General features: G+C 33.9%; 1 protein-coding gene and 1 pseudogene across 2 annotated transcripts; one reads left to right on the plus strand and one right to left on the minus strand.

Annotated features, from left to right (window-relative positions):
- Nucleotides 1–9,241: 9,241 nt before the first annotated feature.
- On the minus strand, nucleotides 9,242–184,991 carry PPP1R1C (protein phosphatase 1 regulatory inhibitor subunit 1C). 2 transcript variants are annotated; one of them, XM_031960369.1, is made up of 5 exons: nucleotides 184,635–184,991; nucleotides 182,579–182,639; nucleotides 98,864–98,901; nucleotides 94,708–94,779; nucleotides 9,242–9,556 (listed from the first exon to the last, which is right to left on the minus strand). In XM_031960369.1, exons 1-5 carry the CDS (start codon nucleotides 184,713–184,715, stop codon nucleotides 9,542–9,544), a joined length of 267 nt encoding a protein of 88 aa, XP_031816229.1. In that variant the 5' UTR covers nucleotides 184,716–184,991; the 3' UTR covers nucleotides 9,242–9,541. The 2 variants fall into 2 exon arrangements, with proteins under 2 accessions (XP_031816229.1, XP_003764070.1); XM_003764022.4 differs by having other exon boundaries at nucleotides 94,719–94,779; nucleotides 184,635–184,989.
- Nucleotides 184,992–228,172: 43,181 nt separating this feature from the next.
- LOC111719770 lies at nucleotides 228,173–228,802 on the plus strand (annotated as a pseudogene).
- The last annotated feature ends 14,484 nt before the right edge of the window (nucleotides 228,803–243,286 follow it).

The following is a 243,286-nucleotide window of genomic DNA, read 5'->3' on the forward strand; positions in this document are numbered from 1 at the left end:
CATCCTAAAAGAGCTGTAAGAAGGAGATGTGGAGTTGGGGAACATAGAGTAGTTAGGAGGATACCATGTGGCTTGGGATGGAGAGAGGGGTAAGGAGAAAGATACCAAGAGGCAGAGTGCCATGATAGGTTGACCCAAAGGAAGGGAACAGCAAAGCCATGGGCCATAAGTTGTTTTAAGGGAATATAGCTTCTAGGGAGACAGCAATAATTTTAAGGGTCCCTGAACTTAAAGAGTGCTTCTTCTCTGACAATATCAGTGATTCTAAATCTTCCGGCTTTGGAATCTGTGATCCTGAAGCCCTCTGATCTAATAATGCTATTGTTCTGTTAATGATTGTAAAAGTCTTCTGGCCTAAGAATATAATATTATTTCTTCCCTTAAACTTTAGATAAAATACATTAGTGATCCTGAAACTCTAACTATTGTTCTGACAATCTTGTCTGTCATGGATTCTAAAGTGAACACTCTTAGGTCTGCTGGTCAGTGAGACCACTCCTCAGTTGTATCTCTGGGCCATAAGATTAGCATATCAATAACCTGAAGAACTAGATAAATGTGTTTTCTTGCTTCAGATTCCTTGCTAAATTCACTGGAATTTTTTTGTTTGCTTCAATTGGCATTACAATCACAATAAGCTTTGCCCTTTGACTTGGATATGAATTCAAGTCTGCAAATTTTTTTGAGACACCTTATAACAGCAGTCTGCAATTCCCAATCTTTTGAAGTCACTTCCCAGCCTCAATAGTTTTATTAGGGAAATTTTAGCCTTAGAGTCTATTACCTTTAGAGAGTGGGACCAAAGAAATAAATGGATCTTCATTATCAGAACCTTTTTCCTGTTTGCTTAAGGGATTAATTTTTATCAATTCCTCTGCTAACCAAAATTAACATTGAAGACCTCATCACTTTTCACTTCCCCAGTTTTAGAGGTAGCTTCATATTCTGGGAATAGAAATAGAAGGAAATGACTAAGCAATATTTTAAAAACTACAGCCAGTCAACAAGCATTTATTAAGCATTTATTATGTTAGACACTACTAAGTTCTGAGAATACTAAGAAAGGGGGAAAAAAAAATCAGGTCCCTGATCTCAAGAAGCTCATATTCTAATGGAGGAGACAATATACAAATAACTTTGTAAGAAGATGCCTAAGGGGTAGATAATTTCACAGGAAAGACAACTAGGTAGAGCAGTGGATAGAGTGCCAGGCCTGAATTTAGGAAAACTCATCTTCCTGAGTTCAAACATGTGTGATCCTGGGCAAATGACTTAATCCTGTTTACTTCGTGTGTAAAATGAGCTAGAGAAAGAAATGGCAAAGCACTTCAGTATCATTGTCAAAAAGATCCCAAATGGGATCACAAAGAGTCAGATACCACTGAACAGCAACAATGTAAAGGAAAAGATACTACAAGGGGGTAGAAAGATTAGGAAAGGTTCTATGAAGAAAAGTAGGACTTGAGATGAGTTTTAAGGGAAGACAGAAGACAGGTTTGGAGGGAAAACATTTTAGACAATGGTTTTTTCCTTGAAGCTTATTAAAAATTAAAGACAAATTGAGGGAAAGTGTTATGCTACAGTCTCCTTTAATTGTTCTGCCTCAATTTCCCTGAATTGTTCTACTTCAGTTTCCCTGAATTGTTCTACCTCAGTTTCTTTGAATTGTTCTACCTCAGTCTTGTGAATTGTTCTGCCTCCATCCCCCTGGTTGAAACCCCTCTTCATGACCATTAGAACTGATATAAATTAGGGTTGGGAACCCTGACCATTAGCAATCCATAGAGCCATAAATTGCAGATGACTTATCTCAGATACCTAGATGGCACTCTCTGAACCAAACATTCTGGCTCCTAGCCTTCCAACTTAACAGGATTTATGATCCTTCTTTATCCCCAACCTGCCAGAACCAAATTATGGTCTGTTCCTGGAAATTCCTGCTCACCAAAGCTCTAACCCCACCCTGCTTTATTCCCTTGATCCCTGGAGCCCCATAGGAAGCCCTGGAATCCATCACTCATTGTTGGATGCTATGAGACATGAGTTCAATCCAGCCCTGGGGCCAATATGGATCCTGCTTTGCTCCCAGTATTTCTCCCTCTCAAATAAAATATTAAAAACTCTCCAATTTCTATCTTGCCTTAGTTTCTCCAGCATTTCTAAAGTAATTTGTAAATAATGTGGTACAAATGTTTAACACAGATTTAGTACAGAGTTAAAATTGTTGGAAAGTAGGTTTTTATGCATATACAGACTAGCCAAGGGAAGTCAACTGAGCACCTTTTGTATTGCTGTAGGTATTTTCTTTTGGGATTACCTCCCAACATACCTCCCAAAAATAAAAACATCTACTGACAAGACAGTTTGTAGTCATTATTGACTTACTCTTGTACCTCAACAATGAAGAAGTAGAAAACTTCCAAAAAATTTCTGATCATGTCACAATAAATCTCTCTAAAGAAAAATATCTGCAATGCTGAGCAAATTAGCTACAAAGCCCATAAACCACAATAGAGTAAATTATACAATTAGAAGGTTGTAAAATGGAGCTTTTACTGGAAGCTGAAGGATCTATTGATTTTTAAATTTTAAAAAAAGCAAAAAAAAAAAAAAAATACCCTAGGGCATTTTTCTAAAAGGAATTTGCAAAAGCAAAACAAAACAAAATAAAAACAAGCCACACAAAACCATAAAGTATAAAAGAAAAAAAAAAACTTTATAAATTAAAGAAAGTGTCTTCCCTGTATAAAGAACTTTAATCTTTTTGAATGATAGCTTTTGGGAATTTTTTCTCTCCTCCTCCATATTCATAGTGAAAAGCCTTCCAGAGATAAGACACCCATCTTCTACATTCCCACTAGTTTCTTTCTCTACTCCTTATTGTTCCATGTCCCTCACCAATTCCTCTTTGCTTTACCCAGATATTTCTAATAGATTCAGAGAGAGATCAGGATATAATATATGGGAATAAGTATTTTGTCAATCAGTTAACAAACTTTGTTACAGGTCAGCAAGTCAGTCATTAAATATTCACTAAGCATTTGTTATTAGTCAAGCTCTATGCTAGGCACTGGGTATACAAATAACAAATAATAAATCAAAATATTGCTCTTAATTTCTTTACCACCTGGGGTAACTGGATTCATGCTCCTAGAAAATTAACAATTCCCTTCCCACCACTAGGCCACAAGATGTGAACTCAGGCTTGAACACATTCTAAGTCAAGGGGCAAAGTTTATTATAATTGTAAGACCACTACAAAGCTGGCTGAACTTCCAGAAGAAATTAGCAGAGAAACAGAAGCAAGGGGACACATTTGTCCAGCTTTCTATCATACACATGCTAATTCTATGGCTCATAGATAGAAAGGAGATTATCAGTCGGTAATGAATTGAGGAGTGGTCTCCAGAATCAGGCAGAATGTCAGAACAATAGCATTCCTGGGGGAGGAGGGGGGGGGAGAAGGGAGATGGGGCAAAAGCAGAGGAATCAGATAGATTGCTAGAAATGAAGTCTCCCAGGATTAAGAGACCCCCCCAACCACTGCTATATTTCCCTAGAATCTATACCATATCATACCCACGACAGTATTTTCTTGATCAAAACAAATGGCACTCATTATTGTCAGATCAACAACTTTTTATTTTGTCTTTCAACGATAACAGTAAAAAAAAAAAAAAAAAAAAAGTCTAAGAATGTACTTCCTCCTTTGCTGACCAATTCTTTCTTCTTTCTTTTCTTTAATCCTTTTCTCCCCACTTCTTTCTTTTTCTTCTGTATCATCTTATGTAGAAAGAACTTGGCAAACTTTAAAATGGTTATATAAACATGACATTATTAGCATTCTTCTTGCTTCTTTCTTCCTTCATTTTTTCTTTCCCATTTTTTTCTTCTTTCTCTCCCAAGATATTATTATAGTGGTTAATGTTATTGGTGTACTGACTTTGGCAAGTGCAGATTGGAGACTTCAGAAAATCACAAAATACCTCCTAATTATGTAATTAGATACATGTAAAGGTAAGAAGATGGATTTTGTGTTTTCACTTAATTTTTTTTTTAATTTGTCTACCTGTAACTTAAAATATAGGTATCATATCTGTAAGTATCCTATCTCTCTGCTGTTCAATGGCAGTTGTAATCAATGGAGTACAAGGCCTGGAGTCAAGAAACCTGAGTTTGAACTTCAGTTCTGACACACAACAGCTAGGCAAACCACTTTATTCTATTGGCCTTTTAATATTCTATGATCAGGAGAATTTTTGATCTGTATTAGTGAAGGGAGTTCTGTTGTGTTTCATCTGTAAGACCTCAGACAAATCCCTTATTCTCTCTCTTGGTCTCATTTTTTAAAAGAGATCGTCAGACTAGATGTCAGACTAGACTTACCCTCTCTAAATATATACATACTTCCATGATATAATAGACCTAGGACAGATCACCTTGAAGGCATGCTCTAATTGAAAGATGACTTTGTTTTTACTACCAAAGCCAACCCTTGTTAGGTAAAGGGAAAGCCTCATAGCTGAATTTCAAGGATAAGAATCAGTTATTCAATTAGATACGCAATTATTAACTCCGTCTGTGTGTAGAACACTGTATTAAGGAAAAACAATATTGCCCCTGGCTTCAAGAAGATGATAATATAAGGTAGGGACAGAGGTGAATATGGAAATGGTTTTAGAAAAGAGTCAATAATTTTTCATCATTTTCTAAGAGTCTTTTTGTTGTGCCACAGTTCTCTTTTAATATCCTGACCCAGTTTCCCTAATTGTCCTAACTCAGTTACTCTGCCTCAGGTTATAACCATTCTTTCTTAATGTTTGATAGGATAAAGGTCTTATATCTTAGACCTCAGACTATAATCATTCCCTCTTAATGTTTGATGGGATAAAGGTCTTTATCCATTTTAGATATTATTAGAGTATCAGGAGCCTCTCCAGTACCTCCAGTCATCCTAGGTGCCTCCCCCCATTAGATCATCCCCATCCTCAACACCTCCCCCATTATGTCATTGTTCTTGTTACCCTATAAAAGAATCTCATATCTAACATTTGCTGCTCAATTCTTGGAGACTATAGTCTCATTCAACCCTGGAACCAACCATGAATCCATTTGATCCCAGTAAATCTCTCCTTTTCAAACAAAATATTAATAACTTTCTAACCTCTATCCTACCTCAGTTTTTCCAGCATAAAATTTTGTATGAATTTCTGATTTTGCTTTAATCTACACACATGCAGTCCAACTTCCCAATCTCTTGAACTTCATGAATCTTCCCATCTCTTCTTTTCTCCTTTACCTTTCTTCACATTTTACTTCAAAAAATCTAGGTTTCTATTATGAGTATAAAGAGGATACTTGGAGGAAATTTGTAACCTCACGATTTCAGTGTAAATTACTAACTAAGCAGTCCCTACAGACCTCTCAGAAGGAATGTTGTGAAATTTTCTGCAGATGGTGACCCCACTGCAAAGCTTTGTGTGGAATTTAAATTTGTCTCCGTGATATGAACCTCATAGTCTCACAAACACAGAAGAAAACTGAAATTTAAGATGTTTCAATCTGTTTAAAAAGTTGTCATAATTTTCAGATGAAAAAATTAAAGCTTTTTCTAGACATATGAAAAAATACTCTAGATCACTATTGATTAGAGAAATGCAAATTAAGGCAACTCTGAAACACCATTTGACACCTCTAAGAAGACAGGAAAAGATAATGATGAATATTGGAAGGGGAAGGGGAATATTAGGAAACTGGATCATTAATGCTTTGTTGGTGGAGTTGTAAAATGATCCATTCATTCTGGAAAATAACTTGGAATTATGCCCAAAGGGCTATAAAAATGTGCATACCCTTTGATCCAGTAGTGTCTCTACTGGGTCTGTATCCCAAAGAGATCATCAAAGAGGGAAAGGGTAAAGAAATAAGGGAGGAAGGATCAATGAAGGGGGAAGGAAAGAGTGAGGGAAAAAGATAAGGGAGGGATTCATGAGGGAAGGGAGATTAAGTAATAGCAAGGCAAGTTAAAGAGCAGATTTATAGCAGAAGAGTTAGCAGAAATTGGAAAAAAGAAATAAATTAAACATATTCAATTAAGAGGGAAATCTACTAATGTAGATTGCCAGCCATATTGATACTGTTTTTGATGTGTTTGCATGGGGGTAGATGTGTCTATAAATGAGTATCTGAGTATATATAGGTATGTATGCATGTTCCTCTATGTTCCCATGTTTATAGATATATGTATGTGTGAGTGAGAGTCTGTGGATGTAAGTGTGTGTGTGTAGGGGGAAGATGTGGGTAGTTAGGTGTGAATGTATGTGTATGTATGTATATAACTATATATAAACATATATCAGTCCTTAACTACAATCTAGTTGGGGGAGGTAGGGAGGATGAAAGGGGGTGGGAAAGAACAAGTAAAAAAAAGTACACAGCAGATAACAAAAGAATAACCTACAAGGAAGCAAAGAAAAGATAGGCATTCATGAATATAATTTCTTCTATTAATATGTTCTTTCTTGAACTAGCAATTAATTGTTATGTATTTTGAATCCCTTCTGATATTTTTCTGGGTACTTGATAATGTTTTGTTTTTCTTTTTTTTTTTTTCTATTCTTTTTTTAATAAAATAAAAAAATTTTTAAAGTAATAATGTAGCCAAAAAAAAAAAAAAAAAAGGGAAAAGGACCCACATATGTAAAAATGTTTGTAGCAGCCCTTTTTCTAGTATCAAGGAACTAGAAATTGAGTGGATAACCATCAGTTGAGGAATAGCTGAATAAGTTATGGCATATGAATGAAATGGAATATTATTGTTCTATAAGAAATGATCAGCAGGCTGGGTTCAGAAAGGTTGAAGTGAGCAGAACCAAGAGAATGTTGTACACAGCAAAAAGATTATGTGATGATCAATGGTAAGGGACTTGGCTCTTTTCAACAATGAAGTGATTCTCAGGGCAATTCCAATAGACTTGGAATGGTAAATGCCATCTGCATCAAGAGAAAACTATGGAAACTGAATGTAGATCAAAGCATAGTATTTTCACCTTTTTGTTGCTATTGTTTTCTTGGGGTTTTTTCCTTTCTCATGTTTTTTTTTTTTTCTTTTTTTTCTCTTTTGGTCTGATTTTTCTTGTGCAGCATGATAAATATGGAAATAAATATGTTAAAAGAACTCCACATGTTTAATCTATATTGGATTGCTAACTATTTTGGGAAGGGGGATTAGGGAGGAGAAGAAAATTTGCAATACAAGATTTTTACTAAGGTAAATGTTGAAAACTATCTTTGCATGTATTTGGAAAAATAAAATTGTTTATCCTATGCAAGTGTTATCAATAATATCTAAATGCAATACCTTAAGGAAAAGATCTTGTAATATTATCCTAATTTTAACTATGATAGGTGCTATCATGAGCTGCATTTTGGGACAGTTCTTTGACAGTTTTCAGGTTTGAGAAGTGTAGAATTTTGTTGTGATGGCAGGGATGGATTTTTTCTCTGATAAAAAGCTCATGCTTTGAGATTTGGGTCCTAGAACCAAGAATTTAGAAAGCGAGATAAGGTTTCCTTCTGGTAATTTCTCTGTCTTATTCTTTGTATCCCTAAACACACCCATACCCACACCCACACCAAGTTTTTCCTCAGGGCAAGCAAAATAAAATATATTGCATCAGGGTTTAAAAACCTTTGATGTGATTAGGCTGGATTTTCTATTATCTAGTATGCAATTAACCTGAATTGTTTGTACTTGTGAATCAAGGAAAAGATGAGTAGCTTTTTTTTTTTTTTTTTCAAAATTATGCAATGAAAGTCATTGCAATTAAGTGGATTCAATCACTGTAGCTTGTGGCTATTTGTTTTGGCATTACCATACACTAATTTAAAGGTAGGCAGTGAAGGAAAATATTGAGGTTTCTGATGGCCCATGAAAATAATGACTGTTCACTTAGTTGTCATTTACTATATGAAGCCTTTTCTCATCACCCAGTTATCAGTCTTCCTCTCTCCATAATTTAGTTTTATTATTCTTAGAGTTTACATATGTACCATAGTGTACACATATTCCCTTTCTGTGTCTCTGTTTCTGTAGTTGTCTCTATTTGTCTCTCTTTTTACACACACACACACACACACACACACACACACATCACCAAGGTATGAGCTCCTTGAGGACAGGAATCTTATGCTTTTACCTTTCTAAATGCATAATCCCTACTTCAGTGCTCTCAAGTCAATTATTAAAATATGTGTGATTTAAACATGGATCATTCCATAGTTAAATTAGCTCTAATTGAAAATACTTTTCTTCTTCTGATTCAAATTTTCTTTATATGGTAGCAGTTCCAACTTTTGAAAATCAGAAAAAAAATATTATCTGGGAAAACTACTTTTCCTTATATATACATAAAATTCTTAACTTCACTAAGACTACCACCATATTGATTCACCTATGCTGTTACCCAAAAAAGATTTTATAGTATTTAATAATATAGAGATTGCATTTAGAATTGGTTGGAGGATGCTTACTTACCATATTAGTAGTTACGAGATGATGACACCATTTTAAAGAAATAAAAGGTTTGTGGGCATAGTAGTCTCTTGGAGCAAATAGCATTTTTAAAATATTAAGGTTAAGAAATATTTAAACAACATTGATGCTCCTGAGAAAATGGAAATAATATAAATAAGCATAATGATGATAAATTTTCAGCAAAACAAAGAAATTTCTTTTTTAGACCCATAGGCTTAAAAAAAATTCATTGTGTTTTGTTTTGATCAGGAAGGGAAAAGACTGAGAAAAAGAACTTTTCTGAGTTTGAGAAATGAGGAACCCAGTGTTTATTTTAAATACCATTAAAGCTCAGTCATAGAGAAAGAAGTAAGTATTTATATGGAGCACCAAGAGCTTAATATAGTGTAGTCTTAGAGTCTAGAGCCAGCATTATCATTTTGAGCCACATGCTAAAACCTAAACTGTATATTTAAAAGCTATAAATGTGTTGCCTGACTTAGATGTTCACCTTTCATTAAACATTTTTCTCCAGGTTTGACTCAAACACATGGGCATTTCTAAAGGTATTTTGTATTTATTTTGTAGCTTTAGAAGGGGACTATTTACAGTTGATCTTTAATGCAAATCATAACAGAAAGACATTAGGAATTAAGCACTGGGAATATTAAAGTTAAATTGCTAACATGTTTGCAAATGGCATTTCTAAATCATTACAAAGAAAGATTACTATAAAATAAATATTTATTCCTGGATAATAAGTACTATGGAAGAAGATGTACATGGTTCTAGAATTCAGTGGAGTGCTTCCCTGAAGATACACTACTGAATGATTATGGAGTGCCAAGATGGAGAATACTTCCTGAAGCCAAGCAATGGAGTTCCAGGGGATATTCAGAAAGGTTAGCAGTTCAGTTATTCACAAGAACCCTTTCTCTCCTCATTTCTGCGATTAATGGTCCCATTGATCTTCTCTTTCATTTACTCCTTCTTCTTCCTCTGGGAATGCTGAGTCATTCTGGTTTTTCATATGTTTAACCCCTGAAAGCAGAAAGACCATGTTTAAGCACTTTTAAAATGGAATTATAAATGACATTTATTTCTGTAAGATCTGCTGCTTTGTGGAAAGAGGGAAAACAACAACAAAAAAAAATTAAATGGAATATTTTCAAGGTGCTGGGTATTGTTTTGCTTTTATTCCCCCTCAACTCCAAGAACCTCAACAAAGTAGTCTTACGTAAACCTTTTAATTCACACAGCCATAGAACAGCATGGGGCCAAGTTTCCATTAGTAGTGACCTATCTTTTACAAATAAATCTTCTCCATTAAGAATTGCATCATAGCTTATTAAAAACCTGTTACCTATAGCCCCAGCTGACAGACTTCTATTGTAACACTAAGAGACTATTCACCTCAGATCCAGGATTTCTACTGGCATTCCTGCACTCTATTTGCACAAGAGTATTTGAAACTCTTGGAAATTAACATCATGAAATATTTAAAAGGGTACCATTGTCATAACTCACAAACAACTAAAGTATCATAATTGTTAGCATTCTTTATGCAACTAAATTCACATACTGGGCTATTAAGTTGCAAAGAATTGAGTATTTCTCCATGACTGATTTGTATTTATGTCTCTATTAAAATGTTTTTGACATGTAACCTAAAGTAGAACTTAGAAATAATGAATCTAGACTGCACTGGCCTCCAAAAATCCTTCCTCCCAAACTTCCTTGTATTTATCTACTTTGTATATGCACATATTTGGTCACATTTTATTTATTTTATGTAAATTTTTATATGCACTTCTTGTTTCCCTCACTAAAATTTAAACTCATGGCAAGAAAGGATAGTTTCATTATTTGTCCTATTCTCCTAGCACTTAACACAAGACTCGATATATAGTAGAAACTTAGTAAATACACTACTCTTTTGACTATTCCTTTGGGCCACAGAGATGGAAAATTTCTAATCTCAATCCCAAATATATAATGATAATATTTAATCCATGAAAATGCTACATGAAACAAGTCTAAAAATCTGAGAAAATGGAGATGCTAATTTTGGAGATACTACTCAAAAGCTCCTCAATTAGAAGAGGAGAACATGAAGAAATGTTAGAGCCCAGGTTCATTGTGTAATTAAGAAATCCAAGAAAAGAGAATACCTAGAAATACAGGCAATTAGAACAGCTGTTGACTTCATTTTCCAAGAGGACTGATGACATCACCTGTGATGTCTTGACTTGCATGTAATTGGATTTAAGTGGGACAGAGTTGTGCAGTCATCGGATTCACTCTGTCTTCCAAAGTCATAGAAGTCCAGTGGCAAGAAAAAAGTCTAGATAACTGGGTGATAGCCTGAGAAATGATGGATGACCTTGGCATTTTTAAGTGGCTGACAGAAGGATTTAATTTCTGTTGGTTACTCTCAACTTGGTTTAGATTATCTGCAGAGGCAGTTTTACTGGGATGATTTATCATTCATATTTCAACTTTTTGGAGCCACAAGTGACAGTTGGGTGATGGGTAGATGCCAAAGGTAAATGAGCAACCCTGAAAAAGAACTCAGCAATTCCTCATCCCAGAGGTGCTAGTCCTCCTAAACACCCCAAAAAATGACAAGAAAGTGTCACTGCTTACGTGGCAGAGGAATGGAGTATAAGAAAACTGGAAAGGCAGAAGGGAATCAGGTCCCAAAAGGCTTTGTATGCCAAACAAATTTCTATTTGATCCTGAAAGTGATAGTCACTAGAATTTATTAAATAATAAGATTACATGGTCAGATACATGTTTTAGGAAGATTAATATGACAACTAGGTGAAGAATGGACTGGAGTGGGGAGAGACTTTATGGCAGGAGACCAATCAGCAGGCTATTCCAATAATCAAGGCATGAAGTGATCAGGGTCTATAACACAATGATGGCAGTGTCAAAGGAGATAAAAAGAAGCACACAAGAGAGGTTTCAAGAATAAATTTGACAGAAATTGGCAACAATGAATATAAGGGTTGAGGTGAAGAGAGAATGAGGATTAAAGATGACAGCTTTCAGGCCTGAGACACTTGGAGGATAGTGGTAGTAATAGTAAGTAAAACTTAATAGTAATAGTAATTACTACATTAATAATAATAGTAACTAGTAATAGTAATAGTTTGGGATATAGGAAGAGTTTGTAACAAAGAAAATGAGTTTAATTTTGGACATAGTGAGTTTGAGATATCTTTAGGACATTCAATTTGAGATGTCTAATAGATAGAGATGTAACTCTGAAAGTTGTGGCTGGATAATAAGAATCATTAGCACTGATATGTTCATTGAATCCGTGGTTGTTGAGAAATTGTCAAGTAAAATAGCATAAGGAAGAAAAAGAAGAGGGCCCTGGAGAGACCCAGGGTCAGGGGACCCACTTTTAGGCCTATATACAGAACATTTGGCTGAAACCTATATTTGCTATTAAGGAAAAAAACTGACTTCATGACTTTGGAAACTATATTATTTAGGACACTGGAAAGAACATGTGAATTTTAGAATTAAAAATACCACCATTGTAGTGATAGTCACAACAATAATGGTGGCAGACCCATTGATTTCTTAGGAGACTTTCCATTAGAGGACTTTTTAGGTCATGCTTCCTTTTTGGTTGACAAGTCATTACATCATCTTTAATCTAGGGAGGAAATAGGTCATTTTATTTCGTTAACACTGGAATATAAGAAACCCTAACCTTTAAAGCTATTCCCAAACTTGAACCCTCCCAAGATATCTTGGGGTATATTGGCTAGATTTCTTTCTTAAGGACCATATCTTAAACCAAAACCACTATGATTCTCATACTAATAGATTCCAGACCAAACCCCATTTGGTCATTGTTTGGTCCTGATTGCTTCAGATTGAATGCAAATAGCAATCATTTCTGTTTTGGCCAGAAATTCTGAGGGTCTTCCCCTTCCAGATTTATTTATTTAGATTTTTCTTTTGACTATGTGAAACAGGAGATTCTTTGCCTCAATTGCTACCTAGCTTAATTGGTGAATGAATGGGGCCTCAGGCAAACAGATCTGTTGAAGACCTTAGTTTAAAAAAGGCAAGATCTTCCACTGCATCCAGAGTCATCTTCAGTCATCCTGATCTATATCTGACCAGATGGTTCTGGAGGGGAAAGTGAGGAAGGTGAATTTGCCCAGAATTCCCTCACTTAAATCCAATTCACTTGCTTGTCATGGCATTACCTCCCTGATGTTATGGTCCTCTTTGAGAACGAAGGACAAACAACAACAGCAAGTGGATGAGATGCAGACTAGCTGAAAGTATTAAGCGTTTCTGTTGTCCGTTCACCAATCATATCTGGCAAAGTATATAACTATTATTAATGGATTGCTATTTGTTCTATTTTGCAGTTTGAAAATTATTTCCTTTGTTGAAGAAGATTAGAACAAATTAGTTTCATACTTCAGATTTTTTTTCTCTATTAACATCATGTCACCTTCTCTAATCAAAATATGATTGTAATTTCTCCTGATTGGTGCTAGTTAAGCCATTCAGAGCCACAAATAGATTTTCCTTTCTTCAGCTGAGAAGAATGGCAAACACATTGGTCTTGGAGTCAGAAGTGAAGAGTTAAGACTGAAATGTCTAGTTCTGTGCCTGATAGCTCTGGACTCTTTGTTCTTCACATTCCTTCACCTTTTAAAGGTAGATAATACTTTCAGTAACTTACTGGCAATTATTTTGAAGAAAGTATTTCTAAACCCTCAATAAGTAAATGGGAGTTGTAATATGATATTTGAAGATAACTATTACCCTTTCCAATCTTTTCTTCAATTTTAAGAGAACTACAAAATCTCAGAGGTAAATGGAACATCAGAAACCATCTAGTCCAATTCTGTACTTAGTTGAAAATCTCCTATGTAAAAGTACCAGACAGGGTAGAAAAGGTATGATAAGCCAAAATAAATTGTTTCAAATAAAACAGAAGAAGAAGCAGAGTGGCACAGTGGGAAGAGCAATTTAGTGAGAGGACCTGCATTCAATGTTGCACTTACTACTTTGGACAAATGACTTCACCACTAGAGATCTCAATTTCTTCATCTGTAAAAATGAGAGGCTTGAAATCCATGATTTTTAAGGTAACTTCCATATCTAAATCTCATGGCTTTTTCTATCCAATTGCTTTTATCTTGGCCAAAAAGATGGCTTTGCCATTAACAAACTAGCTAGTCAGCCAAACATAATATATTTTAGTAGATCAGGAGCCATTTTTGGCATTTTCAATTTCAATACTACCGTATTTTATTAACATATGACTACATTATTATACACATTATACTATACATTATAAATAGATGGGTATTAATATAATGTTTTCATATATATTTTTCATATATTATATACATTATATATTTTATATATATAATATAACATGCTATAATAAATACATTATATATATTAATATATGACTACTGTCATATATTTAAATTTGTTGATCAGGATTTTGACTAAAACCCTAGCCTTAGAGATGATTTTTTTAAAACTTCCTTTTCCTCAATTGCATAACTTTGCAAATAGGTGGGATGGAGTCAGCAACTGTGTTGGATATATTAATGTGGTTTTGGCACCATTTTCCCTAGATAATTCAGCATGTCATCATTGATTTTATTACCTTGTGCTTGGGTTAGATTGAGCAACAGGTAGATACTTTAGGTCTCAGCATCTTAAATTGTGGGTCACAATCTCATATGGGGTCTCATAACTGAATGTGGGGCTCATAAAATTATGATTTATTATCAGTGAATGTTTGATTTGTACACCTATTTTATATGCCTACATACCCAGAGTATACCATAAAAATTTTTAGAGTGAAAAGGAATCATAAATAAAAACTGTTTAAGAAACCCTGCTTTAAATGATACCCTAGTAAAGATATAACAGATACAGATTACTTGAAAAAATTTTTTAGATCATTCAACAATCACACTTGGCAAAGCATTTATCTGTTGTTAGTGGATTATTGTTTGTTCTATGTTGCAGCATGAAATTTTTTTCTTGTTGAAGAAAACCAAAAAAATTAGTTTTACACCCCAACTTTCGCTGTCACCTCTGTTAGGAAAGATGACCTTTCCTAAGTCAAGGGGCTATCATTTCCTAGCTCCAGGATAGCTTTTAAAAAATCAAATTGAATATCATTTTTTTCAGTCAACCAAAATCTCCTGCCTCTTTTTCTCAGTATTCCTCTCCCCATTAAGAAAAACAAAAGCGCGCTCGCATGTGTGTGTGTGTGTGTCTCCTTTTGTACCCCAAGTTTTATACTTCTCTGTTAAGATGTGATAGCATATTTTACCATGATTCTTTTAAAATCATTGGTCATCATGCTAATTCTAAATCTTCAGTTGTTTTTCTTTACTATATTGTTGTCTTGCATAAATTCCTTTCCCAAACTGTGCATACCCTTTGATCCAGCAGTGTTTCTACTGGGCTTATACCCCAAAGAGATACTAAAAAAGGGAAAGGGACCTGTATGTGCCAAAATGTTTGTGGCAGCCCTGTTTGTAGTGGCCAGAAGCTGGAAAATGAATGGATGCCCATCAATTGGAGAATGGTTGAGTAAATTGTGGTATATGAATGTTATGGAATATTATTGTTTTGTAAGAAATGACCAGCAGGTAAAGTTACCCATGCATATAACCTGTAAATAAAAGGCTATTAAATAAAAAAAAAAAAAAAAGAAATGACCAGCAGGACAAATACAGAGAGGATTGGCGAGACTTACATGAACTGATGCTGAGCGAAATGAGCAGAACCAGGAAATCATTATATACCTCAACGACGATACTGTATGAGGATGTATTCTGAAGGAAGTGGATTTCTTCAATAAAGACAAGATCTAACTTAGTTTCAATTAATCAAGGATGGACAGAAGCAGCTACACCCAAAGAAAGAACATTAGGAAATGAATGTAAACTGCTTGCATTTTTGTTCTTCTTCCCAGGTTATTTATACCTTCTAAATCCAATTCTCCCTGAGCAACAAGAAAACTGTTCACTTCGGCACACATATATTGTATCCAAGATCTACTGTAATCTATTTAACATGTATAGGACTGCTTGCCATCTTGGGGAGAGGGTGGAGGGAGGGAGGGGAAAAATCGAAACAAAAGTGAGTGCAAGGGATAATGTTGTAAAAAATTACCTGGCATGGGTTCTGTCAATAAAAAGTTATTTAATAAAAAAACAAAAAACAAAAACAAACAAACAAACAAAAAACCAAAAAAAAAAAAAAAAAAACCAAAAAATAAATAAATTCCTTTCCCAGTTTGCTCACTTCACTCTACATCAGTTCATACAAGTCTTTCCATGTTTCACTGAAATTATCTCTTTCATCATTCTTACAGCACAATGGTATTCTATTATATTTAATGTAACACAACTTGTCCAGACATTCCCAATTAATGAGCATCCCTTTAAATCTCCATTCTTTGCTATCATCAAAAGAGATATAAGTATTTTTGCACATCCTTAAAGTTTTTTTTTACTTAGGACTAATTTTTTTCTTAATCTACCTTTTCTCTTAGACAGCTAGGTGGAATACTGGATTGCAGATCTTGGAATTAGAAAGACCTGATTTTAAATCTGGCTTTATATCACAGTTCTCTCTGCTTGTTATGCCCAACTGTGTATGTGCATGTGCATGTGTGTGTATGTGTTTGTATGTGTGTGTTCCTTCTTTTGACCAATTTAAATCATTCTTCACACTCCTTGTTTGTATAGATTTCTGCTTATATGGTTCAATTAAGTGAGGCAATTGTGTGCTTTATGCCTTATGTATTCCTCTTCCTCTTCTTTTTCATTCTTCTTTTAAGATCAGAACATAACAGAATTAATATTAGGCCTTATGTCTAATTAGACTCCTTCTATGACCCCTGATAATGATAGGGTTCAGAAGGTATACACATATCATCTTCCCATGCTATAATTAGAATAATAAATAGTTTAGTTTATCTTTGTTCAATCATTTCAATTGTTCAATTGCCATTCAATCTTTTTTCAGTTGTGTGTGACTCTTCGTGACCTCATTTGGGATATTCTTGGCAAAAACACTAGATTGGTTTTCCATTTCCTTTTCCAGCTCATTTTACAGATGAGACTATTCAAGCAAACAGGGTTAAATAGTCTGTTCAGTGTCACTCAGCTATTCTGAAGTCAGATTAGAACTCAGGAATCTTCCTGACTCCAGGCATTGAGTTTTATTCACCTAGCTGACTTTTATCCTTGTTTAGTCAATTATCCTTGCTTATTCATATTTATCTTTTTATATTAAACTCCTATGTTTTTATTCAAAATTTCTACATGGCTCTGATCCGTAATGCTTGGATATCCTTTATTTCATTTTTTCACCTATAAAGTCATACTCAATTTTGTTATATAACTTATTCTTGTTTGTAAGTCTGTATCAAGTATTACAAACTCTCTGCTCCTGATAATGATAGCTGCTAGGTAGTATTCGATTCAGACTATCTTTTTGGTACTTTCTTTTTGGCTGCTTGAAGCATTTTTTCCCTTTGATCTGGAAACTATGGATTTTGGCTATAATATTCTTGGGAGTTTTCATTTTTAGTTTTTTTTTTTTCCCCCAAGATATGAGCAGTGTATTCTATTTCCATTTCACCCTCTGCTTTGAAGAGCTCTGGGAAATTTTATGATTTCTTGAAATATGATGTTTAGAATTTTTTTTTGGGGGGGGAAGGGTCATGTCTTTATATAATTTAATGACTCTTAAATTTTCTCCTTGATATGTTTCCTGGTCAGTTATTTTTTCTGATATTTACATTTTCTCTTTTTTCCTTCAATATTTTGACTTAGTTTTAATATGAATTGTTGTCTAAAGAATTCATTCTAATTTTCAGGGAGATAGCATCTTGGGCTACCAAGCTGTTGATTACCTTTCTAATCTTTCTTCAATAACATTTCTTTTTGAATACTTTCTTTTAGTATTCTCAATTCCCTTATTTTTTTTTAAAGCATTTTTTCTTAATTCTTGTTTTAGCTATTCTAGAGATCCTAGTTAGATGTTTTTATTTGAGGCTTTTTCAATGTTTTGTAATAATTTTCTTCTTCTAGGTTTCTGTCTTCAATGTGCCTGTCATCATAATAGTTTTTTATAATGAAATTCCTTTGTCTGTTTATCTGTTCATTCTTCTAACCTACTTCCTGATTTCAGATTTTATGTTACTTATGGTTAGTCTCTATACACTTCTGCAATGAATGTCTGGGCTGGTCCTGCTGCCATTTTCTTGAAATATTTGCAACTCTGCTATTTCAGGCTCCTGAGGAATCATTAATATTGGGTGCCTGCAAGTTTTAGTGTTCCAAAATAGTCTAATTAAGGATAAAATCTGATTTCTGCGCCCCTGGTTGAGTTTTACAAGTTCTAACCTGGGTTTGGGTGTGAACTACAGATTTTGTAACTTGTCTCATTTAGAGTTCAAGTAGACCACTTCTGAACTCAATCACTAACAAGCCACCTGGAAATCTCTTCAGAGCAACAGCACTAGGACTTCCATTTATTCTGAGATTCCTGAACTAGTTATGCCTCTATACCTTCAGACTGATCTCTAAACTAGAATTAAGAGCCTAGGGTCTCATTTGGAGATTATTGGGGTCTAAGCCACATAGCTACTTCATGTTTCTGGATTTGCTCCTTGCTTAGTAGACAGGATATGATTCACCATTCTGGGATATCTACCAAAGATGTTGGTGAGGAACAGAGACATCAGTTGGCACCAGTTTGATAACCTAACACAATTTAGCATCCTCTATTCTGTATCAGGGACTTCTTATTGCCCTGTTCACAGCATTCAGTGTCCTAGAATTCACTGCAGGTATACTCCTAACCTGACTCCTTCCCCAGTGACTGCAGAATTCTGTCTCTCAATGGCAATCTGAACTGAAAAAATTACTCACTGTGATTTTTTTTCTTGTTTTTTCAATCAAGATTTTGTCTAGTGAGTTTTTGATTTATTTGGAGTATTTGATTTATTTGTGTGTGTCTGTGTGTTTGTGCACATGTGTGTGTGGTGGTGGAAAGGAGAAGGAAACCATTGTACATCTGTCTTCCAACTTGGCTCTCCTCACAAGGATAGCTTTTTAAAAAACTTTATTTTTTTGGTTTTCATTAACATTTTTAGGATTCTTAGGCTCATTGCAGGCCTTAGCTGTTTTGATATCATATGCATATTTTCTTGCTTTTCTTGTATTTGTTATGGAAATAGGATTAATGATTCCCAGAAAACCTAGCCCAAAGTATCTTGGGATTCTTAGAAGAGTTCTACTAAGACAATATAAAAAAGTAATGATGTTTAAGAGGCCCATTGTAAGCAGCTATCTAATTTCCAAGGTATAAATCCTATGCTCTTTTTGCTCTAGGCCTTCCAGACTAAGTAAATTGTATAATAATGAAACTATAATTGGCCAAAATTTATCTCATGAGGCTTGGTAATGCCCATGTTATTATTTCTTCAATCATAGATCATAACTAATATGGCAACAAATAGGAATTAACTATAAATGGCACAATTGTGTCAAATAAACCTACACTTTCACATTTACAGCTATTAAGTGTAATATTTCCTACTAGATATTCTAACTCCCACACTAGTTAATCTCTTTATGAGAGTAATATTCATTTAAACACATGCAGTGAGGCAAAATTCTTTAGACATAATTTTCTCAGATAAATTCTCCCTTCTCAATTTAATAGATTCTGATCTTCGTTTCTCCCATGCAATAATTTTTTTGCTTGAAGTTCATCTATAACACGTAGCATATTATTATAGTTTGAAAGTGGGAAATCTGCAACAAATTCTTCAAGTTCTAAAGAAGTTTTACATAATGAAGTTGTAAAACATTTAATAATTAGTTTTTGATTGGGTAACTTGCCTTTGTAGTTTGAAATAGCTTTAAAGGAAACAAAGTTCGTAAAGTTGACTTTACATAAAGAATTCTGAAAGGTGTGAGAAAATCGGACAGAATCATGTATGAAGAGAGTTTAGAAAAACGTGTGCCAAGAGATTATAAAGTAAAAATAATTAAATATTTTATGTAAATAAAAATATTTTAAAGCACTTTGTTGTTGTTCTTGACATTCTGTGTAGTTGTATGCTTAGATATCTAATTTGGCATCACTGTAACATTCTACAGTCTTCTGAGTAGATCCAACCAATGAATATATCAAGAAGTTTCGCGAGCAAGAACAATTTGTGTGAAATACTACTCTTTATATATTGTGTATCATTAAGGGATCATTATCTTTGATTGTTCTGAGTGTGCTAATTTATGCAAATTTCTGTTTTAGGATAGGTAGCTTAGCCCTACTATAGAGTAAGCTTCATGAAGATCATGTCTTTTTAACTTTCTATCGAAGGATTCCCTTTCCCAAAGTAAAAAACAAAAACAAAAATAAAAACAGGAAATGTACTCTTTCTCTCTCCTCCCATTGCCTTTTGGCTAGCTTCCTTAGACTTTTTTGGTCTTTTTTTCCCCCCATTAGTTTATTTATTTTTAAATTTTTTCGATAGTATTTTATTTTTTCCAAATACATGCAAAAGATAGTTTTTAACATTCATCTTTTCAAAACCTTGTGTTTCATTTTTTTCTCCCTCTTTTCTCCTCTCCCTCACCCCAAGACACAAGCAATCCAATATAAGTTAAACATGTGTAATTTTTCTAAGCGTATTTCCATATTCACCATGCCATGCAAGAATAATCAGATCAAAAGGGAAAAAATGTGAGAAAGAAAAAAAAAAAAAACAATGCAAACAACAACAATAACATGGTGAAAATACTAAGCTTTGATCCATATTCAATCTCCATAGTTCTCTCTCTAGATGGGGATGACACTTTCAATCCCAAATCTATTGGAATTCCCTTGAATCACTACATTGTTGAAAAGATACAAGTCCATCTCAGCTATTGTTACTATGTACATACTCTTGTTGTTACTATGTACAATGTAACAATATTCACTTGGTTCTTCTCACTTCATTCAGGATCAGTTTATATAAGTCTTTCCAGACTTGTGAAATCAGTCTGTTCATCATTTCTTATAGAACAATAATATTCCATTATATTCATATAACATAACTGATTCAACCATTCCCCAGCTAATAGGTATCCACTCAATTTCAAGTTCCTTGCCACGACAAAAAAGTCTGCTACAAAAATTTTTATACATGTGGGTTCCTTTCCTTCTTTTATGATCTCTTTGGGATACAGACCCATTAGAGACATTGCTAGATCAAGGGATATGCACAATTTTATATCCCTTAGGCATAGTTGCAAATTAGCTTCCTTACACTTAAGAAAAGAGAGTCATAACTATATTATAAAGCCATGGTCATCAAAACCATTTGTTATTGGCTAAGAAATAAAGTAGTGAATCAGGTTAGGCAAAAGACACAATAGTCAATTATTATAGAAATCTTTAATAACCCCAAACCCCCCCACTTCTGGAATAAGAATTCATTATCTGACAAAAATTGCTGGAAAAATTAAAAAATATTATGCCAGAAACTAGGCATTGATTAGCATCTCACACTCTATACTAAAATAAGGTCAAAATTGGTTCATGATTTAGACATAAAAATGATAACATAAGCAAATTTGTAGAGCAATGAATAGTCTAATGTTAGATCTGTAGAGATGGAAGGAATTATGGCCAAAGAAGAATGAGAGAACATTATGAAATGAAAAATGAGTAATTTTGAGTAAATTAATTTTAAAAGGTTTTGCACAAATAAAACTGATTCAGTCAAGATTAGAAGGGAAACAGAAAATTAAGAAACAATTTTTATATTCAACGTTTCTGATAAAGGCCTCATTTCTAAAACACATAGAGAATTGAGTCAAATGCAAATGAAGATAACTCACATCTATCAGATTGGCTAAGATGATGAAAAAAGATAAAGATAAATGTTCAAGGGGATGTAGGAAAACTGGGACCCCAAAGGGCTATAAAACTGTATATATACTTTGATCCAGCAGTATTATTACTACTGAATCTATATCTCAAAGAGAGCATAAAAAGAGGGAAAAGGAACCACATTTGCAAAAATGTTTGTTACAGCTATTTTTGTAGTGGCAAGGAATTATTGGTTGGGAAATTACTGAATAAGTTAAGGTATATGAATGTAATGGAATATTATTGTTCTATAAAAAATGATGAACAAGCTAATTTCAGAACAGCCAGGAAAGACATACAAAAACTGATGCTGAGTGAAGTAAGCAGAACTATGAGAACACCGTACACAATTACAGCAAGATCATGTGACAATCAATTGTTATGGACTTGGCGCTTTTCAGAAATGTAGTGATCAAGGACAATTCCAATAGACTTAGGATACAAAATGCCATCTACGTCTGCCATCTACGTCTAGAGATAGAATTATGGAAACTGGATAAGAATCAAAATATAGTATTTTCACCTTTTACTTTATTTGCTTTTTCTTTCTCATTTTTTTTTTTCTCTTTTGGTTTGATTTTCTTGTACAACATGACACATATGGAAACATATTTAAAAGGAGTATATATGTTTAGCCTATGTCAGATTGTTTGCTGTCTTAGGCATGAGGGAGATAAGGGAGGAAGGGAGGGAGAAAAATTTGGAACACAAAATCTTACAAAAATGAATGTTGGAAACTATCTTTATGTGGAAAAATAAAATACTATTGAGAAAAAAAGAAAGAAAGAGTCATAGATTCACATAATTTTAGAGCTAAAAGAAACTTTAATTATCTGCTTCAACTTCCTTATTTTACAGATGGATAAACTGAGGTGTAGAGAAACAAAGTGATTTGTCCAAAGCCAGAACAGGGCCCTCAGGTGAAAAAAAAAAAGAGATTTCTAGGCGAAGGGGTAATGCAGAGAAGAATGAAAAAAAAAAATGACCTAATCTGAAAGTTTGCTCAAGACCTTTTTTTGTTTCTGTAACCATATTTTTCACGAGAGAATTTGCGGTAAGGCAGAGTGGAATAATTATTTTAAAACCTGAAATATTACAAATTGAGAATTTATGTAACTTGGCTCAAAAAAGGGCTTCCATCTCATTAGGTAAATCTTTTCTGGAGTGGCTGTGGAAGAACAAGGACAAGAATCATACATGATGAGAAGGCATAGATGGTCACAGTTTTCACCAGTGGAAAGAAAGATCATAGATCCATATATTCAATTTAATGGATAATTGAACAGACTTATTTTATAGTCACATATATAGTCAACTTATATTAGCATACATATAAAACTATATGAGAAGGGGCTTCAAGGTGGCCTTTTTCTATTTTAGACTTCTAAAAAATCAATAAATAATAATAATAAAATTTATATTCCCATTGAATCATTTAAAAAATCTTAGCCTATCCTTGTTAGAAGAGGCTCAAATCACAAGTTAAGTTAATAGAATGCCTTCCATCTCTCTCTTCTATAGGAGTTGTCCATTGAGAGCTCTAAGGGTTCTGAAGTTGTAGCACTTCTCTCCCAAGCCTGTTTTCCCTCCCTAACCCCACTGGGGCAAAGCCCAGCTCCCCCATCTACATATTCATTACTCCACAAGTAATTAGGCTACCTCTCACACCCCAAATTTTGTTATTTGGAGTGAATAAAAGATCTAGCTGTTATGCCTCAGTTTCTCTGCATTATAATATCTCAGTTTTCCTGCTTCAGTTTTCCTGAATTATTCTGTCTCAGTTTCCCTGATGGCAATCTGCCCTTCCTGACCATTAGGACTGAGATAATTAGGGCTGTGGAGCTCTGGCTGCTCTGGCATTCCAATGAGTCATAAAACTCCAGATGGTTTATCTCAAATACCTAGATGGCAGCCTCTATCTTTTCTGGTCCAGACTTCCTGACTCCTGCTCGACCACCTTCTTATCAGAATTTATGATCCTTCCTCCTTACCCCAACCTTTCAGAATTGAATTATGATCCTTCCTGGAATTTCCACTCACACAATGTTCTCTCTCCACCCCCCTCCCCCATCTTTGTTTCCCTAATTGCTGAAGCCCTATAAAAGTTTCTGCAATTACTGGCATGTTGCTGGATGCTTTGAGACAAGACTCCCATTCAGCTGGTTGGGGAGTTGAACATGGATCTTTTTCAGCCACCAATCCAAATTCTCCACTATTAAAATATTTAAAACCTCTAATCTCTGTCTTACTTCAATTTCTCCAGCATTATATAGCTAAGAGATCTAAAAATAGTGTCTCTTTAGAAGTCACTTTATCTCTCATTATCCCAGTTCCCTCATATATATATTGCTAGGACCCTCTTTCAGCACTACAAAATTTCTCTGGTTCTATTTGCATTTTGAGTCTCAAGCCCAAGGGTCACACTCTTCTGTGCATATGTAGAGAGGAAGACAGTATTTTATTTATTTACTTATTCTGAAAGTTACCAACAGTGTAAATTTGTTTTGAATTTTTCTATTTTTATCATAGTTTTTATGTGTGTGTGTGTGTGTGTGTGTGTGGACTATTTATATTTCTTCTATTCACAAATCCTTTCTCTATTACTTCCTCTGAGAAGGGAGACTGGGTTAGTAGCATGTTGAAAGTAAAATGGAATCCAAATGATACATTCCTTAGGGCTACTGGAAGAATTTTCATCAGAGTTGTTTGACTTGATTTCATTTTTATTATCTTAGTTACCAGTATCCATGTAAACTATGATCAAACTATGATCAAACTGCTCCAAGTAAATTTCAAAATCAGGGATATTATTTAAAAGATTCAGGATATGAGAGGCATTGCTCTACCTTTCTTCCCTCTTGTACTTCAAAGCACATGAGTAATATCTTTGGGAGGACAAATCCTGTCATAGTGCCCACCATATTGCCCACCCAGACAGTCCTGAAGGGGGTTCTATGCATTCAACTCACTTGTAGAAGCTTCATGTTATGGTTAGAGTACTAGATTTAAGGTCAGGAAGAAATAAATGGAAATTCCATCTCTGACATTAACAATCTGGGTGATTAAATAAGCAAGACAATCACTATGAAATGCAGGTTTTTTCATTCACGAAATTGCAATGATATACATAAAACCTATCTCAATGAGTTGCTGTAAGACTCAACTGAAATACTATATTCAAAGTGTTTTAAAGATCTTAAAAAATACTATTTAAATGGGTAAAATCATGGATCATGGGCTCAGATTTGCACTTTCTGGAAGGTTAGATGGAACATTTATAGATATTCGTTGACTGGTTCCATTCTAGCTCATGATCTCCTTTGGATCTTTTGAGATTCAAGAGCTTTCTGGAAGCAATGATAAAAGCTTCTCTATTGAATTCTTGACAACTAATTATTCAGCATCTGCTGAGCCAGAGATAGGTGGAGAGAACATATTCTGGCCAGAGAAAGGAAAGGCATTCTAATCCTTCCATTCAGCTTTCTAGAGAGCAATGCAAAATAATCAGCCTCCTTCTTAGGCATCAGTGCTACTACAGAGGGTCAGGTCATCATCCCTTGCATATTCAAACTTAGTAGATGCTTAAAGAATTCTTCTACATAACATAGTCAAGTCCTTCACTCATACAAAGCTATCAGCAAGCCCCCAAAGTTACATGCAGTAGAACCAGGCAGGGAATATCAATGTTCAATATAAACCCCTAGGAAGGGAATATCTGAGCATATTCCATGCCTATGTTACACCAGCTATTATTGTTACCACTTCAAAAGCACAGACTTCTGGTACTGTTTATTTTAATTGAGGAAAGTAAGAAGCCAATAAATAAAACAATCAATAAACAAATATTTATTAAGTTCCAACTTTATTCTGGACACCAGGTAGGGATACAAAGGCAGAAATGTTATGGGTAGAAAAGGGAATAAAATGGAAAAGAAGTTTATTCCCTCCTATTATACAAGGAAAGCTAGATTAGGTGTCAAAAAAACCCTTGGGTTTCAATTTCTGCACTTGCACTACTCTTAGGCAAGATAGTTACCTTCTCTGTGCCTTCATTCCTGTACTGGTAAAATGATGGAGTTGGATCCTATAACCTCCAGTGAAGTCTCTGGCCCTTAAAACTATGTTCTCTCCCTCCAACAAGAAGAGAAAACAAAACATTTACTACCTATGTTTTATTGGCACTAATATGGCATTTCAATTTATCAGGAATTAACCAATTTAGATGCTTAAATTCTTTCCAGCAAGATAAAATGCAGACTAAGTTTTCTCAAGTGAATGGAATTTGTGTTTTTACCCAACATATAATGATACTTTCCTCAACAAAAGTTAGTCCCATTGGTGAGATTATGAATCCTAAGAGAGAAGCAACTGTGAACTCACAGGAACTGAGAATGATGAACAATCCAATGACTTTCCTATTGCTTAAAATTTCCTTTCATCAAAAAAGAGCTAATCTTCTGATTTTAGTACCACAATCAATTTCAGAATCTCTTTGGTCTATATCATATCCTGGGAGTATTTCCTTTTTCATCATTTTCTGAGATCTTCCTTTCTGACAGCACCTCTTCAATGTTATCTCTATTCTGCTGGCATTCTGTTTTGAAGCTGTTCAGCTCAAAGAACTCTTGATTCCTATGGCCCTTGCTCAATCTGTGGTCACTTAATTTGAGCACTATTGTATGTCTCATGCTCAAGTTTCTAATTTTTTAGCTCAGATCATAGTTTCTCTTGCCCTTCCGAATGTTCCATGGATTACATGGCTCCAAGCATTTTCTCTGATAGTCTCCCTTGCTTGGAACACTCTCACTTCCAATATGATTACTGATCCCCCTAGTTTCCTTTTAAGTACCAACACAAATCTCACCTTCTTCAGGAAGCCCGCTCTATCCCTTCTTAATTCTAAAGCTTTGTCTCTTTTAATAATTTTCTATTTCTCCTATGTATGGTTTCTTTTGTATATATTTTTACATGTTGTCTCTTCCATTAAACTCTAAACAACTTGAGGCCAGAGAATGTTTTTTGTCTCTGTATCCCCAGCACTGAGTACAGTGCTGTCACATAATAGGTGCTTTATACATGTTTATAGAATGAATTAATTTTCTTTGTTTCACTCTTACATCATTTGGTGATTTCATCAACTCCTATGGATTTATTTTCCTTCTTTATATTAATAATTCTCATGTCTATTTTGTCCCAAACTTTCTGCTGACCTCCAATCTCATATATCTCCATTTGCCTTCAGACATTTTGAGTTGTATGTCTAGTAGACATCTTAAACTCAATATGGCTAAAATGAAACTCATCATCCCCCCCAAATTTTCCTCTCTCCTCCCATTTTCCTATTACTGTAAAAAGCATACCATCCTCTCAGTCTTTCAGGCTCACAACCTAGAATTCATCATTGATTCCTTACTATATTTCACAACCTTCCATATCTAAGCTATTGCTAAAGCCTGGCAATTTAATCTTTGCAGCACCTCCTGAACACAGTTCCTTTTTTGCCTCTGACACTACCAATACTCTAGCACAGATGCTCAGTACTTGTCTTATTGCACTATCCTATTGGTAAGTTAGTCTGCCTCAAGTCTCTCCCCACTCCAATATATTCTCCATTCAGTTATTAAAATTATTTTCCTAAAATTAGAAGTTCTGATTATGTCACACATGCTATTCAATAAACTCTAGTAGCTTCCTCTTGCCTCCAGGAACAAATACAAAATGCTAGATTTGGCCTTTCAAGCTTTTCATAACATAGTCCTTCATAACTTTCTAGTCTCCTTAATACCTTACCCCCCAACATATATTCTTCATCCCACTGACACTGACTTCCTGGCTGTTCTGCAAAAAAATCACTCCATTTCTCAGCTCTGGATGTTTTCTCTGGCTATACTCTGTAGCTGAGAATTTCTTTGCTTTTCCCACTTTGACTACTGACCTCCTTGACTTTTTTTTAAAAAAATACCAGCTAAAACTCCATTTTTTACAGAGAGCTTTCTCGAACCTCTCTTAATTCTAGTTTATTCTCTTTTAATTATTTCCCAAAGAGAATGGCCATCGTGAATTCTTCACATGACCAAACCCCTACTTTTGGTATCTGCCATCATTTAGTGAGAAATCCCACAAAATAGATCACATCAGTCTCTGCTGTCTTTTCCTCTGGAAAACTTCTCAGATATGAGTATACAATGTACTGAATGATCCACTCCAGGGGAAAAGAAGGGAAAAAGGGTACCATATCACACCCTCATATAGCATGTTAAAAATCTATTTAAAGTCAAGGAAAATACATTTCCTAATTAGATATATAAACTATATATCTAATTCTTGGTGGAGAAAAACTTGATGTAGGAATGATCTATATAAATAAAGGGAAGGCAAAAGGAAATGTTTTGTGTTTTGAAGAAAAAAAAGGCTTGAAAAATAGAGAATTTGCTTATTCCTAATTTTTCTCCATACTTACTTCATTAGAGACTAAGGCTAAGTCATGATGACCAAAGGGAGAGAAATAATGCCCCACTTAACTGACAAACTCTATTCTAGGATGGGCATCAATAAGAAACAAATGAACTATACATAGAATAGAAAAATAATTATAGAAGGAAAGAATTTATGTGGAAGTAAAAGAAATATTAGGTCATTACCTATGTTAACAAGAGATATTTTATTGGGCAGAGGAACATACCAAATCTTTATCTTCAAGAACAATGGTATCCTCTATAAACTTATGCCACATGCAATACCAGAGGCAATAGCTTCAGGGCACTTAGAAAGTAGAAGCAACTTGTGGGTTGTTTTTGTCTGTGCCTTCTGTAATTAGCTTAGTAAAACTAAGCAAAAGACTAATCTTGGATGAGAGTAAAACATTATCACAATATGTTAAATAGCAATCTCTGGTGGGTTCTACTTAGATAAAATAGAAAAATTTTAAATTGAATTCTAACACTCAGAAAGATTAAACAGTTTTATATTATCATTTCTAAATTTCTCTTTCTTTCCTCCTTTTTCAATTTACTAACTAAATCTGTCCTTAAAATATGGAATGTTATAAATTTCAAATACATGACGTTTCAAGAATTGTTTTTATTTTTTTAATGCTTTCTGGGAAAGGAAGGTGGCACAATGTATAGAATGTTGGATTGAAAGAAGAGTTCGATTCAAATATCTCAGATACTAGCTGTTTGATCTTGAACAAGCTCTTGCTCTCTTCCCTCCTCCTCCCCTCCCCCCATCTTCTCCCTTCAATTTCCTTATCTGTAAAATTGAGGTAATAATAGTACCTACTTTATAGGGGCTTTATGAGGATCAAATAAGATAATGTAAGTAAAGCACTTTGAAAAACTTAAAAATTACTTCATAGATGATTATTATTCTTTCAACCAATTCTTCCCCAACTGAAAAGGAGAACCAATTTTTGGAAAAATTGTGAAAGAAAAAAACACATATTGTTTTCAGTGGTCTTTATTCTTTGGTGCCCATCTTGAGAGCTCCATCATTATACAATCTTCTAGCTTCATCTGACTCTCCTTGGGCCTCTCCTTTCCTGGAAAAGCTTCTGTGGTACAGTTAAAAAAAAAAAAATCGAACCTCAGCATCCAAAGACAGAAGACCTCGGCTCAAATTCTGGCTTTCTTTCTTCCTAATTGTGTGAGCTTATTGATCTTATATAAGTCATTTAGTGTCTCTGTTCCTCTTTCAATGGAGGTAGTAATAACTGTGTTAACAATAGCCTCATGTTCTTGAGAGATGACTTAATGCTATAAAATGCCAGCTATTGGCAGCTCTCTCCTCTGATTGTCACTTTCTGAAATCTTACCTTCTCCTTCTATTTCAATTAATATATTCCTAGAGTAACATCTATGGTGACTAGGAAAGAAAAAAGAAGGAACATGGGAGAATAATGTTATTTCACTTTCCAAATTTGATTATCACTTTACCCTTCTCTTGAATTATTATAATGATCTATTTGTCAGCTCAAAGATTTTTTTTCTTCTTGTATAATTCTTACATAACAATATTCATTTGAGGAAGTATTTCTTTCTGCTTATTTCAAGCAATAAAATTGGTAGTTATGACTTCACACAGGAGAATCTGAAGAGAAAATATTATGCAATCAGAAAATTTAGAGTTGGAAAAAAATTTGTGTACATTCAATTAAAGCCAAGTCTCAAAAAATAATCCTGTCTACAAATTCTTGACTGTTAGTCATACAGTTATTTGTTTGAAATTATCCAATGAAAGAAACTTGCTACTTCCATCCTCAAAGTTGGTTTTTCCTCTAGCTTTCTCACACTGATTTTGCAAAGATGGCATCAACAGAATTTGGCCTACATAGAAGAAGAGGAAAAGGAAAGTGTCAAAGATAACACTAAAGTTTCAAATTAATGGATTTGGTGATAGTTGTGCTATTGAAAAAAGGGAATTTAATAGATATGTGGATGAGTAGATAATTATGTAAAACACATATTTATATATGTGTGTTCACAAAATATAATTTCCCCATTAATAGGAAGAGAATAAATAACTACTCAGGAAAATAGTAGATCAAACTATCAATTATCTAGCACATAGAATAATAGCAATCTAAGATCCTTATCTATCTAAGATCTTTATCTAAGATCCTTAAATTGATATTTAATGAAAATTTCTTGAAGGGAGCACAAAAGGGATAAGGACACAACATATGTAGAAGGTATAAGATGACTGGTTGATAGGTGGTTCAGAAAAAAAAATCTTTCCATTTATCATCAATGATTATAGAAATTGAATATAATTACTCACATCCCAGAGGAACAGAAATATGGAGGGCAATGAAGAAAAAAGAAAAAAAATGAGAGTAAAATTATTGAAGGGTGGTAGCTAAAAGAGTACAGCATACTTAACATTAGGAAAGAAAATAGAGAATATTAAAAGGAGAATAGAAATGGAACCATTTATGGTGGTATTTATGATAAGAATCAAACTGAAAATTGGTGGGGCAAAAAACATATTAGTGTTAATTCTGAAAATGGTGAAAATGCTTTCCTATACTTAATCAATAAGCAGTGCAAAAAGTGATCAAATGAATTTAAGCTACTGAGTTAATACTAGTATTAAAATCATAACTAAAAGAATTCTAGAAATCTAGAAAAGGAAGTAATCCCATAATCTGGAATCTGGAATATGGGATTTCAGACTAGAAAAGGAATTCAAAGTCCATTAGGCCAGACTATGCTTCAAAAAAGGATCCGTACATGACATACTTCACAAAGAATCTTTTTCTTAAAGGTCTCTCATAAGGGGGAACCTGCTACCATTTGAAGTGTCCAATTTCATTTTATGCATAATTCTACTTGTTATTTCCTTGCCTTAAATATAAATTTAGACTTTGCAACAAATAATCCATTGCTTTTAAGTTTTCCCTCTGGGGGCAAGGAGAGCAAGACCAAATTATCTTTCATAAAGATCATGAAGAATATAGTTAGAGAGAAAAGAGACCTTCAAAGTCATCTAACTCAACTCCCTCATTTTTCAATGGAAGAATGTGAGACCCAGAAACTCAGAATAGTTCAAGTTAACAGATGAGAAGAGTGGGATTTGAACCCAGGTATGCTGAATCCCGATCCAGAATTCTTTCTATTATGCCACATTTCTTCATATGACAGTCTTTGAAATTTTTGAAGATTTATCATGCCTCTCCTCCCATCCTAAATTTTTTCTTCTCTAGGCTAATCATTCCCAATTTCTTCAATTGAAAGCTGGCATAGCATTCTCTCTCTCCTCTCTCTCTCTCTCTCTCTCTCTCTCTCTCTCTCTCTCCCTCTCTCTCTCTCTGTACAAGATATATGCATGGGTAATTTTTCAGCATTGACAATTGTTCCAATTTTCCCCCTCCTTCCCTGCACCCCCTCCCTCAGATGGCAGGTAAACCAATACATGTTAAATATGTTAAAGTATATGTTAAATACAATATATGTATATATATCCATACAGTTATTTTGCTACACAAGAAGAATCAGACTTTGAAATAATGTATAATTAACCTGTGAAGGAAATTAAAAATGCAAGTGGACAAAAACAGAGGGATTGGGAATGCTATGTAGTGATTCATACTCATTTCCCAGAGTTCTTTTGCTGGGTGTAGCTGGTTCAATTCATTACTGCTCTATTGGAACTGATTTGGTTCATCTCATTGCTGAAGAGGGCCATGTCCATCAGAATTGATCATCATATAGTATTGCTGTTGAAGTATGTAATGATCTTCTGGTCCTGCTCATTTCACTCAGCATCAGTTCATGTAAGTCTCTCCAAGCCTTTCTGAAATCCTCCTGCTGATCATTTCTTACAGAACAATAATATTCCATAACATTCATATACCACAATTTATTCAGCCATTCTCCAATTGATGGGCATCCACTCAGCTTCCAGTTTCTGGCCACTACAAAGAAGGCTGCCACAAACATTTTTGCACACACAGGTCCCTTTCCCTTCTTTAAGATCTCTTTGGGATATAAGCCCAATAGTAACACTGCTGGATCAAAGAGTATGCACAGTTTGATAACTTTTTGAGCATAGTTCCAAATTGCTCTCCAGAATGGCTGGAATTCACAATTCCACCAACAATGTATCAGGGTCCCAGTTTTCCCACATCCCCTCCAACATTCAGTATTATCTTTTTCTGTCATCTTAGCCAATCTGAGAGATGTGTAGTGGTATCTCAGAGTTGTCTTAATTTTTATAGCCTTCTCTTAAGGATCCTCATCACCCTGATTACCCCCAATACCACCACACAACATTCTAGCTCACCCATGTGCTTCTTGAAATGTGTTAATTAAAGCATAGTTCTCCAGATGCAACCTGATCAAGGCACAATAAACATTCCCAGAGACCAAATTTCCTCATTCTGGACACTTTGCTTTTCTTAATAAAACCTAAGATTGTGTTAATTTTTGGCTGTCTTATCACTTTATTCACTCATTGGCTTTGTAGACAGGTTAGTAAGATCATCAATCATGCCTCTCTCATCTTGTTCTCCTTAGAATGATTTTTCCAAATACTCAAGTGTAAGATTTCATACTTATCCAAATAAATTTTATCTTATAAAGATTAAGCCCAAAGCTCTAAACTGTTCAAATTTTTGTGTACTTTGACTGTCAACAAATTCCCATTCTAGCTTTGTGTTATCTATCACTAAGTCACTAACAAAAATCTTAAGCAATATGTGGCCAAAGAAAGACCCTTGGGAAACTCCACTAGGGCTCTCCTTCCAAGCTGACATGACTCATCAATAACTGTTCTTAAGGTCCAGGTAGTCAAAATTCCTAGTTCCCTCTAACTGTACTATCCTCTCTCCCACATCTCCATCTTTACCCCCCCCAAAAAACATCATAAGAAAATTTGCAAATGTTTTGCTAAAAAAATAAACAAATTGTATTTGTAGTACTGTCCCAAAATTCCAATCTGTCCAAAAAAAGAATACTTAGTGCAGCATTATCTCTTTTTGATGCCCTCTTCCTACCTATTTCCAAACCATACTGCCCCCATTCCAGCTATCCTTACCCTCCAGGTCTCATTCCCATCCCAATCTGGATTCTCTCCCAGACTCTGACCCCATAAGTTGCTTTTTAGCTTCTCTTGTTCTGAATCAGGATTTCATATAACTTCATGGTCATTAATAAATCATGTCACCAAATGCATACTTAGTTCTGTTTTAGTTCCCCTTGTGGTATCATCTCCCATTAAAATATAAGTCTTTGAAGGGAGGGACTGTTTTGTTTGCTTTTATTCATATCCCAGATATATTGTAAAAACTTAATAAAATTTTTATTATCATCATCATCATCATCTTCTGCTTCTTCCTTCTCAGTCTAGCTTTGTTATTTGCTTATTTTTCTCAACAATCACTAATCATTCTTTTGTAATATATTCTTGAATTTTTTCATAAACTCCAAGTCCAGCTCACTAGCCTATGATTCTCAAACTACCTTCTGTTCTCTCTTTTAGAAAACTCCAATGCCATTTGTTTTATAGATCTTAATCTTTAAGAGGACTCTTTGAAAGCTAAAGTTCACATAGACAGTGATTTTAGACTGCACTAAAACAACAATACTATAGTAGCTACATTTTGTGTAACAACTCCCCAGTCAGAATTCATTTGAGAGAGAAAGAGACAAACAAAACAAAGTCCTTTTGTTGTGGAATTCTTTAAGAAGACAAGTTTTAGTGTAGGATCTAGAAGAATTATTACTTCATTCCAATTCCTGACATTTTCTAAATCTATATTTGTAATGGAGTATTGTATATTGTTTATCAAAATGAGAGGTATTGTGGTGCTCAGAAGATCCAAGACCCGGGTTTAAACTTAGGTATCACTTCTAATAAGAAGTGTCCTTGGGTATATTAGAATTACTACAATAGAATTGGGGAGATACAGAGGATCATAGATTTATAGCTGCAAGGGACTTTAGAGGTCATCAAGTCTTGCCCTCTCATTTTATAGATAAAGGAAATTGAAGTCTCACACAATTATCTATTAAGAGTTTTCAGCAAAAATGAAAATACAGATCTTTTTAACTCAAAGGTCAGCAGCCTATTAACTCCATGATACTGTTTCCATAGACATTAGTTGTGGCAATAATGATAATAATTGGCTGGATCAGAACAGAAGCAGCAAATAGCAGATCTGTCCATAATTGTGCTACCTCTTAACACTTAAAATGGCAATGGAGATATGAAGGTAAATGTTTTGTTTAAGATGGGGAAAAGGCTGCTTTTGGACCAGTGGGTTTAAGTAGCCCAATTTTTAGCAATTGGGTATCATAGAACAAGAGTAACAGTGAGATACTCCCTTGAGGTATGGGAAGTATACCACTGCCTGTCAAAATTTCTCAAAAAAGACACTTCCCTGATACTGATATGCTTTTTTACTTCTTCTCCTTTGTGAAACTAGTAGGAAAGCAGCTAAGAGAAACTTGTATCCACATGTTCCTTCTCTGGAAGCACTTAGTATTATTCTGGTGGCAAAGGGTCAGAGTTCCAGTAAAGGCTAAGTCTATGATTAGAGGTCGTTCAACAACAATTTTGGCAGCATTTCTCATTCAGAGCTCATACTGAAACAACAACTCATCATCCTAAGAGTATATATTTAGAATGAAGATGTAATAGAGTGAGTCATCAAACTTCTCTGAGCTCTATTTTTCTCATTTATAAAATATTCTCCAAACTTTCTTATAGAACAATAACAGTAGCTGAGTAATTAAACCCACCTATTCTTGTAGTATCCAGTTCATCCAGAATTACTTATACTTAGATAATTTTCCTATCTATCTTAGTTTGTTGATACTCCCTATTAATCATTTTTATATACCTTTTCCAGTGCAAGGATCATTCTCCTTCCGAAAGAAAACAGAGCAAGATAAGATTTGAGCAGTTCCACCCTCTCTGGTATATAGATTAGGAATATCAACTGACCAACTATAAATAGGATATGTTCTTTTGTGGGAAAAGGAAGGAAGAGGGGGCGGTATGCTTATAGGTTTCCAGAGCTCTGGGAGGATAATCTTTTTTGGAGGTGGTAATTTACAAACAACTAAGAATTACTATAGGTATATATTGTGGCACTATAGCACCATGGAGAGCGGAATTGGTTTAGTGGCCTCTGGCTTTAAATCATCCAATGTGGTTTGGCCTCCAGAAAAAAATAGAAAATGGGATGAGGAAACTGGGAAAGAATGTGACATAATGCACACCAAAGTGACAAAGTAAGGTAGGCTATTCTCACCATCTCTTGCTGTTAACTCAAGTTGTAGATATGGAAGTGAGTAGTTCTATGCTACTAAAGGCCTTGGAAATCCTATACAGCAATATCACAAGAATGTTGGACAGTTATTTATTTCTTGAGAAGCAATTCAAATTGCTTCTCAATTTTTTTCAAATTTTTATTTTCTCAAATTCCAAAGCTTATTTAAAGAGAAATTCTGATTTGTCTATAAAATTGTGAAAGCATAGCTTCTGTAGAAAGAAATGATTTGAATTATAGAATTTACTTTGTCTCTCATTATAGGTGTATTGGAAGAATTACTATGATCAAAAAATCTCTGTTACATCGTAAACATGTCAAATTATCTTGTCTCTTTTCTTTGAAAGTTTAAGTTTGCCTAATTTCACATTAACTAAGTTACAAATGATATTTTATATATTTGTTGGCTCTGAGTCTCTTCCTCCTTCTTCTTCCCCAATAAAAACCAATTAGAAATCAAGTAAAAAAGACAGAGGAAAAGTTAGAAAAAAAACTCAGAGTGGTGTAAAAGGAAATACAAAAAGCTAATGAGAAGAATACCTTAAAAAGCAAAATTGGCCAAGTGGGAGAGGAAGTACAAAAAACTCACTGAGGAAAAGCATTCTTTGAAAATTAGAATTGAGCAAATAAAGCTAATGATTTTATGAGAAATCAAAATACAATAAAACAAAAACAAAAGAATGAAAAAATGGAAAACAATATGAAATATTCCACTGGAAAAAACTGACCTGGAAAATAGATCCACGAGAAATAATTTTAAAATTATTGGTCTATCTGAAAGCCATGATCAAATAAAAAAAAAAAAAAAGAGTCTGGACATCATCTTTCAAGAAATTATCAAAGAAAAATGTCCTGATATTCTAGAACCAGAGGATAAAACGGAAATTGCAGGAATATACCAATAACCTTCTGAAATAGATTTCAAGATGAAAACTCCCAGGAATAGTGTAGTGAAAATGTGGAATTTCCAGGTCAAGGAAAAAATATTGCAAGAGGTCAGAAAGAAACTATTTAAGTATATTGGAGCTGCAGTAAGGATAACAGAAAATTTAGTAACTTCTACTGGGCTTGGGATATATTATGGAGAGCAATGGAGCTAGGATTACAATCAAGAATTACCTAATCACCAAAACTAAATATCATCCTTAAGGGGAAAAAGGTGGATATTCAATGAAATAGAGTACTTTTAAGCATTCATGATGAAAAGACCAGTTCTGAATAGAAAACTCTAATTTTCAGATACTTAACTCAGGAGAAGCTTACAGGGGTAATCAGGAAAAGGATATCATAAGGGACTAAATAAGGTTTATCTATTTACATGTTAACTTGGGAGGTTGATACTTTCTCATTATATCGCAATTTAAAGGAGTATATATAGACAGAGCACACAGATATCAGTTGAATATGAAGGGATAAACTTTTAAAAATAAAATTAGTGGGTGAGAGAAATATGCTGGGAGAATGCAAGAGTAAGAAGTGGAGTGGCATAAATTATCTGCTATAAAAGAGGCAAGAAAAAACTTTTACAGAGGAGAAAAAGAAGGAAAGGAGAATAAGAATGAGTGAACCTTACTTTCATCAAAATTGGCTCACAGAGGAAATAATATACATACTCAATATGGGTATAGAAATGTATCTTACTCTATAGGGAAGTAGAAAGGGAAGGGGGTATGAGAATGGATGAGGGTAATAGAAGAGAGGGATATGGGAGAAAGAGTGGTTAGTAGCAAAATACGTTTGAAGAGAGTCAGGGTGAAAGGAGAGAAAGAACAGAATAAATGGGGGAAATACCGTTAGTAAATAGTAATTGGGAAAATAATTTTGAAGCAAATTTCTCTGAATGAAGGCCTCATTTCTCAAGTGTATAGAGAACTGAGTCAAATTTATTTTTAAAAAAATACTCATTCCCCAATTGAGAAATGATTAAAAGATATGATCTATGCCCAAAGGCTGTAAAATTATCCATATCCTTTGATCTAACAATATCACTACTAGGTATGAATACAACAAGGGATTTAAAAAGGGAGAAAGGACTTATATATTCATACAAAAAATATTTATAGCAGCTCTCTTCTCAAGGCAAAGAATTAGAAATTGAGGGGATGTCTACCAATTGAGGAATGACTAAAGAAATTGTGGTTTGTGATTATGATGGAATATTATTGTTCTGTGGGAAATAGTGAGCAGGATGCTCTCAGAAAAACCTGAAAAGTTCTCCATGAACTCAAACAAAATGAAATGTACTGTGTACAAAGTCATAGCAATGTTATAGGATGATTACTGTGAATGACTTTGCTATTCTCAGTAAAATTATGATTCATGACTGTTTTGAAGGACTTGGATGAAAAATCTATCCATACTTAGAGAAAGAACTGAAGAACTTATTGTCTCTGAATACAAGTTGAAGCACACTTTATTAACATTACTTTTCTTGAGGGGAGAGGAGATCTAAATTTTCTTTCACAGCATGATTTTTATGAAAATGGTTTGTATAACTTCACATATGCCTTCATAATGGGGGATGGGAGTGAAGAGGAAGGGAGAGAATCTGGAACTCAAAGTTTTAAAAACACATGTTTAACATGTAACTGGCAAAAATAAATATATTAAATATTTAAAACTAAAACAATAAATACTATACATACCCTTTGATCCAATAATACCAGTATTAATATCATCAAGACATTATCCCCAAAAGATTAAAAAAAAAGGAATAAGTTCTATATATACAAAAATATTTATCACAACTTTTTTGTGGGAGTAAAGATTTGGAAATTGAGAAGATGCCCATCAATTGGAGAATGTCTGAACAAGTTATGGTATATGATTGTGATGGAATATTATGTGCTATAAGAAATTACAATTAGGATACTTTCAGGAAAAAACTGGTTTTACATGAATAGAGGTATAGTAAAGTGAGTAGAACCAAGTTGTGTACACACAACTGCAATACTATACAATGATCAGCTGTAAATGGTTTAGCTATTCTCAGCAATACAATGATCCAAGAAAATTCTGAAGGATTTATGATGACAAATACTATTCATCTTGAGAGGAAGAAGTTATAGAGTCTGATTGAACACTGAAATATGTTTTTTTCTACTTTATTTTTTAGTCTTTTTTTGTTCTGTTTTTTTTCCATAACATAATTAATGTGGAAATATGTTTTGAGTGATTGTACATGTATAATCTATATTTAATTGCTTGCCTTTCCAATGAGGGATGAGAGAACAGAAATAAAGAGAATTTGGAATTCAGTACAACAACAGAACAGCAACAAAAATCCACAAATTATCAATAAAAACTTTATAATCTAAATTAATTAAATGGCTTTATGTTGTGGAGGATAAGTTGTCAGAATGCTCTTGTTATCTCTTAACCTATAATTTTTTCCCTTTCCATTCTCTTTCCAGTTTGTTTCATCCTTCATCTCTGAACAATCTGGTCATGTCAGTCATCTGCTCCAAAATTCTCAATAGCTCCTTAAGAGTCTCCCAAATAAAAGTCCTTTTATTTTACTGGATATTCAAGATTTTCCACAGTTCTATATCCATCTATCCTTAAAGTCTTATCTCTTAAGATTCACCACCATGCATTCTATGTAACAGCCTGGAAATATGCCCTGCATTTTCCCAATTCTATGCCTTTGTTTACGTTTTTCCTTAGGTGAAAAAGAGGGGGAAAATGTTTATATAATATTAAATATGTTCCAAATTATGTGCTAAGCACTTTACAAACATTATTTTATTTTATCCTCACAAAATCTCCCAGGGTAAGTATTGACACTGATCCCATTTTACAATTGAGGAAACTGAAGAAAACTGATAAAGTGATTTGTCTAGGATGACATACATGATAAGTGGCTCAGTTCAGCTTTGAACTTAGCTCTTCCAGACTTCATGCCCAGTACTCTATCCATTAAACCAAATAATACACTGTAGACAATAAATTCATAGGGCCAGCTCCATTCAAAGAATAACAGGATAGATTACTTCCAGCAGAAGGGACAGGAGATCTTTATTAAAGAAGTATTATCTAGTGTAGGCCTTAAAGGAAAGGAATGATTTCCATAGGCAGAATTTTTGAAGCAATGGAGAATGAGAAGAGGGAAGGGGGACATTCCAGACATAATGTATCAAAATGACCAACAGCAAGGCCAGAATGTTGGAGGAGCCAGTAGAATTTTTTTTTTTTTTTTTTTTGGAATGTAGACTATAAAAATTGGAATAAGTTTCAAAAGCTAGGATGGGGCCAGATAGTAAATATCTGAATGTCAGACAGACAAGATTTTGGAAGTTGAAGGGATTTAAATTGTCACCTAAATCAACTTCATTTTATAGCAGTATGCTACGCCCAAAGGAGTGTGAACTCCCCAGGGACTATCTTTGACCTTTCTCTAGTGCTTAGCACAGTGTCTAGAATATAGTAGGAACTTAATAAATAATTATTGACTGACTGACAGAAAAGACAATAAGGATTACACATGTAGTTGGCAGAGCTAATATTTAAATACAGGTTTTAGCATTATACAATTATAGAATTTTAGTGGACTTCAGAAGTCACGTTTTTTAATTTTGCTAGGTTGACCCTCAGAAAGCAGTTTCTTTCCTGAAGTATACCCAAAAACTTTCTTTTAGGGTAGAACCTGTCAGAGTTTAGGTTTCAGTGACATAGTCTTCAAGACCCCAAGAACACCTGTGCTAATCAGATAGCTGAATAAAACAACCAAAATATCAAGAACATGAAGTTGTAGGTTTATTTACTCACCAAATAGTGGAATATTTCGAAGACCATGCAAGTGGATGACTTAGAAAGTCAATAACAAAGGGAAACCTAGAATATGGGACCAAGTTTTTGAATAAAAATTGCTGAAATCCACTTCCTGATGATTAATCTACCACTACATGAAATAAATTAGGTCTTTCAACCAGTGTCAATTGGCAGTTTCCCCTATGAATACAGCTGTCATCAAGAACTCTGATCTCTTGTTAATGCTACTATCAGGAGTGAAAGTTCTAATATAATAATATAATTCCTCATTATTAGAACATACAGTAGAAGATAGCAGGTGCTATGAAATAGGTTTAAATATCACTTTGAAGGTAAATAATGGTAACATTTCATTTTGGATGATATTCATCTATTGACTTTCTTTGGTTTTTAGCATAACGGTTATAGCAATGTTGTCAATCACCTTCAATAAGAATGAATACAGAATAAAAGTCAACTACTACACTGATGGCAAATTTTTTTTTTAACTTAAAAAAGCTATAAGCCAAGATTAAAGTGGAGGGAGAGTTAGCACAAGATTTTTTTTGTTTTCAGATGATTATATACTCAATGCAGCATCTAAAGCTGAAATACAACGAAGTATGGATTGATTCATTGCTACTTGTGCTATTTGATCTAACAATTAACACCAAGAAAACACATGTACCCCATTGGCCAACACCACACCATTCTCACCAAATTATTAGTTTTAGCAAATGGAGAAATTTTGAATACGTAGATAAGTTCATTTAACTTGGCAGTATACTTTCCAGGGAATGTACACATTGATAATAAGGTTGACAGGCATATTACCAGAGCTAGCTCAGTGTTAGGGAGGCTCCAAAGGAAAGTGTAGAAGAGATATTAGACTGACTGCCAGATTGAAGGTCTACAGAGCTGTTGTGTTGACCATATGTTATATGCCTCTGAAACCTGAACAGTATACCAGCAATACTCCAGGAACATGAATTGCTTCCATTTGAATTGTCTTATGAAAATTCTGAAGATTACAGGATAAGATATCAGACACTGGTGAACTAAACTGCCAAGCATTTACACTCTATTTCAAAGAGCACAAATTGATGGGACTGGTCATATAATTCGAATGCTAAATGTACACTTTCCAAAAAGACTATTTTATGGAGAATTTACACAGGGTAAGAAGTTCAAAGTGGTCAGAAAAAAATTATATAAGGCGGTTATTCTCAAGGTTTCTCTTGGGAACTTTAGAATTGGTCATATGACATGGGGGCACAAAACTTCCCAGAATGGCATTCCCTCATTAGAGAAAGTGCTCTACGAGCAAAGCAGAACTTAATTTGTTCAGAAGAAATGCAAAATGAGCAAAGTTAAAGAAGCCATCCCAAATTTTTGCCCCACCTGTGGCAGAACATTCCTAGCCCATATTTATCTAACTTGATTCTAACAGTGGTGTCATTTTGGTTCTCTTTGAAAATGAAGGGTAACAATCACCAACCATTTTAAAGATCCAATAATATATTTTTAGATCTCTTAATCCAATATTCAACACATAGTTTTAATAAATGCTACTTTTCTTCCTTTCTTGGCTGCCATATCAATCTGTTGACTCATAATGACCTCATACTCCATGACAATCCCCAGATATTTTTTAGATGAACAGCTGTCCTTTGTTTAGATAACTTTTGAACAGAATGATGAAATTTTATACTTATGTCAGTTAAATTTATTTTCTTAAATTTTATTGAACAGAATATCTATTGAGATTTTTGGATTCTTGTTTCATCCATGTTGGCTAATTTTCCAGTTTTGTGTAATCTTCAAAATTTATAACAATCTCACCTGTAATTTTATCCAAGTTATTGATAAAAAGTGATAAGCAACCCTTGGTTAAGGACTAGAAATCACCTTTCAAACCAATACTAAAACATTCATGATTACTGTTTGAGTCTTGTCATTCAATCAGTTTTGAATACTCTTAATTGTACTGCTTCTTGGCCCTGATCCCTATTTCCCACAAAGACAGCATACAAGTCTTTGTCAAATGCCTTGCTAAAAAAACTAGATACATTATATCTTTAGTATTCTGATTTACTACTCTAGTAATCCTGTTAAGAAAGGAAATGAAGTTGGACAGACTTGCTCTATTTTGGATGAAGCTATGATTCTAAAATCATTTCTTCCTTTTCTAGATATTCACTAAGTAACACTTTAATTCTAGAATTTTGTCAATAATTAAAGCTAACTAACTGTCCTGTGGAGTGCAAACTCTATTCTTTTCTGTCCCAGGAAAATACATGTGACATCTACAATTCTATAGTACTTTACTTGTCTTCACTACTCTTTAATTATCACTTTCAATGATTTAGCTATGACTGATTTAAGTAAGCTCAGCATTTCTGATCTCAAATCCAGTGCTCTTGATAGCTACATCTAGCACCAATAGAAAATGGTGAACCTGAAGATTATTGGACAGGAGAATGATGTGATTAGCAGGTGCATCTGAAAATTTACCTAATTATCCTTGAGAAGGAGGGATTAGAACAGTGTTAATCTAGAGCCAGAAAGGCCATTTTTAGATTTAGTGCTGAAAGGAATCTAAGAGGTCACATAAGGTCCACCTCCTTTTTTTAGAATTGAGGTAACTGAAATCCAGAGAGTAACTTGCCCAAAGTCACATGAGTATCAGTGACCAAGTAGAGCCAGAAATCGGAATCCTACGTCTTCTGACTTTAAATCTAATACTCTTTTTCAAAGCATGGAACTATCTCCAACTAGTAGAAAAGGACCTTATCAAGAACTCCACTGACCCACTGATGAATCCAAGAAAGATTTTATTTTATATTCTTGCAAGAACAGGTTTCTAAGATGCAGGCATACCCTTGAAAGGCAATAGCATAGTCTTTTATTCTCTGTACTCATTGCCTGGATACTGCAGAGGTTATAGCCTTTCTGAAGTGCCAAACTCCCCTATATGACTAAGTTCTTACCCCATTATCTCCCATGGCATTCATCTTATTTGGCCAAAGTTCCCTGTGACTATACTGGCAATCCTTCTATAAATTTTGGTCCTTTGTTCTATGTCATCCTAATCCCTAAATTTCAATTCTTAAATTTCAGTTTCATTTCTCCAATTTAAGTTTCATTTCTCTGCTTGTTAAGTAACTCTATGGAAACTAATACTTCACCCAACTCTATGCTAACTTGGATTAAATCACAAATTCATCAAAGTATTGAATGAAATTCAAAGAAATTTGTTATAGAAAAATCAGCAGCCACATCTGAGAATTATATAGAGATTATATAGTAGAAATAATGCTGTTTTTTTTACCTGATCTGGGTTTGAGTCCTGACTTGAACAAATACAAATAATCACCGGCTCTCTCTGTACCTTAGTTTCCTCAGGTGTAAAATGGATAGAATGATCTCTAAGGTTTTGTCAAGTTTTAAGATTGCTTGTAATTTAAGATTTATTATTTATAATTTATTTTTAATGATTCATCATTGCTATTTATAATTTAATTTTATACTGTTTCTAAGAAGCTAAAATGGCTTAAAATGGCTTTAGCTAAGAAGCTAAAATGGTGAAACATAATAGATATTTTATGATTGACTACAGTTATAGAGAAATAAATAAAAATGAGTTATCAAAATTCTATTCAAGAAACTTCAATGACACCTTGTGTGGCCTCTAGGATAAAATACAAACTCCTTTATTTGGTACTTTAAACCTTCTGGTTTAAATCTGGTTCCAACCTACATTTCCAGAATTATGTTACATTATTATCCCTCAAACATTTTCTATTATGGACAAAATAGACCATGTTACTATTTTGTATTTCATTTCTCAACTCTGTGTCTATACAAAGACTATGTCTATCATGCCAAGAATTTTCTCACTCATCACTACCACTTGACAAAATTCTTAGAATACAACTTAGTTTCTCCTATTATAGAAACCCTTTCTTGACCTACCCAAGTTGCTAGTGTTCTCCACCCCACTCCCAGAAATCACCTCGTTTTCACATTGTATATTTTTACATTTACTTGTTGGCTTCATCTCTCCCCATACTCCCCTGTCCTCTCCACCCATAACAATCCCTGGTAGAAATCTTTTTTTTTTTTTTTTTTTTTGGGTAGAAATCTTTTGAGGGCAGGTACTCTTTTTTGTGACTTTATTAGTGAAATTTTGTGAAATTATGTCTCAAAGTTACTTGGGTTTAAAGAAGTTCCCCTCCTAAGAATAACCCAAGTTAAACAATCCCCTTTTCTCTTTCCCCTCATTGTTCCCAGCCAATCTCACTCTCACTTCATTGTCTCCTGATCCTCTACTCCAATAAAAAAACAAAAAAAGTTGTCTTAATCCTTTTGTCCTGCTTTCATCCCCTCCAAATTGTACCATAACTGATTAAAGATCAACATTCTGGGTTCTTAGCTTCCCAGTGCCTTGAATCTGGCATGTTTTTCAACCACATGCACTGCTAAACAAACCATTTGTCTTGGCAATACTTAGTTTCTTTACTTCAGTGTAACACTTTTGTCTGTTGTAATTATTGTTATTGTTTTTAATTTGTACCCCCAGTAATAGTGCAGTGACAGGCACACAATAATCACTTATTAGAAAAGTTCTACTTTTTCCTGAACTAGGAACTATTTTTCACAAAGCAAAATCTAAATTCATACTTGGAAAAACTTGGAGCACCAACAAAGTTATATTAATTGGGCCAGTCTAAACCATGAACTGGAATCAATTTATACTTCATACAATGCATCCACGACTACTGCTGGTTGGGTGGTCCTCATTTAGTTGGAGCCAAAATAAAGTTTCCTTTTACCTGTAATTCCAATGACTAATTTATTAGGGGTAATGCTTTCAGTGGCTGTGTTTAGTTGTTCTTGGTTTTGGTTAATCTAAACAGCTGGTATCCATTTTAGAATTATCTGGCTCCAGCTGGACAAGTATTTGAAAAACATGTTCTTCCAAGGCTGGTTTTTCACTTTATCCAGAGCATTCCATTTATAAAACTGAGATGGCAGTTTGACCAGGTTGCTTCAGTAAGAACAAAACCTAGCTGTTACTTAACTCTTTAGCTCTGGCAATACAATTTATTTGATTGGCGCTCTAGAGATCTAAAGGGCAATCCTCTCATTTTCAGATGAAAACCTAGGACCTATGGAGTTTAAATGCCTACATTTACAAATACAAGTGAGAATCTTCAGACACAGGATTTGAATTCAGGTCTTCTGACTGATGAACTGCTACTCTCTTTTCAGAGGACCAGCCTGCTTCCTCTGAATCACACAGTCTAGCAAGTATAGAGATAAGATTATTATTAAGACCCTAACAGAAGTTCGTTTCTAGGGAGTTATAGCAGGAATATTTTGTGTACAAGGGAATGAGTTAGATATTTCTGAGTTAAACATGATGACTGTACAGTAGATAGGGCACTGGGCCTGGAATCAGATCTGAATTCAAATCTTACCTCAAACTTTTTGTTATTCTTCATCCTTCATTCTTGAAGAGGACCAATGACATCACAAGGTTGTTATCTTGACTTGCAAGTGAATTGGATTTAAGGGAGGCAGAATTCTGCAAAGTCATCTGCCTTACTACCTTGTCTAAAAACAATGAAGTCTAGTGGCAAGACAAAAGTAAATAGTATTACACGCTGGCACCAGTATGCAATGGGTTACCTTGGCCTTTTTAAATGAAGGTCTTTCTGGGATCTCAGTTTGTTCCAGGCACTGCCCATTAAATGTTAAGGGATAGGTAAGAATTGAAACAAAAGATGACCAAATTTGCCATCACAAAAATATCAGTCTGAGACAGGAAAACCCTCAAAGTTTCTGCACAGGACAGAAAGGAATTGCTATTTATATTCATTCTAAGACAGCAAAACCTAAACAATGAGCCACTGAGGTTTGGGCTGAGCCTATTATTAGCCATTCATGTCTCTGCCCTGTAGAAGTTGAATTCTAATGTAATAGGGGCAGCTACATGGTGGGTAGAGTGCCCAGTTTGGAGTCAGGAAGACTTCTCTTTCTGAGTTCAAATCTGACTTCAGATACTTAATAGTTGAGTGATCCTACACAAATTATTTAACTCTGCCTCAGTTTCCTCATTTGTAAAATGAGCTAGAGAAGGAAATGTTAAACTAACGAGTAGCTTTGCCAAGAAAACACCAAATGGGGCCACAAAGTCAGACAAGACTGAATAACAAGTCTAAACATGTTTACAATTGACTCATTATAGATTATTTTGAAGTATACACGAAGCTTCAAGGATATTTGTTAGCATATTACTTAGAAGGCAGAGAAAAGAGTAATATCTGTGAGAATCACCATGAATCATACTGATCACCCCAGGTTCTCAAGGGAAGAGAAGACTGCAGTCCCAAAAGAATTATAGTTTTGAATTCTAATCCCTAAGAAAGAATCACAAAGTCCAGTCTTACTTTGTCAATTATACAGAGCAATGCCTATGAAGATAAAAGAATTAAGTAGAGAACCATAGCAGCTTCTCTTTACTTTACTCAATCCCATAAGGGATTTTTTGTTTTCAGTTATCAAATATTTTTTCTCCTCACTTTCCTCCTTGGGAAAAAATATAAAACCTTTGTGGTAATAATGACAGCTAGTTTTTATATAGTACTTTAAAATTTGCAAATATTATCTCATCTTATTTTCACAATAAACCTGTTAAGTAGGCTCTACCTTTATCCCAGTTTTACATGTAAGGAAACGGAGGCAGCCAGAAGTTAGTTGTTTTGCCCAAGAGAACACAGTTGGAAAGTGTCTGTGGCTGGATTTGAAATGTTTTCATGACTTTAAGTTGAATATTTTAGATATTGTGTCATAATATAAGAAGTCAAGCAAAACAATTTTCCATGTTAGTCACATCCAAAAGTATGTTTCTCATTCTACATATTAGTCACCTCTCTTTTTGAGCTAGACAACATTTTTTATTACAAATTCTTTGGAGTCATATTTAATTATTGCAATGGTCAGAATTCTTAAGTATTTTAGAATTGTTCATTTTTAACCTATTGATGTTATAATAGAAAGAGTTCTGCTGCTTCTGTCACTTTGCATCAATTTTTCTATATAGTCTAGCTACTAAGATATATTCAAAAGCTATATGAATACAAATACAAAAAGAACACTGTAGGATAAATATAAATAATTGAGAAAATATTAATTCCATTTGAATAAACCAATTCAACATAAAACAATAATAATCCCTAAATTAATTTAAATGATAAAAATTTGTCTAGAGGAATGAAAGATCCAGAAACTCAAGGGAGAAAAAGTGGAAAGGAAGGGGGTACACTACTATCAGGTCTTAAACTTTATTTCAAAGCAGTAATTATCAAAACCAATTTGGAACTAGTTGAAAAATAGATTAATCAGTAAAAAAAGATATTAAGTATGTAGTAAAAGAAAGAAATGAACCTAGAAGCCTAGCATATAATACTCAGTTACTGGTATAAGATCTAATTATTTGACAAATTTGGGGAAATGCTGGAGAGGATGGCAGTCAGAATAGATTAGGCCAATGTTTCAGAATGTATATCAAGATAAACTACAAATAGAAAAATGACCAAGATATAAAAGGTTACATTAGAAGCATAAAATAAGAAGGGCAAGAAAAAAAAATCATCTCTTCACTCTAAGGCAGCAGATATAAAGGAACTTGTCAGATTAGAGCTGAATCTAATATGATGAAATTCATTGGGATAAATGTATTATATTGTTATTTAATCATTTCAGTCATTTATAACTTCATAACTCCATTTAGGGTTTTCTTGGCAAAGATACTGATGTAGTTAGTCATTTTCTTCTCTAGCTCATTTTACAAATGAGGAAACTAAGGCAAACAGGGTTAAGTGACTTGCTCAGGGTTATATAGCTAGTAAGTGTCTGAGGTCAGATTTAAATTCGTGAAGATGAGTCTTATTGACTCCAAGTCTGGCATACTGTCCACTGTGCCACCTAACTAATCTCAAAAGTCTTGTGCTTGGAGTCAAAAAAGTAACTTCATTAGTATAGAGTATGGGGAGCAGATTTAGAACAATTTCCTGAAAATGGTCTGGAAATTTTAATGAACTAAAATCTCATTATGAATTAGTACTGTCTTGGGGACATCCAAAAATTAATAAATTTAGATTAATTAGCATTAAAGGGAGACATGGCTTCTAGGAATAAGAAGACAAGAGTCCTTTGGTATTATTCAGATAGCATCTGAGTTTTGTATTCCATGAGTTAAAAAAAAAAAAAAAAAACATTGATAATCTAGAGAATATCTAATGGAGGACAACAAAGATGGAGAAGGATTCTTGAGTCAATGTAATAGAAGAGTTGATTGCATTAACTAATAATATTTAGTCAGGAAAAGTGAAGTAGGATAGGATAGGAGAGCTTTCTTCTTGTATTGAAAGGACGTCTATGATTGGGATTATTTTTGGATGTAAATAGTGTTTTATTGTCATCCAAGAGATTAGGTTCAGATGTGGAGTAGGGCTGCTACTAGAAGCCTACTGCTGCCTCCTAGTGCATTCCCAACAACACCTTCAGAAGTCTGAAGGCTAGTACTCAAAACTGTACCACATAAATATATTACTAAAACCTTCCTGAAAGACCTGAGCAAATAATCAATAACTCTAGCAGGTTCTAGGACAACTTTCTTTCTTTTTTCTTTTTTTAATGATTGGATGGCAAATAAAATGCTGATAGAGAAGCTGGTTAAAATCCATACAGATGAGGATCTTGACTCCATCATTGGAAGTCAGGTTTGTTGTGGTCATCTGGAACACTATGGAAGATGAGCCAGAGGGATTGCTTGGTTTTTTGTGGTTCCATATGGCATAACTAAGAGAATTAGGAGGAAGTCAAAAAGAAGACAATTTAGGCAATAAGATCAGGTGATATATCCCAAAGTATAATGGGCTGCTCTGCAGGCAATGGACTCCCCATAATTTGAACTCTTGAAACCAAGGCTAGATGATTAAGCTGGAGAGGGAGGTATAGAGATGGGGTAAGTATGGAAGTAAAAACAGAATCATAGGATTTTAGGTTGAAATGTGCCTTAGAGATTAACATAAGCTTTATTGAAAAGGAATTATCATCAAAGAATTCTCAGTAAGTGGTGTTCCACAAAGGAAAGTTTACCTCTCAGATCTATAGAGAAGGAAAGAATTTGTGGCCAAAGAAATGGAGTACATTAATGAATACAAAATGGATAATTTTGATTATATTAAGTTAAAAAAGTTTTTGTACAAACAAAACCAATACAGACAAAATTAGAAGGGAAAAAATTAAATATTAAACTGGGAAAAAATTTACATTCAAAGGTTCTGATAAAAGCCTCTTTTCTATAAGATATAGAGAACTGACTCAAATTTATAAGAATTCAAGCTATTCTCCGATTGATAAATGATCAAAGGATATGAACAGACAATTTTCAGATGAAAATAATTAAAACCATTTCTAGTCATATGAAAAGATGCTCTAAATCACTATTGGTCCGAGAAATGCAAATTAAGACAACTATTAGGTACTACTACAAGCCTCTCAGATTGGCTAAAATAACAGGAAAAGATAATGACAAATGTTGCCGGGGATGTGGGAAAACTGGGACACTAATACAATGTTGGTAAAATTGTGAACTGATTCAACCAATTTAGAGCAATTTAGAACTATGCCCAGAGGCTATCTAAATGTGTATACCCTTTGTTGTAGTAGTGTTTCTACTGAGCTTGTATCCCAAAGAGATCATAAAGGAAGGAAAGGGACTCATGTGCAAAAATGTTTGTGGCAGCCCCTTTTTGTAATGGCAAGAAACTGGAAATTGAGAGAATGCCTATTAGTTGGAGAGTAGCTGAATAAATTATGGTGTGTGAATGCTATGGAATATTATTATGGCAAGATTATACTATGATCCGTTCTGATGGATGTGGTTCTCTTCAGCAATGAGATGATTCAGGCCAGCTCCAATGGTCTTGTGATGAAGAGAGCCATCTGTACACAGAGAGAGGACTGTGGAATACTTAGTTGTGGGAACTGAGTGTGAATCACAACATAGTATTTTCACTCTTTTTGTTGTTGTTCGCTTGCATTTTGTTTTCTTTCTCCTTTTTGGTTTGACTTTTCTTGTGCAACTTGATATTTGTGGAAATACGTATTAAAGAATTGCACATGTTTAACATATGTTGGATTACTTGCTGTCTAGGGGAGAGGGTAGGGAGGGAATGGGGAAAATGTGGAATACAAGGTTTTGCAGGAGTGAATGTTAAAAAGTATCCATGAATATATTTTGAAAATAAAATTTAATAATTAAATATAATTAAAAAAAATAAGTGGTATTCCAGCCTCTGTTCAAAGATCTGTGCTGAAGGGGAATAGCCAATGAGGCTTTTTCCTTTCTTGAAGTCTAAATTTTCCTCTTCACAACTTCTATTCATTTCTTCTGGGTATATCTTCTGGGACCTAACAGAACAGGGCTAATTCTTCATCCGACTAAGTCCTAAAAGTAGCATCCACTATAGGTTTCTCCCAACTCTTAAGTTCCACATCTTCTGCCTTTCAAATGTAATAATTTCTGACAGCAGCTATTATATTCCCTATGAAGCCCCCAAATTCTGACTTCATCAGGACTTCAGGCCTTCTCTCACTGTTCTTTCCAAGTCCAGAAATATTTCTTTAGTTTCATGTAATGTCCAGACTAGCTCTCTGGAGTATCTCGGGATTAGCCTGAGTTCTTGGTCTTAGTGGAGGAGTGAAGAAGACAGGAGAGCTACCACATGGCTGGTCAAAGATGGAGTCTGGTGCCTGAAGTCTTCTCTGTGTCTATGGTTGAGAGCTGTGGCTGAGAGAGCTTCCCAGTTGTCCAAGCCCTTAAATGCTTCAATATGATTACATCACTACACCACACTGAACATGCGCAACCATCACATTACATTACATCACATCACCATACTAAGTACTAAGTATATGCTTAACTATAAGTACTCACTGACCTAGACTTAAATACACTTTTTTCAGAGTTCTGGCTCTTTACACTTTCATTTTCTGATTGCTGGCATATAACCATATCAAAATGTGCCACTGAAAATGCCATGATAGGATCTAATGCTTCACTATATTCCTTGATCCTAATATAGTCACACTAAAATTTCCCACATAGTTCTAAGGATCTACTATAATTATAAGATTAAACAAGAGTTGCTGGATTCCAGTTGCAATTTCCATTCTCTATGAGACAAACTGATGGTTGCCATGGTACAAATGGAATCTCACTGCCCCAACCCTAGAAGCTTATTTAGTTGCAGACAAAGACAGTTCCAAGTATCATCTTTCAAAAATCCAAGAAAAAAAAAATGGATTTTGCTGTCAGGTTATTCCTGAGTTCCAAAGACATCTTTTAATTTATACAACATTTTGAAGCCAAAATCTCTAAAAATGATTCCAGGATTCCTGAAGACAATCTTCACTCATCAATAGTCTTCTTCCTTCTCTTCTTCTTATTCCATTCATCCCTCCAACTCAGATTTACCAAGCTCTCAAGATGCCTTAGATGAGCCCAAGTATACATCCTTAAGGATGGAGGAAAAAAAAGAAAAGTCCTTGAATGATTTCTAAGAACTGCCAGATTTTGTCACAGCTAGAGGACTGAATGAACTAAATCACTTCACGATTTACCCCTAAAAATGAGTCTCAGCTGTAGCTGAGCTGAGCTACAGCTGTAGCTGTAGAATCTGGACAGAAAAAGAATGGAGAAAAATGGCAAAGACAGGAACAAAGATTTATTCAGTGTCTACCATGGTGTCAGGCATGTCAAACATTTTGCAAAATATTATTTATCTCATTTGATCTTTACAACAACCCTGGGAGGTAAGTGCTATTATTATCCCCATTTTACAGATGAAGAAACAAAAATTGAATGACTTGTCCAGTGTCACACAACTAGTAAGTATCTGAGATCAAATTTGAACTCATCTTCTTGAAGCCAAGACCAGTACTCTGATTTAGCATACCACTAAACTGGGACCTGGGTGGGGCATAGAAGTGAAAATATTTCCCTTCCTCCCCCATTCTTATGGTTTTACCATTTTGCTTCTAGGAGACAAAGTTTAAAACATACATAGAGATAAAATGGTGAAAATATATATTGACCAGATTAAAATTTCTTCATCAGGACAAGACACAGTGTTATTTAGGACAAATTGCTATAAATATATCTCTTAAAGCACATGACTACCACCCCATTCTCCCTAGGAATGTTTATAAAGTATCCATCCTATTTGAAAACTTAGCAAATCTAGTCTGACACAGAGGTAGCTTATAAAGCTTTGTAAAAATTCCAATTTAAGCATGACAAAAATACCCCAAAAAACCACACACATGTGTTTGTAATTTTGAACTTATGTGAAAATTCTTTCTAATATTATAGCTCACTTTTCATTCACTTTTTCTTCCTGGCTCTGCACATATATTGACACTATCTACCTGTTAAAAAACAACTTTATTTTTACTCTGCATATTCAGCACAGTCATGGGGTTTGTAGATTGTCTTTGATTTTATGGTTTATCTAGAGCTAACAAACTAGACCAAAACAAAACCCAAACCCCTATCATTAAGTACTTCAATACCTAAATTTGGCTGAGATAAGCTTGCTATAATTCTGTTCCTTCTAAATTATATACAGTGTTTTAGTGAAAGGATCCTCAGGCCTGGAAGCAATGGATCAGGATTTCAATACCTTTCTGCTACCTAGATTCTGTGGTTTACACACTTAGGGAAAAGTGTCCTGAATTTGTAGTCAGGAAACCTGTATTCAAATCTCAGAACAATTATTCACTGTATTATTCTGGCAAATCATTTATTCTTTCCAAGTTTCTGTGTCTTCATTTATGAAGACGGAGGGGGTGAATTAGTGCTCTCCTAGATCCTCCTTCCCAACTCCGAATTTAAAAAACAAAAAATGAAACAAACAAACAAATAAAAAAACCTATAACCATAATGATATCCTAGCACAGTAAATTCCCAGAGAATGCCAATGATAAGATATGTTAAAGTTGCAATGGGCAAATGCTATTTGTATATTATCTTCTTCATTAGGAATAAATACACAGCTCTGCTCTTTAGCCTCAATTATGATAGACATGTCCATGTCACAAAATCCAGCATTTAATAGAAAGAAAATGAACTCCAAGTGAGGGAACCAAGTAAAGTCAATGTCATTTGGTCAAGGATAGACTTTCTGTCTACCTGGGATGAGTAGAAGCCAAATCTATGATCATTGTTATTAATTGTAATCAAAATGAAAATAAAACCATATAAACATGTTTGGTTGTCTCATGGTCCTGTAAATCTATAATTTCATTAGCTTGGATTCTCTCAGTGTGGACAACTCATTGTAAATAACTTCATTGTGTGAGATGGAGTAAAAAGAACATTATTAAAAAAAATTTGCATTCAATTTCTACTTGTGTCATTCATTGCATGATTATAGTGGGCACTATGATATAAGTAGTGTAAATGTCTTTTTTAATGTAAATTACAAATAGGAAGTAGCTTTATGTTGAACAAATTAAAGTCTAAGTATCTATGTATGAGATCTATTTTATAACCACTTTACCTTAGCCCCAGTTGTTTTTTTTTTTTTTAAAGGCTAAAATGAAGGACCCCTAGGTCTCTCCCAAAGCTCTGAGTCTATATCTAAGCTAGTTACAAATAAAAAGTTTTTAAAAATTAAACCATTTTGGATCTTCTTCTATTCTCTGAAGTTTGGAATGATAGCATTTAAATCTGACTTGCTCAGTTACATATTGACTTAGAAAATCCACAAATTGACATTATCTATACTTTATTGTTACACAGTGAATAGAGTGTTAGGCCTGAAAATAGGGAGACCTAAGGCCAAATTTGACCTCAGACACTTACTAGCTGTGTGATCCTAGGCAAGTCATTTTACCCTGCTTGTCTCTGTTTCCTTATCTGAAAAACAAGTTGAAGAAAGAAATGGCAAACCACATCAGTAGCTCTGCCAAAAAAAAAAAAATGGATCACAAAGAATCAAAAACAATTGAAAATGATTGAACAGCATGTTTTATTGTATTTTTATTTATTTTGTTAATTATTTCTTTATTATATTATCTGGTTGGGGATGTAATTACTTGAAGCCTGTAGGCTACCAATGTGACACTTCTGTATTTATGAAATATCTTAAAAGGTAAATAAGAAAACTACATTCTTACTGCCCCATTCAACCAACTCTGAACAAGTAAACCATAATATTTGGCAAACCTTAATAAATGGCAAAATCTCATTCTATCATATCTCCATACTTTCTGGTTGTACCACTTATCAAGTCTTTATTTTATATATTACACTATAAATGGACTACACTTAAGGGAGGGGTACCAACTTTAAGCTTTCTTGCATAAACACACACACACACACACACACACACACACACACACCCATGTTTGGTAAGAAAGCAAGGAATTATAAACAAAAGACTCATTTGATATATTTTGATTTGAATTAAACTTGAACACATCACAGAACTAGAAGGTTGTTTTCATTTAACTGAAAGAAAAATTCCAAAGTGCCTTACTCATAGCCAGTCACTTTACTATTCATTGTGAAACTTCCAAATTCTTGATCCTCAGCAAGTAAAACTAAGGGACTCCTCTATCTAAGGGTTGAAGCAGGCACTTTCCTAGAGTAGTAAAATATTTGAAACAGCAGATTCAAGATTGTTTACTGATGTTAGTGGCTAGAGTTCATAAAAGAAAAGCATTTTTCCACTTTGTTTAAAGTAGTTAAAAGAACCTTAGCTCTAATCCTCTAAAAAAACAAGAAACTTATTACTTTCTAAAAGCATAATCTTTGGTTTTTATTTTCATGTTTATACTTCATTCATTAAATGAAGTAGAGCAGAACCAAATTCTACTGAATAATTTTGGAAAGACAAAACAGCTTTAATAAATACCTGTTACATCTACTTTTTAACCAAATACATCTTTAATATAGAATTTTTTTAATGATCATGAAAGGAACAATTATGAATATGAAATGCAAAAAACCAAGTATAGCTGATCTCTCCCTTCCTTCAAATATCTGTTAATTAAGGAATGCAGGTAAAATATAAATATGGTCTCTGTTTTCTACCCATCAAAGAGGTAGATGGACAAAGTGGTAGAGAACCTACTTTGAAAACCAGAACATCTGGATTTAAGTTTCACTTCTAATATGTACTACCACTGGACAAGGTACTTAATGTCTCAGTTTTCTAGGAAACAAATTCTAAATTGTAGAAAAAATGTCTGATTGTATTGGGAAAGGGAGTTTCCCTTTTTATGGGCCAGTCATTTGATCTTTCTCTGATTGTTTTTTCTCATCTGTAAAATGAAAGGATTGAATATGATGATTTTAAGGTCCCTTCCAGCTCTAAAATCTATAAGTCATTCTAGGATTACATCTGGACCAACACCAATAATGCATAGGATAACATCAGTGAGTATTCTTAGTTGATAGCTCTATTATTAATTAGCCTTGATTTCTTAAATAATAATAGCTGACATTTATATATAGGTCTTTAAAGTTTTCAAAATGCTTTTAGCAGTATTTTTAAAAAATATATTCTTTCATATTCCTAATCAGCACTCAAGAAAGACACTATTAGAGTTCCATCTCACTATTTTATGGATAATGAAACAAAAGCATAAAGTATCAAAGTGACTCAATAGAATCAGTGCAGATCTCCTATATTTATTTATTCCTGATATAGTATAAACATATTTTTTTCTTTTTATTCTACTCTATTCTTGTAGACGTTTTCCTTTCTCTTGTCATATATATATATATATGTATATATATATATATATATATATATATATATACACACACACACACACACACACATATATATATATATACACACACACACACACACACACACACACACACACACACATATATATATATATATATATATATATATATATATATATAGTAATGGAAGCCATATTCTAACCTCTCCCCCTATGAAGTTTAAGTGTTTTTTCTTAAGAGCTATTCAAACCATTCTCAAAATTTGATTGACTAGGAAGATTAAAGCTTCAGACTATGACCTCATTTTTTGATTGCTGGTATAAAAGGTTCTTTTAGGCAAGCTGGGTTTAGCTGGCAGACCACAATGGGTAACTCAGACAAGGAATATTCAAAACAGCTGAATCTATTGAAGGTGAATATCCTTCTTCAGTTATAGCTAAGTAAATCTCCTCTTGTTAACTGTTGAATGACCTATGAGTACCTCATTTTATTCTAATATTGAATTACTACCAGAGGACTAACCGAATCAGATCCAATTCAGAACACATGATACCCTTATATCAGGGTCTTTCAAAGCATTAAGGATCTAAGGATCTCGGCTACTGCCCCAGAAACCTGTAAAAATGTTTTGCATACTAAAATCAGCTCCCCATTTGCAAGCATATAGTTCACAATATTACAGAAATTTTATGGAAACAGTTAAAAAAAAGAAAAAAAAGACTAACATAATGGTAGCTAACATTTATGAAGCATTTACTATGTGCCAGACACTATGCTAAGCCCTTTATAATTATTATCTTATTTGATCTCACAACAACCCTGGGAAGCAAGTACTATTGTTGTCTGAATTTTCTGGATTCCAGATTCTGGAAGAAACTGAGGAAGACTAGGGTTAAGTGACTTGCCTAGGTGTTCGAAGCAAATTTGAACTCAAATCTTTCTGATTTTAGACTCAGAAACTGAGACATCGAGTTGCTTAAAGTAAATAAAGAAAGAAACAAATAAATGAAAACATTGAAAATAAGGATAAAAAATTAGGGAATGAACACCCATTATTCCCAAGCATTCTACAATATAGTTTCCCAGAGTTTCTCACTCAGAAACATCAATGCTCAGTCTGAGGACCCTCTGCAAATCTGGTTTATTGTCTGCTGTTCTCTCCTGCTATTCAGGAATGAAGAATTGATTGTCTCCCACTTCCTGTGTGTTTCCCATGCCGTTTTTCTCTCTCCATACACACTTGATCTTGCTTTCCCAGACTGAGCTCACTAGAAGTAACAATACCTTGCTGACTCAACTTTTCAGGCAAGGTGAGGGGAAACCTAGATAGTTCTTTATCTTTTTTATGCATGATGGAAAAATCCTCAAGAATTCACATTATCTTAGAGGAAGATTCCTACCTTGGTGGTTACATTCCTCACTCTCCAGACAGCCCCATCACTTAGGGTTTCTCTCTTTTCTCCTCCTCCCCCTTTCTCCAGTTTCTGCTAATTATCACCTTGCTCCATCATATTTCTCCCTTTCCTAAGATATAGATGCCCTCAAACCACTACCATTTCCAAAATTCAAAGAGAAAGAATGGGCGGAGTAGGGAAGGTCCTCATCAAGGATTAGTTTTCTTCTAGCAAGTCAAAATTTGCAATCACTGTAAATTATAAAACACCTTATATAACATTCATATATAGTGCCTTTGCATATGGAAAACAGTTTACGGTATTCAATTTTCATAGACAATAAATAAGCATGTAGAAATGTCCATAGGCACTTTACTAAATCACTTATGTACATTAAGCTGTCCTGTGCCATCAGGCACCTGCAAGCTCTGTGGATGAAATCCTCACTCATCACCCCCAAGGGCACTGCTCCATAGCCTAGTCAATATTTGGAGAAACTGTATACCTCTGAAATGGTTTCCTACTGTTTCTAAGTGCTCTATAACTCTATAAGGTAATAAAATTTCATACATTCTGAATTGGTTGAATAATGCAACTCAAAGACTAATCATTAATGTTTTGATGACAACTTGACCAAGGTTTCCAAGAGTACCCCATTTATCTATGCTTGGTCCTGAGCTGTTAAAAAAAAAAAAACATTTTTATCGACTTGGATAAATGTATAGATAGCATGCTCAATACATTTGAAGATGACACAAAGCTAACAAATTATATGGAATAAAATCCAATAAAATCTTTATGGGTTACAGAACTGTTCTAAAAAAGTGAAACTCAATAGGAATACATGTTTAGTATACTAAAGTTCAAAATATCAGCTTTACTAGTATAATATAGAAGGGACATGGTTAGATAAAAGTTCATCTAAAAATATCTGCGACTTCTATGGAATGCAAGCTAAGTATAAATTTATAATGATATAGCAGCTAGGTGAATCAGTGGACAAAGGTTTTAATCTGAAAATAGGAGGATCTGAATTCAAATGCAGCTTTACACTCTTTTTACTTCGGTGTGTGGACAAATTATTTAGCGTCTATTTGTCTCAATTTCTTCCTCTGTAAAAGGGGGTAATTATGACACCTATCTCCCAGAATTGTTGTGAGGATCAAATCAGATATTTCTAAAGTATTTTACAAACTTTAAAATGCCATATAAATGTCAAATAGTTGTCAGAGTAGTAATGATGGCAATAGTAGCAGTGGTAACAGTAGTAGTGGTGGTAGTAGTAGTAATAGTAATGGTAGCAGTGGTAGGAGTGATGGTAATAGTGACAGGAGTAGGAATAGTAATGATAGTAGTACCACTAGTGGTGGTAGTAAATGGTAGTAGGAGGAGAAAAAGGAGCAAGAGGTAGAGCAGTAGCAGTAGTAGTAACAGCAATAGTAGTTACTAGCAGCAACAGTAGCAGCAGTAGCAGCATCAATAGCAATATCCCTACCTCAGGAGCCATCATATTCATTACCTCGACCTAAAGAGTTCAAGTTAGTTAAGTCTTCTATTATAAGTGAGGAGAAGTTTTGTCTAACTTCTGCTCACTGAAATTTCTGCTGAGAGTATTAATAAGCACAAATGGGATTATTTCTACATTTAGCTTTTCTGAAATTGGAATGATTTACTGAAAGTTGAAGTATCTCTACTATAATTCCACATTCCCAAAAAATGCATTCAAATTTGGTCTCATCTTATCAGAATCACATGCAGATTAGAACTTCTTGATAGTTGTTTGTCTGCAATCTATAGATGAGAGCTTCACTAGGCAAAATTCCATTTTCATTTAATGGTCTCATTGGACAATGGATGATTATTTCAAATTGTATTAAAAAAAACCCTAGTCACTTTCTTGAAGTATTTTATACATTAGTAGACCAGCTAATTTCTCTATTCCTTATTATATTTTGATCTACCCTCTGTTAGCTAGCTTGTGTTTTCTAATAATATCAATATTGGATAACAAGACCCTATATTCAGGTTGCAGTTCATCACAGTGAGTATCAGAACACTAATCTTTCATTGTTTTTGCTGAAGCCATAGTAAGGCACTATGTTTCTTATAACTTTTATCTCAGAAATAACTGCTGTGAGTCAATAGGTACTTTCTTTCTTTTTATAATCCCCAAGTACAAGATAATAGGCTACTGAAACTCTTATCCAAATATTAACAAGTATAGAATAAATCCTACAAAATAAATACAAGTCACCTATAAATAGTACAGAAAGACACATACTCCAAATATAAAATGCTTGCTTCTTCAATCCTTCAGCTCTGCCCTAGAGGTTCCCAGTCCATCAATTTGGGTAAAATTAAATTGTTCAGACCATGTATGGTAAGATTTTGGCCTCAATTTAACTGCTGTGAGATAGGCAATTATCTGGGGCATATAGGTGACACAGCAGTTAAATCACCAACTTGGAGACAGGAAAAGGTGAGTTCAAATCTAGTCTCAGATACTTGCTAGCTATGTGAACCTGAACAAGTCACTTAATCCTGTTTTCCTCAGTTTCATCTATAAAATGAATTGCTGAAGGAAAAGGCAAACCACTCTTTACCAAAAAAAAAAAAAAAAAAAATCAAATGAGGTCCCAAAAAGTCAGAAATGAGTGAAAAATGGCTGAACAACAACAAAGTTAATTATCTGAGTAGCTTCCTCTCAAAATCTTGACTCAAATTGGAGTGGATACTGGTAGGGAATTAACAGGATAAGGGAAATTCCATTAATGACTTTTTGTCTGCTGTTGAGAATAAATTTTGAAATCTGACCAGAGATATTTATTATTTGTGTTACCATGGTGAGTCAGTATGTGTTGTTATTAATATTATGACACATTAATTTTATATGTTATATTTCATATCCTATCATATTACATTGTTTAATAGATTATATTATATCATATTGTATGTCATATACATTTTGTTATATGTTATGTTGTTCTATTTTTATATTGTATTATATGACTCATGCCTCACTTTTCTCATCTATAAAATGAGGTTTTGCTGTAGCTTCGTAAAGTTCTAGATTTCCAATCCTATGAACCTTTGATTCTATGACATCTTTTTAGCCAATATTTCAAATCATTGGCCATTGTCTTGCCTTTTGCCTTTTGCTAATCAATCTTGTTGACACTAAGTATAAAGAGGTAGAATAAAGCTATGTATATTTTTGTAACTTAAGTTGGAAAGTCTCTGCTAGGTTATTCTGTATCTATTTCATATGTCATCTTCTCTGAATCATAATTTTCCTTTCTTCAGTTTGTAGTCATAAAAATTGTTGTTGGTACATGAGGCCTATGAGACAATGTCTATCAAAGCCTTTTCTTAGCTAATATTGAATGCTGAACATAGAATTTTCCAAGGAAGTTGTTAGTTTTAAACTTGTCGTTTGTTAGGGTATTAATCAGTCAGGTAAGATAGAATGTCTCAATTGTGTTCAGTGACTAGTTAAAAACAGTTTGGAATGCTAGTCCATTTTAGAGTCCAAAATTCTAACTTATGAACAGGATAATGGATGTTATTGTCTTTGAATATCCATCTCAAATACAATAGGTTTCTGTGAGCCATTACTTTCCTAAAACCAACATCAATCCTAGAGGATTTTGTGAACAAAATGTTTTGTAAAATTGAATGAACTTTATAGAGATGAAGTATTGCTATTGCTTTAAAATTACTCTCAGTTCATCTTAGGCATAAACAAAGAATTTATTTAAATATGCAAAAGTTCACACATGCTTATGTTTGTATACATACATGAACGTGTGTATATGTGTGATTAATTCATCTCTCAATCCTACAACTTTTCCCTGCTTATTTCTATGCCTAGAATTCTCCCCTTTTCATTGTTGCCTCCTGACTTTCCTGACTTCCTTCAAGATCCTGCTCAAATCTCATCATCTACAGATCTTTTAAATTCCCTTAAAAATTATTTTCTACTTACAATATTTATATCTTATATAAAGTTATTTGCATGATATCTCCTGCATTAGAACAAGAAGCCCTTAAAAGAATTTTGCAAAACTACACAAAACAAGGTTGGCCCTGATGAAAAGATATGACACTCATTTGCAGAGGTGAGAACTCTGCGGGCATAGAACATTGCATATGAATGTGGGATTTTCATGTATTGATTTTGCTCAATTTTTTCTCTTCCTCTTCTTTTTAAAAATATTTTTAGCTATAGTGCTTGTCTGGAAGGGATAGAAAGGTAGTAACTCATGGGAAATCTAAATGAGGTAAAAATAAAAGATATCAATTAAATCTATTGTTGAAAAAAAGAGCATGAATTTCTTTATAGCATGCCAGCACATTATAAGATAGAATTCTTGTTGACTTGACTTTCCCTATCTAAACATTTCTTCCACCTTTACGCATGTCATTCTTTCCCAAAAAACTATTCATTGAAGATAACATTGAGAAGTTTTGAAATGGCAGCCTTGGGAGCAAGGTGGAATAAACACTAAAGCATAGAAATATCTTCAGATCACAAAAATCTTTCAGGTAAACAAAGCTTAAATTCCTATGTCTTATTGTCTTTTAAGAGTCAATATTCACTACTGAGATTCTATGTGTCCTCTATATTTAAAAGATGTTTACTTAACTGATAATTGACAATAGATGGCTTTTGACAAACAACCTCCAGCCTGGTCAACATACTGAATCACTTCTCCTTTTGCTCTTATGCCTTTACAAACACAATGAAGTAATAGGGTAGAATAAAACCTTCAAATAGTTCATTGTTATTTTGGTCATGAACTATTGAAAAGAAGCTGGTACTAAAAAAAAAAAATTATAGTATGTGATCAAAGTGCGAAAATGCCATTAACCATATTGTCTTTATTGGAAGAAAAAGGTTTTCTTTTCCTAGCATAGAAATATAATGAGACTACTACTGAGAATGAATAACATTATTTAGCAAGACAGGGTCTTCTGCTCAATTTGCAGGATGTATTAATACAATTTAGCTTATTTTTTGAAGTTTCATGAGTCCATTTTCATTGTATTTTCCTCAGTTATTTTTTATACCAATGTAGCTAAAGTGAGGAATATGAAATCTACATAAAATACAATTGTACAGTATGTATGGTTCCCAACTTACTTTTTGGTAACTCTTTCAATATATTATGTGATTCATTCCCATATTTAATCTTAGCATCTCAAACTCTAGGTTATGGAAGAATATTTTGTTTATATTTTCTAATTTATTAATAAAATGAAACATGCCTCTCATTTGATAAACTAAATTTGAAGCCCCCAACTAGGTCAACAAATATTATTTATTTGAAATGCTGAATAAATCTCCTTTTCTAATAGTATTTTGCCCCTTCTATTAAATAGATAGCTTTAGATTTATGATATTTTTGCAAATATAAACTAAATTCCATAATGTCCTAGAATTAAACATTAATTCTACAGTATAGAAGAATTCAGTAACAAAAAATCAATAATAAAACAATGAGTGATAACTATGTACTTTATTTGATGTGTGAGAAATATTATAGCCAGTATTACTTAATACTCTTATTATAACTACAAATGACTTCTCTTCTGAGAATATAGTTTCACAACACTTAGTTTCTCCAGGACAGCATTTTATATTCATCCTCTTTGCAAAAAAGTTATGGAGTTCACAGAAAAAGAAAATCTTCCAAGCTATCATTCATAACTGTTTCTCCTCAGAATCCCTTATCATAATTTTTCATTATAGTATTTCTTCATAAAATAATAGTTATGACTATTATCATTAGAAAGAAGTTCCCATTCGTCTTTATTGTCTCTGTGTTTTCCATAATTTATTTCATAGATCTTCACCGATCAATATTAAACTCATACACTCTGACTCCACAGGAAGAAATGCTTCATAGAATGATCATTAAAAATGTAACTCCTAGTTTCTCTGCTATTAAAGAGACATGACAATCTGTATAACCTCTTTTATAACTGGATTTGTACCACTAATGGGCATGATATGTAAGGAATCAAGGCTGAGCAATGCCACTAATCTAGTAGTATTTTTAGGTACTTTTTACTATTCTCCATCTCAGGGCAAGCAACTCCCTGAGACTGATTTCAGAATGGTTGTTGACATTATTAGGGTCAGGGATGATGGGGAGTATGAGTTGCCTCCTACTTTTCCAGGAGACAGCACTGAGATAGTCATAACTGCTTCACATTGTCATGATGATGGGTTCAATTTGTCCATAGCAGATAATCAGCAATAGCTTACAATCAATAGTGACATAAATATTTCATTTACTAAATGTATGATCAGGAAAAGAGGTTGCCTATATAACCAAAGTGGAAAATGATGAATAAACAACATAACTAAATACCATAAAATCGTAGAGATCAAAATGAAGGCACTCCACAAAAACTGGATAGATTCCAAATATAATATTTACATAAATGTATTGACAGGAATAGTACATCATGAACAATTGTAGAAAAATTCTTCTGAATACCATTAGAAGAATGGCATACATTAATAAGAACATGTATACAATGAAGTATAAAATACACACAGCATTATAGTTCATAAATCAATTTCATATATAATTATCTATCTTTTCTTTACAATAACTCTGCAAAGTTGGAAGTACAGAAATTGATATCTCTATATTATAAACAGAAAAACCCAAAGCTCAAAGAAGTTAAATGAAAAGCATTATGATCCAGCACAAAGAATATTTTTAAGGAAATGTAATTAAGCATTACAAATTCCACTCCCCCCCCCACCTCCAAGATAACAAGAACACCTTCAGATAACTAGAAAACACACAAAAGCAAATTTAATTGAAATCTAAGAAAAAGTAACAATGAGTCATTTTTTCTAGCACAGGTTAAGTATAAAGAGACACATGAAAAGGTTTGAAGACATTGGCAACTGGATCTAACCAGGAAAGGCAGCATGGAATAACCCATCACCCAGGAAAAAACTGTGTACTAGAGTACACAGATGGAGGTCCCAGATCCATACCAATTCTCTGTGAAATGAACAGGTGAAGACAGGTTGGTCTGTCACTCTCCACCCAATTCTGGTTTAAGCTGAATTGAAGAGGCTGCCTTTACCTTGTTGCCACATTCCAGGATAAGGAATCATTTCAGGCATTAAGAAGTATATTAATAAAGGAGCAAGTTGCAAGAAAATTGCATAAAACTCAGAAACAGAGCAAGGGTTTTATTTCTAGCTTCCATCCCAATGAAAAACCTATAAGGAAGGAAGGAGGAAAGGAAGGAAGGAAGGAGGGAGGAAAGGAGGGAAGGAGGAAGAGAAGAAGGGAAGGAAAGAGGGAAGAAAGGAGGGAGAAAAGGAGGTAAGAAGGGAGAAAGGAGGAAGGGAGAGAGGAAGGGAGGGAGGGAGAGAGGAAGGAATGGAGAGAGAGGAAGGAAGGGAAGAAGGGAGGGAAGAAAGGGAAGGAAAAAGGAAGAAGGGAGAGAGGGAGGGAAGAAGGAAAGGAGAAAGGGAGGGAGGAAAAGAGAAAGGGAGGGAATAAGAGAGAGTAGGAAAGAGAAGGAGGGAGAGAGAGAGGAAGGGAAGGAGAGAAGAAGGGAGGGAGAGAGGAAGGGAGGGAAGAAGGAAAGGAGAGAGGGAGAAAGGGAGAGTAGGAAAGAGAGGAAGGGAGAGAGAGGAAGGGAAGGAGGGAAGAAGAAAAGGAGAGAGGGAGGGAAGCAGGAAAGAAGGAAGAGGAGAAAGAGAGGGAGAGAGAGAGAGAAAGAGGAGAGGAATGATATTATAGCAGAATGATATTATGGTGAAAGGGATGCATACCAGGATAAAAACCCAGAAGACACTAACTTCAAAACATGTACAAGCAAAACTTCAAAGAAAAACATCATGTTGGCACAAAGTCAACTAGGATTCCTGAAAGAGATGAAGCAAGAGTTTTTTTTTTTAAAGTTTAACATTTTTTTAATGGAATGAATGCACTAGAGGAAAAAAAAATTGGGAAAAAATGAGAACTACAGAAGAAAGTATAGGAAAGATTATTGAAAGCTTGGCACAAAAGCTACAAAACTTTGGCCAAATAGTAAACTCCTTGATAATTACAATGGGCCAAATTAAAGTCAATAACCCCATTAAACAAAGATAATACAAAAACAAAAATAAAAAGGCTGAAAAAATAGAAGAAAAAGTAAAGCATTTCATAACAAAAACAACTGAACTACAAAACTAATCAAGGAGGGAAAATTAGCAATTACTGGACTACCTAAATGCCAAGACTATTAAAAAAAAAAAAAGATCCTAGACCCCATATTTCAAGGAATCTTAAAAAGAAAAAAAAAAAACAAAAACAACCCAACTTACATCCAAAATCTATTTGAACCAGAGGACAATGTAGAAATATAGAATATATTGGTCACTTCCTTAAAAAAATAAGAATTCCCAAGAATATTACAGCCAAAATCTATAACTTCCATGTTAAACAGGGAGGAAATGGTTCAAGAAACTAATAAGAAAGAATTTGAGTACTAAAAAAAAACTCAGTATTATAGTTTAATAGCCACTACTATAAAGTGGAAATCTTAGAATATGATATTTCTGAAAGTTTATACTAAGCATCACTTGCTTAAATCAAATTATAATCTTTATGCATAGAAAAAATATATCTTTAAGGAGAGGACATCCAAGCATTCCTAATGAAAAGATCATAACTGTGAAGAAATTTTCAAGTTCAAACTTAAGAGTTAAGAGAGATATAAAAGGTAAGCACACACACACACACACACACACACACACACACACACACAATCATAAGGGAGTAAACCAGGATTAATTGCTTACATTTAAATATGGGGGAGGTAGTACATGTTCCCCCAAAGAATTCTATCAATCTAATTAGATAGAAGACAGGAGATAATTCTCTTGTGCTTTGATGACCCTAAGAGAAAAATAGAAAAAAGAGAAGAGGAATACACTGGTTTGGGGGTGAAAGGAAACAAAAATTAAAGGAAATTATCTCCCATAATCACGGTGTACAAGTAGATGTGAAGAACACACACACACACAAACACACACACACACACACACACACACACACTTGGGGAAAAATATGTTTCACTCAATAGAATAGGAGGAAAAATGAAGAACAAAGGGGAAATAAGAGGGAAAATAAATTAAAGAAGGAATCAATCTGAAGCAAAACAAACTTTATATAGATATATATGTATGTGTATTACCACCCAAATCAATCACTCCCTAGCTATATGACCTAAAACAAGTCTTTTCAAATTTTTCTATGGAACTTTTTTGTTTTAATCTGTAAAATGAGATGAGATTAGATCAGTGGTTTTCAAAGGGTATGACATCTGTTTTGCTATTTGTTCCATGAATTATGTGCAACTGATACTTGAAATCTCATGTGAATTCTGAAGTCTCTCAGCTTTTACAGTATATCATGATTCTCCATTGCAAAGATCAATATGGTCTATGGGCAAAGAATGTTTGAGAACTCTGGACTATGTGATCTCTAAAATCTTTTCCAACTCCAACATGTTATGGTTCTATAATTTAGTGGGAGTAAGACTCAAATTATACAATGATTTTTTTTTAATTCAGAGTATTTTATACTATTTTCTATGCTTCTATATCTAATCTGTGTGCAAGTATGGTATTGTGTGTGAATGTGTAGTAACAAACAATATGCATAATTAGAAGCAGTTACAGGAGCTAAGTATTTCTCACAGACAAAAAGAATCATAGGATATATATATATATGTAATATTGACTTATATTTAGCTATCATTTAAACTTTGAAAAACATACTATAGATAGAGGTATATGTGGATATTGTATATGTATATATGCATACCTATAAACACAAGTACATTTATCTCTTTTGAGCCTTACAACAATGCTGTTTTCATTACCTTCATTTTACATAAGGAAACAGAAACAGAGACAAGAAGAACTACCCCAGAGACATGTATCTAATTAAAAATTTAAGGTCAAACACAGATCTTCCTCAGTTCAAATCCAGCATTCAGTCTCCTACTTTATAGGTGTATCTCAGTTATAAGAATTTTTTCCCATTTTGTCTATTTGACTACAAATTTGATATTTAAACTCGTGTAGTAAATTGAAATATGAAGGCAGAAATATTCAGTTTAATTTGCTGTCACTAATATGTTATATTACTCTCTTTTTCTGAATCTTGTTAATTAATATAAAATATTTACCCAGCATCTCTCCTAGGCTCAATGAAGGGATTCCAACAGCAACTAACTGTTTTTTGGTTCATGCAAAATTTGCTGTGTTGTCTGCAAATGGAAAATTGAGTTGTACTCTGCTCTGCAGTATGTTTCTGCTTCAAAGTGAGTTAATACTGAATTCCTTTGATTATATTTTATTAGTAAATTGTATCATATGAATGATGTATCCCCAAGATCTAAATCTCTTGAAGGAATCTTACTGTGAAATATATTGAAACAACTTTTCTTTTTTTCTTCCTTCCTTCCTTCCTTCCTTCCTTCCTTCCTTCCTTCCTTCCTTCCTTCCTCTTCCTCCTCCTCCTCCTCCTCCTTCTTCTTCTTCTTCCACTTCCTCCTTCTGCTGCTGTTGCTGCTTCTGCTGCATCTTCTCTCTCTCTTTCTTTCTTTCTCTCTCTCTCTCTCTCTCTCTCTCTCTCTCTCTCTCTCTCTGTCTCTCTCTCTCTCTCCCTCTCTCTCTCTCTCAGACACCTCTTTCTCTCAATCCACATTGTCTGCCCTGCTCCCCACCAGCATAAATAATATGTCCTAAAGACCCCTTTATGCAGTGAATCTAAGCATTGTAGACAGGCTTCCAGAGTATAACTTTTGAACCCATGGAGTTCAGTTCTTTCAGTTATCTAGAAAAACATCTAAGTCTCAAGTATCTGTATCATTCCTTAGTTATTATCAAATTAACAGGAAGTTCATTCAAAGCAATTTAGATGTTCAGAGGTATAAAAGAGATATTTTCCAAAAACTTTGCTGTTCAGTTGTTTAATTATGTTCAGCTTTTTGTGATGCTATGGACCAATAATGCTACGGTTGTCAATGAGATTTTCTTGGCAAAGATGATAAAATGGTTTATCATTTCCTTTTCCATTGGATTAAGGCAAACAGATTAAGTGACTTGCCCGGGATCATACAACTAGAAAGTGTCTGAGGCTGGTTTTGAAGTCAGGTCTTCCTGATTCTTGAGTGATACACACAGTAGATACAGTACAGACTATTGAGTCAGAAAGATTCATGTTTCTTGGTTCAAATCTGGCCTCAGACACCAACCTAGGAAAGTCACCTTGTGTATTTCAATCCCTGATCTATAAAATTAGTTGGCAAAGAAAATGGCAAACCCTCCAGTAACTTTGTCAAGAAAACACAAACGGGGTCACATAGAGTCAGACAGGACTGAAATGATTGAACATCAAGTTCTTGATTCCAGTTACAGTATTCTATCCAATGAACCACCTAGCTGTTTTAGAAGCATTAAAATTCAAAATCTATTCATTGAATCTTTCTTTAATTTACAATTCAATTTACTCATCTCTTTTCATAGTTTAAAATGCTTTTTTCAGATTTTTTTCCTCCCTATATGTTTCTAAATTTTATGAGTGTTAGTTATGAATGCAAATGAAGTCAGGAGCCAGTAGAGGGAGCTTTGTTGCCACAAACGTTTGTTTGTCTATTAAAAAAAAAAATCAAGGAATAAACTAAAAACTTTGAACACTTCATTGTATTTCTAAGAGAATGAGAAAAATGGTTTTATTATTTTTTTCCACTCATTGACCACCCCAAGGTATTTTTCCAGTGGATCTAAGTGACACTTAGGGTGTATCTTTTGGTCATCAGGAGAATTTTGAAGTTTTATTTACTTAGTTCTTGCTGTAGTGGCTCTTATGGGCTCTGTTCTGGTCTCTTGAGTAATTATATAATTATGAAAAAAAATATTTATCTTAGAGAGCAGAAGGGATTGAGATACTTTATTTTAATCAAGTTTTAATCGTAAAACACGGAGCCCATGTTCCTGCAGCTAAACAAGATGTCTTCAAGGCCTTGAATTTGTTATTGAGCAAAGCACACAAATTTTTGCTTTTTCACATTTTCATTGTCTTTATTCTAATACATGTACATATTTCATATGATTATTTGTCACAGTAAAAAACAAAGATTTTGTTTTTTTCTGATCTGTTGTCATAGCTACTTTCTTCAAAAAAGTAGTTTAAATCTTCTAGAAACTGCATAATGCTAATAAATTATTCATTGTACTAATCTTTAGGCATATAATGTGTGAATTTTAGTAATTCATCAGTAATTCATCTCCTTTTTTTTGTTTGTTTGTTTTTTTTGTTTTTTTTTTTTGTTTGTTTGTTTGCTGTGGATTTAGGAATTAGTCAGGATAAGTAACTTCCAGAGAAGAAAATTTCTGGTCTGATGCAGATTAGTAACTCCTGGCATTTATACTTTTAGAGGGTATCCTGGGATTCTGAGGGGATAAATGATTTGTCCTGGATAATATAGGCAATATGTGTTAGAGACAGGATTTGAATACAAATTTTTCTAATTCTGAAGACAGCCATCTATTCCTAATACCACATTGCCTCTCTCATCTTTTGTCTTCAGAGACTGTTCCTTGAGGTCAGAGAGATTTTTAACTGAATTATGTACTACTAGGTTTAGAGATTATCTATTCCAACTTTATTTTAGAGGAAAAACTGAGGCCTAGTATAGGGAAATTACTTGTTTAAATTTAAGCTTGAATCTGCAACCTGCTTCAAAGTACAGCATTATATAAGAAGACAGCTAGATTCAACAGTCAAATTTCCTAAAGTAATAATGTCAAATGAAATAAAAATGTCATTTATTCCCTTCCTCTAAATCCCAATTGGAATAGTTACATAGGTTTTCATACTTGTGAAAGTAGTGTGATATCCCTTGGCTTTAAGATTCAAAACATTCTTACCACAATCAGTACTGACCCAGTACTTTGAACCTCTCTACTTATATTATCTTCATAAATATGGTATATGAGACTAGTGAATCACAAAAACATTCTATTGGTCCCTAAGTGTCATAGGTCTAGCACTAGAAGGAACTTCAAAAGTCATCTAGTTCAAGGACAGTTTTTTTTTTAAATCAATACAGTTTAGGGAGCTTAAGTAACTGCCCACTTTCACACACAGAGTAAATATTAAAGTTGGTATTGGAACCAGTTCTTTTTTTATTATATAGCATCACCATATTTTGTGAATTATTATAATATTTCTTTGCCTGAGGAGAAGAAATGAGAGGATAAGGGAAGGAAAAGAAGGAGAAGGAAAGGAGAAGTAGGATAAGGGAAGCCAGGAAAGAAGAAAGGAAAGAAGGAAAAGGAAGAAGGGAGGACTTATTAAGCATTTTAGTACCCTTCTCCACAGCCATCTCTCAAATACAAGATTTGTTTAGATGTTTGGGGTTTTTTGTTTTTGTTTTTCTAGTTTGTCTATTTGACTACAAATCTGGTGTTTGAATTCTGGTAGTAAAATGAGCTATGAAGACAGTTTTTTTACTTATAAGAAAGTGAAGAAAAATGTTAAATAAACTTATTGTAATTTGCTAAATTTTGCTTAACACAAGCAAATAGAAATCCTCCAGAAGTTTACATTCTAATTAGGAAAGGGAGCTGACAGAGAAAAACAGGAGGAAGGACTAACAGGAAATCAGAAATGAAGGTTAGGGAATGATTTTGAAATCTAGAACAGGGTAGGAAAGGATATAAAGAAGGCCATCCTGGATCTTTCTCCCAAAAAACAAACAAACAATAAAACAGTCAAATTTGCCAATGGGAGAAGAGGCATGGTCCCTTTAGAGACATATTCTACAGTGAGAAGTTCCAGGAGGAGTAATTGGAGGAGGAGGAATGATTTTGAAGTCGACAAAGTCAGGAAGAGAGCCAGGAAAGGAATGAATGTAGGTCAGACTTGGCCCTTCTCTAAAACATAAGCCCCAGAAGGAACCTATGACTTTCAGTCATATGTGGCATGCATATTTTTAGTGAAATGGATCTAAGGATTTGAAGCTAGAAGGACTTCAAAGATCACTTAGTCCAATATTACCATTTTACAAATGGGCAAAATGAGACCTAACCAGGGAAATGACTTCTCTAAGAATAAATGGGTAAGAATCTCAGTAGAGCTGAAATTTAGAACAAATCTTTGGATTCCAAAAGAAATGTTCTTTTTTTTCTTTTTTCTTTTTTTTTTTTTTTTTGCTATACACTGTTTACTATTTACTAACCTTATTAATTTAGTTATTTTTTCTTAAATATTATAATTTGGGAAACTCTTAATGCTTTATGGAAATTATGAGAAAGAATTTTTGATATGTGAATCACTCCAGAAAATCTGGACAAGATCGTCCCAGGAGAGTGGAAAGCACATGGATACTTGTTCCAGGCCTGCCTCTAATAATTCCCCGTTCTTCAAACAGGGACAAGTCATTTTATAACTTTTCTGCCTTTGTTTTCTCATTTGCAAAACAGGATGCTTGTACTAACTATCTTATATTGGATGCTTAAGATAAATATGTTTTATAAACTTGAAACATCATTAAGATATGAACTATAAATAAGAATGACTAAAAAGTCTACAACTTAAAGAAAGAATAAGAGCCTTTAATTTTAATATGTAAGAAGTATCCACATCATTCCAGACTACAATAAGGACAATCAAATAATAACACATGCCCTTAAAAAAAAGTTTCCTTTATTCTAGAGGACTCCCTACTAATTATAGTTATTGTCATTATCATTAATAATGTTTATGAAAAGTCTTAATGGAAATGGAATTAGGAGTTAAAAGCATAATGGGCAGTATTAAAAATCTTTGGCAAATTAATTTCCCTCAATATCTTAGAGCTAAAGGTTGCAGATATATTGCTCATAACCTCAAACCAATTTACTGATATTAATGCAAAGGTTGAAATTGATTGAATGAATCAAATTACTCCATTAAAGAAAGTGTCACTGTTACAAATTCTGATACTTTTATCCATTGGTATACACTCAATTTATATACCTCCAGGACTGAGAATCTTCTTTAATACAAGAAAACTGTTCTGATTGGGTGAAAGATGTGTTCATGTCCAGAAGAACCATATTCAGAAGTGAAGAGAGATTTTGAGGGTCTCTCAGTGGAAGGGAAGGAGTGGGTACTCTGGGCAAAATTGGAAATGATCAAAAGCATAAGAACAACTAGCAAAAAAGAGAAAGACACTTTGGGAAAGTATTGGCAGAAAAGAGAAAGAAGGAAGAAGACCACTAGTACTATAGAGATTCTTTAGGCTGATGTCACTAGTTGTGACTATTTTCTCAAGAACTGAGAATTAAAAGGTCTGCCTTTTCCCCAACTTCCCCTCCTATTGTCTGTCTGTTAATAGATGCTGTAATGTGCTCTCTGTCTTCTTTACCCAAATGTTTTTGGTAACATGAAATTTACTTCAACCACAAAGAGTCCAGAGGTTAGCAAGAGATAAATATAAATGTAAATAAAGGCAGAAAAGCAAAAATCTGCCTCAATATAAAAATTTTATTTCACTGGTGGCTCAGAGAAATTCATCTAGGAATATTCCTTCATTCCTGAATCTCACATCTCAGAAATATCCTCTGCCACTGGAGTTCCTCCCTCTAATTGGAAGATGGTGAGCTCTACCTCAAACCTCAATTTAAGAAGGAGACCCAATCCAACCATCTGTAACTTCCATCCATTCTGACCTTCTCCATCTTGACCCTCAGAAACCTCTTTACAGTAGAAGACCATTTTAGCCCTGCATCTTGCATCTCACATCTCAGAAGTCCCCCCTCCTGAAGCTCCTCCCTCTAACTGGAGAATGATGAGTCTCTCCCCAAACTTCCATTTAAGGAGAAAGATCCAGGACAATTATCTTTTCATTTTTCACCAAGTTGTCCTTTTATGAACTCCTCCATCATGCTCCTACATAGGATACTGGTTTCCATGCACTCTATCCATCCCCTTATAGCTATTTTTATGTCATAATTATGTCTTATTGTCTCATTAGAGTGAAAATATGTGTTATTAGACTGTAAGTTTCTTAAGGCCAGGCTTTCTTTTGCTTATACTTGTACCCCCAGTGCATAATAAAGTATCTAGTTCCTAGTAAGAACTTAATAAATGTTTGCTGGCTGACTGGTTTTCATTTCAAATAAATTTCCTAAAAAGCAAAGCCATGTGGTCCTGAGGAAACATTATATTAGGCTAAGGCTTAAAATGAGCTATTGTTGTAAATGTTATATTAAAAATAAATAGATAAATAAAACCCTGGAAAAAATACTAGAAATAAGAATTTATAGTTACACAAAATATAATTACTTCAGAGCTAGAAGGAACCTCAAAGATCAATTAGCCCCACTTCTACGTCCTCTAAATCATCACTAATAGATCTTCATTAGCCTTTGCACAAAGGCCTTTATTGAAGGGGAACCTACTACTTATCCCTCATAGCAGTTCATTCTATAGGGACAGATTGAACTATAAGAAAATGTATATTAATTATGATGAAGTACTATTGTAATTAATATATAGTCTTACTCCAAATGCAGACCTGGAAATTCTCTAGCAACCTCTCTGACACAAGTTATTTCCTCTTCACTTTTCTTGGATTTCAAGTCCCTAGTAACCATTTTTATTTTGTCCTTTTCAGTTCAAAGATCATTCTTTGTTGACAAAGAAAACATGTCAGATAAGAATTGTGAAGACCTGTGTTCTCTGTGTCATTTATTATTGTTATCTCATCTACTTCTAGTAGTTTTCTATCTCTCCTTTCATCTATTCTTTAACAGACATTGTGAACACCAAGTTAGCACTCTGGATACCTTAGAATCAGCCAGAGTCAGGATAAGCTAAAGTCCTTGGTCTTTATTCTGGGTCTTGAGGGGAAGGAGTGAATGGGATGGATGCAGAATCTCCGCGACCTCTTCTCTTTGTCCAAAAGTGACCCTTGCTAGTCTTACTCCACCCCCTAGTCCCTCCTACAATTCTCTGCATACAACAATTATTGAGCCAGCACAGAATAGCGGGAAGGGTCATTTTCTAAGCATATGCTTATATAGTATTGTCCAATCATTAATTAGCCTTAAGTGCTTGATTGTCCAACCTCAGTGCATTAACTCAAGAGTTTCAGCTCTTTACAAGAGATGAAAAGAATGTAACAACAAAAAACTCACCTTTTTTTATTGTTCTTAGCATTCATCATTAGCTTTATCTCATTCTCATTGTACTTCAATTCTCCTGACACTGTACTTACAGGACTTATTTTGCTCCATACTCTGAGTTATAAATAGTTTTCAAAATAAATGATTTAGTAGAGTTCCCCAGTATAGCATATAATACATGTAACTAGCCAATCAATAAATAAATGGATTAAAAACAACAGGCATGCAATTCCATATTATAGGACTAAAGCAAAAACTTGGGAATGAAAATTATTCCTACCATACTCATAAGCTATTATTCCATCCCTCTCTTTCCTTTGCTTGAGAAATGTGGCTTCACTTCCTCTTTTCACATTTTTAAATCCTCAGCAATCAGGCTTCCAGCAACATAAATGTGTCAGAAACTGTTATCAAAAGTTATCAATGGTCTTTTAATTGCCAAATATAATAATTCTTTCTCAACCTTTATTCTCTTTGTCTTATCTATAACATCTGACAGTGCTGATCATCCTTTTTCCTGGATATGCCACTGTCCTTTTCTAGGTCTACTCCAACCCATTTAATTAAATGGGTGTCTGTCAATGCTTTATCCTGAGTTATATTCTCTTTGCTAGTTACTTCATCAACAGTAATTTGATCATCTCAAAATGTATAGCCCATAAAAAATCTCAAAGTAAGCATGTTCACAAGGAAACTCATTCATCTTGCCCTGAAAATCCTCTTCCCTGATTTTTCTATTACTATCAAAGACATTGCCATCATCTGAGTCACTGTGGGGAAAAATTTCAATATCCTTCTGAAGATCTCATTCTTATTTACTCCACCTATCTACTCTGCTAGCAAATATTGTTGTTTTTAAACTTCCTTTTCCCACTTAATAGCCACCATATTAATTTATGTCCTCACCATCTTTTTTATGGACAATTGTTATAATCTTTCTTTTATTCTTTTGATTTCTTTAAAAAATATTTTCTTATTCCTAACATAACAATAAAAGGACATTTCTAGGTATAATGTAGGGCAGAAAAAGATTACACATAAAACCATATCTCTCTTTAAAAAAAAAAACTTGTGCCATGAGAAAAGTCTTTGGCCTCTAAGATAGGTTGTTAAAATGAACAATTCAGTTCAGAAACAACAACTTCTACAAGACATCAGAAGAAATATCTTCAAATACAAAGGAAAAGAAATGCAAATAACACAAGACTATTCAGTGTTCACCAAAAAAACTGAGAAAGGACCATTCTTGAGAGCAATGAAGCGCTAGATATAATCCAAGGTATTTGAAGTATTCTTAAAAAAAAAAAAAAAAAAAAAAAAAAGACTGAAGAGATTACTTTTTTCCTCAAACATCTCAGAGAGCAGAAATACAGGAGGTTTAAAAGAATGCAGCACTAAAGAGCAGCAAAAGAATGACTGATAAAGGATTTCTTTCTACATCTCTTTTAATTAGCTCTATTTTTGCTTTTTCTTTGTATGAGAGATTATGATTGCTATCCTGTTCTTTTTTATTTTTACTTTGACTGAAGCATGAGATTCTCTTATAGCTGCTCATCTTAATTCTGGTGTATTTCTGTTTCAACTGTGTCTCTTGTAAACAAGAAATAGTCAGATTTTATTTTCTAATGCATTAGAAAATAAAAAGTGGATAGTAGTATCCACTTTTGTTTTATGAGTGAATTCATACCATTCACATTCACAGTTATGATTTCTAACTGTGCATTTACTTCTGTTTTATTCTATTACTGCTGTTGTCTTCTTCTATTTATCCTTCTATTTCTATCTGTCCTGTACATCATCTAAAATTTATTTTGCTTCTGACCATAGCCTTCTTTTATCCACCTTTCCTTTTATTACCTCTTTTTTGTTTTATCCTCTTCCCTTTCTACTTGCCTATTGGATCAGATAGACTTCTATACCCAATTAAATATATATACAATTTCCCTCTTTGAACAAATTTAGATAAGAGTGAGTTTTAAATATTGCCTATCCCCCACTATCAAGACCATGTTTTTCTCCAAAATAAAGGCTCTTCCTTGAATGCCTCTTTTATGTGAGATAATGGTTCACTTTTTTTTGTCTCCCTTTCCCTTTCTCTGGAGGAATCTCCCTTTCTCATATGTCCATTTACATATATATATATATATATATATACCCAACATAGATGACTCATTCCCATGTCTCCTTTCTATATAGAATCTAACTTATAAAATTCTTAGAATGTACATGTATCATCTTTCCATGTAGAAATATTAAACAGTTTAACCTTACTGGAAGCCCTATTTTTTCTCTTTCATTACTTTTTTATGCTTTTTGTGATTCTCGTATTTGAAAGTTGACATTTTTATTCAGCTCTAGTCTTTCCATCAGGATTGCAGGAAAGTTTTCTATTTTATTAAATTTTAATTTTCTCCTTTAAAAGATTATACTCAGTTTTGCTGAGTAGGTTATTCTTGGTTGTAATCCTAGATCTTCTGTCTTCTAGAATATCATGACCCAAGCCATCCACTCTTTTAATATGGTAGTTTCTAAATCTTTAGTAATTTCGATTAAAGTTTTTGGGTGTATGTGTGTGTGTTTTCTCTTTTACCCAAAAGATTTAAAATTTAGCTATAAAATTCCTGGAAGTTTTTTTTTGTTTTTTGTTTTTTGTTTTTTTTTTTTTGAGGATCTCCTTCAGGTGGTAATTGGTACATTTTTTTCAATTTCAATTTTACATTCTGGTTCTAGGATTTCAAGGCAGGTTGTTTTTTGTTTTTTGATAACGTCTTGAAAGATGATATCTAGGCTCTTTCTTTGATCAAGGCTTTCAGATAGTCAAATCATTTTTATGTTACTTCTCAATATATTTTCCAGGTTGCTTGTATTTCTAATGGGATATTCATATTTTCTTCTTCTTTTTTATTCTTTTGGCTTTATTGTTTCTTGTGTCATAAAGAGACTAACTTTCACTTGCCAAGTCTCATTTTTTAAAAAATATTTTCTTGCATGAGCTTTTGTATCTTTTTAAAATTTGGTTAATTCTTTTTTAGGAGTCATTTTCATCACTGAACTTTTTTGCTTCTTTTTAATGTTGACCAATTTTGTTTTTAAATTTTTTTATTTTCTATAGTATTTTTGTGCCTCTTTTACCTGTTAATTGTTTCTTCATAATATTCTTTCTTCCTTTACTCTAATTTCTTTACCTAATTTTCTACCACTCTTATTTGATTTTTAGAATCATTTTTTAGCTCTTTAATTGTTGGGTTTGTGCCCAATTCAGGATTTTGTTTTGACTTCACTTTCTTCTTCTAAGTTTATGTCATGATCTTCTCTGTCATTATAGTAACTTTTTATTCTTTATTGCTGTTATTCTTTCCCCCAAACTGTTGATTTTAAACTACATGTTAAAGTTGGGCTCTGTTCCTGGTATAGGGGTGAAGGAATCCCAAGCTTCAGCTCTTTTCACACTACTGTTAAGAGCTAGTTCTTGGGGGATTTTTTTTTATAGTGCTTCCAAGGTAGTGTCATCTGGGAAGAGATGTGGTTACTACTCTCTTGGTCTGCATTCTGGTCCTTAGCCAGGAAGATCTCTGAACTTTTGTGACCAGAAATGACATAGTTTTTCAGGGCCACTGTTTTCTCTTTACCAAAAAGTATTCTTTGCTCTGGAATTGTAATCCAGAAGAGGGTAGAAGTAATGGAATTGCCAAAGAGCATCCAATCTGGAATCTGGGGCTAGCACAGGGCTCCCTTGTAGTCTCTTTCTGACCACTTGATAAGTTCCCTTACCATCTCTGCTTTCAAAGTTCCCAAGGATATTGCTGTTTCTGTCATTACCACCAAGTCCCATTACTAGTATTTTATACACATCATCTGCAGTCCAGTCTACATCAGCTAAAATTTAGGCTGAAGAAATTTTGTACTCCACAATTTCTTATAATGGTAATATACTATTAGTTGTATAACCTTGACTAAGATAATGTCTGAAACTCAGTTTCCACATCTGTTCAATTAAAATGTTAGATTTCATGATCTCTAAAGTCCTTTGCAATTCTAATTTTTTATATAAGTGTGAATGGAAGGTGGGGTTGGGATAATTTAGATATTTTGTTTAACATATGAGGCATTTGCCAAGAGTCAGTGTGGAACATAATATATAAGTTCTCAAATTTCTTGATTTCAGGATCCATTTATTTGACTCTTAAAAATTATTGAGGATGCCAAAGAGTCATTTAATGTGGGCTATATCTATCAATATTTACTATGCCAGAAATTAAGACTGGTTAATTTCTTTGAAAAATTTTTATTAATCCATTTTAAAATAGCAAGAAACTCATCACATGTAAAGACAATTTTTATGAAAAAAACCTACTTTATTTTCCAAAATAAACGATATCTTTTCCAAAATAAAAAGTAGCGAGAAGAGCTTCATTATTTTGCATATTTTTGCAAATCTCATTAATTTCTAGTTTAATAAAAATACTTAGATTCTCATATCTGTTTTTGTATTCAATATGCTATGACATTTTATTTTGCTTAAAACATGTGAAGAAAATCTGGCTTTACAGAGATATGTACTTAAAAAAGGGAGGGAGTATTTTAGTAGACAAATAATGTCAGCATTATTATGAACATAGTTTTGAACTCAAGGTCCTCTTGAAAGGATTTCAAAGATCCCCAAAGGCTATAAACTACTCTTGGAGAACTGTTGCTATAGAAGATAAAACGTTGGGCTTAGGAATAAAATCCTACCTCTGACATGTATGAATTGGACCAAGTCACTTAACTTTCATATACCTCAAATAATTGTTTAGGACTTATCTAATATACCTTAAATAAGTAGCAGTTTGTATTGGTGAAGGGAGGTCCCACACCATAAATTCCTTATACTAAAAAAAAAAAAAAAAAAATGATCCTGCTTATATAGCATATAGTAGCTCAGCCTCTGCATCATAAGTGTTTGATATCTGCGGATTGATTAATTAAAAGTAAAGCTTACCTTGGATATATATTTAAAAAAAAATAATAAGCAAAGTAAGGCACAAGGTATAATTAAGATAAGCAAGATTCTCACTCCCACCTCCTCATATCTCTTTAAAATTTAAATTAACAAAGTCATGATTAAAAATTAGCTATTGATTCATGCTTAGAGACAAGAATATAAATGCTAAGGAGAAAAAGCCTTAAGAAAACTTCAGAATGATACAAGTTTATAAAGAGAAGAGTCCTACTTAATTTGTGTAAGTAAGCAGATAGCCACACCCTGAGCCAATTTTCCTATTATACTCTTTATAAATTTAATTCTCATTGGAAATTTACCCTTTTTGGAAGATAACAACATTTGTTTCAATTTCTGCTTAGCCAGAACCATTCTGAATAGAGGCTACCAAAGACATTAAATGAAATTAGTTCCCAGCTGCCAACTAACAGAATTAAACACAAGCTGCAGCAATTGGCCCACTTGAAATAAATAAAGGAAATGGAGTCTGGCACAAGAATGGAGGCAAAGGACTGGTAATGCATCTCATTTTTATCAATTCTTAAAATTCAGCATTCTCTTTTCCTTCTTTCAAAGGGAAAAGAAAATTGGTTTTCTTACCTTCAATCTCTTTTCTCTAAGCCATACTCACAGACATGCTGAATTAATATTTCTGATCTGCAAATCTGATCATTTTGCTTACATGCTTAAGAGGCTTGTCCCCTCCCCACAACACACACAACACTCCCCATTGCCTCTAGGATAAAATAAAAACTTCTCCTCCTGGCATTTAATGTCCTTCATATTCTTATTCCAGTCCTTCTTTTTAGACTGATTTCACCTTACTCCCTCTCATGCATTCTATGTTCCATCCAAATGGACTTAATTTTCCCCATTCAGGATAGTCTTATCTCCTGCAACAATGATTTTTTATGAGATGCTCCCCATTCATGCAATTATTTTCCCCTTGACTCCTCTCTCTTGAAATCTCTACATAAATACTAAGATCAAGTAGAATGACTTTCAAGTATTTTTTCCCCAAAATCTCCTGATTATTATTGCTTGCTTGTCTCTCCCACATTATTTTGTGTTATATACACCAATATGTGAGTAGGCATGCATTCATGTATTTGTTTGTTATACACATTGCCCCACTCCAGTAGGGTAGCTGAAAAAGAAATATACTGGTGACTTTTTTTAGATAATATTAAAGTCACACTGATTAAACTCAATATATTTTTGTTGAGCTAATAAGATAGATGACAACAAACAGACTAAATTAATATAGAGCTAGAAAGTAAGATAGAGAAAATTTGTTGAGTTGAGGTTCTGATTTGGTACAAATGGAATAATTGAAACCTCAGCACTGAAATCAAGTAATTCCCTTCATTAGTTTTATTACTATGTAGACTTCCAAGGCATACTTAATAAACCCAGAGTAAAATAACCCCAGTCATTCTATTAGATCTAAAGAGTTTCCTTTGGTGCAGCCACAAAATGTTCCTTGGAGAAGTCCCTATCCTCTTTGATATCTTTCATGAGGGCAGGAAGGATCTGACTTTCACCTTTAATCACCCACACAGGGGAATTTCCCCACTGCCACATGTCATTTGTGTGATGTTTCTTCATGGTCTTCCACAATTTAGCCTGGCCTCCAATAATCAGGGGATCCAGTGTATGCAATTATATCAACTCTTAACCCTTTGTTCACCAATTATATTAAGGCAGCTGTTGATCTGTATTATTGTCTATCCTGGTGCATGTATGTCTGCCTGTTCTGGGTATCTCAATGATACATGTGCAGACAGATAAACAGAATGCTACTGATGCCCTAATGTCTTTATGCTTGGGAGCCATGATTGCCATTTTATTGCTACCCACAGGCAAAGTGTTGCTCTCTTGGCCTCTCAGTCTTTTCTAAATCAAGAGGTCACTGCATCATATCCTGACTAGTAAACCAAATGTTCTATATGGAGTTTTTGGATTCTTTCTAATCTAGTTCAAATAGAATACCTCATTAAGTTTTGTTTTTCTTTTTCTTTTTCTTTTTTTTTTTTTGTTTGTTTTGTTTTTTTTTTTTTAGTGTTATTTCTGCTGAACATAGATCCCTATGGTCTATGTAATCCCTCTGTATCTAGATAAAAGCAGTCTTCCACTGTCTTTCCATTTAATATGAAGAGCCAAATCCCTTAAATGTTCCCTGAAAGATTCCTTTTTTCCTAGTAGCTATCTACAGAAGGGTCCTAGGTCTACATCCCATATAGTTCATGAGGGGACAATTCCCAACAATATCTTGCCAGCTATACCCATGCTTGTTTGTTTCTTTTTTTCCATAGCCCATATACTACTTATCATAACTACTAACATTATTTTGCATTTTTTTTTTTGCTAAAGAATTTATGGGGGGAAAAAAGCATGAGGGAAAAAATGGAGTAAAAATGTGAAGGGTTTTAAATATCAGGGGGAGAAGTTTTTATTTTATCCTAGAGGCAAATGGGGCAGAAACTCATTGCTTTATCACTAGGTTGACCAGATGTGAAAATGGAAAGATGTTTCCTATTGTTGGTGTGCCAGACATTTCAAGACATCATGCAAAAGTCTTACATAGCAATTAGCTTTACAAATAATCATAAAGTGATCAAACTACCTTGAGGTAGCATTAATAAAAAGAGAAAGTGAGGGGCAATGAAAAACTTGGCAAATTTTTGTTCAGAATAAATAGAATCTTCTGAGTTGTTCCCATACAAGAAAAGAAGAAATTCTTATCCTATAGTACCCCTAAAAACATCTTGGGACACTGATGGAAAATATTGAAAGAAAACATCTGCTTACTCTACTTGCTATATATTATAGTATGTTCCTGGAACTTGCCATAATCATTAAGAGGAGCTGCTGTTTGTAAACCTTAGCTTACTGAGAGTGGGGCATTAACCCTCATTAATGCTAATGGATATGATATGCATCAGTTGCAGCCTAGTGAGAAAGGAAGACATAGATCACTCTATTTTTAGTACCCTCAGACTGATTGCCATACATACTTTACAGTACATTGATTCAAATAGGAATGAACTGCAATTTGAAAAGATTTAAAAACTGTTTTTAACACTAACCACAGTCTTTGGGATCAGTAAAAATAAAATAAAGAGTATACATTTGAATCAGAATTAATTTAAAAATGAAAACAAACCCTCACAAACAAGAAATGCTTTGGAAGAAGATATCTCATTAAATCTGTATATCTGTAAACTAGTATTAGAGGTAAAACTAGCAGGGAGAAATTGGGGCTTTAGTCCAGGCACTGACAAGGGAATGATGGAGATATTTTCCTTTTCTCTAGCAGAACACCAAACAACATTTTTTTTCCGCCTATAGCCTACCTTTTCAATGGGTTGGGCTTTTCCCAAAGCTTTGGTTTATGCAAATAGCAACAAAGTAAGGAGAGATCAGTCACAAAGATAATATAAACTAGTTGCTCTTTCCCTTTCCCATAGCAGTCCCAACCTTATCCTTCCCTGCTCTCTCTTTACACTTTCTCTTTGAAATGCTCTTCTATTATGGTATATAGAAAGATGATATATTTAGATAGAGGACCTGAGTTCAAATCTTCTCAGAGACTTTCTTTCTATTACCTATATGACCTCAAGAAAATGTCTTCAATTCTCTAGAAAGTGATTTCCTATGTTTAAAAGAATTGTGCATATTTAATCTATATCAGATAGCTTGCTGTCTTGGGGAGGGGAAAAGTAAAGTGGAAAGGGAGAAAATTTTGGAATATAAAGTTTTACAAAAATGAATGTTGAAAACTATCTTTACATGTATTTAGAAAAATAAAATACTATTTAAAAAAAGAAAGTGATTCCCTCATCTGCAAAATAATGGGAGTTGTACTAGATCTCAAAGTAACTCCCAACTCTCAATTCTATTGGTCCTATTATTCTAGATTTCTTCTCTCACTTTCCATTTTCTTATTAATATTAAAATCCAGTTTTTTCTGAAGGATAACACATAGTTTAGTACTCTATCCAAGACTGATTGTCCCTTCTCTCAAAACCTCCATTTTACAAGCTCAGTAGAAAAAACTGGAAATCTCCTTATTTCTTATTACTTTTAGACTCTCCTAGCACCTTCAATAATCACCTTTCTGTTCAATTTTGTTCTAAGGAATGTTTGTTGTTTTTGTTGATATTAATAAAAATGAGAATAGAATTTTTTTAATGTTGTTGAAATGATATAAACCTATCATGTAAACCATCATTGATCAAAGGGATCATTCTTTCTTTTTTTTTTCCTAACTGGATCTCTTTTTGCTAGCTAATGACATTTGAGTGTTTCTGATTCCTAGGGGGAGTGGAAAATGATCTGACCTGTTTTTCTATTGTGACTGTATATACTTAAGTTCATTTATTAAAAACCTTCCAAAGAACTGCAGTTATTAGGGATACTCATCTGTTCAAATAAAATAGAAAACTCCACCCTTTCCTTTTCCTGAATCTTTCTTCTAAGACTTAAAGCATTTGGGGAAAGGTGCCTTTATTTTCTTTACAAGTACACACACACACACACACACAAAACTTTTGATTTTTCCAGGGATATCATAACAACAAAAATACAAAAAGGATCTGTGATTTACTGGAGGATGCCTAAATCATTTAGCTGTCTGAAGTATATGCATGTTAAGTGAGTTTCCATGGGCCAAGAAAAGAGTAAGAATCAGAGGCTAGATTGCAACTTAGGTCTTTCAGCTTCTGTACGAAGCAAGCCTTATGCCTGCTTTTGTCAGTGTAACTAGCAATAGTACAATAAAGCAAGAACAAAATGAGTTGAACAATATTTCCAAATGGTAATCTAATTTTAGTATTTGAGTGCTATCACATGGTCAAAATTGGGTCATTTGCCTCAAGTTTGTTTTTAATGTGCAATTCATGAATCTATAAAAAGAATTTGGGGGAGAAAAATCCTTTTTGACCTTTAACCTAAAAAGAAATGACTAAGCTACCAAATAGGAAAGTAATTTGTGCTAAATGTTTTCTTTTTCCTTCTAGTCTCCCCAGTACTGACTTCAGAATTAAATTCTTACTGAATTAATAAGTTACAAACAGATTATCTGTCTACATTGTTACCAACTTGGTTACTCAGTAAAAGAGGAAGATGGGGAAAGGGGTAAATGATGGGAAATGAAGGGTGTAATTAACCCTGTTAAGACAAACAACTTTTCAATCAAATAAAAGAAAGAGTTTATCAACTTGCTTTGCATAAGTGATCTAGTTAGCATATAACTAAGATATTTTTATTAAGATTGTACTATTTAAAAAGCCCTTGGGTTCCCCCCCCCCCATAATCTGTTATCTTACAATGTTATTTACCCTATTCTTTACCAGTGCAGCTAATGTGTTGAATCCAAACTCAAGAATTGGAGACATTTAGAAATAATGTCTTTATTATATTTATCCCATTATTTAAGACTGGTAGCTCTTTCAAGCACCCAAATATGAATATGATATGCCTTGTGCCTTCCCATCTCCTGGAATGTTTATTCTGCTCTTCTTGAAATTCCCTTCCCTGTCCTCTTCACTCATTTAGTTCCTATTCTCACATAACAATACTATAACTTTCTTTCAATAGATAGATAGATAGGTAGGTAGGTAGATATAGATATCCCTAACTTACAACCAAGATAGAGGCAGTGTACATAAGTTACTCCCTTTATTTTACAAATCATAGCCGAATCAGAAAATTTAGAGTTGAAAAGATTTTCCATATCATTTAGTGCGGGAGAAACATTTACTTTACACCCAAATAAGCCTCCAACTTTCACTATTTTTTAGATATCCAGAGATGTCAAATTGTTGTGCCAAAATTCCCTTTTTAATGTTGTGACCCAGTTTCTCCAGTTGTCCTATTTAGTTATTCTGCCTCAGGTTATAACCTCTCCCTCTTAATGTTTGAGATAAAGGCTTTATATCTTTAGGTTATAGACATTCCTTCTTAATGTTTGACAAGATAAAGGTTTATCCAGTTGAGATGTCATTAGAATATCAGTAACCTTCCTCCATTAGGTTATCCCCACCTAGGTACCTCCATTATTTCATTGTTCTTGTTATGCTATAAAAAGCTTGCTGTCCTGATACTGGGGAATAGATTTTTTGAGATGATAGTCTCATCTAGCCCTGGGATCAAACATGGATCCATTGGTCCCAGTATTTCTCTCCATTTAATAAACTATTGAATTGGCCTCTAATCTCTTGTCTTGTTCAGTTTCTTCAGCATTACAAAATGACTTGTCATGGTCACACAGCTAGCAAGTATTAAAGCAAATTCTGGTGCTATATTGACTTAGTGTCTTTTTTCTTCTTTTTAAAGTTCAGTTCGAGTTTTAACTTCTTTACAAAAAACTTTTCTGTAACAATTCTGCTATACTGGGGGGTAGAATCGTCCTTTGAATGCTCATGGGACTGATTGTCTTTCTACTTGTCACATACACAGTGCTTTATTCCTATACATGTATATTTTCGGCTAGATGACAAGATGAAATTCCATTGAACTAAAATATTTTATACTTATGTTAAAATAAAATCACAAGTACAAAGACAGGGAATCAGAACCAAATAGCAATTTGTCAGTAAAAGATTTGGTATTTTAGTGAATTGTAAGCTCTATATAAGCCGAGTATGATATAGCAAGGCAAAAAAACTAATGCAGAAGCAGTATTAAGAAAGACTAGGGAAATAGGTTCATTGAATCCTTTCCTGGTCAGGATCTATTTGCAGCATTTTGTTTATTTGTGGGTACCACATCTGAGCACCAAGGAATGATTCTGACAACCTGGGGCACATCAAGACCTGGTTGACCAAGGTGATGAAAAGACTGCTTAAAGAAGCCTGAAGAACAGACTTTTGGGAAACTTAATAGCTGTCCTAAAATATTGGAAAGACTGTTGCCACATAGAAGATAAATTAAATATATTTCATTTGACCTCAGAGGGCAGAGTAATGGGTGATAGCTACAGAAAATTAGATTTCAACTCAATAACAAAAAATTTCCTAATATTTAGTTAGACTTATCCCATATTGGAATATGGTGTATTGGGAGAGCATTCAAAGCCATTCACAACCTGGATCCTTTTACCTTTTGAAACTTCTGGCTCCTTACTGATTTTCTAATTTCTTCTTCTTTTCTCTTCTTCCATGCCAGCTTCATACTCTTCTCCTGAATTTTACTGGCCTTTTTGTAGTTCCTCCCAGAATACATGCCATCTTTCAACTCCAACTCAAGAGATTTTTATTGGCTACACTTCATGTTTGGAGCACTATTCTTTCTGCCCTCCTGATTTCTTTCTAGACTCAGTCAAAGTTGCACCTTTTACAAAAAATCTTTCCTAATTCCTTTAAATGCGAGTACCTTTCTTACATCATTGCCACTTTATCCCATGTATAACTTGCTCATACATAGCTATTTGCTTATTGTCTTTCCTGTTAGATTATTCCTTGATTGCAGGAACTGGCTTTTACTTTTTTTTTTTTTTTTTTTAATATCCCCAGTGATTAGCACAGTGCCTGGCACACAGTAAGCATTTATCAAATGCTTATTGTTGACTAACTAACTTGTGGTTTTCAAAAATTGGCTAATCATTTGTATAGATTCTTTTTATTATTAGCTGTAACTAATGGTCTCTGAGATAAGGTCCAATTAAACTATGAGATTTTTCAAAGTCTATGAATAGTCTTGGAATCCTCTTTCATTTTTCCATTTTTGTGTCTCTATTGTAAATTGCTTTCATTATTTCACCTCTCTTTTAAATAGCTCCCAGCTATAAGTTGAAGGCATAGTGACTGTAATGCCGGAGAAACTGAGCAAGATAGAGGTTAGAGAGTATTTAATAATTTATTAAATGGGAGAGATCCAAATAGATCCATAGTTTGGTCCCAGGGCTGAATGAGACTATAGTCTCAAAGAATCCAGCAGTGAATATCAGATACAAGATTCTTTTATAGGGTAACAAGAATAATGACATAATGGGGGAGGTACCTGGATGGGGATGACCTAATGGGGGGAGGCACCTAGGATGACATAATGAGAGGTAATGGAGAGGCTCCTGATATTCTAATGATGTCTAAAATGGATAAAGAGCTTTATCCCATCAAACATTTAAGAGGAATTATAGCCTAAGATTGAAGATATAAGACCTTTAATCTAACATTAAGAGGGAATGGTTATAACCTGAGGCAGAATAACTGAATAGGATAATTAGGGAAACTGGGTCAGGACATTAAAAGGAACTGTGGCACAACAGGGCAAAGCCCTTCTTATATTCATTTAACTAAAACTTGCCTATTCCTAGCTATACTTAACTTGTACTATTCTACTCACCCTGCCATCTGCCTAACTTAGAGATTTCTTGGCTGGGGTATATGACAATTTCCTTATTAGTCATCCTGCTTCTATTCTTTTGCACACTTTTTCATACCACACAGTCTCTCCTCTTTCTCTTTCTTTAGATACTGAACAAAAATCTGAATATATTACTCGTTTTTAATATCTTCCAACTGATGTGAACTGTCCCCCTGACCTTTTGGGGGGGAAGGGTTGGAAAGGCCCTTAATAGAAACCCCTCTTGGCCTTTGGGAGGGCCCTACCCTCCTCTCCTGTTCATAGGGAAAACTCCCAAATAACTAATTTCCTACAATTCAATTGGAGATCTTGGTCTGGGACATAATCACCACCTTCTATTGAAAGGTCCCCAGCTCTGGACCCAAAAAATCCAATATAATCAAAAGCTGTGTGCCCCAACCTTTGCAAAACTCCTAACAGGATTTTGCCCACTAAGATTTTCTTAGTGTAACAAATGCATTTTGCCATAAACCTTGACACTGGACACAAACCTTTATCACAAACCTCGGGTTTGTGAATTCTTTTACAAAGAATCTGCAACATTGACCAGGGGATTTCTCAATCCTCATTTCTCACACCTCAACACAACTGCTGTATAAATTAAACACAAATTCTTTGTCCTAGCATTTAGATTCCTCACAATCTGCTTTTGATCTATCTTTATAATCTTTCTTGACAGATTATTCCAAAACACTTTACATCCCTTCTTTGATTCCATCTTATGCTATTTTTCTGTGCGTATGCTATATGCTCCAAAACCTAGAAGGAAAAAAACTCCCCCAAACTAGTAGAATAGCATATATTATTTGCTCTCCTCAACTCAGTAGTAATATGAGCTGACAAATTCTGTTCATATAGAATCACGTGAAGTCAGAGTCTATTGTTAATTCAACCATCCTGTCTCCAATCTAGTTAGCATCTTTAAAAACATTCACAACAACCTTTGAGATAATCTTGATGGAAATGTCTCATTACCATAAGCTGAAACAGTCATAATGTAAACTCAACCATAATTGCATATAAAAAGGAAATTAGCTTTCCCAGACTATTTTGATTGGCATATCTTCAGACAGGTCTGGTTTGCAAGGTGCAAACCATTTAGCTTTCTGATACTCTCTCTTGTGTTCCCACCTTTGCACCTGAGAAACTCCCAAGCCTACCTTTCCCCTATAAAAGATCTGCTTATGATGAAGATCTTTACTAAATTCTCTTCAGGACTAAATCCACTATGAAGTATTCTCTCTCCCTCATAGTACCTTCCCTTTAATGCCGCCCTTCTCCTTACTCTAGCTAACTCTGCTAACTCTGCTTAACCTGTCAAACAATTGCTTTTTCCCACCTCATGGAGTACTTTCTTCATCCTGGCTAATTGTGAGTTCCCTAGGGGAATTTCAATTTTTCCTTTCTAAATCTATACTATCCCTAATGTATTTCATATTTGCCTGGCCTAGTGCTCATTTTATCTCCTATTTTTGTCTGTAAACTCTTCTTCTAAATAAATCTTCTCTTTGGCAAAGAGAATGGCCATTGTAAATTTGTCACATGTTTATTTCAAACTAAGTATTGCTATCTCCAGTCATCAAATAGTTCATAAACTCTCTTCACCTACTAGGATATGACATGCATTCCCCCAGCCCAAAAGAAAGTAAACAATATGAGGAGAGGATTTTAGGTATTTGAGTTGTTTGAATTTTCAATCCCGGGTTTTGCACAGAGCTGGAACTTTAAAATGCTTATTGAATAAATAACTATTGAATGTTTCCAAATATATATTTTAAATAATTAGAAAATAGAAAGATAAGTGATATATTAACAGTGGAGGTGTTGCAAAGTGTTTTGTCCCTTTCCATTCCTTACAGGCTCTCTTCAAGCTCTCACACTATAATAATTATAGTCATTCAGCACCAGAGAAATGAAAGATTTCTTGAGCTGGGGGAATGGAACAGAGTGCAAAAGGGTGACAGTAACCTTATTAAATGTCTCTTGGGCTGGGCTACAACAAACATGCCCAGTATTTATTCCTTTCTCCTTTGTATGGAGATCTCAACCAGATATGATGATACAGCTGACATAAATTATGCCTTCTAAATTTGCCAAATAATGGGTCCATAGCATAAAAATTCCTTTGTAGATCTGGGTTCTCAGGAAAATAAAATAAAATAAGTATAAGGAGGAGATTCTGAAAATATTTCTAGCATGGCAAATCCCCTCTTCAATTTCTACTAAATTGATCCTATTTTCTTTAAAGCACTAGGCTCTGAGATTAATGACCACTTTCTTGATTGAGTCCTCTTATTTACCCTAGATAGATCCTAGGCCAAGGTTCTTTTGATTATATTATTAAAACACCTTCAGCTTTTTTGAGAAAAAATTTGTAAGGTGTCTAATGCAAAGATAAAAATTGCAAATTAAGTTATAAGAAGTTATATTAAGTTATAAGAAGAAAGAATATAATATTAGCTCCTTTTAAATTGTCTATTTAATTCTTATTCAGACCATTTTTCTTTTGTTTCTTTCCTGGTCAAGTCTTTATTTTCATGAATGTTTTATAAGAACAGGATTTGAAATGAAAAAGAGATTTAAAAATTGATGTTATCATTGGAGGAAAAAAAAATAGCTTCAGTATTCTGCAAGCATTCCAAGGAATGTTCTTAGGCATATCAGAACCATAATCACTAGACTCTGGAGTCCCTGTAATAGTCTCTTACAATAAATCAACAAGTACAAAAGGAATTTAAAAAAATAACATTTTTACAGGAGCTAAATGAATCACTTGACTCATTGGCCATGCATTAAAGATGGCAATGTGAGCCCCAAAAGGATTTGTGTATGCACAGCAGTTACTTGGTCAGCTGTTATGATTAGTATTTAATTCTCTTTTAAATCAATAACACTCTCTCTGATGTCTTCAGCCAAATGCATTCCAGTTAAAAAAAAAAAAAAAGCAAGAGTGAAGATGAGTCAGTCAATTTCCTGCCCCAAGATTTTTCTTTTCTGAGACATGGCACAAGCTATACAAGAATATACAAGAATTAAAAATTTAGTTGGTCATTTGAAACATGAGAAACCTGACCCATATATCCACTGCAAAGAATCATGTAGGGTAATTAGTTAGGAAGCTGTCCTTTCCTGACAAACTTCAAATCTCTCTGCTTATAAAATGAGTTGAACATACATTATAAGGGATTATGGAAAAATAAGCCTATTTCTTACAAGGATTTACTTTTGTCACTTTCACTTTTATTCATACTGTGAAACATGTATTGATGGAAAATCTGAAATTATGCCATGGTGAGAGTAAAGGGAAAAGGAGGGCATCAGGAAAAGGTAAGAAATAAAGAAATTTTTTTAAAAAAATTACTGTAAATTCTTCTCTGGGTTTATGGGATAAAAAAGGGGAAATGAGAGATTAATGAATCCTTATCCTAAAAAGAGGTTATATCCATTTTGTTTACACTCAAGTACATTTTATTGCTGTTTTTCATTTGTTTTTCAGATGTGTCCAATTTTTAGTGACTCCATTTGGAGTTTTCTTGGCAAAGACCCAGGAGTAGTTTGCCATTTTCTTCCTGAGTTCATTTTACAGATGAGAAAATTTAAGCAAGTGAGATTTGTGATTTACCAAGGGTCACGCATCTAAGTAAGTATCTAAAACCAGATTTGAACTCAGGAAGATGAGTCTTTGGACTCCAGCCCCTGACATTTTATTCTTCCACAATTTTGCTGTCCTAATTTATGTGTATACTCTCTCCTTTAATAAAATATAAGTTCTATGTGCCCAGAAATGCTCCACATTTGTCTTTATTTTCCCAGTATTAGCATGTAGTAATTGAAGAATAGATACTTTTGATTGACTGGTGACCTCTAATCTTTTGTGCTTGGTACATGACCATTTTTCTTGAGTAAAACCCAAAATGCATTGAGGTATTCCAGACTAGAAGTGGGAAGCATGTTGCTTCAAGCACTGGCTTGCCCATCACATATTTCAAATCCAGTTTCTTATATCCTGCCTTTTAAGAAGTGGGCCAGATACATTATTAGCTGCATTGTTCTCCTAGCTATTGCTTTCCTTTATATTTTACATTGTATTGTTCTCTGTGTCCTGTGCACTGAAATTCTACTTCTTTGTCTCCTATATACATTTTTTAAATTTCTGTCCCAATATTTAATTTATATACCTTAATTTATGTCCAGTCTCTAATCTCTGCCAAATATTGACTGTATGACTGAGCATATCATTTCACTACTCAATGCCTCTAAGCAGCTCTTTAAAATAAAAACTGCAAAGGAGGTGTCATCTATCTTGATAGAAGGATTTCATTCAGGGTTCCCCATATCAATGAAATCACCCTTCAGATTCAAATTAATATAGAATGTGCCACATGTAACTAATATTTATTTCTTGAGTTTAAAAATTAATTTCAAGCTCTTATGAAGAGGAAGATGGAATTTGTATAGATTGGAGAATAATGGTGAGTGTTTTTGTTGTTCCTGTTTAGCTTGTGTGGCAATAGCAGAATGGCCCCAGATCTTTTCTGTTCCTGAGAGGTTTCCCTGGTTTGTCTAAGAGGCTGAAGCTCTGGAAAAGAAGTAAGGTTTAGTAATCCTCTCATTTCTCACTAGGAATTGACTAGATCATTAAAAAGGTCAAGTCAATTATAAAAGAATCATATTCCTTCTACTCATGAATTATCTCTGGACCAGAGATTATATTTTCTAAATGCTCTAGCTCATAATATTACCATGATTTCTAGAGCCATATATAATACAATAGCAACTTTTAGCTCTTATAACTTTTACTTAAAGTTCTTTCTTAAAAAATAAAACTACTATACAATAAAGAAGAGAAAACATTATTTCATTTTTTGTTGTTTAGTCATTTTTGACTCTTCATGACCCTATTTGTGATTTTTTGGGGGAAGTTACTTTAATTGTTTGTTATTTCCATCTCCAGCTCATTTTATAGATGAAGAAATAGAGGCTGGGGATATACAGTGTCTGAGGCCAGATTGAACTCAGGAATATGACTCCTCTTAACTCTAGGCCTACTATCCTGTCCTCTGCACCATCCAGCTGCCCCTACTTCATTTGAATAGACTAAGCTAAAATAGAATTAGGGGAGAATTATGTGTATCTCTCTACTGTCTCATTCATGCTAAGGCTGATTAAGTCTTTGAAATGCTATTTCACACATACTCCAGAAGCTACCTTCCTAGAAATGAAATTCAGCCTCCAGCATTTTTATTTATCCACACAGGTTGTACCAGAATAGAAAGTGATGCTGATGACCTGGATTATTTGTTATAGCCTCATGAAAGAATAAACATGGTGTTTTATTGCTCTAGAGAAAGGAAGTTTACTAGTACAAGCAGCAATTCATTTTTTTCACTTATGCAAGGATCTTTCCCAGCCTCACTCAAAACTCCAAAGCCTGGGGAGAACATAGGGTGAAATATTTTTATTCCTCTCTAAGCTCTCTAAGGAGGCTCCTCAACTGGCCCCTCTGCAGCTGGAACAGACAAGGGCAGCTATTAAAGGTTTTCTCTTTCAGCACATATATGCTTTCCCAAGAAGTAACAAAATCATGTCTTAGACTTCACATGTTCCTCGTCATGCCATGGAATGATTTTTTTTTGTAAAAAGTGGGGTAACTTCCCTACCCTCACCTGTAGTCGGTCAAATATTAATGCATTTTTTTTGATTCTTTTACAGGATCTATTCGGGGTATACTTAGCTTTTGTGGCTCTGCTAAAGTCTAAATAAAGATACATAGACATTATTTCAATAGTTGTTACTTTTATACTCAACAGCAGCTTTGTTAGGATTTCTTCCAGAAGCTGCCCCTGACACAAAGTAATACTTTTTATAGAATACCCAATCTCTAGCATTGTGAGTGCTTCAAAATTGGGAAGGAACTCCAACAAGCAGTGTCAATGAAAAGAACAGTCAAGATATCTGATCAATTTTGCTCAAATTTTTCTCTTTAAAAGAGAAGAAAAACATATAAAAATGTAATAGAAAAAAAAAACTGTTCTCCATATTACTCCTCTTCATTTTTATTTTCTCAAACTGAATTAGAATCAGGAAAAATTAGAACCTGAAGGGATACCATTTGGTTCACTACTTTGATTTTATAAATGAGAAAGTTAAGACCCAGAGAATTCAAATTACTCACTCAAGCTCAAGCAGTTTGGTTAATAATTTATAATAATGCTCTGATACTGTCATCACCTTGATGCAGGTCTACATGTCATTATGCCTAGACTATTTCAATAGCCTGCTGGTTGGCCTGCCTGTCACAAATCTCTCTGTAATTCAGCTCATGCTTCATTCAATCACCCAAGTAATTTTTCTAAAGTGATCATCAACCATGTCAAGCTCCCCTGCCCCAATCAACACACCTACATACAAATTCTGAATAAATTGAAATGGTTCTTAATCAAGCTTGTTCAGCTGTTTCATTCTTATAGTATTCCTCATTACCCCCATTTAAGATTTCCTTGGCAAAGATATTGGAATGATTTGCCATTTCCTTCTGAGGAAGGATGATGAGGAAACTGAAGCAAATAGGGTAAAGTGACTTGTCCAGAGTCAAATATCTAGTAAGTGTCTGAGTGAAAATTTGAACTCAGATCCTTCTAACAAAAGATCTGGCCTTTTATCTATTGAACCACGTAGTTGCTGGGGAAAAAAAAAAACACTTTCTTTTACCTTTTTTTTTTTAATATTCCTAGCACTTAGCACAATATCTAACACACAGTAGGAACTTAATAAATGTTTATTGCTTCAATGATTTAGCAAGTGTTTAATTAGTGCTTATAGATTAATAATGGACCTGAGTAAAGAACACTGGTCTTAGAAGCAGATACACTACTACTGGGGTCTAAAGCTACACATGTCAGCATAACAGGAAACAGTACCTGCACAGTACCTTTCATAGCAGGAGGTGTATAAACACTCTGCTTCCTCTGCTTAGGAGATGCATTCTGTGACTGAGGACAAAAAAGAGAAAGAGAAAAAAAAAAAGCTTAACAAATCAACAGAGACTCAAAACCCAAGCAATTCTATATGGGAAGTATCTGTGACATGTTTCTAAGCATCTCTCTGATGTTCCATTGCTACTTGGTAGAGATTTAGTCAAAAGTAATCTGAAATAAATCCATGAAAGCAGTTAGGTAACATTGTGTATTCAGCATTGGGCTTGGAAGAAGGAGAAGGAACTGAATTCACATCTAACCTGCAACATTGATTAGACTATGTGACTTTAGAGAAATCACTCAAAATCCCATAGCCTCAGTTTTCTCATCTGAATAGTGGGAATAATAGTACCAGTCTTCTAAGATTATTTTGGAGACTCAAATTATATAATTACAAAGTACTTTGCAAAACTTAAAGCTTAATATTGTTATGCCAAAGTCCCCTTTTAATGGGGTGACCCAGTTCCTCCAATTGTCCTATTTCGTATTCTGCCTTAGGTTATAACAGTCCCCTCTTAATGTTTGAGATAAAAGTTTTATAGACATTCCTTAATGTTTGACAAGATAAAGGTTTATCCATTTCAGATGTCATTAGAATATCAGTAATGTCATTGTTCTTGTTATTCCATAAAAAGCTTGCTGCCCCAATACTCGCTAGACTCTTTGAGATCATAGTCTCCTCTAGCCCTGGGATCAGCATGGATCCATTGGTCCCAGTATTTCTCTCCATTTAATAAATTATTGAATTGGTCTCTAATCTCTGTCTTGCTCAGTTTCTTTGGCATTACAATATAAATGCTAGCTAATATTATTATTACCTATGAAGAGAGTGCTTTCTCCTTTCTGAATAGGGTTGTTTTTGTTATAGCAAGCAAAAATTACTCTTTCTAGCTTCTATCCTTACTAGAACCATCTCCTAGTTTTGTCCTCTGAAATGAGCAAAATGAATCGGCTCCTTCTTCTGTATGATATTTTCCCAAATAACCAAATACAGTTATGTATTTCTATGAAATATTCTCCTTTCTAGGCTAGACAGTCCCCACTTAACTTTTCTTGACAAAGCTTGCATTTAACAATCTCATTTCATGGGATACACCCCCTTAGCTGATTGTCCCATGGCATGATCTGAAGGACTTGCACCATTCTATAAATGTGCTGTAGTTTACTCTTCCAAAACTGTGCTGCCTAGAAAGGAAAACCATATTTTAACCATGTTTTGATGAGGGCAGAGTCCAGCAGAACAATCTTCTCCTGAGGCCTGTGTGTACACCATGCTCTCAGCTTTATGCAATCTAAGACCACATTACCTTTCTAATCAGTAGTTACACTATTAACTCATATTGAACTCACAGGCCACTGCAGTGCTCACTTCTTCATAATTACCTTTAAATGTGTGTCAGTGACATTAAGAGTTTAAGAGAGATTATCCCAAGGGTGATAAGGTATATTTTCTCACTAAGGAAAGGTAATCTGAGAGGTTAGTTTTCAAAACTTGTTCCCCTAGTAAACATCAGAGCTAGAAACATCTTTGTTTTGCTTCTTGCTGTGATGTTTACAGAAAACAGAAGAAAGAAAAAATTGTGACAGAAACAAAAGAAAAAAATTGGCGAAGAAAACAAAAGGGCACCAAGGTAAAGAATCTTGGAAAGACATATCCTTATGGGGCTTCCTAGGAACAATGAGGTAATCCTTATTTATAATCATCCTGAAAATTACATGAGCAGTTTCATTGCCTCATTTATCTGAAATAGCTCAGTCAGGGGACCATTCTTTGTCCTAGTCTCCAAATGTGCACTTTCCTTTTCCTGACAAAACTTGCATTTAACAATCCCATTTCATGGGATACAGGGTCAGACTAAGGTTACAAAAGAAGGACTTTGAAAAAAACAGGAACTTACTTAAGTGTAGAAACCAGAAAGGTTCTCTGATGATCTTTTTCAGATTAAAAAAAAAAAATAGATTTTCTCTCTCTCAGCTAAACCAATCAGTTCTATAATGATTTTTCAATTTACATTTCAAAGTCCAGCAGATAGGAACCTTTGTTAATGAGATTGGGTTTTTGAAATGTTTATTTTTGTCTAACAAATCCCAATTCTGCATATTTTTTGGGGGGAAGGGGAAAGTGGGGAGGAGTATTCCAAACCTATCCAAAAAAAAAAAATAAGTAGGTGAGCCAAAAAGTCCTGCTGTGCACACATTTCTCATCCTCTTTAACCTTAATATGTGATCCTTGGTTTTCTTGTAGACTTTCTTTAGAGTATCAGACAGAGCATCAGGATGACTGTATTTACATGATGGCAAAATAACCATTTGAAAAGTGAAAATTTCCATTAAGTCAACAAGTTATCTGGTCAATTTGAGACCAGCAAGTAGCTTGATGCATTCTCCACCTCCTTCCCCCACACTTATTTGAATGTTTGTTTTGGGACTAGACCTAAGACACAGCTAAACATAGGAAAATAGAGTGCACACTCTTTGGTCTGTTGACACATTTGACAGAAGTAGAGATCTCTGGAATTAATTCTATAGCTTCAATCACATCTGATTACCATAAGGCTTGGCTTACCATAGGAATTGCATATGTTCTCCATAAATGTATAAAAGCTCAAGTGAAAGATGAGTTCTCTAGATAATCTCCATTTGGTAATGAGACATTTGTAAAGATTCTCAAGAATGTACCTGGGTCTAAAATTAAAATAATCAATATCATGCATTACTATCATAATGATTTTACTATTATAATTACTAATACAATGATTCTCATCTGTTTGAATATATCTGAAAGTGAGAAAAAAGCCAAATTGCACCTTGCAGGAGAAAGGAAAGGAAAAATAAAAACACCACACAAACATTTGCTTAGCACCTGTTATGCACCAGGTCCTGTGCCTTATAAATATTATCTACTTTGGTCCTTACATCTTGGGAGCTAAGAGGTGTTATTATCAGTCTCATTTTACAGTTGAGGAAATTAACTTTAAGTGACCTGGGTCCTGTATGTAGGAAGTATCTAAAGCTCTATTTGAAAATGTGTCTTTTTGATTCCAGGTCTAATCCTATTCACTGTGCCATGTAGCTGCTTTTAAGTCATTCAGTTAGAGTAGGGACATGTAAGGATGCTTTCTATTTTCTTTAAAAAGGAGTTACTTACTGCTGCAGGTTTTTACAATAATTACAAAATTAAATGAATTGAACAGATTTAAATAAGAAACAGGGATTTCACATGAGTATTTTAAAGGAGACCCCCTTAGTGAGATAAGAAGACTGAGAATCAGCCTAAGAGCCAGAAAGTTAGGAATTCAAAACATACTTTTGATCTATAGTGGCTGTGTCATCCGGTTTCATAAACATGACTCCTCAGTGCTTTAGTATACAAAGCTCCTTGAGACCAGAACTTAGACTGCAGGTGCTGGTTTTTATTGGCACAGAAGTTTTTTTTTTCATTTCTGGATGCTCTCTACAGCAAAACTTCTAAAACTGTGGATTGTGACCCCATAGTGGGTCATATAAATGAATACAGGGATTGTAAAACTGTGATTTATTATCTGTAAATGTTTGATTTGTATATTATACACATATACATATAATTTATATACCTATTTATTTGGGGTCATGTAAAAAGTTTCTTGGGCAAAAAGAGGTTGTGAATGGAAAAGGTTTAAGTTCTGACAGAGCACTGATGATGAATTCAAATATAAATGGGGGCAAGGAAACCATACACAAAGCTTCTTTCAGGATAAATGTTGATTTAAAAAAACACATTATGTTAATATATTTTTATGTTTAAAATATGTTTCCCAATTTCATTTTAATTTGATTCAGGAGCACTTGGAATGTTGTAGGCTGTGTGCCTGATCACTGGCTCTGTTCCAGATCAATGAAATCACAGATTCAGCACCTATAATCTTGTAGGGCAAAGCTGGATTATTTGAAAGGTAAAAATCTCATATAATACTATCTTGTATTTTACCACAAAACATTAAACCTTTGGAATTTTGAATAAAGTTTAATGTGTTAAATTTAAATGATTATATTTTAAATATATATTTTAAAGAATTCAAAGGTATATATGTATATTTGTAAAAGATGTAATTTAACTTACTTCTCCTTGTGAGTTGGTCACCCTCTTCTCATCTATTTCTATGAAAAAAGAAGACATAACATATCAGGGAATTTTATATATTAATATAAATTAAAAGCTTCAATTAAGGTTTCCTGTAAGTTTAAAGTTATTGATTCAAGGGCTCCCTTTTCACCTTCCTCTTTATATGGTACACTGCTTTATAGAAAACATCCATTCAAAATTCAATGAAAATCAATTCAATTTTGTTAGAGAAAAAAATTATATATAATACTATATATAACAAATAAATTTTAAATAATTGCTTTCATATTATCTCCCTCATCAAATTATGAGCTCCTTGAGAGAAAGGATTCTCTTTTGCTCTTTTACCTCCAGTTGGTAGCACAGTGTATAGCACATAGTAGGTGCTAAATAACTGCTTTTTGATGGACATTAATAACTATATGAAAAATGCTCCAAATAACTAATAATAAATAAAATGCAAATGAAAATATTCCTGAGTTTTCACTTGATTATCAGAAAATTGTTAATGATGATAAAAGATGGTATTAGTCAGTGTTGAAGGGGTTGTGGAAAGATGGGAACATTATTTCATTGTTGGTGAAAATGAATCAGTTCAACTGATTCTGAAAGCATTGATCTAGAAATTCCACTATGAAACATATACACCAAAGAAAGTCACTGAAAAGAAGAATAAGTTATAGTATATGAATATTATGGAACATTATTGTTCTGTAAGAAATAATCAGCAGGATGATTTCAGAAAGGCTTGGAGACACTTGCATGAACTGATACTATGTGAAGTATCATGAGAACCATGAGAACACTGTACACAGCAACAACATGATTTTGTGATGATCAACTGTGGTGGACTTGGCTCTTTTCAACAATGAAGTGATTCAGGCCAATCCCAATTGTGATGGAGAAAGCCATCTATATTCAGAAAGAGAACTGTAGGGACTGAGTATGGATCACAACATAGTATTTCCACTTTTTTGTTGACTAATTTTAGCCTGTAGATTGCCCCAGAAACTTTTCATTTTGAAAGAGCATTTTTTATGAAATTACAAAATTTCATAATTAGAAGGAACTATAAAAACCATTCAATCAAACTATTACTTAAAAATTCTAGCTGCTTGTCTGACAAGTGATCATCCATTCTTCCCTTGATTAACTCTGTTAGAAACACACAGGCTCTGGAAGCAGCCCTTTCTCCTTTTGATCATTTCTTTTGGTCAAGCAGTCTTTCCCTGCATTAAACCTAAATTTGTCTCTTTGTCACTTTCTTCTGCGGATCCTAGTTTTGCTCTCCAGAATTATGTAAAACAATTTTGCTGTGATATTGCATTACTGATTTACATTGACTTTGTTGTTGTTTGCTTGCTTTTTGTTTTCTTTCTCATTTTTTTCCTTTTTGATCTGTTTTTCTTGTGCATCATAAAATATGTATAGAAGAACTGCATACATTTAACATATTGGATCACTTGATGTCTAGGGGAGGGAATAGGGGAAAGGGAGAGAAAAAATTGTAACACAAGATTTTGCAAGGGTGAATGTTGAAAACTATCTTGGCATATATTTTGAAAATAAAAAGTTACTATTAAAAATAAAATAAAAAAGAAGGGTCTCTGGGGCTGGAGAGTACTTTTGAAGCATGAATTTCCAAGGTTAAAATGATCTTCCAGAATGAAAAGTTTCTGGGGCAATCTACAGGCTAAAATTAGTCTGCTGCAAATGCTGCTGACCTTTAGATCAGTCTCTATCCCTAAAACAATTGGACCTATTTTAGGAGAATCAAGTAATTGTACCACCTAAAAATACTTGTTAATGATCAAATGACTACATAAATTGTTCTGAGCCTCAATGTTGAGTGTATAATAATAACATCCAATTCAGCAAGCCAAAATAGCTTTAGGTGGAATGTACTGGTTGAATGAATAGTATTTAAAACTGTTTACTGTATTTTTGTTTTGGTTTCTAGAAAAGACTAGTATCTAATATGTGAGTGGAAGTTCTGGATAATTCTAGCAAATTCTGCCTTCCTTATCTTAACTAGGGAAGAAATAGAACTGTCAATTGAGAAAAATAATACCCTGAACTTGATGCAATCCTTGGAAAAATCTTGTAGAAAACCAGAAAGATAGTGATAATATTATATTCAATATTTCACTCTTTGGGTGCAAATACTTTCATCATCACCTTTGAGTTATTAGGGAGGAACAGTTTTAACAATGGCAGCATTGTGATCTGTGGAATTCTTAAATGTCACTGGGTTGTCTTAAAGTTGTTTTATTGAAGAAAGTTTCAAAAATCTATGTAGAAGTTAAGACAAGTTGTTAATAGGAATGAAATAGGATCTAATCATCCAGTATTATATTTTTCTTACTACATTAATCATTGCACATGAATACCATGTCAATACACAGTTCCAGCCTTGCAATAAAAGAATTTCAGCAAAATTAGCAGAAATATGTTAAATATTTCCTATATGCATTGGCTCTGTGCTAATAATTTCATGAATGCCAAGACAGATATGACACAGACTGTTCTAAAGGAGTTTATGGTCTGCTGGGGGAAAAAGGCCAGAAAAAACATGTACACAAATAAAAATGATACAAAGGAGTTTGAGTTAATATAAAAGAGAGGGTAGGCAATATGTTGAAGAGGGAGGAGGAGGAAGAAATCAACTGTTATTATACAAATACTTGCTCCAATCAATCAAACTAATTTATCTGATTCCCTCCTCCCCCCAAGTAGTCCTATGACTGAATTAGCTAAATCAGTTCTATGCCATGTAGATACAGGATGAGAGATCTGGTTTTCCAGATTTTTGTTTTGAATTTGAGGTAGGGAAGCTAATAATAACAAAATTGAGGCAACAGAACAAAGTAATGAGTGAAGTAGGGGCAGAAAATATTTCAGAACATTCATCCCAATCTCACACGTCAGTCTGATGACTTTTTTCATCCTTTCCCCCTCTTCCTTTCCTACCACTCCTCCCTACCTCTCCTATCTTTCTCTATCTCTGTCTCTTTATTTGTTTGTCTGTCTTCTGTCTGTGAGAGACATTGGGTGTCTGTAAACTTCAAAGTCAATGTATATCAATAATGCAATATCACATGGCATTAGGCTTCATTAAAAAAAAAAAAAAGCATATTGTTCAAAAGCAGGATCCTAGAAGTTCCATTCCAGTATGTCCTATTCTCACAATAACTGAAGTTTTATTTTCATTTTAGGATACCATGTTGTAAGAAAGATATTAATAAGCTTGAGATAATCAAAAATGGGAAACCAGAATATTCTTGAGATGCCATCTGAAGTTGACCTAGTATGACAGTGGACAGTTCAGTGAACAGTGTTGTGCCTAGAGACATCAAAACCTGAAGTTCAAATCTGACTTCAAACACATTTGCTAGTTTTGTGACCCTGGACAAATCTCTTAAGCTTTACTTCAGTTTCCTTACCTATAAAATGGAGATAATAACAGCACCTACCTCTCAGGAGTTTTTTGAGGATCAGACAACATAATAGTTGTAAAACATTTAACATGTGACTTGGAACAGAATAAGCACCTTGCAAATGTTAGCTGTAAATATTAATATTATTTTATAGTTCTCATTATTAACAGTGGAAGGAACTTGGATGTTTAGCATGAAGGAGAGAAGACTTAGGGAGACATAACACATATCTTCAAATATTTGAAAATTTGTCATATATAAGAGAGATTTAAATTGTTTTACATAATTCTGGAGAGCAAAACTAGGATCAGCAGAAGAAAGTGACAAAAAGACAAATTTAGTTTTAATGTAAGGAAAGGCTGCTTGACCAAAAAAAAAAAAAAAAAATGATCAAAAGGAGAAAGGGCTGCTTCCAGAGCCTGTGTGTTTCTAATAGAGTTAATCAAGGGAAGAATGGATGATCACTTGTCAGACAAGCAGCAGATAGAATTTTTGTTTAAGTGATAGTTTGATTGAATGTTTTTTATAGTTCCTTCTAATTACAAAATTTTGTAATTTCATAAAAATGGCCATATATATATAAAATACATATTTCCACTTGAAGAGTTTATTTTAATTATGTTTTGAAATATACTGTACCCTAAAGGCCTCTCTCTTCCTTATAACATACATAAATTCTTCTTCAAAATTTTCTGGGTTTTGTCTACCTTAGATAAAATTCTCAATAAAAATGCAGGAAAGACACAGATGTTATCCAAGGGTAATCCTGGAGGGATTAGCTATTATAGTTTGTTGGAAAAAACTGACTTGATCTTGAATCAGCAGTTATTTCTCTATTAAATACAAATAGGATTTAAAATCAAAATAGGATGAAATAATTTATACTAAGTTATAGCTGGTCAGTCAGATTTCTTAGTATATGTTTGTGATCAATTCTCAGAAAACCCAAACTGAAATCTGCTTCCCAGAGCAGCAAATGTTTTATTTTTTTTCTTTGGAATTTATCCTTTTTATTTTCCTCCCTTTATCCTACCTTGTACTCTCTGACTCCCCATCCAGTTTATACAGATTTTACATGAATCTCACCCTACACAAATCAAGCTTCTCTCTATGAGCCCCTCCCTCTAGCAACTAGGAGTGGAGTTAACTATTGTGTTAATTTAAATATTTAATATTTCAATTATGAAATGTTTTCATGAGGAAGATAAAGATTAGCTAGATAAGTGAATTATGCTTCCTAAATAATTCAAAATTAATAAATAACTGACTAGATTAAAAAAGGAAACAAACAAAGAAAAATGTGTAACAAAAAACACCCTTGTTTCAAGACTGAGACAATTTGGAATCATTAGCAATGTAACTAACTTTTCCAGAGCCATTATGGCATAAGGAACTCATTGCTTTAAATCTTCATTAACCCAAGAGCTTTCTGAGCAAATTTATATACAATTGCTTTCATTCCAAATTGTCCTAGCTAGTGCTATCAGAATTTTCTTCTTCAAACAAAGCTTATTTACATAACTGCTTTTGCTCAGGGACCTGCAGTGTTTCCTTCTATTTTTTAAAAAGTCATCTCAAATTTTATTTATTTTTTAAACATGTTAAAATATGTTAAATCCAATATATGTATGCATATTTATACAATTATCTTGCTGCACAAGAAAAATCAGGTCGAAAAGGAAAAAAAATGAGAAAGAAAATAAAATGCAAGCAAACCACAAAAAGAGTGAAAATGCTATGTTGTGATCCAAGCTCAGTTCCCACAGTCCTGTCTCCATGCAGATGGCTGTTTTCAACATAAGACCATTGGAACTGGCCTCAATCATCTCATTATTGGAAAGAGTCATATGCATCAGAATTGGTCATTGTATAATCTTTCAACTCAAATTTTAAAGGTGTTAATACCAACTTTTTATCACCAATACCTTTCCAAATTATTTCTTTGCTACTCCTCAACATGTCAGTCTCTCCTTCAATCTTTGCTTATGTTAATTTTTTTATTAGACACTTAGCAAAGAATTATAGAAAGACCATTAGATTTGAAGACAAAAAATTTAAATCAAGTCTTGCCATTTATTGGAGGCAGGAGACTGAGCAGGCAAGGTCTAGAGTTAGAAAGACCTAAGTTTAAATCTGGCATCAGATATCTACTAGCTGCATATTACTAGATGAACCACTTAACCTCTGTTTGCCTTAATACACTGGAGAAGACAATGGCAAACCATTCCAATATCTTTGCCAAGAAAAGTATGATCTATGGGGTCATAAAGACTCAGACATGACTGAACAGCAATGACAATAACCTATCATTTACTATCTACAGGACCATGGGCAAATCAAGTAACTTTCTAGTTTCCTTATTGTAGGGGAATAGTAAAATTGGTATCACTTAACTCAAAGAATCTAATAAGTAATATATGTAAAAGTACTTTTTAATATGTAAAATTTTCTGTAAAAACACACTATTATTATGATTATTATTACTTCTTTTCCATTGGAATCCTAGGCCTATTTTCTTTTTTATCCCCTGTATTTATCTATACCATTCTTCAAAATACATTTCAAAACCTATCTTCTGCACTTTACATTGTTGACTAATCCCAATACACTTTGATCAATCTCTTTTTTTGTAGAGGGCTGAAACTCTTGAGTTGATGCACTGAGGTCAGGACTACCAAGCACTTGAGGCTAACTACTGATTAGACAATACTTTATGGGCATATGCTTGGAAAATGGCCCTTCCCACTATCCTGTGCTGGCTTGATGATTGATGTATACAGAGAGTTGTAGGAGAGACTAGGGGGTGGAGTAAGACTAGCCAGGGTCACTTTTGGTGGTGGACGAGGAAGAAGATGGTCGTGGAGATCCTACTTCTATCCTGTTCACTTCCACCACTAAAGACCAAGAATAAAGATCAAGGACTTTTGCTTATCCTGACTCCAGCTGATTCTGAGGTATCCTGGGCACTAGCGCAGTCATCACACTTTTTCTTGCTGCTTCAGTATTTACATATCCAATTTATACTACATGATTTCATATTTAATGTTTTTTCTCTGATATATTTGTTTATTTATGTTTTGTCTCAGCCTAACTCTTTAAAAAATTACATATATTTCTAAGACTCTTGTCTGACACTGTCGTTTTGTCTCTCTGTCTTTTACTTCTTTTATATCTCTTCATTGAGTCTACCTCAGGGTTATAGGCATTGGAATTAAATTCATTTTGATTAGCAGGAACATGCTGGAGTGAACACAGCACCATATCATCTCTACTACTTACTATGAAAACATTTAATATCTCTCGGTCTCAGTTTCTAGAGTTTCAGTTTTCTCAGGTGGTAATATAAAGTCTCTTCCAGCTCTCAATGCTATCATTACAGTGCTAGAATTTGATTAATCTGAAGAGTTTTGGAGGAAAAAGGATCTATGTCTTTGTATTATTGAGTTTTAGATGGTGATAAGGTATTCAAATGGATAAATTCTGTGAACAGGGAGACATATGTGCATGACAGGTTCTGAATAAAAGTTCATCAGTTAGTTGATGGTAGAGAAATAGATCTGACAGACAGTGATAAGTGAAAAATGGATTTGACTGAAGAGTGTAGGAGAAAAATAGTTATCTTGGAGAAGCAGAAATGGCAAGTTGATAAGACAGAGCAATCTAGTTGCTTCAGAGTAAAAACTGAAAAAAAATAAGTCTTTGAGAAAAGACTGCCAAGATTGTATACTATGATGAACTAAATAAAGGCTAACATGGAGGGAAAAAAATTTGAATACCCTTTCAGAATGTCATAGGAGATTAGGGGTACACAGAAATCAGTTCCTATGGGCTCACAAGAACCAATGATTAAATTTACAGTGTGAGCATTTACACATCAGAAATCTGCAAATACCACCAATCAGGAATTGCTTTATCCTTTTGTTGATTGGCTAGCCTTTACATTAAAGAGATGGAGAAACTGTTAATAATGTAGAATAAACTTTAAAATGTGTTGTATATTTTGAAAGAATCAGTTATTAAATATTTTCCAGAATATTCCTCCTAAAAACTTTGATTTTCATAGTAAATTCAAGACAAAAGAAAACTAAGAGGAATGTGGGGGCATTGTTCAAATTCAATTCAAGCAAGATTTTAAGTGTTTATGTGCCAAGTTCATCTTCCCAAGTTGAAAGCTGACCTCAGACACTTATTAGCTATGCAATACTGGGCAAGTCACCTACCCCTGTTTGCCTCAGTTTTCTCATCTGTAAAATGAGGTAGAGAAGAAAATGGCAAAGCACTCCAATATCTTTGTCAAGAAAATCCCAAATGAAAAGTTGGACTCGATTGAAATGTCTGAATAGCACCAATATATGCCAGCCAGAAATAGCATAGCATGATGAATAGAGATGACTAGTATGATCTTAGTTGAAGGTCCATTTTTAATGTATGTTGATTTGTGAGATGTTGTAATTTGTGAGATCTGTAAGTCATTTAACCTTTCCATGCCCAAGTAACTTACTAAGATTATAAAAGAAGGGGCTGGTTTGTATTTGTAATAAAAAAAAGTTCCTCACCAAGAATTCCCTGTGCTGAGAAAAAAAATCTGCATAAATAATAATCTGTATATATAAGTGATCTGTATAAAAATTCAACAGGCTCTATGTTATGTATCTTTAATACAAAGACAAAAAAAATTAGTTCTTTACATCATGGAGCTTTACATTTTACTGGCAAGAAACACCATCTAAACATATATATATATATATATATGAAATCATTGTAATTTGGAAGAAAAGTACTAACTACATAGTGTTTCCTGCCAGCAGCTTTTTTTCAACTTAAAAGTTTTGAAGGGCATCATGTTGGAGGTAGAATTCAAGTTAAAACTTGAAGAGATCTCTAACAGACAAATATAAAAACAGGATTCTATTCTGAGGGACAGGCTTGGAGAAGTGAGATGAAATGTGAGGTAAAAAATTGTAGAGTGTATCAGTTTGACAGAAGGTTAGATGCATGATGGAGAGTAGTCTCAAGTTTCTAGGAAAGTTAGGCTGGAGACAGACTATGAAGGATTTCAAATGCCCAACAGAAGAGTTTGTATTTTATCGTAGAGACAAAAGAGAGTGCTAGAATGTCATGGGCAAAGCAATGACAAGATTAGATTTGTGTTTTAGGGGTGTCAATTTGTAGCTATGTTAAGAATAGATTGGAGAGAGAGAGAATCTAGAGGTGGTGAGTCCACTTAGAAAGCAATAGTTTAGGCCAGAAATAATTATGGATGAATCTATGGTAGGGGCAGTATGTTGGAGAAGGAAATAGCAAACCACTACAGTAACTTTGCCAAGAAAATCCTAAATATGGTCACAAGGAGTTGAACACAACTGAAAAATGACTGAACATCTGTTAATCACTTCAGAGAAATCAAGAAAGATGAGGACAGAGAAAAATACATTAGAGTCAGTAATTAAAGATCATTAGTTTGTCAGTTAACAAGTATTTTTACAATGTACCAGATACTGTTCAAAGCACTAGGTATATAAGGAAAAGCAAAAACACAGCTTCTGCTATGGCTCACATTATACTGGGGAGACTATAGGCAAATAACTGTTCATATAACATATATATAGTATTAATGGAAGAGAATTTCAGAGAAAGCACTAGCAATGGGGACTGAAAAAAATCTGAAGAAGAAATTTGAATTGAGTCTTGAAGATATTGAGCCAGAAGTGAAGTTAGAACTCTTCAGGCATGGAAAAGAGAGTCAATGAAAAGAGAGTTAAAAAAAATTCTTTGTAGCAAGCAAGAACTTCAGCTAGAAGTGCAGGAGAATTGGATTGGTAGAATACATCAAGGGGAATAGAACGTAGGAAGACTGAAGGGATAGAAAGTGGTCAGATTATGAAGAGAGTTTGTAAATGACGAACATTTAATAAATCATTTTATATTTGACCCCAATAGTAATAGAGAACCAGTGAAGTGGAGTAAGGGAGTGACGTTATCAGATAGATGCTTTAGGAAAAATCATTTTGTCAATTTAATTGGAATAGGAAGAGACTTTAGGCAAGTAAAACAACTTGAAGATTAGAGCAATCATTCAAATTTGAGGTTATGAGGGCTTTTAGCACCATGCCAGCTTTTTACATAGAGAAAAGGGATTTTACATGAGAAGTATTGCTAGCAGTATCCCTAGAACATCAATTATTGATAGGAATGTCTGTATTAAGAGTCAAAAATAGATCAGAATTGATTAGGAAAGGCTGTACAAAGTTCTACAAATATTCCAACAAAACTTGAAAATAGACTGATATCTGAAGTAAGTATAAGAAAAAAATTGAGAACATTAAGGATATAAGCTTGGATGACTGGGGAAATGGTGATGCCCTCAACAATAATATGAAAATTGGAAAGAAGTGGGGCTTGGATAGGAATGATATAATGGGTTCTGTTTTGGACATGCTCAGTTTGAAGTGCCTACAAAACATCTAGTTTAAGATATATAAATGCAAGATTGAAACTTAGAGGGGTGAATGATTATATTCAACTGAGAATCATCTATATAGATTGTTATTAGAGGAAAGTTATTGCAGGTAGGGAAAGTTGAAGATATATTGGAGGATGTTTAAGATTTACACAATGAATGACTAAAAAAGATACTTTAAACATCACTTTCATTGAAACAAGCCTTGAAATATTTTTGTTGTTGTTGTTCAATCATTTCAGGCATACCCAAATCTTTGTGATTATTTAGGTTTTTCTTGACAAAGATACTGGAGTGATTTCTCATTTTATTGTCCAGCTCATTTTATAGGAAACTGAGGCAAACCCAGTTAAGGAACTTGACCAAGGTCACACAGGTAGTAAATGCCTGAGACCAGATTTGAACTCAAGAAAATTAGTCTTCCTGATTCCAGGTCCAGTGTACCACTTAGATCCCTAGAAATATAGTTAGACAATTTTGTTCATGGATAAAATTAACTTTATTTTATACTGTTTAGAATATTTATGAACTTGATTGGAATATCCACATTTAGATAGTTTAGATAATAGATTTAGAACTGGAAAAGACCATAAAGGCTATTCAGTCTAAGCCTCTCATTTTATGGTTAACACAGAGAGGTTAAATGATTTTCCAGGATGACAGAGCTTAGTAAGCTTCTGGAGTAGGATTTGCAGTCAGTCCTTCCTTATTCTTAAATTTAGTGCTCACTATGGGATATAAGCAAAACCTATAATATTTTACACTATATAAGCAGCTCTACAGACGACATAATAGAGAAAATTATTAAGGTTAACATTCAGATAATTTGCTTCAAAATTCTATTTTTTTTTACTTTGAAAAAATAAAATATTTTGTTGTACTTGCATGCACATTTTCTTGGATTTCTCATATCACTTAAAAGGTTAAAAAACTCTCAGATTTAAAATGCTTATTCACTACCAACTCTACCTTTCCCAAAAAATCACCTCCCTCAGAATTTCTTTCTTATTTCTGACTAAATGCCACATAGAAAGTGTGTTATCTCATTCTTTGAATTACTCATAATTTAGTCCTTCAAAGAGGAAGTGAAATTTACATGAAGAAGATTGCCAGTGTAAATACTAGTGGTATCTAAGCACAAATGAGTGACTATAAGAGACAGTGTAGAAAGGCAGCTAGTCTTAAGGTAAAAAAAAATATCCTGCCTCAGACTTGTACTGATTGTGTAATTTCAGGAAGGTTGCTTAATTTCTCAGAGGCTTAGGCAACTTTCTAAGATTTTTAAATTGCATAGTAAAGCCTATTATGCATTGGTAAAAACTTTCTTCACAAGAATTTTAATGAAATCATAACTCCATATTTAAAAAAAAATCAACTCTGTGATATATGAAACTAAGAATTCAATTTTGCTGAATATTTAAAAACTCAATTTCACTGATATTTAACTTTTCATTCAATTGCTTCAGCTATTCTATAGCTAGCAGCCAGGGCAAGTGTCAAACTGAGGTCTTCAACAATCCTTTTTGCTTCTTTTTTCTTTTTCTATTCCCTCCTTTCCTTTTTTTTTCCCCTCCCTTTTTTATCCCTCCCTTTCTCCTTTTTTTTCCCTTTCCTCCTTTCTTACTTCCTTTCTCTTAATCTGAAACAATGATTTCATTAGTGTAAAAACAATACATAAAATACATAAAAAATGAATACATAAAAACAAAAGCTTCAACTAACGTGGATACATGTTTTATGTGTTGTTTTTATCATTAAGTAACATTCCCAATCAGGAGAACTCACATGAATTAACTTGTTTTTTTCCTAAAGGAACTACAGCAGCCAACAGTTTCACAGTTTCCCCAGAACATCTTCCTTGTGCTGGGTGATAAAGAAACATGATATCATTCTGTTCATTGTCATGTGGTTTTTGTCAGAGCAGGAAATGTAAGAGTGGTTTAGCCACATTATCACCACCCATGGGTGGGAGGGAGTTCATGAATTGGCAGCAGAATTAGATTCTCAAAAAGACTTGAGCCCTGACATCACTGGTGAGACCTTTCACAGAGCCACTCTATACAAATAAATTCCATTAGCTTGTCATCTACTGGCCTCACCCTCTGACAGGCACATTTGAAAAATTCTTCAATAGACAAGAAACAGTAATTAACAATGATATTTCAAGTGAAATGTGTGGGCTGAGAGACACACAAAAATGGTCTGAGACATGTAGAAAGAGAAGGGTGTTCCTTTGCTTTGTGTGTGTGTGTGTGTGTGTGTGTGTGTGTGTGTGTTTGTGTGTGTGTGTTTTCATGATTGGCACTTGTGCTTCGCAAAATTATGTCTTACAATTGTCTAAGGCATTGAGAAGTTAGGTGACTTACCCAGGGTTTACATACATGCATATATGATAAATAAGGGCTAGTCTCAGAGGGATAGCATGCTCAAAAGACTTGTTCAAATATCCAATCTGTCACTCTTCCTCTACTAATTTTTGCTTCTAATTTATAAATATATATTTTCAAAACCCAGTAAATTATATGTATCTTTCTTGATCTCTCACTTACTTAGCTGCCTTTACATTATGTATACATATTGTCTCAGAATATAAATTACTTGAGAGCAGAGACTATTTCACTTTTGTTTTTTATGCCTCTAGTGCCTAACATAATACCTAATGTTTACTAACTGGTTTTAAAATGCCTATTGATCACTTGATTAAGGTGATTTGACTCATTTGCTAAGCTGCTTTGAGATCATATAGACAGTTTTCTCAAAACTTTCCAGGTTTTAACTTGTATCTGAACGGACACCCTATAGAGATTATTCAACAGAATAATATTATAACTGCACAGCAACACAGAGCTCAGAATGAGGATAGAAAGAGAAGAGAGAACTGAATTACTTTCAGAAAATTATAAAATTCTTTTATTGACCTCATGAAAGCTAAGACCTATTATTTTTAGTAATTTTTAATTGGTTTTGCTATACGACAAGATATGGAACAGCATAACCTCTAAAGATCTAAAGATGAATATGATACAGAGGATAAGAAAAAATATATGGCAGATAGGAGCAGTTACAAGTTATAAATAATGAGGAATTCCAAAGAAAAACCAGAGCAAAGTGTACTATAAAGAAATTTATGACAGGAAGAGAAGATGGGTAGATATCCACAATATTCCAATGATACCTTCTTGATATCAAGAGAAAAGAAGAAAAACCTCCTTCAAAACAGAATAAATCTCTTATGGAAAACCTTTAGGAAAACATGGATAATCTTTACACAAGATAAGTAAGTCATGAAACAGTTGAGAGGTATAGTGTAAGAGGGAATTCTGGAATCTGTGGCTCTAGTTGAGTATTTAAGGTTTGTTTTCCTAATCTCAAAAATTCTTCTCTTTTCCATCATAACTCATAACTTTAAAGATAATAGGGATCTTAGAGTTTATCAATCTAACAACTTCATTTTACAGATGGGAAATATATGGAAGCCAAGGGAAGTTAAATAACTTGCTTAAAGTTACACAGACAGCAAGTGAAAGGGAAAATTTGAATCTGTAATCCCCGGACCTTTCCATGGTACCACATTCCAAAATGACATTCCGTATTTATATTCTCAATTTCTACTTTAGTGCCTAGTATACTGCAGGTATTTAATATATACTCATTCAAAGATTGATTTTTTGATCCCATGATCATGGATGTGTTGTGAGGAAATAAGCAACCCAAAGTTCCTTCCTCTTTCTTCAAAAGCAGCACTGGGGATAGATTACCATTTCCTACTGAAATCATACCAAATTTTAAAATACTCTACAAACAGCAGTTCTAGTAAAGGAACAAGACAAATATCTATTTTAGCTTATATAGAGAAAGAAAAATGGATAAAAGTAGAAGCTGATAACACCAACAATTGTTTACTTTCTTTAAATGATATCTCTTTTGATAAAATTACAAAAAATAGTGTAACACTTAAATCTTCACAAACTCTCAATAAATATTTTTAATATTCTCAACATATAAGTACTCATATCTCATTGGTGAAAAGATATGGGCTTTATCATTTTCTTGACCAAATCTGAGTTTTCTTTTACCCAAAACAGTATTTATTGATCCACATTTATGTATTCCTAATGCTTGCAAAGAGCTCAAATGAATATGTTTGGTTGTCTAGCCACCTACATTTCCCATCTTTTCTGTCATTGCTTAGTTTTATTTTTATCCTGTTCTCAATAATAATTGATGCTTATATGGTGATTGGAGGCACTTTCCCTACATTATATTGATTGAGTTTCACTAATCTTGTGAAATAGTTATTAATTACATTGTTCTTGGTGTTGATGTTGAATCATTCAGCTGTTTCCAACTCTTCATGATCCTATTTAGGATTTTCTTGGCAAAGATACTAGAATTGTTTACCATTTTCTTCTACAATTCACTTTCCAAATGAAGAATTGAGGCAAACAGACCAGTAAAACCATCTTGGTAGATGGACTAAACCAAGTGGAGGGTAACTTAAAGGCCTTAAACCAGCTGGTGAATTAGTGGATGTCTATTCCAATTATATAAAGTCCCCCTGCCTTTTGTGGAATGATTGGATGCTTTTGTTTGGTCCATCTGCCAAGATGGTTTTACTGGGCTGTGGCCATAAAGCATGCTATAGTTTCTTGGAGCTACAACTGAGATCTGACTAACAGGTTAACTAACACTAAAAGCAGATGAGCAGCCCTGAAAAGGACTCAGTAAGCCTTCACACCAGAGGTTCTAAATCCTCTCTGAAGACTACTTAGGCCCCGTATAGAATATATACATATGTATGTATATTTTGTATGTTTCTATCCTTATAGTACAAACAGAAGGTTATTCAAAAGAAAGGCAGTTGTGAGGAAGCTAAGGAAATCTCTTGTAAAAGGTGGGATTTAAGCTAAGGCTTAAAAATAGAGGGACTGGGAGGATTGAGATGTGGAGCAGCAGTATTCTAAACTAGAAGCTAATCACTATAAAGGTTCTAGAAACCAAGTAAATAGACAAAATATATTGACAAAATAAGTCCTTGTCTGGTTGTGATTCTTTTATATCCAGCAGTGAAAACTCTACTACTGACATATATGTAATTATGTTTAATTGCCAAGAGAAATTGTGGCAAATCCTGCGGGGCATTATTCCTACATCCCTCTGTGTACCATTTCACTGAAAAAAAGTACCTCATTAAACTATATTCTTCCAGCTGCCATGCTGAGGATGGCTTAAGGCTCCTCCTCCTCCAATGGCTTAGCATTGAGATGAAAGTAAATGCTTTGCAGTTCTAGAGAATGTCATGTATTAATCAGCATCTAAATATTTGCCCTATTTCTAGAGATCCCAAAACAGTAGGCTCAATGTGAGAAATATTTCTTTTAAAAGGAGATTTAGTGACCTAGTATGAGTGCTTTCTTCTCTTCTTCTACACCACAGGGGCCAAAACTTCATGAGCTACTTCCCCAGAAAAGTTTTAAATGTGGGGACTATAATAGACCATTTCAATGCCCAGCCCACATGAATAGCTAAGTCTATGTTGTTTTATTTATTTTGTGAGAGAGCAGGATGTACTCTTCTCTCTCTCCAGGAAATTTCTCTAAAACATACCAAGTGACTGCTTGTAATTTCCAGGTGGTGGAAAATGTGTTACTGCTGCAAAACAACCTCGTTTGAGTTGAATTATTAGTTATTTGTGCATATTAGAGCATCTGAAACCCATGAAAGTACAAAAATTGTGTCTAGTGATCAGTTCAAGGAAAGATTCTCCCGCTTTAAACATCATCTGTTAAAATATGTTCTCAGGCTTCTGTCAGGTACATACAGATCCTTCACATTTCATTTTGTGAATGTGTTCCAATGTCTCATCATGGGACAGAGATGACTCTGGCTAAACAGCAGAACACAAGTTCTGACAAAACCTACCAACTGGAAAGGCTTCAGCTGTAGACTGGATAATTAGCACCTATCTTTTAATAGAGAACCAGCCTTGCTAAATGTGAATGAGCTTGTCACCAGAAGATTTGACTATCACATGATGAATTCAACTGATGACCATAGCTACTCATGGAACTTGACTTGAGAGGGAAGCCAGCAATTTGCACTAGTAGAGAGAATCCACAATGATATGACTAATGATATTTTGAAGCAAATAAATCTGACAGAACTCAATCATTGATAGTGGAAGAATCAGAAAAGGAGAAAAAATTCAAATTGGAAATTAAATGAGATCAATGGGGACTGACAGACTAAACCAGAAGCTAAGAAAGAATTTAAGCAAAAAGCCACACTTGAGAAGAGACAAAAGAGTAGAGTCAAAAGACTCAGAATACTTGAATTCAATTTATCTGAGTCACTTTAGACATACTTCTGGGCCTTTGTTTCCTCAATGTTAGAGCTTCCTGTATGATATTATAAAACAAAGACCCGATTCTATAGAATTAAGGGGAAAACCATGGAGGTTTGGAGTCTGAGTAAGCTAGGTACATCTGAACACAGATATAATCTAGGAAAGGGACACAAATGGAGGTATGACCAATATTCATGAGTCAAGAGTCAATAACTATAGTTCCCATTTTAATTCCTATTTAATGGGAGAGGAGGAGAGAAGTAAAATAAACTTCTAACAAAGGGGTGACACAATACATTGAAAAACAAATTTCACACTACCTATTTTCAAATCCTGGTTTTCTCACTCTCAGCTGTAGGACTTTTTTTTTTAATTTTTCTGGGATTGAGTTTGTTTATTTCTATAATCAGTGGATTGGATGATCTCTGAAGTATCTTCTAGCTCTACATCTATGACTGAAAGCAGTAGCTTAATAAACAACATAGGCAGATATATGGTGGTCTAGGTAGTCAGTCAGTAGTATCTGGCAAATAGGTGTTAGGTACATCAGAAATGAAACAAAGAAAGTGGCCACTCAGGAACCAGCCATTGAGATTGAAGAATGGGGGTTATAAAACTTAGCTTTAATGGACTGAGTGATAGGTGATCATTAAAAGGCTGATCTTGTATCTGGGCCAAAGGAAGGAAGTCATGATCTGTTTCCTGCTAAAGACTAGATAGAGTTATAATTATAGATGCTTTGGCCTGAGCCATGGGTTGGGGTATATTGGTATATTTTACTAGGTGTGAAGAGTGTAGGAGACAAACAGTCCTTGACAAAGTGCTAATTAGCTATACTATTTTCATAGCTACTTAAAATTTAGTTTGCAGAACCTTATGCTCTATTCCTATAGAGAAAAAGTGAAATCTGGAATATGTTCCTTTAGAGGACTGGTTTCAATAGCAGTGAGTTCAACACTTTCCCCAAAAAGATAATAGATTAATATACTCTTCCTCTGTGAGGAAATACACATTTCCTCTGTGACTTTCATTAAAATGATCAATTTTAGATTAAAATGACAGAAACAGATTAAATGAGTTTTTTTTCTTCTGACCAAAAAAATACATTCAATTAAATGTGAACCCTGATAAAATTAGCCAGATTTAGATTGTTTCTTTAGTTCTTCAGACATGATCATGATTATGTATCTTCATAGAATCATAGATTCATGGAAGGGAACTTAGAAATCAGTAAGTCCAAACTTATTATTTTAGAGATGAACAAAAACTAAGCCTACAAAGTGTTTAAGTGCCTTAGGATCATAAAATCAGTAATTGAGAAATAGAGGATCTTTAGTCCAACTTCTCATTTTACAGATCAGAGAACTGAGGCCTAGAGAGGGTAAGTGACTTGATCATTTAAGATCATACTGGTAACAAGTGGCAGAGCTGAGATTCAAACCATTTCAATATTCTTTGACTCTCTTGACTCTTCTAACAAAAAACTTTGCTTAGTATCCACACTGGGAATCAAATTCACCACCAGGCCTCCACTTTTTATCAGGTAAAATACAAGACTTTATTCATATCTACATGGGAAAGGATAATCATAAATGAGCCTCTCAGGATTGTGATATGCAGTTGCCCAGAGATCATTCTAAAGTGCATGTACTGTTTAATCTATGTTCTTCTCTCCTGAGCTCTAGTTCTATGTCATCCGCTAAAAATCTCTATTTGGATGTCCCATAGAGGCATCTCAAAATCAAAATGTCCAAAATGTAATTCACTATCTTTCTTCCTAAATCCCCCTCTTTAGTCTTTTACTAATTTTTTCCTTATTTCATTTGAGGCCAATGGCATTAATTAGAACTAAATAAGATTTTTTTTTTGGCCATAAAAATGATTTTATTACTAGAGATGTTGAAATGTACACATATCAATTTAAATACAAAGCACTTTTAACCTTAGCAATTATTACAATAAAATTGTAATAGATTTGACAGTCTTATTCACAACTACAATAATAGCTCACAAAGCTCTTAATGAATATTTTCTGTTTTATCCTTCTATGCTTCCCTTTGCATGGATCACAACTCTGTGCAGGTTAAATCAACAACTTTGGACCCTTTAGCTTCAAAATGTGAGGATTTTGGCTAGTAGAGGGAAGATCAGACTCATCAGATGTTTGAAAGGTTTCTTCTTCCTGTTAACTATTAATTTCTTTTTTCTTCTCCATTTTTGGTGAAGAAATTGAGCTTAAGTGACTTGCCCAGGGTTCCAGTTAGTAAGTATTAAGTATCTGAATCGGGATTTGAACTCAGGTCCTCCTGCCTCCAGGGTTAGTGCTCCATCCACTACTGGCCCTTGACTATCAATTTCTAGACAACTTTTTGAACTAATTCTTTCAGGTTCTGTCTCCACAAAAACTTCATCTCCAAGATCTGTCCTTATTTCTGCAATTGTGTATAAACTATCAATGAATATGGTCACCATTGGAACAGACTTAGATGTATGCTCAGAAATATCTGCAGAATTACTTTTGGTAATTACAGTCACCGGAACTACAATTTGTAGGAGAGTAATAAGAACACTTCCACCACCAGATTCTTCTTCACGTGCTAACAATAATTAGAATTTATATGTTTTAAGATTTGCAGAGTACTCCACAAATTCTATTTTATTTGACTTCCCAACAACCTTGAGAGATAGGTGCAACCATAATTTATATTATTCAGATTAGGAAACTGAGACAAAATAAGGTTGTTACTTGTCCAGGGTCACCTCAAGTAACTACCCTACATGAAATTTGAACTCAAATTCTTTAGATTTCTAGATTAGAACTTAATCTACTGAACTATGTAGCTACCTTGGGGTCACCTTCACTTTTTTATCCTTATTCTAATTGATTGCTAAATCCTATCAATTTTCTTTCAACAATATTTCTCTCATATATCTTCTCTTGACTAATCCCTGTTAGTCTTTAGTTCACTCCCTTCTTACTTCTTTCCTGTTCTGGTATAATTTCCCAATTGACTTCCTAATTCCATTCTCTTCCCCATTCCTATCTATCCTCCATAGGACAGCTAGATTGGCACTATTAAAGCATGAACCCCTTTTTATGCACTCTGTAATAAAGTGACACTGACCTTGAGTTAAATTCTCTATCTCCAAACTGAACATTTCCCCTTGCTGTCTCCTATGTCTGGAACACTCTTTCTCTTCAACTCTGCCTCCTAGAATCTCTGGTTTCCTTAGAGTTTCAAATAACATCCTGATAAGAAGCTTTTCTCCAACTTCCTTAACCTTAGTGTTTTCTTCCTTCCTTCCTTCCTTCCTTCCTTCCTTCCTTCCTTCCTTCCTTCCTTCCTTCCTTCCTTCCTTCCTTCCTTCCTTCCTTCCTTCCTTCCTTCTTCCTCCTTCTCCTCCTCCTCTTCCTCCTCCTCCTCCTCCTTCTTCTTTTTTTGTGGAGGCAATTGGGGTCAAGTGACTTGCCCAGGATCACACATCTAGGAAGTGTTAAGTGTCTGAGGCCAGATTTGAATTCAGGTCCTCCTGACTTCAGAGCTGGTGCTCTATTCACTGAGCCACCTAGCTGCCCCTAAAACTTCAAGTTTCTATATTGAATTTAGAGTAAAATGTAACCCCCAATGTTCAGCATTTAAAGCCCAATATGGCTTCAACTTATCTTCCAGATATATTTCACTTTATTCCCCCATCAGGAAATCTATTGTCTTGTTGATCTACTTGCTGCTCCCCAAATGTGAAATTTAATTTAATTTCCTCTCTCATTGGGGGACACATTGTCTCATATGCTGGCAATGTTCTTTTTCCTCATTTATGCTTCTTGAATTCCTAGTTCCTTTTAAAGTTCAGCTCAAGCGCTACCTCCTATGTACGATTCTTCCAGATCCACAAAACATTAGGGGGTTCCTTCAACCCCCCAAAACGTTGTTTTATTTATTTTGTATATATTTTATATTTACTTATCTAGATATATATCATTTTGATTACAAACTTACAGGCAGGCGTTAATTTCATTGTTATCTTTGTATACCCCAAATCTATTATCATGCCTTGTACATAAAAAACGTAAATGTTTGTGGAATTGAACTGAACAGAATATCTGACTTACCAATAGGCAGGGATCACACTAATCTGTTGAACTCCCTGCCTGTTCTTCTCCCTTATCAACTGAATTTGTTTGATGGGGCAAATTAATGAATTTGGATTAATGGTTTGATTTTTTAAATAATTTATTAAACACCTATTATATGCCAGGCACTGTGGGAAGAATGGAAGATACAAAGAAAGGTATAGTTGTTCCCTATAGGTCTATTATTTGGTCTTTTGTGATGTTGCAGAAGAATAATTTAATTTTTGAAGGTGGTTCATATTATGATAGGCAACAAGTAGCACTTGGTATACAAAAAGTTCCAAAAATATTCATTTATCAGATCCCAATGTTTCTATTGCCAGGACTCCTTTATCTTCTTTTAGTTACTCTCTCTGAATATTCCAGTCCAGAAAGGATACATTTTGATAAACATCTTTTTCTGTATTATTGTACTGATTTCATACTAGTTTCTCAATAGTTGGAAGCTTGTTTTGCATGTAACTTAAAAGTGAATGGCTGATAATGTTGCTAAACTGCATAAGAAGCTAGACATATTTTCCCCAGTGGGTTATGACTTGTAGTCATGAGCAGGTCTTTAGCTTGGTTCAGAGTCTGATACTTTGTTGATGACAATGCAGCTCAATGTCTAAAATGACAGTGGATTTGATTCAGTTTTTATCTTATTTATCTGTCATGATAGCATGCTGCCCAAGTAGTAGAATTTGATGATATTTTTCAGTTCTTTATTGCCAGAGAAAAATCGTTTCTTACTAAGTACAATGTTGAGAGGAAACACTCTACAATTATATAATGGTTTGCAACTATATCTTATTTTTTATATAGACAAAAGTTACCTTGTGGATGTTATAAGTAAGTGTGGATGCTTGAACACTTTATATACAAAGTAAATGTGAAATTGCAAAAGGTAGAGTTGGAACAAAATAATAAATAAAATTCAAGGATCAAAGGAGAAACAAAACTAGGATGATTTTAGAGCAGGGAAGTGGGGAAAAGGAATAAACATTTGATAAGGGTAGATACTATGTGCCAGATATTATAATAGATATTTTACAAATATATCATTTGATTTTTCAGTCCCGAAGAATTGGTGTTCTTTTTATCTCCTCTTCACAGTTGAGGAAACTGAGGAAAACAGAAGTAAATGATATGTCTGGGGTCCCATAGCTAGTAAATTGCCTAAGGCCATGTTGCAACTCTGGTCTACCAGAATCTCAGCACTCTATCCATTGATTTGATATCAATTGTATATAACTCCAGGTGTATATAACTATAGTATTACTGAATGAAACTCTATATGGGTCTGGTGGGACTTAAAAGGATCTTAGGGATTGTTGAAGTCACTTCACAATGGCTTAAAGGAACTGATTTTTCTTTCTGTTACTGATGTAAGTATTTGGAAGTATAAAATTTCCCCCAAGTACTGCTTTGGCTGCATCCCACAAATTTTGGGGGTGCCTTATTTTTGTCTTTCTCTTTAATGAGATAATTGATTGCTTCTATGATTTATTCTTTGATCTCCTCATTCTTTAAGATTACATTATTTTCCAATTAGCTTTTAATTTATGATTCCATGGTCCTTTTAAAAATGTATTTTATTGTATTATAATCAGAAAAGAACACATTTAATATTTCTGTTTTTCTAATTTGATTATGAACTTTTATGCCCTTTTATATGGTAAGTTTTTTTTTTTAATGAAAGTGCCCTGTATAGCTGAGAAAAAGGTGTGTTTCTATTTCAATCAGTTTTCTTCAGAGGTCTATTATGTCTAACTTTTCTAAGATTCTATCTATTTTCTTGAATTCTTCATTATTTATTTTATGGTTAGCCTTATCTAGCTCTGAGAAGGAAAAGTTGAAATCTTCCATGAATATAATTTTACTGTTTGTTCTTATTATTTATTTAATCTTTCCTTTAAGAATTTGGATGGTATGCCATTAGATATATAAAGATTTAAAATTAATATTACTTCATTGTGATTCCTTTTAGTAAGATATAGTTTCTGTGCTTATCCCTTTAAATTAGGTCTATTTTTGCTTTTGCTTTGCTTGAGAACATCATGACTTTTTTACTTCAATTGAATTTTATAATAGATCATGTTCCAGTCCTTTGTTTTAACTCTATGTTTCTCTGTTTCAAGTATAATTTCTTATAAACAATATATTGTTGGATTCTGGTTTCTAATTCTTTCTGTTATCTGCTTCTGTTTTATGGTGAGTTCATCCCATTCAAATTCAAAATTATTATTAATAAACATGCATTTCCTTCCAGCCTATTTTCTTTTATTTATCCTTCTCCCTTTTTAATCTCTGATGACCACATATTTTAAAATCAGCCAGAGTCAGGAATTCAGGTTAAGGAAAAATCTTCAATCTTTATTTTCAGTAGAAGTGAAGAAGGATTGGAGGTTTTAAGGGGGATTGGAGGTGAATGGGGGGATAGCAATAGCAATGTGTGCAGCTGAGTCAAGAAGCCAGCCAGCTGTCTCTTTTCGCTCTTTTCCTTGACCCACTGCCTCCACCCACCAAAATCGTCATTTCCTATACAACACATCAGGACTTGCACAAAGAGTGGGCGGGGCCATTCTTTCTCCAAACATATCTATTAATAAAGTATGGTCCAATTACTATTTAGCCTCCTTGCTTGGAACCTCAGTGCATCAACTCCAGCTTCAGCCCATTAATTTTTCCTGTTTTTTTTCTATAGCTGTTTAACTTCTGATCACAGCCTTCTTTTATCCATCTTTTTTTTTTTTTTATCATCTTTGCTTTTTCTTGTTCCCTTTCATTCTTACTTCCTTGTTGGATAAGATAGATTTCTGAAAACCAATTGAATATGCATGTATTTTCATTCTTTGAACAAATTTAGATGTGAGTGAGATTAAAGTATTACACCATATTCCTCTCTACTGCAAAAGTTTTTCCTTGAGTGCCTATTTCATGAGAAATAATTTTCCCATTTTCCTTCTCCCTTTTCTTGTTCTTGCCTATCCATTTTTAAAAACATCATCACAATATAATCAATTGATTCCCACACTTTCTTTCTATGTAAAGTCCTTTTAATTTCCCTGTAAATGATAAAACTCCTAGAAGGCATATGTATCATCTTCCCATAAACAGAAATAGACAGTCTAAAAATATTCTGTCCCTAATGATTTCTCTTTCATGTTTGCCTTTTATGCTTCTATTGCATCTTCTAGTTGGAAGCCTTCTTTTCTCTTCAACTCTGGGATTTTGAATCAGGAATACTAGAAATCTTCTACTTCATGAAATGTCCATTTTTACCTGAAGGATTATACTCGGTTTTTCTGGATAGATTATTTTTGGTTGTAGTCCTAATTCTTCTTCCTTCCAGAACATCATATTACCATCCTTCTGCTCCTTTAATGTTGAAGCTTCTAAATCTTATGTTGTTTTCTCAATGACACCACTATATTTGAATAAATTTTCTTCTTGATCTGAGAGTTCTAGAATTTGGCTTTCCTAGGGGTTTTCATTTTGGGATCTCTTTCAGCTGGTGATTGGTGAATTCTTTCAATTTTTATTTTACCCTGAGTCTAGGATATTAATGCAGTTTTCTTGATAATTTCTTGAAATATGATGTCTAGACTCTTTGATCATGGTTTTACAGTTTAATAATTCTTAAATTATCTCTTCTCAGTCCATTTTAGGTAAGTTGCTTTTCAGTGAAATACTTTGAATTTCTCTTCTATTTTTTCATTCTTTTTATTTTATTTTATTGTTTTTTACATTTTGTGGACTCATTAACATCCACTTGCTCAATTCTAATTTTTAAGGAATTATTTTCTCCAGCAAATGTCTATACCTTTCCCCCCACTTAGCCAATTATGCTGTTTAAGGAGTTATTTTCAGCACTGAATTTTTATACCTCTTTTTCAATTTTGTTTAGCCAATTTATCTAATTTTGCTTTTTAAAGTGTTATTTTCTTGTGTATTTTTGTGGCTCTTACCATGCTGCTAATTGTCTTTTCATAATTTTTTCCTTTGTTTTTATTTCTTTACTTTATTCTTCCTCTGTGGTTCTTATTTGATTTTGAAACTAATTTGTTATCTCTTCCTAGAATTTTTATTGGACTTGTAACCAATTTACATTGTTCTTTGATGTTTTGCTCATGCCTATTTGACTTCATCATCTTCTGAGTTTGTATCTTGATCTTCCTTGTCATCATAGATGATTTTAATGATCAGGTTCTTTTTTGTTTGTTCATTTTTGTTGATTGCTCATATTTCTTGATTTGGAACTTTATGTTAATATTGGGTTCAGTTCTCAGTGTCAGGGTTAGACAGGCTTTGTCTCAGGCTTTAGGCTTTTTTGCACTGCTCTTTTCAGAGGTTTTAGAAGTTTTCAGTGCTTTCTAGGACAGTGCTTTTCTCCCTAGTGTGGCCTGGGGAGAGGTGTTTCACAACTCTTCTAGTATGAACTCCAAGGAAAGTTCCCTGATCCCTTAAGATGGCAATCAATACTGCTTCTCAGGAAGCAATAATATCGGCTCTTAGGGTTCCCTGATCCCATGAGGCTGAAAATGCTCCTCTCTACCATTTAATTATGTTCTAGGAGTGGGTATAGGCAATGGAGTTGATAAAATATGTCTAGTCTTATGTCTAGTGTTAGAATAGGGATACCCTATTATCTCTTTCTCACATTTGTTAGTTTCTTTAACTATCTCTGGTTTGAGAGGTCCCAAAGATTCTGCTTCTGTTTTTACCATTAGGTTCCATGTCTAGTGTTTCATCCACCTGATCTCTGGGCCCCAATGTCACAGATATTTCTTTCAGATGTCCAATTTTGTCTTGTAATGGAAGAACCTCTTATTTTAACCTTTTGGATCTTCCACTTAAAAATTCTATTTGAGGTGTTTTTTAAAAGTTGTTTGGAGAAGTGTAGAGGGCCAGAACTCTGCGGAAATATACTTGATTGTGGCAGCCCTTTTTGTAGTGGCTAGAACCTGGAAACTGAATGGATGCCCATCAGTTGGAGAATGGCTGAATAAATTGTGGTATATGAATATTATGGAATATTATTGTTCTGTAAGAAATGACCAACAGGATGATTTCAGAAAGGCCTGGAGAGACTTACACGAACTGATGCTGAGTGAAATGAGCAGGACCAGGAGATCATTATATACTTCAACAACAATACTATATGATGACCAATTCTGATAGACCTGGCCATCCTCAGCAACGAGATCAACCAAATCATTTCCAATGGAGCAGTAATGAACTGAACTAGCTATGCCCAGAGAAAGAACTCTGGGTGATGACTAAAAACCATTACATTGAATTCCCAATCCCTATATTTATGCCCACCTGCATTTTTGATTTTCTTCACAAGCTAATTGTACAATATTTCAGAGCCTGATTCTTTTTGTACAGCAAAATAACGGTTTGGTCATGTATACTTATTGTGTATCTAATTTATATTTTAATATATTTAACATCTACTGGTCATCCTGCCATCTGGGGGAGGGGGTGAGGGGGTAAGAGGTGAAAAATTGGAACAAGAGGTTTGGCAATTGTTAATGCTGTAAAGTTACCCATGCATATATCCGTAAATAAAAGGCTATTAAATAAAAAAAATAAATTAAAAATAAAATAAAATGCTTATTCACTACCAACTCTACCTTTCCCATGCATATAACCTGTAAATAAAAGGCTATTAAAAAAAAAAAGAAATCTACTTGAAACAAGGATACTTACAACAAGGTGCTAACTCAGTGTAATTGATGATATAATGGTTCTTTTGTATGCTTAGTACTTAGTATGGTGATATAATGGTTCTCTAGTTCACACATACTTAGTGATGCTGTAATGATATAATCATACCGAGATATTTAAGGAGTGAAAGGACTGGAAATAGGAACATTCCATCTTTGACCATCCTCCTAGTGGCTCTCCTGCCTCCTGCACTCCTCCACTAAGATCAAGACTGGATCAGACTGTGACAGACACAGACTGTGAAGGAGACAATAAAGACTTTAGACTCTATTCCTGACTATCCTGATGGTGACTATCTTGTTGAGACCAAGGCCTGTCCAGAGGACCTCCAGAAAGTTATCCTGAACATTACAGAGGAGAATGTTGAAAGTGCTCAGGTGAATATTTCTCTGCTCTGCCATCTTGGCTCCACTCTGAGAAATCTGTCTGAACCTTATTTTTTCAGTAGAATATCTGGATCAGAGGGTTTGGTCACTTCAATTAGTTTTTTCACAAAATTACAAATGTTTTCCAGAATATCTGGACCAATTCACAGTTCCATCACCAATGCATTAAAGTACCCATTTTTTCACAACTTCTCCAAACTGACTATTCACAGATGATAGTAATTTTCAATTTTTTTTAAAGATTCTCATGTGATAGAAGGATTAGACTTGAGCTCATTGATTTTAGAAGACAAAATGAAGTATCATGGGAAGACTCATGTACTTTGACTCAGGAGGGACTCTAATTCAAACTCCCCTTCACAAACTAAGTTATCTGTGATTATGGACAAGTCATTTCATTTCAATTTGCCTCAGTTTCTTTGTCTGTAAAGTGAGGATAATAACTACAATAACTACCTCATAGGATTTTGTGAGAATAAAGTTTTCAGACTTCAAAATATTATTTAAATAGAAGTAATCAATAAATTTAGATATACATATTTTGATTCAAAACAAGTACCTGTTAAGGTACTAAAAAAATGGCATAGTTTTTTGGGGAAGTAATGAGTTTCCTGTCACTGGAAGTCTTTAGGCAGAAGGTCAGTGTCCTCAGTGAACTATATAGTCTATAGATTTTACAATTCCATGATCCCATAATTTGGCTTCTCTGTAGTGATTAATAATATAAACTGCTTAAAAAAACAAGTAACTTTAAAAAGTAGTATATTTATTTCAGAACTAAAAGGGAAAGAGAGATACAGAATTTTATATCCTCCCCAACATGAACTCTGTGAGAAGACTTAGGATGAGAAAATAAGTAGGGTGTAAAAAAAGGAAGAAAAAAGAAAACAATAGAAAGGATCAAAAAGGCAAAATCTTTACTAATTTTAATGAGCCTCTATCTATGTAGTCTTTATGTATATGTGTGTGTATATATATTTACACACACACACACACACACACACACACACATGAATATAAGTAGATATATCTCAAAGTGCAGTAGCCATTTGACAAATATCAGGTTGATCTCAGTGTCAAATTGCATGATGGATAGTTTGTATTATACTTTTCCTTTATCCTGTTTGGCTAGCTGCATTGACTAAATTAATTGGGTCATTATGGAGTCTTTACTATTATTGTAGATATAGATATGGATTTCATAGTCTTCTTATTTGAATTACACTACTGTGAGTAAATCATTATGATAATAGAAACAATTAATTTAAAGAATCTCTTTTTAAATTCTTTTTACCTACTAGTTGGAAAAGGGATAGGTATACATGAAATCCACAAGGTGTCACTCTCTACTATAAATATATTTGATGACTCTGGAAAGGTAATATTTTTTTTTTCATGTAGTTACCCCTTAAGTCATTTTATTCTATCACCTGTAGTCAAAATATTTTTTCCTATAGATATCAGAAAGAAAAGGTAAACTGAACCATGATCTTGAACACCTATTCAATTTTATTTAATCTTTCCTCATCTGTTACCTCTTATACTAACTTAGAGAGATAGTTTTTATGAATAAAATTTTAAAACAAACACATCACAGTCTAATCCAAGGTTCTTATGCAAGAACACTGAAAAAATTTTCACTTAACTACCCAGTTGCCTCAGAAATAAAGAGTACTGAAAAAGTAAGGATAATTCCAACATTAAATATCTGAGTAATTGAGTTCTTTTTCAAGATCTTGATAGCTTCAATATCTTAACCTTTATGTAGTTTCCCAATTGTCCTGTCTACAAATACAATCTGTCAATATTTAGGTATGGCACAAAGTGTTCTAAAAGATTCTTGCCATTTATAGTGCTTTTTAAAGTACCATTTAAGGATAAAGAATAATTATTAGAAACAAACTCAATAATTTAAATTTACTTCAATTGAAAAAGCAACTCACTGTCTACTAACACAGTTATCATCTTAGTTCAGGCCCTCATCACTTCCTCTCTAGATTGCAATGGTCTCAATTAAACTTCCCTACCTGAACTTTTTCCCCATTTCAGTATTACCTCCACACTGAAAACCCAGTGATTTTCCTTAAACATAGATCTGATCATTCAATCCCATTCAAATAATTCTAGGAACTCTATCAAATACAATCTTCTCCTCAGTTTTAAACCCTCTAATATCCTTGTCCTAGCCCATCTCTCTAACCTCATTGACATCATTCCCCTTTTTATACTCTGAGATCTAGCCAAACTAATTTCTCTCTATTACTTACAAGAGACACTCCATCTAATCTTCCATCTTTGTGCCTTTTCATTAAGCAGAAGACATACCCTCCACTCATTTTTGCCTCATAGAATACCTCTTCTTTCAAGATCCAACTCAAGTACCAACTTCTATATAAAGTCTTTTCTTACTCCTCTCAATTGCCAGTTTCCTAAATTCTAAATTCATTTATTTGTTTTTATTGTCTTTACATTAGTCCTATATAAATTTGAAGGAATGTATTTCTCTAGTTAGAATATAAATTAATTGAAAGTAGGGATTGTTTCATTCATTATCTTTGCATCTTTAGCATCTCATACATACTGCCTAGTATATAGTAAGTCACTTAATAAATAACTATTGATTGATTCTTTCTTATCCAAGATCAAGATTAATCATTGCAGTTAATCTATTTGGCTCCATATAAATGTTTCTTTTTGCTTACATTATTGTAGTCATTGTTTATTTTACTTTTGCCACTATGACAGAATATCAGCTCTTTGATACAGTGAAAGTTCCCTGAGGATAAGCAGTTGGTGGCACAATGAATAAATTGCTAGACATAGAATCAGGAAGAAGACATCTTTCTAGGTCAAATCCAATTGTAGACACATTCCTCCATGTGTCTCTGAGCAAATCACTTGTTTGTCTGTTTCCTCATCTGTTTGTCTCAGTTTTTTAGTCTCAATTGTCTCATTTGTAAAATGAGCTAGAAAAGGAAATGACAAACTACTCTAAGATTTTTGCCAAGAAAACTCCAAATATGGTAAAAAAAAATCAGAAATAACTGGAAAATGACTGAACAATAATAATAATGAAGCTCCCTGAGACCAAGGGTTATTTCATTTTTTGGTTATGCATTCTCACACTCTATAATAATGCTTAATACATTGCTTAATAAATGATTGCTGATAAATTGTGTATATTTATCTATTGGGTCTGCTTCGTTCAATTCACCAGTTAATATGTATCTTTTCTGGTTTCTCATAATCCTTCATCTTTATTTGTTAAGATCTAATAGCATTCCATTGTGTCATAGACCACAATTTGTTCAATCATTTCCTGATCAATGAATACTTATTTTCTTTTCCTTTTCTTTTTGTTACCAAAAAAGTTCATGTGAATATTTTTGCATATGTTGAATCTTTCTGGGTTTTTACTTTTTTGAGGTATATTCTATATATAGATAACATTATCATTAATAGTTTAGTGGCATTTCTCATATAATTCAAAATTATTTTCCAGAATATCTCCACCAACCAACAATGATATACATTTGTCAAAGGAATATGTTCTGATATGTTTTCATGAAGATTATTCAAGTAACAGTTATTTGGGTTCTTGAATTATGCTTCTACATACTATTTATTCCCATTGTCCTGTTTTGTTTCAATTTATAAGGCAGATTTTAATTTCATTTAAAATAAGACTATAGTATTAGCATTTATAGAACAGGGCCTCTTTTCTGAAATATTTTTGGTGTAATAAGCAGGAAAAATAGGGAGGTCACATTATCATATTACTTGGAAATTGATTTTTATAAAAGAAAACAGTGGTTTAGTAAATTTTTCAGAAACAAAAAGACAGTAGTTTCCTTCAAAAGCATGGCTTTAAACATGGAATGGTTGAATAAGTGCATTTTATTTTTGGCTAATGAGAAATCTTTGGAAACATTTAAAATGTAGCATAGATTCGAAATGGCTGATTTACTCATTGTTTTGCTTTTCTATTAGCTAGATATTATACTGGAGTAGATTGGAACTAAGCAGAGAAGATTACTAGAGAAAGGAGAATGGTCCCAGAATATTCTCTAGTTTTCATGTTACTTTTCTAATGGATGATTGCTTTGTATTTTTTTTTAACTTGGGGAAAATAGTATCTAATTTTTATATATGTTCTTGCATTTGCATTTCTTGAATTTTCACTGATTTTAACTACTTCATGCCAAATGATGTTTAGTGAGAGGTTAGACTTAATTGGATTAAAATCAAAATACCCCCATTTATATACTGAGTTTTCACAAAACTGATAAAAATAGGGAAGCACAATTTCTTATTCTAATGATATACTCTCTTTTTAGTCAATAACATTAATTAAGCAAATTTTCTCAGTACTGTACTGTATTCATTATTTTGTGCATTTAGATGCTGGAGTTGAGAAAGAGTTGGAAAAGAGGTCACCAGAGACCTTGCCTTCAAAGATAAGACAGCATGATTGAAAAAACAGCACAGACACATGTTAAAGAGTTGAAAGCTTAGCTATCAAGTTCAACTTGACAACATAACCAAAAATTTCAAAGACTGAAAAGTTATAAAACAGTGAATATAATAATCCTGGAGGACTTCCTAGAGGTATTAATTTTCCACCTGGGTTTTGATGGAAGGGAAATTCATGGACTGAAAGAGAAAGTGGGGAGGAGAAGACATATAATTAGATACTTACACATACAAACACAAACACATAAACAATACTTTCTTGTTGTTTCCATTTTGAGTTTGGATTATGGTGTTATTGATATGGGGAAAACAGTATGGAAGCTCCCTCTACTGATGCAGATCAGCAACTGTAACCTATTGTCTCATTATCTCTGTTATCCCTAAAAGTCATATATATACATATAGATGACTCAGTTAAGCAAATCCAATTTACTGTGGCTCAATATTTAGTCATATGTGTATACATGCATATATGCCTTTTACTATACATATGTTCAATGTTTAATTTTCATTCCATGACACTATCTATTCATTTCATCCTCTGCTTTGTCTTTTTGTCTTCAATCTTTTTCAACATCAGGGTCTTTTCTAATGAGGTCTTTTTATCATCATGGGCCAATACTTTTAAACTTCAGTATATGACCTTTCAGTGAAAAGCCTGAATTAATTTCTTTAAGTATTCTTTCTATCCAAAGGATTCTCAAAAGTCTTCTCCAGATCACAATTTGAAAGCATCAATTCTAAAGAATTCAGCTTTTTTAACAACCCAACTCTCACAACCATACCTTGAGACTGGAAAAACTTTAGCTTTGATTATATGAACCTTTATAAGCTTTTTTAGTGTGTTGTCCAGATTTTCCATAGCTTTCCTTCCAATGAGCAAATGTCTTTTAATTTCATGGCTGCAGTTGCCATATGCAGTGACCTTTGAGCCCAAGAATATAAAAACATCTGACATTGCTTACACTTCTTCTCCCTCTATTCTCCAGGAAGTGATGGGAAGAGTTGCTAAGATTGTTGTTTGTTTGTGTTGTTGTTTTGCTTCATTTTTAATGTTATACTCCAAGACAGTTTTTATACTCTCCTATGTAATTTTTATCAAGAGGCTTCTTAATTCATTAATTTTCTGCCATCAGGGTAGAATCATCTGCATATTTGAGAATGTTCATATTTCTATTAGCAGCTTTAATCCCAGTTTTTGATACATTCAGCTTGGCACATCACATGATCACACTCCTTTTCCCATCTTAAAGCAACCAGTTGTTCCACGTTTGGTTCTAACTGTTGTTTCCTTGCCCACATACAAGTTCCTCAGGAGATAAATAAAATGAATTTCTATTCCCATCTCTGAGAACTTATAACATTTTGTTGTGATCCATACAGTCAAAGGCTTTAGTGTAATCAATGAAAAAGAAATAGATTTTTTTTTTCTGGAACTCCCTTGCTTTTTTCATAACCAGCAAGTGTTGGCAATTTTGTCTCTTGTTCCTCTACCTCTTCAAAACCAGGCTCCTCTTTTGGTAATTCTTGGTTTACATATTGCTGAAGCTTAGCTTGCAAAATCTTAATCATAACCTTACTGGCATGGAATATGAGTGCTGTTGCTCAGGAATTTGAACATTCTTTGACATTGTCCTTTTTTACAATTGGGACAGAAACTGGTCTTTTTAAATCCAGTGGCTACTTTGTTTTTCAAATTTGCTAGCGTAATGAGTATAGCACTTTAATACCCTCATCTTAGTATTTTAATAACTCAGTTGCAATTCTGTCACCTCCACTAGTCTTAGGCCACCTGACTTTATTCTCCAGGAAGTCTTGCTCTAAATTGGTAACCCCACCATTATGGTTATTGGTGATGTTAAGATCTTTCTTGCCTTTTACTTCATCTGTTTCATCCATATAGAGAATCACATACTTACCTAAGATGCTCTGCCAAAAGAAATATAAATTTTGATTGCTGAAAACTCAACAGATATCTTAGAGTTTTAAGGCTAGATTTCTTTCTTTCTTTCTTTCTTTCTTTCTTTCTTTCTTTCTTTCTTTCTTTCTTTCTTTTAAAGAACCCTGCCTTAAACTCAATTCACTCTGTCTGTCATTGATTGGTCAGCCATAAGTCCCAGCCCGACCCCTACTTGGTCATTGTTTGGCTTGATGGCTCAGAGCTCACTCTGGAGTACAAATGGAAAACAAATGTTTCTGTTTTGACCAGAAATTCCAAGGGTCTTTCCCTCCCAGAATGATTTTTTTGACTAGGTAAAAGAGATGATTTTTTTGCCTGATTTTTTACCTAACTTTAATCACTAAATAGACTCTGCCTCAGACAAACAAGCCTGGGAAAGAACTTAACTTAAAAAGGTCTCCTACTGCATCCTTAGCCATAGCCAGTCATTCTGTTCTGTATCTTGCTCTTGGACCCAGATGGCTCTGGAGGACAGAGTGAGGCTGGAGGACAGAGCAACCTCATTAAAATCCAAATTCACTTACAAGTCATCATATAACCTTCCTGAGAGAACTAGGGACAAAAACAACAATTTTTTTGTATATTCTTTTCACTTTTTAATTTCTTCAGCTTCTGTTAAATCTATACCATTTTTTCAAAGGTGAACAGAGCAACAGGTGAAGAAATTAAAACCATATCTAATCATGTAAAAAGGTGCTTTAATTGAAGAAATGCAAGTCAACCCAACTCTGAGGTACCACTACAAAATCTCAGATTAGCTAAGATGATATGAAAAGATAATGACAAATATTGGAAGGGATGTGGGAAAACTTGGACACTAATACATTGTTGGTGGAGTTGTGAACTGGTTCAACCATTTTAGAGAGCAATTTGAAACTATGCCCAAAGGGCTATCAAACTCTGCATACTCTTTGATCTATCTGTGTTTCTACTAGGCTTGTATCCCAAAGAGATCATAAAAGATGAAAAGGGACCTACATGTGCAAAAATGTTTGTGCAGGCCTTTTTGTAGTGGCAAGAAACTGGAAAATGAGTGGATGCCCATCAAGTAGAGAATGGCTAAATAAGTTATGGTATGTGAATGTTATGGAATATTATTGTTCTGTAAGAAATGATCAGCAGGATGGTTTCAGAGAGGTCTGGATAGACTTACATGAACTGATGATACTAATTAAATGAGCAAAATGAGGAGATCGTTATACACGGTAACAGCAACATTATATAGTGATCAATGCTGAAAGACGTGTTCTCTTCAATCATGAGATAATTCAGGCCAGTTTCAAAGACCTTGTGATAAAGAGAGCCATCTGCACCCAGACAAAGGACTGTGGTGTAATGTTCGAGCTAGTTTTCTGGAGGACATCAGGACTAGCCTTGATCTTAGTCCAAGAGTGCAGAAGGCAGGCCACCAGGAGGAAGGTCAAAAATGGAATGTCTCATTTTTAGTCCTCTCAGCTCTTAAATACCTAAGTATGATTATATCATTATAACATACAAGTAAACTGGAGAGCCATCACATCACCATACTAAGTACTTGTTCACAAGTATATGTGAACTAGAGAACCATTATCTCATCAATTCCACTGAGTTAACACCTTGTTGTAAGTATCCTTGTTTCAAGTATACTTCTTCAGAGTTCTGGCCCTCTAAAGTGTGGGAACTAAGTGTGGATCACAACATAATATTTTCAGTCTTTTTGTTGGTGTTTGCTTGCATTTTTCCCTCTTTGATCTGATTTTTCTTGTGCTGCATGATATTTGTGGAAATATATATAAAAGAATTGCACATATTTAACATATTTTGGGTTACTTGCCATCTGGCAAAGGGGTGGGGAGAAGGGAGGGAAAACTTTAGAGCACAAAATTTTATAAGGATGAATATTGAAAATTATACATATATTTATTTTGAAAAGAAAAAGCTTTAATTATAAAAATTTAAACATGAATGCTCCCCTCCCCAGGAATATTTAAAAATAAAACTGGAGAAAACTTACTGAAAAAAATCTGTACCATTTTAGCCTTTTATCATGCTCATTTTTGCATGAAACTTTTCCTTGTTGTCTCTAATTTTCCTTAAGAGAACTCTTGTCTTCCCCATTTTTTGTTTTCTTCTATTTCTTTGCACTGCTCATTTAAGAAAACTTTCTTATCTCTCCTTGCTAATCTCTGGAATTCTGCATTCACTTGAGTATCTCTTCATCTTTCTCTTTTAGCTTTCATTTTTCTTCTTTCCTCAACTATTACTAAAACCTCATCAGATAGTTACTTTGCTTTCTCACTTTTCATCTTTGGTTTATTGCTGCCTCCTGTACAATAATTGCGTTCATAGTTCTTCAGGCACTCTATCCATCTAATTATTTCAACATATTTATTACCTCCACTTCATATTCATAAGGGTTGTTATTTAGGTCATATCTATATAGTCTAATGGTTTTCCCTACTTTCCTCAATTAAAGTCTAAATTTTGTAATAAGAAGCTCATGATCTCATTGACAGTCAGTTCCAGATCTTGTTTTAAATGATGATATGGGGAGTCTCCAACTTTGGCTGCGAAGTCAATCTGATTTCTAAATTGAACATCTAATGATGTCTATGTGTAAACTCACTTCTTGGATTGTTGAAAAGGAATGTTATGATCAGCAAGTTAGCTTAAGAAAACCCTATTAGTCTCTGCCTTGCTTCATTATGTACTCAAAGGCCAAACTTGTCTGTTATTCCAATTATCTTTTGATTTCCTGCTTTAGCATTCCAATACCCTATGATGAATGTGACATCTTTTATTTTTGGTGTTATTTATAGATTTATAGATACAAAGTGTACTGATCAACTTTGGCCTTTTTGGCATCAGTGATTGGAGTATAGAGTTGTATTATTGTGATGCTGAACAGTTTGCCTTGGATTAAAACATGTATCATTCTGTCATTTTTGTGATTATATTCCAAGTAGTACTTTTCTCTCCCTTTGTCTATGAAAGCTACTCCATTTCTTCCAAGGGATTCTAGCCCACTATAGTATACACAGCAATCATCTGAATTAAATTCACCCATTCCTATTCTTTTAAATTTCAGTAGATTGGCAAATTGTGCTGAGGAGAAAAACATGAACTGTTCCTTTTTTTCAGCTATCAATTTGTCATTATTCATAAATATTCATAGCTGCCGACAACATTTCTACAATGAACTGATATTTAATTATTCCAAAAGTAACACCTTCTACAAATAATATTTGGACTAATCACAGTTCCTCAGGAGAATTCTCTGATCAAAAAGTAGTAATGAAAAAGTCCTATTATCATCTCATTTCAATGATGGATCAACTTTACTATTTTATTTAGTTCCCTCCTGCCTCTATACCCTACCAAATTATGTAATAATTAATAGTATCCAAGCAATAACAAAGTCCCTAATAAATTAGTAGTAATTTAACATTTCCAGGTGATATAGCCCAGCATTCAGCATGATGACTTGAAAATAAAATTTTAATATATGTTTGCTATCACTTTGAATTTAATTCAATTTCATGTTCATTCTGATTAACAGGACCAAGACAGATATCAACCATTATGATAAAAAAAATTGTTAACTGTAGGAATGTGAGATTTTTTAACATTATAGAAAGTTTAGTGTTAGAAGGAGCTATAAGATGTCTTATGGGGAAAAATTATCTTCCATTTATTCATGGATGTCTTCTGCAGTATTAACAACAGATAATTATCTGTTGATAAATTATAGACTTTACAAATCAGTAAAGGAAGAATATTGGAAAAAATTTTTTAAATGAAATTGGGAATCTGATGGCAGAGTTCCCTTTGTCATGTAATAGGGCATAACCCTTGGATAAAATCTCCTCTCTGACCTCTTAAGAACTTTATATCCAACTGCCTGTTGGACATTTTACCCAGATGTTCTATGAGCAACCCAAATTCAATATAACTAAAGAAAAGTTTATCATATAAACTCCTTCAGCCATTCCTCCAAACAAAATAAAACAAAACCTCACTCCTTCAAAATATTCCTATCTTAGCTTATTTTGGTTTATCCCTTTTTCCTAATGACTTAGATATAAAATTTAAGTAATATTTGCCTTGCTTCTTTGCCTCCCATTCTATGGGCAAGGAATTATTAAATCTTGTCTGTCAGATTTATCTCCATAATAGCTAAAAGAAGATCAGGCATGGATATATTTGCTTTTAAAAAGTAAGTTGACCCTACCCAGATTCAGATAAAATAATTCATTCTAGAGTAAGAACTAAATTCTTATGTAAATTGTAACTTGAAAGAGAGACCTAAAGACTACTTCCTAAACATCAGCTATTTTAGGATATGGCAAAATGGATTTTGAATTACTCAGCATGATCCTGCTGCTAGCCTTCCAATAGAACAAGAAGATTTCTGGAGTAATGTTAAAAACTTATATGTACTTGGGAAAATATTAAGTAAAATTAACAATAAAGTAAGAAAAAAAAAGAACCAAGACAATCAGAGCATTGAAAATGTGGATCAGAAATTATGAAATTGATAATTCATCTATGTTTTTGTGACCTAAAGACAGTGTAATGTTGCAAAAAGAGCAAATGGATACTTGAATTCCCATCCAGTTTCCACTATTTTAGCTTTTTAATTCAAATGACTAACTGAACTTCTCTGAGCTTCAGTTGCCTATTTGTTCACTATGTGGTTGATTACTAGAGTATCTTCAATTCTAAAATCCCTCTATATAGACCATAAGTTTATCTATGTAAATGCATAGGAAGTTAGGTAAGTAGGTAGGTAGGTAGATATTTAGATAAATGTGAGAAAACAAACACAAAATTCTCTGACTTTTAAAATCTTTCATAATTTGATTACTTTCTACCTTTCCAGACTTCTTGCTCCTTATACCCCTTCACTCAATATATTCTGTGATCCAATATCAGTTACCTCTTTCTTGTTCCTCACTCTTGATATTCCTTCTCCTGACTCCAGGAATTTTCACTCATCATGTGTGCTTGGAATTCTGTCTCTATGCATCTCTGTCACTGAACTTTTCTGGCTTTTTTCAGGTCTTGGCTAAGATCCACTTTCTTCAGAAAAACCTTACTCAGTTCTCCTTAATTCTACTATCTTCCCTTTGAAACTATCTCCAATTTGTCTTGTATATATTGTGTTTGAACATAGTTGTTTGCATGTTGTCTCCACCATTAAACTCTAAGTTTCTTGAGAAATAGAATTATTTTATCCTTTGTATCCCCAGCACTTAACATATGCACCTGGCACATAGTAGATGCTTCATAAATGTCTACTGATATATATTTGTATGTAGATGGATAGAGATATATCTCTATAGACATCTCCGCTTCTGTCTCAAAATAAAAAAAATTAATATATTGCTATAAATAAAAATTTCTTTATTGATCTACAGAGAGGAATTTTAGAACTAGAAATCAATCATTCATTACATAAATGAAGAAAATGAGGCCCAAATTGGCTAAAATGACTTACTTGAGCTATATAGATAGTAGTAAAACTTGATCTTAGCCTAGAATTTAGTTGTAACATATCACATCTATACAAAGAGAAAGAGAGGGAGAGACAGTACAGATAGAGAGAGATCTACCCTTCTATTTATATATCTGTGTAGAAATCTCTATATTTGTTTCCTTTGGCCTTCCCTATAAATATGTTTATTTCTGTGAATCAGTTTTCACATTTATATTGATCTTCCTTGGAATGAATATTTGCTACTAAATAAAACTTTTCAGCTATTAATACTGTTGTAACTATGTTAGTGTGTTCAGCTAAAAAAAATAGCATTTTCTCACATTTGTCATCCATCTATTCTGGCACTCTAGGGTTTTCCCCTGATTTATTAACTGAAATTTCCAACTCATTGACAATAACTCCTGACCAAAGGAGCAGTTATCAGTGAGGATTCTGGAACAATTAAATGATCTAATGTCCTTAATAGACAAACTTTGCAAAGACACACAAAAACCTTTTAATACCTCCTTCAGATAGCAGATTAGCAGATTAGAACTACTCATAGAAATGAATTAACTTTGAATTTACTGCTAAAAATGCTCCATAGAATTTATTTTTTTTTCTTTTTTCTTTTTTTAATAGCCTTTTATTTACAGGTTATATGCATGGGTAACTTTACAGCGTTAACAATTGCCAAACCTCTTGTTCCAATTTTTCACCTCTTCCCCCCCCCCCCCCCAGATGGCAGGATGACCAGTAGATGTTAAATACATTAAAATATAAATTAGATACACAGTAAGTATACACTCCATAGAATTTAAACAGTGAACAATTTGCACAAACTTAGTTCTGATAGTCATCACTGTTTACATAGTGACAAGGGCCTGAAGCACGCATATTTACCATGAAAGAAGAAAAATATCAATATTGCATGGGAATGAATGAGTAAGCCCACAGAAAATTGTTTAACATCAAATGAGCTATTAAAATATTTTTGGAAAAACTAAGTTTTGCTTAAAAGTAAGAACTATAAAGAACAATGGTTGCATCCATGCCTGTCAATTGTTTTTCCAAATGTATTATGCTCCTTTCTTTTCTTTTATCAATATACATAAGCAATAAAAGAGAATGAAAAAATTTAAAGGTTAAACAATGTTTCAGGATATTTTAGTTTCCCTGATTCTGTTTTACCCTGGTTTTCTTCCTATTTGACAATTCTTGCTATAATCATTGAAATATGAGTGCTTGCCAAGGTCTGTCTTTAGCCTTCTTCTCTCTAAAATCTTTTCCTTGTTGATCTCATCTTCTTCCATGCTTTAAATTATCTCCTTTATCAGCTGACTTCCAAACTTATACCCAGGATTACTCTCCTCTCTTAACTCCCAATATTTTATATCCAACTGTTTGCTGGAATTTTCACCCAATTGCCATGCTAGCTATCTCAAGTTCAACATTTCTAAAAGTAAGCTTATCATATAAGCTCTACCACCCACCCCTCAAAAACTCTGATTCTCTTTCAGTCATTCCTATCTTGGTTAATCATGGTTAATCACTATTTTCCCAATTATATCTGTTTAAAATTAAAGTCATAGTTCCCCTATTTTCTTCCATTACATTCTTGTTTCTTTGCCTCTATTCTCTATAGTCACTAATTCATCCTTCCTTGCTCAAAAATCTTCAGTGGTTCCTATCCTTAGTCTTAGTTTCCTTAGTCTGCCAACTTTAAAACCTTACATAATCCAGCTTCCGTCTTCCCTTTCCAGGACTTTTTTTTTTTTTTTTTTTTTAACATGCTGAGATTTCATACATTTTACAATCTCATCACACAGAACTGTTCCACAATCTTTTCTTCTCGTTCCTCTATGATCTCATTCAAACTATTGCCTTTGTCTGGATCATATTCCCTTCTTATCTTCATTTGTTGAACTACTTTCCTTCCTTCAAAGCTTTACTCTAGTTTCAATTCCTCCATGAAGTCTTATCAGAATTCCCCCAATTGATACTGACTGAGATCATCCACTTACTATTCCTTATAGTACTAGGAAACTCCTTTTGTCCTTATAACATTTTACCTTGTATCTTATCCCTACTAATAGACTGTAAGCTCCTTTAAGACAGATTATATATTGTTTTTTTCATATTTCTATTCTTAGCTTCTAGTCCCATATCTTCCATATAATATATGTCTGAGGCAGCCAGATGATGGACCAAATAGTGTTGAGACTGAGGCCAATATCCGAATTCAAATCCAGCTTCAGATGCTTACTAGCCATGTGACTCTGGAACAAATTACCTAATCTCTATCTATATTAGTTCCCTCAACTGTAAAATGGGAGAAATAATAGCATCTCCTTCACAAGGACACTGAAATGATCAAATGAAATATCTCTAAAGAATTTAACATAGTATCTGATGAATAATAGATGATGAATAATGCTAATCCTTTCTGCCTTGATTCAAACTTATATTTCCAACAGTGATAAAATTCCTTTTACTAATGCAAATCTGAAACTTATAGACTTGTCCAGAGTCAGATAATCAGTATTTGTCCTCTTTTTCAAATTAAGTACTTGTTTGTCTTGTACCAGGTGACATATCTAAAATAGACAATTAAATTAAATTAAATTAATAAATAAAATTAGTATAACAGACCTCCAAACAATGCATTGGCAAACAAAGTCAACTTAACACAAAGATGAGATGGTATGAAGAATGGTGGTAATCTGAAAATCTTGAAACACTCAGTTGTTTTGTAAATCATTAGTAGATTAGAATATCAGCCTTTGAATCTTAAAATTGGAAGTTATTTTGGTATCAAATATTTCAAACAAACTCCTAGTCAATGAAGATTTCCTTTTTTAGCTTCTTTGACAGATTATCATCCAATTTCTGTTTTAAACCCTTTGAGTGCTAGAGAGTTCTTTAAGTTAAGTGATCTTTGAATCATAAATCTACCAGAATATTCTTGATTTTTTTCAGACTTTAGATTTCTCCATAGTTTCTACTGACTTAAAATTTTAAAGCAAAAAGTAAATTAGCAAGTTTTACTGAATTGTGAAGGAATAGAAACCTAGACTTTGTCTTGGGTTTTTCAGCCATCAATGGAATCATATAAGTAATGTATCATAAATTCTATATCTGGAAAAGCCCTTTGAAATGATCTAGTCTGATTTCCTTATCTTACAGATAGGAAAATAAAAATGAGCCCCCAAGAGTTAAAGCAACTTATATATGGGCAAATTATATATGTGTAGGCATATAATAAGTACATAGTGAATCCAGGATTCACTCAAGGGTTTGTGCTTTCAGATTTAGCTTTTCCCATTCTGATGTACTGACTCTTACTTCCAGTCTGCATTTCCATGTCCAGCATTTGTAAATAATCACTTAATCACCAAGCATTTATCAAACAATAAATGTAGCAGGAGATACTATGCTAAGCACTGAAGATAGAAAACAGAATTTAAAAAGGGGGGGGAATGTAGGGTAGGGAAGAATGTAAGTAGAGTAGGATAGGGCAATTCTTGGGAGGTAAAAATAAAAACAGGCAAGAGTTAGAGTAATAATTTGAGGGAATCGAAGTATTCTGATACAGTTAGCTCTCCTGGGCTCTAATTCTGTCCTACCTTTTATTGCCTATGAGATCCTGGGTTTCTATTCCTTTGTGTGAAATGAAGACTCTAGACTAAATGACTATTGAGTTCTCTTCTGATCTAAATCTAGAAGGCTTGGGTCTAGTTTTTTTTTTTTTTTCAACAAAAATTTTAAAATAATTTTGGACTGACATGGGAGCTTGGAAAAGCTCTTTAATTGGCTATGCATGTAAATGAAAAATAATTTAATAAATAATATTAGTATAACAGACCTCCAAACAATGCATTGGCAAACAAAGTCAACTTAACCCAAAATGAATCTTAAAGCCTCTCATCTCTTTTTAAATAATAGTTAAAATATTTTAGTCAATGCCTGAAAGAGTTAGACTTCAGTAAATAAACCTTGGAAGATAGCCATATCTTAAGGGCAGTAGGAAGGAGAGTTGTCTAATGAAAGAGAGCAAGGGAGTGCACAAATTTAGGAGAAAAGGACAACTAAATGATTGTTGCCAAAATAAGGGAAAAAAAAGCTTCAAGGAGAAAGAAGTTATTCTAAGTATCACATGAGCCTGAACGATCAAGAAAGATAAAGAACTAAAAGAACGCAATGTGTATTATTTTAGGATGATATCAGCAGTGCCCTTGATGACTATTTTTGAAAGAAGTTGAAATAAAAGGAGCAAATAGATAGGGGAAAGAATAATCCTATCATGAGTGTGCTTGATCAAAAAGGCAATTTGCTGGAACCAGGAAGACAAGAGTTCAAAACTAGCCTCAGACATTCAGGACAAGTCACCTAAATTATTTTTGCCTCAATTTCCTCAACTTTAAAATGGAGTTATTATGAGATACAAATTAGATAATATTTGTAAAGCACACAGCACAGTGCATAGTATGTAGTAGGTACTATATAAATGCTAGTTATCATTGTCATTAAATTACAAAAATTATCTACATAATATCTATCTATAACTATATATATTTGTACCATCTATGTAATGAGTAAATGATTAAAGAATGAAGTTGTCAAATTAAAGGAGAATTAAGAGTGATTAAAAGAGAAGAGAAGGAGCAATGTGGTGTACAATATAGAAAGTTTACCCTGATCAAGAAAACCGGGGTTTGAGCTTTGCTTCTGCTTATAAATCATATGATTCTCAGCATGTTTAACAACCTTTTAATACCACTAATATTTTTAAAATCAAATTTTATTTTTCCCCAGTAGCACGTCAATAAAATTTTTAGCATTCATTTTTACAAGATTTTGAATTTCAAATTTTTCTTCTTTTCTCCCTACCTTTCCCTCTTCTGAAGATGGTAGACAGTTTAATATAGTTTATACATGTACTATCATGTAAAATATATTTCCATATTAGTCATAGTTGTGAAAGAAAAAACAGATCAAAAGGGGAAAAAACTATGAGAAAGAATTAAGTAAGTGAAAAAAAAAAGCTTCAATATGCATTCAGAGTGCCTCAGTTCTTTATCTGGATATGAACAGCATTTTCTTTGTGAATACTTTGTAAGTACAAATTCTAAGTGTAAGATCATTCATTATGAACAAAAAAGATTACTGACCTGCACTAGTGGAGGGAGTTTCCACCCTGGAGGTGCCCCACAATAATGAGATTGCAGGAAGGAAGGAAGACAATAGAAAGGGGGAGGACAAATCAATGCAATGGCCAAACTTGGCTTTAGAAGACTGATAACAAAATATGATTCCCATCTCTTTTGAGAAAAATGATAGACTCCAGGTATTCTCTCCTAGGAGAGAATCATTACCTCTCACTTAGATTATTGCAATATTCTCCAAATTGATTTTCCTCTCTCTTTCAATACTCTAATCCACGCAGCACATTGCTACCTTCATTTTTCCTTAAATTCCGATCTAATCACACTATTCTCTTACTCAGTTGACTTCAAAGACATATTATTAATACTAGAATTGAATAGAAAAAAACTTTTTGGTTTATTTTTTAAATTCCTCTACAATAGAATTTCTTAACCTTTTCCCACTCCATGATCCCTTTTTGCTTGAAAAACTTTAATGCAAGCCCAGATGTACAGATACACAAAATGGGTATACAAATCAAACATTTATTAGTAATAAATTATAAAGATTTTAAAATAATTCTTCATCATTAAAGATGAAAGTAAATTTTCATGCCACTGAGGTGCTTGTGCTTATTTATTTTTAGACCTAAATCTTGATGGAATATTTGATACTGTACAACATAGAGCATCTTCAATGTTTTTCAGAGTTGATCAATATTTTGATAGTTCACAATCCCCACATACAGTTATACAACCCTATATGGGGTTGGGATGAACAGTTTAAGAACCTTTACCCTAGAACATGCCTTAGATTTCCTTTCCTAACCTCCGTGGACATTATTTCCACTCCCACACTCTGGCTTTATCTCTTTTCCTCACTGATGACACTCTATTTCTCACCTCCATATTTTTGCCTCTCCCCCCCTTCCCTCCGCGCCCCCCCCCACTTATAATGCATTCCTTACTTTATACCTATACCATTATTTTGTTCTTTGGACTTGATATTCTTACTACATGTTAGGCAATTAATAAATATTTGCTGATTGCTTAACTAAAATGAAGTATACTTCTTCAGACACAGATAATGGTTTGATTTATTTTTCCTGACTGTATTTACTTCTTACAAGAGAGCATTCTAATTAATGGAGGGAAGAGTCATTGAAAAGTGAATAAGATTTTTTAAGAGCATCAGCCAAACACCTAAAAAGAAGAGGAGAAAGGAAAAGAGAAAGAAAGGAAGAGAATAAGAGAGATACAGACATACACACAGAGACATACATGCACAAAGAGACAGAGAGACAAAGTAAAAACAGAGAGAAGAGAGAAACAGACAGAGAGAGGGGCGAGGGAGGGATAGAGAGATACAGGGAAAAGAAGAAACAGACAAAGGAGAGATAAACACATAGATAGAGGGAAAGAAAAAGACAGGAGAGAGAGAGAGAAAAAATAAAGATTTTTATGAAGAGAATCAGACCCTTTAGAAGTGGGATAGCATCCAAGCAGAGATGGAGATGATAGCTTTTAGGAGGATGACTGTTTTCTTCTCTGAGATTGCAAGTCTAATTGAGATACTAAGAAGTGGAAAGGGAGCTATGACATCATTCTTTTTCCCCCAAAGCTCAAAAATTGAGTAGAGTCATAGTTACTAATCCTGGCCTTATAGTTAAGAAAACTTCCCACCTAGTGGGCTAATCCTCTGAGGATGAAATGGAATAGGATAAATGAAGACTTTGTTACACTAATAATAATACATTTATATCATAGTTTACAAAGCACATATGTCACAATAACCCATTATAATAGTTTATGCAAATAACATTATCCAAATTTTACAGATGAGGAAACTGAGAAACTGAGCTTAGAAGGGATTCATTTAGTTTCACACAGATTAATAGTGGCAGAATTGGGATGTGAACATAAATTTTCTAATTTTTAGGTCAATGACTTTTTTGCTATACCATATTATTTTCCTTGAATGCTTATAACTAGGAATTTTTGTATTGTGGGGTATGAGAAAAGATAAGGAAGGAGAACTCACCTGTGGTTTATGGGAGAGAGATGCAAAGAAGTAAGTTCAAGATAAAGACTGGCCACTGCTGAAGACATGGGTCTAGGATTGGAGTGTGACCAAGGGAAGATACCCTAGAACAAGGTAACCATGATCAGGGGTGAGGTCAGAAACAAAGGAACTTGCTTAGGTCTGACCACTAAAAAAGGATAGGGGGAAGAAGAAATTTGTTCCATATTGGTGTTTTTGATGCCCTTTAAATTTTAGCATGTTGAAATAAAGTTCTGATCATTTTCCAGAGTATACAATTCTGCTCCTTTACATGTATTTCTTTTCCAAATATCCAAAGTTCAGGATTTAAGTATCTAAGTTCATTTTTTATTACATAAAACATTACTCTCTTTTTTCTCTAATTTCACCTAGCCATAAATGAGAATTATAGTTTTTCATCTACTTACCTCAGAGACTTCCTGTATTTCAAAGTGCTTAAGGTAATTACTGAGCCTCAAACCAATGTGCTATTATTTTAAATCATTCTTGGGCATTTTCTTTCATTGCTTTTAAATCTGCTCTCTGTTTCTTTTTGTAAGCATATTATAGTTTGACAACTCATCAGGCTTTTAATGAGGTTTCAACATGAAATGTCAAACAGGCCTCTAACTCATTTAAGCTAGTTTCAGCTTGCTCAGATTTCAGGGAATGGATTTTTTAAACATTCTAATTAATGACATTTATATCAGATGATCTCACCTTGCCACCAGAGAGAGGTTTTTGTGCTTCTATCTACTCTGAAGAAAACCACCCAAAATAAGCTAACAAGCCTGGCTGCATTTACAGTGATGTCAACTCATGGATTCATGTAAAAGCATAAGGCCTTCCCTTAAGCCAAGCTATTGCAAAACTGCCTCGTAAAAGAGAGTATGATGGATATTGTAGCACTAACAACAGCTTAAAAGCTTGTTTGTGGCATCTTAATAATAGAATTTTAAAATTTAAAATAATAAATAATTTAATTTATGAAAATGCTTTATAGACATTATTTTATTAGTCAAACAGTTTTCTGAAATGGATACTTATTCCCATTTTACAGGTAAGTTAACTTGATATGCAGAGAAGTTAAGTGACTTGTCTAGAATCACACAATTAATAAGCATCTCAGGTAGGATTACAACCCAGTTTATATTTCTTAACAATAAATCCTCACAGTTTTTACTATGTACTCATTACTCTCATATTTTTCTAATAATTATAATAATGATTGTCATACAAAATTTTTTAAAATGTTATTTAAAATTCAGTGAGCAGAGCATTAAGTGCTAAGAAAGACATTTTATGTATAATTTTATATGTATGATATGTATATTATACAAATTATGTATAATTTATATATAATTTTCTACCTTCTAGAACCTTTATTTTATTGTAGACTGAAAGGAGGGTATGCAGAAAGTAGTTAAAATAATAAAATAAAATAAATTATAATACCTAATAATAAATATCTAGTAATTATATATCACTTGAGAGTTTGCAAAGTACTTTACAAATATCCTCTCATTTTATCCTCACAATAACCCTGAGAAGTAGGTGCTATTTTCATCATCATTTTACAGATGAGGAACCCAAGGGAGAATAGGAAAGTCGCTCTTCTGGGGTCACATAGCTAACAAGGGGTCTGGGGCTGAATTGGGACTCAGGTATGCTTGATTCCAACTCTAACACTCTATCCATTGTGCCACGTAGCCACTTCCTGGCATGGTGAATGTATTAATAGAAATTTCCAAACCAAAATTTGATCTCCCTGGAGATCAGCTAAAACATCCTGGAAAAGATGATATTTGAGTTGGGCTTTAAGGAAAGAATAGCCAGTCAACATCAGGACATCTAAAAGAGGAAAGGTATCTAAAGGAAGGCCTTCAGCACACTGGGTGAACTCCTTGTGGCACATGATGAACAGACATAAATGACTTGTGATACTGTAACAGGAAGGATGAACTATATCAAGAAGATGACAAATCCATTGAGTCATATAAAGAAAAGATTCAGACAAAGATGGAGAAGGGGGAGCCATCCATCATAGGGCATTGTCCTTAGTAAAGTCATGGAAGAATAGGAGCATAGTAGGTGTTCAGGGAATAGAAAATAGTAAATATGGATTAAAGGGATACATAAAGAAGAGTTGTGAAGAGATTTAAAAGCCAAAGGAGGATATTATGTTTATTTTTGGAAATAATAGGACCAAGTGGAATTTATTGAGTAGAAGAGTGACATAGTCCTATCCATGATTTTAGGAAAATCAGTTTTTCAGCTGTATGGGAGGAGAGACTAGAGGTAGGAGAGAACAGAGACAGGGAGACCAAGGAAGATGCTATCACAATCATCTAGGCGAGAGGTAATCAGGATCTGAAGCAGTGCTAGCTTCACTCACAATGAGTATGAGCTCATTTTACAGTTGAAGAAATTGAGGCAAAGATTAAACAATCCGCTCAACATGACAGCTAGATGGTGCGATAGATAGAAAAATAGACTTGGAATCAGGAAGACCTGAGTTCAACTATCTCCTCAGTAATTAGCTGTAGAATCCAAGCAAGTCCCTTAACCTTGCTTGCCCTGGTTTTCTCATATATAAAATGAGCTGGTAAAGTAAATAACAAACCCTCCTGCAAGAAAATCCCAAATGAGATCACAAGGAATCAGACATAACTGAAATGATTGAACAATGATAATTGAGCCTCCTTATTTTAGACTTAATACTTTGTTCACTGAGTCCATAAAGTTGCTTTATGTATGTAGTCAGAAAGGAAAGAACTAGTTGATAAAAAGATACTGAATAATTAAAGATATAGAAGTAATAACCAAAATTGTTGTGGACACAGGTAAAATGAGATGGGATTAGATCAGGGTTCCATGCAATGAGGTTGTTGAGAAGAGGATGCTATTTCATCAGAATTTTTGGAGTGAAGACACTGACATTGCTCTCATGGGCTGTAAAATGAGCAGGAGAAAAGAGGTAGTTAAAAATGAATGAATAGCGTGATTTTCTTGGTAAAAAAAAAAAAAATGAGGTAAAGGCCTTCATCTGAGAGAACTTAAGTCTCTACTAATTTATCTATTTATCTTCTATTGAGCCATTGAAAGGAAGGCTTGTTAGTGGCAAAAGACTGAAGAAATCATGGGTTTTTCATGGGGACAGGAAGCACAATCTCCTGGAAATAACCCTGGCTATAAATAAAGCCAGATAGCCATAGCTGAACTGCTGGACCAGCATGATTTAAGTATTAGTAGGACCTTGAACAAGTTATTTAACTCTCTGTTTGACTTGCACATTGATTAAATGTACATTGCAATTAAACTACCTTAACTATTTTTTAGAAAGGTTATTTTGAGGATAAGATTTTGTAAATCATAAAGAACTATATGAACATGAACTGCTATTATTATTTCTGATTTTATATGCTATTCTTATATGCTAAGCCTTTCTCTCTCCTGCCCCAATCCACTCAGAATGTAGATCTCAGTGACCCAGTAGGATGATCTCCATGAGTTGCCTTCTCCTTCTCTTTCCCCTTCCCTAAAATATCTGCCCAATAGATTGATCTGAACTCCATCCTGTCAAATTCAGAGGGAAGCAGGCTTTGGGTCTGCCCTATTGGTCCTAAAACCCAGCTCACTTAGAGATACCTCCCTCCTCCCCAAATTCATTCAGCCTTGTAGCTGAATGTTCTAACATATGTTATCTTACCCACTTAGAATGTGACCTCAGTATGAGAAGGGACAATCTGTTTTCTATTCGTTTTTCCAGAGCTTAGCACAATGCTTGGTATGTAGTACTTAATAATGCTTTCCCACTTATTCATTCATGTCATCTCAGGTTTCAAGATACTTTAGTATAAAAATGTTTTTTTCCTTTGCATCTCTCACAAGGAACTGATTTAGTATGTGGTTAATAAACATTTGTTGACTTAATTTCTGATATTTCCTTACAAATAAGAATAAAATAATGTGAAAACAGAATTTTTCACATTAATGCAAATTTCATTCAGAATTTTCAATGTTACATTTAATTTTTAATGAAATCATTCCTTTTAGATGTTACATAGTGCTTTGTTACTATTTTCTTTAATAAGGCACTCAACTATTTATTACTTTACATGACAATTATTTTTATGTCAAAGAGAGACTAATCATAGCTAAACATTATACACTAAAGTCCCCTATATCCCTAACCTTTTAGCATTCTACACACTGGAAGTGAATAATAAATGTTCATTTAATTGAATTGAATCTTAAAAACAAAAGTTTTGAGAATAAATTACAAATGGAATTTGTAATTAAGAAGCATAGAGGAAATCAGTTTTACTGATTAATTTGTATTCCATTTCCCAGTTTGTTTTGGGGACATGGGGACTTATAACTTATATTATGGTAGTTTGACCTCCACTAGTCTTTCCACAGGAACTAATTTAAGGTAATGAATATTCCTTTGCATCAAAAAGCATATTGTTTTGTAAAGTGAATTAAGAAAATAATTTTAAAATAATGATTGTCCTCTTCCAGAAACCTAGAACACCAGAGTAATAATTCTATTTTGATAGTACAAAAGAGTTGTGTTTATGTTTTATTTTGTTTTGTTTTTACAGTAAATTGATTCTTATAAAGAGTTTCTATAGTAAACCCAAATACTACATAATACATGGAAGTGGCATAATGTCTTTAGCCAAAGGGAGCCAGGATCTAAATTTTTAACCAATTTCCTTTGTTATTAATAGAAAAGGATGCCTATTTGGCCTTTTCTAAAAGATAGAATACTCATAGGAAAAAAAAAAAGCACAGACATGATTTCAGAATACTTGGGTTTGAGTCTCAGCTCTGAGATTTATTGGGAGAAGTATAGCTTTGCCCAAGTTATTACATACTCTGAGCCTCAATTTTCTCAACTGAAAAATGGAGAAAAAAAATCTCTCTCTATCTCTGCCACTCTCCTTCTTTTTCAGTTGTTTTGAAGAAGGCACTATGTAAGCACTGAATAATATGAAGTCATTCTGAGTAGAAAATGAAAATTCTGTTTAAAAAAATCCATAAATGTTATGAGTTTTTCCCCACAAATCAACTTTTAATTAATTCCTTATAAAAGAATAAAAGCATTATCTTGAACTAAATGCATGTGTTTGTATGTCTATGTGGTCTGTGTATGAGTGAGTGAATGAGAGAGAAGAGAGAAAGAGAGAGAGAGAGAAAGAGAGAGAGAGAGAAATCTTATTTAAATCAGTTGACTTGAAATATATTAGACTGTAGTACATGAAACAGCTCATAGTGAAACATCACAACCCAATAATCAGATAGTTTTCAGAAGAAGAAATCAAAGCCATCAATGGTCATATAAAAGACAATGCTCTGTCACTAATAATTAGAGAAATGGAAATCAAAAGAACTATGGAGTACCACCCAACATTTATCAGTTTGACCAACATGACAGAAAATATTTTTACAAATGTTGATGATGTGGGGGGAAAATAGGTACATTGGTACATTGTTGGTGGAGTTGTGAACTGCTCTAATCATTCTAAAGAAAAAATATGAAACTACATCTGAAGAAATAAAACTATGTATACATTTTGGGGGAATTGTATCAGTACTAGGTATTATCCCAAAGAGATTAAGGTAAAAAAGAAAAGAACATATATGCAAAAAATATTTATAGCATCTCTTTTTTATGGTGGCAAAGAATTGAAAGCTGAAGAGATGTTCATCAATTGGGGAACAGATAAAAAAGTTATGGTATATGTTGTGATGCAATACTACTGTGCTATAAGAAATGATTGTGGGGGTTCAGAAAAAACTAAGAAAATTTATATGAACTGATGGAAAGTTAAGTGAGCTGAACCCAGGAGAACAATTCACACACTAATAGCACTATTATAACAATTATCAACTATGAAAAATTGAGTTACTCTGATTAAAACAACATTCCAAAATAATTCCAGTGGATTCATGATTAAAAATGCTCTCCAACTCTAGAGAGAGAAATAGAAATTCTTATTTAATAAGTGTAGATAGAAGCTTATCGTTTTTAGCATTCTTTATTTTTCTTGAATTTTTTTGCAACATGGCTAATATGGAAATAATTTTGCATGAATTCCTATGTATAATGGCTATCAAATTGCTTGCCTTCTCAATGTGTAGGGAGACAGAGAATTTGGAACTCAAAAATTTTTTAAATTAATGAAACATCACATTCCAGATGATCTTTAGACTCATCTAAACAATTAGTGCTATTCAGGAATTGCAATGCTTAATAGGGAACCAAACCTTATTTCAATTGTGAGAAAGGTCAATCTGGCCGTCCCTTAATTTCATCACTTGACATTTATAGATATGCTCAATGTCTGTCCACCCATTCCACATGAGCATTCAGCAGCATTGCTATATGCCTCAGAAATGGATAGGTATCTTCAGAATAACATTGTAATTTATCTTTAATCTGCTATTCCTATTATTTTGTTCCATAACCTTAAATTCTAGATGTGAATAATCAATTTCAGGCAGTACTAAGGAAGCAATATTTGTTCATAGTTGCCATTTCAATCATATCTTCAAGGATGTAATAAAAATTGAACTTGAATAATTTATAGGATATTTTTATACAAAGCACTTTCCACAGAACAAATCTTTGAAGTAAGCAATGTATTACCATTCCCATTGTACAAGATGAGGAAAATGAGGCTCTGTGAAGCTAATTGATTCCACTATTCTTCCACAAAGTGAAAGTGGCAGAGCTAAGATGCTACATAACACATTAATTTAGAATTAGAAAGGACCTTAGAGATCTAGGTCATAGATATAGAACTGGAAGAATTTAGAACTTCTATTAATGAAGAGTAGAATGAGGTCCAGATAGATGATATATCATATCTAAGATCACACATGTAGCAAGTAGTAGAGGTAGATCTTCAAACTCAGGCAATTGAACTCCAGATTCATTCTTCATTCTAGCAGATCACATGATCTGAGTCACAAAGCAGTGTTCTCTTTACCACATGAAACTGCCTCTTAAAATGGATGATATGTCAAACTGACTGGTTCTGTTTAATGTACTGCTTAAAACATTAATTGTAAATTTTGCTCTTTTTTACATAGAACCTAGTCCTTTCTATTTGGTTTGATGGGAGAACTGAGTAAGATTTTCATAATATCAAGTCAACAAGTATTTATTGTACTCTTACTGAGTGTAAAGAACTATACTTGGTTCTAGAATTGTTTTGTTGAGGTGCATATTTTTTATTTATTTGGGAGAATTGGTTGCATTAATCTGTTTCTACAACCAATGATACCATATAATATGTATATAAACAAGTCTCTGGTAAATAACAAAACTTTGGCTTATTATAGTTTATAATAGTTTAAAACTATTAAATTGAAATGGAATTCCTAGTATATTACTCTGATATAATCAGGACTTGTACTCTACCTCTTCTCTTCTATGCTTATATTTCATTATCTACAGTAAACACAGAAACACACACCATGGTACACATTGGCAGACTACAAGCTACAAATTATTTGCTACTTAAGAACCGATAAGGTAGTTATGAAAAGAAGGGAAAGGAAGAAGAAATGGAAAAAATACTAGATAAATCATAAATACTGGTTTGTAGCTTTTTAGAAATGTCAAGAATCAAAGACCACTTTTTCCTACTTCAAGTATGGTCTTAAGTCAATAATTTTCAAACTTTAAAGACTAAAATTTACTCAGAATCTCTAACCTTAATATGGTCTCAGAGGGTGATGAATCAAATTAAATATGACAATCATTATTGGAATTTCTTTTTAAGGTATGACTAAATACCTTTGACAATTCACTTCATCTAAGTTACTATTTGACATTACTAAAGTGGCAAGACTGTATGGTACAATGAGAAAAGCACTGAATCCAGTCAGTATAGAAAGAACACTGGCATAGATATTAGAGTACCTAAGTTCAAATTTCATTCCTGATAGTTCCCAATTTATGAACTTAGGTATGTAACTTTCTAGGACCATATATAAAATGAAATGGCTTCTGGGTCCTCACTAGCCCTATGTTCAATGATCTTAAGATTCTAGGTCCTGAGTCCAAATGCCACCTCTGATGTTTACTGTATGACTTTTGGCAAATCCATTTAACTTACCTGATTTTTGCTTTTCATTAAGTAATGGCTTAATAAATGTTTGTTGACTGACTGACTGAGGAAGCTGGGCTAGATGACTTTTGAGATTCCTTCCAGCTCTAGATTAGTGGTCCTATGGGCTTAAGTCTGCCTGATTCTGACCTGAACCTAATGGCTTCTCTCTCTCTCTCTCTCTCTCTCTCTCTCTCTCTCTCTCTCTCTCTGTCTCTCTCTCTGTCTCTGTCTCTCTCAGTCTGTCTATCTCTCTGTTTCTGTCTCAGTCTCTCTCTCTCTCTCTCTCTCTCTCTCTCTCTCTCTCTCCTATTATCCATCTAGCTCAAAGACATCATGTTGTATTGAAAAGACCAATGGACACTTAAAATTTGGATACTTGAGATTACTAATACTAGATAAGTTAAACAAATACTCTGAGCTTCAGTTTATCAAACTGTAAAATGAAGATAATATTTGTGCTACGTCTATGAGAAGATTTTTGAAAGCACTTTGTAACCTTAAAAATTGAAGAAACGTGAGTTATGGTTTATTGAGGGGAATTCCACTCCTGTCATCTCTCCATGTTTCCTACATAGTCTTGCCTAAAAAATTTCCTTGTATAGCCCTCAGGTTTTATATGCAATTCAAGACAAATAAATTAATTAAATCAAAGCAAAACACCAATATTATCATTTATTGCCAAAAGACAACCGGATCTTAAGAAAACAAAGAGTCTCCAATCTTATAGATGAATAAAAGTTTCTAGGAATAACAAAATTTATTTTGTGTTTTTATTCAAATCTCTTGAATAATTTGAATGTGTGTACTATTTATTTCAAAGTTTTAGTCTTCTGTGACTAATACTGTGCTTCATATAATATAGTCACAATGAGTTTGATTGTTGTACCTGAAGCATCTCTGTTTCAATCTGCTGATAGAGTATCAGCCAAGGCCAGCCTAAAGGAAACTCTGAAGGAAAACATTTTTCTTATTTTCCAGGGGGATATATGGGAACTTTCTCTATTTTAGCATCTTGTCATATAGTTATCTGATCCTTCTTTCTGACCCTAACATTCTGTGTGTGTATGTGTGTATATGTGTGTGTGGTGAGTGGGTGTGGTTTTGTAGGGAGGGGTATATGTATGGGAAGTATAATTATGGGTAAATCACTTTATCTCTCTGATTCTCAGGTTCCTTATCTATACTCTAGTGATGATAATATGTATAGTATCAATCTGACAGTCATTATGAAACTCAAAGAAAATAAGAAACATAAAGTATTTTGTAAACTTTAGGGAATCATATAAATGTCATTTTTTTTTTTCTTTTTAGTGCTGTCCTGTGGAGACAGTCCCTTTTGGAACTCCTCCCATTATTTTTTTTCCTAGATTATATGCTATAGAATCCTGGTTTCTGCTAATAACATAATATTGATGTATTAATTTATCTAAATATATATCTACTTCCAAGTAGCTTATTATTATTATTATATTTTTTTATTATTTTTATTAGTATAGCTTTTTATTTACAAGCTGTATGTATGGGTAAGTTTTCAGCACTGACCCTTGAAAAACCTTCTATTCTAACTTTTCCCCTTCTTCCCCCCGTCCTCTCCCCTAGATGGCAGGTAGACCCATACATGTTAAATACGTTAAAGTATGTGTTAAATACAATATACGAATACATATCCATACAGTTAATTTGCTGCACAAGAAAAATCAGACATAGACATAAGGTAAAAATAACCCGAGGAGGAAATCAAAAATGCAAGTGGACAAAAACAGAGGAAGTAGAAATGCTATGTTGTGGTTCATACTCATTTCCCATACTTCTTTCGCTGGGTGTAGCTGGTTCCATTATTGAACAAATGGAACTGATTTAGTTCATCTCATTGTTGAAGAGAGCCATGTCCATCAAAATTGATCATCATATAGCATTGTTGTTAAAGTATATAATGATCTCCTGGTCCTGCTCATTTCACTCAGCATCAGTTCATGCAAGTCTCCCTAGACCTTTCTGAAATCATCCTGTTGGTCATTTCTTACAGAACAATAATATTCCATAACATTCATATACCACCATTTATTCAGTCATTTTCCAATTGATGGATATCCATTCAGTTTCCAGCTTATGGCCACTACAAAAAGGGCTGCCACAAACATTTTTGCACATACAGGTCCCTTTCTCTTCTTTAAGATCTCTTTGGAATATAAGCCCAGTAGTAACACCAAGTAAAATATCTAAGAAAAAATTAAAATGCTCCTAAATTGATACCCTAAGTCAATTCAATGCAGTGGGGATTCAAACCATAAAGTCCATAAAAACCAGAGAGCAATATGGAAGACTTTTTATCTCCCCAAATCACAGCTATCCCTCGAACCTATTGTTACCACACTTTACTAAAACTTTTCTCCAGAACTTAATTCTCTCTGCTTGTTCATGTAGTTCATGTAAGTTCTTTCCAAAATGCAGGGTTACTTGAGCTTTTCTTCCTTGAATTACTTTTAAATTCACTCATTATAAAAACGGAAAACAATTTTTAAGACTTTAGTTAATCCTCTTGGGATAGCTAACTTCAATGGAAGCTTCTAAAAATCAGTTGGCCTATACAGTCATTGGCAGGGATTTCAAAGATGGTTAAGCCTCCAATTCTCCTGGATACTTCTTTGATGCAAAGGGATGACTTTGTTTGTAAGAGGAATGAAAATAAGATTAGAATGGTAGTTCTGAAATGGGAAGCTTGGCTATGAATCACAGAGTTTCAGTGTATAAAGATCTAATCCAAAATAATGACAAGATAAAAAAAATTTAACAGGCACTAATACAGCAAGAATAATAACTGACATTTTTATAGCACTTCTACCTCAGCAATACCATAGCATAGGTTAGCAGAAGTATATTTATTCCCACTTTACAAATGAGTATACTTAGACCTCAAAAATAAAATTACCTAAGATGAGAAAGCCATTAAATAGAGTAGTTGGATACTGAACTCGTCTTCTGTCTCCAGTGTCTAGCATTCATCCTATTATGAAATAGAAATCTATCATATAATCACTAAATGTTTTCAATTTCAATTTCAAGGATCTGTAATTTCTTCATGAGGCATGGAAGGCAGAGAGTAAGAGATATTCTTTCCAAATATATGGGATATTCCTGCATGGCATAGTAAAAGTTTTGATAAACTATTATGACATTTAAGCCTGAACACATATTTACATACATAACTAATGCATGTTATACACATGCATATATAAATATATAATTATATGCATAGATACATATATGCATGAATATATAATTACATAGTTTAGTATAATAAGAAAATAGTATATGAATAAAACAAGCAAAATAAGTCAATCATTTAGTAATCAGCTTTTAACTAATGCATTTCTCTAAATTTATCTAAGCTTCTTTTTAGATTCAAGGCACAGATACATCTCAGTCATTGTCAAAAACAACATAATAAAATGAGACAAAAAACTATGAAAATAGAATGAGGTAGTTAGTATTAATTTTTAATTACCTTTACGGCTTAAGGAAATAGGAATCTTATCTTTCTGCTACAGCATGAACCAAAACTCAGTTTCTTTTTCAGGCTTATGCCTCATTTGCTACACCTAGCTGGAGGATGATGTACTTTGTATGCTAAATAGTTAATAAATTCCATCCATATACTATATATCTGATGAGCCTGTTCCACTGATCAACTATTCTATTTCTTAACCAATACCAAATGGTTTTTATGACTGCTGTTTTATAATATAATTTTAGTCTGGTACAGCTAGGCCAGAACTTAGATCTTTTTGACTTCAGGATATGCTCTTTATCTACTCACCACCTAGCTGTCCAAATTCAATTTAACAAACAATAAAAATTATCAAAGCAAAAATTATAGGCCCTTATGATAAAAACCATAAAATCACACACAAAATTACAGCAAGCAATTCTTCCCCCTACCCCTGGGCCTTTTCATTCTTCCTTTTTCTATTTATGGAATAGGTATACCACAGTGAAAATCAGAGTCCTGGGGGAAAGGAAGTTAAGTAACCCCAATGCTGACATTACTACTTTTCTTTGGCCCACATTTTGGGCTTTGTTCCTTACTGAAGTCATTAAGTTTCTTGCCCTTTTATAATGCCTCAAATAATTCAGGAAGAGCTCATGTGCAGGGTGGGGCTTCAAGCTTTGTGCTAGTTTAATTCTCACTTTTCATGGCACAAGGCCTCACATACATGTTTCAACACATTTAGCTAATACTAGTTATCCACTGTATACTTAAAGACATGGTTAACCAAATAAACATAAGGGGAAAATTTTTATTATTGCCTTTTCGTCTATCCATGTAAATTTTGTCCACACTTATTTGTACCAATAGTTTATGATACCCAGATGTCCCATCAACTTCCTTCCCATTTTGAAGATCTAAGCACAACCTGTGCCTAGAATTTGTTCATTTGAGGCACTTCTTTTTAGAGAGACCAGCATTTTACATGTGACAAAATGGAGATACTATAGGAATTTCTTTTTCATCATCCTGAACCAGTTAACACAAAATTTTCATTTTCAAATCACAAGAATATTATATTTCAGAAGTCATAACAAGTCAGAAAGTGTTGTAAAAAATGAAATGAAAACAGCTTTCAGACACTAATGCTGTATCTTAACAAAATTAGCATTTTCTGACTACTATGTGCTATTTGGCCCCAAATATTTTTGATTTTTTGTTTCATGTTTCAGAATACATGAGATTATAAAGAGTCAGGCCAGACATGACTGAAACACCTCAATAACAACAACAACAACAAACACAATGTGTGCGATGAGATGGGCCAACTAAATAAATAAATGGTTTGTGTGGATGACTTTCTATTTTTCAGATCTTGAGTACAGTTAGCTCTGCTCAGCACCAGGAACCATAGTACCAGCATGTCCAGTTTAATAGACTGAAAACACAACTAGGATTTTTTTAAAGAAGCTATTCATTATCATTTGTTTGTTACTTCCATTATTTACCAATTTCACCTACTTTCTATGATTTACATCACAAATCTTTTTATCTGGTAACTACTTTTTTTTAAAGCAATTAAGATGGTAAAAAGATAATTTAGAGTGGCACTGTATCCTATGTGCCTCCTATCAAATAAGAAGTTTGATAAGGGCCAAGGACCTATTATACTAATTATTTCAAGATCCTTTAATTGGTTAGATGATTGGTTGTTGTCCTTCATTCTTGAAGAGGACCAAAATGACATCACTATGTAAGAGTTGAGTTACATTGTGCCCAGCTGTGGCTGATTAGATCAATATGAGCTTAGAAGGCTCTGCCATAAGTTGGGTACAAAAAGTTTCTATAAATATTTGGGGTGGCTTCTCTAACTTTGTGCATTTCACATTTCTTTTGTGCTAATTCAATTCTGATTTGTTCATAGGGCACAGCACTTTCTTTGACATTAATATGCATTAATAGCTGATACCAACAAGTCCCTTTAATAAAGGGTGTTAACAACCTGTGGGCTGCCATATCCCAAACATTAGAAAATGACCTGGTATCAAATTAAAGTATAATTGGGAAATATTTAATAAAACAAATAAAATACAATAAAATGGAGAACATTACATTTAAAATGTAATGTTATCTATTTAAAATATAAATCACTATGTGATTTGCAGGAAGTCTTGTTATTGTTCAGTCATTTTCAATTGTGTCTGATTTTACATAACCCCATTTAGGATTTTCTTGGCAAAAATACTTGCATTTTTGTCATTTCTTTCATTTTACAATTCATTTTACAGATGAGGAAACTGGGAAAACCAGTTTAATGACTTGCCCAGAGTCACAAAGCTAATAAGTTTCTGAGGCCAGATTTGAACTTAGGAAGATGTCTTACTAACGCTAGTATCTTTGCCAAGAGAACTTCAAACAGAATAATGAAGTCTCATGAAAATACACAACTGAAAATGACTGGGCAATAGCAATAACAAATAAATGATATAAGAAGTATCTGTGTACTTTGGCATGTAGGCAGTGTCATTTGAGGACAGACAGAAGAAGAGAAGAACTCAAGCTTGGTTCCTAAGTCTGTATAATTTATTTTATACTCATTTTTATTAGCTACATAAATGAACAAACCCATGCAACAAAGACAACTTATTGGGGCTTTTGAAGCATGTCTTATAATTCAGAATATCTTAGTCTTAGACTAAAGCAAAATATCAATTTTTTGGACAATGATGCACTGTGTAACAGTGTTTTTCTTAAACATTAGCAGCAGTAATGGATGTTCATTTGGTTATCTTGCAAGGTAAAGAAACAAACAGTTGTGCAATTAAAGTAATAACTACCAGGTAAACAATTCATCTTTTATTAGCAAATTATGTTTGTCCTCAGATAAGTACTGGCAAATCAATTTTAATGACAGAGGATCTGTAACTACAGCCTTACTTCCAGAAATGTTAGAAATACTATAGTGTGAATTCAGAAGTTGACAAATCCAGAACTGAAATGGACCTCAGATTCCATCTAATTCTAATCCTTCATTTTACATCTGAGGAAACTGAGGCTCAAAATTGTTAAGTGACTTGCCCAATATCACAAAGGTAGTAAATTTTAGGGGCATAATTTGAAATCAGATCTTTTGATTCAACAATCAGTGCTCTTTGCCCTGGACCACATTCTATCACCATATTTACATGAAAATGTTAATTCTTTATTTACATTAATAGAACTACAATGTCCTTATCTTAGAAGTAACAGTGCTGGTCATGCCATTTCTGAACAATTAATTATGAGTGTGACATTTTGAAAATGGCAATTCTGGGAAAGTAGGTTATCTACCACAGAGGAAAATGACTAGCATGATCTGGAAACCATACCACAAAGGGAATGGTTGAAGAAACCTGGAATGTATATCCTGAAAAAGAAAATACCATGGGAGATAGTATTATAACATGATCACCATTTTCAAATGTTTGTATAGTTGACTTGTAGAAATGAATATGAAAATCTAATCTGTATTTACCCTTCCCCTCCCCCAATTGTGGATATCTACCATCTACATAACTTCCAGGGGAAATAGGGAAATTAACTGCAAAGCACATGCTGAGCTATGTATGCTCAGCTTCTTCTATGTGGTACTTGAGGGTATAAATAGAGCCAATCCACAGAATTTTATAGATTGACTGGTTGTAATCAGAATAAAGAAGAACTTCCCAACTATCAGAACTGTCCATGAGTATAACAAGCTGCTTTTTGAGATAGTGATTCTCTCATTGTTGAAATATTCAAGATTTCTCATATATGTAAGTGCATTAATAAATAAATGTAACAGGCTTCAAGACCATGAAATGAATTCTAAATTCTGGATTCTGCCCAATGTAATATAATGTAAAGCAAGAGTTCTAGCAATGAAATAAGTTGACCAAAACAATTATACAAAGATTTGCAAGGAGAACCCAAGGAAGCAACTAAGTTGAATAACTTAGTGAGAATCTGATCAAATTCATGATTAAATTATTCTACAACTGCAGTAGTCATTCAGGACGTTGTTATCTGCCCATAATGAAATGATCATTCTTTGTATTAAAAATCATCTAGATGATAAAATATACAAAATAAACAGAACAAGGACCTTATCTGACTGACTCAAAATAATAAAGCAGCTGGAGTATTGTAATGGGAAGCCAGATCTGTATTTTTAAATGGTCTGCAAATAATCCTTTGGGGTCAAAGTCAGTTGTTTCTTTGGTGCTCTTGTGTAAAGAGTGAAGGTAATAGGGTAAGAAGTGCAAGGTCTACACTGAAAATTATTTTTCTTGAACTCATCTAGTTCTGTTAACACTGATCATTTATATACCCAAATAAACCCAAATCAGTTCATTCAGAGGAAGTGAATCAATAAATGTTTGAGGTACTTGCTAAATTACTTAACTCTGAAGTTTTGATCACAAGGTTTTTTTTTTTACTACTAATTCATTTTTGCTAACAGAAAGAAATGTTCAAAATAGAAAGCATTCTTTTAAAATGTAAGGAACTTAAAAGAAAACAAGGTCCCTATTTCCATATTACTGTTATTATTACAAATATACACTTGAGCATCTGTTCTCCATTGCTTACAGTCACACATGCATGTACACACATGCATACACACACATACACACACACACATAGTTTCCTTTCCATAATATGATCTTAGATACTGTTATTGCTTTATAGTCTTGAATGAAACTATTAAGACTTTATTTTGCAATAAAGAAAGAAGCCAAATGCAAAGAATCCTAGATTTTTATTTGAGTAAGAGACATTAGAGGTCATCTTGTGTAACACCCTAATTTTACAGACAGGGAAACTGAGATCCAAAAGATTTGTCAAGGTCACAGAACACCCAGACTTTAAACTCAGATCCTACAGTTACAAATCAAGTGTGGTTATGGTTGTTGTTTTTCATACTATACCAATGCTACTTCCCATCATCTAGTTCCTCTTTTCATCATTGCTGATATTTTGCAACCAGATTAGGGCAATTTAAAAAGTGAACAAATGAAACTGGTCTGAAATGTTACCTGCCATTTAAAGTCCAGGCTGTATAATGTCATCTAGAATATGAAAAGACCCAACTTTAATCAATTTAAGCAAAACCAGCTTTAAGATTTCATTCCCAAATTACAACTCTAAATGAAAAGAAAAATCCAGAGATGTACTTAGATCACAGTATTTGTACATTAAAATACCAAAAACACTGATTCAAAATTTTTGGTGCTAAAATCTAATATTGAAGGACTCAAGGAGGAAACTAAGATTTTTTTTTTCCCTATCACTCATCTACCTTGACCTTCAATTAGGTTCAAGAATAGATACTTCAGAAAGCCTAGTCTGGGATTTTGGAGAGCTAGGAATAATGAAGTATTTTGCATTAGAATACACACAGGCCTGAGGGCTTCATATACTAGAATTTTCCTGATCTCCATCCCCTAAATAGATGTAATTATTAGCACATGGAAAGAACATTGAATTCAGAGTCATGAAGACAAAGGTGTTTATCCCACATCTGGCATTTTAAGCATTTGGGTAATTCTAAGCAAATTACTTATCTTACTTTCTGTTTCCTCATAAATAAAATGAGGGCAATTATAGCACCTTCTTCCCAGAGGTTTGAGTGAAGTTCAAATGAAACAACATCTGTAATCATTTTGGCATTCTTAATGTTCTACAGAAATCATGTAGGATAGTGAAATAAGAGCTGGTGTGGGAGTAAGACTCAGGATTAAGTGCCACTTACTAGCTGGGCCAATTGCTGAATCTTTAATCTTATCCCTTCCAGTCTTAGGCAACTCTCAAAGACTATATATCTGTGTGTGTGTGTGTGTGTGTGTGTGTGTGTATATATATATATAGACAAAGATTATACAGAAAGTATACAGTCTTAATCAGAAGCAAATTTCTCATCTACACCAATGAAATCTCATGTCAGGTTTTCAAAAAGTAATATATCAATGTCAACTATGATTAATATCATGACTAGCTTTGCATCCATCATAAATCATTTAACTCCCTGAACCTTAGTTCCTTCATTTGTAATATAGGAATAGTAACAGTGGTAATACTAGCCTATTTTTAAACTATAGAATATCTATAAATATAAGTTATTATTATTGAAAATGAATGAAAAATACTACTTAAACTTACCTATCTTTTCTTCTAAGTTCTTTTTTAGTCCCTAAGTTTCTTCTAAACTTCTTTTTTTAAGACCCTGCTAAACCTCAGAAGCTATTTCAATAAATTGGGATAAACTATTTAATGATGAATATATTCATTTGTTAATTCAAGAACCATGCAGTTTTTACTATGTATATAGCATTTTTTAAAATGGGAGGAAATTTAAAATTTAGTTAAAAGGCAGTAACAGGTATTGTGAAGTTTACAATCTATGATAATAGTTGATATTCAATTAGCACTTAATATATATTATTAGCACTTAATAATAATATATATTAACGATTCAATAACCTTGGGAAGTAGGTATTCTAAGAATTATCTCTGTTTTATAGATGAGGAAACTGAAGTTCAAATAAGTTGTGATCTATCCATGGTCTCAGAGCTGGGAAATATTACAAGGAGAATTTGAACCTTGGATTCACTTGATGCCAAATCTAGAGATCTTTCCATTGCTCCACAATAAAACCACAAGTAAGATTGCTATAGAACTATGTGCTACTGTAAGTACATTACCAAATTTCAGAACAAAGGGCTGTGGAGAGCTGGGAGAATGCCATTTATGACAGTAGAGATAAGGACCGACTTCAAGGAGAAGGTGGCAGCTGGGTTGAGTTTTAAAGAATAGACAGGATTTTAATAGGTAAAGATGAGAAGAGAGGATGCTCTGTGAAAAAAGAGAAGATGGGAACAAAGGCACTGAACTAGAAGAGTTCAAGCAGACTCAAATAGTTACAAAAGAAACCTCTGGGCTCTGAACCACACACATAAAAGAGCAAAGGGAAAAGAGAAGCTGTTGTCTTTGAGTAAGACTATAACAAGTGGTGGCACCAATTGCATTTTGGCTGGATAGGAGAGAACATAGAGGAAAGTAAGCAGAGGTAAGGTCAAAAAGATAAGAAAACAGATTACTGAGGACCTTGAATGACAAACAAAAGGACATTGCTCTACATTTAGGTATATTTTTGAGGAAAAGAATAATATGTACTAGTATGGTATAGTAAAATGACAGCTGGTTTCAGGGTGAGAAAAAATGGGTTTCACATTTTTATCCTGCTATTTATTGTCTTGATGACTTTACACAAATCATTTAATCTTTGCCTCAATTTCCTCCTCTGTAAAATGATATGGTTAGACTAAATGACCTAAGTGTGGTATCAATATGCATTATTACATGGAGAAAGAAAAGTGTGGAAGCAGGAAGACCTATTAGAATGATGTTATAATAGTCTAGGTGTGCAGTAATAGGGTCTTATTCTTGGGTGGTGGCAGGGGTACATGCAAGGGAGATGAAACAATAAAAACAGGAGGAGCTTCAGGGCTGAGGTCTGAGGTTTAAGAACATGTTTCCCTATGAGGGAGCTAGTGCAAACCATCAGCCCCATTTTAAAGATGAAGAGCTAAGGTCCAGAAAAGTTTTGAGTTACCCTCCATCATACAAGTCATCAACATCAGAGTAGAGATTCAAATCTAGGTCTCAACTTCACATTTAGGATGCTTTTCATTACACTCTTTATAGGACATCACATTTATAGCTGAACAAGTTGTTGTATTGTTGTTTTTTTTAATCCCTTAACCCAAAAGGCATAACTAATGATACCACTATGTGAGTCAGGGATTAATTTTATTCAGGGAAGGAAGCTTTCAAATCATACCCCAAAAGATCATTTATGATCATCCCTGCAGAAAAAGTTAATATAGCCTTCCACTTAATTCATTTCACAAACAAGCCTCTATTAAGCACTTACTAGGTACCAAAAACTGTACAAGATGCTATGCAAGTATTATCTCATTCCATCCTCACAGGAATACTGGGAAGTAGGTGCTATTATTATTCTCATTTTGCAGTTGAGAAAACTGAGGAAAACAGAAGTAATTCACCCAGAGTCATACAACTAGTAAGTATTTGAGATTGAATTTGAACTCTGGTTCAAATTCCTAACTCCAGGCCCAGACACTATATTCCCTATTCCTTAGGTAGGTATGCTATGGGGAATAGATAGAATATAATGTGCTATCTTCATCCTCAAAAGAGTTTATAGAAAAGCAACATGGCATGAGAAAGGCAGAGAAATAGACAGAGCAAAGAGAAAGTGAAAAAGACAGATGCCGAGAGAGACAGAGACAGAAAGAGACAGACATAAAGACAGAGAAAGACAGAGGAAGAGAGATTCAGCTCTGAAACAGGAAAAAGAAATTCAAATCATGTCTCTGACATAATAATTGAGTTATCCTTAGAGAAGTCTTTAACTTCTCAATGTACAGGTTAGTCCTTCCAAACAAAACTGCATAAAAGTCAAGATCTGCATTTTCTCACCTGGAATTCCCCTATTACCAATGAAATGCAAGGTGTGGACTTTTAAAAAAATACTTTATAGTTCTGTGGAGGAGATAAGGCTTATGCATCAATAATAATATTATAGGATCAAAAGTCCTTTAGAAGCTACAAAGTGAAGTGCAAATTTAGAAAAGGGAGAAAATAGTAATCATTGGAAGTTTCACAGAGGAGAGGGGAACATTTGAGCTGGGTCTTGGAGTATGAATAGGATTTCAAGAGGCAGAGATCAAGATTTCCCCATATGTACAATAGTAAGCTACATTCTAGTTCCCGTTTGCTCCAAATGAAAAAAGCCAAAACAACTCAAGAGCAAAACCAAACAAAACTTAAAAAAAAAATCTCTCCTCTCCCCAAACCTAACAAGAAAAAAAAAATACAGCACTAATCTTCAGAGCAAAGTTGGGAACAAGCAAAAAAAACAAAACAAAACAAAAAAAAAAAAAAACAGGTTCAATTAAAGTGGTTGTAGTAAAGTATACCTCATAAACCAAAGATTTCTGAATGTCAAAGCTAGCATGGGGATCATATCTAAGCAAATTCCTTTCCATCAACAAAAATAATTACTTTGCTTGTAGAAAGTTAATAAGGCAGCCTACTTAGAGCAAGAAAAGAAGTTATTTCCTTTTTATAACTGGAAGTGCTAAAAGGAGAGTAATAGTTGACATTTATACAGTATTGTTAAAATTTGTAAAGCATTTTGCTTATTATCTTATTTGATATCATGACACTACAGATATTACAGATGAGAAAATGAAAATCAAGGAGAATTATTTGCCCAAACATAGCAAGCAAATAACAAAGGCAGGATCAAAACCCGGTTCTCCCAAAATCCTAAACTAATAATCTTTTGTCCTCAAAACAAGCCGGCCCCTCCTCATTTTCCTCCCTATTATCAGCTACTTGAATATTTTACTAGTTCCTATCCAAAATTCCTTCCTCTCATGACTTCCACAATCCCAATTTGTTAATTCTACAGAATTCATAGAAACTTTAGAATTGGGAGAGATTTTAGAGGCCATTAAGATCAACCTCCTCATTTTCAAATGAGAAAAGTGAGGCAAAAAGAGGTTGTCTCTTGCCCAGAATCACACAGTAAGTACCTGAAATAGGATTTGAACTCAGGTATTTCTGACTCTAAACCAGCAATCTCTTTGAACTGCCTCTAATAGTGCGATGCTCTACTAACTGAAATATTTTGATGCTTTATATCACTTTATCTGATCACCTTAACATTTTTAACCTCTCTTCCACTGGTTCCTTCATATCTAACTACATATACTCTCTCAATCCTTAAAGATAAAAAAAAATCTTCCATTGACTTATTTTGTCAAACTACCTTCCCAAGTAGCTTTTCCATTTCCCCATTAAACTTGAAAAAGTAATTTATAAGAGAGACTTTCACTTTTTCACTATCTATTCTCAAGTGCTTGAAATTTATTTTCCATTCCCCTCCCTTTAGAAAAATTGCTTTCTCAAAAGTTGCTAGTAATCACCTAAGCAGAGGCAGTTATGGTGCAGGGAACAGAGCATTGACACTGAACTCAGGAGGAGCTGAATTAAAATACTGCCTAGACACTAACACTTCCTACCTCTGTGATCCCTGTTAGTCATTTAATTCCACTTGCCTTACAAAACAAACTAAATCACCTAATAATCAAATACAATAATATACTTTTTTTAGTTCTCATTCTCCTTGACCGCTCCTCCTTCAACATTTAAGGGTATTTCCTAAACTCTTCTTTCTTGGCTTCAGGGACACTTAACTCTCCCAGTTCTTCTCCTAATTCTGATTTTTCCTTCTCCATCTACTTTTCTAAGTTGTCATCCTCTCCTGGATCCACAAGGAGAGTGTTCCCAAAGATTCTTCCCTTTATCCTCTTTGCCTTTCTCTCTCTACCCTCTCCCTTGGCCATCTCATTTACTGCCACTCTTTCAACTGCCACCTTCATACAGATGATCCCCAAATTTATAGTGCCAGATCCAAATTTTCAATTACACATAAGGCCTGGTCATATGGATATACCACCAACATTTACATACTGATGAGAGATTATTTTTTCTTATGCATAAATCTAATTATGTTAATCATATATTCAAACAGACCCAATGGCTTCCTAATGCCTATGAAGTAAAATTCAAAAGCTTTTGCTTGGTGTCCAAAATATACCATAATATGTTGCCACCTTTCCTATCTGCCCTTATCTCACATTACATCCTTTTGTAACTTCTACTATTCAGGCAAGATGGAAGACTCTGTTTTCATGTCTGCCACCTTAATTTTGCCTTCATCACTTTAAATTCACCAGAACTTCAAAATCAGCATGTCTAAAAGGGATCTTTGTGCATTTTCCTTAAATCTGCTCCTTCTTTATTATTTCTGCCAGTTCCCATGCTTAGATCTTAAAATGATCTCTCTCCTTTCTCTCTTGCTCAACTCATATCAAATTAGTTGCCAGGTCTTTTCAATCCCAACTTTGCAATATCTTTTGCATTTCTTTCTTTATATTTTCATAGCCACCACCCTAAAATAAACTCTCATCACCATTTTCCTAATTATATACGTAAATACTAATAGGTGTATTAGGAAATTATTTTGCCTCCTAATAATCCTGCTTTCTTCCATATTTTACTCTCTCTCTCTCTCTCTCTCTCAGTCTCTCTCTTTCTCTCTTTCTCTCTCTCTCTCTCTCTCTCTCTCTCTCTCTCTCTCTCTCTCTCTCTCTCTCTCTCTCTCTCTCTCTCTCTCTCTCTCTCTCTCTCTTTGCTGAGGCAATTGGGGTTAAGTGACTTGCCCAGGGTCATACAGCCAGGAAGTGTCAAGTGTCTGAGGCCAGATTTGAACTCAGGTCCTCCTGAGTTCAGGGCTGGTGCTCTATTCACTATACCAACTAGCTGCTCCTTATTTTGCTCTCTTGAATATTTCTATCAGGCTAATCCTTTTTGTGCATAGATTGAATTATGTTAGTTCTGTACTCAAGAAGCTTCAGTACTTATTGCCTCTCAGGTAAAATTCAGGTAAAAATATCCTTTTCTTGTCATTCAAGATGCTTTATAATTTTCTATCTGAGCTTCTTCCACATTATTCCCCTTTGTGATCTCTCTCATCTAGGCAAAATGGATAGCTCTTTTCCCACAAATACTACCTTTGTTTATACTTTCATCACCTCTCCATTATTATATAATGTTTTCTAAATGTATCTTTCTTTGTTTCAAACAATTTTTCATACGGCTGTCTAAGGATTTCTCTTAAGAGTGGATCTGACCAAAAAAATTAAAATTAAAATTAAAACAATTTTAAAAATTGGATCTGACCATATCTTTCTCTTACTCAGTAATTATTAGTGGGTCCCTATTTCCTCTAGGATGAAATATAGAATCTGTTTAGTTTTTAAAATGTTTTACAAGCAGGTTCCAGCTATTTTCCCAATTGTATTGCACATTATTTCCATTCCTGTACTCCATAATTTACCCAAACTGATTATCCTATACTCACATTTATATGTACTTTTATATATTCTCTCACCATAAGAATATAAGAATCTTGCAAGTAAGGATTATTGCATTCATTGTGCCTATCGCAGTGCTTGTACATAGTAGGTGCTTAATAAGCATTTGTGGATTGATTTATTTATTAGTGAGCATGTATTGCACTCAATTTTCTAATTGACAAAATGAACCAGACAACAATCTATAAGGACCCTTGCAGCTATAAATCTAGCATTTTAGGGACCAGAGTCACTTCCATAGCAGAATATAATGTTGGAGTAGAACATTTGTGGAGGAGTCCAATCTAACATGCTTAAATTTCTCCAAAACCATAGATACTCCAATATAAAATCAAGGCATATTTTATTCTATCAGACTATCAGAATTAAAAATATATTAGTTTGGGTAGTATAATGTCATTTTGGACAATGCATATGCATAACTGATATCCACATGATAACAAGAAAGCTAGAGGAAGCACAGAACATTAGTGAAATTCTGTGTATTTAGAAGGGGATGTTATAAGACATTCACTTGATAAAACAGACTGGATATACTCAGGAAAGCACCGGAACAGATACAACAGGTTCAGGAGAGCTGACTTAAATTTTCAGTGAGTATTTCTATCTCAGAATCTGCAATGTTCCATGGAAATCAGGGACTTGTTTATTGTTTTGTTAATTGGCTAAATAAGAACAAAATAGAGAAAAATGCTAATAATGTAGATTAAACTTTAAAATGTGTTCCACATTTTGTTTTTCTGGAGAGCTAATTGACAAATATTTATAAGCATACCTCTGATAAACTCCAACCTATATATTATTAGAGCAAAGATCTACATTAATGAGGTCATGGAACCATTAGACTATCAGAGCATAGCAATGAAATAAGATTTGGAGTCAGAAAGCCCTAATATTTACAAGCTGTTTGTTCATGGACAAATCATTTAGACTCTGTGAGCCTGTTTTCTCATTTATAAAATGGAGATAATAGCACTCACAATATAATATATTCCAAACAGTTTGCAAATACTAAAGTGCTATATAAATACTAGCTATTATTGTTATTATCATTATCAAATCATATGAATTTCTAATATAAAAGAGGAGAATGGCAATTTTGATATTACCTTAGTAGATAATTGTCTTTCTCTCTTTTACTTTTTTTTTGCTCCCATTCTTATTTTTGTGCAGTTATAATTCTGAGTCTCTATATGGTGGTTCACCCAGAAATTACTGACTCATTTTTTAATAGACACTGAAATGATGGATTTTGTGGATATACAGCTTATGACCCAGCTTATGACGTCTTAAAAGGAATACTTCCTACTGCTTTATCTTAACTTATTAAAAATGGGGCAAACAAATTATAGGAAGTAAATTTGTACTCAAAATAAGTCAATTAGAAGCAATATATCTGTCACATTCAATCATCCACTTATCTTTGCGATTTGTTGAAACGTCAAACAAGATAGGGGCAGAGCACAAGAGTTGCTAGGATAGTACAACTCATTGCATCTACTTCCTCTTACTCTCCAACTTATATATCCAATAAGTATTATATGACTCTAATATGTACAACATTGTGCCAGTCATAATAGGTTGTATAAATAAGCATGAGGCATGAGCCTTGCCCTATAAAAGCTATAGTCCAAAGGGGACTAAGAAAGGACCACAAATAACAATAAAAAGTAGTAAATTATGGAGACCAAGCTAGTGAAATAGACATTAAGTGCTCTAAAGAGTTCAGTGAAAGAAGAGCTCCTTTCTTCTTGGGACCATTAGGGAAGATTTTATGGAGTAAATAACACTTAGTAAGGGCATTAAAGGATGAGTAGGATTTCATAAATGGAACTAATGGAATTGGGGGGGGAGATGAAAGTTGAAAGGACATTTAATGGGACAAGAAAAGAATTATAAGCAAAAGATTTGTGTGAGAAAAGAGTGAGAACTAAACCTGCAAAGGGAAGTTGAAGTGAGATTGCATAGGATCTTAAGTATCAAATTGAGTGGTTGAAAATTATTCTCTAGGCAATGGGGAATAATGAAAGTTTTGGGGCAGATGAATAATCTTAGTGATATTTTAAGAAAACATTAATCAAGTAATGGTACAATGGAGAAGGGAGAGATAGACAGCAGTAAGAAGACTATACAAATAATCAACATGAAATCATAAGAGTTTGAATCAAGATAGTGGCCATAGGAATGTAATGAGGCTGCTAGGTAGCACAGAGGATAGAGTGCTGAGCCTGGAGTCAGAAAGACCCGAGTTCAAAGTCAGGCACTTATTAACTGTGTGATCCTGGGCAAGTCACTTAATCCTGTTTGCCTCAATTTCTTCATCTGTAAAATGAGTTGGAGAAGGAAATGACAAACAATTCTAATCCCCATATGGAGTCATAAAGAGTTGAACACAGCTGAAATGAACTAACAAAAATTTTAAGAATAGAAAGGAAGGAATGGATGTGAGATTTCAAATGAAGTATCATTAGGACTTGACAACAGACAAGGGGAAAAGAAAAGTAAAAATTGATCCACTTCACTAGGAAAATAATGGTTCCATTTATAGAAATCAGGAAGTCAGAAGGAGGAGATGTTTTGATGGGAAATGAAAAGTTTGGTTTTTACCATGTTGAATTTGAGATGCTGGCCAAATATTCAGGTAGAAATGCCTAGCAAGCAGTTATAAATATAGCACTTTGAGGAGAGAGGTTATATCAAGAGATTTAAGTCTGGAAATCATCCATGTAAAGGTGATCTTTGAAACTATCCATTTGGTATAATAATCCATATCCATTTGGTATAATAATGACAAATATTTCAGAGAAAGGATAAAACATATAATCCAATACTGTACAGTAAATCTATACATGGAGAGCAGTGAATTCATTTTTTTTGTTTGAAACTGAAGTAAACTAGAGGTCAGTCCCAAACCAGAAATCATCCTTCCTGCTATGACAGCCTTTGATCATGAGTCAGATGCCACTGTTATTTTCCCTTGCCTCTTGTATTGATGGCATGACTTTTTCAAGCTGCTTCCATCTCAATTAGAGCAGAATACAATTTGCAACCATCCACTTCTACTGGCAACATGGAACACAGTTATTAAATGTTACTCATGGCCCCTCACACAGCTAGACAGGGTTGAACAACACATAAAAATGTGGGTAATCCCCTTGTTCTAGCTTTTGGCAAAAGTGCTACATGACAACTTCCTGTATTTAACTTTATAACATGTATAACATGAATGTGAATATATGTCTTCATGTGAAAATATATGGATATAACCTTTACCAGAAATTAAGGCAAATGAGAACTATTTTTTTTAAGTTAAAAGATTTTCAAAATAAAGTTAAGAAAAATCTCAGTGTTTGAGTTCAGTGAATGTTTGCCTCAATAATGCCATTTTAGTTTATAATACATTTTTAAATGTACTTAATTCATTGCTATTGAATTTGATTAAAATTAGTTTGTTTTATTATCATAAACATTTCAACATGTAAATATTATCATGGAGACATATAACTATCTCATATATTTCTTTCAAATAGACAAAAACCTGATAAGTATATGCATATGTGTCTCAGTCTTAGTCTTTAAAATAACTTCTTTGCCACCACCAAAAAAAAAGGTCAGAATCAAAATTTCTTTAACTCTATTGAAGCAAACATTTTTAGCAATTGGATTCCAAATAGATTCTATATGCTTCCAATTTTTCATTCTTTGCTAATATTATAATATTCCTAAGAATATTACTATCACAGTCTTTCTGGCAAGGCTTAGACTAGATGTCTTTCAAGGACCCTAAATCTCTATAGACTCTGAGAGTTGTATTTCTTCCATGGTCCAAAGTAGTTGTTGAAGGATCAGATCTGGGGGAGGGGAGAGAGACTAATTAAGAGACACTCTCACTTTCATGCCCTGAGTATCCTATATGAAAGTAAATCAATCAATAAAATAATTTAAACTAAGGAGCTAGTCACTGTGTAAGAATGATTTGCTTTTTACAAGACTGAAGAGATTCTAGCAAGATGGCTGAACGAGCAGTACTAAATAAGTCTATTTCCCTTTGATACTTAAAAAAAACAAAATTTTGGGGAATAAGTAAAAGAACTACAACAAAATGAATTGAAATAGAAGAAATCCACAATAGAAAAATCAGAATAAAACCTGAAGCAATGATTAAAAAAAAAGGAGCCCTAATACTGTGACTAAGATAACTCAGCAAAAGCTCTTATATTTGACTCAGTGAACTTTATTTTTTAAAATATATCTTTGATAGATGTATTTAAATATAATTGAATTTCTTTGTAATTTTATGTATTTTGTGCTTTTAAAAACAGTTTCTTATTATTGTTGGTATAAGAAATGATCAGCAGGCTGATTTCATAAAGACCTGGAGAAACTTAAATTGATACTAAGTGAAGTAAGTGAACAGAAGCAAGAGAATATTGTACACAGCAATAACAAAATTATGTGATGATCAACTCTGATGGATGTGGCTCTTCAACAGGGAGGTGATTCATGCCAATTCGATAGACTTGTGATGGAGAGAGTCATCTGAATCCTGAAAAAGGACTATGGGGACTGAATGTGAATCACAACATAGTATTTTCAACTATTTTGCTGTTATTTGCTTGCCTTTTTTTTTCTCATTTTCCCCCCTTTTGAGCTAATTTTTCTTGTACAGCATGATAAAGGTAGAAATATGCGTAGAAGAACTGTACATGTTTAACATATATTGGATTGTTTGCTGTCGAGGGGAGGGAGAGTAGGGAGAAGGGAAGAAGACAAATTTGGAACAAAGAGCCTAGCTTTTAAAAACTATCTTTTCATATATTTTGAAAATAAAAAATTATTACTAAAAACATTATTCTAAAAAGAAATTGATAGGCTTTACCACGCTGATAATATTTGTATAGTACATTTAGATGCATAGATGCACATAAAGATGCATATTTTACAGGTATTTCATTTGATCCTCTTAACAATGCTCTAAGATAAGGGCTATTATTATCTCCATTTTACAAATAAGGAAATTGAGTCTGAAAACTGATTTGTCCAGGGCTGCATAACTATTGTTTTAAACAGGATTTCAACTTAGATCTTGCTAACTCCAAGTTCAGTTCTCTGTTCAGTAGGTTATTAAGCTTCCTCAAAGGCATCAAATTGATAAAATGCTTCATGATACACAAAAAGATTGAAAAGGGCAATTATAGATGAAAGATTTCAGATACAATGACATTTAGGGTGGCAAAATGTTTAAGATTAAGAAAATCTTTCTATCACTAGCTTTAGCAAAAAAACTACAATCTGAATACATGGGATGAAATGGATTGGTCTTCCTAAATTATTCCCCCAGTACTACCCTTAACCTTTCGTCACTACATGCTGAAGTAGGGAGGGAGATTGTTGGGGGCATGAGGAGGCTGTAGCTAAAGAACAAAGTTTCAGATCCATATTTTAGTGAAGAAAAGAAGTAAAATTGTCCAAAGTATTTATATTTGAAAGAAATCCCAGAATAAAGAAATGAGTACCACTGCAAGTTTCAATCCTACCTGGATTCTTTTCTTGGAAGTTTTATGATGAATACTATTGATTTACCATTTTCTTGACTATGATTGGAAATAAAAAACTATTGGCAATAACTATCCTTGAATTTCTCACTTTCATATCCTAAAACTGAATATTAAAATAAAATACACAAAACCTTTCATAAGATAATAAGTTAAAAGTCATAGATTTAGAAATGAGAAGGACTTTAGAGACCATTTAGACTAATCCTCTCAGTTTTCAGATGAGGAAATTGCAGTACAGAGAGATTAAGTGATTTGTCAAGATTTAAACTCAGATTGTATTCTATAACAATCCAACAGTTATGAAAATCTCCTAGTATATATTAAAATGTATATCTGGTTATTAAATGCATTCAGAGTAAAAGGCAAGGAGGTACAGTGGGACTGAGAAATGACCTCAGGTTCAGGAACATTTGAACTTGAGTCCTGGTGACCCATACCAGCTCATAGCCCTAGAGAAGACATTTAACTTCTTATTCCAGTTAACACTCTAAGACAAGAGTTGAAGAGCAGGTGTCAATCTGCATTGGAAGAGAACATTTCTTCAGACCAGTGAAACCATGTCTGCTCAAAGAGAAAATGATATGACATATTTATTTCAAAGTTAAGTCTGCATTTTTAGAAGCAAACAGTCTATCGAATATGGCATTCTATCTCCTATCTCATTACCATAACACTGACCATTCATTGTTTCTGAAAGGCTTCCTCCACACCTTCATGTTATTCCTTAAAAATGAAGCTCAAGCACTACTTCCGCTTGAAACCTCTCATGTTCACAAATGGCCACTCTCCCTCACTACCTTATGTTTATTTTATTTTATTTTGTAAGGTCACGCAGAAGGCAGGATTTAACTGTGATTTAAAGGAAGACAGGGAAATCAAGAGATAGAGATAAATAGTGAAAATATTCCAGACATGAGGAACAACCAGTAAAATCCAGAATAGGGAGAGAGAGTACCTTGTTCTAGGAATAGAAAAGAGACTATTGTTATTGGATCTCAGAGTACCTTTGGAGCATATAGATTGAAAGGTAGAAGAGTGGAGAATGGAAGCAGGTTACAAGAATTGAGTGTTCATAGTTGTTTGGTATTTTACTCATTGACTATTGACTGCACAAACTGCATAATTATGTGGGAAAAATGAACCAATTAATTCTAAAGTATAGAAACATCTCTGGAATGCAGCTGCATCTCAGGTCTTTAAATCAATCATTGTGGTTTGGCATTCATTGTCTCCTTGGAAATGTAAACTAAGGAAATAAAATAAACCTTTCTCACAATTTCTCAGAAAATCTCATTAATTAAATATGACATTAAATCACAAGAGAACATAATTGTAGAGTTGAAAGGTAGAACTAAGAATATATCTAATCCAACTTCCAACCCCCATTTTTTAAATAGTTGAACAAATTGAGTCCCATAGAGGTTAAATAACTTACATCAGTTCACACTGGTGATTCTTGCTTCAGTTCACATTAGTGGTTAAAAATAGAGGAAAGATTTGAACTCAAAATCCTCTTATTTTGTTTACTGTACAGTGATGCCCTCATAGGAAATCTCTCTGTGTTATATCTTTTTGTCAGTCTACTAGAACCTATGAATTCTTTCTTAAAAGAAAATATATGGAATTACAGAGGAAAACAATGATATTGAAATAAAGTTGCAATTTTTTTTCCTCATTCAAGTTCATAGACCTCCTGAAGATGGCTATAGACTCCACATTAAGAATCTTAGAAATAAAGAAAGGCCGGATAATCTGTAATAATTAAAATGGACCAGAAAAAGATTGTCTCTGCAATCTGAACATGTGTCCTGTGTGTCTTCCACTCTAAGTCAACAGAGTTCCAAATCAGGAATCTCTATTGATTGGAACAATTGAAATCTTATCTAAGAGCCCTCTCCTTGTCACCCTATAACAGTGCTCCACAAATCTTCCATGTAATCCAATGTGATACGTGCCCCAATCCTATACTTGCTGTCTCTATCCACTATGCCATTCCATTTCCTAGTTTGTAGCTTACTCTTGATTATAAGATCATAAAATGTCTTAATGGACTACCTCCCTAGTTCAGTAAGGAATTTAGAATGATGACAGTGAGTTTTCTGGTTTCATTTATTTTACAGAGCTTTTCTAGAAAAATATCATCACACATCTCTCAGATTGGCTAAGATGACAGATCAGAGGACACGAGGGGAAAGGACATTGTTGGTGAAATTATAAACTGATCAACCATTCTGGAGAGCTATTTGGAACTATGCCCAAGAGTTATCAAATTGTGCATACATTTTGATCCAGCAGTGTCTCTATTGGGTCTGTACCCCAAAGAGATCATTAAAAAAGTGCAAAAGACCCACATTGAAAAAAAAAAGCAGCCCTTTTTGTAGTGACAAGGAACTGGAAATTGAAGGGATGTCTATCAGTTGAGCAATGGCTTAATAGGTTATGGGATATGAATGTCATGGAATATTATTTTTTTTATAAGAAAGGATCAACAAGATGATTTCAGAAATGCCTGGAGAGACTTATATGAACTGATGCTAAGTGAAGTGAGTAGAACTAAGAGAACATTGTAAACAGCAACAAGATTATGTAATGATCGACTGTGACAGAGGTAGCTCTTTTCAACAATGAGTTGATTCAGGCCAATTTCAAAAGACTTGTGATGGAGAGAACCATCTGCATTCAAAGAGAAGATTCTGGGGACTAAATGTGGATCACAACATAGTATTTGTACCTTTTTTGTTGTTTGCTTGCTTGCTTCTCTCTTTCTCATCTCTTTTTTCTCTTTTTGATATGATTTTTCTTGTGTAACATAATAAATGTGGAAATATGTATAGAAGAATCGTACATGTTTAACATATATTTGACTATTTGTTGTCTAGGAGAGGGGATAGGGGAAAGGGAGGGAAAATTTTGGAACACAAAGCTTTGCAAGGGTGAATGTTAAAAACTATCTTGTATATATTTTGAAAACAAAAAGCTATTTAAAAAAAAAAAAGAAAAATGTAGTATCTCAGGACAGTATAAACAGCACCAAAGATTTCTATAACAATTTCATGCTTTGAAAATCTCTGACTGGGTCCAAAATCTTGCAGTGCACACAACACTTTATCATTAATACATCAACATTATCATAGTTTATCATTAATTTTTTGTGGTCCATTTTAATCATTACAGATTACCCAACCATTCTTTATTTCTAGGATTCTTAATCTGGAGTCTAGCCACCCCATTTTCCTCCCAAAAAGTCTATGAACTTGAATGGGAAAAATTACAATTTTATTTCAATGAGGATTCCAGGTGAGGAAGTAGAACTGATCTGTTCTTCACTCCTAAAAGGTCAAAGAGAAAATCAGCATCATAGAAAACTCATACATGAAAGGAATACAGTAAAGATCATGAGAAAACTTTTGCACATTAATGGCCAGGGCTTATCCCCCCCCCCCCCCATCCTTCATCCCCCACAGATATGTGAACTATAAAAAGGCTTCCTAATCTTCTGGATGCATATCCGAGAATGTTCACTTAGCTCCAGGCCTCTTACAATTCACTTATCTTTAATATGTATCAGATCCATTAAATTTAATTGTAACCAGACTGTCTTTGCTTAGTATTAAGTAGAAAAGAATGAATGCCACAAACTTTAATATTCAGAAGTCATTGTTGAGGCTGACTCCTTTCTAAAGTACAATGACTATCTCTGAGCTCCACAAAGAAAGAGGCCCCAGAATCTGGAGAATGTTCCACAAGGACCCCTATTGGTAATCTGACAAGTTAAAGAATTATACTTAACAGGAAAGCTGGATTTATTTAGCCCAGAAAAGAGAAGATTTAGGAGTGATTTATTATTATTTTTAAATATTTAAGAGTAGCAAACACAGTTGGAAAAAAATCACTGAACTCTGAGCCAAGAGACCCATATTCCAGTCCTAGCACTGTTTGGCAGTCAGATTTAGCCTTGTTCTGCCACTTAATAGTTGTGGAACATTGCACAAGCCAATAAACTCTAGGTCTCAGCTGCTATCTCTCCAATATAAAGAAGCTCTTGAACTATGTGATTTCACAGGTCCCTTTAAACTCTATTTTATTATTCTTTCATTTTTATCCCTTTCTTCTACAGAGAACAGAATAAACTAATTTTGAATGTCAGAAAGGGTTATAAATAATCGATTAACCAACAAGAATTTATTAAGCACTTTTTATGTACCTGCCACTATGCTCAGCGTCACTTACAAAGGCAAGAAAAACAGTCCTTGTTCTCGAGAAATTGATATTCTAATTGGAACAACAATATGCCTATGTCCACAAAGCATGTAAATTCAAAGTAACCTTAAAGAGAAAGGTGTTAGTATCTCAGGAAGGAGGAAAAGAAAGGCCTTATGTATTATAATGATGACAAAGAATTTTTGACAATAAAAATCATTTAATATTGGACTAGGAGCCTGGTGAAAGTTATGGAATCTTCTGTTATAAAGGACTTTAAAAATAAAATAAATTCTCAATTGTCTGTATTGGTTAAGGTGTGGTCCTGTTTCAAAGATAAAGGGATAAATATATAAATATGTTATATATATGGATATATAATATATAAAGGGATATGTTGGATAACTTCTTGATGTCTTTTCAGTCTTATTTTATTATTGGTTCCAGATGTGCACCATTTTTTCATATTTCTTTGTAGATGAAAGTCTTTTTATTTTTTTTTTTATTAAATCTTCAATTCATTTTAATAGATTGTGAGGAGACAATTATTTTACTTTTGATATCTGTATGTGGCTTTAGTTGAAATGTGATATTTTTTCTACATGCAATTTATATTTAACATTGGATCAAAAGTTTCTTGTCCAAGAATGAGGAGTTTGGTATATTTGTATATTATACATCATAGATGTATCCTATTTTCTTTACTATATAATATTTCTAAAGTACTTATTGTTATTAATTTATCTCTTTAGAGGAAAATCTTGATTGCTGATAGGTAACTATTTTATACTAAATCAGAGACATAGGGCAAGTTCTAAGAAACTTGTGAGTGTGTGGAACCTTGTCTTTGACTCCTAACTCCCCAGATTTCTAGCATTTTCGCACTAATTCTTAGCTATCTCAGATCCTTTTCCCTTCACTGATTTGCTATCTTCAAATTTCAATTTCCTGAACCAAGTTCTTTCCCAATCAAACATTTCAGATTTTTCTTATTCTCTGAGTATCTTAATCTCTTTTGGGGGGCAAGTGTAAATTGTGAATATATCATCCTTTCTGCTAACATTTTCATTGTATAAGATTCTTTAGACACCTAACCTTATCCCAATGTTTTGTTCAGTCCTTTCAGTTGTCTCTGACTCTTTGTGATCTGCTTTGGGGTTTTCTTGGCAAAAATACTAGAGTAGTTTGTCATTTCCTTCTCCAGCTCATTTTACCAGACCAAAAAATCGAGGCAGTGTTAAATGAGTTCCCCAGTGCCACACAGCTGGTAAGTGTCTGAGGCTGGCTCTATCTCCAGACCCAATGTTCTACCCACTGTACCATGCAGCTGTTCTATCCCCACTGTATTGATTTTGGGAATTTGAGGCTATTCAGCAGAATGGTTGGGTGATTCTATGGGGCAGATGTGGAATCATATAAGCTTGTGACTCCCTCCTGCCATGTGTGAACTTCATATGATTAGCTCTAGTTAATAAACATGGTAAAAAAAAAAAAACATGGTTGAGAGCATAGATTTAGGACTGGAAGAATCCTTAGAGGGGATCTAATCTAACACCCTCATTTTTTTTCCTCAGCTAAATCAACTGAGACCCAGAGAGAGATATTGACATATTCACAAAGATAAAAATAAAAGAGCCAGGATGTGACCTTGTGCTTTCTGACTCTAAATTGCTTCTTTTACTATATTGTATCATGCTACTTCCTATTTAAAATGTTTTTAGCCAATATTTTCTTCTGAGTGCATATCCATATGAAATTGCACATTTATAAGTTTAACCTATTCAAATTAATCATTTATTGACTTTTAAAAAAAATGAGCTTAGTTCTTCAAATATCCAAGGAGTGAAAAAAAAAGTCTGATTCATCAAACATATCTAACACAAATCTGAGAAAGCTCAATAATTATTTCTCCACAGTAGAGAATTTAATTTTCTTTAGTTTATTCATTGACAAAAAAGAAAAAATGATGGGGAGTTTCAAATCTCATGTATGACAGACGATTCTGAAAATGCCCAATTTCTCCCCAGGCGTTTGCTAGTGAATCAAAAATCTCAATTAAATTTGTCAGAGATTATTGGCACATCCCAATTAGGTTTGCCATAGAACAATATGGGACCATAAAAAAAGGAGTGTTTTAGAGAGCTTATTTAAAGTACACCGGAAAATATTCAGAATTTTTCTGTCCCTGCTTAGCAAATCTAGCCTCTTCATTTTACAAATGAGGAAAACAAGTTTCAATAATGTCAAAGAATTTTCCCAGAGTCAACTAGCTAGTTAAGGAGAAGCCAGATGTTGTGTTGCCCAATTCAAAGTTTTTCCTATTACACAGAACACAACTTCTTTGTTTGCCTTATAATTTTGTCCTTAGAATATGGATGTCATTTGTATATTGTCAAAGTCACTGGAGAATGAAGCATAATGAATTAAGAATGAAACACAATTTCAGATATAGTCACTGTGTTGATCACATGTATTTGTTACAAAGGAGGACTTCTACTTTACGGGAGGAAGGAAAGGGGTATGAATAAGATGTGATAGAGATTTCTTTTAAGAAAGGAAATAGTATCAACAGAACATTTTTAAAAATACAGAAAACAAAAACTTCTTGTCTGTTAAATTTACTATACAGCTTCCCCCTCCCCCAACAAACTATGTAACAGAAATTATCATCATTAACAATGATTTATTAAACACTTTCTATGTTCCAGGGTCATAAATTCTTGATTTCATATACAATTCTCTTTTTGTATACTGAAATCTCCATGCTTATTGGTAATTAATCTCATAATATTTTTTTAAACTGAAAAACAAAGGAGTAACCTGAGATTTTAGTTTAAATCTGAATGGAGTCCAAAATCCCTCGTTTTAGAAAAGAGTAAAGAGATTAAGTGATTTGACCAGGACCACTCAAGTAGGAAAGTGACAGACTTGGGATTCAAGCCTCAAACCTCTGACTCTCTTGTAATAAGTTAAAATCTATTGAGCCAATTGGCTCATTTAAGTGACCTTTCTTCACTTGGGATGTTGACTAATTCTGAGGCTTGGCTTGCATGATTACATTTGTGGAATCTGAGAGATGAAGTATTATTCCCATGAATAATATTAGAATCAAAGAATTTAGAACTGAAAAGGTCCTTGGACAGAGACTCTGGTAACATCAGGAAAAATTACAATAAATCAGTAGAAATTATAGAGAAGCAGATTTTGGCTTACTATTGAAATAGACAGCTTTTTAACAATTAAAGCTATGCAGAAATGGAAGCATAAAAAATCTCAAGTGGAAGCCAGTAATATCCAGCCACTCTTTGGAAGTGAGGTAAAAGAGATTCATGAGTCAGATGGGAGGCTGAACTAGATAGTCTCTGAGGTCTTTTTCAACACTATACTTTTTTGATTCTAAAATCCCACTACTCATTACAACTTGGAATTTTGTTATATGTAACTCTGAGACTCAAGCTCAACATTCAAAAGCAAAAATCACTAAACCATGGAAAACTAGAAATATTGGTTGAAATAGCTAACCTTAAAAAAGAAAACAGTTTGTTATTTATTTACTTTTAGCAAAAATAAATGACTTTTATTTTCTTTTTCTTAATCATTTTTATCACTTTTTGTAGTCAGTAGAAATAGAGCAAGAAATTTACCCTCATTTTTCTTTTTCTTTATTTTTTCTATTTCAGTGAAGTAGATGGAAAAGAGAAAGATGTTGAAACAGAACCTTTATTGTATTTGCATTCTTTACTTTCTTCTACCACTCAGACTTCCCACTAACCCTGCTCCCCACTTCTCAGATTGAAAAACTCCACCACCAAACTTTGCCAAGTTACCTAATTGATGCCATGACTTCTGCAGCCCAAGCTGCTGCCTGTACAAATGCCATTTAACAACCATTCCTTCTGGATATGTCATTTGAAGGCAAGCAAATTCTGATTTTTAAGGGTTTTTTTTTTTCCCCAGCTGTATTCTTTTTTCAGTATTGATCCTACCAGACCACTTGAACATTTTTTCATCATAGTCTGATCTCTAAAAAATATGATTTCATTTTTAATTTTTTTTCAAGTATAAAAGACAGACCTTTACATCCCATTTCAGTGAAAGCATAAACTCATTTCCTTTCAATAAATAGAGAAAATGTTGCATCATCCTGTAGTGCCTAATAATTTATCAGAAAGAATAATGCTATTAATTTTTATACAGGAAATGGAAAATAAAACATTATCAAATGGATATAACTCTTAGAAATAGCTTTCAAAAGGGGCAGGGTTAAAAATTGACCTGGTAACTTGTCAATTGCATTATGTATATATGACATCAGCAGTAAGGTAGCTGCATCTAACCTTGGCTCACAGCCCACCTTTCCAATAAAGTTTTTATAAGTAAAGAGCCTATCCTGTAAAGACATAACCATCTCTGGGGCTGAAATCTGAGCTTTGAAATCTAATTAAACAATTTTCCACCAGCCTAGTTAGCCAGACTAAACCAAATGTCATGGAAATACCTAGATAAACGCTGATTGACAAAGTAGTTCACAGCCAAGAATCATCAATATATTATTTCAGAGATAAACTGACTCTTTTTTATTCTCTTTAATTCTCATTATCATCAATTCAATGGATCAGCTAGTATTATATCTAACTCCATTTCTATGATTTAAAGTTTTTGACAATGGAATTCCTTTAAATACTCAGAAACAATTTCACTCAGTAATTTGAATGTAAGTGACACTGTATTTCTTTACCTGGTGAGTTGTGCTCATTGAGAATCACAAGAGAAGCTGGTGTGGGCCTTCTTTTCCTGATCTGCAAACAGAACAAACAAGGTCAATGAAAAGCAGCTTGCCCCAGTTTACTGGTATAATTTCATGCACAAATGTTCTTAGCAAGGAAGGTTTGGTTTTTAAAATGTCATGTCATCAATCCTTAATGGCAGTTTCTTGTGAAAAATCACATCCCATAGCATATCAAATTGTTGTTGTTGTTGTTTTTTCTGAGGCCATTGGGGACTTTCCCAGGATCACACAGCTAGTAAGTGTTATGTCTGAGATCAAATTTGAACTTGGGTCCTCTTGACTTCAGCGGGTGCTCTATCCATTGTGCTACCAAGCTGCTCCATATCATATTGTTCTAAAACATGAATCCTTAACCTGGGGTCTATGAACTTTAAAAAAAAAAAACATTTTTATAACTGTATTTTAACATTAACTATTAGTTACTTTAATTCTGTGTATCTTATTTTATGCATTGAAAAATTTTTTGGAGGAGGGATCTTCCTGCTTCACAAGACAGTCACTCTTCAAAAAATGTTTCAAATTCTTGCTTCACAATAAAAATGGTGAATACAACAAAAACTGCAACTGAAAAAAATTCAAATGTGGAAATTGTGACAGATTAGTAATGACAAAGAGCTATCTTCAGTACATCCAAATGCTTAGAGATAGTCCCAAAATCTACTGTCCTTATTTCTAAGAAGAGCTATGTTTGAGCTTGTTAAAATTAGATTTCTATAGATCTCTAGAAATAGTAGTTCTTTTCATTGATATTCTAGAACTTTACCTTTGCGACATTATACTGAACAGAAATGATTTTAAAAAGCTGGTCCTTCAGTGACAATAGACTCTCAAGATAGAACTTTTTGTATTTGTATACTATTTATTAAATTTTTCTTTTCAATGAAATCTCTAACATGTGCAGGTAAATTCTGTGTAGACATGTCAAAAGAACATGGATAAAAGGCTTAACATGATATTTGATCAGGGCAGGATTTTTGTTGGATTCAACATAGATGCAAATTCATGGGTGTGATTTATCTAGTCTGAGTGATCTACTCAAGGTTTATCAAATCTAAGAGGAAACTATGAACTCCAAGTTCAGTGAGCTTGTTTAAATCATTTAGGTTATATATAATTATTAAGCTTTGAGAAAGTAGGTTGGAGGAAATTCAGTTTTAAACCTTTATATGTAAATGGATTGAATAGATCTTTTCTAGTTCTTTGCTTTTTAATTCAATGCAATTCAATACTAACTATGATTTTAAAACCATCCTTTAACTGGGATATAGGCATCAGTAGAGTAAATAATACTGTCTATTAAAGGTGATGTTTAAATTTCAAATGATGTAGATGTCAGTGAATTCTATACACACACTCATTTGCTTTATTTCAGTATGTTTGCCTATGTTGAAATATATAAGCACTGAAAAGAAAAAAAAAGTGAGATTTAAAATATTTTCTTAAAATACTAAGTGGATTAGTAATTATATTTACATTGACTCAATTTACTATTATATCACTCATACACACACTTGATTAATATTTTTTCTCTGTTAAGCACAAATTAAGATGTGATACATGTGTGTAAGTAAAAAATAAATTGCATTTTTCCAGCAATGTGTTCTGTATTAAAAATCTTCAATATTCCAAAAATCATTATTAACCTCTAATTCAGAAATTTTTTCAGAAATTGTGCCTCAAGGAATATGCCTATTCTATCACTAAGCACACAGAAATATACACAAATATTTAGGTTTCAATTAAGTTGTGAGTCTATTTCCTCAATTTTTTTTTTTTATAAATGAAGTATTCTGTTTTAACCTCTTTTCCTCCCCCTATGCAAGCTAAATCTTAAAAGATTTAGAAACCTGTGTGTTTCTGGTGCTCAGATTCTAAAAATCACAAAGGCAGGAGAGGCACTTAAAAAGTAGCTGTGCATGTTATTTTTAAGGAGAAGGCATGTTAACAATTTTTAGCAAGCCCTCCCCCTTCCCTCTATCCCCAGTTATTGCCCCCCTTCCCTTACCTGCTCAGCTGCCTCAGGTGCTATCTGACTCTGAAATAAGGGCACAGCAAACTGGATCTTTTTGGGACTGTTGGGCTCCATAATAGCGATGGGGGAGTGATCAGAAGTGCAAAGAGTTCAGGAGGGCTTAAACAGAATAGTGGCTGGGATCCTTACTTTCCTTAAGCACAGCACCCCTTCCAAGCCACACAGACAGCTTCTTAATAAAAAAGCTGTGATTCCAGAGTAAGCAAGTGAAGCCCGCAAGGCTAGAAAGTAACTCCTTTCTTCAATATCCACAGAGATGCCTTGCTTGCCTCCCCTTACCCCCACCCCCAAACCCTTAGATCCTCTCAGCACAATGCTGAAAGGAACAATAAGCTAATTGTATGCTGGTTCACTAATACACATGCCAAGCTTTCACTCAGCAGCTCATTGAAAATGCAATACTAGCCCTGAATGGCCTGCTGCCCTGGGATTTGAAAAAGATCTATCCAGTGTACATTACTAACCCGCTGCTCAGATGTGCAATGTAAGCTCCCTCTGAGTATTGCAGTGATGGGCCATTCATTATTGATGATCCCAAACCAGGAAGTTTTCAGAGATGAGGACTGGGGTGGGAATCTACATTCATTTTATTTCTGTAGCAATCCCTCAGTCTGACAATTTTACCTTTTTTTTTTTTTTTTTTTTTTTTTTTTTTGCAGCCCACCCCCATGTATCCAAATAATTATAGAAGCTGAGCCACAATAAAAAATCTTTGCAGCCTTTTGGTTCTAGGTACATGGTTAACTAAGATTGAGCAGAGGAGACGAAGTGGAGGAGGTAACAGCTTGCTGAATTAGAAGTCAAGAGGCCTGGCTTCTGCCCCAGTTCTATTCCCAAAAAAGTCTTGGAAGCTTTGATAATTCATTTCTAGGAATCCCAGAACCTTAGATATCCTGATCCCCAGATCCCTTATTTTCCAGATAAGGAAATTGAGTCCCAGAGATCTGACCCTCCTTTCCTTCATCTGTAAAATGAGAGGCTCTTACCAGATAATCTCTCAAGTCTCTTCCCACTCACTATCCTCTGATTCAAAATCTCAATTCATCTCCTAGTAAAAGGAGAGATTCCTACTGAAACAGTTATTTTCTCTGGACTTCAGTTCAATTGTAAAGAAATGGGTGAGCTGTAAAATTATTGGTAAATATTAGGATATACAAGGGCATGTTTCCACCAAGAGAAAAAAAGAGAAATAAAAGACAAAGCATATAGAGAAGTCAAAAAAAGAGCCTCCTCCAGAAACATGATCCACAAAATCTAAACTTGGGAAAAGAAAATTAAATCTTTAACAAGAAAGGAAAGGCCTTAGTCCTTTGTTTGCTGTTACGAAAATTGACTTTTAAAGAATGCACGATCTTTTTGTTGGAGTACACATACAACACATCAGTAGGAATTCTGTCGGTGTGTTCCTGGAATACAAAACATTCATATAATATTGGGGGGGATTGGGGAGGAGAGGTTGTACATTTATCTGTTTTACTTTGATCTGAGACCAGCAATCCATCTCATCTATTTCAATATGTGCTGTTCTGTTTTAAGAATATTGAAAACAACATGCATTATTGAAAATTTTCAATGCCCATGAGGCAAAAGTAGATAGGTATTTGAAAGCACTATCTGTAAAGAGTAGTGCTGACCAGAAAGGAATTATCTAAGGCCTACCAGTCAGACTTCTTGTGCCCCAGCCCCATGACCAGGACTTGTCCTCCATTCTTAGAAGAATAAATTCATATAATATCTGTGCTACATGCCAATGAGATATACACACTTTTTAACTTTGTGGATTATCTTTCCCATCTAGAATTTAAATTATTATCCCCATTCTACACTTGGGAAACTAAGACCAACAGGTTAAGATCATTTACTTGCCCAAGGTCACATAACTAGTAAGCGTCTGAGGATATTTTTGAACTCAGGCTTTCCTAACTCCAGATTCAGCACTTTGTCCATTGTGCAACCTAGAGACCTCTTGTTGAAAGGCTAATCTCAAAGAGTGATCATTACTGATTCCTTAATCATTCATTTTTATTAATTAAAAAGTTTTGAGTAGAAAAGAATAACTTTAACCCAAAAGTATTTAGTGAGTTACTATCTATACATTTGTTCATTGTTGGTGATGTCAGTTTTCACTAGAAAATGTGTCCTTAACTTTAAGATATTATATATCATTTCATCTGTTATCCACTGTTCTTCTGTTTATTTTGCTATGTTCTAACATAAACAGGTAATTGTAGTTTATTATTAAATTCAATAACTTTATTCTATCAGAAACAGAGACTCATGACATATTTTGACCCTAAGAGGAAAACAATTTATCTTTCCCAATAAGAAACCATTTGATTATAAGTTCTAGTTGTTAGTTAGGCAACAGATGCCTGGATTTACAACTGAGATGGAATAGCACTGATGTGAACAATGAGTGTTGAGCCTAGCAAACCAGATTGTGTGAGATGATCTCTGTTGCCTGTAAAGATAATTTCCTTCTCTGAGTTGGAAAGAAGGCAGCTGCCCTTAATTGTCCCAATCCTCTCGAGTTAGAGATTTGCTTTTTTCCTATGAACAGGAAAGCTCTGATTCCAGCAGTAGATAGCTTTACTAATCAATATACACACCCACAGCAAGTCCCCTTTCCTATAATTTCCATCCATTCTTAATTCCTCACACTCACCCTCCATATCTAATCTTTGACCAGAGTTTGATGATTTTATTTTCATAGCATCTCTTGTAAAGATCCTTTCTTTTTTCTCACATTGTCATCACTCAGACTCTGGCCCTCATCTCCTCACAAGTAGGCAACTGTAATAACATGGTGGTCTCCCTGACACAAGCTTCTCCTACTCCAGTTTATTCCCTTCTCTGCTGTCAAAGAGACCTTTCTAAAGAGCAGGTCTAACCTTGTCACTCTCCCTATTCAACAAATTCCAGAGGTTCCCTATCAACTACAGAATCAAACATAAAATCCTCTGTTGAGCATTTGAAGCTTTTCATAACTTCACATGCATGCACATACACACACATATATACACACATGCACTTTTTAGACTTTTTACATTTCATGCTACATTCCACCCCAACTCTATTAAATCCTGTAATCTCCTGATACTGGCTTCCACCTCCCAATTCAATGCATTTTCTGTGTGGATTTAATTGTTGTCATTGTTTGATCATATGTAGGAAAAACAAGCCAAGTTTCTTTGAATGTTTTCAAGAGACTCCTCAATCTTCAAGGGAATAATGTAAATCAGCACAATGTTAACCATTGACAGGAATATATGTTGGACTTCATCATCTACAAGAAATTCTTTAACTTCCATTCTATACTGGATCTCCTCTACCATAGTCTCTAATAAATTTGTTGAAGCAGTTATTTCAATCCTTTTCTAGTGTTTCTTATCAGAGAATTATAGAATGAGGTTATTTCTGTTATTGTAGCTTCTAAAAAAAAATCCTGAAAGATTTTGATGGATGAAATATATAGCTCATATCAAAGAGCCCAAAAAGGCAATATTTTGTTTTACTGAATCAATAACTTTTTCATAATCAACAAGAAACAAATATAATGAAATTTTATGTTCTCTGTGTCTTTCAGTTAATTGTCAAGTGGTAAATATATAGTCCATTGTTGAATATCTCTTGCAAAAGCCCTCTAGCCCTGCTAATGCCCTCATCAAGGTCCAAATGAAATTATCAATGACTTCTATATCAAATAGAACTTAGATACCAAATATCTAAAGAGAAATTAATACCTATGCTACACAAATTATTCTAAAAAATTGGAGATATCTTTTATGAGATAAATATGTTCTTGATATCTAAAGCATTAGGAGATGATAAAAAAGATTCATAAATCAATATCTCTAATAAATATTGATGTAAACTTTCAAATAAATGTTCTAGAAAAAAGACCACAGTCATAGTACCAAAAGATTGTTTATAAATAAAGTTGGATTTATACTAGGGATGCAAAAATGTTTAAACATTAGGGAAACAATTAACACAATCATTTCAATAGACACAAAAAGAGCCTTTGACAAAGTACAAAACTGAAGGATACACTTTAGATAGTACCGGGCTCCAGTGAATGAATCCATTTTTTTAAAAAAAGGCAAAAAAAATCAAAGAAGGTCCTGACCTCATTTGATGAATCCCCTGAGAAAGATATATAGGAGAACATGGTACCCTGGAGAGAGTGAACAGAAATAAGTCAAAATCCAAAGAAAGTTAATTTTCCATGAATGCAAGAAGACAGAAACAGTGTAATAAGATTAAGTATGTTAACAATAAGTAGGGAATTTCTGGAGAGACAATGAAACCATAATAACTTTTAAAATAACATTTATTTTTAAATTGTGAAGCATACATATATATATATATATATATAGATAGATAGATAAGTACATATATTTTGTAGCTATGTGTGGAATATGTGTATTTACATGCATACATATGAATAGACATACATGCCTGTACACATACCCACACCCACACTCGTGTGTGCATGCAAGCTCACGTACATTCAAACCTTTTTGACTCCAGGCTCAGTAATCTATTCCCTGAACCACCTAACTGCCACTATATACTTGAAACCGAGCATTTTGATACTAAATCACTTAAGTTTAAGAGATCATATGCTTCTATATATGAGTGCTTCTAAGAATTCCTTGCAAGTAACAAAACTGGTGATCTATTTTTGTTGATCATTCTTTTCAGCTGTGTCTGATCTCATTTAAGATTTTCTTGGCAAAGATACTGGATCTTCTTGATATTTCCTTCTCCAACTCATTTTATAGATAAGGAAACTGAGGCAAACAGGGTTAGTTGACTTGTTCAGAATCTGAGACTGGTTTTGAACTTAGGAAGGTGATTCTTTCTCACTTCAGGTCCAGCATGCTATCCACCATGCCTCCTAAGTACCCCCATTAATGAATCATACGTTCTATTTATCATCCCTTATTAAATACCCAGTATGTCAAGGACACTATGTAAAGGCAATATAGAATGTACTAAATGGCAACAGGAAGATAAAGATAAAATGAAAATGTCTACTAAAGGAGAGGGGATAGCATGTACAACATATATACAGAATATATATAACTGGAGACACAAGGTCACTGATAGCTGAGAATTGCCATAGGAACTGGGACTTGAATTGAAGATTGAAAGAAGACTCAACTAGTCTTTCATCTAATTATCATGTAACATCCAGCCATCTACCCTCATCTCACTATCTGAATGCTGCTACTGACCTGCCCCAGTTTGGATCAATACTTTCAACACTATAGCTAAGACCAAATCTTTGAAGCCTCAGTCTTTCTAAATAAATGCTCTAGTTTCTCAGGAAGCTAATTCAGTCATGTTTGGAGTTCCCACTGTAGTCCTCAACTCTGACATTGGGTGATAGAATATATCTAAACTAGTCTATTTAGCTTATATCATATAACCTACATGTATATGTGTATATATATATATATATATATATATATATATGATGTGTGTATGTGTATATGTATGTGTGTGAATATATATGTGTGTGTGTGTGTGTGTGTGTGTGTGTGTGTGTGTACTACTTGGTCCCAAACTCCAGGACATGCTTCAGTTTAACATGGCATCCCAACATCCATCCACACCGTACTACTTCATCTTTTCCACTTCTCCAGAATCATACTACTTTTCTCTGTCACTTCTCCTTTATGTTTATTATCTTCCCCTGTTAGAATGCAAGGTCCATGAGGGAAGGACCTCTCTTTTTTTTCAAAAGAAAATCATTGTATCTCTAGCAATTAGCACAGTGTCTGACATACAATAAGTACTTACATTCTTTTCATTTCATTTTGCTTGAATATGAGTCTGCCTAAATCTCAAGGTCAGAGAGGGGTCACATAACCTCTCTAGGTCCCACCTTATAATTCTTACAGTTTTTTTTAATCTAATAAAGAAGCAAATTTCAGAGATACATGGATCACAAATAACTCCCAAGGAAGTGAGCCAAAAGCAAATTATCCCATCTTCAATTTTGTTTCTTAAAATATTTCAGCTAACTCCAAAATGTGAACCTCAATTACCCCATAGGGGATAGATTTATGATTTTCCAGAGCAGTGCTTTCTGAGTCAGTTAAGGTCAGTGTCCTATAACTTTGTTTGCTTGATGTCAAAAAGGCTTTTGATCACCATCAAAACTTTGGTGAACTATGTTTCATATTGTTGATAATTTCAGACAGTCTACAGATAAAATGGCAAAAAGATGAGACATGACTCTTATTTATGGTCTGCTTTAAATAAAAATTTTAAAGGTCTACAGGCATAATTCTGAGCATAATAATGTTAAATTTTTTTTTAAAATAACAATGTTTTTCAGGGTGAATTATTCAAGAGTATCTGCAGTTTGTCTTAGTGCTAGGCTTAGAGCCAGAAAGACTTGGATTTGAATCCCTCCTTTGATATTTAGTAACTTTTGGAGTCAGAGTAAGTCATTTAACTTCTTTGTGCCTTAGGAAATTTCTTGAAACTTATTTATTTAGTCAAAAATGGATAGTCACTCCCATACTGAGACTTCCCCTGCTTATGAAATTATAAATGCATCATGTGTTTGTTTATCTTCAATCTAAGTAAGACTAGTTCATCTGGAAAGATTTGTGTCAGGAAGATGATCAGTAGACTTTAAATATCAGTTCCTGATGTTGCTGCCAACTGCTTTTATCCTTTACTTTACCTTGTGAAGTATAGCATTGATTCTAACTTTAAAATCTAGAGATTCCTCATCTTCTTTCTAAATCTCACGTGGTCCTCTCTACCAACCCACAAAACTCATGCTTATGACTTAAAGGAATAGCTAGAAATTCAGTACCTCAAAGTCAACATTTCAAATGTGGAATAGTTATAATGTGTGAAAGTGACATAAGGATGATTTAGATTGTAGAGAAACCAAATACATGTCACTATGCATCCAAGCTTATATATATCCATGCAAGATATTTTGGGGATAGTCACAAACTTTTCTTGCTGTTTTAGCTAGGTCCAGGGACCATATCCCTAATTTTATTTGCATAGGGGAAATGAGCAAATTGAAATGAAGAAATTTTATCAATGTATCTTCTTTGGAATTTTGGTCCTTCCTTTTTTTTTTTTTTTCATTTGTTTTTGTGGATGCAATTGGAGTTATGTGACTTGTCTAGGGTCACACAGCTAGGAAGCATTAAGTGTCTGAGTTCAGATTTGAACTCAGGTACTCCTGACTTCAGGGATGGTGCTCTATCCACTGGACCATCTAGCTGCCTCCTTTTCTTCTTTATGCTTTCATTGTAACTGAGAAAGTCATCTAGAGGATTACTGAGAATTTAAGTGACTTACCCAAGGCCACACCATCAGAATGTATGAAATATGGCACCTGAACTTAGGTGTTCTGGATTGGACTTGACTCAAGATAACCCCTAGTAATTCAGGTTCATTACTGGACCAAAATCAAATAGTCATAGCTCATTAAGAGATTAACATAACGAGACTGATTTAGCCCTATTGCAAGAGGATATTCAACAAAAATAGGCACTGACTGACATATCAAGTTGATTCAGTTAAGCAAAGCTCCCTTTCCAGAGTTGCCCATTATGATCCACCAGACAAACTTCAGAAAGAGGGTGTGGTTTACAGGCTATAAAAAAGTAATGACAACAGCCCAAACCTTCAGTACCTTGAACCAATCAAGTCTCAAAGATAATATAACTATCCTATAAAGAAACTATACTATTACTCCCACCATGTAAGGTCTTTCTGATTTTGAGATCAGCTCTCTAACCAATTTGCTATGCCATTTCTCAGTTCTGCTTCTTAAATATAACTTTGAATTAATAGCAATCTAGAATGTTATCAGGAAATGATGCCTATTTAGCCATGTTCATTGGTTTCTATAAAATGTTTAACAGTACAATTTCTGTTCCATTCAATCCCCCAAAAAAATTTCTGGATATTTGAGACCTCAAAGATAGTGTAAGTAGTTCCATTTAGAAATCTTTTGAAAATTGATACAAATCTTAAGAATTTTTTTCTCCTACATTTCCTGGCTATTGTATTGATTCATGGATCTAATCCAAATCAGGATCCTTGAGGTTTTTTTTTTTTTTTAATGTGTTTACTTAAAATGTATAACTATCTTTTTTTAGGGTGTTCTGTGGTGATTGGAGGCAAAGGCAGCAAAAGAATAAACAAAAATTCTTTTTAGTTATGTTTCAACTTTATCCTTTCCTTTTCATCTCCTATTAGTTCCCTTTTGACTTTGTTTTAAAAATAAAATCCCAAACAAAACCCATTTCAGCTGGTTTGAATTTCACCTTCACCTATTTTGGGGTGGAACACATTTCATATTCAGCAAAGAAGTTAAACCCTATCTAGAATAAGGGCAGGTCCTGACATGGGAGTAGGGCATGATTCCTGTCTTTGGTGGTCCTGACATTTCCATAGTTATAACCTCACTTCTCAAGATCTTTACTCTTACTGTCATGCTCAGTAGGAGGGAAAATAGGCACTAGGAAAAGGAAAGGAAAGAGAATTGCTTACTGGCTAGAAAAAGTTGGGGGGGGAAAGAGAGATAGCAAGGAAAGGCCATGACCTTTACCCAAGGTCAGACTATCCTCCTTGTTGGGCTACAATATTCCATTTTCTTCCACTCCTCCAAGCCTAGAAATAAGAGACAGAACACCCTGCTTGGGGTCAGGAAGACCTGAATTCAAATTCAGCTGTATAACCCCAGGCAAGTCACTTTACTTGCTTGCCTCACTTTACTTATCTGAAAAATGAGAATGTTAAATGGCACCTACTAAGGATTGTTGTGAGGATAAAATAAGATGATAAAATGCTTTGCCCAGTGTCTGGGCTATATAAATGGTAGTTAATAGAAGTAATAGTAATAGTAGTAATAATGGGCAAATAAGTAGCATATTAGATAGAGTACAGAGTCTTGAATCAAGAAGACTTCTCTTTCTGAGTAAAAAACTGAGCTGTGTGATGATGGATATTTAATATTATTTGAAAATGCAGCTTGAGGGGCAAGTATGTGATGCAGTAGATAAAGCACCTGTTCTGAAGTCAGGAGGATCTGAGTTGAAATCTGACTTCAGACACTTAGCTATGTGACCCTGAGCAAGTCACTTAACCCCAACTGCTTCAGCAAAAGAAAAAAAAAAAAAAGAAAATGGAGCTGAAGAAGAAAATGGCAAATTTATGTCAGTATCTCCATCAAGAAAACTCCAGAGGTATAGAATCAAAAACAACCAAAAAAATAAGCAGTAGTATTTGTAGAATAAGAAATAAAGTTCCAGTAGTAATGGGCCTACTTAAGTAAGAAACAGATGTATTTATGAAAAAAAATTTCTTTTTAAGCTAATTGGACATCCTTTCTCAAACAAATCAGACAAAAATAGAGCTATGGGGACAGCTAATTGGTGTGGTAGATAGAGCACTAGCCTTGAAGTTAGGGGGACCCGAGTTCAAATCTGGCCTCAGATACTTGACACTTACTGGTTGTGTGACCCCGGGAAAGTCATTTAATCCCAATTACCTCAACCAAAAAAAAAAAAAATAGAGCAAAATGTCAGCATTTTGGTGTGTTTTGCATTTCTGAATTTATCATTTTCATAAAAATGGATTTATTATTCACAGTGTGTATTTAATGTTTTTTCGGTGGATTATGAAAAAAAATTATACACTGGTTTGCTTGATAACAGTCTTATAATTCTTTTGAATTTCTAGGTGAAATTAAATTAATAATCTCCCTCATTCTCTATTTGAGTGAAAGATTTCTTTTGGTCCAGAGTTTTCTATTCCTTAATCACTTACCTCTAAACACTCACCTTTCATAAAAGACCAGTGGCACAGGGGCTATTTAAAATGTCTGAACATTCACTAACACTGTCAAATCCTCTTAAGGAAGTACTCATTTCACTAGATTCTGGTCATAGACAGACTCATCCATAGCTTCCAATCTTATACACTGAATGAACAAAATGGACTTCTGCTGTCTTGGCAGAGAATAAATTCTAGGAAAGTGTAAATTTCTTGAGAGCAGAAACAGCTTCATTTTTTTTTTTTTTGTCTTTTTACCTCCAACCATAGTGCCTGGCACATAGTAAGCATTTAAAAATGCTTTTGTATAAAACCATTAAAAACTCTAGCTTCATTTTGTGGCAAATCATCCGCTTTCAAGTCCTGATTAAAAGAAAATACAAACTATCTCCCTAGAGTTATCAAGATCAAGTAAAATACTATGTTTTAAACACTTTGTAACTATAAAAAGTTATACAAATGAATACTATTAGCATTATTGTTTCCATTATTATTATTATTAAGTATAATAACTTACAAGTACTATATTCTCTTGATCAATAACTCAGTTGAAATTGATCACTACAAAGTTACCAATAATTTCTTAATTGATGAATCTTTTCTTAGTCACCATCCTTCTTGATCTCTCAATCTGTGCATGTCCCTATCCTCTTGCATCTTCTTTCATCTCTCAATTTTCTCCACAGTACCCATTTGGCTCCTTTTTTTTTTTTTTTTTTTTTTTTTTTTTTTTTTTTTTTTTTTTTTTTTTTGCTAGATTAGCATTCAAATCATTCCTATTAGTTGTGGGTTTTTCATAAGGCTCTATCCTGGGCCCTTTCCTTTCTCTACATTCTTTTTCTTAAATGAATTTTTATAGAATTATCATCTCTATGTTATTGACACCCAGCTATAGATATAACTCCAATCTCCATATCTTCAATCCTATATTAACAAATGGTCTATTGAACATTTAAAACTAGATGTCAGAGATATTTCAAAAATCAACATGTTCAAAATAGAACTTGTTCTCTTTCTTCCCAAATATACCATTGTTCTAAACTTCCTTATTTCTGTCAAGTGTGCCAAGTTTATACTTTTTTCTTTCATTTACCCCATATGTTCACTCAGTTGTACAATCTTGCCAATTCTCCTTCTATAACATCTCTTGCATGTGACCCAATTCCTTTATTTACAAAGACATTTCCTTAGTTCAGGCCCTTATCATGTCTTGCCTAGATTATTACAATAGCCTCTCGATTGGTCTCCTTGCCTCAGGGTTCTCTCTTAATCACATAGATGGCAGTATGATTGTCCTTAAGAGCTGATCTAGAGGGAATGTGGGAGGGACTAAGATAGCAAAGCAAAGGAAAGAACTCATCTGTGTTCTCCCCCAAACTCCTCCAAATACCTTCAAATAATGACTCAAAACAAGTTTTAGAGCAGTAGAATCCACAGAAAGAAGGAGTAAAACAATTTTCTAGTCCAATAGAACTTAGAAGGTCTGCAGGAAAGGTGTATTGCACTAGGGTGAGTACTCAGACCAGGTTCAGGCAAACCAGGAATAGGTCTTGAAAGCCATTGAATCAGCAATGGCAACAACTGTTTCCAGAGCTCTCAGTCCACAGATGGTAAGAGGGTCAACTGGAAGGTTAGAAGGTGGTTATAAGAGCTTCTTTGCTAGCTGTGAGATAGGACTGTATTGGTTTGCCTAATACTCGGATTTGAGTTGCAGTCTTTGATGGCAATTCCAGGGTAAAGAAGAGCAATAACACAAAGCTTGTAATCATAGTTGAGCAGAGATCCTCCTCACAGTTTCAGGGCAGAAAAGTAAGTTTGTTGTTATTCACAGAACAGAGCACAGGCCAAGAGAGTAATAAACACTTCTCCTTCGATCATTTCATTTTGGAAAAACTGAAAATTTATAGATTCCTAGAAATATGTCTGAAAATAGCTGTACAAAACTCTGAAGCTTGGAATGGTATATCCTGGATCCTGGAAGCAGAGCCCTATTTTAGCAAAGAGTTAAAAATTAAGAAATAGGCTGGAGAAATGAGCAAACAACAGAAAAAATTCTGATCATAGAAAGTTACTATGGTAACAAGGAAGATCAAAATAAAACATTTAGAAGAAGATAACTAAGTTAAAGATCCTACATCCAATGCTTCCAAGAAAAAAAAAAGAATTAGTCTTATCCTATGGAAGAGCTCAAAAAGAATATTAAAAAATCTAGTAAGAGAGATACAGGAAAAATTGTAAAGAGAAATGAGATGATGCAAGAAAATTATGAAAAATGAATCAACAGTTTGGTAAAGAAGATACACAGGCATGCAAAAAAAAAAAAAAAAAAAAAACTCAAAAACATACCATCTTAAAAATAGCCTAAGCCAAATAGTAAGGAAGATACTAAAAGCCAGTGAGGAAAATACCTTAAAAGCAGAAATTGGTCAAGTGTAAGAAGCACAACCATTCAATAGGAAAAAAAATACCCTTAAAAAGATAGAATTGGACAAATGGAAAATGAGATATGAAAGCTAATTATTAAGGAAAATAATTCCTTAAAAATCAGAATTGAGCAAATGAAAGCTAATGTCTTTATGAGAAGTCAAAAAACAATAAAACAAAAATTAAAATGAAAAAATAGAAGACAATGTAAAATATCTCATTGGAAAAACAACTTACCTGGAAAATTGATCCTCAAAGCTATGATAAAAAAAAAAAAGAATGTAGATCTCATCTTTCAAGAACTTATCAAGAAAAACTTCTAGAACCAGAAAGTAAAATAGAAATCGAAAGAATCCACTGATCACCTCCTGAAAGAAATCCTAAAAATTAAAACTCCCAGGAATATTAAAGCCAAATTTCACAGCCCTAGGACATAGAGAAAATGTAACAAGCAGCCAGAAAGAAACAATTCAAATATTATAGAGCCACAGTCAGGATAACACAAGATGTAGCAATTTCTACATTAAAGACTGGAGAGTCTGGAATACGATATTCTAGAGGACAAAAGAGCTAGGATGATAACATTCAATGAAATAGAAGAAATATCACTACTGGGTCTGTATCCCACTAGAGATTTTTTTTTAACTAAAAAAGAAAAAGGACCTAAATATACAAGAATATTTACAGCATCTCTTTTGTGAGTGCAATGAATTGGAAATTGTAGGGATATCCATGAATTGGGAATGGCAGAATAAATTGTAGTATGTGATTATGATGGAATACTGTAGAGGGCCAGAACTCAGGAGAAGTATACTTGAAACAAGGATACTTACAACAAGGTGTTAACTCAGTGGAATTGGTGAGATGATGGTTCTTTAGTATACATATTATGGGCCAGAACTCTGAACTTGAAACAAAGGATTCTTACAAGGTACTAAGTCAGTGGAATTGATGGAGACAATAGTTATCTAATTTAGCATGGCTCAATATGACTGATTTAATCCTACAAAGAGATGTTATGGGCCAGAACATGAAACAAAGTACTAAGTGGAATTGAGGAGATAATAGTTAAATCTAGTTTAGCACTGATTTAATCCTACAACAAATAATGGTTTCCTAGTGATATAATGATTGGTGTATACTCAATTGGAACATATAAGAGAAGCTCTCAGGGCCAGGAAGGACAAGTGCAATAGAAGCTCTCAGAAGCTGAGACAGATTCATACCATCTTCCACCTTTGTTGGGGCTAGAAGCTGAAGCACAAACCCTTGGAATTCGGGGAGATTCAGAAGCCAGAAAAGGAGACAGGGGCTCAAGCTCTTGGAACCAAGGAGAGAGATAGTGCTCTAAGAAAGCTAACTGGGTCCCAGGGAAGGAGACAAGTCTTTGAAGGACACAATAAAGGATTTGGACTTTATCTCCTGGCTATTCGTGTGGTGATTACTGAACTGAAACGAAGGCTGCTCCCAGAGACCCCCAAGAAAACCCCAACAGAGAACATTATATTTTAGAGAGAATATTACATCTACATATACTTAGTACTTAGCATGATGATGTAATTGTTCTCTAATTCACACATATATAGTGTGATGTAATGATGAATCATATTAAGATATTTAAGGGCTGAGAAGGACTGGAAATGAGACACTCCATCTTTGATCAGCCATTGTGGTGGCTGTCCTACCGTAATCACTTCTCCACTAAGGCAAGGACTTGGGCTGATACTGACGACCTCCAGAAAGTTAGCCCAAACATTACAGAATATCATTGGGCTATAAGAAATTCTGAGGAGAAAGCTCTCAGAAAAACTTAAAAAGATTTATATGAGCTGATGCAAACTCCCATCTCTCAGGGTCCTGGCTCTTTCTTCAAATTATTACTTAAGCACCACTTTCTATAGGAAGCCCTTTCCTGATTTTCATACATTCTAGTTCTCTCTCTCCTTAATTACTTTTTATATTTGCATTGATTCTCCTTTCATTTAGGTAACAGTTCATGTTAGTTCAAATAATGAAAAAAATTATTTTGTGTGAATTATAAAATGTTACCAAGTTCTATTTAATGCTTATTGAAATCCAATTAATGTTAATCAAACTAGTAGGGAATTTTAGTGCCTAAATTCACCTTTTGACCTGTATGGTGTTGCTATATATCATATTATGAACAATTGTGTAATTTTTTAAACAATGCTTTTAACAAAATGAATAAAAGAATGAATAATTGAGAGGGGAAAATGACAATGCAAAAAAAGAAGAGACTTGTTATAATATTAAAAGAAAAATTTTAAATAAGTGAAAAGCATGAGTTGGGACATAGTAACTAAAATAGAATGAGATGTTAAAATGCCTAAATTTTTAGTACAGAATATTATAAAACATATAGACAATATTTTAAAAGGGCAAAATTTTCAAACAATTACAAGTTTTACAGTAATAGAAACTGGGTGTCTTTTAGCTGTGTCATTTGAAGATTCCAAAAAGAATTCATTCTTCTTAGCAGAGCAGCTATTTAAACAAAAATCTCAAGTATATTTAAGGAAGTAAAAGAAATTGGAAATGAAACACATAGCAAATAATTTTTTTACTGCAAGCATTGGTAAGTTCAGTTGCTTTAAAAATCAGGTTCAATTGGAAATTGACTATATGCCTATCATTTGGGGATTGGATGAGTAAGTTGTGGTACATGAAGGTAATAGAATATTATTGTTCATAAGAAATAATGAGCAGGCAGATTTCAGGGGAAAAAATGGGAAAAACCTACACTAACTGATGCTGAGTAAAGTGAGTAAAACCAGGAGAATATTTTACACAGAAACAACAAGATTTCATGATGATCAACTGTGATGGAGTTGACTCTTTCAACAATGTGGTGAGGTATTCCAATAGACTTGGGATGGAAAATGCAATCATGTCCAGAGAGACAACTATGGAGTTTTTGGATCAAAGCATAGTATTTACACCTGTTTGTTTGGTTGATTTTTTTTTCATTCTTATTTTTTTTCTTTTGATCAATTTTTCTTGAACCACATGACAAATATGGAAATATGTCTAAAAGAATTGCACATATTTAACCTAAATCAGATTTCTTGCTCTCTTGAGGAGGGGAGAGATAAGGAAGAGAAAGAAAAAAATGTAGAATATAAAGTTTTATAAAATTGAATATTGAAAACTATTTTAAATGTATTCAGAAAAATAAAATAGTATCAAAAAAATAAAAAGCAGGTTCAATTTCATACTAATGAAATTACTCGTCAGCCAATTCCAAATGAAGACACAGCTAAATACCCATATATTTTGAAGAAAATAATCAAAGAAGAATGTGTGGGTGAAATTGACTTATTTTTAAATTTTTTTAAGAAGGAAAAAAAATACTCAAGTTGTATTTAATATATCTAAGGATTACTTAAGGTACCAGGGTGGCTCCACTGGATAAAGCATTAGACCTGAACTCTTAAACATCTCGGTTCAAATCCAGCCTCAGATACTTTATATACATAAAATCTTGGGTAATTACTTAACCCTGTTTGCTTCAGTTTCCTTATTTGCAAAATGAGCTGGAGAAGGAAAAGGCAAACCACTCCAGAATCTTTGCCTTCAAATAGGGTCACAAAGAATTGGACATCACACAACAATAAGAGGGATCACCTAACACTTTTATTAAGAATTAAGGCAAAACCCAGCTTTTGGGATAAGAACTTACTGTTTGATAAAAATTGCTGGGAAAATTGGAAACTAATATGGCAGAAACTAGGCATTGATCCATACTTAACGCCGTACATGAAGATAAGGTCAAAATGGGTTCATGACCTAGGCATAAAGAATGAAATTATTAATAAATTAGAGGAACATAGGATAGTTTACCTCTCAGACTTGTGGAAGGGGAAGGTCTTTATGACCAAAGCAGAACTAGAGATCATTACTGATCACAAAATAGAAAATTTCGATTATACCAAACTGAAAAGTTTTTGTACAAACAAAACTAATGCAGACAAGATTAGAAGGAAGCAATAAACTGGGAAAATATTTTTACAGTCAAAGGTTCTGATAAAGGCCTCATTTCCAAAATATATAGAGAATTAACTCTAATTTATAAAAAATCAAGCCATTCTCCAATTGAAAAATGGTCAAAGGATATGAACAGACAATTCTCAGATGAAGAAATTGAAACTATTTCTAGTCATATGAAAAGATGCTCCAAGTCATTATTAATCAGAGAAATGCAAATTAAGACAACTCTAAGATACCACTACACACCTGTCAGATTGGCTAAGATGACAGGAAAAAATAATGATGATTGTTGGAGGGGATGCGGAAAACTGGGACATTGATGCATTGTTGGTGGAGTTGTGAACGAATCCAACCATTTTGAGAGTAGTTTGGAACTATGCTCAAAAGTTATCAAACTGTGCATACCCTTTGATCCAGCAGTGTTACTACTGGGATTATATCCCAAAGAGATTATAAAGAAGGGAAAGGGACCTGTATGTGCACGAATGTTTGTGGCAGCCCTTTTGTAGTGGCTAAAAACTGAAACTGAATGGATGTCCATCAGTTGGAGAATGGCTGAATAAATTGTGGTATATGAAAATTATGGAATATTACTGTTCTGTAAGAAATGACCAACAGGATAATTTCAGAAAGGCCTGGAGAGACTTACATGAACTGATGCTGAGTGAAATGAGCAGGACCAGGAGATCATTATATACTTCAACAACAATACTATATGATGACCAGTTCTGATGGATCAGGCCCTCCTCAGCAAGTAGATCAACCAAATCATTTCTAATGGAGCAGTAATGAACTGAACTAGCTATGCCCAGAAAAGAACTCTGGGAGATGACTAAAAACCATTACATTGAATTCTAATCCCTATATTTATGCACACCTGCATTTTTGATTTCCTTCACAAGCTAATTGTACAATATTTCAGAGTCTGATTCTTTTTCTACAGCAAAATAATGTTTTGGCCAGGTATACTTATTGTGTATCTAATTTATATTTTAATATATTTAACATCTACTGGTCATCCTGCCATCTAGGGGAAGGGGTGTGGGGGGTTAAGAGGTGAAAAATTGGAACAAGAGGTTTGGCAATTGTTAATGCTGTAAAGTTACCATGTATATATCCTGTAAATAAAAGGCTATTAAATAAATAAAAAAAAAAAAAGAATTAAGGCAAAAGAGGAGATTTTAAATTGAAACCAGTGCTTCTTTATTGGTCTTGAAGTCCTTAGCCCTAAAAGGCTACAACCAGGGATTGTTCCTAGTTCTTTAGTAGTCACAAAAGAAATCACAGATGATTAAAGTGGTTTTCAAATTTTAGCTTAGTTACTAAAAAACTTTTCAAAGACAACTATATCGCGTTTAAAACATTACTGACTTTAGATAATGTCCCAGGTCAACCAACTACACATAAAAATTTCATTGTATGAAGAAGTGAGCTTGCAATTTCTAAGATGTAGATAAAGCTCTCTGCATCTACCAGCTTATAATTATAGATTTCAGAAAAAGAAAAGACAATTCAGACTACAATGCTCAACTACTTTGAACTATAATAATAACATTTTCGTTATATTGTCAGGTGAGGTTTATTTTTAAGTCAAGATATTTAGTAAACTGTTGTGTGTGTGTGTGTGTGTGTGTGTGTGTGTGTGTGTGTTTGTGGTGAGGCAATTGGAGTTAAATGATTTTTCCAGAGTCATACATCTAATAAATGTCAAGTACCTGAGGCCAAATTTGATGTTCTGACCCTAGGGCCAGTACTTTATCCACTATTCTGGCCTGGTTGCCCTGTAAATTTTTACTTTTTACGTAAACTATGCTTTCCATGACTACTCTATTACTTAGTAACAAACGAATCAGAAATACAAATTTCTTATCCTATGTAGTCATGTCATGTTATTAAATAGATACAAATTATTTTTTAAATATTCACCATATATTTCCATTGGACAGAAAAAAATGACAAATTTTATATATAGTTACAACTTCTAATACTGCAAATTCAAATAATGTGAGTGCTTAATTAGATTCATTATTTGCATTTATCAGAACTTAGATGTACATTTATTAAATATGTACTTACTAATTGTGGTTTCCATGTTAGACTATTAACTCACTGAGAATTAATTATAAATCCAGTGCCTAGCACAATGTCTAGCTCATTAATAAATTTGCAAGTATTTATTAAGTACTTGCTAGTTACCAGACATTGATGCTATACACTAAGAATACAAAATTCCTTACCCTTGAGGAGTTTACATTCTACTTGGGGAATGTGTTAAGAGGGATCCTTTTAACTTTACTATACTTTGTGATGAGTCAACAACAAACTACAGAGAGAATATTTACTACATTTAGCCAATTATTTGAAAACATTTTTTAATTTTTAATACTAGTTTTGAATTTTCAAAATATATGCAAAGATAGGTTTTAAATATTCACCCTTGAAAAATCCTGTGTTCCAAGCTTTTCTCCCTCTCTTCCACCTTAGACAGCAAGTAATCCAGTACACATTAAACATGTGAAATTTTTCTATACATATTTCCACAATTATCATGTTGCACAAGAAAAGTCAGATCAAAAAAGGAAAAAAATGAGAAAGAAAAAAAAGCAAGCAATAACAACAAAAAGGTGAAAAGACTGTGTTGTGATTCCCATTCAGTCCCCACAGTCCTGCATGCAGATGGCTCTCTCCATCATGAGCCCACTTGAATTGGTCTGAATCACTTCATTGCTGAAAATAGGCAAGTCCTTCAGAATTGATCATCACATAATCTTGTTGTTGTGTGCAATGTTCTCTTGGTTCTACTCACTTCATTTAGCATCAGTTCATGTAAGTCTCTCCAGGTCTTTCTGAAATCATACTGCTGACCATTTTTTATAGAACAATAATATTCATTTACCATAACTTGTTCAGCTATTCCCCAACTGATGGGGATCCAATCACTTTTCAGTTCCTTGCCATTACAAAAAGGACTGCTCCAAACATTTTTGCACATGTGGGTTCTTTCTTCCATTTTAAATGATCTCTTTGAAATATAGACCCAGTGGAGACAGTGCTAGATCAAAGAGTATACACAGTTTAATAGACCTTTGGGCATAGTTCTAAATTGCTCTACAGAATTTTTGGACCATTTCATAACTCCACCAACAATGTATTAGTGTCCCAATTTTTCCATACCTCCTCCAACATTTATCATTTTCTTTTCCTATCATCTTAGCCAATCTCTAAGGCATGTAGTGATACCTAAGAGTTCTCTTAATTTTCAATTCTCTGATCAATAGTGATTTTAGAGTATGTTTTCATATTACTAGAAATATCTTTACCTGAAAATTGTCTATACATATCCTTTGACCATTTATCAATTGGAGAATGGCTCATATTCTTATAAATTTGAATAAATTCTCTATGTATTTTAGAAATGAGGCCTTTATCAGAATCTTTGGATGTAATTTTCCCTCCCCCCAGTTTTCTGCTTTTCTGCTAATCTTGGCTGCATTGGTTTTGTTTGTATAAAACCTTTTTACTTTGATATAATCAAAATTATCCATTTTGCATTTCATAATGTTCTCTGATTCTTCTTTGGCCATAAATTCCTCCCTTCTCCAAAGATCTGAGAGGTAGACTATTCCTTCTTTTTATTTGGAAACATTTGCTACATTCAACATTTTATTGGTTTGATTCTTCCAAAAGCTTTGGTAATATCAGGGTAACTAGTAATCCATATATTTTCCTTTTGTACTTCCTATAGGAAGGCAAGTAGGAAATAACAAATAGGTTCTAGTGGTTATCACTCTGTCCCACAAATCTGTCAAAATTACTTTACATTTATTTTGTTGTAGTAAATAAAGAGCTGGCACTAGCATCAAGAAAGCTGATTTCTAGTCCTACTTCTGAAGAAGACCGGGTTCTAGGCCCATTATTGACATACTGAGCAAGTCTGATCCTGGACAAGATACTTTATGCAACTCTTTAGGAGTACAAATTATAGAGAATGTGACAACTCGCTTTGGTAGAAAGAATTTCTTCCTCTGCTATGCTTTCCACATACAAATAACCATAAGCCTAGTTTTATGTGCCTATATTTTTTATTTTCTTATTATCTTTGTATATGCCATTTCTCAGTAGAATGTAAGCTCTATTTTTATCTCATATTCCTAGTCCCCAGGATAGAATCCAGCACATAAGTATCAATTAAATGCATATGGGATTGAATTGAAATCTGAAGTGAAAAACAGTTGAAATGATCATGTTACCTGTGTTTCTCCATTCATAATGTGAGCTGAGTCTTATGTATAAGTAACCCTAAATAAAGGAGCAGCAAAAATAGTTATTTGCTAATTTGTATGACTCACTTTAAGCCAGATGCACATTTCTTAGTAATAACATCAAACCCTTGTTGAATGTTCTAAGGTGTTAAGATTTCTTAGTCATATGAGCTTATATCATCCTAGTTAAAAAAAAATCCAAGGAGTTTATTGGTTCAAGGACTTATTGGACTGCAAGCAGTTATCATGGTAGATAACTAAGGCTGCCGCTGCAAGTTCTGTCTCCTGGAAGCTTCACCTAGGCCATGAGTTGATTGAAATATTATGTGTACCTACTGATGGTTGCTTAGCTTACTTTAATGAATATTTTAATTAGCTTATGAGTCATCATATTACTTATATAATATATACACAATGGTATCAGCAGCAAAGAGATCATTCTTAATTTCAGAAAGAACACTCAATTTCTAGCAACCTCTAGCAGGTTGCAATATGCTGATACTTATTTGGTTTCCAGTGAAAATAGTGACTCATGGACCAATGTGGTCTGTAGCAATATGTAACCAGTAACATGATAAAAAAATTAAACTTGAACCATATGCTCTTAAAGAAGAAAGAAAAAGAAAAAAAATAGACATCCATCTGAGGGACCCAATGAGATCTTTCCCAGATTCAGGGGCATTTAGTAAATCACTAGTAAATTATTGTTATATTTTGTATCCTTACAGTAGAATATCAGAAACTTGAGTTTAGAGATAATTTCAGATTTTGTCTTTGAATCTCCAGCTCCTAGCATAATGCCCTGAAGCTTAATAAACACTTCATTGATTTGAATAATTCAGGTTCCTAGGAAGTATTCACCCCTTCCTTACCACCAAGCTGCACTTCCCTAAATTAGCTAATATTTTGGATCAACTTTAACTTTTTAATAGAAGAAAACTATATGTGTTCTATCAGTGAAAACCTCCATAAAACAACTAACAGATCAGGAAGACATGGAGATTTTTTTTATTAGATCACTTGAGTCTGAATAAATTGAGTCTGAATGAAAGTCAATAGACTTTTCTATGACACTCAGTTCTTATTGGAGTCCTTTTTCTTTCCTTCGTTTTTTTAAACAACATCCATGGCATGATCCAAACATCCTATTTTGTTTATATAATACCCAAAACTTCTGTCATTTTCCAGTCTCCTACAATGCCTCTGTTCTCCCAATCCCTTCCTTCTCAACAAATAACCTCATTTTCCAGTCTTTTGAGAACAATGAGGTCATTCAACTTGAGATTTCTAAACTTCTTTCCTTTCCACTTCAGTATTGCTCTTATATTCACTAATCCTCTTTTACTCTCCTCCTATGGCAGAGAAAGAAATAGATCTTCTCTCAACCCTCCTCCACTATAATATCCTTGCTCCCATACTGGACAAATTTCTTTAAAAAAAAAAAAAATATATATATATATATATATATATATATATATATATATATATATATATATATAATTTGTTGCCTCTACAAGGTTTTGTTTATTATGTTTGTTTGTTTTTTTCCAAAATAGAATAGCATTTTTTGGGTTTTTTTTTTTTTTTGCAAATCATTCCCCTCAGAAAACTGTCACACTTTCCAAAAAAATAGCCATAGAATGAGTGGGCATAATCTTAGGCCATCATAAGTATATGGCCAATAAGTAAAGAACATGCCAAAACTCCTTGCTTCTCTAGTTTTAAGAGGCCTCAATCTTTTCTTAATATAGTTCTTTTTGTAATATAAATTTTTGTTGCAAGGACTAGTTTTTCTGAGTCTATAATAGGCTTTCTTCTGTTCTGCCAGAAAACACTCTTTGAAGTTGCTTCTAGTTTCTAGTATATCTTCTTGTATCAGTGTCAGCCTGGGCAGTATCTTCCTTAACTCTACTTCAAGCTCTTTCGTACTTCTTTCTGACTACTGGAAAAAGTATCTCTTCTTGGGTGCTATGGTTGGTGGTAGAAGAAGGAAAGATGAGAGAAATCCCGTCTTTCCTCACAAGAGTGATTCCTTCTCAGGGGCCAGGTTCTTCTTTTATTGTTGGTTCCTACCAAACCTGATGGAAACAACTTTCTCTTTGGTTTATATAAAAATACATGGGGGAACAAATCTTTACATATACTAAAAAAAAAATTAAAACTGAAATTCTCTTGGAGTTCTTTTTCAGATGTTTTTCTGATTTATATTATAATAAAGAAAGATAAGAATTGTCAAAGAAGTTTTGGTTTTTGTATGTTTATTTTTACAAAAGCTCCATATTTGTTTTCTAATAGTTATCTTGAGGATGCCAGGTTATTGGAGAAGGGGAATGTTCAGGAATGAGAACATTAAATTATTATAGAATCCAGTATTTGATGAGTACAGTTGTTTCTTATTTTTGTTTTTGCTTTTGTTGTTTTCTTTTAATTCCCACTTGTCCCTAATGGAACTCATTTTCTGTTTTAGCTTATGCACTCAGCTTAATGAGATTTTCCTGCAACTGACCCCCATCAATTTATACTTTCTTTAATTAGAAGAAATCCATGCTTGTAGAGGAAGTTTAATTATGTCATTTGTTTGGAAATCTCCCCTTCTGAGCTTGGAAAATAGTCAAAGTAGTACATAGGCTCTCCCTCCTATGGTGTTTTCCTGAATCTAGGAACACAGCTTTCACTGCACTGCACTGAATGAAGGAGTTTTTGACTCAAACTAGCCCCACACTTATGACCTCCTTATGATGTGAAATCTTGACCAAATGGAGCATTGGGGATGAACTGTTCCACTTTTACCAGATCTTCATTCTCATTTTCTAATAACAAGGAGTTCATGATGTCATACTAAACTTCAGAACTTCCGGTGTCATCCAAAAGATCTGGTCAAGAGTACTATTATTAAGCTGGATGTTCTTCAGAAAAAGAAAGAAGTGTTCTAAGAAAGAATCCTCCTTGTGGAGAGACTCTCCATGTGGACTCAGTTGAGGTTAGAACTCCTTGTTAAGAATCTAGAATGAAAAGGTTCTGATCCTTTTGTGGTTAACTATAACTTTATGATTAAAAGTTTTGAAAAACATAGTTTCTGGATAATTTAATTGTTTTATTAATAAGGACAGCAAGTTATTATTAAAAGTCATTTGGCCTTCCCTTTTAGACCAATAACCTGCGCCTATTTTCTTAACCAACATTAGCTCTTTAACATCTATCACTCTGCTTTCTTTCCTATCTTTTGACTAACTCCACTGTTCCAAAGTTTACAAATGATTATCTTTATTCAATCACAAATTGCTGGATTTAATAGTCACTGTTCATATCTGTTAATTAACATCACTTTATTTTTCCTAGTCATCCAGACTAAAAATTAAAGAGAAGTATGGAATCTCAGAGTTGATAAAAACCTCAGAAGCCAGATAGTTCAGGTCACCAGATTATAAAACCCTTTCAATATTGCTAATAAGAGCATTTTCTTGAAATCTTCCATTGAAGAGGAACATGGATCTCTAGGGACATCCATAGATACCTGAGACAGATTCCCTACACATTTACTTTGGAATAGCAGTAATCATTAGGAACTTCACTTTCTATGCCTAGTTAAATACAATCAGGTTGCCAAGTATTGTTGACTTCACTTCTAAAATATTTCTCTCAATTTCATCTCCTACTTAAAACTTCTATTAACTCTTTTCTGCACCAAATTTTTATCCTGTCTTTTATTCTTCTTCCCTCTAATCCATTCCATGTACTATTACAAAATTACTACTCGGATCATGCTACCCATCTATTCAAAAATTTTTTCAGTGATTTTTCACTACTTTCATAATAAAATATAAACTGCTTTCTCAGAAATTCAAAATTGTGTTTTCATATCCTATAATTTTGATATAGAAGCCCCTTTGGACTGTCATTTAGATGTGATTTTATCAGTGTGGTATTCTATTGTCACAATATAATCATAGTGTCTCCTTTTGTTTGGCATTAATATTTTTCAAAAAAAATTCTTCATCAAAATTCCAGCCAATATAATGGAGACCTTCTAAATTTCTAGACATTATAGAATTCTCAATACAGCACATAGATTATCCCTCAATTTCACTAAATAGCAAATCCAACACTGTTTCTAGGATGACCTTGCATTGATGACATTTTTCCATCTACTTGTTCTGTGAAATTCTTTGTTGGTCAAAATTTTGCTGCATCTTGTTTACACCTGCCATGTATCTCCCAACTGTCCTTTGAGTAACTCAAAGTCTAATTTGTCAGAGATCATTGTGTTCTCTGCTTCAAAGCCACATACCATCACTAAAATCACATTGTTGTTTAAAAATAAAAACAAATATGAGCTTTTTTCTTGGGGATCAGCCTAAGTGCCTCAAAGTCATATACCATCACCAAAATCACATTGTTGTTTTAAAAATAAAAACCAAAATATGAGCTTTTGTCTTGATCAGCCTAAGTTCATTAAAAGTACTCTGGGATTTCTCAAATGCAATCTAACTTTCTATCTTGTGGCTGTTTAATTGATAGGGGAAGAGGAGAGATAGGGAAATAAATAGAAAGATTTAGAGATGCATAGAGAAGTGATATAGATATATAAAATCTGCACACAGTTTGTAAGTGTGTATATATATATATATATATATATATATATATATATATATATATACTCTACATGGAGCAAGTAGGTAGTACAGTGAATAGAGCACTACATTTGGAAGCAGGAAGATTTCTGAGTTCAAATCTACCTCAGACACATAATAGCTATGTGGCTCTGGGCAAGCCATTTCACCCCTATTTGTCTCAGTTCCTATTTTGTAAAATGGGGATACACTGAAGAAGAATATAGCAAATCATTATATTATTTTTGTCAAGAAAATCCCATGGACTTTTGTCATAATAGACTCAGACACAATTTAATAATTGAACTACAGCAAATACATACATACACATAAATATGTACATATATGTAAAGATTCTGGGCATAAATATACATGTACACACACACACACATATATATAGACTATATGAATTTTGGTCCAGATACACACAAACTCATATATGCATATGTACACATGTGTATGTAAGTATACGTGTATTCATACATATACCTATACATAGGGGTGTATAAACATGTATTTATTAACATATGTGTATTGCATGTATGCATATGTGTGCACATGTGTATATGTAAAACATAATCTTCTTCGGAGTGTTTATAGCTTATACTTAGGAAGTGTTTCAACTTCTACTCCTATCAGTCACTGCCACTCTGGAGGTATCACAGCTGTCACACTCACAGGTTTCCCAGGACCTTAAGACTTTGTATAATTCACAATGTCACTATCAGGGTTATTATATACATCATGTAGAGGTCATTCAACTTCCTAAGATCAGAAAAAAAAAACAGACAAAAAAAGTCAAAGGTGGCTTTTGCTCATGGCTATGTGGAAGCAATTCCTTCCCAGAACTACATGACCCAGAAAGAAGTGCACTTATTTCACAGACAGAAAGTAAGGGAAAGTAAATTGGTAGATAATAAAGCAAATGCACAGAACAGTCAGTTCTATTTCAGTAGCCAATTACAGTTTTCTGCTTTATCACTCAATGTAAAGGCCTTTGTTTTGAATCAAACATAACTGGAAGCAACACCACCCTCTATCCAAAGCTTCCATGTAGTCACCTAAAAGCAAGATGTTGAATGGGCATGCTCAGAGTGGGGATGGGTACCATACAAAAAATGAAGGCATTTGAATTTATTCTAGATACTTTTCAGTCAATTGTATGAGCGTTGAAAGTTCTATCTGCTGTACAATCATTTATGAAAGCTTTCCTGCTTCAATTCATACCACCATAGAGCATATTCTTTAAATTTGTATATTTTTCTCATGAAAGTTTTGTGAAGATGTGAAATGTAGGCAAATGACATTGTGACCTTTTAACAGATGGGTTAGTAATTATGTATATTTTCTGGACATATTTTTTCATTAATAAAGTCAGTGATTTTTATAAACATTCTCTGTTCTCTCTTCTCAGATATTTTGAGAATTTTTCTCTCAATAACTTCAAAATGTTGTGATTTTTAATACAGACTTTTTGGGTACACATTTAATCAAGTTCATCTGCACTTCTTGTTTGTTTTCTTTAATGCATTTTTACTTCCTCATAAAACCCATTGAGTACTCTGATGTTAAATTTAAGTATGACAGTTCCATTATCATTAATGGAGAGAATAGCTTTTGTAGACAGCTTGACATAGCTGTTTATTTTCTGTTTTCTTCTTCTCTTTGTCTACCCTTCTCCTTAATTACCCTAGGAGTGATGTGGGTAAATTATATTCATCCACAAATTTCCTGTAAGCTTATTTTCCTTCTACTCTTCTCTCTTATGAAATAATACCATTGATAATTTCTACTCTCCTTTTTAGATTTTACCTATGAATTTATATGCTAAAATGTTCCTGTTCTTGGTTGCCATAGGGAGATAAAGGAGATGTATTTTGTAAAAATAATAGCAACAACAATGGTAACAATGTTTGCTGGTCAAGGTTATTGTAATCTGTTCTTTGTGACGATTAACATCAGTTAAATTTCATTAGTAATTTGTGATAATCTGCATTAATGTCTGGACTTTTTATTCATTTCCCATTTTTAAGTATCAAAAGCTTGTTTAAGTCAGGTAAAAGGGTTTTTTATTTATTTTCTATTAAATAGTCTAATTGTTCTTCTTTATTCTCATCGGACATTAATTTAGATCTTTGCTCTAAGAAATTAATAGTCTGATATTGTAATCAGCTGATTAAGAAATTACTCTGGTCAGTAATTGGTCATTTCTTGCATATTAAGAAATAATCAATGTAATTTTGGGATATTATTTGATGCTTATCATGTCCTAAGCTTCTTAATTCTTAGTTAAAGAAAATATTTGCAAAATGAAATCATGAGGTATTTGAGTAGCCTAAAAGTGTTTGTTTCATTTCTTTCCTTTCTTCCTTTAGAACCATATTTTTCAACAATTTTGTTCCTCTTCCCTGTGCCCATTTTTCACATCAAAATCACTGAGTATCAAAAAGTGTGTCAATTCAATTTGAATATTTTTTATCAAGTTCTTGGTATAATTTCCCTACCTCCTATATCAACTTCTTCATCTACACTCTAAAAATTTTGGTAAATATGTCAATTATGCAAGCAAATATTTCCCAAGAACCTACTATGTAGTGAAGACCCAACTAGATACTGGGAGTACAAAGACAAAAATGAAATAACCCTTGCTTTCCAGTTGCTAATGGAAAATACATACATAAATATACATGCATGGACTATAGGCAAAATAAATAAATACTTACAAGACTATTAAAGACAACAAACAAGAAGTGCAGATGAACTTGATTAAATGTGTACCCAAAAAGTCTGTATTAAAAATCACAACATTTTGAAGTTATTGAGAGAAAAATTCTCAAAATATCTGAGAAGAGAGAACAGAGAGTGTTTATAAAAATCACGGACTTTATTAATGAAAAAAATATGTCCAGAAAATATAAATAATTACTAACCCATCTGTTAAAAGGTCACAATGTCATTTGCCTACATTTCACATCTTCACAAAACTTTCATGAAAAAAATATACAAATTTAAAGAATATGCTGAAAGGATTTCCTCCAGAAACTGGAGGAATCAGGAATATGATATAAAGTGTTGTACTTCAGTTGTGTCTTAAAGGAAGCAATGAATTCCAAGAGGTAGAGACAAGGAAGTTCATTCCAGACCCGGGAGATAGCCAGTACAAAGATACAGAGATTTTTTTTTTTTTTTTTTTTTTTTATGAGAAGCATTGCACAGGACAGTTTTGCAGGATCATAGATATAGGAAGGGGAGCAATGTATTATTTGACCAGAAAGAAGATAAGTTGTAGCCATGTTTGAAGAGTTGTAAATGTTAATTTGAATTTATATTTTGTACTAGGAATAGGAAGTCATTAGAGTTTATTGAATAGGGAAATGATCTGATCAGACCTATAGTTTAGGAAAACATCTTGGCAGTTGTATGGGTAAAAGAAACTAAAGAAGTTACAATAATTGTCCACATAAGAGATGATGAGTATGGGGATTCAAATTGTCATTGTTGTTGTTAAACTCTCTCCTAATTAAAGAGATAGTTGTGTACCTAAAAAGAAGAGGTCAGATGTGAGAGATGTTGAGTACATAGAAATGAAAATATATAGCAACTGAATGGATATAAGTCGAGAGGGAAAATGCAGAATCAAGAATAGTGTTAAGGTTGGGAACCTGGGAGACTAGAAGAATGATGGCATGCTCAGAAATAGATAATTTTGGTACAGGGGTGGATATATGAGGAGAGCTAAAAGTTTATGTTTTAGACGGGTTTAATTTAGGATGTCTATAGAGTAACCAGTTTGAAATGACCAATAAGCAGTCCTTAGGAGCCAAGAAAAGAGATTAGAATTGGATAAATGGATTAAGTCATCGGATATTTATCCATGGGAACTGATGAGATCATCAAGTGAGAGAGAAGAAAGAGAGTTTAGGAAAGAATATTTGAGAAAATGAGACTAGGGGGTATGAAATAAATGATGAACCAGCAAAGGAGATTGAGGAGGAGAAAACAGACAAGCAAGAAGAGAAAAGGCAATGTCATGAAAACCCAGAATAAAGTATCCAGGAGGACAAGGTGTTTAGTGATGTCAAATATGGTATAAATATCTTCATGCTATTTTTTTAATGCTCATTATGACAACTGTAATATAGCATGGCTAAATTTCTCATTAAATTTTGTTTCTTCTTGCCTTTGGACATATGATAAAGCCAACCCAACCCACTCTAAGTCTTTAATTTTCCTCTCCTGTGAGTCTTACAAATTCCTTTTTTCTTGACATTTCAATTTTAGTGAAAATGTCAAGACTACCATAATTCATTTCCTCTAATAACATATCCATCAAGTGTTCACAAAGGACTCACATTTAGTTTACCAAAAGTAAAGTTGATGTTTAGAATAGTCTACTAATATCTTTTTTAACTTCCCTATTGTTGTTGAGAATATCAAAACATTCCAGTCACTCATATTCATACCTGGAATGACCTTAGAGTCATCCTTGCATCTTCAATCTATCTTACCTTTCTCCACTGACATATATAGTAAGTTGTCAATTACTGTCAATTTTACTTCTGCAGTGTTTCTCAATCCCTTTTCTTGGATATTTATATACCTATGATCCCTGATCCTTCCTTATCTGGACTATAACAATAGCCTCCTATTTGCTCTGACTCAAATCACTTTTTTCTGCAATGTCTTGATATTTCACCAATCACCTGGATAGTTATATATATATATATATATATATATATATATATATATATATACCTTAAGATTTTCTTTCTTTCTTTTTTATTTTTATCATTTTATTTATTTATTTATTTGAAATAACTTTTTATTGACAGAACCCATGCCAGGGTAATTTTTTACAGCATTATCCCTTGCACTCACTTCTGTTCCGATTTTTCCCCTCCTTCCCTCCACCCCTTCCCCGAGATGGCAAGCAGTCCTATACATGTTAAGTAGGTTACAGTAGATCTTGGATATAATATATGTGTATAGAATTGAACAGTTCTCTTGTTGCTCAGGGAGAATAGGATTTAGAAGGTATAAATAACCTGGGAAGAAGAACAAAAATGCAAGCAGTTTACATTCATTTCCTAGTGTTCTTTCTTTGGGTGTAGCTGCTTCTGTCCATCCTTGATCAATTGAGACAAAGTTAGATCTTCTCTTTGTTGAAGAAATCCACTTCCATCAGAATACATCCTCATACAGTATCGTTGTTGAGGTATATAATGATCTCCTAGTTCTGCTCATTTCACTCAGCATCAGTTTATGTAAGTCTCGCCAATCCTCTTTGTATTTGTCCTGCTGGTCATTTCTTAGAGAACAATAATATTCCATAACATTTATATGCCACAATTTACTCAACCATTCTCCAATTGATGGGCATCCATTCATTTTTCAACTGGATAGTTCTAAAGCATAAGCATAAGGTCTTACCATATCACCCTCAAAACACTATAATGGCTCCCTATTCCTTTTAAAATATGCCTTTGTTTGGCATATCAATCCCTTCACAATTTGGCTCCAATCTACCTTTCTAGACTAATTTCATATTATTGCTCTTCATACACTCTACTTTCCAATCAGATTCACTTATATAACATTCCACCTCCTTCAGGCTTATTTCCAATGCCTGGAATGTTCTCCCTCCTTATCTTCACCTCTGAAAAATTCTAGTTCTCTTCAAGGATCATTTCTAGTTTGTGGTTGTAGAAGTAGTGTCCTAAGGTACCCCATGTGATTTAGCCTAGTTTTCTTTAAAAGATATTGAAACCATTTTAAAGGTTGAATTGTCTCAAGAGTCTAAGTCTTGGGCCAATGATTTAGTTTCCTCATTGCCTGAGTATAAATATAATTTAGGAAACTAGGAGAACTCTATCATGCTTCACACCACAGACCAGAAGAATGATCAACAACAGCAAAAGAGAAGTTTTACCCAACTAATTCTAAGCTCTATACTGAATAGAGTTAGTATCTTATCTATACTAATATCTGCTCTATAATTTTCACTGCTAAATGTTAGTGGGCTATTTGATGGATTACCAAGGATCTTATTTCATTCAAAACTTGAACCTGAAGCAATAGACCAGCCTGATTAATTTTGGCCCATTTTATAATTCCAGCTCTTCCATGAGACATTTCCTGATTCATCCAGAAGTTATTATTTTTTCTTCTTCTGAAATTACTTGGCATTTATTTGTATATAGTTGTATTTATGCATCTCTGTTATTTTTGTCTCATTTAATAGTAAGTTTCTTGAGGGCAGGGACTATATCACTTTTTTCATTTCCATCTCTATTGCCTACCACTACATAGCATTGCCTAGTGATTGGTATATAATTGGCATAAGCTCAACCGACCTCATTCCATTCCTCAATACAGTTGATTCTCAGTTTCATCTCCTAGAAACCCTACTTTCCTTAAAAAATTACATATAGCACAAAGTCTTTGGGTTTATGTGATTTATGACTCCTTCCCTTCCCTTACTCATTTCAGAGTAGGAATGGGATTGCTTCCTGTCAACTAAGTACTTTTTCCACTCATTATTGAATTGTGTGTAAATATACAAAAAATTTAATGTCCATACTTCAGGCTTTTTTCTTCCTGACAGCTTCAGATGCCTATCTGAATTCCAAAAGGTTGGTAGTAAGGAGAATCTTCCCCTACACTGTCATAATTTATGAGCTCATGGACTCCTATTCAGCCTGTGTCTAGGATAGGATTACATCTGTCTATGCTTTTTAACCCCTTTATAATAGCACCTCATGAGAACGCAAATGACAACTGGTACTTTTTCCTCTTTCTGGATACCTAGGCAATTAGGTATTAGCTGCCAAAGCAGTACTGGCAACAGAGAGAAATCAGTGAAAGAAAAAACCTCCTTGTTATTGGTCAATTTATTTTCAATGTAGGTAAAATGTAAAACAATTAAAAGGCAGCTCTTTCAAAGAAGCCATTTGCAAATATCCCAACAAGGCTTGGATATTAGCCTCTAAACTGATTGTAATCATTCTAAATTCTTTATTGCTCAACATTCTTTTTTCTTGTAAGGAGGAAGGAGGGGAATAAAACTGCCTGTTCCATACCTGATTTATGTTTGTCCTCTGGATACCTTTTTGCTTGTTCCCAATCTCCTCCCACTTGTCCTCTCCCCCACCTCTTCCCAGACTAGGGAGGATCACTTAGATTAGAGCCAAAAATAGGATTGTTCCTCAGAAATCTGAGGTGGAAGTGGAATTGAAGCATCGAGAAATTAGGCTCTCTGTAGAGGGCACAAGCATCCCCAGAGTAACAAACTCAGGGCAGAACACAAGGACAGGTAAAGGAAAGAGACTGGCAACAACTCCTGTGAACTCAGTTTAGATGTGCCTGGAAAGCTACATGCACGCAAATTCCTCCTCCTCTATGAGACATTTTACTGATCCTCCCAACTGCTGATGCCTCTTTCTTTTTCTCCCATCCCCCCACAATTACCACATATTTATTTTGTCTACTTTTTAATACTTATTTATAGATCTGTTCTCACCCAATAGAATGTAAACTCTACAAAACAAAATAAAATTGTTTCATTTTTGACTGTATATCCTACATACCTAACAGTGCCAGCCATATAGAAATCTGCTAAATTATCATTTTGATTGATTAATAAAAACTTATTATTAAATTGAATATCTAGACACTATAATCCTTAGTATTCTATGATCTCTTTCCTACCACTTTGCTGAAATCTCTGGAGAAACAGGACTAGGGTAGGGTACATATGATTTGGAATCACTTTTCTTTTTTCATGGGTTGCGTGGCCAAAAAAATGTAGTGTCACATCACCATCCTATTGGTTATAAGCCCTTTCATACTTCACTAGCCTCATGTTTAGAGAGCAAATATGGTCTCTTGCTAAGCCTATGTTACTCTTAACTTTTGTTTGTTTTTAAAATTTTATTTTTTATCATAAATCTCAATAAACACGAGCATCTGATATATAAAGAAAAATGTAAATGAAACTATGAACTTATTTTATCTATTATATATATATATATATATATATATATATATATATTAACTTTAACATAATGGTAACAAAATTGGCCCATTATTTGTATCTTTTCTAAAAATCCCTCTGCTCTCATTCATGAATTTTAAATGTTTAATTGATTCTGTTTTCTTTCTTTTCCTCATTTTCTTGCATCACTTTCACTATTTACCTCAGATAAGATGCCTCCTTTGTAAAAAAATAAGTATAATCACAAAAACAAATTAATATATTGGCTATATTTGAAAATATACAATTCATTATGCATCTATTGTCCATTATCTTTCTGCCAAGAGATAGGAAACTTACTTAATCACCAGCTTAATGAACTCATAATTGGTCACTGCTTTGATTAGTATGCATAAGCCTTTCAAAGTTATTTTCTTTTATATTACCATGGTCATTATCTAAATTGTCTTCTAAACCATTTTACAAAAAGTCTTAAATTTCTCCAAATCCATTACATTATTTTCTTATGGTACGATAATAGTTTTTTATTTACATCTGACTATAGGTATTCAATGTTCATCCATTTCCAAATTAATGCTCACCCAGTTTGTTTCCAATATTTTGCACACACACAAAAATGTTGAGATAGGTATTTTTTTTGCCCATATTAAGTCCTTTCCTTCTGTCTGCTCATTTTTCAAGGTCCATCTCAAATGAAATTTCCTTCCTGGAGCTTTGCTTCCTTTTCTGCTCCTCTCTCCCCACAATTAGATCTCTTCTTCCTCTGAAACCTGTAGCAGTTGTCTTAATCATATTTAATTATTAATCGTATTTTTTCTTTTATTATTATTAGTTGAATACTTTCTTTATCTCCCTTACAAGATCATAAATTTATGAAGGATGAAAATTCTCTTAATTATCTATGGATATCTGCCATGTCAACCATAACAATTTGTGCATGGATATTGCCCAGTGAAAACTTGAACTACACTGAGTCACAAAAGTATCACAAGAGAATATTGATACAACAGTCCCTCCCACTGAATCAGTATAGTTAATCACTGATACTCCATTGTTAAAATGTGAGGACTGGACCCAGTAGTCCAAAATTCTTTCCAGTGCTAACATTCTATAACTTGATACATCCTACACTTCTTGCCTTTTTTATATATCTCTAAGTATTTGTAAGCACAAAGCCTCAACACAACCCCATACATCATTACTTTTGTTTTATAGGTAAAAATTAAGATATCAAAAAGGTTAGAAAGTTGAAAAGTCACTTAGGAAGTGATTGAGCTCTTAATGGCATGTCTCCACCCACTTTTATAATACTGCCCTCCTCCCCATTTGCCAGGCCTTTCAACTAAGATTAAAAAAAAATCAACACTTCTTATTATATACATCATCAACTATATGTTGTTACCTATTAGCAAAATAATTTTATAGAGATGTTTTTAGGCAAAATAAATGGAGAAGAATTCTAAATCGAATAATGTGTATCAAAATAATGCTTGTGTTTCCCATTTGCTTAAAAAAATACTTTTTGAGGGGACAACAAAGAGAGTAACAGGTGACTGGCTCATAATGGATGGAAAATAGCTTTTGTTTATGTACCTGAGAACATTAATAGGACAGAGGAAGGCAACAGAGGTAAAATGTTTTTTGGGGGCTATTCACTGGCATTTTGTCAGGTGATATCTAATGTCCTTTGACTTTATAAAATCTAGCATCAAGGTGAAGTTAATGTAGAAAGAATGAGAAGAAAGGAAGAACAAGGAGGGGCAAGGAGCAAGGGAAGGAGAGGGGGAGGGAAAGGGGAAAGCTGAGGAGAAGAAAATGAAGTTAAAAGAGGAGGGAGAGAGAAAAGAGGAGAATTTATAAACAAAGATCCATCCATAAGAGCAGAAAGGACTTAATGGGCTTTATCCTTCAAAATAACTATAAGAAAGGGTATTTCTTTTGACTCTTCATTATGAGGAAGTTCTTCAATGGCTTAGAGTGAAATTTTTTTTTTAACTGCAACACTTTAAGCCCATTTCCTCTTCTTCTAACCTCAAGATAGCAGCTGGTCTTTCTTCTCTGGGTAATGTGTGTATGTGTGTGTGTGTGTGTGTGTGTACATATATTATATATATATATATATATACATATATATACATATATGTAATATTCCTAGACTTGAAGAGAGCTATGAGGTCAAGTTATAACTGCCTTTTCTCTGTACAAAAATAATCCAACTATTTTAAAACTTTCTTAGTAGATTCTAATTTTTTTCAACCTTTTCAAGTTTTTTCATTGCTCTTTTGGTGCTTTTTATTGCCCTGAAACCAGTTTACAACAAAGTTTCTGATTCTGAATCCTGCCACTGATGCTTCCCAATTGTGGGAGTATATACAAGACAACTTTCTGGGTCTCAGTTTTTTCATCTATAAAATGAGAAAAAGAATGGCTATAGTATCTACCTCACAGTGTTGTTGCTATGATCCAATGTGATAATGTAAATGAAGTTCTTCCCAAGTTTAAAACACAACATAAATATGTAGTATTATTATTGTTATTGCTATTAATAATGACAATCATGATAATAAGCTATGAAAATATTTAGAGATGCTGAATAATGAATGATATACGATGGCAAATTCTCCTTCCCAATTTGAGGAAGACAGTCACTTTAAATAATTCATTTTCCTTCTCTAGGCCCTACTTCCTTCATCTAAAAAATGAGGGTATTTGAGTGGATCACTACTATACCTTCTAGACCAATCATTCTATAATTTCAGAATCCCTTGAAGTTAAAAAAGAAAAACAAACAATAATCCTTTACATTTTAATATCAGTGAAAGAATATAAGAAAATATGAAAATATCTCTCACCATATGAATGCTAAGCTGTAAATTTACTATATTGGAAGCAAAAAGTATATAAAGATGACAGACTATGCATTTTAAAATAAACATACTCTGTGGTTTCTAAGCCTGAACACCAAACTTGAGTTTTATGGGTATTGATTTGCTCCAAAAAGAACATCATGACTTTCACAATAAAAAGTTTTCCTGTGGTTCTTTCTCCACAAGTAACATTATTCTTCAGTGCCCATAACAGTAGCAAATGAACTTATTCTTACTTTTTTTCAAAGCTGAGTAGGCTTTTTCCTCCACAGATGGGTCTCTCAGTCAAGGACCCCTTTCAAGTAAACATAATAGAATTACAAATCAAAGATATCATAGCAAAGTGTGTTTGAAGTCTAATGAACATTGAAAAAATAACAATCGAAATACCTTTTCAAAAGACAAAGTATTGGATCTGAAGTCAGAAAACTCAGGTTTAATTTTGGGTCTATAATCATATGACCTTGATTAGTTCCCTTAATCTCTCAACTTTAGTTCCTAAATCTATAATATGAATATAATGGTCAGCTAGCTGTTGCAGTAGATAGAGCACTGCCCCTGGAGGATCTGGTTAAATCTGGCCTTTAGACAATGATTTGCTGTGAGATCCTGGACAAGCCACTTAAACCCATTCCCTAAAAAACAAACATGAATATAAAGGTATGTGCCCTGATTGTTTCACAGGACTGTTGTTAGAAAAATTCTTCATCAGCTAAGCCAGTATCTGAAATATTCTGAGGGTTTTCACAATAACCTCAGAACAGTACAATCAGAAAAGAAGCTTCATTATTTTTTTGATGGTGGAAAAAATGAAGAAAGAGATTATAGTTTTTGCCCAAAGGAACATTATGAGTATGAAAAAAAAAGAGATAAACCCAGAACCTAGACTAAGACAATGATCTCTATCATTATTGTAGTTTATATTGGCATAATGTTTTAGAATTTACAAAATGCTTTCATCACAATGACCTATAAGATAAGTAGTACAAGCATTATATTCCTCACTTTACATATTGAGAAACATACATAAGAATAGTACACGTTCTCTAAGACATACAAACTAACAATTAAATGGGCGTGCCTCTACTCCCTGCCCTTTCTCTGAAAAAGTAGGTCTAAGCAGAGGAGGAAGGTAGACAGGTGTAGTACAGGAATCAAGAGAAATTAAGAAAGAGGGTTGTTTTTTGTTTAGGTGACACAAGAAAGAGATCTTAAATTTGAAGCTGAAAGGGATCTTAGAAGTCATTAAATCCAATTCATTTTACAGATTAGGAAAGCTAACTCCTAACAAGATTATTTACCCAACATCACACAGATAGCAAAGCCAAAATCAGAAGTTCCCTGCCAGTCCAGATCTTTTTCCAATGAACCACAGAAAGAGAGAAGTTTCAAAATGGAACTAGTGAAATTTCACTTGAATAGAATCAGATAGATTAGTTGAGTTTCTCAAAGGAAGGATAAAGTATGAAAAGGAAGTAATTTAGGGTTTCAGTCATGAGAAAAATCACGCAGCCATAAATAAGCTGGTTAGAGAAAAAGACTATTAACAGAGAAATATTAGACTGAGTAGTCATCACTGGATATAAGGCTAGAAGTATTTAGACCAATAAGAAGACAACCAGAAATTTGGCAGTGTAGACAAAGAAAAAGACAGATTTGGGGAAATATGGGAAATGAGTAGTATGAGCAAAGGGCCATCTGACAAAATTGATGAACTGTCCATCCAGATACAGCATAATTCTGGACTTTATTTAGGAATAGAGAAAAATGGTAACCACACATGTGACCCTCAGCTGTTCATTTTACAAGCCGATAGAAAGCCACTCAGCAAAAAGATTATATTCTAGCTTTGTGATCTGATTCCAATTTTTTCTTTGAAAGTTGGTTACTTGGAATCCAAGCAGAAGTGATTACTTATTTACATGAAAAAGCTTGTAAAAGATAGAAACCCATCTCCTAGGCTGGACTCCCCTTCTGTCCCTATGAAGCTAAGGCAACACAAACAAGGAAAGATTGCACCAACAGCAGCTCATTCACATTTTTATGTTTCCATAAACAAGGATGACAGAGAAAAGGATGAGCTGCTGAGATTTTTCCATTTTATCCTGTGAACTTTTTACTCTGGAAAGCATCACCAGGGTCTCAGGACTGGCCATCTGAAATTGTTTTACAAGGAATGAAGTTCAACTGGCACTTAATTATTGTTGACAGTGCAAATGCACCCTGCATATCCAAAGACAAACATTACCTAGGATATCAATTCCAAAATCACACCAGCTTCAAGCCATAAAAAGTCTATGGTAAATTTTTTTTAAATCAACTTTTGGACACATTATATTTAGTAATCTTTAGAACCAATTAAAATATTTTTCAAAAGAAAAAACAAGGAAACCAAATAAAATAATCTTACTTCCCTATTCAGTCAGGAATCTGTCAATATTTACTATTTGTATTGACCACATAGGGTAAAATATTTGATTTCCTATTTCATTTTCCCAATCCCTGCCTTGAAATCATAGGTCCTTGACATACTGACATAATCCATGAGTCACTTAAAATAGGTGCAGTTATTCTGTGACCTTTGCTACTGAAATTTACTGAAAATACTACTTAGGCAATGTTTCAATATCCTCCCATTTAATAGGTACAGCATAATCTTCATAAACACTGAGAAAGATATTTTCAACAAAATAGAAAGTACTATCTTTCCCTTTTCTAAAATGATTATCTATTAATAGTTGGAAAACTATGTGTACTTTTTTATAACCTATGCATCTCAAAAAAGACATTATTATGTAACTAAATAGGGCTCAAAAAAAGCATATCAAATAGTTGTAATGGATTAAAATGATTAGAATTCTTTAATCTAGAAAAATAGAGACTCAGAGTAGAATGATTCAAACTTATAAAAATTGTGCAGAATATGGTTGGGCTAAATACAAATAGACCCACAAAATCCTGACACATTAGTACTGTATGTGTCATTTAATTTCCTTTTCTTTGCAGACTCCCATTTTAGCTTTCCTCACTTTAAGTGCCATGAGAACTTTCCAGAGGGAAGGAGGGAAGGAAGGATAGAGGGAAGAAAGGAAGGAAGGAAGGAAGGAAGGAAGGAAGGAAGGAAGGAAGGAAGGAAGGAAGGAAGGAAGGAAGGAAGGAAGGAAGGAAGAAAGGAAAGAAGGAAGGAAGGGAGAAAAGAAGACAAATCTAGAATGAGAGTGTCTCCATAGTGAGTGGGGTGACATGTAACTCCTCAACCAAGAAATAAAGGGGCTATTAATACAAAAAAAAAAAAAAAAAAAAAAAAAAAAAGGAATAGAATTCTGGACATTGGGTTGTTGACTTTATTAACTCTAGATAGTGTTGAATGATTGCTATTATTTAAAAATTGTTCATGGTCATTTGAGGGCTGAAATTTTACAGATCAGAGAGTACTGTGCTTTACAATAGGGACATCTGAGGATGAGGAAATTAAGATTCAGAGAAATTACATGACTGCCAAAGGTCACATAACTGGTAATGTTGAAATAGTGACTCAAAATGAGAATTTCTAACTCTAAATTCATTATTATTTATCCTTACCACTCCATAATTGACAAAAGTTCACTATAACAGAGCTGCTCCAATACTGTTTTGACAATCCAAAAATTCTTTGTTCAACAACCCATATATCCACACTAATTTCATATTACTCTATGTCCTAGTCAAAGTAGCCTCAATGCACAGCTCAAAACACAAGGAATCTGACAAGATCCACATGTCAAACATAGAGATGAGGGAAGTTTTGTCCAACTACATAAATGTTACATCCTTAGTAACTAGTATTTTTGTGCTATTGATAAGTAAACTTCTTTTGTCAAATGTATGATCTATCACATTTCATTCTAGTTCTTAAGATGAACCACCAAACTGACCCAGGTTGGAAGGAAGAAAGAACAGGAAGGAGGAAGAATTTATTAAACTTCAATTATATGCCAGGTACTGTGACTTTTATAACTTTACAAATACCATATTTTTTAAGCCTCACTACAACCCAAATGCTTTTATTTTTCCCATTTAACAGTTGAGCAAACTAAGGCAGAAGAGACTAAGTGATTTGGTCAGGATCACACATCTAGTAGGTATCTGAGACTTCATTTGAACTTGGGTCTTCCTGAATCCAACCCAGTACCCTATCTACTATGCTTCCTAACTGCCAGAGTCAGATCTAACTAAAAAAAATGGAATACCGTTTTTGTGGGGGAAATACCCACATCTTAGTACCTTCTTCACCTTTACTAGAAAATTACTTTGTGCTCTATTAATTATTATCCCTATTCCATTTTTAAATATCTCTGGGCTGATCTTGTATAATTACCCAGAATGGTAAATTTCTCTTTTTTTGGTGGCCGGGGGGGGGGGGGGGGGGGGGGGGGGGCGGGGGGGGGGGGGGGGGGGAAGAGGGGAGGTATAAATGAATACCTCCATTTGAAGTTTAATCTGAGAAATCTCTGTCTTAGGTTAGCCCATATCTAGGTATTCCTAAATGTGGGTAACAGAGTCCTTGAGCTCTCATTATAGCACTCAAGATAATAAATGTAAATTCAGTATAAGTCAATCTTTATCTTATCCCATTAGAAAAAGTAAATGATGTAAAGGATTCATAGGAAGCTATTAAAAGAAAAAAATACATAAAGCATTTCAATAGCCCATAAATTCCCCTTGGAATACAATCATATTTTAGGTCTGCTAAACAAGTATCACTTATCCTTGGATCTACAGTATAGTTACTGGAGAACCAAGCAATTCAAATTCCTTCAAATTCTATACATCTCAGGTTCCCTTCATGTTCCTTGGTCTGTGTGGCCAGATAAGTAATCAGATTCTCCAAGAGATAAAACTGTGCAGGCAATCCTTCTCTCCCTAGAAGGTCCAGTCTCCAAACACAAAACTCTCAAACTTGGGGTTAACTTACACGGATTCTCGATGTAGTTCTTTTTTTTTTTTTTTTTTCTTGGCTAAGAGGCTAGATTCTAAGCTCACACTGTCAAAGAAATCATACATCTTCATTTGCGTTGGAGAACATTGTCCATGCACTCCCTTCTCAGGCTAAATGAGCACATGCCATTGTGCATAGAATGTGAACAGTCTGAACTCAGATCATGGGGCAAAGGGAAAGGGTAGGGTAAGGTCATCCCTACCACTGATGGTTCTTCCTGCCTACCATCCTAATGAACTTTTTGCTAGTGTGGGTGTTCCTTCCTCCCTCCTTCACTCCCTCCCTCCCTTCGTTATTTTCTTTCTTTTTCTTCCTTCCTCCCTCCCTCCCTCCCTCCCTCCCTCCTTTCTTTCCTTCCTTCCTTCCTTCCTTCCTTCCTTCCTTCCTTCCTTCCTTCCTTCCTTCCTTCCTTCCTTCCTTCCTTCCTTCCTTCCTTCCTTCCTTCCTTCCTTCCTTCCTTCCTTTCCTTCCTTCCTTCCTTTCTTTTTTTTTCTTTCTTTCCTTTTCTTCTTTTAAGACAAGATGATAAACAACTTATAACAGACGAACATAGCAGAAGTAGATATATGCTTTCATGTACCCTAAAGTGGCCTGAGAGGAAAGTGACTAGATGAACTTCCACTATCATCCTTAGAAGAAACCCACTGAAATTCTAGAATCCTATGGATCAGGCTGATCAACAGGTGTTAGATGTTTTTGGACCTAGGATTTCACAAGGAACATCTGAATAAGGAACAAGTTAAAATATTATTTGTTTTTGTGTGAAAGATGTTAGTTTGAATCACAAATTTTAGATCATGCAGGATAGTAGAGTAGCAGAGCTAGGATTTAAATCTTTCCCCAGTCCCATTCTGCCTCCCAACCTTTAAAAAAAATCTTCACAAAGAACTTGAAATAAGGACTTATTTATTTCTGTTTCACTTCTTCAAATCTTCTCCTACAAAAATCAACCCAATGCACTTTGGGGAAAGAGATACCAAAAAAGTAGGGAGGTGAAGAAGGGAAGATTATACTTTGTACCCTAAGATCTAGAGATCCATTCATATGATCAGCAGAATGATTTCAGAAGGGTCTAGAGAGACTTACATGAACTGATACTAAGTGAAATGAGTCAAACCAATAGAGCATTGTACACAACAACAAGATAATATGATGATCAATTCTGATGGATGTAGCTCTTTTCAACAGCGAGATAATTCAGGCCTGCTCTAATGATTTTGTGATGTGATGGAGAGAGCCATCTGCACTCAGAGGGAGGACTGTGGGAACTGAGTGTGAATTCCAGAATAGCATTTTCACTTTGTTTTTTGCTTGTTGTTTACTTGCATTTTGTTTTCTTTCTCATTTTTTTCCCCTTTTGATCTGATTTTTCTTGTGCAGCATGATAACTGTGGAAATATGTATAAAAGAATTACACATATTTAGCCTACATTGGATTGTTAACCATCTAGAAGAGGGGGTGGGGGGAAGGGAAAGAGAAAAGATTTGGAACACAAAGTTTTGTAAGGGTGAACATTGAAAATTATCTGTGCATATGTTTTGAAAATAAAAAGCATTATTAAAAAATAAATATCCATTCATATCCATTAATAAGGAAAGTCTTATTAAAGGAGTAGCTACATGGCAAAGTGGATAAAACACCAACTTTAGAGAAAGAACAGGAAAGAGTGGAAATAAAGGGGGCATCTTGCTGGCACTGGGGACACCTTGATTGCACAGGTTACAGAGATGACAGTGATATCTTGGTAACACAGGTGACACTTTTCTACCACCATTTCTCAGTCCCCACAGATAATTATGTTTCTCCATTAGACTTATATAACCCTGCTTCCACCTTGCTTGGAAGCAGCTCTTGGTCTATGGCAGTTGCTACAGGCTTTATAACATCTAGCTGCTTAATGATACTCTTGTCAAATGTATACAATGTCTTTTATTTCACCTAACTTCCAATGCCACCTATATCACTATTTGCCAATGCCATTTTTGTCATCTATGTTGCTAACATGCAATTCTTATTATTTATGTATGTTACCAAGATGCCACCTTTGCCACCCATGCCATCACTTTTATCATGTCATGTCATGAAGAGGTCATATTTGTCACCTATGTCACTAAGGTACCACTTTAATCATCTGTCACAAAAGTGCCAAGATCATCTATCATTTGTCAATTCAACTTTTGTTGTCAAGGTGGCACTTTTGTCTCTTTTTCATAAAGGTGCCCATCCTTGTCACCCATGTCACTGTGATGCCATTTTTCTTGATCATGTCAAGAACATGTCATGTCTGTCACCTATCATCAAAATGCCACAATCAGTTATGTCCCTCATGATATCCATCTGACTATTCTACATTTGTCTTCAAGGTACCATTTTTGTCATTCATGTCATCTACGGACCACTTTTGTCACAAAAATGCTATTGTCACCTACATCATCTATCTGCAATGCCACTTTTGTCATCTGTTACCAAGGTACTACTTTTGTCACTTATGTCACTCTTCCGCCCATCATTGCTTTGTCACCCATCTGCTTATCTTACCCATGTCACCACTGACCTTGACTGTTTGCAAGAAGAAAAGAAGAAAAACTACAGAAATGCATTTCCTACTTCTTAATTCCCATTGCTGTGATGTGGGGATTGCAACAACTACTGACATGACAACTAAGCTGTGGAATATTTACTCTGCATTGTAATGCTAATCAAATGCTTAAGCAGATGCCTTTTTAGGTATCAAGATTATATTGGTGCAGCCTTAGTTTTAGGAGTCATAGATGTACTGGATTTCACCTCTACAGCATCTGTCGTCATAGATCGACTGATAAATTGCCTTACATCATGTGAGTTCTGGGTTTTTGGCAGCAATGACTGTATTTGAAGATAAATTTAAGCCAGCTGGAATCTTCAATGACTCAGAATCTGGATGTAACATAGTTTTCTATTTTATTAGATATCTATGCTATCCCAACAAAAAGAGAAACATGTTTGGCAAATCCAAGTGTGAGAAAAGGACAAGCACTATTCTTACTTAGAAAGTTACTTCCCTGGAAATTGAAGTGCTGGATAAAACAGTCCAGATAATGCACATTCTTAAAATAGTTTGCTCTTTAATTCTATTGAATCATATTTGGGGTCATCCCAGTTCACCTTGTATAAAACATCACTACATATAAAGGTAATTATGCAAAGAAAAAAAATAGGATCACTAAGCAGGACAGTGGATAGAATACTGGTCCTGGGGTCAAGAGTTCAAAGCTGGTCTCAGCCACTTAATGCCAGGGTAATTGTACCCTGGACAAGTCACTTACCTTTGATGTCCTCAAAATAAATAAAATGTAGGGTCACTATGAGTGGTGAGCTAAATTACAGTGATGAGTTTTTGTTAAAGGAAGGAAGGAGAGAAGAAAAATGCTAACATTTTTTAAATGATGTACAATCATCTTTTTAAAAAAAATTGTATTACATTATAACAAATCTTGATTTATTCCAAAGTTAAAAAAAAAGAAAGGAGAACTAACTAGCCAAGGAATACCAAAGCTAAGATAGTTAAAACTACTTATTATAGCTTTGACAAGTATTTGACAATATTTATTTCAAAATATTAAAAAATTACTTTTTTACTTATAAAAGATTATTAATTTTTTAGGCATAAATAATAATAGCCAGCATTCATCTAGTTATTTAAAGTTTGCAAATAACTTTACATATTTTATCTCACTTTATCCTCACAACAGGTACCATAATTATCCCCATTTCACAGAGGAGGAAATTGCGGCTGAGAGAAATTAAGTTTCATATACTTCTCCAGCTCATTTTACTGAAAAAAAAATTGCCCAGAGTCACACAGCTAGTGTCTGAGGCAACATTTGAACTCATGAAGATTAGGCTTTCTGACTACAGATTCAGCACTTGACCCACTGTACCATCTAACTGACTTTAATAAGCCCCAATGACTCCCTATTTCCTCTAAAACCAAATATAAGCTCTTCTGTTTGTAAGCAAAGTTCTTCAGAATCCATTCTCTTTCTATCTTTCATATCCAAAAGGACTTTGGACCTTATGGTCTGGGGAAGAACTAGAATTGATTGGTGAATGACCCCCAAACTACACAGTGTCTGAGTGGGTTTCCAAAGTGAAGTTTATTAATCCCATGAAGGGGGAAGGTTATACAATATTAATGCTCTTCCCCTGCTACAATATAGTATTTGGGACTTTGGATAGTTAAGATTTGGGCAAATATTATTGAAAGATACTCCACAATCAATTCAATTTTATTCCTGTCAGATTTTAGAGAATTCAGAGGCTTGACCAGGCACAGACAAAGTAGTTACAATAAGTATTTGTGCCATGATGGAAAAAGAGGGTTTTATAGAATAACCTACCCAATTACACTAGGTAATTTAGTGAAGGATACTGCTAGCCAATTGGATGATACAAGCAGGATGGCCTAGGAAAACAGTATGGCTTTAGACATACTGTTTGGCAGAAAAAGGAGGTATCTGTAAAATGATAGGAAGTTGCTATTCTTTTATACCAAATAATACTACCTCCAATGGTACTATTAAAAAAGTTTTGCAGGGCTCACCTCCCTCTCTGAGGAATTAGCTTGGAATTTAGGAATAGACAACCCTATCATTGTCTAGTTAGAATCTTGATTTAGCAGATGGAGAGGAATAACAGTATCAATCCTAAGGAATAGAGTATCAATCCTAATAAGTAGCTATGGGATCCTCAAAGCTGTGGAATGTTGATAATATCTTGTATTAGAAGCTTAGTTCAAAGACTAATAGAGATCTCCCTGACAAAGGTGACACCGGTAGCATATCCACCAATTTGCAAATGACAGGGCCAGGTCATGTCAGGAAAATGGTTGGAATGGCACATGACCAATATCCCAATGATGAGGATTCTGAATTGATGCTAAAAAGGTTTGAAGAAGAGGCAACAGAAAGAAGTGTAAAAAGGTATGGAAATCAAATCCTTATTAAAAGAGAAATAGGGGAATTGTGTGGAATATGAAAAGTTTGATTTTCACAGATATTGTCAAAGCAGGATTAAGGAAGGGGTGAAATATCTTAATATATCTCTAATCAGTCACTGTGTGAGTCACTGAACTCCTTAAACAATAAATTTCCTGATAAAGGGCCCAAACCAGCTAAAGTCAAAGATATGGCACAAGTTTTTGACATATGGAATGAGCGAATAAAGAAGATTGTAAATCTGACCAACTGTAACTCTGACTATAAATGACCAATTGCAACTAACTCTTAATTGTAAATTCAACCAATCTGAATCTTGAAGGAAAGGGTAAGAAGCTGATTGAACAGTATAAAACTTGCTCCTGCTTCTCTAGTTTGGATGTGTCTCTCCCATGAGCACATCTGTTTCAAATGAGAATTGCTGAATAAGAATTGTTCTCTCACTCTAAAAGAGCATTGGTTGTAACATGACTCCTGGGCTACCTTGCAAATGGGGAAGGAGTGGGCAGCACTCCTTCTAAGCTTACTCCCCAACCCTGTTGAGTTTCATGGGGTCTTTTGATAAAAATTGTGTAATCCCCTTTCCCTACTAAGTCCCTTTTGGGACTCCTTCTATGGTTTTAGCTTAAAAGTCAATGGCAGGTTCCCATTTCTTGGTGTCTTCCCTTTAATGGCTTCTTCCTCCTGATTAATTATGAGTTCCATTAGAGAAGTTGCCTTTCCCCTTGTGAACTCCTTGCTAGCTCCTGTTTGTAAATTCACATAATAAGTAGCATTCCTTTGTACCTATGATAAGTGGCTTGTCATGGTCGCTCCATGTCATGAAATGAATCTCTATTATGATATTTTTATATATTATTTTTACAATCAATTGATGTCCTAAATCTATTTCATATTTAACACTCCTAGTGCCCATTTTACCTCTTCAGTCCCATTTCCAATTTGACTTCTTGTTAGAATGGTACTGTTAGGATTAAGTTTCCCACTTCCTTAGTCATCATTCCTACTTCTCAATTCTTCATTCCTGCTTCCCAGCTCCTTATCCCTCTTTCCTTATTAGATAATTTTATAAATGCCTTAACTTTACAGGACATATAGGTAACATGAAAGTCTCTGTTATCACTCTAGTTCTTTGTCTCAAATGCTATTTAAGGTGATATATAACCTTCTGAGTGTCTCTGGGCCTTTGAGTGAAGTACAGATATTCCCTCTATGTGCTTACCTCTATGAGCATGTAGGGTATTCAGTAAGAAGTCCCTGCTAAAAGTTTTCCCTTTTCTTTTATGCATAATAATAATAATAATAAAGTTTTTTTTAAAGCTTTCTTTATGTGGAATGAAGCTTTTCATCTGGAATCTCCTGTACTATACTAATCACAGAAAAGACTCCCCCCCAAATGAGATACTAATCTAACTTTTAAAAATTTGTTATCCAAATGATATTTTGATGAGATGTAAATGAGTTCCTTGAGTACCATAGAAGGAAGAATGACAGCTCATTCCTGCCAAAAAGTGACCTTTAAAAGTCAATTCAATGAGTCCAGAAGGCAGACTCTAAGAAGAATATGTTTCTTGAAGGGATAAGTAAAATCATGGAGCTGGAGAATGGTAACTTCTAAATAGACACATGGAGATGAGAAAATGAAAGAGCAGGCAGAAGCATCCTGCCATAAAGCATCCTGCCACGGTGGTCATCCTATATCATTAGCTGCTTTAGGGGAACCTGAAACTTTTTGCTTTGTGCATGGGCAAAATCTGTTACTTTTCTTTGTTTTAAATGTTTACTTTTTAAAAAAATAAATCTCACTAATGACCACCAAATGCTAGTCAAAGAATACTTTTGGGGAATTTGTTTGGAAGAATGCAACTAATGAGGAAATTTCCATTGAAAATAATAACAATAATAATAATAAATTTAACACAGGTATTTTGCCAGAAGCACTGACCAGATCATTTATAATAGAAAATCCATATGGGCAATGAATCATCTGTAGAGTATAGGACAAATTGATTTTTAAAAATTTGATAATCAGAGATTTCATATCCTAACATATCTCAAATACATGTTCCATAAAGACAACAGATCTTTCTATTGTTTATATTAGATGGACAAAGAGTGGCTTCTGCAGCCTATTTAGTAGAGGGTCACCAAAAACTTTGACTTTTTCTTTGTTTTCTTATTTAGCAACTTTTTCTTTGAGATATATACCAACTTGCTGTGTCATGCTATCAAGATTTTGTTTGGTTTTTATTAGCTGACACTCTTATTTATTTTCTTCCTTGAAGAAGAAGTTCAGCATGGAATTCACAATCTTCCTTTGAGCCCAGACTTGATTATCAGGACAGATAACATCATTTGGTCCTACATGCATCTCTAAAAAATGGCTTACTTTTATTTTTATTTTTTTTTAATAAAAAAATGTTTATTACTGAGTTTAGAAGTAGGAGATAGGTGAAGGTAGAGATAAGGAGGGCACTGGACAGAGGGTCCAGTGGACAGAGGGTCCTCACATGGCAACCATGTTTGGAATCTCTGCCAATGGCTTACTTTTATAATTCAATATACATATTGTTTCCCTCTCTTCCACCATACTCTAGGCTCCAAATTTATTCATCTCAAGTCCCATCACCTTTATGTTCTTTCTATCTCAACTACACACAAGGATGTGAATTTTTACCTATGAAAATTTGACTTCATTGATCCTGAAATGTGAAATTATTCTCATAGACATATTCTGCCATCTCCCTCATTTCCACCACAACTTCTAAATCTATTCTTCATCCTCACTTTAATGTCTAGTTAAATATGACCTTTACCTCCCCCTCCCCCCACTTTGGCTTTCTTGAGTGTTTATGTCTAGTAGTAGAATCATTACATCAAAGGTATATGTGAATCCCTCCCTACATGCAAGTTATTCTAGTTTTTCCTTAATTGGTATTAAAACTATTCTCAAGAATTGAGTGGCTAAGAGCCTAAAGATAGATTCTAAAAATCACTTCTTAGCTCAGCACAAAGCAGCTAGGAAAGATTTTAGTCACTCTTTGATGTTCAGTGACCATGATAGACAAGTCAAGTAAGGGATCTTTGCTCAGCTGGGATCAATCTCAGATGTCCTCAATGTATACCTTCATTGAATATTCATTCTTCTGTTATGTTTAAGTAAACCTCTATTTATTGACTATTGAACTGTTAGTGATGAGTAGCTTATTGAATAGTCAATTATGTGACAGTATCAGGAAGATCTTAGTTCAAATCCAGCTTTAGACACTTACTTGCTATGAGACCCTGGGCAAATCACTTAAGGTTAAATGCTTCAGTTTCCTAATCTGTAAAATAAAGAAAATGATAGAACTTACTTCCCAGAGTTGATGTGAAAATGATATAAATATTTGTAAAACATTTACAAACATTATCGTGATGGTATATGGGATTGCTGGAATGCTGAAACACCCAAAATATATTGGGATTTCAGGACTCTCCCTATACAGTACACCAAATGCTGGGGTGCAGGCGTTGGACTTCAAAAGTATATTGGGATTATGGGTCAGTCCTCAAAAGAATTTGTAAGCAAAAGGTAAAGATTTTTATTATTACATTACTGAGAGCAGGCTAATTTCCAAAAGGGATTTTTAGCAATTAACAAGGGAATAAATGAGGGCTAAGTTCCCTAGTGGAATACACCATTACAAATAGGGAAAATGCCATAAGATGGCTTAAATTTCTAATGAACTCACCATTATGATACTTAATATAGCTACAACAAAGAGAAAGATGCTACAAGATAGGCAAAGCCTGAGAATTTGTTGCCATAAAGTGGAAATTTCCTAATGAACCTACAGAGAAGTAGGTTACAAGTAGGTTCCTTCATAGGAGAAAAATGAGGAGGGGGAGTTGACATCATAACCTGGCTTTATGATTGGATACAATATGTGGAGTCATGTCAATGCAAGGAAGACAAGATGTTCAACCAGATCTTACTTACCAGTATAAAAGGCCTACTTAAGAAAAAAGGCCCACTTAAGGATCCAGATCTTGTCATTGCTCCTTCCTGCTTGCCTCAGAAATTAACTTGGACAGTACAATTCAAATTCTCTCCAGAATGGCCCATGAAGCTCTTCAAGGATCTGGGGAATTTTTGTTATGATTTTATTCAGCTCATCAAAAGCATATATGAGTGCCAACTATCATTATTGTTCATGTTATTATTAACTATTGTTGTTGTTGAATTTTTTCAATCCTGATTGTCCATGATTACATTTGGGGGCCTCTTGGCAAAGATATTAGAGTGGTTTACTATTTCCTTCTCCATCTCATTTTATAGAGGAGGAACTGAGGCAGATAGAGTTAAATGACTTGGGCAGGGTGACAAAGGAAAATCAATTTTCCTGACTCCAGGGGTAGATCTTTATTTTATTTTTTTAACTTTTTTATTATTATGATAACTTTTTATTGACAGAACTCATGCCAGGGTAATTTTTTTTACATTATCCCTTGCACTCACTTCTGTTCTGATTTTTCCCCTCTCTCCCTCCACCCCCTCGCCCAGATGGCAATCAGTCCTATATATGTTGAATATGTAGCAGTATATCCTAGATACAATATATGTGTGCAGAACCGAACAGTTCTCTTGTTGCATAGGGAGAATTGGATTCAGAAGGTAAAAATAACCCGGGGAGAAAAATAAAAATGCAAGCAGTTTACATTCATTTCCCAGTGTTCTTTCTTTGCGTGTAGCTGCTTCTATCCATCATTGATCAATTGAAACTGAGTTAGGTCTCTTTGTCAAAGAAATCCACTTCCATCAGAATACATCTTCATACAGTATCGTTGTTGAAGTATATAATGATCTCCTGGTTCTGCTCATTTCACTCAGCATCAGTTCATGTAAGTCTCACCAATCCTCTCTGTATTCATTCTGCTGGTCATTTGTTACAGAACAATAATATTCCATAACACTCATATAGGGCTAGATCTTTATGCACTGGGTTTCCTTGCTGCTCTTATTATTGTCCCAATATTGGGTATAATTTACCAAGAAAGTGTTCTGAGTCAAGCACATCCCAGAACTATTAGTGCAGTCCTGCAACATTGGAACAGAACAATCTAGATGAAGTGAGGCAGGGGCAGTGCAAAGGAGCAGGAACTCAGACCAGCCTTCATGAATCCTTCTGGTGGTGCTTTTAGTGATGTATCTAGAGATGGTGGTTGATTACAGTGAAGTGCCCTCCATCCCAGGAAAATTAGAGAGAAAAATGCCTTAGTACATTAAGAAAAAAACGCATCTGAATATATTCTGTATCCTTAATGATGTGAACTTGCTTTCTTCCTCTGTCAGGAAGAAGCCCATCTGGCTATTATCAGGTATTAGCTAAATAGCCAGACTTGCTTGTATAGAGGGATTGTGAAAATAGAATTCTTTTGCCTCTCTTTCTCTCAGACCTCTGTGCATCTTTAAATAACCTTTGAGATATTGATCAGCATATCCTTAGCCAGTTCTGAGATCTGGTCTGCCAGGTGAATTCCATATGGACCCTTGACCTCTCCCTCCGAGTTCTTGCCTTTATTTCCCTAGCTTTCCTGAGAAACCCCCAACCCAGGCTGTATTTTCCCTATTAAAGAGCTATTCATGATGAAGATCTTTGCTAAATTCTTTCCAGGATTAAGCCCACTATGAGACATTCCTAAGAGCATCTTTCCCCTTACGATAGCTAACTTGGGTTTATCTGCTAAATTCCTTTATAAACCTAACCTGCTCGTGAATGGCATACCCAGGCTTTATAGCATGTTCCTTTAATGAATTCTTACAAATTCCTTTCCTTGGTAACCCTATTGTTAAGGGATGAGACACCCTAACAGCTTTTGGGGATTCCCAAGCTGGTGTTGCAGGTTTTGCAAAAGAATTTGCAGTCCCAGTCTCTGAGTTAAGGTTTAGCAAAAGAGCATTTATTGACACAGAGGGGTTCTCAGTGGTCTAGGATCCTGAATAGGAAAGTAGCAACGAATTGAGAGACAGTGTTAAATTTTATTTGGTCTCCTATAGCCAGGAGCTAGGGAGCAATCTCTAGATGTATTAAAAGTGGTGTTCTGGGGAGTAATTTCCAGATGAATTAAGGGTGAAAGGTGGTGCCTGAAGAGTAATCTCCAGGTGAATTGAGTGGGGGTTATTTTAGGAGTTTTCCCGAGGCTAAGGGAATTAAAGTAGTGTGTAGTGGGGATGAGTCAGAACCAGAAGATTCAGGATTTTCTGACTCAGGCACTCCACAAAGATTAGGGTACCAAAGAATCCTATTAAATCATTATTGCTCTCTTAACCATTTCATATTTGCCACTCCTGGCGCCTATTTTACCTCTTATTTTGTTTGTAACCTTGTTGTGCCACAGTTCTCTTTACTTGTCTTCAATTTTCCTAATTATCCTGACTCAGTTTCCCTAAATTGCATGCCCTGGTTTCCCTGAATTATTCTGCCTCAGTTCCTAATTGTTCTGTTCAATCCTGCAACACCACTCCTCCCTCCTAATCATGATGATCTAGATAAGGAGAAAGACCTTCTATCTTAGGCATCATCAGAATGTTGGGTGCCTATCCCCATTCTGTAATCCCAATTTATCAGATGTCTTCGTGCCCCTCCCCCCCACACCCTGTCAGAACCGGATTGATGATAGTCCCCTTCTGCTCTCAGCTCTCTGACTTTGTCCCTACCTCGGTCTACCCCTGTAGTTAAGCCATGTGTGTGTATATATATATATATATATATATATATATATATGTCATTGAGAACTCACATTGTTGGCTGGATTATTGAAGATGAGTCTCATTCAGTCCTGGGACCAAACCATGGATCCATTTGGTCCCAGTAAATCTCTCCCTTTCAAACAAAACATTATAACTCTCTAATCTCTAACTTGCCTCAGTTTCTCCGGCATTACAACCTCTTCCGTTAAATAAACCTACCTTTTGGCAAAGAGAACTGCCATTGTGAATTTGTCACATGTTGATTTCGAACTAGGAGTTGCTACCCTGATCTCATTCATCACTTAAGAACTATCCACTTAAGATGACTGCTGCAAATTGTCTTTAGGATCCATTAGCTGTATTGTCCCTGGGCCTTTCAAGTTGGTTGTTTAATTCTCTAATCTCTAGAGGACATTCTCAGAATTTAGTTCATTTTCAAAACAATGAAGAGGAAATGAATTTGGGAGATTGAAATATTTTCCCCAAACTCAAAAAGGATCAATTCCGAAGAATGAGTAGTTCTTGGCCCTTGAGAGTGATATCTATTGCTAATGATACCTATCACTCCCTTGCCGCCACTCCAAGAGGACCACACAAAAAAAGGCCCCTTCCAGTCTTAAGTGAGTCATATTTGTGTGTAAGTGGGGAAAGAACTATTTAGTTTCAAATCACTGAAGCCTATTTGAAGGCAGAGCTCTAGGACCTCTCATAGTGTTAGGTCCCAGAAATCAAGCATCTTCCCAATCCTTAAGAAATTTACAGACTATTAAAAGAGATGCTATGTAAACAACAATCTATGTATATATTTATGTACATAGCAGAGGAAAGCTGAAGGTATCTGGGAAAAGACAAAATTTAAGCTGAATACATGAAAGCCAGGGAAACTAGGAAGCAGGGATTGAGGAGGAAGAGCATTCTGGGCAGAAGGCTGTAGAAATGCAAGAAGTTTAGATATGAAGTATAGAGGGAGGAACAATAAGGAGGCCAGTCTCATGGCATGATAGAATAAATCAAGTTTCAGAAGACAGGACAGGTAGGAAAAAATTTAAATTCCAAACAGGATTTTTACATATGGCAACTTAATTTAATAGGGAATTATTGTTATTTGAGTAGAGAGATCATATAATCAGACCTGAACATTAGGAAGATCATTTTGGCAGCTGATTAGAAAATGGACAGAGATCAACCAGAAAGGTATCATTCTTTTTAAAATTCATTTTTATTTTTAAATAATAGATTTTCATTTCCAAAATATTTGCAAAGATAGTTTTCAGCATTCACTCTTGCAAAACCTTGTGGTCCAATTTTTTTCTCCCTCCTTTCCCCCACTTCTTCTCCTAGATAGCAAATAATCCAATATATATGTTAAACATGTGCAATTCTTTTTTACATATTTCCACAATTATCAGGCTGAACATGAAAAATCGGATTAGAAAGGAGGGAAATGAAAAAGAAAAGAAAAAGTAAGCAAGCAACAATAAAAACAGTGAAAAAACTGTTATGACACCCATTCAATACCAACAGTCCTCTTTCTGGAAGCAAATGGCTTTCTCCATAACAAATCTGTTGGAACTGGCCTGAATCACCTCATAGTTTAAAAGAGCAAAATCCTTCAGAATTGATCATCATATTGACAGAATACAGTTTCTAGGGGAAATATAGCAGCAATCCTGAAGTCTTCTAGCCTTAGGAATATAATAATAGAAATACAATATAGTTATATATTTCTTCCCCTAAATTTCAGAGAAGATATAGCAGTAATCCTGAGGCCCCTGACAGACAATCTGACAGATTCTAGTCTCTTGGCCTTAAGAATACTATATCATAAAGGGGCAGCTAGGTGTCGCAGTGGATAGAGCACCAGCCCTGAAATCAGGGGGACCTGAGTTCAAATCTGATCTTGCCTCAGAAAAAAAAAAAAATACTATATTATAGTACCATAAACATTGATGCTGTCAAATAAACAATCTTTTGGCCAGTAATAACCAAGTTCTGAGACAATAATGAATAGATCACCCCTCAAACCTACCTGTAAGCCATAAAATTAGCACATAAGTAGCATGAAGTTCTGGTCTAACTTTGTTCTATAAATTTATTTTCTTTCTCTTCATTTTTTACTAAATTCTTTTAGGACTTAGCTTGCTTCAATTGGCATTACAATTATAATAAACTTTGCCCCTTGATTTGGAGATAGATTCAAACCTGCAAATTCTTTTGAGACACCTCGCGACCCCAGTCTTCAACCCCAACATTTTGGGGTCTCTTTTGAACCTCAACAATATAATCTTCTATGCCTGTGTACAATGTTGTTTTGGTTCTACTCACTTCACTTAGCATCAGTTCATGTAAGTCTCTTTGGGTCTTTCTGAAACCATCCTGCTGATCATTTCTTATAGAACAATATTTCATCTCATTTATATGTCATAATTTAGTCAGCCATTCCCAAACTGACAGGCATCTACTCACTTTCCAAATCCTTGCCACTACAAAAAGGGTTGCAACAAACATTTTTACACATGTGAGTCCTTTTCCCTTTATTATGATCTCTTTGTGATACAGGTCCAGTAGAGGCACTGATGGATCAAAAGGTATACACAGTTTCATAGCCCTTTGGACATAATTCCAAATTGCTCTACAGAAAGGTCAGCTCACAACTTCACCAACAATGTATTAGTGTCCAGTTTTCCCATATCCCTTCCAATATTTATCATTATCTTTTCCTGTCATCTTAGTCAATCTGACAGGCATATATAGTGGTAAACTACAGAGTTGTTTTAATTTGTTTTAATTTTAATTTTTCTGATCAATAGTAATTTAAAGAACTATTTCATATGACTAGAAATGGTTCTAATTTTTTTATCTGAAAATTGTCTGTTCATATTCTTTGACCGTTTACCAAATGGAAAATGGCTTGTATTCTTATAAATTTGAGTCAATTTTCTATGTGTTTTAGAAATGAGGTCTTCATTAGAACCCTTGAATGTAAAGATTTTTTCCCAGTTTTGTGCTTCTAATCTTGTCTGCACTGGTTTTGTTTGTATAAAACCTTTTTAATTTAATCAAAATTATCCATTTTGCATTTCATACTGTACTCTAGTTCTTGTTTGGCCATAAATACTTTCGTTTTCTACAGACCCAAGAGGTAGACTATCCTTGTTTTTCTAATTTGCCTATAGTATCACTCTTTGTCTAAATCATGAACCCATTTTGATTTTATCTTGATATATGGTGTTAGGTGTTGGTCAATGCCTAGTTTCTACCATACTATTTTCCAATTTACCTAGCAATTTTTGTCAAATATTGAGTTTTTTTCCCCCAGAAGCTGGGGTTTTTGGGCTTATCAAACACTGATTACTATAGTTTTCTATTACTGTATCTTGTGAACCTAACCTATTCCACTGATTCATTACTCTATTTCTTAGTCAGTGCCAAATGGTCTTGATGACTACTGCTTTGTAATATAATTTTGAAGCCTATAGTTAGGCTACCTTCATTTGCATTTTTTAAATTAATTCCCTTGGCATTCTTGACTTTTTGTTCTTCCAGATGAATTTTGTTATTTTTTCTAGCTCTATAAAATAATTTCTTGACAGATTGGTATGGCACTGAATAAGTAGATTTATATAGAATTGTCATTTTTATTATATTAGCTTGGTCTATCCATGAATTCCAATTATTTAGACCTAATTTTGTGTTGAAATTTTTTTTTTGGTAATTGTGTTCATAGAGTTCCTGTCTTGGCAAGAAAACTCCCAAATATTTTATATTATCTAGTTATTTTAAATGGAATTTCTCTTTATATCACTTGCTCCTGGTATATTGGTAACATACAGAAATACTGATGACTTACGAGGATTTATTTTGTATCCTGCAACTTTGCTAAAGTTGTTCATTGTTTCTGGTAGGTTTTTAGTTGATTCTCTAAGTATACCATCATATCTGCAAAGAGTGATAATTTTGTTTCTTCACTATTTAATTCCTTTAACTTCTTTTTCCTGTCTTATTTCTAAAGTTAATATTTCTAATACAATATTTAATAGTAATGGTGACAGTGGACAACCTTATTTCACTACTGATCTTATTGGGAATGCTTTATTCATCCCCATTATATATGATGCTTGCTGATAGATTTAGATAGATGCTACTGATTATTTTAAGGAAAACTCCATTGATTCCTATGCTCTCTAGTGTTTTTAATAGAGTTGTTGAGTTTCTAAATATGGGCTAACTAGCAGGAAATGGAATTTCTTGCATTAAAACTCACCATCACTGAGAATCCAAGTCCTCATAAGGTCAGTAAGAATTCTTTGGAGTTGCCACCTAATTCTTTTGTTTTGTTGTTTAGTTTTGCTGAGGCAATTGGGGTTAAGTGACTTGCCCAGGGTCATATAGCTAAGAAGAGTTAATGTCTGAGACCAGATTTGAACTCAGGTCCTCCTGACTTCAGGTGCTCTATCCTGTGTGCCACCTAGCTGCCCATGCCAACTAATTCTTTTAGTTGGCAACTAAAAAAACAACTCAAGAACATATCCTGCATAAAATAATAAGGCATATTGGGATGGTAAAGGAATGGGAAATGAGTAAGTCTAATTTATGCAATTATTCATATGTAATTATAGGTAACAGAAAGCTATGTCAGAGAGATTTTGAATGCCAGTATAACTCAAAAGTTTTGGGAGCTTTATATGTGTAATAGAGGTTATTCAGATCTCTACTGCAAAATAGCCAGGTATATTACTCCTGGAAACATGTTTCGGTCACATCCCCACTTTTATAAAAAGAGAAGACTGTGCTCCTCTCTCCCTTGCCCTTCATATCTATGCAGTCATCAAATCTTCTCATTCATTCTCACCTAAATCTAACCTATTCTTTTATCTATTATATTCCATTCTCAATTCTAGAACCAAACTTTTATCACTTAAAAAATAAACTACAATACTCTACTAATTGGTCACCCTATCCTTAGTCTTTCTATCCATTTTATTTTACAAATCAACAAGACTAATCTTGAAATTTCCTTGCTTCCCTAAAAACTCTCAATTGTTCCCCAATGTCTACAGGATTAAGTTTTTTAACCTAAACCTCAAGATTTTCCACAATTTAACCAAATTCTAATCAGACCACCCCTTGCTTCACACATTGTATTATTTGTCTCCAAAACCATACTTTGTACTTTCCTGTATGTCCTTTGTTAAAAATGAGCTCCTTGATGTTTTCTGACTATATGAAGCTCATGTATCTTTCAACACGTCTCTGGCTTAAAGACTACTTTTCTATCTTTGTCAACAGGTTTTTCATGCTTTAAACACTTTTCTGCTGCCTTTCTCCACCCACATTTGTGGATTCAGCCTCAGAACCTCTACTTGTGGAAGAACCCACACTTCTCAGTTCACTCTGTCTTCTGCACTGTCCATCCTTCTCTATCCCATTTATGTGTTATCTTCCCTCTTTAGAGTATCAACTTCCTGCATACAGGGATGCTTATCTGTATTTCTGCCAGACACAATGTAAACTCTTAATTCTTGAGAATCTATTCTAATCCAAAGTGAATCTCACATCCTTAGCAAAACATACCCAACCACCTCTATATAATAATCCCTCTCTCAAATTCCTACAACTTTGCCTATACCAGTTCATTTGGCACATATATTGCTTTAGTGCTGCTTTTTTTCTGTAAATACATACTGCCTCTCTAACTAGATTGTAAAAATCTAGCAGGGCAGCAACCATGCCTTGAACTTTTAGGTAACCCTATATATTACCTGATACAGAGTATGAAAGCAATAAAAAATTGGTTAGAAAGTTCTGAAGTGTGATGGAGATAGAAACTTCAATTCCATTACTACTTAATGAAATAGATTCTTGAGGGAAAAAGTTATTTGTATACAATTGACCACTAGATAAGACTGAACATTCTTGCAACTGTTCTCTCTCCTTACTTTCTA

The sequence above is a fragment of the Sarcophilus harrisii genome, chromosome 3 (genome assembly GCF_902635505.1).
Source record: "Sarcophilus harrisii chromosome 3, mSarHar1.11, whole genome shotgun sequence".
NCBI lineage: Eukaryota > Metazoa > Chordata > Mammalia > Dasyuromorphia > Dasyuridae > Sarcophilus > Sarcophilus harrisii.

Coding starts and splice junctions, on each gene's coding strand:
- PPP1R1C (XM_003764022.4), bottom strand. CDS start 184,715: ATGGAGCCCAACAGTCCCAAAAAGATCCAGTTTGCTGTGCCCTTATTT. Junction 182,640..184,634: donor CACCTGAGGCAGCTGAGCAG/GTAAGGGAAGGG, acceptor TTCTGTTTGCAG/ATCAGGAAAAGAAGGCCCAC. Junction 94,780..98,863: donor TGACCAACTCACAAGGAGAA/GTAAGTTAAATT, acceptor TTTTGTCCTCAG/TCACAGAATGCATCTCCTAA.